Source organism: Dendrobates tinctorius, unplaced genomic scaffold (assembly GCF_039654945.1).
Source record: "Dendrobates tinctorius isolate UK_male_01 unplaced genomic scaffold, ASM3965494v1 ptg000078l, whole genome shotgun sequence".
Classification (NCBI taxonomy): domain Eukaryota; kingdom Metazoa; phylum Chordata; class Amphibia; order Anura; family Dendrobatidae; genus Dendrobates; species Dendrobates tinctorius.
The window spans coordinates 9,021,010-9,309,367 of record NW_027361746.1 but is presented as its reverse complement, the minus strand read 5'-3'; the positions used below and the strand labels follow the sequence as shown (position 1 = coordinate 9,309,367).

The 288,358-nt window shown below is 44.4% G+C and overlaps 1 protein-coding gene across 1 annotated transcript; it reads right to left on the bottom strand.

The window, feature by feature from the left end:
* Positions 1-46,681: 46,681 nt before the first annotated feature.
* FGF10 (fibroblast growth factor 10) lies at positions 46,682-195,845 on the bottom strand. The gene is made up of 3 exons (XM_073583409.1): positions 194,912-195,845; positions 53,849-53,955; positions 46,682-51,884 (listed from the first exon to the last, which is right to left on the bottom strand). Exons 1-3 carry the CDS (start codon positions 195,213-195,215, stop codon positions 51,693-51,695), a joined length of 603 nt encoding a protein of 200 aa, XP_073439510.1. The 5' UTR covers positions 195,216-195,845; the 3' UTR covers positions 46,682-51,692.
* Between the last annotated feature and the right edge of the window lie 92,513 nt (positions 195,846-288,358).

Genomic DNA, 288,358 nt, shown 5'->3' with positions numbered 1-288,358 from the left:
GGGAAATATAGACAAGTATAATAAACATGTGTAAGACAAGGGACCCACAAGTACATAAGGAGAGGGGACCCTGTCCACGAGGGCTCACAGTCTACATACAATCTGAAATGGGCCTAGAGAGGGAGAGACAGTTGCAGGAACAGGAAGAGTGACATAATCCAGTCAGTACACAGGGACTAGGCCGGTGCTGGCCGTTGGTAAATACAGTTGTGGCAAAAAGTATTGACACCCCTGCAATTCTGTCAGATAATACTCAGTTTCTTCCTGAAAATGATTGCAAACACAAATTCTTTGGTATTATTATCTTCATTTAATTTGTCTTAAATGAAAAAACACAAAAAGAATTGTCCTAAAGCCAAATTGGATATAATTCCACACCAAACATAAAAAAGAGGGTGGACAAAAGTATTGGCACTGTTCGAAAAATCTTGTGATGCTTCTCTAATTTGTGTAATTAACAGCACCAGTAACTTACCTGTGGCACCTAACAGGTGTTGGCAATAACTAAATCACACTTGCAGCCAGTTGACATGGATTAAAGTTGACTCAACCTCTGTCCTGTGTCCTTGTGTGTACCACATTGAGCATGGAGAAAAGAAAGAAGACCAAAGAACTGTCTGAGGACTTGAAAAACCAAATTGTGAGGAAGCATGAGCAATCTAAAGGCTACAAGTAAATCTCTAAAGACCTGAATGTTCCTGTGTCTACCGTGTGCAGTGTCATCAAGAAGTTTAAAGCCCATGGCACTGTGGCTAACCTCCCTAGATGTGGACGGAAAAGAAAAATTGACACGAGATTTCAACACAAGATTGTGCGGATGTTGGATAAAGAACCTCGACTAACATCCAAACAAGTTCAAGCTGCCCTGCAGTCCGAAGGTGCAACAGTGTCAACCCATACTATCTGTCGGCGTCTGAATGAAAAGGGACTGTATGGTAGGAGACCCAGGAAGACCCCACTTCTTACCCCGAGACATAAAAAAGCCAGGCTGGAGTTTGCCAAAACTTACCTGAAAAAGCCTAAAACATTTTGGAAGAATGTTCTCTGGTCAGATGAGACAAAAGTAGAGCTTTTTGGGCAAGGGCATCAACATAGAGTTTACAGGAGAAAAAAAGAGGCATTCAAAGAAAAGAACATGGTCCCTACAGTCAAACATGGCGGAGGTTCCCTGATGTTTTGGGGTTGGTTTGCTGCCTCTGGCACTGGACTGCTTGACTGTGTGCATGGCATTATGAAGTCTGAAGACTACCAACAAATTTTGCAGCATAATGTAGGGCCCAGTGTGAGAAAGCTGGGTCTCCCTTATAGGTCATGGGTCTTCCAGCAGGACAATGACCCAAAACACACTTCAAAAAGCACTAGAAAATGGTTTGAGAGAAAGCACTGGAGACTTCTAAGGTGGCCAGCAATGAGTCCAGACCTGAATCCCATAGAACACCTGTGGAGAGATCTAAAAATGGCAGTTTGGAGAAGGCACCATTCTAATATCAGGGACCTGGAGCAGTTTACCAAAGAAGAATGGTCTGAAATTCCAGCAGAGCATTGTAAGAAACTCATTGATGGTTACCGGAAGCGGTTGGTCGCAGTTATTTTGGCTAAAGGTTGTGCAACCAAGTATTAGTCTGAGGGTGCCAATACTTTTGTCTGGCCCATTTTTGGAGTTTTGTGTGAAATGATCAATGTTTTGCTTTTTGCTTCATTCTCTTTTGTGTTTTTTCATTTAAGACAAATTAAAGCAAGATAATAATACCAAAGAATTTGTGTTTGCAATCATTTTCAGGAAGAAACTGAGTATTATCTGACAGAATTGCAGGGGTGTCAATACTTTTGGCCACAACTGTATATATCTGCATTTTTTTCTGGATGCTGGAAAAATTGAATATATTTTGATCCATCAAGTACTGTATGCTTTGAGGTCCTTTTCGACAAAACATTTTCCTGGGCTACATTTCTCAGCCATACACTATTCCGTACTAGGAAGTAAATTTCAGTGATCTCTATACTATTCTGTAGCTGGGAGTACACTTTTGTGATCTCAGTGAACAAAAAATGTTGAAAATTTTCCAGGCCTCCATTTCTCAAACAGTATTACATGGCCTGTGAACATTTTTGTGATCTGCAAAACTGCAAAAAAGCTTTGAAAATTTTGTAGACCTCCATTTCTCAGACACACAGTATTACTTTATCTGTGAAAATTTCTGTGATTTCAGTGAACAAAAGCTATAAAAATGTTGTAGGCCTCCGATTCTCAGACATACATTGTTACGTGGTTTGTGAACAGTTTTGTGATCTGTTAAACTGCAACAAAGCTTCAGTGAACAAAAGCTATAAAAATTTTGTAGACCTCCATTTCTCAGAAATAGGCCGGGGCCACACTTGTGAGAATCTCGCACGAGTCTCACGTCTCAATACCTGGCACTAGAGATGAGCGACTTTGCCTTTTTTAGGGTCGAGTCAGGTTTCATGAAACCCAACTTTCTCAAAAGTCGAGTCGAATGAAATCGGCTGACTATAGGGAAAAGTCGGAGGTCCAACTGAAACACAAAACCCAATGCAAGTCAATGGGGAAGCAAAGTCGACAGGGAGTGGAGGACAGTAAACACACCTACAGTGCCCATGTCAATGCCAACAACATCAATTCTTATTACTTAAGCTTGTCCACCTTAATTTACTTTATAATAATAGTTAGGCATTGAAAACTGGGGGTTATTTGGCTAAAGTTGTGGGGGGGTAGGGCTGGCTCCAGGTTTTCATGTGCCCCGGGCCAAAGGGTGTCAGTGCGCCCCTTTAACACATACCACAATTCATGATGCTCCGATACGGCACAGAAATATACAGTGGGGCAAAAAAGTATTTAGTCAGTCAGCAATAGTGCAAGTTCCACCACTTAAAAAGATGAGAGGCGTCTGTAATTTACATCATAGGTAGACCTCAACTATGGGAGACAAACTGAGAAAAAAAAATCCAGAAAATCACATTGTCTGTTTTTTTTTTCATTTTATATGCATATTATGGTGGAAAATAAGTATTTGGTCAGAAACAAGCAATCAAGATTTCTGGCTCTCACAGACCTGTAACTTCTTCTTTAAGAGTCTCCTCTTTCCTCCACTCATTACCTGTAGTAATGGCACCTGTTTAAACTTGTTATCAGTATAAAAAGACACCTGTGCACACCCTCAAACAGTCTGACTCCAAACTCCACTATGGTGAAGACCAAAGAGCTGTCAAAGGACACCAGAAACAAAATTGTAACCCTGCACCAGGCTGGGAAGACGGAATCAGCAATAGCGAACCATCTTGGAGTGAAGAAATCAACTGTGGGAGCAATAATTAGAAAATGGAAGACATACAAGACCACTGATAATCTCCCTCGATCTGGTGCTCCACGCAAAATCCCACCCCGTGGGGTCAGAATGATCACAAGAACGGTGAGCAAAAATCCCAGAACCACGCGGGGGGACCTAGTGAATGAACTGCAGAGAGCTGGGACCAATGTAACAAGGCCTACCATAAGTAACACACTACGCCACCATGGACTCAGATCCTGCAGTGCCAGACGTGTCCCACTGCTTAAGCCTGTACATGTCCGGGCCCGTCTGAAGTTTGCTAGAGAGCATTTGGATGATCCAGAGGAGTTTTGGGAGAATGTCCTATGGTCTGATGAAACCAAACTGGAACTGTTTGGTAGAAACACAACTTGTCGTGTTTGGAGGAAAAAGAATACTGAGTTGCATCCATCAAACACCATACCTACTGTAAAGCATGGTGGTGGAAACATCATGCTTTGGGGCTGTTTCTCTGCAAAGGGGCCAGGACGACTGATCCGGGTACATGAAAGAATGAATGGGGCCATGTATCGTAAGATTTTGAGTGCAAACCTCCTTCCATCAGCAAGGGCATTGAAGAAGAAACGTGGCTGGGTCTTTCAACATGACAATGATCCAAAGAACACCGCCAGGGCAACGAAGGAGTGGCTTCGTAAGAAGCATTTCAAGGTCCTGGAGTGGCCTAGCCAGTCTCCAGATCTCAACCCTATAGAAAACCTTTGGAGGGAGTTGAAAGTCCGTGTTGCCAAGCGAAAAGCCAAAAACATCACTGCTCTAGAGGAGATCTGCATGGAGGAATGGGCCAACATACCAACAACAGTGTGTGGCAACCTTGTGAAGACTTACAGAAAACGTTTGACCTCTGTCATTGCCAACAAAGGATATATCACAAAGTATTGAGATGAAATTTTGTTTCTGACCAAATACTTATTTTCCACCATAATATGCAAATAAAATGAAAAAAAAACAGACAATGTGATATTCTGGATTTTTTTTTCTCAGTTTGTCTCCCATAGTTGAGGTCTACCTATGATGTAAATTACAGACGCCTCTCATCTTTTTAAGTGGTGGAACTTGCACTATTGCTGACTGACTAAATACTTTTTTGCCCCACTGTAGGTATAGTACAATGAAAAATACTTCACTTCTTACATGACATGACTGATATTTATTTTAAATTCTACAATAGCTCAAAAAATGGACAGTATATTACTCCATACAGTATTATGGCCATCACATGGTGCGCCATACAGAATAATGAGCCCCATGTATTTCTCCATACAGAATAATTGGTCCCATATAATGTTCCATACAGTATATGATGAGCTCCACATAATGCTACAGTATATGATGGTCTCCATGGATGATGCTCCAGTGTGTAATGGGCCCAAATAATGCTCCATATATAATGGGTCCCATTTCTAATGCTCCATTGTATAATGGGCCCCATAAATGCTGCTCCAGTGTCTGATGTCCCCCATTTGGAATGCTCCAGTATATGATGGCCTCATGGATGATGCTCCAGTGTCTTATGGGCCCAAATAATGCTCCATATATAATCTGCCCCATTTAGAATGCTTCAGTATATGATGGGCCTCATGGATGATGCTCCAGTGTCTTATGGGCCCAAATAATGCTCCATATATAATCTGCCCCATTTAGAATGCTCCAGTTTTTGATGGGCCCCATGGATGATGCTCCAGTGTCTTATGGGCCCAAATAATGCTCCATATATAATCTGCCTCATTTAGAATGCTCCAGTATATAATGGGCCCCATAGATGCTGCTCCAGTGTCTTATGGGCCCAAATAATGCTCCATATATAATGGGCCCCATTTCTAATGCTCCAGTGTATAATGGGCCCCATAGATACTGCTCCAGTGTCTTATGGGCCCAAATAATGCCCCATTTCGAATGCTCCAGTGTATAATGGGCCCCATGGATGATGCTCCAGTGTCTTATGGGCCCAAATAATGCTCTGTATATAATGTGTCCCATTTAGAATGAACTCAGGCATGGTATGTGAAAAGAGCTCCATGGAGTAATCTGAAGTTTGGGCTGCCACATCCTTCACTTGTGGTGTGGGTGAAGGACCCAAGGAAAGGGGTTGCTCCTGACTAGAAGCTGTTAGGCGTCGGATTCCTGGCACTGCACAGCGGGAATCCAGAGCCAGACATCCTGCGGTCTCCCATTCTCCTCCGACCGCTCAGACTCCTGCTCAGCATTCTCGGCGAACCAGGCATTTCCCTCAGACTTGTTCTGTGAGCCTGGATGTTGCTGCCACCTCTGGTGCAGCAATGGTGGCGCAACCTGCTTTGCAGGGAACTGCTCCGGAGGCTAAGTCCTCATGCCGTGCTACTGGGCATGCCCGCAACTTGTCTTCTCAGTGGAGAGCAGGGGTCACATGTGCAGGTCCTATGTCGGATCTGATTGGTCCTTCCTATAGTACTGGAAGGTCCCGGAAGCGCACGGCTATAAAAAGCCCGCATGGCGGCTCGGCCATGCGCTAGTGTAGCATACTATGCTGTGTGTGTATGGTGATGGATGCATGGACTGGTGGCTGACTTATTTGAAACCCCTTCCCTTGGTTATTACGAATGGTGACAGATTGTTGGGTAGTCAGCTCCAGATTGTGGCAAGCTACACGCCACTGTGCCTCCTGCACTGCACTCTAGCGTCCGACGGTGCTCGGTCATTCCGGCGCCGTCGTTCAGCGGCCATAGTAATTGCCGCGCTGCAGTAGCAGCGTTCTTGGCGTCTGCGTTTGCAACGTCACTCACTGGTTAGCCTGTGAAGTGAACAGGGCCAGCGTCCTCATAAGTCTTTTGTGTTAGCGACTCTGTGTGTGAACAGAGCCGCTCTTAGCGTTCGGGTGACGTTAACCCGAGCGCAGTACTTGACCTTTTGGTGCATTCGCCATTACTCAGCAGCGGTCTTGTCACCTACCGCACGGTGGACCCCGGGCGGCGAACGCACCCCCTATTATTTATATCTGGTGCGTTCCGCTGACCCTAACAGAAGCCTGCACTGATGACTCAGTGTTTGCCTTTTTTGAAACTTCAGAAGAGGAGGCGATAGAGCTGGTGGCTGTTTTGGCATTGTAAGCCAAAACCTGCACCTGATGCTCCAGCTTTAAAAGCGGTTTTCCTACTCCCAGAAAACGGAACCTTACAGGCCTTCTTGTGCCAGACGATGTTGCAGGCACAAGATCCTGCCTTAGCAGCTATTGTGCTTTTGGCATAACCAGCAGATGCACCACCACCATCAGTAACAGCTGCCCCCCCGCCCACGTCCGCGGCCTCTTCCATCATACTTCCTCATGTTTGTGAAAATGTAACAAAAATACCAGCAGATATATGTTACTGTATGAGGAGCGTACAGCTGTATAAGTCGAAGGTAAAAATTTAAATCTCCGTATATATTTCCTTAGTCACAGACACTCTCCCAGTATGTATTTGACCGTAATCCAACCAGCAGATATACGGTACTGTATCAGAAGCAGACAGCTCTATATGGTGTATGTATGGAAAAATGAAAATCTCCATCTATTTTTTTACGGAGTCACACCCAGATAGCATGTATTTGTCCGTGATACCAGCCGGTACACGGTAGTGTGTGAGGAGAGTACAGCTCTATATGGTGTATGTATGGAAAATTTTAAATCTACGTCTATTTTTTATGGAGTCACACACACACACACTGTCTCTGTATAGATTTGACCGTAACACAAACGGCAGATATACGATACTGTCTGAGAAGCGGACAGCTCTATACAATGTATGTATGGAAAATTTTAAATCTCCGTCTATTTTTTGACGGAGTCAACAGCAGATATGCGATACTGTTAGAGAAGCGGACAGCTCTATACAGTGTATGGAAAAATGGAAATGTCCGTCTATAAATTTACGGACTCACACACACACGCGCTGTCTCTGTATAGATTGGACTGTAATCCAAACAGCAGATATACGATGCTGTTTGAGAAGCGGACAGCTGTATATGGTGTTTGTATGGAAAATTTTAAATCTCTGTCTATTTTTTTATGGAGTCAAACACAGATAGCATGTATTTGTCCATGATGCCAGCCGGTACACGGTAGCGTGTGAGGAGCGTACAGCTCTATACGGTGTATCTATGGAAAAATGAAAATCTACGTCTATTTTTTTCCGTAGTCACACACAGACGCTGTCACAGTATGGATTTTACCGTAATCTAAACAGCAGATATATGGTACTGTATCAAAAGCGGACAGCTTTATATGGTGTATGTATGGAAAAGTGAAAATTTCTATCTTTTTACGGAGTCACACACAGATGGCATGTATTTGTCCATGACACCAGCCGGTACACGGTAGTGTGTGAGGAGCGTACAGTTCTATATGGTGTATGTATGGAAATTTTTAAATCTCCGTCTAATTTTTTCCAGAGTCACACACACACGCCGTCTCTGTTTAGATTGGACCATAATCAAACAGCAGATATACGATACTGTTTGATAAGCGGACAGCTCTATACGGTGTATGGAAAAATGGAAATGTCTGTATATGTATTTACGGAATCTCACACACACACTCTGTTTCTGTATAGATTTGACCGTGATCAAACAGCAGATATACGATATTGTTTGAGAAGCGGACAGCTCTATACGGTGTATGTATGGAAAATTTTAAATCTCTGTCTATTATTTTCCAGAGTCACACACACACGCTGTCTCTGCATAGATTTGACCGTTATCAAACAGCAGATATATATTACTGTTTGAGAAGTGGACAGCTCTATATGGTGTATGGAAAAATTAAAATGTCCGTATATGTATTTACTGAGTCTCACACACACACGCTGTCTCTGTATAGATTTGACCGCAATACAAACATTAGATATACGATACTGTTTGAGAAGCGGACAGCTCTATACGGTGTATGTATGGAAAATTTAAAATCTCCGTCTATTTTTTTACGGAGTCACACACACACGCTATCTCTGTATAGATTTGACCGTTATCAAACAGCAGATATACATTACTGTTTGAGAAGTGGACAGCTCTATACGGTGTATGGAAAAATTGAAATGTCCGTATATGTATTTACGGAGTCTCACACACACACGCTGTCTCTGTATAGATTTGACCGCAATACAAACAGCAGATATACGATACTGTTTGAGAAGCGGACAGCTCTATATGGTGTATGTATGGAAAATTTAAAATCTCTGTCTATTTTTTTATGGAGTCACACAGATAGCATGTATATGTCCGTGATACCAGCCGGTACACGGTAGTGTGTGAGGAGCATACACCTCTATACGGTGTGTGAAATAATGAACGCTCGGTAACTGTGTAGAAAAACAGAATAAAAGTTTATTGCTTTGAAAAAAGCAGTCTGCGCAGCAGTGTGCACACAGCAATGCAGCTATCAGGTAGCCTTATAAGGCAGCCTAATAACCACCAGCGCTGCTGCACACACAAAAATCCTCCCCTGTCACTAGAGTTGAGCGATACCAGCCGATACTTGAAAATATCGGATCGGAATGGATCGGCCGATCTTAAAAAAAAGTATCGGTATCGCCGATTCCGATACCGGGAACCAATGCAAGTCAATGGGGCCAAAATATCGGAATTAAAAAAAACCCTTTCTTTCCTTGTAGGTTAATTCTACATGAAGAAAAACAACTAAGAATAATGTAGAATGTATTGTGGGAGGTGAAGGAGACATTAAAGCCATAGAGGTTTAGCCCAATCAAATGGAATAGCAGGAATTAAACTTTTTTTTTAAAGACGTTAGGAGTTACAAAGATATTGACTACGTTAGTCTCATTTATATTTTGCCAGACATGTATGTCTTCTTCTTCTTTCTTCTTTCTTCTTCTTTCTTATTCTTCTTCCTTTTTTTTCCTTCTTCTTCTTCTTATTCCTGTTTTTACATTCTTCTTCTTCTTCTTCCTTTTTTTACATTCTTCTACTTCCTTTTTTTACATTCTTCTTCTTATTCCTTTTTTTACATTCTTCTTCTTCCTTTTTTTAAATTCTTCTACTTCCTTTTTTTACATTCTTCTTCTTCTTCCTTTTCTTACATTCTTCATATTCTTCTTATTCAACAATTATTATTCTACATATTCAACTTCTTCATCTTCTTCCTATTCTTCTTCATCATATTCTTGTTTGTGTCAGGCATTCCTGTAGTTGTTATCTAGAAAAGTTAGAAGTTTACACCTTCCGTTCTGCCTGTCACAAAAGATTTACAACAGGATTTGTCTGCGTTCAGTTTGGCCTGCAGCAGCAGGCCTTTTCCAGGGGCACCACGAGGAGGAACGGACTCACCCCCATACACTGCTTAGTCTTCTTCTGCTTATAAAAAAGATAATATCATTTGCTCAGAGTATTAGTCTTATGCTTAATGTTCTTCTGCTTTGTTTTTTTTATGCTTCTTTGTCTTCTCTCTCTTGTTGTTCTGCATCTTGGTGGTTGTCTTCCTGTTCTTTGTCCTCTTGAACCAGCTGACTGTACTGGCACCCGGAGGGGCAGCAGAAGGAACAAGAGCCAATGGCACTACCGAGGACCAGCTGACGGTGCTGGAACCCGGTTACTAAGCAGGAGGTACCTGTGCTACAAAGCACTACCAAGGACCAGCAGACGTTGCCGGAACTCGGATACCGAGATGGAGGCACCTAGGCCAAAGGCTCTGACGAGAACCAGCTGACGGTGCTGGAACCCGGAGGGGTAGCATAAGCTGCAAGAGCAAATGGAAATAGCGCGGACCAGCTGACAGTGCTGGCACCTGGAGGGGCAGCAGAAGGAATAAGAGCCAATGGCACAACCGAGGACCAGCTGACGGTGCTGGAACCCGGTTACTAAGCAGGAGGTACCTGTGCTACAAAGCACTACCAAGGACCAGCAGACGTTGCCGGAACTCGGATACCGAGATGGAGGCACCTAGGCCAAAGGCTCTGACGAGAACCAGCTGACGGTGCTGGAACCCGGAGGGGTAGCATAAGCTGCAAGAGCAAATGGAAATAGCGAGGACCAGCTGACAGTGCTGGCACCCGGAGGGGCAGCAGAAGGAATAAGAGCCAATGGCATAACCGAGGACCAGCTGACGGTGCTGGAACCCGGTTACTAAGCAGGAGGTACCTGTGCTACAAAGCACTACCAAGGACCAGCAGACGTTGCCGGAACTCGGATACCGAGATGGAGGCACCTAGGCCAAAGGCTCTGACGAGAACCAGCTGACGGTGCTGGAACCCGGAGGGGTAGCATAAGCTGCAAGAGCAAATGGAAATAGCGAGGACCAGCTGACAGTGCTGGCACCCGGAGGGGCAGCAGAAGGAATAAGAGCCAATGGCACAACCGAGGACCAGCTGACGGTGCTGGAACCCGGTTACTAAGCAGGAGGTAACTGTGCTACAAAGCACTACCAAGGACCAGCAGACGTTGCCGGAACTCGGATACCGAGATGGAGGCACCTAGGCCAAAGGCTCTGACGAGAACCAGCTGACGGTGCTGGAACCCAGAGGGGTAGCATAAGCTGCAAGAGCAAATGGAAATAGCGAGGACCAGCTGACAGTGCTGGCACCCGGAGGGGCAGCAGAAGGAATATGAGCCAATGGCACAACCGAGGACCAGCTGACGGTGCTGGAACCCGGTTACTAAGCAGGAGGTACCTGTGCTACAAAGCACTACCAAGGACCAGCAGACGTTGCCGGAACTCGGATACCGAGATTGAGGCACCTAGGCCAAAGGCTCTGACGAGAACCAGCTGACGGTGCTGGAACCCGGAGGGGTAGCAGAAGTTACCCCTGAAAAGCAAAGTTGGCATGCCGCAAGCTGGCCGCAGTTACCGAATCACACAGTCCTACAGGGGGTGCTTGTCCTACTGGCACTACGGAACAAGCCTTTCTTACCAGAACCCGCAGTCCACATAGGAAGCACCTAAACTGCTGGCACCCTAGCCTCGGCTCACCCAACCGCAACACGACATGGCAACTTGGGGTGGCAAACTGACATTGACACTTCCCGGAAACAGCAGGCAGGGCTGGAACCAAGCTGGGCAGGAGGGAGTACCCGTGCCAAAGTCAGTTATGAGCAGCAACTGGCGATGTTGGAGCCCAGGACAAGCACTTAGCAGGCTGAGGCCTGATGTGCTGTCAATTGGGAGGCAGCAGGACAGATTGCCATCAAAACAGCAGGGGAACAGCTGACGTTACTGAACCCCACAAACACAGGAGCTAGTGTTTTACTCTGTGAAGACGGCACTTCCGAGCAACAACTGGCTGTGTTGAAGCCCAGGGACAAGCACGGAGCAGGCTGAGGCTGCATTGAAGAAATTTTAAGATCGGTTGTAGACTTCTACTAATTTTAACCAAGCTCCACTTAGGCCTGTGGCTTCACTGATTTTCGTATTTCCCCTGTCCTCCAACCCCGCCAGTTACAGCTCCGAAGTGGCGTCTGCAAAATCCACACTTGTTCCTGTGTAACAGGTGTTCAGTCCGGTCAGTTAATCCCCTGATGTGTGTCCGGCGATGTCGCCTGCTCTGTCCACATTCCCATAACTAGTTATGGGAATGTGGACAGAGCAGGCGACATTGCCGGACACACATCAGGGGATTAACTGACCGGACTGAACACCTGTAACACAGGAACAAGTGTGGATTGTGCAGATGCCACTTCGGAGCTGTAACTGGCGGGGTTGGAGGACAGGGGAAATACGAGAGACAGTGGAGCCACAGGCCTAATTGGAGCACGGTTAAAAATCAGTAGTGGTACGACTGTGTAGGCAGCAGGAGACTTTGCCATCCACACAGCAGGGGATCAGCTGACGTTACTGAACCCCACTGAGACACGGGAGCAAGTCTCTTTCCGTGTGGACGGCACTTCCGAGCTACAACTGGCTGTGTTGAAGCCCAGGAAATAGGAGGGTGTAGGCAGAGGCCTACTGTATTTGGAATGTGGTGACAGCAGGAGAGACTGCCATCCACACAGCAGGGGATCAGCTGACGTTACTGAACCCCACTGAGACACGGGAGCAAGTGTCTCTTTCCGTGTGGACGGCACTTCCGAGCTACAACTGGCTGTGTTGAAGCCCAGGAAATAGGAGGGTGTAGGCACAGGCCTACTGTATTTGGAATGAGGTGACAGCAGGAGAGACTGCCATCTCCACAGCAGGGGAACAGCTGGCAGTGCTGAACCCCACTAACACTTGAACGAATGTGTTTGGCTCTGTGGAGATGACACTTCTGAACACCAACTGACGCTGTTGGAGCCCAGGATTAGGCGAGGAGCAGGCTGGGGCCTGTTGCTTTTGGCAGGTGAAGGCAGCAGGAGACTTGCCATCTCCACAGCAGGGGAACAGCTGGCAGTGCTGAAACCCACTAACACTCGAACGAATGTGTTTGGCTCTGTGGAGATGTCACTTCTGAACACCAACTGACGCTGTTGGAGCCCAGGATTAGGCGTGGAGCAGGCTGGGGCCTACTGGATTTTGGCAGGTGTAGGCAGCAGGAGACTTGCCATCTCCACAGCAGGGGAACAGCTGGCAGTGCTGAAACCCACTAACACTCCAACGAATGTGTTTGGCTCTGTGGAGACGACACTTCTGAACACCAACTGACGCTGTTGGAGCCCAGGATTAGGCGAGGAGCAGGCTGGGGCCTGTTGCTTTTGGCAGGTGAAGGCAGCAGGAGACTTGCCATCTCCACAGCAGGGGAACAGCTGGCAGTTCTGAAACCCACTAACACTCGAACGAATGTGTTTGGCTCTGTGGAGACGACACTTCTGAACACCAACTGACGCTGTTGGAGCCCAGGATTAGGCGAGGAGCAGGCTGGGGCCTGTTGCTTTTGGCAGCTGAAGGCAGCAGGAGACTTGCCATCTCCACAGCAGGGGAACAGCTGGCAGTGCTGAAACCCACTAACACTCGAACGAATGTGTTTGGCTCTGTGGAGATGTCACTTCTGAACACCAACTGACGCTGTTGGAGCCCAGGATTAGGCGTGGAGCAGGCTGGGGCCTGTTGCTTTTGGTAGCTGAAGGCAGCAGGAGACTTGCCATCTCCACAGCAGGGGAACAGCTGGCAGTGCTGAACCCCACTAACACTTGAACGAATGTGTTTGGCTCTGTGGAGACGACACTTCTGAACACCAACTGACGCTGTTGGAGCCCAGGATTAGGCGAGGAGCAGGCTGGGGCCTGTTGCTTTTGGTAGCTGAAGGCAGCAGGAGACTTGCCATCTCCACAGCAGGGGAACAGCTGGCAGTGCTGAACCCCACTAACACTTGAACGAATGTGTTTGGCTCTGTGGAGACGACACTTCTGAACACCAACTGACACTGTTGGAGCCCAGGATTACGCATGCCGCATGCAGAGGCCAATGGGCAGCGGTTTTTATGGAGGTTGTTGACTACTACTGATTCTAACCATGCTCCACTTAGGCCTCTGGCTCCACTGTCTCTACTATTTACCCTGGCCTCCAACCCCGCCAGCTACATCTCTGAAGTGGCGTCAGCACAATCTACACTTGTTCCTGTGTTACTGGTGCTCAGTCCCGTCAGTTGATCCCCTGATGTTTGTCCGGCAAGTTCGCCAGCTCTGTCCTCATTCCCACTACTGGTTATGGGAATGTGGACAGAGCAGGAGACCTTGCCGGACACACATCAGGGGATAAACTGATGGGACTGAGCCACAGGAACACAGGAACAAGTGTAGATTGTGCTGACGCCACTTCAGAGATGTAGATGGCGGGGTTGGAGGTCAGGGGAAATAGTAGAGACAGTGGAGCCAGAGACCTAAGTTGGGCACGGTTAAAAATCAGTAGTGGTTTGAATGTTGATGGAGCTGGTGACTTTGCCGTCCACACAGCAGGGGATCAGCTGGCGTTACTGAACCCCACTAACACAGGAGCTAGTGTGTTTCTCTGTGCAGACGACACATCTGAGCGACAACTGGCTGTGTTGAAGCACAGGGATTATAGTTCAGGTGGTAGAAAAATGAACACACCAGCAGACCTGGATACAGTTGCCAACCACTAATTTAGTCTGTAAGAGGAATGGCAAAGTCTTTGGAGATCCAGGCCTTGTTCATTTTCAGAAAAGTCAGCCGGTCAACATTATCGGAAGATAGTCGCGTGCGACGGTCTGTTAGTACACCACCTGCGGCACTAAAGACACGTTCCGATAATACACTGGCAGCAGGGCAAGCCAGCACCTCCAATGCATACTGGCTAAGCTCTGGCCATGTATCCAGCTTAGAGACCCAAAACTTGAAGGGGGAAGAGCCATCTGGGAGTACAGCGACAGGGCAAGACATGTAGTCTGACACCATCTGACGGAAGCGTTGCCTCCTGCTGACTCGAGGCGTCGCTGATGGTGTAGACAATTGTGGTGGACACACAAAACTTTGCCACATTTGGGGCATAGTGGTCTTGCCTTGTGCTGCGGCGCTGCCTCTGCTCCCTCTTTGTGCAGAGTTTCCTCCACTGCCTCGACGCACAGAGCTGCTTTGTAAAGCACTAGCAACAATGCTGTCGGGTGGAATGGAAAACATTATGGACTGCACCAGTGACTCTTCGTACTCCCGCAGTTTACGCTCCCGGTTCAACGTTGGTATGAGCCTTTGTACGCTGTCCCGGTAGCGAGGATCTAGGAGGGTGTACACCCAATAATCAGCCGAGACGAGAATGTGGGCGATGCGGCGGTCGTTTCTCAGGCACTGCAGCATGAAATCAACCATGTGCTGCAGACTCCCAACTGCCAAAGAACCGCTGTCCCCTGTTTGAGGCGTGACCTCGGCCTGCTCTGCATCACCCCACCCTCGCTGTACATACTGAGTAGAGGTTTGTGTACCTCCCTCCTCTGGAGAGATGTCTTCCTCCTCCATCGACTCCTCCTCATCCTCCTCACAAAGTGTCCCCTGCCTAGGCCTTTGTGAGGAAACACGTAGCGCAGACTGTCCAGAAGCAGATGGCATTTGGGACTCCTCATCCTCCACCTCTTCCGAAACCTCATCCCTTAGTGCTTGCAGTGTTTGTTGAAGCAGGCAGATAAGGGGGACAGTCATGCTGACTAGTGCATCATCTGCACTCGCCATCCGCATGGATTCATCGAAGGCACGCAAAACGAGGCAGATGTCCTTCATAGAGGCCCACTCAATGGTGCTGAAGTGTGAACGGCGCACAGTGCGACTTGTTTGCGCCTGATGCAGCTGGTACTCCATGACTGCTGCCTGCTGCTCACACAACCGCTCCAACATATGTAACGTTGAATTCCACCGGGTGGGTAGGTCACATATGATGCGATGTTCCGGAAGGCCAAATCGTCGCTGCAGAGCAGCGAGGCGCGATCTTGCCGTGCTGGAACGTCGCAAGTGAGCGCACTCTATGCGGACCTTGTGCAACAGTGCATCAAGATCCGGATAGTCCCTCAGAAAGCTCTGCACGACCAAGTTAAGCACATGTGCCAGACATGGGATGTGTGTGAGGTTGCCTAGGCCAAGAGCTGCCACCAGATTTCGGCCATTGTCACACACTACCAAGCCCGGCTGGAGATTCGCTGGCCCAAACCACACATCGCTCTCCAGCTTGATAGCATTCCAGAGCTCCTGTGCTGTGTGGCTTCGATTCCCCAAAGAAATTAATTTGAGTACAGCCTGTTGACGTTTGGCCACGGCTGTGCTCATATCGGTCGTAACAGGCTCCTGCTCTGCTGTTTCTGAGGAACTTGAGTAGGAGGAGGAGTCTATGTGTACAGACTGGAGTCCTGCAATCCGTGGCGTTGGAAGAACACGTACAGCGCCACTCTCCAGATCTGTACCCGGCTCCACAACATTGACCCAGTGGGCAGTGAGGGAAAGGTATCGTCCCTGTCCATGGTTACTGGTCCACGCATCGGTGGTCAGGTGGACCTTGCTACTAACGGCGTTTAGTAGCGCATGTTTTATTTTGCCCTCAACATGTTTCTGCAGGGCAGGGACGGCTCGCCTGCTGAAATAAAAGCGGCTGGGCACGTTGTATTGGGGGACTGCCAATGCCATTAAGTCCCGGAAGGTGTCAGTGTCCACCAGCCTGAATGACAGCATTTCAACTGCCAGAAGTTTGGCAATGCCAGCATTCAGAGACTGTGCTCGGGGATGGTTTGCCGAGTAAGGGCGCCTTTTATCCCATGCCTGTGCTACCGATGACTGTGATGGATGGGAACGTGCTGCTATGGGTGGAATCTGACAGGGTCTCCGGACAACAGTGGCAGAGGTTCTTCCTTGGCGATCCTGTGAGGAAGCCGAACCAGCAGTGTGTGAGCTGGAGGAAGAGGCCCCAACACGAACTGAAGAGGTGGTAGGTGGTGCTGTACGTTGGCCTACGTCTTCAGGGTGTCTCTGCAACTCTAACTCGTGCTTGGTGCGCACATGTTTCCACATATTTGTGGTATTGAGGTTGCTGACATTTCTCCCTCTTTTGACTATCTGATGACACAGCTTGCATTTGACAAAGCAAATGTCATCTGCAACTGTGTCAAAAAAGGACCACGCACTGCAACTCTTGTGAGCGCCCGGTTTGCCTTTGGAATGAGGAATGCTCCTAACGGGTGCCGAAGTGGAGGGTACAGGCAACCAAGTCTTCCCCCTCCCTCTGCCTCCTGTTTTGGCCGGTAGGGGAATCTCTTCCTCTGAGCTGCTCCCACCACCTTCCTGTTCCTCACGCCATGATGGGTCAAGGACCTCATCATCTTCCCTCCCCTCTTCAAACAGCTGCTTCTCCGGGGTTGTCTCGCCAGCACCGTACGCACCAGAAAGTGGCAACTGAGTCTCGTCATCATCTGATGCGTACTGAGGTGTGCTGACCATAGGCACTGGCCCACTCGCCTCTTCAGATTCAGAGGGACAAAGAAGTTGAGCATCACTGCATACTCCCTCTTCTTCACATTCAGGAATGCTGCTTGGCTGGCCCCCTCTTTCCAAGCCAACAGATTCCGAGAACAGAAGTAGAGACTGTGATGGCTCCTGTCCATGTCTCTCTGACTGCCTGGGCACTTTGGCAGGTGGTGAAGAGACAGATGGTTGCTCTTCGGTGCTCTGATCCTGAGAGGATGCGGAAGTAATTGAAGTCGATGCGTTAGCTGCCATCCATCCGACAACGGCTTCAATTTGTTCCTCCCGCAGCAGTGGGGTACGTTGAGGTCCTACAAAGCTGCGCATAAAGGACTGTTGCCTGCTAAAACTGGGGGATGCTGATCCACTGGTGCCCGCAGCAGGCCCAGAATCCCCACGTCCTCTACCTGCAGAATCCCCACGTCCTCTCCCTGCAGAATCCCCACGTCCTCTCCCTGCTGAAACTCCACGCCCACGCCCACACCCACGCGCCTTACTCCCTGCCTTCTTCATCTTGCCAGACTGCTTAAGATAGGCAGAAAAGTACAAAGGGGGCCTTAGTGGGCTTATTCCTGAACAGCTGGTTACAGGTACAAGAAACACTAATTTTATGAAGTGTGTGTGTGTGGACTACACTTTAATAGGAGCTGATGTGGCCTACACAAGTTCCAAATGTAGTGTTTGGTGAACTTTTTTTGTGGTTTCTTTGTTGCAAACAAACTCAAAGTATGTGAACAAAGAATTGAAACTGATAGTATCACCAACTTTTTGGAGCTATTACAATGCAGGCAGGTAACCTACAATGCAAAAGATGAGGCTCCAAAAAAATTGGGTAAGCCAGAAAAAAAGGCTCCTCTATCTACTCCTATATAGTGTTTGCAACCAACCAATGTTGATGGATACGGATGGATGCACACTAATAGGAGAAGAAAAAATGAGCTGCACTCAAAGACAAATATGTGTGAGGCATTGACGCACGTTGACCGTCCTTCAACCAGACGTAGCTGCAGGACACTCTACTCAGCGTGAGCTGCACTCACACACAGTCAGAGACCTCTCAGACAGCCGTTAACAGTGCAGCTAAGTGAGCACTGGCACTGACAGGCTGCAGAAAGGCTCCGCTGTGTACTCCTATATAGTGTTTGCAACCACCGTAGATGGAGACGGATGGATGCACACTAATAGAAGAAAAAATGAGCTGCACTCAAATAAAAATATGTGTGAGGCACTGACGTACGCTGAGCGTCCTACAGCCAGACGTAGCTGCAGGACACACTACTCAGCGTGAGCTGCACTCACACACAGTCAGAGACCTCTCTGACAGCCGTGAACAGTGCAGCAAAGTGGACACTAGCACTGAAAGGCTGCAGAAAGGCTCCGCTGTCTACTACTAGTGTTTGCAACCAACGTATATGGATACGGATGGAAGCACACTAGATTGAAATTATGTAAAAAATGCAGCTCAAAAAATAAAAGATGTATGAGGCAGCAGTGATCACACTGGGTGGCCTACAGCCTGACGTGGCTGCAGGACCCACTCCACAGCGTGAGCTGCACTCACACAGCCCTTGCAGACAGCTGTGAACACTGCTGCTAGGGCAAAGAAGGCTACAGTGGTGGTTTATGTAGCCTGGGTAAAGCACTAGATGTTTGGTGGAATCGCTATTTCTAACTGTCCCTCACAGTCTTCTACAGCAGCCTGTCCCTAACTGAATTCACAGCAGAGTGACCAGAAATGGCGGCTGCGGTGGCTTTTATAGTGCATCATGACATCATTTCGGCAGCCAATCACAGCCATGCCAATAGTTAACATGCCTACATGCCTAACAGGATGTGCCCACACTTCGGAGGATTCCCATTGGCTTAATCAAAGCAAGCAGGCTCATAGCATGATGGGAACTTCCGATTCCGATTCCGGAATCCGATATGACAAAAGTATCGGAAGTCAGTATCGGAATTCCGATACCGCTAATATCGGCCGATACCCGATACTTGCGGTATCGGAATGCTCAACACTACCTGTCACTGCAAACTTACTGTACAGTTGAAATCGCTATCAGCAGAAGCACAGATTTTTTTTTCTTTGTTGCCTAACGTTCTCCCTATTGAGAATCAGTGGCAGCAACCTCTCCCTGTGCTAAGATCGGCAGAAGTAAAATGGCGGTCGGCGGTCAGGGTTTTTATAGCCACTGTGATGCCACACAAAACAAGCCAATCACACGAATGCCCTTCTCTAAGATGGTGGTGGCCACTGCCTATGTCTTCGCGTTGCCCACAGTGTGCATCCTTGATGTTTGGCTCAGAAAAGGCGCTGGAAGCATTATGGGAAATGCGACTTTGGCACGCGGGTCGGCGACCTCATGGCCGACCTCACGCTTTGGTCGGGTTTCGATTGGCGAAACCCGACTTTAGCGGAAGTCGGCGACTTATGAATTTGACCGACCCATTTCCTTCAACTCTACCTGGCACTATCGCCGGCGGCTGCAGTGCTGGGTATTGAGATGCGAGACTCGTGCAAGTTTCTCGCATGTGTGACCCCAGCGATATAGTGTTACTTTGTCTGTGAATATTTCTGTGAACTCAGTGAACAAAAGCTTTTAAAAATTTTGCAGGCCTCCATTTCTCCGACATACACTGTTACGTGGTCTGTGAACTTTTTGTGATCTGTAAAACTGCAAAAAAAGCTTTGAAAACTTTTTAGACCTCCATTTCCCAGACATACAGCGTTACTTTGTCTGTGAATATTTCTGTGATCTATAAAACTGAGAAAAAGCATTGAAACATTTTTCTAGATTAAATTTGATTGTCATACATCCACTTTTGTGTTCTTTCTATTACATTACGGAGGAGTAAACTCAGAAAAACCACTTTGATTGCTGCAGGTGACCATTTTTATTTTTCATTAAAAATAAACTTACTTTCAAGAGACCTGGCAATTACAAAATTCCTAATGCGTGCAATAAAGGACAGGGAAGTGGGAGTGCTGATGATGGTGCTTCTCCTCTCCTCCACACTTATTTGATCCTCACCTAATCGCCTCCAAGACTTCTCCTGAATATCCCCCATCCTCTGGAATTCTGTGCTCCAACACGTCCGACTGTCAACCACATTCGGATCCATCAGACGGAACCAGAAAACCCACCTCTTCAAGAAAGCCTACAGCCTGAAATGACCCCGCTGCCTCCTCACCACTACCGGAGCTACCGCCTCACCGTCACCAGAGCTGCTGCACCCCCTCGACCTACTGTCTCTTTCCCCACCATCCTGTAGAATGTAAGCCCACAAAGGCAGGGTCATCTCCCCTCTGTATAATTCTGTGATTGTTAGTTTGTTTACTGTAAGTGATATCTGTACTTTGTATGTAACCCCTTCTCATGTACAGCACCATGGAATCAATGGTGCTATATAAATAAATAATAAAAATAATAATAATAATGGTGCTCATGTGCTCAGCTGTGTAGTTTATCGGTTTCTTAAATCATACCTAGATTTACCAGAACTTCTTGTCAATACTTTGTCGGCGCACAATTCCACAAATTGGCTACAGCTGCACATGTAAGAACTAGCTCACCTACTCGTGTGAGACATCACCACATGCTGGAACTCCACACTGCACTTGCTGGCAAGACTTTTTGAGCAAAAGAAGCCAGTGGTTGAGTACTAGCTCTAACACAACTGTTGGTATTCTGGTCAGACTCCGCACTTAACAACTGAAGAGTGGACATGGACGTCTGATATTTGTTTGAATCTCCAAGACTTTGAGGACTTCACAAAGATGGTGAGCAGTGATGACGCCATAGTCAGCGCGATTGTCCCACTTCTGTGCCTACTTAAACAATCGCTGCTCACAATTAAACATGAAGCTTTGCATGCAGATCAGGAGGGAATGGGGGAAGGCATAAAACAGCCAGCCCAGTCTCATCTCATCTGCTCAGCGCAGATTGGGTAACAATGAGGAAGTAGATGATAAGGGTGAGGAAGAGGAGGAACAGGAGCTGGTAGCTAATGCAAGAGCGGCTAGTAGCCACACAACCGTCATCCTGTCTCTCTTATATAGATGGACCAAGGATGGGAATGAGGAGGAAGAGAGGGAGGAGGAGAAGGAGGAGATGGAAAGTCGTCACTATTTCGGAGACATGTAAGTGTTGACTCTATGGTGCTTGGTTCATATGGCCTTCATGTGGCCCTTGTGTTACATTCATCTTGGCAAAAAAGAGTAATGGTTGTCCTCCCTGCTAGACCCACGCTACAAGGCAAACTTTGCATTTCTTCTTCCTGAGGTTGAGAGGTCTTCTAAACTTGTGGCATACCAGAAGGCCATTGTGAAAAATATGTTGAAAAAATTCCCAACAGACAAAGCTAGCAGCAGGGAGCAAGCTTCCTTGCCCAACCAAGGAGGAGAGGCCAGGGAGACACAGAGCTGAAGTCGAGGCTCAATTTCATGACACTAATCCAGCAGCCAGGGCCTGATAACTGGGTATTTTTGACAAGGAGGAAAAAGTTTTTAAAGATCGTCAAACAATACCTGGCTTAGTCAACCAGTCTACTCCCTAATTCCGCTGTGACTTTCAACTGTTGGTTATCAAAGCAGTACACCTGGCATGACCTGTCCCTCTATTTCTTGGGGGTGTTCTGCTGCTCTGCCACTAGCGTCTTGTCTGATCGGATTTTTAGTGCCGCCGGTGGGTCATAACAGACATGCACTTTCCCCTGTCAACAGATAATGCAGACAGGCGCACTCTCATAAAAATGAACAAAGCCTGGATTAGCCCACACTTTTCCACACCACCAGATAAAGTGTTTGTATTATTAAATATTTTATTGAGGCCCGCCAGTTGTTGCCTTTCAAGGGTCTATGGAAGACCCTTCTGACAATTTCTGTCTGTCTTTGTACTTTCTGCAACGTCTTTATAACTGTATATCAACTACACTTTCCAAATATTTTCCTTTAAAATGTTGTTATGGATTCAATGATTCATCCATATAGTTTAACACGGTTATGGTTACATTATGGTGGTATGTAAAACATTCAAAAAGCATAGAAAAATAGCTCAGTATCCTATTCTGCTATATAAGTGATGGCACCCTGGGGTGTCATCAACTGAATTAATATAGGTAGTTACCATAAAATCAATAAATGACAGGCAGATTAGAAATAATATTTTAGCAATACCCTGTATGCATTTTAAATACAATTAATTACAAAAGCTACATTTTATGGCTTGTTAAACAGGGATTTCAATATGGGGCTGCCTCCTTTTTGCGAATTAATAATATGTTTCTCCCAAGCCATTTCTTTCCCCTTGTTTTGCTCTGTTATATTGTTTGTTTTAGAGAATAAGGACTTCAGACCCCTTGGCTTTGAAATAAGTGGAGACCCCAGTGCTTATACCCTGATTATCTAATGCTTACAAATTGGCAGGTGATGAATGTTCCAGCTTAGGAAAATAAATCTGCAACCTAATATATAATAATAATAATATATTTTATTTCTATAGCGCCAACATATTCCGCAGCACTTTACATTTCAGAGGGGACTTGTACAGACGATAGACATTACAAAATAACAATAATCACATAGATAATAACAGATACCAAGAGGAATGAGGGCCCTGCTCGCAAGCTTACAATCTATGAGGAAAAAGGTAGACACGAAAGGTGGGTGGTAACAATAGCCCTGATTGTATGGACCAGCCATAATGTTAAGTGTGTAACAGTACAGACACAGAGGGCTAATGGATGCATAAAGCATGTGGGAACATGATGCGGGCAACCTGGTCATGGTAAAACTTTTGACTGTGCCACACAGGGATAGATTAGGTTAATGTGTTGAGGTGGTAGGCCAGTCTGAATAAATGCGTTTTCAGGGCACTCTTAAAGTTGTAGGGTTTGGAGACTAATTGTATTGACCTGGGAAGTGCATTCCAAAGAATTGGCGCAGCACGTGTATAGTCTTGGAGACAGGAGTGGGAGGTTCTGATTATTGAGGATTAGTGTTGAGCATTCCGATACCGCAAGTATCGGGTATCGGCCGATATTAGCGGTATCGGAATTCCGATACTTAATTCCGATACTTTTTTCATATCGGATTCCGGGATCGGAATCGGAATAGGAAGTTCCCATCATGCTATGAGCCTGCTTGCTTTGATTAAGCCAATGGGAATCCTCCGAAGTGTGGGCACATCCTGTTAGGCATGTAGGCATGTTAACTATTGGCATGGCTGTGATTGGCTGCCGAAATGATGTCATGATGCACTATAAAAGCCACCGCAGCCGCCATTTCTGGTCACTCTGCTGTGAATTCAGTTAGGGACAGGCTGCTGTAGAAGACTGTGAGGGACAGTTAGAAATAGCGATTCCACCAAACATCTAGTGCTTTACCCAGGCTACATAAACCACCACTGTAGCCTTCTTTGCCCTAGCAGCAGTGTTCACAGCTGTCTGCAAGGGCTGTGTGAGTGCAGCTCACGCTGTGGAGTGGGTCCTGCAGCCACGTCAGGCTGTAGGCCACCCAGTGTGATCACTGCTGCCTCATACATCTTTTATTTTTTGAGCTGCATTTTTTAAATAATTTCAATCTAGTGTGCTTCCATCCGTATCCATATACGTTGGTTGCAAACACTAGTAGTAGACAGCGGAGCCTTTCTGCAGCCTTTCAGTGCTAGTGTCCACTTTGCTGCACTGTTCACGGCTGTCTGAGAGGTCTCTGACTGTGTGTGAGTGCAGCTCACGCTGAGTAGTGTGTCCTGCAGCTACGTCTGGCTGTAGGACGCTCAGCGTGCGTCACTGCCTCACACATATTTTTATTTGAGTGCAGCTCATTTTTTCTTCTATTAGTGTGCATCCATCCGTCTCCATCTACGGTGGTTGCAAACACTATATAGGAGTACACAGCGGAGCCTTTCTGCAGCCTGTCAGTGCCAGTGCCCACTTAGCTGCACTGTTGACGGCTGTCTGAGAGGTCTCTGACTGTGTGTGAGTGCAGCTCACGCTGAGTAGAGTGTCCTGCAGCTACGTCTGGTTGTAGGACGCTCAACGTGCGTCACTGCCTCACACATATTTGTCTCTGAGTGCAGCTCATTTTTTCTTCTCCTATTAGTGTGCATCCATCCGTATCCATCAACATTGGTTGGTTGCAAACACTATATAGGAGTAGATAGAGGAGCCTTTTTTTCTGGCTTGTGCCCTGCCGGCGCAGCCAGATTAGTATTACCCAATTTTTTTGGAGCCTCATCTTTTGCATTGTAGGTTACCTGCCTGCATTGTAATAGCTCCAAAAAGTTGGTGATACTATCAGTTTCAATTCTTTGTTCTCATACTTTGAGTTTGTTTCAAACAAAGAAACCACATAAAAAGTTCACCAAACACTACATTTTGAACTTGTGTAGGCCACATCAGCTCCTATTAAAGTCTAGTCCACACACACACACTTCATAAAATTAGTGTTTCTTGTACCTGTAACCAGCTGTTCAGGAATAAGCACACTAAGGCCCCCCATTGTACTTTTTTGCCTATCTTAAGCAGTCTTGCAAGATGAAGAAGGCAGGGAGTAAGGCGCGGGGGCGTGGGCGTGGGCGTGGAGTTTCAGCAGGGAGAGGACGTGGGGATTCTGCAGGGAGAGGACGTGGGGATTCTACAGGTAGAGGACGTGGGGATTCTGGGCCTGCTGCGGGCACCAGTGGATCAGCATCCCCCAGTTTTAGCAGGCAACAGTCCTTTATGCGCAGCTTTGTAGGACCTCAACGTACCCCACTGCTGCGGGAGGAACAAATTGAAGCCGTTGTCGGATGGATGGCAGCTAACGCATCGACTTCAATTACTTCCGCATCCTCTCAGGGTCAGAGCACCGAAGAGCAACCATCTGTCTCTTCACCACCTGCCAAAGTGCCCAGGCAGTCAGAGAGACATGGACAGGAGCCATCACAGTCTCTACTTCTGTTCTCGGAATCTGTTGGCTTGGAAAGAGGGGGCCAGCCAAGCAGCATTCCTGAATGTGAAGAAGAGGGAGTATGCAGTGATGCGCAACTTCTTTGTCCCTCTGAATCTGAAGAGGCGAGTGGGCCAGTGCCTATGGTCAGCACACCTCAGTACGCATCAGATGATGACGAGACTCAGTTGCCACTTTCTGGTGCGTACGGTGCTGGCGAGACAACCCCGGAGAAGCAGCTGTTTGAAGAGGGGAGGGAAGATGATGAGGTCCTTGACCCATCATGGCGTGAGCAACAGGAAGGTGGTGGGAGCAGCTCGGAGGAAGAGATTCCCCTACCGGCCAAAACAGGAGGCAGAGGGAGGGGGAAGACTTGGTTGCCTGTACCCTCCACTTCGGCACCCGTTAGGAGCATTCCTCCTTCCAAAGGCAAACCGGGCGCTCACAAGAGTTGCAGTGCGTGGTCCTTTTTTGACACAGTTGCAGATGACATTTGCTTTGTCAAATGCAAGCTGTGTCATCAGAGAGTCAAAAGAGGGAGAAATGTCAGCAACCTCAATACCACAAATATGTGGAAACATGTGCGCACCAAGCACGAGTTGGAGTTGCAGAGACACCCTGAAGACGTAGGCCAACGTACAGCACCACCTACCACCTCTTCAGTTCGTGTTGGGCCCTCTTCCTCCAGCTCACACACTGCTGGTTCGGCTTCCTCACAGGATCGCCAAGGAAGAACCTCTGCCACTGTTGTCCGGAGACCCTGTCAGATTCCACCCATAACAGCACGTTCCCATCCATCACAGCCATCGGTAGCACAGGCATGGGATAAAAGGCGCCCTTACTCGGCAAACCATCCCCGAGCACAGTCTCTGAATGCTGGCATTGCCAAACTTCTGGCAGTTGAAATGCTGTCATTCAGGCTGGTGGACACTGACACCTTCCGGGACTTAATGGCATTGGCAGTCCCCCAATACAACGTGCCCAGCCGCTTTTATTTCAGCAGGCGAGCCGTCCCTGCCCTGCAGAAACATGTTGAGGGCAAAATAAAACATGCGCTACTAAACGCCGTTAGTAGCAAGGTCCACCTGACCACCGATGCGTGGACCAGTAACCATGGACAGGGACGATACCTTTCCCTCACTGCCCACTGGGTCAATGTTGTGGAGCCGGGTACGGATCTGGAGAGTGGCGCTGTACGTGTTCTTCCAACGCCACGGATTGCAGGACTCCAGTCTGTACACATAGACTCCTCCTCCTACTCAAGTTCCTCAGAAACAGCAGAGCAGGAGCCTGTTACGACCGATATGAGCACAGCCGTGGCCAAACGTCAACAGGCTGTACTCAAATTAATTTCTTTGGGGAATCGAAGCCACACAGCGCAGGAGCTCTGGAATGCTATCAAGCTGGAGAGCGATGTGTGGTTTGGGCCAGCGAATCTCCAGCCGGGCTTGGTAGTGTGTGACAATGGCCGAAATCTGGTGGCAGCTCTTGGCCTAGGCAACCTCACACACATCCCATGTCTGGCACATGTTCTTAACTTGGTCGTGCAGAGCTTTCTGAGGGACTATCCGGATCTTGATGCACTGTTGCACAAGGTCCGCATAGAGTGCGCTCACTTGCGACGTTCCAGCACGGCAAGATCGCGCCTCGCTGCTCTGCAGCGACGATTTGGCCTTCCGGAACATCGCATCATATGTGACCTACCCACCCGGTGGAATTCAACGTTACATATGTTGGAGCGGTTGTGTGAGCAGCAGGCAGCAGTCATGGAGTACCAGCTGCATCAGGCGCAAACAAGTCGCACTGTGCGCCGTTCACACTTCAGCACCATTGAGTGGGCCTCTATGAAGGACATCTGCCTCGTTTTGCGTGCCTTCGATGAATCCACGCGGATGGCGAGTGCAGATGATGCACTAGTCAGCATGACTGTCCCCCTTATCTGCCTGCTTCAACAAACACTGCAAGCACTAAGGGATGAGGTTTCAGAAGAGGTGGAGGATGAGGAGTCCCAAATGCCATCTGCTTCTGGACAGTCTGCGCTACGTGTTTCCTCACAAAGGCCTAGGCAGGGGACACTTTGTGAGGAGGATGAGGAGGAGTCGATGGAGGAGGAAGACATCTCTCCAGAGGAGGGAGGTACACAAACCTCTACTCAGTATGTACAGCGAGGGTGGGGTGATGCAGAGCAGGTCGAGGTCACGCCTCAAACAGGGGACAGCGGTTCTTTGGCAGTTGGGAGTCTGCAGCACATGGTTGATTTCATGCTGCAGTGCCTGAGAAACGACCGCCGCATCGCCCACATTCTCATCTCGGCTGATTATTGGGTGTACACCCTCCTAGATCCTCGCTACCGGGACAGCGTACAAAGGCTCATACCAACGTTGAACCGGGAGCGTAAAATGCGGGAGTACGAAGAGTCACTGGTGCAGTCCATAATGTTTTCCATTCCACCCGACAGCATTGTTGCTAGTGCTTTACAAAGCAGCTCTGTGCGTCGAGGCAGTGGAGGAAACTCTGCACAAAGAGGGAGCAGAGGCAGTGCCGCAGCACAAGGCAAGACCACTATGGCCCAAATGTGGCAAAGTTTTGTGTGTCCACCACAATTGTCTACACCATCAGCGACGCCTCGAGTCAGCAGGAGGCAACGCTTCCGTCAGATGGTGTCAGACTACATGTCTTGCCCTGTCGCTGTACTCTCAGATGGCTCTTCCCCCTTCAAGTTTTGGGTCTCTAAGCTGGATACATGGCCAGAGCTTAGCCAGTATGCATTGGAGGTGCTGGCTTGCCCTGCTGCCAGTGTATTATCGGAACGTGTCTTTAGTGCCGCAGGTGGTGTACTAACAGACCGTCGCACGCGACTATCTTCCGATAATGTTGACCGGCTGACTTTTCTGAAAATGAACAAGGCCTGGATCTCCAAAGACTTTGCCATTCCTCTTACAGACTAAATTAGTGGTTGGCAACTGTATCCAGGTCTGCTGGTGTGTTCATTTTTCTACCACCTGAACTATAATCCCTGTGCTTCAACACAGCCAGTTGTCGCTCAGATGTGTCGTCTGCACAGAGAAACACACTAGCTCCTGTGTTACTGGGGTTCAGTAATGCCAGCTGATCCCCTGCTGTGTGGACGGCAGAGTCACCAGCTCCATCAACATTCAAACCACTACTGATTTTTAACCGTGCCCAACTTAGGTCTCTGGCTCCACTGTCTCTACTATTTCCCCTGACCTCCAACCCCGCCATCTACATCTCTGAAGTGGCGTCAGCACAATCTACACTTGTTCCTGTGTTCCTGTGGCTCAGTCCCATCAGTTTATCCCCTGATGTGTGTCCGGCAAGGTCTCCTGCTCTGTCCACATTCCCATAACCAGTAGTGGGAATGAGGACAGAGCTGGCGAACTTGCCGGACAAACATCAGGGGATCAACTGATGGGACTGAGCACCAGTAACACAGGAACAAGTGTAGATTGTGCTGACGCCACTTCAGAGATGTAGCTGGCGGGGTTGGAGGCCAGGGTAAATAGTAGAGACAGTGGAGCCAGAGGCCTAAGTGGAGCATGGTTAGAATCAGTAGTAGTCCACAACCTCCATAAAAACCGATGCCCATTGGCCTCTGCATGCGGCATGCGTAATCCTGGGCTCCAACAGCGTCAGTTGGTGTTCAGAAGTGTCGTCTCCACAGAGCCAAACACATTCGTTCAAGTGTTAGTGGGGTTCAGCACTGTCAGCTGTTCCCCTGCTGTGGAGATGGCAAGTCTCCTGCTGCATTCACCTGCCAAAATCAAGTAGGCCCCAGCCTGCTCCTCGCCTAATCCTGGGCTCCAACAACGTCAGTTGGTGTTCAGAAGTGTCGTCTCCACAGAGCCAAACACATTCGTTCAAGTGTTAGTGGGGTTCAGCACTGCCAGCTGTTCCCCTGCTGTGGAGATGGCAAGTCTCCTGCTGCATTCACCTGCCAAAATCCAGTAGGCCCCAGCCTGCTCCTCGCCTAATCCTGAGCTCCAACAACGTCAGTTGGTGTTCAGAAGTGTCGTCTCCACAGAGCCAAACACATTCGTTCAAGTGTTAGTGGGGTTCAGCACTGCCAGCTGTTCCCCTGCTGTGGAGATGGCAAGTCTCCTGCTGCATTCACCTGCCAAAATCCAGTAGGCCCCAGCCTGCTCCTCGCCTAATCCTGAGCTCCAACAACGTCAGTTGGTGTTCAGAAGTGTCGTCTCCACAGAGCCAAACACATTCGTTCAAGTGTTAGTGGGGTTCAGCACTGCCAGCTGTTCCCCTGCTGTGGAGATGGCAAGTCTCCTGCTGCATTCACCTGCCAAAATCCAGTAGGCCCCAGCCTGCTCCTCGCCTAATCCTGAGCTCCAACAACGTCAGTTGGTGTTCAGAAGTGTCGTCTCCACAGAGCCAAACACATTCGTTCAAGTGTTAGTGGGGTTCAGCACTGCCAGCTGTTCCCCTGCTGTGGAGATGGCAAGTCTCCTGCTGCATTCACCTGCCAAAATCCAGTAGGCCCCAGCCTGCTCCTCGCCTAATCCTGAGCTCCAACAACGTCAGTTGGTGTTCAGAAGTGTCGTCTCCACAGAGCCAAACACATTCGTTCAAGTGTTAGTGGGGTTCAGCACTGCCAGCTGTTCCCCTGCTGTGGAGATGGCAAGTCTCCTGCTGCATTCACCTGCCAAAATCAAGTAGGCCCCAGCCTGCTCCTCGCCTAATCCTGAGCTCCAACAACGTCAGTTGGTGTTCAGAAGTGTCGTCTCCACAGAGCCAAACACATTCGTTCAAGTGTTAGTGGGGTTCAGCACTGCCAGCTGTTCCCCTGCTGTGGAGATGGCAAGTCTCCTGCTGCATTCACCTGCCAAAATCCAGTAGGCCCCAGCCTGCTCCTCGCCTAATCCTGGGCTCCAACAACGTCAGTTGGTGTTCAGAAGTGTCGTCTCCACAGAGCCAAACACATTCGTTCAAGTGTTAGTGGGGTTCAGCACTGCCAGCTGTTCCCCTGCTGTGGAGATGGCAAGTCTCCTGCTGCATTCACCTGCCAAAATCCAGTAGGCCCCAGCCTGCTCCTCGCCTAATCCTGAGCTCCAACAACGTCAGTTGGTGTTCAGAAGTGTCGTCTCCACAGAGCCAAACACATTCGTTCAAGTGTTAGTGGGGTTCAGCACTGCCAGCTGTTCCCCTGCTGTGGAGATGGCAAGTCTCCTGCTGCATTCACCTGCCAAAATCAAGTAGGCCCCAGCCTGCTCCTCGCCTAATCCTGGGCTCCAACAACGTCAGTTGGTGTTCAGAAGTGTCGTCTCCACAGAGCCAAACACATTCGTTCAAGTGTTAGTGGGGTTCAGCACTGCCAGCTGTTCCCCTGCTGTGGAGATGGCAGTCTCTCCTGCTGTCTCCGCATTACAAAGACAGTAGGCCTCTGCCTACACCCTCCTATTTCCTGGGCTTCAACACAGCCAGTTGTAGTTCGGAAGTGCCGTCCACACGGAAAGAGATACTTGCTCCCGTGTCTCAGTGGGGTTCAGTAACGTCAGCTGATCCCCTGCTGTGTGCATGGCAGTCTCTCCTGCTGTCACCTCATTCAAAATACAGTAGGCCTCTGCCTACACCCTCCTATTTCCTGGGCTTCAACACAGCCAGTTGTAGTTCGGAAGTGCCGTCCACACGGAAAGAGACACTTGCTCCCGTGTCTCAGTGGGGTTCAGTAACGTCAGCTGATCCCCTGCTTTGTGGATGGCAGTCTCTCCTGCTGTCACCTCTTTCAAAATACAGTAGGCCTCTGCCTACACCCTCCTATTTCCTGGGCTTCAACACAGCCAGTTGTAGTTCGGAAGTGCCGTCCACACGGAAAGAGACACTTGCTCCCGTGTCTCAGTGGGGTTCAGTAACGCCAGCTGATCCCCTGCTGTGTGGATGGCAGTCTCTCCTGCTGTAAACTCATTCAAAATACAGTAGGCCTCTGCCTACACCCTCCTATTTCCTGGGCTTCAACACAGCCAGTTGTAGTTCGGAAGTGCCGTCCACACGGAAAGAGATACTTGCTCCCGTGTCTCAGTGGGGTTCAGTAATGTCAGCTGATCCCCTGCTGTGTGGATGGCAGTCTCTCCTGCTGTCACCTCATTCAAAATACAGTAGGCCTCTGCCTACACCCTCCTATTTCCTGGGCTTCAACACAGCCAGTTGTAGTTCGGAAGTGCCGTCCACACGGAAAGAGATACTTGCTCCCGTGTCTCAGTGGGGTTCAGTAACGTCAGCTGATCCCCTGCTGTGTGGATGGCAGTCTCTCCTGCTGTCACCTCATTCAAAATACAGTAGGCCTCTGCCTACACCCTCCTATTTCCTGGGCTTCAACACAGCCAGTTGTAGTTCGGAAGTGCCGTCCACACGGAAAGAGATACTTGCTCCCGTGTCTCAGTGGGGTTCAGTAACGTCAGCTGATCCCCTGCTTTGTGGATGGCAGTCTCTCCTGCTGTCACCTCTTTCAAAATACAGTAGGCCTCTGCCTACACCCTCCTATTTCCTGGGCTTCAACACAGCCAGTTGTAGTTCGGAAGTGCCGTCCACACGGAAAGAGACACTTGCTCCCGTGTCTCAGTGGGGTTCAGTAACGTCAGCTGATCCCCTGCTTTGTGGATGGCAGTCTCTCCTGCTGTCACCTCTTTCAAAATACAGTAGGCCTCTGCCTACACCCTCCTATTTCCTGCTCTTCAACACAGCCAGTTGTAGTTCGGAAGTGCCGTCCACACGGAAAGAGACACTTGCTCCCGTGTCTCAGTGGGGTTCAGTAACGTCAGCTGATCCCCTGCTGTGTGGATGGCAGTCTCTCCTGCTGTAAACTCATTCAAAATACAGTAGGCCTCTGCCTACACCCTCCTATTTCCTGGGCTTCAACACAGCCAGTTGTAGTTCGGAAGTGCCGTCCACACGGAAAGAGATACTTGCTCCCGTGTCTCAGTGGGGTTCAGTAATGTCAGCTGATCCCCTGCTGTGTGGATGGCAGTCTCTCCTGCTGTCACCTCATTCAAAATACAGTAGGCCTCTGCCTACACCCTCCTATTTCCTGGGCTTCAACACAGCCAGTTGTAGTTCGGAAGTGCCGTCCACACGGAAAGAGATACTTGCTCCCGTGTCTCAGTGGGGTTCAGTAACGTCAGCTGATCCCCTGCTGTGTGGATGGCAGTCTCTCCTGCTGTCACCTCATTCAAAATACAGTAGGCCTCTGCCTACACCCTCCTATTTCCTGGGCTTCAACACAGCCAGTTGTAGTTCGGAAGTGCCGTCCACACGGAAAGAGATACTTGCTCCCGTGTCTCAGTGGGGTTCAGTAATGTCAGCTGATCCCCTGCTGTGTGGATGGCAAAGTCTCCTGCTGCCTACACAGTCGTACCACTACTGATTTTTAACCGTGCTCCAATTAGGCCTGTGGCTCCACTGTCTCTCGTATTTCCCCTGTCCTCCAACCCTGCCAGTTACAGCTCCGAAGTGGCGTCTGCACAATCCACACTTGTTCCTGTGTTACAGGTGTTCAGTCCGGTCAGTTAATCCCCTGATGTGTGTCCGGCAATGTCGCCTGCTCTGTCCACATTCCCATTATCGGAATGTGGACAGAGCAGGCGACATTGCCGGACACACATCAGGGGATTAACTGACCGGACTGAACACCTGTAACACAGGAACAAGTGTGGATTGTGCAGATGCCACTTCGGAGCTGTAACTGGCGGGGTTGGAGGACAGGGGAAATACGAAAATCAGTGAAGCCACAGGCCTAAGTGGAGCTTGGTTCAAATTAGTAGTCTACAACCGATCTTAAAATTTCTTCAATGCAGCCTAAGCCTGCTCCGTGCTTGTCCCTGGGCTTCAACACAGCCAGTTGTTGCTCGGAAGTGCCGTCTTCACAGAGTAAAACACTAGCTCCTGTGTTTGTGGGGTTCAGTAACGTCAGCTGTTCCCCTGCTGTTTTGATGGCAATCTGTCCTGCTGCCTCCCAATTGACAGCACATCATGCCTCAGCCTGCTAAGTGCTTGTCCTGGGCTCCAACATCGCCAGTTGCTGCTCATAACTGACTTTGGCACGGGTACTCCCTCCTGCCCAGCTTGGTTCCAGCCCTGCCTGCTGTTTCCGGGAAGTGTCAATGTCAGTTTGCCACCCCAAGTTGCCATGTCGTGTTGCGGTTGGGTTAGCCGAGGCTAGGGTGCCAGCAGTTTAGGTGCTTCCTATGTGGACTGCGGGTTCTGGTAAGAAAGGTTTGTTCCATAGTGCCAGTAGGACAAGCACCCCCTGTAGGACTGTGTGATTCGGTAACTGCGGCCAGCTTGCGGCATGCCAACTTTGCTTTTCAGGGGTAACTTCTGATACCCCTCCGGGTTCCAGCACCGTCAGCTGGTTCTCATCAGAGCCTTTGGCCTAGGTGCCTCCATCTCGGTATCCGAGTTCCGGCAACGTCTGCTGGTCCTTGGTAGTGCTTTGTAGCACAGGTACCTCCTGCTTAGTAACCGGGTTCCAGCACCGTCAGCTGGTCCTCGGTTGTGCCATTGGCTCTTATTCCTTCTGCTGCCCCTCCGGGTGCCAGCACTGTCAGCTGGTCCTCGCTATTTCCATTTGCTCTTGCAGCTTATGCTACCCCTCCGGGTTCCAGCACCGTCAGCTGGTTCTCGTCAGAGCCTTTGGCCTAGGTGCCTCCATCTCGGTATCCGAGTTCCGGCAACGTCTGCTGGTCCTTGGTAGTGCTTTGTAGCACAGGTACCTCCTGCTTAGTAACCGGGTTCCAGCACCGTCAGCTGGTCCTCGGTTGTGCCATTGGCTCTTATTCCTTCTGCTGCCCCTCCGGGTGCCAGCACTGTCAGCTGGTCCTCGCTATTTCCATTTGCTCTTGCAGCTTATGCTACCCCTCCGGGTTCCAGCACCGTCAGCTGGTTCTCGTCAGAGCCTTTGGCCTAGGTGCCTCCATCTCGGTATCCGAGTTCCGGCAACGTCTGCTGGTCCTTGGAAGTGCTTTGTAGCACAGGTACCTCCTGCTTAGTAACCGGGTTCCAGCACCGTCAGCTGGTCCTCGGTAGTGCCATTGGCTCTTGTTCCTTCTGCTGCCCCTCCGGGTGCCAGTACCGTCAGCTGGTTCAAGAGGACAAAGAACAGGAAGACAACCACCAAGATGCAGAACAACAAGAGAGAGAAGACAAAGAAGCATAAAAAAAACAAAGCAGAAGAACATTAAGCATAAGACTAATACTCTGAGCAAATTATATTATCTTATTTATAAGCAGAAGAAGACTAAGCAGTGTATGGGGGTGAGTCCGTTCCTCCTCGTGGTGCCCCTGGAAAAGGCCTGCTTCTGCAGGCCAAACTGAACGCGGACAAATCCTGTTGTAAATCTTTTGTGACAGGCAGAACGGAAGGTGTAAACTTCTAACTTTTCTAGATAACAACTACAGGAATGCCTGACACAAACAAGAATATGATGAAGAAGAATAGGAAGAAGATGAAGAAGCTGAATATGTAGAATAATAATTGTTGAATAAGAAGAATATGAAGAATGTAAGAAAAGGAAGAAGAAGAAGAAGAAGAAGAAGAAGAAGAAGAAGAAGAAGAAGAAGAATGTAAAAAAAGGAAGTAGAAGAAGAAGAAGAAGAATGTAAAAAAAGGAATAAGAAGAAGAATGTAAAAAAAGGAAGTAGAAGAAGAAGAAGAAGAATGTAAAAAAAGGAAGTAGAAGAAGAAGAAGAAGAATGTAAAAAAAGGAAGTAGAAGAAGAAGAAGAAGAATGTAAAAAAAGGAAGTAGAAGAAGAAGACATACATGTCTGGCAAAATATAAATGAGGCTAACATAGTCAATATCTTTGTAACTCCTAACATCTTTAAAAAAAAAAGTTTAATTCCTGCTATTCCATTTGATTGGGCTTAACCTCTATGGCTTTAATGTCTCCTCCACCTCCCACAATACATTCTACATTATTCTTAGTTGTTTTTCTTCATGTAGAATTAACCTACAAGGAAAGAAAGGGTTTTTTTTAATTCCGATATTTTGGCCCCATTGACTTGCATTGGTTCCCGGTATCGGAATCGGCGATACCGATACTTTTTTTAAAGATCGGCCGATCCATTCCGATCCGATATTTTCAAGTATCGGCTGGTATCGCTCAACTCTATTGAGGATGCTAACCTCAGGTCATCAGCAAAACGGAGAGCGCGGGTAGGGTGGTATACTGAAACAAGGGAGATGATGTAGGGTGGTGCTGAGCCATGGAGAGCTTTGTATATAGAGTATATATATGTCAATTATCAGGGGCATATCTACCACGGTCGCAGCAGTCAGGGGCCTGGCAGGTCAGACCATATCTCCCAACTGTCCCGATTCTTGTGGGACAGTCCCGTTTTTGACCCCCTCACCCGCGTCCCACCCAGGAGTCTATTTTTCCCGCACTGCACTGAGCCTCCACGTCCCCCCATGCACCGACCCCATCGGCGCCCTCCCGCAGAGACCCACCGCAGCCCCCCACAGCCTGCAATGACGTCGCTAGGCTGTTCTCTAATGTGCGCACCGGACCTTGACCTGATGAGGTCACAGAAGGAGAGGAGTCAGGGGTCACATGATCAGGGGCCTCAGTGTACGCAGGACTCTGCTGTGCTGGTTTTCATGGTGCAGGATGAGTGTACGTTTATGTGTGGGGTCAGGAGGGGTTTACAGTGTGGATGTAGCAGAGCTGTGTGTACAATTTTGGCTGGAGCAGAGCTGTGTGTGTACAATTTTGGATGGAGCGGAGCCGTGTGTGTGCGAAGTGGACGGAGCGGAGCCGTGTGTGTACGAGGTGTACGGAGGAGAGCCGTGTGTGTACGTGGTGTACGGAGCGAAACCGTGTGTGTATGATGTGTAGGGAGCAGAGCCGCATGTGTACGAGGTGTACGGAGCGGAGCCGCATGTGTACGAGGTGTGCGGAGAGAAGCCGCGTGTGTGTACGAGGCGTACGGAGTGGAGCCATTTTTGTACAAGGTGTGCGGAGCCGTGTGTATGAGGTGTGCGGAGTGGAGCCGTGTGTGTACGAGGTATGTGGAGAGGAGCCGCGTATGTACGAGGTGTACGGAGAGGAGCCGTGCGTGTACGAGGTGTATGCAGTGGAGCCGCATGTGTGCGAAGTGTATGGAGCGGAGATGTGCGTGTATTTTGGCATGGGGGGGCCTATTTGAAAGTTCGCACCAGGGCCCATAACTTTGTAGTTACGCAACTGTCAATTATATACCCCTTTTTACAGTCTACAAAAGGCTGGTTTCACATTTGCGGATGGAGGGCTGCGGACTTCCTCCGTGAGCCTCACCCCCTGCCATGTCTCCTCCGGTTTGCTCCGCTTGTTTCTGTATGTGGCTTCATGCGTATCTTTAACATTGGGTACGCAGGCCGTGCCGCACTATGCGGATGCCGCAGCATGTGTCGGTTTGACGGTGCAGTCCGCAGCCCTCCGTTCGCAAATGTGAAACTAGCCTAAATTGTACTTAATCAGGGACAATTCAAGTAATATATCTTATCCCCTTAGAAACAAGGATTTGGGCAATCCAACATGCGACACTGTACAAATCCAGCTTCAGTGGCGCACATGACCGAAGGTTCACAATACGGCTCATCTGAACTTCCGGTCATGGCCAGTGCGCCTCTGAAGCTGGGAAGTGTACATCTAGCTACAGAGGTGCAGTGACATTGTCAAAATGAGTGGCGCTCATGTGCGAGATTTGTATGAGCTGGTAATGACACCGGCTCGTGCAAATTATGTTATCACACGCAGAAGGGGGTGATAACATGGAAAGAGGGCAGACTAGTCTGGCGAAAAAAATGCTCCATTGACAACTTAAGAGCCTAATTAGCACAGGAAAAGAGGACCTTATAAATGCTTTTTTTAAAACATTAATTAAACTGAATAACATTATACAGGGGTGGTTAGGCAGGGAATTTAGTCATTTGTATGTGAATGCTGCTTGGTTGGAGGGCATGGGGGATCTGACAGTGTTCCTTTTAACACAGTTTCTCTCCTATAGAAGTAAAAAAAACACAGTGAAAACGGAAAATGTACAAAAGATTAAAATGTCCCAATACTTCCTTAGGCTTTTTCTATTATCTTATTTTGTTTCATATTTTAATAAAAACTGAGAAATATATTAGTAAATCTTCTGTGTTACTGTAGCTCAGCTTTTTCTCTCCTCCTCCTCCTCAATGTCATATGTCTAGTTATAAGACAAGTAGCTGCAGCAGGAGCCTCCCCCTCTCTATCCTGCCTGTAATAGGACATAATATTTCTCAGCCCTGCCCCGTTGACTTTATCCATCTGATCTGTAGGAGATTAACCCCTATACTCTCTGCAGGATTTCTGCAAAACTGTTTTAGGATTGCACAGAACATGTTGACCAAAGCCCCCGCCTCACAAAGCGAGATCGCTAGCGATATCGCTGAAGCGTCACCGATTTTGTGACGCAACAGCGACCCCGCCAGCGATCTCGCTACATGTGACACATAGCGGCGACCGGCCCCCCCCGCTGGATATCGCTGATCGTGCTCGAATGTCGTGGGCCATTTTTTCATCGTTGGTGTCCCGCTGGCCAGCATGCAGCGCTGTCTTTGACGCTGAAGAGCGATCTCTTCAGCGACACAGAGCTCAGGGACGCAGGCGGGAATCGTCAGAAAAGCTGCTGTGTGACAAGGTACCAACGACCGCCGATGATCGCTGGATCACTGCTGCGTCACTGAAGAGATCTGCCTGTTGGCAGCTTACTAGTGACCATTTAGCGACGCACCAGCGATTCTTACAGGACGTATCGTTGTCGGGATCGCTGGTGTGTCACTAAGTGAAACGGGACCCTAATGCGTGCCAAGCATACAGTTAAGCCCTGCAGTAGAGCAGGAAGACCCAGTGTCCCTGCAATACAGCTATCTGTTCTGCAGACCACAAGTCACTTTAAACCTGCGGTCTCCAGAATGGCACAGAATGTCAAAGTCCTGGCGATGTTATCACGCATCGGTTCACACCCTAAATGCACTTACTAACCCTCTGTATCCGTACACATAGTGGCTGGTGACTGGTTCATGCAGCGTTATGTGAACACCCTATTTATTATGTTGATGGCTGGACTTTTTACCATTCACCTTTCGTGTCCCCCTATTTCCACATGGATTGTAATCTTGTTAGCAGGGTCCTCACTCCTCTTGGTAATAACAATAATAATCATTACTTATATAGCGCCAACATATTCCACAGCGCTTTACAGTTTAACAGTTTCAAAACACAAGTCATAAGTAACAACAATACAACAACTAAAGCAAAATAAGACGACCCTGCTCGTGAGAGCTTACAATCTACAATGAGGTGGGGGAGATACAAAGTACAGGTGTGTATTTACAATGGTGTATTTACAATGATGGTCCAGCCATCTTGAGGGAGTGAGGGATGTGTGGGAGAGAGGGTCCCCGTCGAGTGTCCGGGTAGGAACCAAGGGGACAAGGGGACCATCACCTGGGTTCCGAGGGAAGCTGTTTCCGGGGGACAGAGTTCAGGGACGGACCGTGGAGACTGACAGGTGGACTGGGGGAGGAGCCAATATAAAAGGGGCGGGGAACAAGAGTCACAGTGAGTCAGCAGAACGAGACAGAAGGAGCAGGAGATCGTGGGAGCGACTGAGAGCCAGAACGACTCACCAGAGCCAGGAAGGAGGCCAGAGACAGGAGAGATACTTCCCCTGGACATCAGTGGGACGCATGCAGAAAGAGGGGGAAACAGTGACCCAGTATATGAATGTTTTGCAGGAACTGTTTTTAGCCATTGAAAGGAAGGATGGAGTCGGCGTGGGGACCGTGGATGTAACATTACGTGACCTGTTAGTGACCGGGTTACGAGACACCCTGACAAGACAGGCTTTGCAGGAGCGGGTGCGAGTGGACCCACATCTGACCTTTTCAGAGATAGGGAAGGAGGCACGGGTTCGGGAGCAGGAGCAAGAGGTGACGGTCCCAGTGGGGATGGCTCGGAGTATCGAAGCATCCGTAAGTGCCCTGAGCGAACCCCACTGGGTACAAGAGGTGAAGCAAGAGATACAGAATATTAAGGGTGAACTGGCCGAAGCCAAGAAAACGGCCACAAGGAGTCGGCCAGGGCCGGGTAAAGGAGGCATGACCCATTGCGGCCTCCACCCAAGTCGGTCCTCACGACCATTTGCCTGTTACGATTGTGGAGAATTGGGACGCTCCGCCCGAGAGTGCCCACGTTCCATGGTGAACCTGCCCCGCTGGCCAAGAGGAGCAGAGGACCCTGAGCTGTGGGGACGCTGCCCGGAGCTGGATCCCATCACACGGGGTGGAGGAAGTCACGAAGACCTGGTCACGCGGTGCCCAGTGGTATGGGCAGAGATCGATGGCCGCGCCGTGCGATGCCTAGTAGATACGGGATCGCAAGTTACGACCATGCCAGAGACTTATTTTCGGCAGCATTTTCACGAAGCAGTGAGACCTAAGTGGGGGACAGTGATAAAGTTGGTAGCCGCCAACCAGCTACCAGTTCCTGTCGTCGGAGAAGCCTGGATGCAGATTTCGATAAGCGGCAAATCACTCGGTCGCCGGGGAGTGGTCCTGACCCAGGGAGACACAAACAACAAACAACCGGTTATTCTGGGTATGAACATACTATGAGAGTTCGGCAACCTCCTCCTCAATGAACCCACACAAGAGACTCTGAGCCACTGGGGTTCTCGCACGGCCCAAGGGCAGGTCTTCCAGAGGTTGGTGCGGGAGGCAAGAGTGCTCCAGGATTGCCAGGAGGGTGAGGCACTGGGCAAGGTCATCGCACCGGCGGCCCCCCCGCTCGTGCTTCCTCCAGGGCAGACGGTGGTAGCTCTGCCGATCCATGCCCCGATACCACTGGAGGGCGTGGAGGTGCAGGTGGAACCATGTTACTCGGAGCACCTGCACCCTGACATACTGGTAGCCCGCTCCCTGGCCACAGTGCGGGAGGGGACCATCCTGGTGCGTTGTGTCAACCTGTAAGACCAAGATATCGCCCTGAAGCCCCGGGATGAAATGGTCAAATTAGTGAGGCCTTTGGAGGAGATGCTGCCGGACCCCGCGGTTCAGTTGATGGTGCAACCCGAAGATCCCTTGGCAGTAACGGTACGAACCCAACAGACTGCCGCATCCTTGACTCAAGAAAAAGGTTGAGTCATCCTGGAGAAAATGCGGGCTGAACTTTCCGGCCTAGCGCCAACCCAGCTTCTCCAGGTAGAGACACTTCTTGGACAATTTTACAGTGTCTTCACCAGCCGCGAGGACGACTTCGGATGTACCATGGCCATCATGCATGGGATCCCCACAGCAGGAGAGGCCCCCATCCGGCAGCGATATCGGCAAATACCACTGCAGCTATACCAGGAAGTGAAAACTCTATTAGCCCAAATGCTTTGGAAGGGGGTCATACGAGAAAGCCAGAGATCTTGGGCGGCCCCCATTGTCCTGGTTCGTAAAAAAGACAGCACTGCGGGTCTGTGTGGATTATTGAAAGTTGAACACCTGCACCATCAAGGATTCGTATCCACTGCCCCACATAGAAGAATCTCTGTCCACCTTGGGGAATGCAACGTACTTTTCAACTTTAGACCTGGCCAGTGGGTACTGGCAGGTGCCAATGTGGGAGGAAGACAGAGCCAAGACGGCATTCATCCTTCCCATGGGACTGTTCGAGTTCAATCGGATGCCGTTTGGGCAGGCCAACGCCCCAGGAACTTTTCAGCAGTTGATGGAGCGGTGTCTAGGAGACCTCAACTTTGAAGCCATGCTGATATACCTGGACGATATTATCATCTATTCCGCCATGTTCGAGGACCACCTGAGGCAGTTGGGGCAGGTGCTTGGCCGGCTGCAGAAGTACGGGTTAAAGGTAAATCCCCAGAAATGCCACCTGTTCCACACCCAGATCGAATACCTGGGGAATACCGTCTTGGCAGAGGACGTCCGACCATCCCTGGAAAAGGTCGCTGCCATCCAGGGGTGGCCTACCCCCGAGATGGTGAAGAACGTGCAGACTTTCTTGGGGTTGGCCAGCTACTACCGTCGGTTCGTGATGAATTTTGCACGCCAAGCTCGAGCCCTGCAAGACCTGCTGAAGGGGGCTCCCGCTGGGGCGAATGGTCAGAAGGTCCAGTGGCAGCAACCGCAAGAGGATGCATTTCAAGATCTCAAAGCTGCTCTCTCGGATGCCCCAGTATTGCGTATGCGGATTTCTCGCAACTGTTCATCCTGCATACCGATGGGAGCCTCCAGGGACTGGGAGCTGCATTGTCACAGGTGCAGGATGGCCGGGAGAAAGTGATCGCCTACGGTAGCCGGTCGCTGCATGACTCAGAACACAACCCGGACAATTACAGCTCATTTAAGCTCAAGCTCCTCGCGGTAGTGTGGGCAATGACGGAAAACTAGTCATCAAAAAGGGACTTTTATGTCGAAAAGCCATGTCACGAACCACATCAGCTACGATATGGCAGGTGATCGTGCCCGGAGCCCATCTCAACCAACTGGCCCGGGAAGCCCATGAAAAGGGGGCTCATTTTGGTGCTCAAAAGACTTTACAATGGTTGCAGCAGATAGTGTACCACCCACGCTTGCACGCTGCTGTAGAAGAAGTTTGTCGAACCTCCCGCCCATGTGAGCTCGCTAAACCTCCCGCGCAACGAGCCCCGGTGCAAACTATTGCAACATCAGCCCCTCTGGAGCTTCTTACGGTGGACTATCTGACCATAGGTCCGGCCTATCAGGGGTATGAACATTGTCTCGTTATGGTGGACCATTTCACCAAGTTCGCCGTGGTCACCTCCACCCGAGACCAAACAGCGGAGTCGGCCGCCTATGCGATTTGTAAGAACTTTATTAAAGTGTACGGCTGTCCACAACTAATACATGTGGACCAAGGAGCGTGCTTCCTAGGAAGATTCATGGAAGAACTACATCATCTCTACGGTATCAATAAGTCTTGGGCTACACCATACCACCCGCAGGGAAACTAATCCAAATGCTGCGTACCCTAGAGAGCGACCGAATGGCCCGCTGGCTTGAATACGTCCCTGAGCTGGTGTGGGTATATAATAACAGGGTGCATCGGGTGACTGGTTACACCCCCTACTCATTGCTGTTTGGACGGGAGGGCAAAGGAATCACGGAAGTTGAGTTAAACCCGGAGGAACCTCTACCCTGGACCGGAGTATCCTCATGGGTCAGAAACCACCGGCACCGGCTGCAGACCCTCCACCGAATTGTCCATACAAAGCATCAGGATCTAGAACACCTGGGGGGAGCGCTGCCCCACCAATTGACTTCCAGGCTGGGGATCGGGTACTTGTACTAGATCAGCGCCCCCAAGACAAGTTAGAACCACGGTGGGAGGAGAACCCATGCCGAGTGTTGCGCCGGATAAGCCCCGACGGGTCTGTGTATGAAATACAATCGGAAAGAGACGGTGCACCTCTCACTCGTAATGTGCACCGAAATATGTTGCGCCCCTGTACGTCCACTGATCCCATGCGACCCGAGCCGATCACTCAGGTCCCCGACCCCCCGTCAACGGTCTGGGATCTGGATGACGAAGAGGACTTCCCAGCCATATCTGCAGGCCCTCCAAGTAAGGACATTACAGTAGACCCAGTCAGCCTGCCAGAATCAACCAATCCACCACCATCCACCACCCCAGAAAGCTCCACCCCGATCGAACTTAGACGCTCTGAGTGGTCAACAGCTGGCAAACACCCTGAACGTTACGAACAGGACCAGTTCATATGGTGACAAGAACTGTCGTCTCCAAAGACTAACTCAAGCCTTCTAAAGCCCTCGCTCGAGGACTGGCGAGCATACAGGGTGGGGGAGTGTGGGAGAGAGGGTCCCCGTCGAGTGTCTGGGTCGGAACCAAGGGGACCGTCACCTGGGTTCCGGGCTAAGCTGTTTCCGGGGGACAGAGTTTAGGGACGGACCGTAGAGATTGACAGGTAGACTGGGGGAGGAGCCAATATAAAAGGGGCTGGGAACAAGAGTCACAGTGAGTCAGCAGAACGAGACAGAAGGCGCAGGAGATCGTGGGAGCGACTGAGAGCCAGAATGACTCACCAGAGCAAGGAAGGAGGCCAGAGACAGGAGAGATACTTCCCCTGGACATCAGTGGGACGGCGCCGAGATGACCGTCCGAGAACCGCTGCCCCGCGTCGACCAGCGGCCGCCACCGCCTTCTTCCAGCCCGCGGCCGCGGCCTGCCTGCGGTCACCAGCGGCCGCCGCCTTCTTCCAGCCCGCGGCTGTGGCCTGCCCGCGGTCACCAGCGGTCGTTGCCGCCTCGCTCCTGCCTGTGGCTGCGGCCTGCCCACGGACACCAGCGGCCGCTGCTGCCTCACTCCAACCCGCGGCTGAGGCCTGTCTCCCACTGCCCGCAGCCGCTCTGCCCTCACCCGTGGTCGCGGCAAGCCCAGTGCCGTCGGCGGCCACCACTGTCCCGCTGCGATCCGCGGCAGGGGCCGAGCCTCTGCTTGCCGCGGATTCCCCATCGCAGCTGCTAGCTGCACAGGTGGCCTGTCACCCGCCACCCCGCATCGCTGCCGCTTGCCCCCATCAAGGGGCTGCAGCCTACTCATCCAAGGACTCCTCCGGGGCCGGAGGTGCCCCAGCGCCACAGGAGCGGCGGAACGCTCGAAGACTACGCCAACTCTTCAGCTGCTGGGTCCAGCGGCTGCTCCTCCAAAGAACCACCGTCCAGAGCGCCGAGGGACGTCAATACGGCTAAGTTGACTATATAGTTAAGGACCCGTAGTCGGCCATACCGTGGCCCTATAGTGACCGGCTCTCGCCGGATGTAGTCATGTTCTACTCAGTGTTTACAGGTATTGAGCCCCTGCGAGGGAAACCTTGTTACCCCTTTTGTTCGGTCAGGCCAAGCCTGAGGAAATTCACCTCTAGGCCTATAAACATTATTACTAAAAGCACCAAACCGTCTCAAGACTCGTCACTGCATCCTGCGTACCTGCTAGTACCACAGATGGATGGAGATAGTGAATGGGCTACACACGCACACTTAGGCTAGTTTCAGACTTGCGTTGAGGAGGGCTGCGGATGGCAGCCTACTTCCTCCTTTCTTCCTCTGTGAAGCTCCGCCTACCGCCACATGCATCCAGTGTTTCCCTGGGTACCTATCTTTAACATTGGGTACGCCGGGATATGCGTTGCATGTGCATGCGTCGATTTGACGTGTGGAGCGACCGCATGGAAACGCAAGTGTGAACGCTAGTGTGAAACTAGCCTTACACATAAAATGACATCTGGCGTCTTGGTATCTGAGCTATGCTTATTCTGTAATATCTTTATTGTCTGTACAAGTCCCCGCTAAAATTATAAAGTGCTGCCGAATATGTTGGTGCTATAAAAATAAAAATTACTATTATTATGTGTCGGTACGTTGGTCCACTGGCCAAGCCTCGCTGGTGGAGTCCTCCGGATCCTGGATTAGGTGAGTATATGATGTTTCTTTAATTTTAATTAAACTTGTGGGAGCATAATAAACAATAGGGAACCCTAGGGTTTTTATAAAATCATCATTAGAAGTTTTGGTCCTCGTGCATTTGGGCGTGACCATGGGTAAGGTCTTCGGCTCTGCCAAGGTCCTTCTTTATTTAAATTTTACACAGGCGGCACTTGTGCAGATTGATCTCTCTATGGGCTTCAATAAAATGGTGCTGGTTTGATCTTCTGACAGTCTTTGAGAAAATGGCGCTGAGGGCAGCGCATGCGCAGATTGAGATATTAATATTTTCCAGGGGGAAATTTTACCATTTAGAAGGCAGAAAGGAGACATTATCATTATGTAAGGAGCACAGTGGTGATATTACTATGTGGGGCAGTAAGAGGAGTGCAGTTATTGTACCACACAGCAGGTGCAGTAATAGGGACACAAACGGCAGCAGCGGCTCAGCATTGGGGTATCAGCAGGATGAGGGGTTTGTGCAGGTTGGGGATAGATGGTGATAGGGCTGGAATATGAGAAGTGAAATGTGTCTTATTGTAATCTCTGCAGCCGAGTCCTGGCTGGAGAAGTCGTCATGTCGGTCTGGGCCAGATGGAAAAGACGAGAAAAGTGAACGACTCCATCATAAAGAACGCCAGCTGTAAGTCACTATATATAACTGTACAGTAATCTCCTATATGTTCTGCGGGATTGGTATCTATCACTATGTGGTCACCATGTGGCGGTAATATCAGTGTGCCACCATAGTTGTGAATAGGGTTACCAGTTAGGGGCCCACTTAGCTGTTTCACCCTCTACCTCTGCCCCAAGCTGAAACAGTAGCAACGTCTGTGGTAACAGCGCTTTGTAGAAGTTAGATATTACTAACACGAGCAGGATGTGATCATGGAGGGTATTCGAGATGCAGTTACGGCATTGAGCATAGACAAAGAAAATTTAGGAAAGAAGTGGATACAGAACTGGAAGAGCAAGTAAAACAATGAATTTACCGAGCAATGTGGAATCACTTTACGCTATGATCAATAGAGGCTGTTACAAAATACAGTTTGCCAACGAAAACAACACAAGAGATGATTTAAAGGGGTAATGCTATTTCAATCTGATGACATATCTGAGGATAGAGACACGGAGGGGCTCTCTGCCACAGCAACATACTGTATAGGAATCCTGCTCTTGCTGATTTGATGGGAGTGGGATATCCGCCACTCTCTTATATGAGCAGTACTGGGAACAGTATACATGAATCACTATGTGCAGACAGAGGCGGCATCTTATTCATTTATCAATCTACCCAGTTCATTGTTATAGAAATTTGTGATTGAGAATAATGTCACATTGGCATGTATCTCAGAAGTAAGGCCCTGGAGTTGATTACTGGTGGGCCCCTGTCACCCTGTCCGACACTGAGTCTATGTCCCAAATACCAGACAATTACTGTGACTTCTTGCTGGGAGATTGAGACAGAAAACTGCCAGATCAAAGAATCTGACAGCTACAAGATGCAGGGGAAGAGAGTCTGATTCAAACTATATATCATTTACTGGACAGTTTGGAGCAGTTTTAATAGAATCCCTGTTTTCTCTGCTGTAGATGTAATAATTCTCTGAATATTGAGTTCTACAATCCTGCCCACACCACTAATTGGTAGCTTTCTGTTTATGCTGTGAAATAGGGGCGGGGTTACATAGATTAGCTGGACTGCTTAGCACGCGACACCTAGTCCTGTAGTGATAATCTCCTGCTGATAAAACACTGATTGTATTGAAACTACAGCAAGCTGCTGAGAAAGTGACACATCCCTGGAATCGGGGTCTTACATTATGCTGCTTTCAGATTCCATATCAAAACCCTACTGACTGATTCCTTTTAAAAGTTTGTTGTCAAAATATAGGTTATTGGTAAAAGTTTTTCTGTTATCATTTTTGTATTACAGAAGTTTTATTCAAAATGTCTTGAAAAAGAAATCTGAAAAATCTCCAAGATGACTTCACATGGTAAATATGGCAAAATGAAAAGAAAACACAAGATAAAATAAAAGCTTTATGCATGAATGAATGAGTAAGGTGACACAGATCTCATCAACGTGTTATGTTATCAGCTTTATTGAAGGAAGACCGCACAATCTAACCATTTTTGCAATTTATGGTAAAGCTCCTTTTAAACAGCTAGCATTTAAATAAAAGATTTTACATTGGAAGTGCTGGTAAAAAGCATTGACTCAAATAACTTATCAAACCACAAATGATCAAAATTTCTAGTGGTTACATTTTTTAGTAAAAAGACACATTATTATGTATCTCATTTGTACCAAAATACAGTTTCCGAAGAATAAAAATAAAACATTTTTTTTTGTACAAGAAATTTGAAAATAAAACTGCAGCATCAATATAATCTCATATTACCAGGTAAAGTGATTTATCAAATTATATTATTAGACTACATTAATCTTAGAAGGACACTGGGAAAAGAAAGACCTCATGAGGTATGGTAGTGAGGTGTATTGATTTATTGCCTGTGGTATGTATAGGACATGGGCTGTTCTCATCTGTTCTGAAAAGACGAGGCTCAAATAAATACTTAGGCTAGGCTTATACAACGTTTGGGGGGGGTCAACACACAAGGGGCAATTCTCCCAACATTCCCAAATACTTTTATGGGCTAGTCCAGTGTTCCCCAACTTCAGCCCTCAAGAGCCACCAACAGCTCATGTTTTCTGGATTTCCTTAGTAATGCCCATGTGATATTTATCATCTGGACAGGCAATAATTCCATCACCTGGGCAATACTAAGGAAATCCTGAAAACATGACCTGTTGGTGGCTCTTGAGGACCGGAGTTGGAGAATACTGGGCTTTTAACGTAAAAGTTCATGGTTCGTACTGGACTGATAATGTCCGGGGCTAAATGCCGAACATGGACTTCTCCCGTTGCAATGTTTGGTGTTTTGGGGGGAAGTCTGGGAGGATAGAGAGAATTTTTCAGCTCAAAAGTTCAGGTCCCCATTGATTTTAATGGGGTTCGGGTTCTGGTTCAAGTTTGGGCACAGTTCTGGTACCTGAACCGAACTTTGGAATAAAGTTCGGGTCGGATACCAGAACCTGAACTTCCGCGGGTCCGCTCAACCCTAGTCCTTTAGAGATATATTTGGCCGGTATATATTGGCATACTTTTGCCGCGTGAAATTGGTATAGCAATAAGCCGATTACTATACATCTGGTTTCTCTGATCCCTAGTGATCAACCATTATCGTCTGGGAAGTAAAAGTCAGTCTGGCTCTACGTTATGAAGTTCTGAACTGGGAGCCCTTCATTGATGAGCATTTGTGGATAGGGTTAGGCAGGCTAAGTTTCGCCTTTATCTGGGGGCCACGTTCACCAAAGCGTCTTGACAAACAGATTCACCAAATATGGTGTGAACCTAGCCTTATTTTACTTATTTGTGAAAGGGAAGGCAATTTAAAAGGTGGGGTTTTTTTAAGAAATGGCAAAACTCTTGTTCATAGAAAAATATATATTTTTTGTATTATTAATTTAGGCTTGATACTAAAGATAGGCTGACTACATCTGATACATCTTCCTCAGTATCGAATATTTTGTTTCCCAGGTTGTGATAGTGCAGAAAAGTTGATTTTCTTCTTAAAAGTGAAAAATTGTGGATGTTTCACTATAGCTAGGGAAATTAAAATTGTTTTAGTATTTTTTGTAATGCTCTACGTAAAAGACTTCTAGGGGGTTGTTGGCCATTTTCAGTGTCTCTTAAAAATATGTTGGATAAAAATGAGTAAATCACAACTGGAAATTTGTGAAATTGTAAGAGCATTTTTTCAAATGTATTTAATCTTAGTCATTTTATTATATGTACTTTAAAAAATAGATATGTATTTATTCAATTTATGCCTGCTTTGAAAGAGAGTCTGTCAGCCCAAACTAATAGTACAAACTACTCGCATTGACTTGTAGAGGATGTAGCCTCTATAAAAATGGCTCCTTTAGTGCTCTAAACACTGGCTATATTGTGCAGAAACTGAAGGCTAATCAAAAATGCTAATTAGGGTGCTGCTTGGTGCACCCTGGGTGTGGCCGAAAGGCTCAGTTTTTCATACCGCCCACTGGTTTTCAACGCCCTTGCCTCCCTCACTAGTAACTGACAGCATTGCACTTGTCTGAGGTCTCTGCAGACAATGCTCATTCCAAGCAAGACAGCCCTGTCAATCACTACAGAGGGAGGCGAGGACAGAACGGTGCACTCAGCCTCTTGGACTCTCCCAGGGTGCACCAAGAACCTTAATTAGCACATTTGATTAAAGTTCACTTTCTGCAGAGTGGAAGCATCGATAAGAATTCTAAAGGTGAGATTTATGTAGGGGCTAAATCTCCCACAAGGCTTTACGCTTAGTTTATATTGTAGGTTTGGGGTGATTTTTATAGGAGCTATATCTCCTACAAGGCTGTACACTTAGTTTATACTGTGATATTTTGGGCTATATCCACTACGAGGCTGTACGCTTAGTTTATACTGTGATTTTTTTAGGGTTGATATCTGCTACAAGGCTTTACGCTTAGCTTATACTGTCAGTTTGTGGTGTTGTTTTAGGGGCTATATCCCCCACAAGGCTTTACGTTTAGTTTATACTGATTTTTTGGGGGAGATCTCCTACAAGGCTGTACGCTTAGTTTATACTATCAGTTTGTGGTGATTTTTTAGGGGCTATATCCTCTACAAAGCTATGCGCTTTGTTTATAATGTGATTTTTTGGAGCTATATCTCCTACAAAGCTGTACCCTTAGTTTATACTGTAAGTTTGTGGTGATTTTTTTGGAGTTATATCCCCTACAAGACTTTACACTTAGTTTATACTCTCAGTTTGGACTGATTTTTGGGGGGCTATGTCCCCTACAAGCTTTTACGCTTAGTTTATGCTGTCAGTTTTGGGTGATTTTTAGAGGTTATATGCCCTACAAGGTTAAAAGCTTAGTTTATGCTATTAGGTTGGGCTGACAGGCTCACTGCAACAAAATCATATGCATTTTTTGGTGGACAAAATTGCACTAAAAGTAAATAACTGTCTATGTAAAGTTCTTCAACTGTATCCTGATACAGAGAATCTCTTTGTATATTCCACGATGATTTTGATGTCAAATTTAGATTGTAGGTGCTCATAAAACAACAGGCATTATATACTATATCATAACTCTACAACAGAGACCATTGGCTTATATTATCTAAAAGAGGCACATACTGTACTATAATAAAAGCGGTAAATATAAAATTGATATAATTTCTGCCACAAGATAAAAGATAATACTATATGACCCAGAGTTGTAGCTAGGCTTTCGTCCTCCTCCCAGGCAAAGTTTTAGCTCTGTATCCTACTCTTGTAACTAATAAGGCAAAGTGGCTTATTGACACCCCCCCCCAACTGGCACCCAACACCCATCACCTTCCAGCCCCCCTAGCTATACTGCTGATATGGCCCAATCACAATATAGTCAGTTGTAATAGGTTTATTATCAGACACAGCAATGAAATGGCGATGACCAGATGAGAATGTTACGTTGATGACGTCCGCACTTCCCAAGCCAATCTCAATGCAATTAAAGGTCCGTTCTCCTCTTATCTTGTTGACGTCAGCTGTAATGCCGCTTAATTAATATGGCCCAGCGAGTCCCTTCTTTTAGGTCCTTACTAGTGAGGAGCGAGTATACTCGTTGCTCGGGTTTTCCCAAGCATGCTAGGGTGTCCTCCGAGTATTAGGGCGTGCTCGGAGATTTAGTTTCTGTCGACGCCGCTGCATGATTTGCGGCTGCTAGACAGCCTGAATGCATGTGAGGAATGCCTGTTTGTTAGGGAATCCCCACATGTATTCAGGCTGTCTATTAGCCGTAAATCATGCAGCTACTTCGACAAAAACTAAATCTCCGAGTATGCCCAAATACTCAGAGGTCACCCAAGCATGCTCGGGAAAACCCGAGCAAAGAGTATACTCGCTCATCACTAGTCCTACTATAAAATGACCGTGGTTGAAAAAAAATATAATAATTCATTGTAAATGACAGTAGTTAATGTGTTACTAATATGAGTATGCTCTGGCATTCGATATCAAGAGACTTAATAAACTTTCACATATTCCAAAAACAACTGCGCCTCGATATTCCGGCCAAGCAGACAAAGTAACCTGCCTTTTTTATACCTTTACTCCTATATGACCAACTGATAAATAGTGTTGTTTTTTTGTATTTTTTTTCCTATACCGTATATATATGTGTCTCCACTTTTAATGTATTTATCACATAATATGATGGTTAAGCGGGAAACAAAAACTGAGCTTTCATAATTGCCATCATTCCCCAATTAAACCAATCAGAGCTTAGCCTTAACTTCTTGACTTTAAAAAAATAAATGCCGTTCTGTGATTGGTTGATTTGGGAAACAAGACTATTTTTTCCTCTTGGTTTTGATAAATGGGCCAGATTTAATTGTTTTTTTTTGATCATGGGATTAAAACAGATGCAAAATTGTAGACACACGACTCAAACACTGAAGAAACACAGTAAACACGCTATTAAATAAATAACTTACAAAGGGACAGATAACGGAGACGGGATGGTAGAGTACACAGGCATAACACGATTTTTTTTAGAAGTTTGATCATGTTTACACATCTTGATCCTATACATTCTTTTTGGGGTGTCTCGGCAGAAAAATTCATCATTACACTGTAGTGTTGACCCAAGTGCTTCCGGTAATTGCTTATGTGGCTGCCTTCTCATTGAATCATTGGGCCTGCATAAGCGTTCATAATCTTGAATATCAGTCAGTATTCCATAAATAACTTTCTCAGACGATCATCTGTCTGATTATTTCATATCCATGTATTGTACAAAACAGATTCTTCAAGCTGAAAATTTAGTGTTTCCAACCGTAGTCACGTCTATGACACTGTACCAATGAAAAGAAAGGCCTCAAAAGTCCTAATCCTCTCATGGTCCACCAATAAGCGTCTTTCTTTCACAAGTATTGAAAGTTCTTCAGAGCGTACTTCACAAGACTGTAGTCCAAAAAATACATCAAATCCTTCATGTTAATGTTATAAAGGCATGGGGAGAAAATGGGCGTTCATGTTTTTCCTCCTCGTTCTTGGTCCTCTCTTTGGGGTTCCTTTGCCAGTTAGTGCCACAAACATTTGTCTTTCGTTATTCTTCCAAGTGAGAGATGCATACGTGTTGTAGCCATTCTCCTCTATTCTCTCTTTTAGTTTACAGTCTATATTAAATTCTTTCTGTTAATATAAAGGTAAAAAAAATTATGAAATTGCATTAAAAATACACAATAATAAGGAAGAATCACAAAAAAAAATCATTTTATGCACGTGTAAACACTGTTCTTTATAGTGTTTAAAGTTGGTTTCCACGTTCTTATATTGAGGCTATGTGCACACATCCGGAATTCCCGCGGAAATTTCCGCCGGAATTCTGCAACTCCCTGCCGTGGGAAATACGCTAGAATTCCACATGCGTAATTCCTGCGTATTTCCCACGATAAACTAGTGTTTTGCAAGCATAACGGGACTTGGCAGGAGCATCGGTGAGGCCTGGTGACGCTGTGAGGGATGCCGGAAGGTGAGAATAACACCATTTTTTATTTAAATTCTTTTTTTACAGGGATATGGTACCCAGAGCCTGGAGGACCAGCCACACATTTTCCACTTAATTTGAGCATGGTGGGCATAGCCACATGCGGAAAGTAAGCAGAACAATGGATTCCTATGGGTGCGAAATTCCCACGATTCCGCACAAAGAATGAGCATGCTGCATATTTTTCCACAATGCGATTTTGCCGCAGAAAAATACGCAGCATTAGCACAACATATGCGAAATGCCATTGAATACAATGGGTTGCTTATTTTATGAGTTTTCGCAGAATTTACGAGGCAAAAAAACGCAGCAAAAACGCATAAAATCCGCGGGAATTTCGGACGTGTGCACATAGCCTGACATGGCTATAGATTTAGAAGACACAGGTTGGAAATAATTCACATGTCCATCAATTTACATCCTCTTTGAGACCTAGTTATTTGATCCAAAGTTACCCTTGGCCATTAATCAAGAAAATGGCCTTTTCATTTCTTACACCGGGCACATTGATGTGTCCCATTCTAAAGACAGGTCATCTTTGTAGAAAGGCTATCTACTGCACATATTTAAAGAATGACCAGACCCCCTGAGGAAGCGAGATCTTAATATGCGAAACACATGCTGGGGATTATGTATCAGTTGTAACTTTACAGTTTGCACTACACTATGGGTATGACAATCCTTGCCATATCCGTATTAATTGGTACATGTACTGTATGTTTTATACTGTATGTCTAATATTCGTTTTGACTGCTGTGTTCATTATCTGAACGTTCTATGCATACATACTTATTGTGGTTATTTTTATAACAGTACATATACTGCTCTGCTGCCAGTGTCCTGGATATTGCCATTCTTTATGTATACTTCCTTTTTTTGGTTTACTTAAAAAATGTTTTAGTGTATTCAATAAATAATATTTCTTAGCTAAAAATCGCCTTCTGTTCTTGTTGCATAAATTTCTCTTAACACTTTCTAAAATGTTTTACTTTTTACATTTGGTCCACCGGGCTGGGACAAATACCAGGCACTAATTAGATACAGCTCCTGAAATTTTTTGTTGCCACCTCGCATTGTAGGTTTCTTTCACTTGATCGTAAAGTAAGACATTACTGATGTGACCAGTAAAATTAGTATTACGGTACTTTCACTGTCTGGTGGCCCCGTCAGGGCTTACGCTTGAACCCCCAGCAAAACAAGGTTTAGATGTATGCGCCAACAGGACCATTGACTATAATGGAAGTAGATTGTGCCTCAGTGCTCGACTCTAGTAGGCATATACATCCAAAAATTATGAACACGTTTGCTCAGCCGGCACCATTACATCTATGACATCACCGGCGCACACATCCGAATCTCATTTGCGAAGGGTACAAACGTAAACCCTGAAGGGGCCAACGAACGGTTGCCGGAACTCAACGTGAAATCACCCTTACACATAGTTCCTCAATTGAATATATGTGGAAAACACCTGGTTGCTCAAGAAAGGATACCTAGTTCATAAATATACCAAGGAACTGTAAATTGTACCCTACATGAATGCAAGAACCAATGTCGTGTTACTGAAATATAAGTAAGAGAAAAACAAAAATGCACGATAGTTACTTACAGAGCCATAGACTTTGCCTTTTTTGCTCATGGCTAAATAATAATTGCTGTTGATGGCTTTGATGGCCACAATGCCCCCAACATCCACTGATGTTATCTCCAAAATACCTAGAGTGGAGAAAAAAAACAAGAATATTTTGAAATACAAAGATAAAAAAAAAAATCTGTGTGCTTTTACAGCATGGCAAGTACAACTATCCAATATGTTACTGGGAAACAGTTTCGAAATCTAAAGGTGGCCATACGATTCAATTCATTTTAGCTCAACTCTCATTCAGCCAAAAATTTTCACTAATGAATTCCCCATACAAGTTGTAAATGGGAAGCGGGGAATAAGCTACTGCCAGACACCTCTACTGTGACTTTTCTCATTTCAGAGCAAAAGGAAATTCTCGATCGGTAGACCGAACATTAGCCAAACATCTCATACACAATAAATTGTTGGCCCATCTCATTGAAATTGGTTGTTTAGGCAAATCTAAATGTGGCCATAAATATTAGACTGGTTAAAAAAGCCATTTTTTTCTCTTGACGCCCAAATACACATGGTCTAAGGGGTAAGGTTTCTCCTTGTGGAGAGTGACATACCAGCTCTGGCTTGTCAAGGTAAGGAGGCTTATTCGCCGTGCAATGCTCATTCATCTCATCAACTCAACATTTAGCTTATCTTCAGGAAGAACATAAGGATTGGGCATTGAAGTGAAACAAAAAAAAACCCCAGTCCTTATTTCTCCTAAATTTCCATTCTCATATAGTTCCATGCTCCAACCAAAATCAATAACTTTATCATAAAGGTGGCTATACACATTAGATGAAAATTGCTTGATGCTTGAACAAAAATTGAACGAATGACAGTCTGGTGAACGGTAGATATGTCAATGCAACCATACACATCTTAGTCCATTTTGTCTGTTAAAGTCATTCAACCTGGCTATCCATGTTCAATGATCCTGAGCGACCATCTTTCTGGGAATATTTTTCCAGTGAAATATCTTTGGCAGATGAAAAGCTTTGGCTAAAAAGATCAAACATGGTCGACTTAATTTCAGGTGATGATGGTCTACCATCGTTTGGCTAAATTGATCTTTCAAATCCTAAGTTTTACTCAACGGACGCTTATATATTTGGTATGGCCATCTTAAGTCTAGTAATAAAGCAATTTAACACATGATCTGCAACAGGAAAAGTAAAATTTTTACAGGTACAGATTATCCAAAGCTGACAATTTGTTTTGATGTTTTTTTTTTTATTCAGCAAATAAACTGGGGCAAAACGAGTTCTGTCCACGAAGTCATCACCGTTGGTGAACTGCAACATGACAGTAATGGACGAGAAAAAGAAACAGTGTGAGTGCATACAGGGGCAAACCTAAATTCCAAGTCAAGACTCTCTGACATATGCATCCAATAGCTGCAGGCACATGGAACATGTTTTACTGGTGTCAATAACCAAGAGATTACAGGAAACAAAACAGAGTTAACTAGTCACTTCTGCCAAGTCAACGCGCTGAATTCTTTACATACTTCGGCAGTGCAGCCTTTCACACTATGGTGTTCAGCCAAATCCACCAAACAAGTAACACGATAAACAGATGAAGTGTCGGCATATGTAAAACAGCTGTAATTCATATCTCTACGTACGTTACGGACAGTGCGTATATAATAGCCGTCATGGCAAACTATGGCCTCAGATCACAGGTAACAGGGCAGATCATTCAGTCACGTAGCGCAGGTGCTGCGCTAATCCTCTTTGGGGAGAAATATTTTAATAGCTTATTTCTTTTTTATATATATATATAAAATGTAATAAAATGTAATGGCTGATGGGTAAAGCAGAACTAAACAATGTCATATGGAATTTGGACATCATTAGAGGATATATGTTCAGCTCGAGAGGGTTTCATTTCCACTTTATTATCCTTCCATATTGTAGTAAAACATATCAACACCTGCAACTTGTTTTTGCACATTTTTCAAGTTATTAAGAAAGTAATTCAGCTCATTCATGTAAAATTATATGTTTTTTAGGTGATCACAGTATCGTGGGTGTGAAAGGACGGTACTCAAAGACAGAGACGTCTCCAGGTCTATGCACGTCCTTGGATCACGGGGTCTAAGTGGACCCCAAATTTTCTTTTGATTTTCTTTTGTCTCTGTCATTTAAGAGCTATAACATTTTTATTTTACTGTTGACTTAACAGAAAAAATAATGTTAACTTTTTAGCACTTATTAGTATGGTTATGGTTTTATGAAACGTATGGGTTTTTTTTTTAAGTTTTACTACTTAAAAAATTTTGAGATCTATAACTTTTTAATTCTTTGGTCAATACCATTCTAGAAACGTTTGCTTTTTGGAATATGAGCTGCACTTTTATGGGTCTCATACAACTTTATTATCTCTTTTATTAAAATTTTTGGGGAGGTAAAGTCAGCAAAAAACAATGATTCTACTTTTCTTTTTGCACTCTTTGAATTGCATAAATATTGTTATATTTCATTAGTTGAGAATGTTATGTACATGACAATACCAAATATATAAATTTTTTTTAAATATATTTTCCCATTTTATTTACCTTATATTAAATAATATATACAGTGGGGCAAAAAAGTATTTAGTCAGTCAGCAATAGTGCAAGTTCCACCACTTAAAAAGATGAGAGGCGTCTGTAATTTACATCATAGGTAGACCTCAACTATGGGAGACAAACTGAGAAAAAAAAATCCAGAAAATCACATTGTCTGTTTTTTTTTCATTTTATTTGCATATTATGGTGGAAAATAAGTATTTGGTCAGAAACAAAATTTCATCTCAATACTTTGTGATATATCCTTTGTTGGCAATGACAGAGGTCAAACGTTTTCTGTAAGTCTTCACAAGGTTGCCACACACTGTTGTTGGTATGTTGGCCCATTCCTCCATGCAGATCTCCTCTAGAGCAGTGATGTTTTTGGCTTTTCGCTTGGCAACACGGACTTTCAACTCCCTCCAAAGGTTTTCTATAGGGTTAAGATCTGGAGACTGGCTAGGCCAATCCAGGACCTTGAAATGCTTCTTACAAAGCCACTCCTTCGTTGCCCTGGCGGTGTGCTTTGGATCATTGTCATGTTGAAAGACCCAGCCACGTTTCATCTTCAATGCCCTTGCTGATGGAAGGAGGTTTGCACTCAAAATCTCACGATACATGGCCCCATTCATTCTTTCATGTACCCGGATCAGTCGTCCTGGCCCCTTTGCAGAGAAACAGCCCCAAAGCATGATGTTTCCACCACCATGCTTTACAGTAGGTATGGTGTTTGATGGATGCAACTCAGTATTCTTTTTCCTCCAAACATGACAAGTTGTGTTTCTACCAAACAGTTCCAGTTTGGTTTCATCAGACCATAGGACATTCTCCCAAAACTCCTCTGGATCATCCAAATGCTCTCTAGCAAACTTCAGACGGGCCCGGACATGTACAGGCTTAAGCAGTGGGACACGTCTGGCACTGCAGGATCTGAGTCCATGGTGGCGTAGTGTGTTACTTATGGTAGGCCTTGTTACATTGGTCCCAGCTCTCTGCAGTTCATTCACTAGGTCCCCCCACGTGGTTCTGGGATTTTTGCTCACCGTTCTTGTGATCATTCTGACCCCACGGGGTGGGATTTTGCGTGGAGCACCAGATCGAGGGAGATTATCAGTGGTCTTGTATGTCTTCCATTTTCTAATTATTGCTCCCACAGTTGATTTCTTCACTCCAAGCTGGTTGGCTATTGCAGATTCAGTCTTCCCAGCCTGGTGCAGGGCTACAATTTTGTTTCTGGTGTCCTTTGACAGCTCTTTGGTCTTCACCATAGTGGAGTTTGGAGTCAGACTGTTTGAGGTTGTGCACAGGTGTCTTTTTATACTGATAACAAGTTTAAACAGGTGCCATTACTACAGGTAATGAGTGGAGGAAAGAGGAGACTCTTAAAGAAGAAGTTACAGGTCTGTGAGAGCCAGAAATCTTGATTGCTTGTTTCTGACCAAATACTTATTTTCCACCATAATATGCAAATGAAATGAAAAAAAAACAGACAATGTGATTTTCTGGATTTTTTTTTCTCAGTTTGTCTCCCATAGTTGAGGTGTACCTATGATGTAAATTACAGACGCCTCTCATCTTTTTAAGTGGTGGAACTTGCACTATTGCTGACTGACTAAATACTTTTTTGCCCCACTGTATATATATATATATATATATATATATATATACATACATATATTTTTTTTCTTTCCATTGTAGTTTTATATCTTTCATTAGTCAAACGAGGAGACACAGAACTCTCCTGGACCTCATCAGTTCTGGAAGTCCAAGAGGCATTGATTTGAAGATGTGACGACGAATGCATGGGTGACACTGACGAGCGGAGGGATGGAGAGGTGAGCGGTAAAGTTTTCTTTTCTACTTTTTGCATATTACACATTTCTCTGCAAATCAAAACTCCCTGCAAAAACTGCACGAACAGGTGAAGTCAAATTTTACCTGATCTGCTCATCTCTACTGTTTGATACATCAGTCAAACATATGACAGCAAAAAGCATAGATTTTCACGTATTTGAAGTGGACGGCTTTTTTCTTCAGTTGGAAATGTATGCCAATGTGTACTGTACCCTTATGTTTTTGTTAAATTTGCCATTGACATCTTATATTTATATATTCCTTATAAAAAAGAATATAACGTATTTTTCGCTTTATAAGACGCACTTTTACGATCCCCAAAATTAGGGGGAAAATTGGGGTGCATCTTACAAACCAAACACTGTTCTTACTGATGCTGCTGGCCCAGAGCTGGGGGTGTTGCGGCGGTCCTGCAGTGTGCTGTGGTGGTACGGCGGCTAGCGGTGGTCTTGTGTAGGCATATGGCCGCTGCCATTCTTCTTCCGTTGTCCGGCTGGAGGAAAGCTGAGATCTCCTGTAAAATGGCCGCAGATACGGCGCAGGCGCAGATGGAGCTCTAGGCCCAGCCTTGATGATGTCACCACTGGTCACTGATACTGCGCTTGCAGCAGTTCATTCACCAGTGGTTTTCAGCCAGGATGGTCGCATCTTGGCAACATCCAGGTTGAAAACTGTTTATCCCCCAGACATGGATTACGGTGTGGGACAGAACAACAGACTGGTATGGTATATTGTTTTTTTTTTTTACTTTTATTACAGGAGAACGAGGACTTTGTTAGAATTAGGCATTTAAATAAAAATGGAAAACTGTATTTAGTCTTCAAATAAAGGACTTTATTCTGGCTGTATTTTTATTTACCCTACACCTGTAGGATTGGTAATGGACAAATGTTTTATAGATGCCTCTCCATTACTAAGCCATGGGCTTTTTGTCACCTGACAATACAAAGGTGACATTAACCCTACAAATATGAACCCTACTTGCCACCACTACAGGGCAAATGGGAAGAGCTGGGCAAAGCACCAGAATTGGTGCATGTAATAAACATGCCTTTTCTGGGCAGTTGCGGGCTGGTATTTTTAGGCTGGTGGGGCAATATCCATGGCCCCTTACCAGCCTGATAATACCAGCCCCCAGCTGTCTGCTTTAGCAAGGCTGGTTGTCAAAAATGGGGGAAATCGCATGCCTTTTTTTAAATTATTTATTTAAATAATTAAAAAAACAGCATGGGGACCACTTTATTCTTGTTAACTAGACTTGCTGAAGCTGACAGCTGTGAGTTTTGTTTGGCTGGTTAGCAAAAATACAGGGGAACCCACACCAGGTTTTTCTTTTAAATTATTTATTTACAGTGCAAGAGCGGCAGATGAATTCTCCCATCCGCCGCTCCTGCTCTCACTGTTATTAGTGGCAGCAGGTGTCGGATGATGGGATCAGTAGTCCCATCAGCTGACACCAGTGACCGGGGGTGAGCTTTATACCTCTGATCACAGCTGGGTGCTCACATTGTCTTTCCACAGCATGGGAACTGTGACTATTTGACCGGCAGGGATGATTTCATCGCCGATCAGATGTGGTGTTTGCTGCACTGCCATGCACATGACAGTGCAACAAACACCCGGTGTTCGGGCAGCCGAACTCAAACAGTAACATGGACTTGCTGCTGAAGCCTGGGTTCGGTGTCCGTGCCCGAACAGTAGGTGTTTGATACGGGCGCTGAACTTTACTGTTTGGGTTCGCCCATCTCTAATGTTAAAGCAAGAGAAGGTTTGGACTCTGCAGTTATGGAGTCAGCAAAACGTTGACGACTTTTCTGCCCTCTGCTCCTCAGCACTGTCACATTACGTGATCTCCACTCCGTGGCTGAGTGGCTACAGTTCCTTCCACTTCTAAATAAAATCACTCACAGATGAAAGTGGAATATTAAGGAGGGAAGAAATGTCATGAACTGACTTGTTACACTAGTGGAGTCTTATTACAGGATTTTAGAACGAGACATTAATTCACAAATGTTAGTAAGGGCAGGCTGCATGGATGCATTTTATGCACATGTAGCAATGGGGCTGAATAAAAAAAATCTGAATTCAATGATTAAAGTGTCCTAATGCTTTTATACTGTAAGGCTATGAGCCCACGTATGCAGAATATTTCTGCTCCAAAACCGGACTCATTTCCAGAAAATGCGCGTTTTATTTCCAAGCATTTTTTGTGCGTTTTCTGCGCTTTTTGTGCAAAAACCGCGCGTTTTTGATGCTTTTTTTCCACGCGTTTTCTGCCTCATAGAAAATAGCAAAAACATGGACTTTTCTGTAAAATTAATGAGCAAGCTGTGGTTTTTACCGCTAAGCGTTTTTTGCGCGAAAAAAACGCATCAAAGTGCACAAAAAGTGCGGAATTCATTTAAAATGAATGGGAGGCTTCTTCTATGCGCTTTTGAAGCATTTTGACCAGGACAAACGCTTCAAAAACGCTTACGTGGGCACACAGCCTAAGTGTGTGTACACCAGCATATCCACTGGGATCTGTGATTAGCTGTAGCGGTCATGGCTTATATTGACAAGATGTCATTTCTGCAGCCAAACCACAAAGATGTCTGAGAGACAATGGCGGAGAAAGGAGAGTGAGAACCATCTGGCATCTGGCTTTGTTAGTTTACATGCCTGCGATAATTTGGGGTCTACTTGGCTGAAATTGAAAACCCCTTTAGACCAGACGCAGACAATGTACAAAAAATAAAAATTATCACAGCCATTCTTTCTTTAAACTTGTTTTTTTCTTTGACACAAAATTGATTGATATTACAATTAAAATTGAAAAATATATAAGAAATCTTCTAACATCTTGAGCTCAGCCATATCCCATCCCTTCCTCCTCCTCCTCACTATTATGTGTGGTTGTAAAGCAACTATCTGCAGCAGGAGCCTCCCCCCTCTGCTCTGTCTGCGGTTGGATATAACAGCCTTGCCCCATTTATGCTGCCAGCTGAAGATGATACTGACCAGCAAGTTCTCTCCATGTGTTCCTGGCAGGATTTCTACAAGACTGACTGCTTCAGGGCTGTGCACAAAGGCTCCAGACTAACAGTGCAGACAACATTTTTGTTAAATTTATACATAACTTTTAGGTTTAGCATTCCTTTAGTGCATTCAATTTACTGTGTACGTGGTCTCTTCGGAATACAATGGTTGAAGAAACCTGCATCTGATATTATCTAAGCATATTACGAATGAGAATCACTAATGGAAAGTTGGTCACAGACTGCGGAATATCTTAAAGCTCCGAGAAGTTTCTGCTCTTGTGGAATGTTCTTTGGCTCTAGACGTTCCTGATGGTTTTGAGTAGTACATGATGATGTTTGGCGTTCAGTGTTTGGATTTGCACATGTGCCTTCTCTTCTGCATCTGTTTTTGTTGGTGTAAATCTCCAAAGTTAACAATCTGTATCAGATTTATTGGGATTTTTTTTTATTTGACACGCAGATAAAACTGTCCAGTCGTGCAAAGCATTCTACTTCTATATCCAGAAAAGGGATGTTTGTAGAATGATTTTAGCCACAATGCATGAGGTGGGGGGGTGGAGGCTGGAAAACATAAAAATGGCTCTAAATCTTTCTGCGAAAAAAGATTAAACCAATATGCCCCCTATATGTCAAAAGTCTAATGTATGCTCATATTTTTACTTCCCGTTCTACTGTATATAGAAGCTTGAATTATGGAAGGTTTGCAGAAGGGATAGATAGATAGATAGATAGATAGATAGATAGATAGATGATAGATGGATGGATGGATATTAGATAGATAAATAATAGAGAGATAATAGATAAATAATAGACAGAGAGATGATAAATGAATAGATAATAGATAGATAGAAAATAGAGAGATAATAGATAGATAGATAATAGATATATGATAGATAGATAGATAGATAGATAATAGATATGTGATACATAGATAGATGATTGATAGATGATATATAGATAGATAGATAATAGATAGACAAATAGATAATAGATAGATACATAGATAGATAGAGATATAATAGATAGAGAAATAATAGATAGACAGATAATAGATAGATAATAGATATATGATACATAGATAGATGATTGATAGATAGAAAGATAGATAGATAATAGATAGACAGATAATAGATAGATAATAGATATAAGATAGATAGATCTATAGATAGATAATAGATATATGATGCACAGATAGATAGATGATTGATAGATAGAAAGATAGATAAAAGATAGATAGATAATAGATAGAGAGATAATAGATAGATAGATAGATAGATAAAAGATAGATAGATCTATAGATAGTTAGATAGATAAAAGATAGATAATAGATATATATGATAGATAGATAGATAGATAGATAATAGATATATGATACAGAGATAGATTGATAGATGATTGATAGATAGATAGATAGATAATATTGGAAGTTTTATGAATAATAACAGCTGACACTGGCACTTTGTGATACACCTGTAATCTATGTTGGGAGAATTGTCCTTGAAAAATTTTTCATTTTTTTTACTCTGGACTCCTTCTACAAGTCATAGGAAATCCACTGCAGCACATCATCCCCTTCCCAGACATCTGGTTCCCGTTGCCTCCCTTGACGACACCTGCCCTTTGGATTGACTCTTTTAAATCTCGCTTCTTTGAGACGTGCTTCAGGTGTCTCACTTGCAAAGTACAGATAAGACACTCAAAGCATTAGACAGAAAATGAAGAGACTCTCATGGGGGTCAACCTTTGCCTTTGAACATGAAAGTCTCTGAAGCTGTGAGATCACCGACAACCACCTGCGAGGACATAGCACATTATGAGGTGTGAACATGATTATGAGGTGTAGTTATTTTTTTTAAAGACAAGATTAAGAGGAGACTGAAAAAAAATCCCACCGCCCAAAAAAAATACAAAACAAAACAAAAACATTAAAGAGGTCATGTAATGTCAGCTTACAAAATAATAGCACCAGCACTTAGGTCTATCGACTCAAGTATACCCCTGAGCAATGGATTATCGAGAGCAAAGACATCCAACTACTGGACCCATGGGCCAAAGTGCAGCGCACGTTTTTGGTCTTTTTTTTAGTATTCTGCATTCTTTATATATCATTTATTATAGATGGCAGTAGCAATATGATGGAGACGTACACACGTAGCCGTTGCCCCAGGACCTGAGCAAATTTAACCACTTTCTGTCCATAGGAAAAGCTGTAGCAGGGCTTACATTGTCACATGGCTTACGGATAAGGAAGATCAACTTGTCGGGAGCCATTTTGGCAGCACACGGAGCCTTTACTGTGCATACACACAATTGGGACCTTTCATGGAACGGTCATATGGATGTACATGAGTTGATATATTTTTCTTCTGTGATAATAACTAACTTATTTTATAGTTAAAGGGGTCGTCCACTCCCAAAATACATAAACTTTGACTAGCAAATTAAATAACTTTCTTATATAGTTTTGTTTGCCAAGGTGCCGCATTATTTATATAGCTACTCTCGTCCCAAGCCCCAGCATCTCCATGTCTAGTTCAGTGATCGCCACGTCGCCACATGACATTGTTTTAGCATGAGATCGTGAAGGGGGCTGTCCAACATATTAAGTTGGCCCCTTTCTCCGACGTAAAGACAGAAGAGGGGCCTGGCTTAGCTAACGAAATGTAAAGTCAGCAAGAGACCTTCACACACAGCCCTGACCATTTGCCAACCAAGGAAATGCTGAACAGGAGTGAAAGTCTGAGGATGAGTCATTCATCATATTTATTTCCTGGTGTGAATGCCGCTGTTCTCACGAATCCAATGTTATTTTTCTTTTTTTCCTGAGCCTACCCATTCCTGAGATATGGCCCTCTTTTCTTTGCACGTAAATGTGGTCCTTTTAGTCAAGTAGGCGTGGTCCTCAACTCTTCTCTGAGACGTCCTCTTGAGGACCCCACCCTCTTGTCAAAAAAGACTTGATTTAGATACAGGTAATAGGAGGCCACATCTCAGGAGTGGAGTGGCGTAGGAATGTAAGAAAAACATCACCGGATTCAGGAGAACAGCGGCATTTACACTACGTCAAAAAAATACATGTTTCTGGCTAAGCGACCAGTCTTCTCTAAAACTTTCTTTTTAATATTGGATCACATGACAAACTCCTACGAACAAAGTGAAGCAACTACCGGTCTATTTCTATCATGTAAGTAATTAGCGGAAGTAGCTGGACCTGGCTCGGCTGTAAAGGGTTCCACGCATTTCCTTCAGACCCATGCCAAAGAAGCTTGTCTGTATGCCTCATCCCAAATGATTTCTTCACCCAGAATTAAAAGCAGCTGCACCCCGCAGTATACCAAGGAGAGAAATTAATTATCTGGTAAATCTGGAGCAGATTAGACTTAAATAATTGTATTCTGGCCTCTAACATAAACAGTGTTTTCTCCTCCGATACATCTACGATACACAGCAAATCCATAAACAGTCATTCAACACCTCATCAGACAATGATAAAGACTTTCATCTCACCAACGTACTTAAAAGGCCATCACGCTGCAGCCGTCATCTTACACCTTGGCAACTTCATGACTATCACAGGCCTTTCGCAGGACAGGGCGGTTAGATCACATAGCTGGATGTCAAAAGGATGTCTAGACTGTCACAGTGATCTAGCTTCGCGTGTGAATACGAGGGAACTTCAACTGAGAGTGATGATAATGCTGCAAACTATGCAAAACACGGACTGTGTCACCAGGAGTGTACATAGAAATCATAGAGCCCCATAATAGAAGCTCCTATTTGGTCTCATCACCCCCCGAAAAAAAAAATAACAATTAATATTCGGCAGGGTCACAGAAGAGCATACCTCACAATTTGCAGCCTTTACAAAGTTATATTCCTCCTACTGAAGCCCTAGATGCCCCTTTCATTGCACCTATAAAGAATGATGCCAATAAAAGTGTCCCACTAACACTGTATGATGCCCACACAGTGAATTCCTCCACAGTACCCTTCAAACGCACAGTATGCTACTGTACCCCATCACAACTCCCCCGGCACAGTATGGTGCACCAACACTTTTTGACTCCCTAATTGCTAATTGTGACCCCCAGACAGCCCTTCATACAGTATAATGGGTCTACATAACATCATGTCCGCTCTCTATCTAAAACTCAACCTTTCCAAAACTGAACTTCTTCTGCTGCCGCCGTCTACTGACCTCCCTAAAGCTGATAACTCCCTCTCCGTGTGTGGCACCACAATAACGCCTAGGCAGCAGGTGCGCCATCTGGGTGTTATGTTTGACACCAATCTTTCCTTCACCTCCCATATACAGTGGGTACAAAAGCATTCTGACCCCTTTAAATTTTTCACTCTTTGTTTCATTGCAGCCATTTGGTAAATTCAAAAAAGTTCTTCTTTTCTCAATAGTTTAGAGGGTGGGCCATTTATATGGATACACCTGGTTGGGCCATTTATAAAGTTGGATCCAAAATGGCTGACTTCAAAATGACCGACATGGTCACCACCCATCTTGAAAAGTTTTCCCCCTCCCATACACTAGTGTGCCACAAACAGGAAGTTGATATCATCAACCATTCCCATTTTATTTCGGACTATCCATATAAATGGCCCACCTTGTACACTCTGCACCCCATCTTGACTGAAAATAAACAGCAGTGGAGAAATTTTGCAAATTTATTAAAAAAGAAAAACTGAAATATCACATGGTCGTAAGTATTCAGACCCTTTGCTCAGACGCTTACATTTAAGTCACATGCTGTCCATTTCTTTGTGATCCTCTTGAGATGGTTCTACATCTTCATCGGAGTCAAGCTGTGTTTAAATAAACTGATAGGACTTGATTTGTAAAGGCACAAACCTGTCTATATAAGACCTCACAGCTCACAATGCATGTCAGACCAAATGAGAATCATGAGGTCAAAGGAACTGGCCAAGGAGCTCAGAGACAGAATTGTGGCAAGGCACAAATCTGGCCAAGGTTACAAAAGAATTTCTGCAGTACTCAAGGTTCCTAAGAGCACAGTGGCCGCCATAATCCTTAAATGGAAGAACTTTGGGACCACCAGAAGTCGTCTTAGACCTGGCCGTCCAGCCAAACTGAGCAATCATGGGAGAAGAGCCTTGGTGAGAGATGTAAAGAATAATCCCAAGATCACTGTGGCTGAGCTCCACAGATGCAGTAGGGAGATGGGAGAAAGTTCCACAAAGTCAGCTATCACTGCTGCCCTCTACCAGTCTGGCCTTTATGGCAGAGTGGCCGGATGGAAGCCTCTCCCCAGTGCCAGACATATGAAAGCCCGCAGAGAGTTTGCTAAAAAACACGCGAAGGACTCCCAGACTATGAGAAATAAGATTATCTGGCCTGATGAGATGAAGATAGAACATTTGGGTGATAATTCTAAGCGGTATGTGTGGAGAATACTAGGCACTGCTCATCACCTGCCCAATGCAATCCCAACAGTAAAACATGGTGGTGGCAGCATCATGGTATGGGGATGTTTTTCAGCTGCAGGGACAGGACGACTGGTTGCAATTGAAGGAAACATGAATGCGGCCAAGTACAGAGATATCCTGAATGAAAACCTCTTCCAGAATGCTCTGCACCTCAGGCTTGGCCGAAGGTTCGCCTTCCAACAAGACAATGACCCTAAGCACACAGCTAAAATAACAAAGGAGCGGCTTCAGAACAACTCTGTGACCATTCTTGACTGGCTCAGCCAGAGCCCTGACCTAAACCCAATTGAGCATCTCTGGAGAGACCTGAAAATGGCTGTCCACTAACGTTCACCATCCAACCTGACAGAACTGGAGAGGATCTGCAAGGAAGAATGGCCGAGGATCCCCAAATCCAGGTGTGAAAAACTTCTTGCATCATTCCCAAGAAGACTCATGGCTGTACTAGCTCAAAAGGGTGCTTATACTCAATACTGAGCAAAGGGTCTGAATACTTATGACCATGTGATATTTCAGTTTTTCTTTTTTAATAAAGTTGCAAAAATTTCTACATTTGTTTTTTTTTTTCAGTCAAGATGGGGTGCAGATTGTACATTAATGAGAAAAAAATTAACATTTTTGAATTTACCAAATGGCTGCAATGAAACAAAGAGTGAAAAATTTAAAGCCTCCCACTCCCGGCTCCAAGACTTCTCCCAAGTTGCAACAATCCTCTGGAATGCTCTACCCCAAGAAATTAGGACTAACCACAATTTACACAGTTTTAGGTACTCTCTAAAAACACATCTGTTTAGGGCGGCCTATCACGTTCTCTAATCAAAATCCTTTTATATATAGTCCATTCTCTACTTCTCTGATCATAATCCTCCATCAAACTCCATGGCTCCCAAAGAGCTACAAATATTGGCTGGTGACCATCTCATGCTGCCTTTATCTACCCCCACTTCCTCAAGATGGCTGGACCATCATTTTAAATAAGCCCCTGTACTTTGTGTCTCACCCATATCATTATAGACTGTAAGCTCTTACGAGCAGGGTCGTCAATATCTTTGCATTAATTATTATAGTGCTTTGCAACCTTGTCATGAAAGAAGCAGAGGTGCACATGTGCATCCTCCGCTCTGATCTTTTTTTCCTTTCGAATTGCTGGAAATCTCTGAATAAAGACAATAAACGGAGTGAAGGCCATGCATAGGCACCTACACACTATTCAGTACAGGACAACAAAGCCTGTTCTCAGGGGTTAGGGTACCGTTACACCTAGCGATGCACCAGCGATCCCGACCAGCGATACGACGCGGTCAGGATCGCTGGTGCATCGCTAGGTGGTCACTAGTGAGCTGCCACACAGGCAGATCTCACCAGCGACATCGCCGGGGACGGGGGTCGCTACTTATCTGTCAGACGCAGCGATCCTGTGTCCTCCCGCCTGGCTCCACTCGTCGCTCGTCGGCGCCACAGGAAGCCCAGCAGGAAGTGGCCGACGAGGAATGGCCCAGGACGTTCTCGCGCGATCAGCGATGAGCAGCGGGGGAGCCGGTCGGAGGTAAGTATCACATGTAGCGATATCGCTAGCAATATCGCTGCTACGTCACAAAATCGGTGACTTTAAAGCGATATTATTATCTAACGGGGGCTTTAGATAAGAAAGTCTGTAGATACAGCTCACTCCATCAAATATATGCATGTTGTTCAATCTGATTCCTGGGCAATCCACTCCATTATGCACGGATAAAGGGCCTGTCACACTAAGCGATATCTGTAGCAATATCGCTATAACTTGTGACGTTAAAGCGATATTGCTAGCGATATCGCTGTGTGTTACATACCTACGATGGGCTCCCCCGCTGGTTATCGCTGATCGCGCGAGAACGTCCTGGACTGTTTCTCGTCGTCAGCTTCCTGCGGCGCTCCCTGTGGAGAGACGAGCGACGAGCGTGGAGCCGGGTGGGAGGACGCAGGATCGCCTAGTGTGACAGGTAAGTAGGGACCCCCGTCCCCAGCGATGTCGCTGGTGAGATCTGCCTGTGTGGCAGCTCACTAGCGACCACTTAGCGATGCACCAGCGATCCTGACCGGGTCATATCGCTGGTCGGGATCGCTGGTGCATCGCTAAGTGTGACAGTACCTTATGGCTTGTGAGGTATCAGGCATCTTTTGATAAAAACATTTTTTCAACCCACCAAAATGAATTAAAAGCAAGAAAATTCTTTATTGCGACTTCAATAAAATAGTAACCTCAGTAAAAGAGTAACATAGGCGCAGAAAATTACTGACGCGTTTCGAGTCTGGTTGAATCTTGATCGTAGATAAAGTGACTGATTTAGAGTCAGACAGCTATGAAAAACCTTTTTCTCCCGTTCTCAGGGTTCCAGGGATTGTAAGGGGTCCAAGTTGTCAGTCCCCAGAAACCAGCAAGTTATCCCCTCTCACATAAATAGTAGATAACTTGATTTTTTGAGACTAGTGGGAATAATAATCTTTATTTTTAAATAGCGCTAACAAATTCTGCAGCGCTTTACAGTTTGCACACATTGTCATCACTGTCCCCATTAGGGCTCACAATCTAAATTCCCTATCAGTATGTCTTTGGAATGTGGGAGGAAACCGGAGTACCCGGAGGAAACCCACGCAAACACGGGGAGAACATACAAACTCCTTTCAGATGTTGTCCTTGGTGGGATTTGAACCCAGGACTCCAGCGCTGCAAGGCTGCACCTTTTAACCAAACTCAAGAAAGTGTAAAAGTGGAGACGTCTGTAGAATGATCACTATTGGTATCTATTACCTGTACAGGTGAATGTAGCCTGATATTTACTATTTTTTGGAACTCGGAGGGGACTTTCTTACATTTTCCCTAGTTACTCTTTTCTTGAGTAGATAAAAAAAATAGTACATTCCTAATAGAGACTTTCGTATTTCCTGTCCAAATGATTTCATGTTGAGCCTCCTCAAACATCCATACTCTCCACTAATCGTTACACTCTCTGCATTCTTAAAATAATTTGGATATTTTTTTGTACAGTTCGAGGTGAGATATCCAGCATCTCGGAGAGACTCGTTATCTGCAAGCTGACAGATGTTTAGAGATGGATCAGAGAAGAATGCATGGCCCAGGTTTTGCATTTGCATAGCGATTTGCAGAAACAAAGTGTAGGAGAGCAACGTAGTCTCAGCCGGCTCAGTATGCAACATACTTTCCAGCTATATCAAACTTCCTATTATTGAAGCCCAGAAAACAATACTATGCGTTAGGGCCTCTCCAGTAATGAATATGTTTAAATGCAGGAAAATTGAGAACACATTTATGCCTAGCTGTGCTGACCCTATGCCCGATGCGCTGCACATGCTCTACATCTGCTTCCTTATTCTTTGCAATAACATTTTGCAGCACTAATATTTTCAATAAAGTTCAAGCAATGACCCAACAGCTTAGGGGACCCTCCTTTCAGTTAGCCTAAACCATTATATTAATTCATTTTTCATATGGAGGCCTTTCAAAACCAAAATCGTTCCCCTAGACTTTCATCAAAGGCCTCTCAATCGGCCAACCATTATCCTACTTTCCATTTAAGAGGGGCAAGAACCCAAAAAAGTGAAGTGTTTTGCCTTGGTAGAAGACTCTACTTTTCATGAACATCCAAACGTTTTCCTACATATCCAAAATATGCAATGGGTGGCACCAGAGAACCAGATTTCTTCCTCTAGGGGAACATTACAAACCGGGGAACATTACAAACCGGGGAACATTACAAACCAGGGAACATTGTCTGAACTGAGTTTCCTTGTGCCAATTTGGCAATCAGTACCGCCTGGCTTTCCATTCTAACGATCAGATATCTTGTTAGTTGAGGGATTTATTATGCTTTTATATTTTTTGCAGTAATTTCTGCTTCTGAAAATCAGTTCTTTTCTGCTCAGTTGTCTTGGCAGGCACCGCACTGTTTAAGGAGGGTGCCTCTGACTGTGGCACCCTCCTTTCCACTTGTTTTGTTCCCCTTTTCCTCTCCTTTACTCCCACAAGTTTCCTGAGGCATGCTTTGGTTAGCTGCCTCGGGTGGGGTATATGGGGGCGGAGCGAGAGTTTTTTGTGGGCCCAATCAGGGTCAGGAGTGGTTGATGACCCCCCCACCTTTTTGGGCCATATATATAAAGTGTTTTCCCCCTCCTTTCTCCCTCTTTCTCCCGGTTTTTTGAGCGGGTCCTGGAGGCGCTTGTACCACCCTCCCTCCCTTATTGTCAAAAAGTTTGTAATGTTTTTTCTGTTTGTTTTTCTAGATTTCCAGTCACAGTGATAAAAGAAAAGAAAGGACACAAGTTTACGGCTCGTTGGCTGACTTGCCTGTGGATTTGGTACAGGGCATTGGGCGACGAGCGCATCTTAATAAAATGTAAGTGCCTTTCTAATGGTTGTTATTAAAAAATAATAAAGCTGTGACCAACCTTAAGGCTATGTGCACACGCTGCGGTTTTTGCTGCGGATCCGCTGCGGTTTTGGCCACAGCGGATCTGCAGCAGTTCTGCAGACAGTGTACAGTAGCATGTAAGTCTATGTGATTTACATTCTGCAGTGCACATGCTGCGGATTTTTAACTGCGGAAAAGCTGCGGTTTTGAATCCGCAGAAAGAAATGACATGTGACTTCTTTTCTGCGGATTCTGCTGCGGTTTACCATCCCCTCCATTGTAGAGGTGATAAACCGCAGGGGAAAACCGCAGGCCAATCCGCAGATCCATCCGCAGCGTGTGCACATAGCCTTACCCATCATTCCTCGTTGTGTTCGTTATTTGGTTGGTTTTTATTGTTTTGGGAGTGTGCCGAAGGAGGGGGTTGGGGTCCTGGCTCTGGGGTTTGCCACAGTCTAGATTATTTCTGAAGCATTGACATGGATTTCTAAAAGGTCCATTCAAATAATAGGACCATCGCAGAAATGTAGACTTAATGGTCCTGATAAAACAGAGCAACTGGCTATCAGTAGCTGGGAGACCTTGAGTATCATCAGGACAATATTACAGTGTCTACAGTTAACAATATTAAATCACCTCATGTCCATAATATGATGCATCAAAAAATTGTACGGGCAAAAAATTAGTAATTTTTTAGAAGCAGGAACATAGAAATGTACAAAGGGGTGGTGCAAATCTACAATTGCTTCCAGGCGTATATGAATGAGAGCTCTCAATGTCCACTGTGCAGCTTAAGCAGGCACCAGATAGTTTGTGATGGTTGTGTAAAAGATTCTGTGTTCAGGCCAAGGATCAATATGTTTGTGACTGGGCCCTCCACCATTTACGGACCAATGCCTGTTCTACACCCTGTGCTCTAAGCCTTTTTGGTGGTAGATCATTTCAAATTACTTCAACCCAACTTTATAACTGGTGCAATCTTAGTTCATTCATGAGACTGTTGTGATTTCACTACACTGCGTATCATGTAAGCACTGTGTACAGCACTGTACTATCAATTGTGTGAAGTCTTTGGTGGTATTATTTAAAGTGTAGTTTCATTTTTTTAACTGAATTATCATTCAAACATTGCAAAGATTTTAGTTTCTTTAATATACTTCATTACTTTAATTTGCTTCCTTCTCTCCCGAACACTATGCTGCAGTGCTGTTCAGTGTCCAGTCCATGCTCTTTTATTAGCTGCTTCCAACTGCTGCCAGAATATTCAAACAATGTGTGCACAGCACTTTCCCTGTCTGAGCCCCTCTGTGCTCCACTTCCATATGGAGAGAGGGAAAGTCCCTTACTCTGGTTGTTTGAATATAGTGTGGATCTTACTGAGGAGTTGACAGAAGCTTAATATATTGATGGCTGGACTGTACAGTGCAAGCACTTTTTACTATCTACCTTCCGTGTCTCCCCTATTTCCTCAGACTGTAACATTTCGGCTTTCAAAATCATTTTTTCAAGCTGGTGTTATAAAGTATTCTAATTTACTGAGATAATGACTTTTGGGTTTTCATTGGCTGTAAGCCATAATCATCAACATTAACAGAAATAAATACGTGAAATAGATCACTCTGTGTGTAATGACTCTATAGAATATGAGTTTCACTTTTTGTACTGAAGAACTGAAATAAATTAACTTTTTGATGATATTCTAATGCACGTACCGATAGACTTGTATGGTGCACGCCGTTTGATATACGCTGTCAGTCGCAGCATGCAGCAATTTTTTTTCTCAAATCCTGCAACCTTTCCTCATAAGACAGGTCGCTCTTTTCTGAACTTGCTCCAGTTTGTTGATGTATTTTTTAAAATGTGGTGCCCAAAACTGGACACAATATTCCAGATGAGGTCTGACCAAAGAGGAGTAGAGGGAAATAATGACTTCACGTGATCTAGACTGTATGCTTCTGTTAATACATCCTAGAATTGCATTTGCCTTTTTTGCTGCTGCATCACACTGTTGACTCATATTCAGTCTGTGATCTATTAGTATACCCAAGTCTTTTTCACATGTGCTGTTGCTTAGCCCTATTCCTCCCATTCTGTATATGCTTTTTTCATTTTTATTGCCCAGATGTAGTACTTTGCATTTTTCCCTGTTAAAAACCATTCTGTTAGTTGCTGCCCACTTCTCCAGTTTATTTATATCTTTTTGAATCCTCTCTCTCTCTTCTCTAGTATTAGCTATCCCTCCTAGCTTTGTGTCATCAGCAAATTTAATCAGTTTACCCTCAATTCCTTCATCTAAATCGTTGATAAAGATGTTGAACAATACAGGGCCCAGGACAGAGCCCTGTGGTACCCCACTTGAGACATTCTTCCAGCTGGATGTGCAGCCATTTATGACCACTCTTTGGGTCCGATCACTAAGCCAGTTATGAATCCACCTAACAGTTGCCTTGTCCATTCCATACTTACTCATTTTTTCAATAAGGATTGTATGAGATACTTTGTCAAATGCTTTGCTGAAGTCAAGATATACTATATCTACAGCATTTCCTTGATCCACCCAATCAGTGATTCCGTCATAGAAGGAAATTAAGTTAGTCTGACATGACTTATTAGTTACAAACCCATGCTGACTCTGTTTAATCACTTCATTCTTATCCAGGTGCTGACATACATGTTGTTTGATAATTTGCTCAAAGATCTTTCCTGGTATAGAAGTCAGACTCACCAGCCTATAGTTGCCTGGGTCCACCTTCTTCCCCTTTTTGAAGATAGGAACAACATTTGCTGTTCTCCAGTCTTCTGGGACTTCACCTGTTCTCCAAGAATTTTCAAAGATTATGGAGAGGGGTTCAAAAATTTCTTCTGCTATCTCCTTCAGTACTCTGGGGTGTAATTCATCTGGACCTGGAGACTTGAATTCATTTAGGTTAGCTAAGTGTTTCCTCACTATATTTCTGTTTATAGATATCCTGGAATCTTCTATCCCCTTAATGGGACAGTGAAGAACAGTTGATGTTACATTTCCTTTCTGAGAGAAAGCAGATGCAAAATAGGAATTTAAAAGTTCGGCCTTCTCAACATCCTGTCTTACCATTTCATCATTTTCATCCTGTAAAAATCCTATAGCATCTTTGACTTTTCTTTTACTTTTGACATATCCCCAAAATCCTTTATTATTGCTTTTGACATCTCTTGCAAGCCTCAATTCATTGTCAGCTTTAGTAATCTGATTTGTGCCCTGCAGGTTCTGCAGACAGCATTATATTCTTCTTTAGATATGCCTCCCTCTTTCCATTTTATAAACATTTTTTTCTTCCTTTTTAGCATGTGCTTAAGTTCTGTGTTCATCCATCCTGGCTTCCTTAAATGCTTCCTATTCTTCCCTCTTTTCGGAATTGTTAACAATTGTGCTTTGAGAATTTCATTTTTCAAGATTTCCCATCCTTCCTGGACATTTTTGTCTTTAAGGATATCCAGCCATTGGATCCCTCCAATTCTCTTTCTGAATCCCTTAAAATCTGCCTTTCTGAAATCTAACCTTGACGTCTGAGTCTTCACAGGTCTTCCTCCTCTAGTTATCCAAATTTCTAAAATAGCATGGTCGCTGCCTCCTAGGGTCCCAGCCACTTTTACCTCCTCAACCATTTCCTCCCTGTTTATAAGGATTAGATCCAAGGTAGCAGTTCCCCTTGTTTTCTCCCCTACATTTTGGAAAATAAAGTTGTCAGCAAGAGAGGATAAGAATTTCCTTGACCTGTTAGTTTTGCCTGAGAGAGATTCCCAACAAATGTCTGGATAGTTGAAATCTCCCATGACAACTATGTCATATTTTTTGGAGAACTTGGCCATTTGATGCATAAAGAGTTCATCCATATCTTCAGCTTGCACAGGCGGTCTGTAGTAAATGCCTACAATGGTGTCCTTTCCATTGTTCTGTCCTTGTATTCTTACCCAAACAGTTTCCACAGAACTCCCAGTCTCTGAAGCTTCAATCTCTGTGCAGATATACGCGTTTCTAACATACAATGCGACATCTCCTCCTCGTTTATCAAGTCTGTTTCTTGCAAATAAGTTGTATCCTTCTAGTCTTGTATTCCAATCATGTGTAGCGTCCCACCAAGTCTCAGTGATTCCAATGACATCATATTTCTTTTCCTGTGTTAGTAGTTCCAATTCTCCTTGTTTGTTGCCCATGCTTTGTGCATTAGTATAGAAACATTTTAGTTTGTGATTGTTGATGTCCCAACGGCACCTCTGAGTGATATTCTTGACAACATCAGTTATACGCAAATGGACTTCAGAGATGGAAATTACTGAAAGTAGTTCTGGGCAAGCAGCGTGTCCTGGTAGCCACAAAAATTAGGAAGGTATTTGTACTCCAGACGGATGCCTCAGAAGTCGGATTAAGAGCTATCCTTTTTTAGGAGATACGAGAAGAGGAACACCCTGTCCTCAACCAGAGTAGGAATCTTTTGGCATGTGAGAAAAATTATTTCATCGTGGAAAAGGAATGCTTGGCTATTAAGTGGGCGTTGGACACATTGTAATACTATCAGGTGGATGAGGGCGAAAAAGGGGAAAAATGATTGTGTTACCCACTGGTTTCTAGCCCTGCGGGATTTCTGCTTCCATGTGGAACATAGAGCCGGGAAGAGACATGGTAATGTCAATGCTCTCTCAAGAATCCCTTGTCTAGTGGTAGAAGTCCCACAGCTATAGGCAGAGGGGGAAGATATGTAAAGTGGCTTACGGACACATAGTGGATAGGATATATGTATCACAAAGGTGGTTGTCCTCTGTGATGTAAACCTGGAGTAATACTCTAGTCCACAAAGTACTAAGAGGGGTTAATCGGCCATGACAGGGCCGAATTCAGCTGTGAGCAGTGGAAGAGTTGGAGGAAAGGAACAGTTGTTCACCGCTTCTCCACTCCTGGGGGTTGTTCATATTGTAAAATGGGGACTGTTTGTCTCAGACATGGTCTGTGTGAGGACTGAGGAGACATGAAGATCTTCAGGTGCATGTCTTTGTTCAAGGTCTAAAAAGCTGGGCTCTAACTCAAGCAGACTAACCTGCACTACTTTTAAATGGACTTTTTACTTTGTATTTCACTTTGTGTTGGGAACAGACTTTGTTACAGTTGGCTACTCGCCTTTTAAGGGAGCCCTAAGGATAAAGGAGAGAAGATGGTGCTTTCTGATAACTCTAAGCTTAAAAAAAGAGATTCAAATGAAAAACAGGGAATGTGCTCACCTGATGGAGTTGCACATAGTTTGGCACAACTCCTAAAAATGCAGGAAATAAATCCAATAGGTACAGCCAACTTGGTGTGCTGGAGGAATTTCCTCCAAGGGAATTCCTGCAGTGCCTAATGAGGGCAGAGATACCTGGTGTAGTCAAATAGAAACTTAAAGAATGGTTACACCTGTAGAAGGTTGGATACATCCAAAATGCATTTTGTTTTAAATACATTTTTCTTTCATTCTTCTGCCATATTTTTTAGTATTTTTCCATTTAGTTACATCTACAGGGTGGACCATTTATATGGATACGCTTAAATAAAATGGGAATTGTTGGTGATATCAACTTCCTGTTTGTGGCACATTAGTATATGGGAGGGGAAAAACTTTGCAAGATGAGTGGTGACCATGGGGGGTCATTTTGAAGTCGGCCATTTTGGATCCAACTTTATTTTTTCCAATGGGAAGAGGGTCATGTGACACATCAAATTTATTGAGAATTTCGCAAGAAAAACAATGGTGTGACAATTTTGACGTAAATTTATTCTTTCATGAGTTATTTACAAGTTTATGACCACTTATAAAATGTGTTCAAAGTGCTGCCCATTGTGTTGGATTGTCAACGCAACCCTCTGCTCCCACTCTTGACACACTGATAGCAAAACCGCAGAAGAAATGCTAGTCTAAGGGGGTCAGATTCCTTGTAGGAATGCTCAGACCTGACACCCATAATGTGGTGGTGCACGATCTTGCTGGAAAAACTCAGGGAACGTGCCAACTTCAGTGCATAAAGAGGGCAACACATCATCATGTAGCAATTTCAGATATCCAGTGGCATTGAGGTTTCCATTGATGAGGAATGGCCCCACTATCTTTGTACCCCATATACCACACCATACCATCAATTATGGGTGTCAGGTCCGAGCATTCCTAAAAAAAATGCAACAAAAACAACACAGAAAAATCTAATAAAACACAGATGAAGTCTCCATCTAAAGAGCTCACTGCAATACTGAAAAAAGAGGCACAAACACAAGCACAAACACAAAAAAAACTTACGGTAACTAAAATGAAAGAAAAAAAAACAAAAAATCAACCCTCCCCAAAAAAGTTAGGAAGAAGCAGTGTATTTTCTGCGTTTAATATCACAGTATTGATTCCCAGCAAACACGTGGTTGCAGTGTTTTGTTGTTGTTGTTTTTTAAATGAGAAAAAAAAGCAAAAGAAAAATGCACTTTTAGAAAGGCCTTCTTTAAGAGGTTTTTGTTTTAAAGTGACTATAGAATGAGGCTGAGCTGCAGTACTGTAGTTTTCCTATGTGTGGCGCTGTTCCTGCAAACAAAAAAATGGAAGACCTAAAGGACCAGGTTTTAAAACGACTTTTTTTATTCTAACATGTATGCTGACTGTTAAACTTTCCGCACATCATGATAATATCACCTCCTCCACTTACTGGTCCACATCCTACAGAGCCGCCTCGGTGACCTTCTCAATAAATATCTGAAAATCCTACCGCTTGTCAGAAAAATAATAATGATGGCAGGAGCTTATACATTATTTAAAGTGGATTGTAATTTCCCTTTAATTGCTTCTGGAGTGTGGTGGGAAAATAAAGTAGCTGAATGAGCCTCATAAAACATGTGCTGGAGACAGTTGGGACATTATTCTTCCCTCCCTTCAAACATGGATTATGTTACATTAATAAGAATACTATGCTTTCATCTTAAAGATTTGTAAAGGTCAGCGGGGTCACTCATTAAGAAACCTTAGTGCTGATTGTGCAACTGCCACTTGGAAGCTGCCAGTCAATCTGCCACTAAGTTTAGGACCATAGATAATGACAAGAAACACAAACTACTGTAAGTATGATGGAGGTTACTACTAAAATAAATGTGGCATCTATACATATCACCCAAAGGGCCGTGGATGGACATACTTTCTGGCTCTGCCACGTTGTTACATGACCTAATTGTCATAAGCACATGGGGCAGCTGGCAGGCAGCTGGCAGGCAGCCAAGGTGCAGCGATTACATAGAAAACTGCAATGGCTGGCGAGGTTTTTGCCACGGCTCACTTACTACAGTCTGAATAACTCTATCAAGAAGGGCACGTAAAGGGGTTATGGGAGACTATTTTTTTTAATACTATCGGCCTAAGAACTAACAGGTAAGTAATTGCGATCATTGACCGCTCCTCCTGGAGATTCAGCGCCTTCTGTGGACATCATGTCAATAGGTCGGCAGCTTCTCTTCTGCTCTGTTCTGTTGAAGGAGCTTGACTTCCGACGTCACGTTGATTCACGGCTGGCTCTCGGCTCCCTATTTGGGGGAGCCGGCTGTCAATCAGCATGAGTTTAGCAGTTATGCCCTGTCGACAGTGCATCGCGGAAGAGAACGAACTGCTCTGTTGATGTGAAGCAGCTGAATTGCTTGCAGAAGTGGTCGATGACCACTGTGAGCCGATGCCAGTTAGAACAGGTAGCAACTACCACCAGGTACAACAGGCAGCAACTACCACCAGGAACACCAGGAAGAACAGGCAGCAACTACCTTCGGGTACAACAGGCAGCAACTACCACCATGTAGAACTACCACCGGGTAGAATAGGCAGCAACTACCACAGGGTAGAACAGGTAGCAGCTACCACTGGTAGAACAGGCAGCAACTACCACCAGGAAGAACAGGCAGCAATTACTACCGGGTAGAACAGGTAGCGACTACAACAGGGAAGAACAGGCAGCAATTACTACCGGGTAGAACAGGTAGGACTACCACCGGGTAGAACAGGCAGCAACTACCACTGGGCAGAACAAGCAGCAACTACCATCGGGTACAATAGGCAGCAACTACCACGGGGTAGAACAGGCAGCAATTACCACCGGGTAGAACAGGTAGGACTACCACCGGGTAGAACAGGCAGCAACTACCACTGGGCAGAACAGGCAGCAACTACCATCGGGTACAATAGGCAGCAACTACCACGGGGTAGAACAGGCAGCAATTACCACCGGGTAGAACAGGTAGGACTACCATCGGGTAGAACAGGCAGCAACTACCACTGGGTACAATAGGCAGCAACTACCACTGGGTACAACAGGCAGCAACTACCACCGGGTAGAACAGGTAGCAGCTACCACCAGGTAGAACAGGTAGCAACTACCACCGGGTAGAACAGGCAGCAATTACCACCAGGTAGAACAGGTAGTGTAGTGACCCGGTCTAGACTGGGTATGCCCCTTTAAGTAACCCTGGACCATGAGTAGTTTCTGTACACTGCAACTCGCTCCTAAGTTATCCTCTTACTATTATATGGTATAAATGAATCAAAAACTCGCTAATCTCATATATTTCTCAGGTAGGTGTTTCAGTGTTCTATTAAGTGCACTTTTCATTTGGTGTGTTCCAGCACTATATGCTGGTGAAATGCATGATTTATAAATTAATCTCACAATGTGAAGTCTGACACAAGAATTGAGAGTTATCCTATTGGTCAGTGACCCTGTCACCAAGATTCAATGGGAGGAGCTACCTACAGTGTCTGTTCTGGAAAGTTGCCTGAGGAGTCTGATAAAGATGTGACCCAGAGCAGACCTCATGTGAGGGGTCTCCTTACCTCCTCCAGGCTCCAAGCCTGGAGGTTCATCTTTCTCTTCCTTTCAAGACTTACTGCCAGGCCTAATGCCTTGGATCTTCCCCTGACATCTATTTCCTCTTCTGCCTTTATGCCACCAAGAGACTTTGAGTCTCTTATAAATTACCTGCAAGTACTACTCCTAACTAATACAGATTCTTAAAAGCTCCCGAACCTTAATTCTGTGTCAGAATCCAGTCCTGAACTGTATTGGCCGGGGATTCCCCACGTGAACTGTAAACTACTATTTCCATGTTATAGCTCCCCCCCTTCTGCTGAAGTAAAGCAGCTGTTATCCCCAAGCAGCTGTTATCCCCATACCAGGTCTGTTGCAGTAGGACTACCAGCGGGTAGAACAGACAGCAACTACCACGGGGTAGAACAGGTAGCAACTACCACTGGGAAGAACAGGCAGCAACTACCACAGCATAGAACAGGTAGCAACTACCACCGGGAAGAACAGGTAGCAACTACCACCAGGTAGAACAGGCAGCAACTACCACTGGGTAGAACAGGCAGCAACTACCACAGCATAGAACAGGTAGAAACTACCACCGGGAAGAACAGGCAGCAACTACCACCAGGTAGAACAGGCAGCAACTACCACAGCATAGAACAGGTAGCAACTACCACCAGGAAGAACAGGCAGCACCTACCACCGGGTAGAACAGGCAGCAACTACCACAGCATAGAACAGGTAGCAACTACCACCGGGAAGAACAGACAGCAACTACCACCAGGTAGAACAGGCAGCAACTACCACGGGGTAGAACAGGTAGCAACTATCACCGGGTAGAACAGACAGCAACTACCATGGGGTAGAACAGGTAGCAACTACCACCGGGTAGAACAGGCAGCAACTACCACTGGGTAGAACAGGCAGCAACTACCACCGTGTAGAACAGGTAGCAACTACCACCGGGAAGAACAGGCAGCAACTACCACCAGGTAGAACAGGCAGCAACTACCACAGCATAGAACAGGTAGCAACTACCACCAGGAAGAACAGGCAGCACCTACCACCGGGTAGAACAGGCAGCAACTACCACAGCATAGAACAGGTAGCAACTACCACCGGGAAGAACAGACAGCAACTACCACCAGGTAGAACAGGCAGCAACTACCACGGGGTAGAACAGGTAGCAACTACCACCGGGAAGAACAGACAGCAACTACCACCAGGTAGAACAGGCAGCAACTACCACGGGGTAGAACAGGCAGCAACTACCACCGGGTAGAACAGACAGCAACTACCACGGGGTAGAACAGGTAGCAACTACCACCGGGTAGAACAGGCAGCAACTACCACTGGGTAGAACAGGCAGCAACTACCACCGTGTAGAACAGGTAGCAACTACCACCGGGAAGAACAGGCAGCAACTACCACCAGGTAGAACAGGCAGCAACTACGACAGCATAGAACAGGTAGCAACTACCACCAGGAAGAACAGGCAGCACCTACCACCGGGTAGAACAGGCAGCAACTACCACAGCATAGAACAGGTAGCAACTACCACCGGGAAGAACAGACAGCAACTACCACCAGGTAGAACAGGCAGCAACTACTACGGGGTAGAACAGGTAGCAACTACCACTGGGTAGAACAGGCAGCAACTACCACAGCATAGAACAGGTAGCAACTACCACCGGGAAGAACAGGCAGCAACTACCACGGGGTAGAACAGGTAGGAACTACCACTGGGTAGAACAGGCAGCAACTACCACAGCATAGAAAAGGTAGCAACTACCACTGGGTAGAACAGGCAGCAACTACCACCGGGTAGAACAGGCAGCAACTACCACACCATAGAACAGGTAGCAACTACCACTGGGTAGAACAGGCAGCAACTACCACAGCATAGAACAGGTAGCAACTACCACCGGCAAGAACAGGTAGAACAGGCAGCAACTACCACAGCATAGAACAGGTAGCAACTACCACCGGGTAGAACAGGCAGCAACTACCACTGGGTAGAACAGGCAGCAACTACCACCGTGTAGAACAGGTAGCAACTACCACCGGGAAGAACAGGCAGCAACTACCACCAGGTAGAACAGGCAGCAACTACCACAGCATAGAACAGGTAGCAACTACCACCAGGAAGAACAGGCAGCACCTACCACCGGGTAGAACAGGCAGCAACTACCACAGCATAGAACAGGTAGCAACTACCACCGGGAAGAACAGACAGCAACTACCACCAGGTAGAACAGGCAGCAACTACTATGGGGTAGAACAGGTAGCAACTACCACTGGGTAGAACAGGCAGCAACTACCACAGCATAGAACAGGTAGCAACTACCACCGGGAAGAACAGGCAGCAACTACCACGGGGTAGAACAGGTAGGAACTACCACTGGGTAGAACAGGCAGCAACTACCACAGCATAGAAAAGGTAGCAACTACCACTGGGTAGAACAGGCAGCAACTACCACCGGATAGAACAGGCAGCAACTACCACACCATAGAACAGGTAGCAACTACCACTGGGTAGAACAGGCAGCAACTACCACAGCATAGAACAGGTAGCAACTACCACCAGCAAGAACAGGCAGCAACTACCACCAGGTAGAACAGGCAGCAACTACCACAGCATAGAACAGGTAGCAACTACCACTGGGTAGAACAGGCAGCAACTACCACAGCATAGAACAGGTAGCAACTACCACCGGCAAGAACAGGTAGCAACTACCACCGGGTAGAACAGACAGCAACTACCACGGGGTAGAACAGGTAGGACTACCACCGGGTAGAACAGGCAGCAACTACCACTAGGAAGAACAGGCAGCAACTACCACAGCATAGAACAGGTAGAAACTACCACCGGGAAGAACAGGCAGCAACTACCACCAGGTAGAACAGGCAGCAACTACCACAGCATAGAACAGGTAGCAACTACCACCAGGAAGAACAGGCAGCACCTACCACCGGGTAGAACAGGCAGCAACTACCACAGCATAGAACAGGTAGCAACTACCACCGGGAAGAACAGACAGCAACTACCACCAGGTAGAACAGGCAGCAACTACCACGGGGTAGAACAGGTAGCAACTACCACCGGGAAGAACAGACAGCAACTACCACCAGGTAGAACAGGCAGCAACTACCACGGGGTAGAACAGGCAGCAACTACCACCGGGTAGAACAGACAGCAACTACCACGGGGTAGAACAGGTAGCAACTACCACCGGGTAGAACAGGCAGCAACTACCACTGGGTAGAACAGGCAGCAACTACCACCGTGTAGAACAGGTAGCAACTACCACCGGGAAGAACAGGCAGCAACTACCACCAGGTAGAACAGGCAGCAACTACCACAGCATAGAACAGGTAGCAACTACCACCAGGAAGAACAGGCAGCACCTACCACCGGGTAGAACAGGCAGCAACTACCACAGCATAGAACAGGTAGCAACTACCACCGGGAAGAACAGACAGCAACTACCACCAGGTAGAACAGGCAGCAACTACTACGGGGTAGAACAGGTAGCAACTACCACTGGGTAGAACAGGCAGCAACTACCACAGCATAGAACAGGTAGCAACTACCACCGGGAAGAACAGGCAGCAACTACCACAGGGTAGAACAGGTAGGAACTACCACTGGGTAGAACAGGCAGCAACTACCACAGCATAGAACAGGTAGCAACTACCACTGGGTAGAACAGGCAGCAACTACCACCGGGTAGAACAGGCAGCAACTACCACACCATAGAACAGGTAGCAACTACCACTGGGTAGAACAGGCAGCAACTACCACAGCATAGAACAGGTAGCAACTACCACCGGCAAGAACAGGCAGCAACTACCACCAGGTAGAACAGGCAGCAACTACCACAGCATAGAACAGGTAGCAACTACCACTGGGTAGAACAGGCAGCAACTACCACAGCATAGAACAGGTAGCAACTACCACCGGCAAGAACAGGTAGCAATTACCACCGGGTAGAACAGACAGCAACTACCACGGGGTAGAACAGGTAGGACTACCACCGGGTAGAACAGGCAGCAACTACCACCAGGTAGAACAGGCAGCAACTACCACAGCATAGAACAGGTAGCAACTACCACTGGGTAGAACAGGCAGCAACTACCACAGCATAGAACAGGTAGCAACTACCACCGGCAAGAACAGGTAGCAACTACCACCGGGTAGAACAGACAGCAACTACCACGGGGTAGAACAGGTAGGACTACCACCGGGAAGAACAGGCAGCAACTACCACCGGGTAGAACAGACAGCAACTACCACGGGGTAGAACAGGTAGCAACTACCACCGGGTAGAACAGGCAGCAACTACCACCAGGGTACATGTCTCTATTATACTTTTCCTCTGATTGCTCCACTCGTGATTTCGGTTCACAAATACTGATGTAAAATACTGATCAAACATGTTAATGTGGTCTTATGCTTACAGAATTCTAGGGCAGTAATGTGAGCAGTGATAACAAAGATTATAATAAATATGGTAATATTTTTTCAACAATCATTTCTAGAACAGCACTCTACTGCTGACTGGGCACAAAATCAAGGCTTACACATCGGCCTGGAACTGTACGACACATCCAGTAATTCCCGGTCACTAACCCAAACATGTCATTTATTATATGCTATTCACATCTATCAACATGTGCAACCAACCTCTACAAAATGTTCTACTCTTACACAACGAAACAGCTACAAATAAACCTTCGTGGAGCCCATCGTAGGTTACAAGGTTATATATTGAGTTGGATAACTTAATATGTTTTTAATACATCATTTTTTGTTGCTTATATTATTCACATAGCAGTCATTGGAAGCATCTCCATTAAATAATGTCATTAAATTGACTGTCAGTTAAAATTGCGTACATGTCCATCACGACAGCATTTGGGACATGATCAGAGTATTAAGAAAACAGGGATTGTTCAGTTTCACTTACCATATTTTTATCAGCGGCTTAAACTGAGACCCATCAGTAACTGCTTTACTCATATAGGTAATAATTAAATGGTAGTGTAGCTTTCACTTTAAGTGAAGACCTGATTTTAATCGAAGCGTATCAGTCAAATCGTCAACAGCTAAGGTTAGCATAAGATAGGGGAGGAGATGCTGAGCTCGGGGATATATAGTTTTCTACTATTTGATTTAGTATTTTTAAGTAAAAAGTAGCTTGACTTGCTAGAAAAAGCCTGTGAGTCCTGCTTGCTCCGCCCATAATACCAACACGCAGGACACACAGGCTTTCTCTATTCTGGAAACACTTATACAACTTTTAACATGAAAACACTGTATCAACCCATACAAAACTATATATCCCTGAGTTCAGCATCTTACCCTCTATCTATTGCTACTCTCAGATAGGAGATTTAACAAACTGATCTAAATGTTTCACTGGGGAATTGAATAGTGAGTACATGTTCAGCAACTCAGAGTTTATTAGCGTAAACTGTATCAGCTGGACAAAGGCGAGCAATTTGATTTCCCGATCACTGCTAGGCTCTGGCATTCTGGTTGGTATTGGAACTAATTAATTTATAACATCAAAATATAGAACATTTCTTGAAACTACAATTCCCAATAAGTAAAGTAACTCAGAGCTTCTCCAACGCGCCAAAAATAGCTGCTGTACACAGTCAGATTTCACTTACAATATGAAAAAACAAATATAATATGTTACTATATTTGCATAATTGAAAGAACTTTAATAAGCAGAACAATATGTTCTCAATCTATTAGGAATTCACTCAGAACAATAACTTACAGGCGAATAATAAAAGGGGCCCCAATATGAAAAGGATATGAAAATACTTCGGCATTAAAGATGCCAAGCACTTAATGAGGGTTGTAAGGAATAAAATAAGCTCACGGCGGGCGTCACATGTCAGTGAGCAGCGGTAACATAGCATCGCCTGTAATTACTGCTCTGCCACCTGGAATCATCTGCTGTAAGGACACGATAGATGCTGAAGAATCGGAAAAGCTGCGGAGGCCCCGATCAGCGCAAGAAGGGAGCAGGAAATACATTAAGATTACAATCCGAGTTCTGGGATGATTGAGGATTTTGGATTGAGGCCGTCCTGAGATGTGACGATAATTTGTCTAATTAGAAACAATAAAGACGGATATAATGGAAAAAATTACAAAGTTACAGAAACTGATAATAATGTGGGTACTTATAGACAATCTATTTATCTAGCTATCATATCTCTATCTATTATCTATGTATCTATTATCTATCCATCTAATATCTATCTTTCGATCATCTATCTAGTATCTACTTATCTATCTATTGTCTATCTAATATCTATGTATTATCTATCTACCCATTATCTATCCATCATCTATCTCTGTTATCTATGTATCAATTATCTATCTGTCTGTCTCTCTATCTATCTAGCTATATATCTGTCTGTCTATCTATCTATTTATATCTACCGTATGTATCCATCTATTTATTATCTATCTATCTATCTATCTATCTATCTATATATTATCTATCTATCTATCTATCTATCTATCTATCTATATATTATCTACCTATCTATTATCTATCTATCTATCTATCTATCTTTTATCTATCTATATATCTATCCATATATCTATCTATCTATCTATCTATCTATCTATTATGTACATTTATCTATTATCTATCTCTCTATCATCTATTATCTATCTATCTCTCTATTTCTCTATTTCTATCTATCTATCTAGTATCCATTTATTCATTGATTGATCTGTGTATTTTATTCTATATTAGGTGCTATATTAGGGTCTGTGCACACGTTGCAGTTAGTGTCCTGTTTTCATCTCTTTTTTTTCTGTGCAGTTGTGTCACAAACCTGAAGAATTCCCTAGTGACAGCAAAGTGAATGAGAATCTTACTGTCTCATTCACACTTTGTTAAATTTGTCCTTGCAGTTCGGCAGCAGAATTAAATCTGTCAGTAATTTCAGCAGATTTGCTGTGGCTGTTACCGATACTAACGAGTGGGGAAAATTCTGCACCAAAAACGCACGTAAAAAACATGGCAAAAACAAACCTATTTTACAAAACATTTTTCCTGCCAAAAGAGGCAGAAACGGGGCAAAAACTTTTGCTGTGAATATGTGCACACACCCTTAAAAGTTTCAATCTGTAACAAGTAAACTATTGAAACCTTGTGAGATATAACCACTAGAGTTGAGCGAAACGGGTCGAAAAAATTCAAAAGTCGCCGACTTTTGGCAAAGTCGGGTTTCATGAAACGAAACCCGACCCTAGGATGAGGTCGGCCACGAGGTCGGCGACTTACGCGCCAAAGTCGCGTTTCAAAAGTTTGTTTTGCGCTCTTTTTCAGCCAATCAGGATCCACGGACACTGTGGGCAACGTGATGACATAGGCACGGGTCACCACCATCTTTCAGAAGGGCATGCAAGTGATTGGCTTGCTTTGGTGGGCGTCACAGGGGGTATAAAAGGGCGTGCACGCCGACCGCCATCTTACTTCTGCCGATCTTAGTATAGGGAGAGGTTGCTGCTGATTCTGTAGGGAGAGCGTTAGGCAGGGAAGAAGACAAAAAAACTGCTTCTGCTGCTAGCGATTTGGCCTGCACAACACACAAGTCACTGTGTGTGCAGTGCAAGGGGAGGCTATATTGTGGTGTATCAGTGGTGTTGGTTGTTGGGCTGCCTTTTAAGGCTTCCTGACACGCTGGCATTGCTGTTTACCCACTGCTCCGCAAACTGCTTTTTTAAAAGCAATCCAATCTCCCTTATCCTCTCGTCACTTTGGTCACAGGCAGCTGTGCCATCGAGCGTGTCACATAGCGCTCAGATATCAGTGGGCCGCACACAATCCACAAGTGTCCACTGTCCAGAAGTGTACGCAGAGATTCAAAATCTCCATTATCCTCTCGTCACTTTGGTCACAGGCAGCTGTGCCATCGAGCGTGTCACATAGCGCTCAGATATCAGTGGGCCGCACACAATCCACAAGTGTCCAGTGTCCAAAAGTGTACGCAGAGATTCAAAATCTCCATTATCCTCTCGTCACTTTGGTCACAGGCAGCTGTGCCATCGAGCGTGTCACATAGCGCTCAGATATCAGTGGGCCGCACACAATCCACAAGTGTCCACTGTCCACAAGTGTACGCAGAGATTCAAAATCTCCATTATCCTCTCGTCACTTTGGTCACAGGCAGCTGTGCCATCGAGCGTGTCACATAGCGCTCAGATATCAGTGGGCCGCACACAATCCACAAGTGTCCAGTGTCCAAAAGTGTACGCAGAGATTCAAAATCTCCATTATCCTCTCGTCACTTTGGTCACAGGCAGCTGTGCCATCGAGCGTGTCACATAGCGCTCAGATATCAGTGGGCCGCACACAATCCACAAGTGTCCAGTGTCCACAAGTCTACGCAGAGATTCAAAATCTCCATTATCCTCTCGTCACTTTGGTCACAGGCAGCTGTGCCATCGAGCGTGTCACATAGCGCTCAGATATCAGTGGGCCGCACACAATCCACAAGTGTCCACTGTCCAAAAGTGTACGCAGAGATTCAAAATCTCCATTATCCTCTCGTCACTTTGGTCACAGGCAGCTGTGCCATCGAGCGTGTCACATAGCGCTCAGATATCAGTGGGCCGCACACAATCCACAAGTGTCCACTGTCCACAAGTGTACGCAGAGATTCAAAATCTCCATTATCCTCTCGTCACTTTGGTCACAGGCAGCTGTGCCATCGAGCGTGTCACATAGCGCTCAGATATCAGTGGGCCGCACACAATCCACAAGTGTCCAGTGTCCAAAAGTGTACGCAGAGATTCAAAATCTCCATTATCCTCTCATCACTTTGGTCACAGGCAGCTGTGCCATCGAGCGTGTCACATAGCGCTCAGATATCAGTGGGCCGCACACAATCCACAAGTGTCCACTGTCCACAAGTGTACGCAGAGATTCAAAATCTCCATTATCCTCTCGTCACTTTTGTCACAGCAGTGCCATCGAGCGTGTCACATAGCGCTCAGATATCAGTGGGCCGCACACAATCCACAAGTGTCCACTGTCCACAAGTGTACGCAGAGATTCAAAATCTCCATTATCCTCTCGTCACTTTGGTCACAGGCAGCTGTGCCATCGAGCGTGTCACATAGCGCTCAGATATCAGTGGGCCGCACACAATCCACAAGTGTCCACTGTCCACAAGTGTACACAGAGATTCAAAATCTCCATTATCCTCTCGTCACTTTGGTCACAGGCAGCTGTGCCATCGAGCGTGTCACATAGCGCTCAGATATCAGTGGGCCGCACACAATCCACAAGTGTCCACTGTCCAAAAGTGTACGCAGAGATTCAAAATCTCCATTATCCTCTCGTCACTTTGGTCACAGGCAGCTGTGCCATCGAGCGTGTCACATAGCGCTCAGATATCAGTGGGCCGCACACAATCCACAAGTGTCCACTGTCCACAAGTGTACGCAGAGATTCAAAATCTCCATTATCCTCTCGTCACTTTGGTCACAGGCAGCTGTGCCATCGAGCGTGTCACATAGCGCTCAGATATCAGTGGGCCGCACACAATCCACAAGTGTCCACTGTCCAAAAGTGTACGCAGAGATTCAAAATCTCCATTATCCTCTCGTCACTTTGGTCACAGGCAGCTGTGCCATCGAGCGTGTCACATAGCGCTCAGATATCAGTGGGCAGCACACAATCCACAAGTGTCCACTGTCCACAAGTGTACGCAGAGATTCAAAATCTCCATTATCCTCTCGTCACTTTGGTCACAGGCAGCTGTGCCATCGAGCGTGTCACATAGCGCTCAGATATCAGTGGGCCGCACACAATCCACAAGTGTCCAGTGTCCAAAAGTGTACGCAGAGATTCAAAATCTCCATTATCCTCTCGTCACTTTGGTCACAGGCAGCTGTGCCATCGAGCGTGTCACATAGCGCTCAGATATCAGTGGGCCGCACACAATCCACAAGTGTCCACTGTCCACAAGTGTACGCAGAGATTCAAAATCTCCATTATCCTCTCGTCACTTTGGTCACAGGCAGCTGTGCCATCGAGCGTGTCACATAGCGCTCAGATATCAGTGGGCCGCACACAATCCACAAGTGTCCACTGTCCACAAGTGTGTGCAGAAATTCTAAAACTCCCCTGTCCTATAGACACCTTGTACCTTGTTTTACATTACTTTATAGTTTGTTGGATTTTGTCTACATTTCTACCAAAAATAAGGAAGGCTGGTGGAAGAGGCCGTGGAATTGGGCGGGGGTTGGCAGCTGGTAATGATGGTGTTGGTGGTGGATCTGATGGTAGTGGCAAGAGCAAAATAGGACCGAATGCAGGAGGTGCTGACCCTGTGTCATCGTCTGGCTACATAAGGACTCGAACGCTTAGTTTTCTAGGAGTTGGCAAACCGCTTTTAAAGGCAGAGCATCAGGAAAAAGTTTTGTCTTACATTGCTGACTCAGCCTCCAGCTCTATCGCCTCCTCTTCTGAAGTTGTAAAAAGTAAAAGCACTGAGTCGTCATTGGAGGCTCATGTTCATGAACCACACCTTTCCTTGTGTCCTTCACCCCAACCAAGATTGAAGGATGACGCAGGCCATACTACTGATTAATCCATGGAGCTGTTTTCACATACCATGCCTGGATTATCAAGTCAAATGGTGAATTACCCAGGTCAAGATGAATCTGACATGGAGTGCACTGATGCACAGCCGCTGATGGATGATTCTGCTGGTACATTCACTCAGAGCACTACATTGTCCTCGCAGTGTACAGAGCCAGATTTTGACCCTGATGAGACTCAGGTGCCCCTTCCCGCACACTATACCACCATACACGGTGACACAGAGAAAGGTGCACATGACATAGAAGAGGAGGTGATGGATGACCCAGTTGTTGACCCAGATTGGCATCCATTGGGGGAAGAGGGTGCTGCTTCCAATAGCTCAGATGAGGAGCATCCACAGCAGACATCGACATCGCAACAGCTGTTATCTGGCAGGCCCGGAGCACTCCAAAGACAGGTTCCAAACATCAAAAGAGTTGCTGGACAGCTTGTCCAGAGGGTCAAAAGATCACAGCGTGCTAGGCCGCAAAATGTCTGCCAAAGTAGGAAGAGTGCAGTGTGGCACTTTTTTGAACAAAATCCTCATGATCAGGCCAAGGTTATCTGTAAGAAGTGCGCAAAGACCTTTAGCCGAGGGAAAAATCTGAAAAATTTGAAAACCAGTTGCATGCTTAGACATTTAACCAGCATGCACTTGCAAGCGTGGACACAACACCAAACCTCAAGTGCCACATGTGCAACTGATCACAACGAAGGTAGTCAGCAACGCTACATTGTTTCCCCCACTGTAAGCCCACCGGTTAGCACAGCAGCAAATGTTGAGGTGTCATTGCAAGGCCACAGCAGTCAGGGAATCCCACTGTTATATCAACGAAAGACTGATTCTAGGCCATCAGAAAGAACACCAACTCCATCACCATCATCAACCATCTCTCAGTCCGCCCTGTCCACTGCTACTTCCACCATATGCAGCTCTCAAGTCCAGCTCACCCTCCCAGACACTATGAGTAGGTCAAGAAAGTACTCAGTCTCTCATCCGCGTACACTGGGTTTGAACGCCCACATTGCCAAACTAATCTCGTTTGAGATGATGCCCTTTCGGTTGGTGGAAAGCACAGCTTTCCGCGAACTCATGGCCTATGCAGTACCACGCTATGACCTACCCAGTCGCCACTTCTTCTCTCGCAAAGCCATCCCACCCCTCCACCATCATGTGAAAGACCGCATTGTCCATGCACTCAAGCAGTCAGTGAGCGGAAAGGTGCACCTCACAACTGATGCATGGTCCAGTCGGCATGGCCAGGGCCGTTACGTGTCCATCACTGCGCACTGGGTTAATGTGGTGGATGCAGGGTCCACAGGGGACAGCGGTGGTGGGACAGTGCTGCCTAGCCCACGGTATAGGAAACAGTTGGCTGTAGGCGTTCGACCCTCCTCCTCCTCCTCCTCCTCCAGAAGCGACAGCTCGTCCACAGAGCGCAGTCGTACGAGCACTCCATCTGCAGCTGCCACTGTTGCACACGATGTGTCCCCCTATCGAGCAGCTAGTGGAAAGCGTCAGCAGGCTGTGTTGCAGATGATGTGTTTGGGCGACAGACACACCGCCGAGGTGCTGGCCGAGTACTTGAAGCGACAAACTGAGTCATGGCTGGGCAGTGTACATCTTGAGGCAGGCAAGGTAGTTAGTGATAACGGCCGTAATTTTGTGGCAGTCATAGCCCTTTCAAAACTCAGCCACATACCTTGCTTGGCTCACACCTTGAACCTGGTGGTGCAGTGCTTCCTCAAAAATTATCCGGAGTTAACAGCCCTGCTCCAGAAGGTGCGAAGACTGTGCGCGCACATCCGCCGGTCGCCTGTACACTCCGTTCGTATGCAGAAGCTGCAGCGATTGCTCCACCTTCCCAACCACCGCCTCATTATCGACATTGCAACAAGGTGGAACTCCACCCTGCACATGGTGGAGCGGCTGTGCGAGCAGAGGCAGGCCATAATGCATTTGTGGGAGGATACACGGCCAGGCACTTTGAGAGCAGACATGGAGTTGACAGGCGTGCAGTGGTCGAAGCTGAAAGACCTTTGTAAAGTCCTTCAGTGTTTTGAGGAATGCACACGGCTGGTAAGCGCAGACGACGCCATCCTAAGCATGAGCATCCCACTTATGCGTCTGCTCATGCAAACTTTGACGCACCTTAAGGAGCAGGCGTCTGCAGCCAATGTTGATGAGGAGGAAGAGGAGGAGGGAATCCTTGATGACATTCAGCCATTGTCTGCTCAGGGACCTCTCCTGGACGAGGTGGAGGAAGAAGAGGAGGAGGAGGAGGAGGATGATGGGGATGATTACTTAGGGGAGGAGGATGCATCTCGTGGGGCAAGTGAAAATGTTGGCGTGGCAAGGTCTGGTACAGGGTTTGTGCGTGACTGGAGGGATGTGGATTTGCCAGAAAGTGCTCCTCCACCCAGCACTCGCAGTGCATCATTGACACCGGGAACATTGGCCCACATGTCAGATTATGCCTTGCGGATGCTAAAAAGGGACCCCCGCATTGCCAAAATGATGAACGATGACGACTACTGGTTGGCCAGCATCCTGGATCCACGCTATAAAGGCAAATTACAAAACATCATGCCACAGGAGAACCTTGACCTAATATTGGCTAATAAACAAGCAACTCTGGTAAATCGGTTGCTTGAGGCATTCCCAGCACACAGCAGCGTTGATGGTTCTCACACGAGCCGTACGGGCCGGGGGCAGCTTGGCAGAGGTGTTCGTGGTGCACACAGCAGAAGTGGCGTTGGAGACAGGGGTTTCATGACAATGTTGTGGACTGATTTTTCAAATACCGCTCACACAACTGGTAATACTGCATCGATGGAAAGTGACAGGAGACAGCAGTTGTCAACTATGGTTACAAACTACTTTTCCTCCCATATCGATGTTCTCCCACACAGGTCATTCCCCTTTGACTATTGGGCCGCTAAACTGGACACCTGGGCTGAATTGGCCCAATATGCCTTACAGGAGCTCGCTTGCCCAGCTGCAAGTGTGCTATCGGAAAGAGTCTTCAGTGCAGCTGGATCAATCCTGACAGAAAAAAGGACCCGTCTGTCAACCCAAAATGTGGATGATCTAACCTTCATTAAAATGAACCACGCATGGGTTTCCAAGGATTTTGTCCCACCTTCCCCTGATGACACATAGGGTGACAGAAAAATGGCTTGCTTTGGTCCACCTCTTCCTGGTACTTCACCTATTTCGCCTTTTGCATCAGTTGAATGTCCAACATCAACATATGCCACTTTCTAAAACTCCCTAACTGTGCTGCCTCCCCCCCCATGGCCGGGGTCACCACCTAGCGCATGACACCGTGCGAGTGCCGTTGCCCTGGACAGGTGGGTAGGCCGACTCTTGGGCGCGGGCACTGGCACAGGGTCCCTCATAGTGCAATCAAGTGTCTCTGACGGTGGTGGTGCACATCCGCCGTCAGACACACCGCTGTACTATGAGGGGCCCAGTGCCAGTACCGACGCCCACGAGTGGGCCCCCCTTGCTTGGCCAGGGCCCCAGCATTTGCAATCTTTACCTCTCCCTGCTCCTCCGCTGTGTAATCTGGGCCGTCAAATCCATATTGTGCCTGACACCGTCTGAGCCTGCCTCCTGAGACATATATTTTGAATGTGTATGCTATCCATACATGTTATCCGGGGATACGGTACCCTTTCTAACCTTTGTGCAATGACGTGCAATCCATACTGGGCGTAACACCGTCTGAGCCTGCCTCATGCTGTATAGACATATATTTTGAATGTGTACGCTATCCATACATGTTATCCGGGGATACGGTACCCCTTCTAACCTTTGTGCAATGACGTGCAATCCATACTGGGCCTAACACCGTCTGAGCCTGCCTCATGCTGTATAGACATATATTTTGAATGTGTACGCTATCCATACATGTTATCCGGGGATACGGTACCCCTTCTAACCTTTGTGCAATGACGTGCAATCCATACTGGGCCTAACACCGTCTGAGCCTGCCTCATGCTGTATAGACATATATTTTGAATGTGTACGCTATCCATACATGTTATCCGGGGATACGGTACCCCTTCTAACCTTTGTGCAATGACGTGCAATCCATACTGGGCCTAACACCATCTGAGCCTGCCTCATGCTGTATAGACATATATTTTGAATGTGTACGCTATCCATACATGTTATCCGGGGATACGGTACCCCTTCTAACCTTTGTGCAATGACGTGCAATCCATACTGGGCCTAACACCGTCTGAGCCTGCCTCATGCTGTATAGACATATATTTTGAATGTGTACGCTATCCATACATGTTATCCGGGGATACGGTACCCCTTCTAACCTTTGTGCAATGACGTGCAATCCATACTGGGCCTAACACCGTCTGAGCCTGCCTCATGCTGTATAGACATATATTTTGAATGTGTACGCTATCCATACATGTTATCCGGGGATACGGTACCCCTTCTAACCTTTGTGCAATGACGTGCAATCCATACTGGGCCTAACACCGTCTGAGCCTGCCTCATGCTGTATAGACATATATTTTGAATGTGTACGCTATCCATACATGTTATCCAGGGATACGGTACCCTTTCTAACCTTTGTGCAATCACGTGCAATCCATACTGGGCCTAACACCATCTGAGCCTGCCTCATGCTGTATAGACATATATTTTGAATGTGTACGCTATCCATACATGTTATCCGGGGATACGGTACCCCTTCTAACCTTTGTGCAATGACGTGCAATCCATACTGGGCCTAACACCGTCTGAGCCTGCCTCATGCTGTATAGACATATATTTTGAATGTGTACGCTATCCATACATGTTATCCAGGGATACAGTACCCTTTCTAACCTTTGTGCAATCACGTGCAATCCATACTGGGCGTGAGAACGGCTGGCGAGCTGTTAAGCAAGCTACAGCACCTGTCCAGACAAGTACAGGGATTCCCTAGCGAGGAGACTTATTTGATTGTTTTCTATGTTGGGACAGCAATTTTTGGGGAGCACTATACTCTGGAGAATGATAGATGGGGCCCACCATACACTGGAACATTCCAAAGGTGGACATCAGACACTGGAGCAGCATTTACAGGGCCCATTATACACTAGAGCAGTAGAAATGGGGCCCATTATGTTTGGAGCATTATTTGGGCCCATAAGACAGTGGAGCTTCATCCATGGGGACCAACATATACTGTAGCATTATGTGGAGCTCATCATATACTGTTTCAAACATTATATGGGACCAATGATTTTGTATGGAGAAATAGATGGGCCTCGTCATGAGATGTAAAAAGTGAGGTATTTTTCATTGTACTATACCGCTATTTCTCTGCCGTATCGGAGCATGATGAGTTGTGGTATGTGTTAAAGGGGCGCTCTTTCGCCCAGGGCACATGAAAACCTGCAGCCAGCCCTCCCCCCCCACAAATTTAGCCAAATAACCCCCATTTTTCAGTGCGTAACTTGTATTATGAAGTTAATTAAGGTTGACAAGCTTAAGTAAGAAGAATTGATGCTTTTGGCATTCAAATGGGCACTGTAGGTGTGTTTCCTGTCCTCCTCTCAATGCCGACTTTTATTCCCCATTGACTTACATTGGGTTTCGGGTTTCGGGACGACCCCGACTTTTCCCTATAATCGGACGATCTTGCTCGACCCGACTTTTGGAAAAGTCGGGTTTCACGAAACGAAACGCGACCCTAAAAAAGCAAAAGTCGCTCAACTCTAATAACCACTATTAGGGTGGGTGCACACGGTCATCAGGACGAGCCCTTAATGTGATTCCAAAACAAGGCAGTGACAATGCTGTGGATATTATGGGGAAATTTTCTATGGGCACATAGAAGTCAATGAATGGAGCACCTCTGTGCTATGTTCACTCAAAGTTTTTAGAGGCTTTCAAAATAAAATACTTTTTTGCTAAATCTTTTGAAAATTATTTTTTTTTTAATGTTTTGGAACTAATATTTTCTTGAAGTGTTTTTTTTTTTGCAGCTTTTTTTACTGGGCATTGCCTAGTTTGGAGCAGGTGCCATCAGAATATGCTTCAAAAATAGTGACACGCACTTTATTTCCTTTATCTGCCGTTTCTCAAACCACTCAAGGAGCAAAAAAAAATACAAAAAGTATTCCTCATACGAATAGAAAAATGGATTTCCTATAATAATGAATAGCAAGAGTTTTTCAACTTTTTTGGAGGGGATTTCGAAGCAGCTGAAGTTACTGCAGCTGCTGATAGACACTCACATATCTACTGCCTGATTATGGTGTTCTATCTGTAGTTTAATGATGGTTCAGGGGCTGCCAGTGATGGCCCAACACAAATTGATATCTCCTTGCCTATACAGTGCAGCTGCCACCCCTGACACTGCTGCTGCCTATAGACAGCCACACATCCCCTGCTTGTTCATGTTGTTCTATAGCCAGGGCCGGACTGGCCATCTGGCAATTCTGGCAAATGCCAGAAGGGCCTGTCTGGTCATGGGCTGCCTTGTCTGCTACGTTGCTTACAGAATCGGTGTTCTCAAGACACCCATACTGTTAAGAGTTGTGACGGAGAACCAAGTTGCTGAGCCCAGCAGGCCATGGGTGTCATTAGAAATATGGGTCTTGTAGTAAATCTTCCTTTCCTCCATCCAGGGTAATATTAGTAATATACTTATCTGGTTCTGGGGACGCGGACAACATGGGCCTGTGTGATTTCAAATGTCAGGGCTGAATTTTAGCCCCAGTCCATACCTGTCTATAGCTATATTCTAATGCGGCTGAAAACTGCTTCTAAAAAGGGACAATTTTTGGCCAACTTTTCAAGAAGCCACTTCTTCCCTTTTAAAATGTCAAAGCTGTTGCTGCTCCCAAAAAATGGATAATTTTTGTACAGCTTGTTAAAAAAAAGTTGTTCCTTTACTTTCCAAACAACAAATAAGTTGCAGCTCACACGTACCCATTTTAACCTAGGGTGCTACTCACATGTCCATGCTTTCACATGGAGTCCATGCTTTCACATGGACCATGTGTCAATGTGAACTATATGGACACATGCTGTGGCGTAGTGACCACTGTGTCCGCTAGGGGGCGCTGTGTGAGTGTTCCAGGACAGGTGTACAGTCACATCCAGTGTGGTAACAGGAGTAGGGTCCTAAATGACCGTTATGTATCCCAAGGTGGGTGGCCTTGGAATGAAGGCTTGATTATGTGCTAATCAGCAGAGCTACTGCTGATGTTCTGTTCCAATGTGTTAGGGAGAAGCCTTCAGATGATTAGTGAGACTGGTGGGATCAATCACCTACAAACCCACCCAGAGGTGTGTGTCTAGAAAACCATAGTAAAGTGTATGTGTGTGAATGGTTGTAGGATCTACGATGAGGTCATAGCCATGAGATCTGGTAGGTGTGGCTATGGACCATATAAGGTAGCCAGGGTAGATCACATGAGGGAATGCTTGGACCCGTTTGGTCCGTATGGAAGGTCTCGTCAGACCGACTGCTGGAAGATGTGTATGCCTTCCTGAGTGCATGTGGGGACGCTGTGTATCATGGCTGCATGTGTCTGAGAGTTCCCAGGAGAGGGAATGAACGTCAGGACTGAGAAGCAGCTATGAGGTAACCCGGACAGGGGAAATAACTGTGAGGCTAGAGAGCCTGTGCACTGGACATAACAAAGCCTGTGTGACCACAGGATTAACAGAGAGGAGCTGTGTCATGGACGCTATGCTGTTTTGATATGAACTTTGTTGCTGTTCATGGTTTATGCTGAATAATAAACTGCATGGAATGTTAATATTATATGAGAAACCCGTGCCGGACCTGGTTAATCAGCTGCCTAGCGAGTATCCCCTACCTGAATAACAAGTGCTACCTTACAATGTCCATTTTTTCCCGGAGGCACGGATGACAAGGGCCAATACAAGTCTATGAGTTCATGTAAACATACCGTCCGTGTGCTGTAAGTGTATCGGAGAAGCATTGCAATTTCCAGTATCCATACCGGAAAAAGAAGGGTGGCCCACGGACAGCACGCGGATGACACACAGGTAAAACACTGATAGCACACTGATGATTGAAAAAGCTGATGACACCGGTACCGGAGTAACAAGTACATGTTTTATACAGACTTGTGAAGGGGGCCTAACGGTGTTGACGGTTGAGTATTTCAGTATTAGGGACCCCACTTTGGATTTTGATCAGGACCCCAACTTGTCTAACACCGGCCCTGCAACCAAACAAGGAAAATTCAAGTGGCCTCACAAACGGACTGCCCTTCCAACAGCCACAACACATAAAGGACATCAATCACCCTACAGAAGATCCTTGTCCTGTTCCCAGCATCCTTGACCAGCTACAGCTGACTCTGTCATTATCACATTATCATTTTATGGATGGATTGGATAATTTGACACCAACACTGTTTAAACCGAATGGTTTGCTGCCTCCATGGGAGCAGAGTTCGGCATGTAGTGGCACGGGTTAATAGATGACTGCTGATGGATGGTGATGATCCCGCTGTCGTGGTTCCTGTAGAAACTAACCACAGGGCAGTATGTGAAGGATCCTTAATAATAATATTAAATTGATTAGGCTTCAAAGTGAAGGGAAGGATCACCAAGATTATGATGGGCAGTCTGATTCTTTTTGGTGAGCTAGATTACTTGACTCTGCTCACGAAAAAAGTTGTCTCTTTTGGATTCCAAACAACTCTCTATTAAATCTGCGGTCCAAAACCATAGTGAGGACTCTGTCCATCTGGCTGTCGAATACCATAATTTTACGCACAGTGAAAGACATTCAGAGACTTCAAGTGGCTGTCACTCAGGTGCCAACATCCATCATTTGCAGAAGGGAGTTGGTTCTAAGTACTAGATCAGTCGCAAGTGACCTACAGTATCACTGTTCCAAGGTAATATTTTATAAAATACCACTTGTGTCATGTGCAACACAGGAGACACGATGGGAGCTTAGAGGATTAAATGCATGGATTAAGTCTTGGTGTGGAGCAGAAGGATTTGGGGTCCTATAGTATTGGACTGACTTTTTTTGGCTTTCCATCTGTATTCTGAAGATACTAATGGAATTGAGTTCGCTGTGCTGGGGGAAATAATTCTAGTGGGGATGGCAAATCATTTGAACTAGGTGGGAGGACAAAACAAAAAATAAAAGGGGTACTTAGGTAGAGAGTGGTCAGACTATTTCTGAGGATTGAAAAGGGTCAGTGGGGAAAGGATTATGTCAGAAGATGGGAAGATCCATGTGCTATAAGCAAACAGTAAAGGCAAATTGTGCTCACAAAATTTCAGGAATTAGCATTCCTGAAACTAAGTGTGGGTAATGTAATGGAATTGTGACGTCTACGCTCTTAAATTACAGGAGTCTAGCAAGCAAAATGGGAGCGCTTGAGGCCTTTGTACTGGAGGAACACATTGATGTAGTTGGTGTTGCTGAGACTTGGTTGGACTCTTCACATGATTGGGCTGTATATCTTCAGGAAGGTTGTGACGAAGTTGAAACCTAGTGGACTCAATTACTTAGGGAGGTAAATGCTTGAAAACATTTTTGGGTGTAATCTATAGATCATATGGCGCTGGCTTCACAGGCTAGTGCAGTAGCTATCATGGGAGATTTTAACTACCAAGGTATTGACTGGAGTCTTCGGTCTGCATCATCTGTGAAAGGGAAAAAAAGTCCTCAGCTTCTTGCAGGACAATTTTATGGGCCAGTTCACAGAAAACACAATGATCTATTGGATCTGGTCATTTCTATCAATGCAGAGATTGTTAGAATTGTCATTGTTCCCAAAAACCTTGGCGCTAGTGACCACAATAGTATTTCATTTTGGTTACAGTGTAAAAAAAAAAAATACTCATGCAGGGAAGGCAAAAACACTTTGAAAAAACTATCTCCCCAGGTTGAAGGCTGCACTTCAGGGCATTGACTGGTAGCGGATACTATCAGATAGTGACAGTAATGCATTGATAGTTTTGATCATTTATAGTCTATTTTGGTCAGACAGACTGCAAAATGTGTTCCTATAGGTAACAAATATAAATGACACAAAATGACACCCCGCATGGCTTAAACTTTTGGTTAGGAATGCTATTAATGATAAAAAAAAGGCATTTTGAATATATAACACTGAGGGGTTGGCTGTAGCATTTAAAGGGAATCTGTCACCACTTTTTTGGCATATCATCTAAAAATATCATTCAATTTAGTGTCAGCTCTGCATTATACAAGTAGTTTTTATACCCCTTGACTCCCCACCATTGATACATAAGCAAGCCAGGAAGGGGGGGGGAGACGAATGTGGCGCCCCCAGGAGTATGGTCGCCACAGTGGCTTTGCCTTCCTCCAGGGGAGGGTAATGCCAGGCTTGGAGGCAATGATGGGTCTCTCTCGCAGTCAATCCATACATGCAACACAGTTCCACTCCAGGCCAGCAGGGGGAACTCTGAACCAGGATTGAGGGGAGGGGTGCCCTCTGAGGGCCAAGAGGAAGGAGTGGTCAGTTAGTCTGCGAAGGGGAAGTGTGCAGACGTGTAGAGAGAAGCTGGAGGTTGAGCTGCGGAAGGCGAGCTCCCTCAGCTGAGAGCGCACGAACTGGAGCCTGGTCTCCACGGCTGTACGGATACTAAAGGTCCTACAGCAGATACCAGAGGAGTAGGAGGCTGTAAATGCCCTACTCTCATCTAAGACTTGAGGCACAACAGCAGCTTGGATAGAGAGCCAGGACTAGAGAAAGGAGTCCCCGAGAGAGGAGACAGCCGTCTGCCGTGCAAGTGAGGTTCTTGGGAACATCTGACAGGAGGAACTCTAGAGTAACTAAGTACTGGAGAGCTTCACACCACAAGGTGCTAGGAAGGAGACTGCACAGCCCGTCTGTGAGAGAGAATCCATGAGTTGCTTCCAGGCTAGCCTGCTCCGTTACCATCTGTAATCAGGACCCTGGATTGCAGTTATCAAGTAAAGGTACAGAAATTGCACCCCGCTGTGTCTTGTCTGCTTCCTACCCTTACGGCACTGCTACATCACCATGCCAACCACATCTACACTGCCCTGGAACTATAGCTTCACCTGTGGAGAGCTATTACATCTTTGCTGCACCATACTATCAGTCCCAGCGGATCTGTCTGCAGCGTCAGCTTAACATCTCCCTTGCCGAGCACCACAGGTGGCGTCACGAACTATTCCATTCCATTAACTACATTTCCCCTTTACCTGGGCGCCCAGGGCCACGGACTGGGTCACTGCTGCTGTGACACACACCCCTGACACTGGCCCGGTACCGAGTACCTCACAGCCCTGGTAGGGCGACCCACGGACAATAAGCTCCACCCATTGGACCGAACCGAGCATATTTACATACACCGCGGGAGGAATAAAAATGGTATTTATGTATCATTGGTGGAGAGTCAAAGGGTATAAAAAGTACTTGTATAATGCATAGGTGACACTAAATTGAATGATATTTTTACATGATATGCCAAAAAAGTGGTGGCAGATTCCCTTTAAACACTACAAAGAACTGAATAGAAACTGTAAAATAGTAATCAAATCAGTTAAGGTAGAAAACTACCTGCAGATAGCCAAGGAAAGCAAGACAAATCACCAAATCACAATAAACTCTTTAAATATATAAATAAATAAAAAAACAATGGTATCGGGAAGTTGGTCACTGAGGATCAGGAGAAGGCAGACTGACTAAATGGGTTCTTTAGCTGTTAGAGCACGGCAGGTGGGGTCAATGCCAGTGTCCTTAATACGTCATCTAATATTCTTATCTGGTTAAACTTTGATATGATTCAAGTGAAGCAAAATAAAAGCAATGTGAATAAGGCCAGATGAGCTGCATCCAAGGGTTCTTAAAGGAATTTTCCCACAAAGATCATTTTAATCAACATTTTAATCAATTGATCATTAAATAATGATAATTTCCATCATTGGATGTGTTTAAAAGAAATGTTCCTGTGCTGAGATAATCCTATAAATGTGCCCCTGCTGTATACTGTGTAATGGCTGTGTCTGACCGCACACGGACATGGTCTAATCACAGCACAGCTCCTCGGCAGGAGAGAAAACAAAAGAGAGTATACAGACAGGATAGTATGGGATCACAGCTGATTCTTTATTTGAGGTAAAACATTGCTTAAAAACAGGCAGGAAAATGTTTTGCCTCACAAAAAGAATCAGCTATGATCCCATCTGTCCTGCTTCTATACTCTGTTTTGCTTCCTCCCCTGCCCAGGAGCTGTGCTGTGATCAGACCATGTCACTGTACGGTCAGACACGGCCATTACACCGTACACAGCAGGGGCACATTTATAAGATTATCTCAGCACAGGAACATTTTTTCAGCACATTCGATTGTGAAACTTATTTTTATTCCAAAATCTATTACGGTAGTTAAAATGTACTTCGTGGGGAAATCCTTTGAGAAGATCGGCTCTGTTGTTGTGTCCATAATCTCCATATACATAATTTTTAGAGTTTGACTAGAGACTGGTACTGTAGAAAGTGACTGCAGTAAACAGTGTCGGACTGGGGTGTCAAGGGCCCACCAGTAACATTGACTTTGGGGGACTCGCTTTTCACCTGCATACAAATATTACACTACCCTTGTTCACAAATTTACGTATATATCTATAGAATAATAAACTGGGCAGTTTCGTTAACGAATGTTGAGATGCTGCTTTTTTTCTCTACAGAGAGAATCAAGTGAATTATGCCAAGTACTCCCTATACATTGGGATTGGGAGCCCAGATCTGCACAGGGGCCCACCGGGGGATTCCTGTTGTGAACTCATTTTCTGGTTTACCTCTGGCTTCTGGTGAGGGTGGTGGAGATTGCTGTATTGATAGAGGAGTCGTGAGTTCTCCATCCAGGCTCCCTCTAGTGGTGACAGTAGGAAATGAAGCTGATCTAAATGGCAGAGACCTGCCACCTGAGGAGGAGGACTGTGAGTGGACATCATGAGTCTCTGACTGGATTTAAGACAGCCGACTCCCTAATTTTGTGCTGGTGATTTTTTCCTGCCCTGAGGTTCTGGATTCCAGATCTGTTCCTGCCTTCTCAAGCTAAATGTGCTCTGCTATTTTTTCACGTGAGATTTGGTCTGGTTTACTCAGTTTTTGTGGTCAGCCAGCCCCTGCTGAGACTGTGCTGAATTTCCATTCTTATGTCTCTGTTTATGTCAGTTTGCTTTTTGTCCCTGATCAGATTGGTCTCTTTTTGCTCTGTCTTCAGAATATACCAGAGTGCTGATATAGGGAATTGAAGTCTAGCGACTTCAGGGTTTTTGTTATCAGAAAGGGTTGGACATTTTTTGGCAGGGTTTTGTGCGTGATTGCAGACAGTATCTTTCCTTTCCTTTCTAGTTAGTGTGGGCCCCATCGTTTGCTCAGCCTTTTTTTCTGTCTGTGTTTGTGTTTTCATCTTGTCTCACCGACAATACATGCTTGGGGGCTGTCTATTGCTTTGGGGTCTGCTCTGGGGCAGTTTAGATTTCCCCTATTCTTGCTTTAGGCTTATTTAGTTCTCCGGCTGTGACGAGGCGTCTAGGATCATCGTAGGTACGCTCCACGGCTACTGCTAGTTGTGTGGATAGGATCAGGGGTTTGCAATCCGCTTAGTTACCAACCTCTCTGGTTTTCTGTGGCTTAGCTTGTTTTTGTTTTTCCTCCTCGGTGACTCATTCATAACAGATTCCCCTGTTACCCTATGGGCCAGTCCGAGCCTGGCAGTAAAGTTAATGTGGTGCCATTTAAAAAAAAAGCTGTAGGTCTTTCCTGGGTAATTATAGACTTAACATTACAGACTTAACATCCATTCTGGGAAAAATGTCCAAGAGAATTATACACAGGAGTATGTGATAGAAAATAATGTTATAATTGATGGCCAACATGGTTTCATTAAAGGGACTATTTATTTGTTTTTAATTATGGGCCTAAGAACTAACAGGCAGTTGCTACCTACCTGCCCAGCCCTGTCGGTGGTTCAGTGGCTTCTGTTGACATCACATCGACAGAGCAGCGATTTTTCTTCTGCTCTGCTCTGATGATGGAGCGTGACTGCCGATGTCATGCTGATTGACAGCGACTCCCCACTGCCTGTCTATACAGTCTTTGGAATTTTTTCATAAGTTACAGGCTGACTTTGCCACCATATGTTATAGGTGAGTAAAACTAGCAGAGTCACATGAAGAGAAGTATCTGAGGATATTTGACGATCACAGACTAAAAATATATCACAGACACAAATGTCAATCAGAGGCTTCTAAAGCCAGAAGAATATTATCATAAATTAAAAGACGGAGAAATAATAATACCACTGAATAAAGCATTAGCGCGGCCTCATTTGGAATAAGCTCAGTTCTGGGCACCAATTAATAGAAAAGATACCCTGGGGTTAGAAAAAAGGTATATAGAAGAGCTACACAATTGATAAGAGGCATGGAGGATCTCAGTTATGAGGAAAGATTAAGAGAATTAAATTTATTTTATGTTGAGAAGCGACGTCTAAAGGGGGACATGATAAACCTTGTAAAAGTACATACATGACCCATACAAATAATATGGTCAAAATCTCGTGTATACCCCCTCTCAAAAGAAAAGCGAGCACTCCCTCCGTCTCGAAGAGGAAAGATTCAATCTCCAGACAAAAGAATTATAAGACCATAAGAACTATTAATCTGTGGAATAGTCTACCTCAAGAGCTGGTTATAGTGGGAAGCATTGACGGCTTCAAAAAAATGTTTGGGTGCATTTTTAGAAGAAAAAAAAAATAATTATGTAAAGGTGTGAAGCTCTTTTCTGAATGTTTGGATCAGTGGATTGGCAATGAGGATCAGAAGGAAAACATTCGCTCTTTCGTGGCAGACTGTATCATACAATCTTCTCTCAACTGTAAGAACTATGGGATTACCGATGTAGCCAAAGTTACCTGAGCACAGGTAGATCAGCACTAGAATATCACAGCACAAAATGATGTCGTTCGACGGCGAACCTGAAATCAGTCAGTAGCTTCTGCAATGTTACATGATATTAATAATTTTAAGCAAGATAATTTGTAAAGTTAAACATGGCTACATCTGCATATAACACACTGGTAATGCGTCCTTTCATTTATAGTAAGCTCTGGAGGCAGATTAGCAGGGAAATCTATCTCCGGCCCATAGATCTTTACACCTCATTTACATATTAAGAAAAACATGGATTTCTCAGAAATAACACAACAGATTGCAGATATCGAGGTATCATTGAATTCAAACTTTCTATGACCTACCTGCCGATATAAACAACTTACGGTGATTTCACATTGTGTTTAGCTGCACCTTTATGGATCCTGTTGCAAAATCGATTCAGACGTATGCGGTGACGAGGCCATAGACTATAAAGGTGGTGGCAGAGAAAACGCGTGCTATGCCGTGCATCATTTTGGAGCGTGTACGCCTACTGGAGATGGACACCCAGACGTAGTAGACTGCGCCTGAGTGTCTGCTTCCAGTAGATGTATATGCCCGAAAATTATGCACGTCAGAACGCACGTGCGCTGTGTCGGCACTACCACAGTCTACAGCCCTGTCGGCACATACGTATGTCCGACTCTCGTTTTGCGGGACCCACGAATGTGTAACTAAATTAAATATGAAAGCATCAGTAGGAGGGTTGCTCCTACTGACAGATTACTTTTAAAGATCATTTAGATGAGCTGATAGTAATCATAGCATTAACATGAACCTTTGGCACAGTAGGACGTACATGCTGGACCATATCGTGTTCTATGTTTGACAAATATGCCAGAAGATTTTCCAAATCTATCTCGCTCCAGTTACCCAATTGAGAACAAATAAGAGTCTTTCAGTGTGCATTGGGTAGCTTATCTTTTTTAACTATAAAGGAAAGTAAGTCTGATAGCTGTCACCTGTACAGAGCGCTACTGTGAAAAACATGCCGTACATTGCTTTTTTATAAGGGGACGCTGTAGACGATATAAAGGAATGCACTCTATAACTCTGAAGGAAAGGTCTGATGCCGTACGCACAAGGACTTATTAGTAGAGCAATGTCCAAGAGCAGCTTCAGATTAACTAACAAACTAAATATAATAAGGATCAGGATGACACAATTTTCCATTTGCTCTTTAGTCATTTGACGTCTGGTAAGTGCGAGATGTTTTTCCAAACATGTCATATCAGAATCTAGATCTGCACAAATCCAATTCTGGATCCAACCTTTCAGATGGAAATACTGTCCAAGACACCATAATGCATCCTATTACACACTATCCCTCTCTCATTAATCCTTCACAGTCACAACATGAAGTCACTTTCAAACTTTAGTCTGGGAAAACATCATTTGAGTTTTAAAGGGTGTATGTCCATCTCACAGCATATGGTATAAATGTATAGAAGATGCAGCTACCGCCAATGAGGACCACATCAACTGTAACTCAAGAACAGGGCCTTGACATGCGCTGGTGTCAGTGAAATGGCTTGAAATGGCGTTCAGATCACCTCTCCACTGAAAGGAAAGCATGATGGAGGCCTGCGTCTAGATATTTGTGGTTCCCATTTTTCTTTACATTTACGGCAAATCTTGTGAATTTGCTATGAATGTATGAGATGGGAAAACCCCTTAAATTCAGATATATTCAGATATGAACAAAAACGTCTAGAAAAGTTTGGGATACAACATAAAAACAAAGCATGGAAAACTCCTTTAATTACTCAAATTGATTTTAGCTGAATGTTCAGTGAGTACGGAAAGTATTTAGACCCCTTTAAATTTTTCACTCTTTGTTTCAATGCAGCCATTTGGTAAATTAAAAAAAAGTTATTTTTTTTTCTCATTAATGTACACTCTGCACCCCATCTTGACTGAAAAAAAACAGAAATGTACAAATTTTTGCAAACTTATTAACAAAAACTGAAATATCACATGGTCATAAGTATTCAGCTGAAACCTCGACCCAGGAGAAAGGTCGAACCATCCTGGCAAGAATGCGGGCCGAACTCTCCGGCCTGATGTCAGCCCAACTTCTCCAGGTAGAAACACTTCTTGGACAGTATTGCAAAGTATTCGCTAGCCACAAGGATGATTTTGGGTGTACCACGGCCATCACACATGGAATCCCCACAGCAGGAACGGCCCCAATCCGGGAACGATATCGGCAAATTCCTCCACAGCTATATCAGGAGGTGAAAACTCTACTAGCGCAAATGCTCCGGTAAAGGGGTCATATGAGAAAGCCAGAGCCCCTGGGCGGCTCCCATCGTGCTAGTCCACAAAAAGGATGGTACCCTCCGGTTCTGTGTGGACTATCGGAAGCTGAACGCCTGCACCATTAAGGACTCGTATCCGCTGCCCCGCATAGAAGAGTCTCTGTCCGCATTGGGAAAAGCAACGTACTTCTCTACTCTAGACCTGGCCAGTGGGTACTGGCAGGTGCCAATGTCGGAGGAAGACAGAGCCAAGACGGCATTTATTCTCCATATGGGACTGTTTGAATTCAACCGAATGCCGTTTGGGATGGCCAATGCCCCGGGAGCTTTCCAGCGGTTGATGGAGCGGTGTCTGGGAGATCTCAACTTCGAAGCCACTCTGATATACATGGATGATATCATCATCTATTCCGCCACGTTTGATGACCACCTGCAGTGGTTGGGGCAGGTGCTCAGCCGGCTGCAGAAGTACGGGTTGAAGGTAAAGCCCCAGAAATACCACCTGTTTCGCACCCAGATTGAATATCTGGGGCAAGTAGTCTCGGCTGAGGGCATTCGGCCGTCCCTGGAAAAGGTTGCCGCCATCCAGGGGTGGCCTACCCCTGAGACAGTGAAAGATGTGCGGGCCTTCTTGGGTTGGCCGGCTATTACCGTCGGTTCGTGAAGAATTTTGCACGCCGAGCCCAAGCCCTGCAGGACCTGCTAAAGGGGGCTCCTGCCGGGGCGAATGGACGGAAAATTCAATGGCAGCAACCTCAAGAAGATGCGTTTCAAGACCTTAAGGCTGCACTCTCAGGAGCCCCGGTGTTAGTGTATGCGGATTTCTCGCAACCGTTCATACTGCACACTGACGGGAGCCTCCAGGGACTAGGGGCTGTGTTGTCACAGGTTCAGGATGGTCGGGAGAAAGTGATCGCCTATGGTAGCCGATCGCTGCATGACTCCGAGAGTAACCCTGACAATTACAGCTCCTTTAAGCTCGAGCTCCTCGCGGTAGTGTGGGCCATGACGGAGCGTTTCGCAGAGTACCTGGCGGGCTCCGAGGTAGTAGTGCAGACGGATAACAACCCGCTGGCCCATCTGGAAAATGCCAAATTGGGAGCCCTGGAGCAACGGTGGGTGGCTCGAATGGACAAGTTCAATTATAAGATCATCTATAAAAGAGGGGCCGAAAATGTACATGCTGACGCCCTCTCCAGAATTCGGCATACAACTCCAGGGAAAAGTCGGGACGACGAATTGGAAGGGGAAGAGACATCGTTCACCCTCACCCACGCCGTGATTACAGCGAGCGCACAGGAGGCATCCTATTCAGGACCCTCACGGGGATGCTGGAGCAACCACGGGACAAATGGATCCAACAGCAGCAGGAAGATGGAGAAATTGGGCTCCTGCGCCGATGGGTGACAACCAGCAAACTGCCCAGTGATTCACAGAGACAGACTCAGGACATGTTGTTGCTGTTGCGCCAATGGAAAAAATTTGCCATCAAGAAAGGGCTATTGTACGGTAAAGCAGTGTCACGGACGACGTCTGCTACAACTTGGCAGGTGGTTGTGCCCGGAGCCCTACTAGCCAAACTGGCTAGGGAAGCCCATGAAAAGGGGGCTCACTTTGGTGCTCAAAAGACTTTGCATTGGTTGCAACAGATCGTTTACCATCCACGCTTGCACACTGCCGTGGAAGACATTTGCCGGACCTGCCACCTATGTGAGCTCGCCAAACCATCCGCACAACGAGCCCCGGTGCAAACAATAGTGACTTCAGCTCCCCTTAGCTCCTAATGGTGGACTATTTAACCATAGGTCCCGCATACCAGGGGTATGAACATTGTCTCGTGATGGTGGATCATTTCACTAAGCTCGCCGTGGTCACCCCCACCTGAGACCAAACTGTGGCCGCCTATGCAATTTGTAAAAACTTCATCCAAGTATACAGCTGCCCGCAACAAATACACTCAGACCAGGGAGCGTGCTTCTTAGGAAAAGTCATGGAAGAATTGCATCGACTCTATGGTATCGACAAGTCCAGAACTACGCCTTATCATCCGCAGGAAAACGGAGCCTGCGAGCGATTTAATCGGACACTGATCCAAATGTTGCGCACCCTGGATAGTGACCGAAAGGCCCGCTGGCCAGAGTATGTGGGTTTATAACAGCCGGGTGCATCGGGTGACCGGGTACACCTCCTACTCGCTGCTATTTGGACGAGAAGGCAAAGGAATCACGGAAGTGGAATTAAACCCGGAAGAGGCCCAACCTTGGACCGGAGTATCATCATGGGTCCGAAACCACCGGCACCGGCTACAAACCCTCCACCGAATCATCCATACAAAACTTCAGGACCTAGAGCACCCGGGGGGAGCGCTGCCTCCACCCATTGACTTCCGAACTCGAGATCGAGTACTCGTCCTAGATCAGCAGCCCCAAAACAAGTTAGACCCACGGTGGGAGGAAAACCCCTATCGAGTGTTGCGCCGAGTAATCCCTGATGGACCTGTGTATGAAATACAATCTGAGAAGGACGGCGTATCCCTCACTCATACCGTGCACCATAATATGTTACTTCCATGTGCATCCACCGACCCCACGCGACCCGAGCCTATTCCTCAGGTCCCTGACCCTCCGCCAATGGTCTGTGACCTAGATGACGAAGAGTACTGCCCAGCCATATCAGCGGGCACTCCAAGTAGGGACATGGCAGTAGACTCAGTCAGTCCACCAGAGTCGACCAGCCCACCACCCTCCACCACCCCAGAAGGCTCCGCCACAGTTGACCTCGACGCTCCGAGCGGTCAACAGCTGGCAAACCCCCCCGAACGTTACGAACAGGACCAGCTCGTATGGCGACAAGAACTGTCATCTCCAAAGACCACTTCAAGCCGATTAAGGCCCTTGCCAGAGGACTGGCGAGCATACAGGATGGAGGAGTGTGGGAGAAGGGGCCCCCGTCGAGTGTCCGGGCCGGAACCAAGGGGACCGTCATTTAGGTTCCGGGGCAGGTTGTTTCCATGGGACAGAGTTCAGGGCCGGATTATTGAGACTGACAGATGGGCTGGGGGAGGAGCCGATATAAAAAGGGAGGAGAATGCCAGTCACAGTGAGTCAGCAGAACGGGGAAGGAGCAGGAGACCGTGGGAGTGTGTGAGAGCCAGAGCGATGTACAGAGGCCTGAGAGGAGGACAGAAGCAAGAGGGACACTTAACACTGAACAGCAGAGGGACGGCGCCGAGTCGGCCGTCAGAGAACCGCTGCTCCGCTTCAGCCCGTGGCCTGCCCGCGGACACCTGCAGCTGTTGCCGCCACACTCCAGCCCGTGGCCTGCCCACGGATGCCTGCGGATGTTGCCGCCACACTCCAGCCCGTGGCTGTGGCCTGCCCATGGTCATCTGTGGCTGTTGCCGCCACACTCCAGCCCTTGGCTGCAGCCTGCCCGTGGTCACCCGCGGCCATTGCCGCCTCACTCCAGCCCGCGGCTGTGGCCTGCCGCCCACAGCCGCCCCGCTGCCAACCGCGGCTGTGGCCAGTTCACTGCAGATGGCAGCCACTAGTTCCCCACTCCAGTCCGTGGCAAGAGTCGGGCCATTGCCCGCCGCGGACTCCCTGTTACAGCCGCTGGCTGTGCCGGTGGCTTGTCAATTGCAACCCCGCTTCGCGACCGCTTACCCCCGTCCAGGGATTGCAGCCCATCTGTCCAAGAACTCTTCCGGGGCCTGTTGTGCCCCTGCTTCACCTGAGCGTCGAAACGCTCGAAGACTTCGCCAGTTCTTCAGCTGCTGGGCCCAGCGGCTGCTTCGCCGAAGAACCATCACCCAGGACGCCGAAGACGTCAGGACGGAAAAGTAACATTATATAACTAAGGACCCGTCGTCGGCCATACCGCGGCCCTATAGTGACCGGCCGTTGCCGGGGTAGTCGTGTTCATATACATCCGTGTTTGCTTGTGTTGAGTCCCTGCAAGGACAATCCCTGTTACCTGTTTGGTTGCTTAGACTAGTCACCTGATCTATACTTATAGAAAGTTATTACCAAAAGCATAAAGTCTTGCGTCTCGTCACCGCATCCCGCGTACCTGCCGGTACCACAACAGCACTGCTTGCGTTTGTAAATCAAAAGCTTGAATGTAGGACTGCTGCTCAATACAGGGAAGACAAAGTTATGGATTACTGCCAGAAACAAATGGGAAACATTTGAGATGGACGGCGATGAACTGGAAGTTGTAAAGGACTTCAACTTACTCAGATCGATGATCACTCAAGGTATAGTGTTGACACGGGAAGTTAATAGGAGAATAATAATGAGCAAATCAACAATGAAGTCACTGGACAAAGTCTTTAAACCAAGGAACATTTCACTGGTGACAATGACAAGGCTTATACATAGTCTGGTCTTTTCTGTAGTAACATATGGATGCGAAACCTGGACGATAAAGAAACAAGACAGAAGAAGAATCTACGCCTTCAAAATGTGGGGCTGAAAAAGAATGTTTTCAATACCATGGATGACAAGAGGAACACCTAAATCCATTTTGGAACAAATCAAGCCAAACATGACACTCGAAGCAAAGATCACCAAACTATGACTTGCCTACTTTGAACACATCATACAGCAAACACTGGAGAAGGACATGATGGTCAGAAGAATAGAAAGAGCATGGTGAAGAGGAAGATCAGCAACCCAGTGGCTTGATTTTATCACGATAACAGCGCAGAAGACCCTGGTGGACCTATCTAGGCTTGCACAAGATCGATCTTCGCACAGAGCGCTCATCCATCAAGTCATCATGGCTTGAGATTGAAATGAAGGCCATTAAAAAAATAGAATCTTTTCTTAGAATTCTGCATTGTATCATTCATTTGTTATTCCTCAAAAAAGTGTACCAATAAACTGAAAACTTTTACCATTCTGAATGTCAAAAGAGACCATCTTTATGCACTCTTACACTGCCAGGTTATTACTGAGAATGTAATACAATGTAGAGTCGCACCCTAGTGACAACGGGAGTGGTAATATCTAGCTGTCAATTTATTTATACATTTCCAAGAAGAATTATAGAGGAATGGTAGTGTAGAAATCTTAGAAAAGAAACCACAGCGTTAGCATTTCATAAGGAATGCAAGTATGTACCAAAACAAGTCAGAAGGGGATAGTTTTCAATTGAAATGTATACACTACCTATTTCAGCAAGACTGGACCATCATTTGATGTGTATGGGGCCTCCCAACCCCCATTACCTGTAGGGGTATATAAGGTTTGAGAAATTGAAATTTCAAGCCTTTTGTTTCCCGGGAAGAGACGCCTCTGCCAAAGGAATATAGCAGCTGCTTTTTCCCCGACTGAAATCACTTGAATGCTCAGGCCATGAAAATCTATGGACCCATGCCTATAGAAATCTATGGATCAATTGGATCAAAACTGCAACTCTGTGGAAGGCATACAGCTTTTTTTAAAGATTTATATGGAAACTATGAGAAAACAAAATTGTTGCATCAAATGACCGGACTTCTCTCTCGATCGTACATAATCTGTGTATATGTTCATATGGACGTATATACAAGAACAGAGGGTGAATAAGTCCCAATGAAGACGCATCCCACACGTGTCAGTTTGGTTTTCCCGAAGGCACCAGGGCCAAATTGCTAGTTACCTTTGGTTCCTTACAATTAAACTATTAGTTAGGGATGATAAACTGGTCTTGAAGAAGCATTTATCTATCCCTACACAAAATATGGGTCCAGCCAAGTTTGAACCAGTGTGTTTGGGCACCTTAACTACTGGGATTTGTCCAGCCCTGCTGTAGGGTTCAAGGGAGCCCAAAGATCTTCCTTTTTTTGTAAGGGTCCTATTGAGGAGAACCAAGCGTCATCCACTAAAATAGGGTTGACAACCTGACTGCTTCATACATTCTGGGCAACTTATTCAAATATCATGGACAGCAAACAATTGTAAGGGCACATTGGACGACCATGATGAATGATACAGATGATAAGAAATATATGTATATAACAGATACACAGACCAACACTATAGCTGCATTTACTATGAATAAATAGCAAAAGAACAAAAAAATAATAATAACCATTACCATCAATTTGCTTTATAGACAATACAATAAAATGTCCTTTTTTCCTGGCTGGCCAGGAATTGGCCAACAGACAATAACCCCCCAAGTGATTACCTGTTTTTAACCCTTGGATATGGAAGGAGTTTTGATACTGCAATACAAGTCAGTTTGATCTTGGTAAATTATCTGCAGCTTTACTTGTCTTGCATACAGCCATATTATGGTTCTCTGCATTTAATGTCTAGGACAGAACTGGATCCCGGTGATCATGAAGATTTATCCCAAAACTTTTCTTTGGAAAAAACTTTCCTGATCAGTCAGGACTGTAATGTTCACAAATAAAGCCCTCGTCACACTAAGGCCTCTTTCACACTTCAGTTTTTTGCATCAGTTCAAATCCGCCAAAAAGTCAGACAAGCGGATCCGTTCTCAACTGATGTGAACGGATGTTACAGGATCCGTTTTCAGACGGATCCTGAAAATGAGGAAATTTAAAGGAAACGCTGGCCGGGAAGGAGAGAGAGGAGAGAGAGAGGAGAGAGAAAGAGAGAGAGAGAGAGAGAGAGACTTTTTTTTTTGTCCAGCACCCAGAAAGAATTTCGGGTTAAATCAGTGTCTGGAGGATCCGCCAGAGAAAAAAACGTTGCAAGATCCGTTTTGAAATCTTTGAGGATTGTGACGGACAGAAACTTTTGGCGGATCCTCAAAAAAACCGGATGCAACGGACAGCAATCCGTCACAATCCGCCATTAATGGAAGTCAATGGGAAAAAAACGGATCCTCAAAAGAAAATTGAGGATCCGTTTTTTTCAAAAACCTGGCGGATTGTGACTGATTGTAAAAAACTGAAGTGTGAAAGAGGCCTAAGCGAGATTGCTGCTGAGTCACAAGTTTTGCGACGCAACAGCGCCCTCAGCAGCAAACTCGCTGTGTGTGACACCTATCAGCGACCGGCTCCCCTGCCGGGTATCACTGATCGTGCAGGAATGTCCTGGGCCTTTTTTTGATCATTGGTCTCCCGCTGGCCAGCACGCATCGCTGCGTGTGGCAGCGGGAGACCATCGATCAGCAAGCTCCCAGCGCTGTAAGCTGACACTGGGAGCTGGTATCCAAGGTAAACAGCGGGTAACTAAGTGCGTGCGTCGCTTAGTTACCCGCTGTGTACCCTGGATACCAGCGTGCTAGTGCTGGGAGCTGGTATCCAAGGTAAACTGTGGGTAACTAAACGACGCGCGCGCTTAGTTACCCGCATCCTCGCTGGTCCTGATCTCTGGTGAGTCTGCCTTTTTGACAGCTCACCAGCAATCATGTAGCGACACACCAGCGATCCTGACCAGGTCATATCATTGTCGGGATCGCTGGTGCGTCGCTATGTGTAACGGGACCCTAATGCATGAAAGGACACGACACACCTTTCATTTTAAGTGAAGAATATTTTATAGATCTTTCAGCATCTCTTATTCAAGGGTACCACACTTTACAAGATGGCCAACGTTTCGGCACTCTCAGACCTTCATCGCAGTCTGTAAGGAGCAGTGTGGTGGACACACAGTGCAGACGCTGACAGCACATGAGTATACAGATCTATTAAAGAGGATCTTTCACCAAATTTTTCATGTTGAATTGGACAAAATTGAAAAAAAAAAATTTATTCTGCTCTGCAGCGTCTACTACATTTTGACGCCGCGGAGTGGAATAAAACTTTTTTTTTAATTTTGCCTCTGTTTTGGAAATCAGCAATCAAAGTGTTTTGCATCTGAGTTACCTTTAGTTCCATTAAAGGGAAATTTTACAGAGGTTGTCCACTACCCTGACTCAAGTACTGGTTTTGTCATAAATGCCTCTAAATAACCCTGTATACCTTTTCTGACAAGTTTCATGTTGTTTTATACCTTTTGTGCTTCGCTTCCTGTGCCCTGACAGCAGCTCTGTTGTCATATCGATCCATTCCTCTTCAGAATCCTCTATTCCCTTCTTATTACATTTCTCACAAGTCTGTGTGCTAGGCTGCAAGCCAGCAGTGAGCACAGACCTGTAAGTCCACCTACACCCATCCAACTCCTCCCACAGTTTCACACACAGGTCCGGCCCCATATGCTGTGCAGGATATTCACATTATAAACGGAATATAGCGGGGTGCATACATGTGGCGCCCCTGAGGGTTCAGTCGCCACAGAGGTACTGCATCTCCTCCTGAGGTGTGGTACCCCACCATCCAGGTAAGGTGGAGACACCTGAACACACTCCAATACCTGCATCCCACACAACATTGTAGTGTAGCAAAGCACCTTTGGTGGCTCCCTGCTTGGAACATGAAGAGTGCTGGGAGGTGGGTGGAGCTTAGTCTGCACAAGAGAGCGGGAGATTATTAGGACTAGGTCAGTCGGTGAGAGAAGATCCCCTCTTGGATGGATGGAAGGAGGTGCTGCAGCAGTCTCCTGTGACGTGGAGCTGCTGGCACTGGAAAGAGATATAGAAAGCCTGATTCTCCATGAGGAAGAAAGATTTGTACGGAACGTGAGGAGAAGAGAACTAAGGACTAGGGTCAGAGCAGGGCCCTTCCTCAGGTTCTAAGCGCATGGCCGGGGTCCGGTCCCCGAGGTTGTATGGATACTGATAGTCCTGCAGCAGACACCGGAGAAATAGAAGTTGTCACCACTTTATTCCCACACAAGACTTGGGGGCACAACAGCAACGTGAGTGAGCCGGGACTTGGTAGCAAGGAGTCCCCGAAGCAGGCTACAGCTGTCTGCCGTACAAGTAGAGTTCAAAGGAACATCTTAAAGGAGGAACTTGGGTTTAACACACAACCACAAGTACTTCATTACAATCACTAGAAAGGAGACGTTCAGAGACGTTCATATGTTGGCGGAGTGTGGGAACGGAGTACTTCATCTTGCCTGGAGGTTGGCTGAGCCCCTGACCTGGAGGACACAGCACCGAGGCGGGCACCTGTATGCACAACAGACTGTGAGTAAAGCTTTGGAACTACATGCCCTGGTGTCCTCCACTTATTCCTGCGCCAACACACTAGGCACTGCTACATCTCTGTGCTTAACACTGCACCATTACGCTCTCCTCACTAGCTCTTCATCTATACTGCCCTGGGACTACAGCCCTACCTGTGTAGGGCCACAACATCATTGCTGCACCACACCATCTGTCCCAGAGGATCTGTCTGCAGCGTCGGCTTAACATCTTCATTGCCGAACACCACAGGTGGCGTCATGAATCATCCACTTATAAACTTTAATCAGCTACGCTTAACACCATTCCTTTTACATGGGCACCCAGGGCCATGGACCGGGTCACCGCTACTGTGACACTTCCCTCTGAGATACCGGCCCGGTACCGAGTACCCCACTGCCCTGGCAGGCGACCCATATACATTACACAGGGGATACAGCAGTGTGTGTACATGTTTATAAACATATATAAAGTGCTCTCAGTGAGAGAAACAAAATAGGAATCTTGTGGGTATGATACCTTTTAATGGCTAACAAATAATAGTGAATGTTGTTATAAAGCAAGCTTTCGGGACTGCTTACGTCCCTTCATCAGGCTGATATGACAAAATATTTGAAGAAACCTTATTTATATACAGTTTAAAGCACAATATTTCAATAAACAAACAATGAGCTTGGAGAGAGAATCCTTAATTAGGTAAGATTAGATAGGTAGTATGAAAAGTTCTGAAGATCAAAGGGTTACTTGGAGGAGATAGCTCAGATATGGTAATGGGTCATAAAACCTTCTGACTAATTGAGTCCTGTGTGAATAGAATCAAAGATTGTAATGAATTTATGCTCCCACACTCTCCGATGTGTCTGTGATTTAAAATTGCCTTTTAAAATGACAACTTTCATATTGTCTATGTTGTGTCCTGGACCATAGAAATGTTTAGCCACAGGTAAATGGGATTTTTTAGTCTGTAATTGTCTCTGTCCTGTTTCTCCAACATAGAGGCCACCCACAGGACATATATTGCATAGATTTAAATACACCACATTGGAAGAGGAACATGTGAATGTCCCTGGGATCTTATAGTCCTGCTGTGTGTTGGGAATTTGGATTTTGTCTTTGTCCCTATATGAATGCAGGTTTTGCATCTTCTCCCATTGCAAGGATATGTTCCTCTTGGTGAATCAGAGGGCATTGAACTTCGAATAATGATGTTTCTTAGATTGGGAGGTTGTCTGTAACATAGCAAGGGGGGGGGGGGTATTTGAATAGTATTTTTAACCAGTCATCCTTGTGTAGGATATGGTGAAGTTTCTTAGCCATTTTTCTGAGTATTTCAAGCTGTGGGTTGTAGGTCACTACCAGAGGTACACAATGATTTTCCTCTTTTTTGCTGTATTGAAGTACTTGACTTCTAGGGATCCTTGTGGCCCTAATGATCTGATCATCAATGGAGGTGGGATGGTAAACTTGATTTAAAAATGACATTTTAAGCTGGGTTAGGTGTTCATCCCTGTCCTTGCACTTTATATATTTTTTTCTACTGGCTATCACGGTACCAAACCACTTTTTTTGTTTATAAACAATGCTATATACAGTTTGGAGGGAGAGATGGCAACATTCAGGGATACAGAGTGAGCTTGCTGAATGCAGCCCCGACCACTGACATAGCAAGCCCTGCCCACCCACATGGCAAGCTCCGCCCATCCACACAGCAAGCCCTGTCCACCAGTCAGTTCTCAGAGCCCGGATGTGAGGCAGAATTTGATGTGACATCAGAGGAAGTCAGAGGATTCTCAGCCAGAGATCATTGGAGCAGAACAGAAGCGACAGGATTTGACAAAAGAAAGAAATTTAGTGAAATGCTTACCTATTGCAGTTACTTGACATGAAAGGGATATGTAAAGTAGTGGCCAACCCCTTTAACGCTTCAGGATAAAAAACACTGTGTACAATTTTAGCTTTCATCCTTATGTGGTAACAGTTTGGAGAAGGGCATTTTCTGTTCCCCATAATTGTGCCCCAGTACACGAAGCGAGGACAACAAAGACATGGTTGGGGGAGTTTGGTGAGGAACAACATGACTAGCTGCACCAAGCCCGGACCTCAGCCTAATCCATCACCTTTGGGATGAACTAGTGCTGAAACTGTGAGCCAGGACCTCAACAACATCAGTGCCTGACCTCACAAATGTTCTTCTGAATGAAATTCCTACAGATGCCTCCAAAACCTTCTAGGAAACTTTCCCAGAAGAGTGGAAACCGTTATGGCGGGAAAGAGGGAACCAATTCTATAGTAATTCCTATGGATTTAGAATGAGATATCATAAAAATTCCTGAAGGAATAATATGAAGATGTCCTGACATTTTGGTCCATATAGTGCACATTTTCAAGGTACTATAGGTGATAATAATCCTGGTGGGATAAGTTACTTAAAAATATTCCGGGTGAATTATAATTTAACAACCCCACACTTGAGCAGATCCTACAGATTGTTCTGTAAAGTTCACAACATCCTTTTAAAGGCAGCAGTGTCCCTTTAAAGAAGACTCCCTGAACTGGGACACCATTATGGAGTATTATTTATTTAGCACCTGGTGGTTTATTTATACTGACAATTAGACTCAGATAAGAGAGCTGCTTCTGTGACATGAGCCTGATCTTTCCAGATCTCCACTGTTTCCTATAGGATCAGGTTCCCATTTCCACAGGACAGGTAAGATAATAGCATTCCCTCCCCAGCCTGGGGTTTAAATTAAAACACACACAAGGGAAGGAAGGGCGACTCAAGATAAAGACAAAGATGCTGAGAGATTCATTTTAAATCCTTGGCGATCAAAGATCGCAGGAGCCCAATACAAAAGAATTTCATGAGAAACTAGGGGGAGTAGAAGAAGTCGCTGCCTCCTCATCCTCTTATTATATGTTTCCTTCATAGAAACAGAATACTGTGCTGTTATAGAGAGGAAAATGAGCCACAATTCACTTTAACAAAAGCATCTGTCCTACTTGTTTAGATTTTCGCAAGCTTTGATGTGACGTTAGAAATATCCACAAGCTTTTACCCTTGACTACCCTGATTTAGGGTTAAGTTCAAAGGAGAGCCGGCTACAGTCAGGTTGTGTCATTATCGAAGGCAAAATCTTCTGTGAATTGACAAAAACGTAGTAGGAAATTGCATAGACAGCAATTCCCCAATGTAATGTCATTATTAAAATTGCTCCCTTTAGCAGCAGGAAGGTCCTAATAGCCAAATCCAGGGTTGAAGGTAATGTCAGTCAGCATGTCAGAAGTACAAGAGGCCTGGAGTCTGACTCACACTAGTGGAGCATAATTTGTAGAGATGAGCGGATCTTTTCAAATTCAAATTTGTCGGCTTGGCTCAATTTTCGCCAAGAGTCAATCCACAGCGAATAAATATGTGCGAATCTCAATACTGTAAAGCTTGCAATTGCTGGAAAAATACAGACATTACCCCACCGACCATAAAAGCTTACACTCTACAGGAGAGAGATGACCCTGCTGATCATAAGAGCTTACACTCTACTGGAGAGAGAGGACCCTCCTGACCATAAGAGTTTACACTACAGGAGTAAGAGAGAGGACCCCACTGACCATAAGAGCTTACACTACAGGAGAAAGAGAGAGGACCCCGCTGACCATAAATGCTTACACTCTACAGGAGAGAGATTACCCTGCTGACCATAAGAGTTTACACTACAGGAGAGAGAGGACCCCACTGATCATAAGACCTTACACTCTACAGGAGAGAGAGGACCCCATTGACCATAAGAGCTTACACTCTACAGGAGAGAAAGGACCTCGCTGACCATAAAAGCTTATACTCTACAGGAGAAAGAGAGGACCCCACTGACCATAACAATTTACTCTCTACAGGAGAGAGAGGACCTTGCTGAACATAAGAGCTTACACTGTACAGGAGAGAGAGGACCTTGCTGACCATAGCACCTTACACTCTACAGGAGAGAGGACCCCACTGACCATAAGAGCTTACACTCTACAGGAGAGAGAGAGGACTTCGCTGACCATGAGAGCTTACACTCTACAGGAAAGAGAGGACCTCGCTGACCATGAGAACTAACACTCTACAGGAGAGAGAGAGGACCTCGTTGACCATAAGAGTTTACACTCTACAGGAGAGAGAGGACCTCGCTGACTATAAGAACTTACATTCTACAGGAGAGAGAGGACCTCGCTGACCAGAAGAGCTTACATTCTAGAGGAGAGAGAGAGGACCCCACTGACCATAAGAGCTTACTCTCTACAGGAGAGAGTACCCCACTGACCATGAGAGCTTACATTCTACAGGAGAGAGAGAGGACCCCACTGACAATAACAGTTTACTCTCTACAGGAGAGAGAGAGAGGACCTCGCTGAACATAAGAGCTTACACTCTACAGGAGAGAAAGGACCTTGCTGACCATAACACCTTACACTCTACAGGAGAGAGAGGACCCCGCTGACCATAAGAGCTTACACTCTACAGGAGAGAGAGAGGACCTAGTTGAACATAAGAGCTTACACTCTACAGGAGAGAGAGGACCTTGCTGACCATAGCACATTACACTCTACAGAAGAGAGACGACCCCGCTGACCATAAGAGCTTACACTCTACAGGAGAGAGAGAGGACTTCGCTGACCATGAGAGCTTACACTCTACAGGAGAGAGTGGACCTCGCTGACCATAAGAGCTTACACTCTACAGGAGAGAGAGGACCTTGCTGACCATAACACCTTACACTCTACAGGAGAGAGGACCCTGCTGACTATAAGAGCTTACACTCTACAGGAGAGAGAGGACTTCGCTGACCATGAGAGCTTACACTCTACAGGAAAGAGAGGACCTCGCTGACCATGAGAGCTAACACTCTACAGGAGAGAGTACCCCACTGACCATGAGAGCTTACACTCTACAGGAGAGAGAGAGGACCTCGTTGACCATAAGAGTTTACACTCTACAGGAGAAAGAGGACCTCGCTGACCATAAGAGCTTACATTCTACAGGAGAGAGAGGACCTCGCTGACCATAAGAGCTTACATTCTACAGGAGAGAGAGAGGACCTCACTGACCATAAGAATTTACACTCTACAGGACAGAGAGGACCTCGCTGACCATAAGAGCTTACATTCCACAGGAGACAGAGAGGACCCCACTGACCATAACAGTTTACTCTCTACAGGAGAGAGAGAAGACCTCGCTGAACATAAGAGCTTACACTCTACAGGAGAGAGAGGACCTTGCTGACCATAACACCTTACACTCTACAGGAGAGAGAGGACCCCGCTGACCATAAGAGCTTACACTCTACAGGAGAGAGAGAGGACTTCGCTGACCATGAGAGCTTACACTCAACATGAAAGAGAGGACCTCGCTGACCATAAGAGCTTACATTCTACAGGAGAGAGAGTACACCGCTGACCATGAGATCTTACACTCTACAGGAGAGAGAGAAGACCTCGCTGACCATAAGAGTTTACACTCTACAACACTCTACAGGAAAGAGAGGACCTCGCTGACCATAAGAGCTTACATTCTACAGGAGAGAGAGAGGACCCCACTGACCATAAGAGCTTACTCTCTACAGGAGAGAGACCTTGCTGACCATAAGAGCTTGCACTCTACAGGAGAGACTTACCCAGTGACCCTGAAGATAAAAAATTACTCTGTCATTCAAACTGTGCTTCACTGGGAACTGTTGATCTGTGATGGACGAGCTACTGACCACCACTGTATAAGGTATGATAATTACTGTAAATATTTTTGTAATGCGATTTGTGTGTGATGCATCAGCACTAAATAATCTAAGTTGGTGAAGTGAAGTGAGAAGATATAGGAATAACTTACATTTATGGGATCAAATAACAAAAAATTGGCATCCTCTTTGCTATGAACCCCTTAAAAAATTCTGGTGCAAACAATTACCTTCATAAGTCACATGTTTACTGAAAGGAAGTCCACCTGTGTGCAATCTAAAGCCCCCGTCACACACAGCGATCTCGCTAGCGAGATTGCTGCTGAGTCACAAGTTTTGTGACGCAACAGCGATCTCACCAGCGAGATCACTGTGTGTGACACTTATCAGCGACCGGCCCCCCTGCCGGGTATCGCTGATCGTCCTGGAATGGCCAGGACATTTTTTGATCGCTGGGCTCCCGCTGGCCAGCACGCATGTGGCAGGCGGGAGACCAGCGAGCTGGAGCTGGTAACGAAGGTAAACATAGGGTTTCCAAGCGCCGCACTACCTTGGTTACCTGCTCCCTGCACCAGCGTGCTGGTAACTAAGGTACACAGTGGGTAACTAAGCGACGTGCATCGCTTGTTACCCGCTAGTCACTGTCCTGATCGCTGGTGAAGCTGTCTGTTTGGCAGCTCACCAGCGATCATGTAGCGACACACCAGCGATCCTGACAAGTTTACATCGTTGTCGGGATCGATGGTGAGTTGCTATGTGTGACGGGGCCCTAAGTGTCAGTATATACACTTTACCTTTTCTGAAAGGCCACAGAGGCTGCAACCCCATTAAGCAAGAGGCACCACTAACCACCAAGCAACACCATGAAGACCAAGGAGATCTCCAAAGAAGTCAGGGGCAAAGTTGTTGAGAAGTAAAAGTCAGAAAGAACATTTTACCCCAATAACTCTGCCAAAAGAGGGCTGCCCACCAAAACTCTGAGCCTGGGCAAGGAGGGTATTAAGCAGAGAGGCAATAAAGAGACCAAAGAAAACCCTAAAGGAGCTACGGATTTCCTAAGCAGAGACTTAAGTATTTGTCCATATGACCACAATAACCATACACTCCATAGCAGTGGCCTTTAAGGAAGAGTGGGCAGAAAAAAGCCTTTACTTACACACAAAAATTGTAAGGCTTGTTTTGAGAGTGCCAAAATATATGTGGGAGATTCCCCAAATGTATGGAGGAAGGTGCTGTGGTCAAATGAGACCAAAATGTTACATTTTGGCCACCAAGGTAACTGCAATGTCTGGCGCAATCGACACAGCTCATCACCTCAAGAACACCATCCCCACAGTGAAGCATGATGGTGTCGGAATCATGCAGTGAAAATGTTTTTCAGCAGCAAGGACAGGGAAATACAAGTGCGAAATACAAGTGCGAAATACAAGTATATTCTTGAGCAAAACCTGTTTCGGTCTGTCAGTGATTTGAAACTGAGATGGAGGTTCACCTTCCAAAATGGCAATGACCCAAAGCATACTGCTAAAGCAACACTCAAGTGATTTAAGGAGATACGTATATGTTTTGGATTTGCCTAGTCAAAGCCCAGACCTTTATCCAATTGAGAATCTGTGGTCAGACTTGAAAATTGCTGATCACCACAGGGAACAATCTAACTTGAAGGAGCTGGAGCAATTTTGCTTGAGAAATGGGCAAAAATCCCAGTGGCAACATGTGGAAAGCTCATAGAGACTTATCCAAAGTGACTTGCAGCTTTAAATGATGCAAAAGGAGGTTTAACAAAGTACTGACTTTAGGGAGATGAATAGTTATGCACACTGAAGTTTCAGTTTATTGTGTCCTATTTGTTGTTTTCTTCACAATAAAAATAAAACCAAATGTTCAAAGTTGTAGTCATGTTCTTTGCATGAACTGATTCAAACCCTCAAAAAAATTGTAAAATTCCAGGTTGTGAGGTAGCAAAACACGAAATAATGCCAAGATGATGCAAGCCACTGTATGCGATCACTGAAATCAGCTGTTTTCACTTCCTGAGCTGATCATTCATTGTCACAATTTTCAATTTATTGTTAAAATCTATTTTCGGTTAAGCCACATTTTCCCATTACTGAGATAGAAGATAACAGTTGCTTCGCATAAAGTTCTATGGAGAACTCTAACTGCCATTTCAGGAGAACTTGCAGCAGAATATCTCTGTTTGCCTCTAGCTCCTCACCTCATTAACACTTTAAAAGCACCATCCGTCATTTTCTATCTCAGTAATGGGAAAACCTGTCTTCACTAATCCATGAATTGAGACTCAAAGATCAGTCAGGAGGGAGGAGAAAGAAACACATTTCTCTAATAAGATAAAAAACCTTGTAATATATCCTATTTTGTAGTGTTGATTTCTGAAATAAAAATGAAAACGACAGTTACACTTTAAGCCCTTTACCCCTGAGGATGGTTTGCATGTTAATGCCCGGGCCAATTTTTACAATTCTGACCACTGTCCCTTTATGAGGTCATAACTCTGGAATGCTTCCTTGGATCCTGGTGATTCTGACACTGTTTTCTCGTGACATATTGTACTTCATGACAGTGGTAAAATTTATTTGCTATGATTTGCGTTTATATGTGAAAAAATGGAAATTTGGTGAAAATTTTGAAAATTTTGCAATTTTCCAACTTTGAATTTTCATGCCTTTAAATCACAGTGAGCTGTCACACAACATACGGTACTTAATGAGTAACATTTCCCACACATCTACTTAACATCAGCACAATTTTGGAACCAATTATTTTTTTGTTAGGACGTTATAAGGGTTAAAAGTTAAACAGCGATTTCTCATTTTTACACCATTTTTTTTAGGGACCACATCACATTTGAAGTCACTTTGAGGGGTCTATATGACAGAAAATACCCAAAAGTGACACTATTCTAAAAACTGCACCCCTCAAGGAGCTCAAAACCACATTCAAGAAGTTTATTAACCCTTCAGGTGCTTTACAGGAATTTTTGGAATGTTTAAGAAAAATGAACATTTAACTTTTTTTCACAAAACATTTACTTCAGATCCATTTTTTTTATTTTCCCAAGGGTAACAGGAGAAACTGGACCCCAGAAGATGCTGTGCAACTTGTCCTGAGTACGTTGATACCCCAAATGTGGGAGTAAACCACTGTTTGGGTGCATGGCAGAGCTAGGAAGGGAAGGAGCGCCATTTTACTTTTACCAAAATTTGTCCCACAATTTCTACTGAACGTGGCTAAACCCCATATGTGACTGTACAGAACTACTTAGCCATACAGAGAGACTCAGGAGGAACGGAGCACTATTTGCATAGTCAAGTGTATGGGTCTGTGAACATGTCAGTGTGTTTCCACAAATCGTGTGTCCATGAGCAAAACATGCTGACATGTCCATATTTTAATGTCAGCACGGGACACAAAGCATCCTGCACAAGTGCATACACATAGCACACATGGATGTCATCCATGTGACAGGCATCGGTGCCGGGGAAGCAGCGTTACAGTAAGTGCTCAATATACATCTAGATAAGTTCCTTGAGGAGTCTAGTTTCCTAAATGTGGTCACTTTTGTTTGTTTTTTTTGCTGTTTCGGCATATGAGGAGCTCTGCAAACGCGACATGGAATCCACTATCTATTCCAACCAATTTTGCACTCCAAAAGTAAAATTTTACTCTTTCCCTTCCAAGCTCAGACATACGCCAAAACAGTAGTTTTCGGCGTAGTATCGGCGTAGTCATGAGGAAATGCAAAACAAATTGTATGGTCCATTTTCACCTGTTACCTTTGTCAAAATGAAATATTTGGGGCAAAATCAACATTTTTCCAGGAAAAATGTATTATTTCATTTTCACAGATTAATGTGGTAAAATTCCGTGAAGCACCTGTGAGTTCAAGTTGCTCACCACACCTTGAGCAGTGTAGTTTTAAAAATGGCAGGTTATCACTGTTTAGGCACCTCAGGGGCTCTGCAAACATGACATAGCGTCTGTTATCGATTCCAGTCAATTTTGCATTCCAAAAGTCAAAATTTGCTCCTTCCCTTCTGAGCCCTACCATGTGCCAAAACAATAGTTTTTCACCACATGTGGGGTGTCGGAGTACTCAGGAGAAATTGCACAACAAATTTTACAGTCCATTTTCTCCTGTTACCCTAATAAAAATGCAAAATTTGGGGCTAAATCAATATTTTTCTGGGAAAAAGTAAAATTTTCTTTTTTTCCATCCATATTGCTTTAATTCCCGTGAAGCACCTGAAGGGTTAATAAACATTGCCCGACATTGCCATTCCTGTGTGTGGTTCCACTATTACTCCCCAGCAACAGGCCCGCTGTCTTGGGGTCATACTTGATTACGAGCTTTCCTTTGCCCCCCACATTCGATCACTGGCTCGCTCTTGTCATCTGCACCTCAAAAACATTTCTAGAATTCGACCTTTTCTTACCTTTGACTCTGCAAAAACTCTTACTGTTTCTCTTATTCATTCTCGTCTCGACTATTGTAACTCTCTTCTAATCGGTCTCCCTCTTACCAAACTCTTCCCCCTCCAATCTGTCTTGAATGCTGCAGCCAGGATCATATTCCTCACCAATCGTTACACCGATGCCTCTACCTTGTGCCAGTCATTACACTGGCTACCCATCCACTCCAGAATTCAGTATAAACCTATTACCCTCACTCACAAAGCCCTCCATGCCTCAGCACCACCCTACATCTCCTCCCTTGTTTCAGTATACCACCCTACCCGCGCCCTCCGTTCTGCTGATGACCTGAGATTAGCATCCTCAATAGTCAGAACCTCCCACTCCCGTCTCCAAGACTTTACACGTGCCGCGCCAATTCTTTGGAATGCACTTCCCAGGTCAATACGATTAGTCCCCAATCCCCACAATTTTAAGCGTGTCCTGAAATCGCATTTATTCAGACTGGCCTACCACCCCAACACATTAACCTAATCTATCCCTGTGTGGCAGAGCCAAAAGTTTTACCATAACCAGGTTCCCCGCATCATGTTCCCACATGCTTTATGCCTCCATTAGCCCTCTGTGTCTGTACTGTTACACACTTAACATTATGACTGGTCCATACAATCAGGGTAACTGTTACCACCCACCTTTCGTGTCTCCCTCTTTCCTCATAGACTGTAAGCTTGCGAGCAGGGCCCTCTTTCCTCTTGGTATTTGTTATAATCTACTGTATGTGATTATTGTTATGCTGTAATGTCTATTGTCTGTACAAATCCCCTCTGAAATGTAAAGTGCTGCGGAATATGTCGGCGCTATAAAAATAAAATTTATTATTATTATTATTATTAATAAACTTCTTGAATGTGGTTTTAGGCACTTTGAGGGGTGCAGTTTTTAAAATTGCATCACCTTTGGTTATTTTCTGTCATATAGTCAAAGTCACTTCAAATGTGATGTGGTCCCTACAAAAATTGGTTTCGTACATTTTGTTGGAAATTTGAGAAATTGCTGATAAACTTTTAATCCTTCTAAGTTCCTTAAAAAAAATATGTTTCAAAACTGATGCTTATGTAAAGTAGACATGTGGTAAATGTTATTAACTATTTTATGTGATGTACTGTAACTATCTGGTTAAAGGGCATAAAAACTAAACGTTTGAAAATTGCAACATTTTCAACATTTTCTCCAAAATTCAGACATTTTACAAATAAATGCAAAAAATATCAACTTAAAATTACCACTAACATGAAGCACAACATATCATAAAAAATCATTTTCAGAATTACTGGTGTAAATTGAAGCGTTCCAGAGTTATTACCACATAAAGTGACACTGGTCAGAATTGTAAAATTTGACCTGGTCATGAAGGTGAAAACGGGCTCAAGAGTGTAGGGGGTTAAGATATTTTAAGGGTATATTGCTGATAAGCATTGGATAATAAAACTAATATTACAGTGAAAACTACACAGATTTACTAAGAAAAAAGGGTAATAGACATATTATATGTGGAGGCCAAATATCAAAGATATATAGTGGCCATAAAAGAGGATCAATAATATAAATCATATATCATGATCCACATAATTGAGGCAGGACAAATGCAGGACAACTGCACATTTACTAGAAAGTACCAAACGAAGAAGCAGTCAAAAATCCATAAAACTATGATATTTATTAAAGATAATATTAAAACATTAATGAATATGAACACACAGTGTTTGGACAAGGGAAAGGAACAGTATATAGATGAACACAATGGTCATGAAGGGCCAACGAGGCTGAAAACACCCCGTCAGGATACTAGAATGCAGAGCTAGATGGTATAGCTAATAGAAGTCAAGGGGTTATATAAAGTATAACAAATCATAAAGCAAGTGCTACTATCCTTCATAGGAAATATTCCCTGACAGAGTGCAAATACGCACAAATGGAATTGATGTATAGTACACGTCATAGTGATAATATAATAAACTGCATTGCTATACTTGAAATACGGGGGAGACAGCAAGGTCGGTCCTGTCCCCGACGCGCGTTTCGGAGCTGGAAAGCTCCTTCCTCAGGGAGCGAGGAGAGTAGTGTAATCATCGGGCCAGCTCAAGTCCTCAGTTTTTCCAGGAATTACAATTGGATAAGACTCCAGCAAGGTTCTCAGAATAGGAACTGCTCTGATATTGGTGGTGAAACATGGTTGTCTTAAGTTATGCTTCACATAGGCATCCCAAAGCCACCATACTGGGTCAGATCCATAGTATACATGGATCCAGTCGATGGTCCATACACCTCGCGGAAACATGGATTACAATTACTGTTGTATCTCTATAGCAATGATAAATTAGAATGTGCTCCTAAGGTCTTCCCAATACTTTTTACTAGTTTTACAGAATCTGTACGAGAAATGTCCATCTATCTCTATTTGCTTTTTGTTCGTTTCAGTCATTTAGGCCACTATCCCTATAAGCACTTTCATCTGTGGTTCATGTTACCTGCCCAGGATAATGTGTAATTAGTCTGGGTTCACACGTACAAGAAACTGATCATGACCAAAACGATGAAGGACTTTTCAATGAGTTCAAGAACCATTGAAATGAAATTGATCCTCTGGTTTAGATGAGCACATAGCCACCATTCATGATACGAAAGACCGTTTGTTTGCCTCTAATAATAATAATAATCTTTATTTTTATATAGCGCTAACATATTCCGCAGCGCTTTACAGTTTGCACACATTTTCATCACTGTCCCCGATGGGGGCTCACAATCTAAATTCCCTATCAGTATGTCTTTGGAGTGTGGGAGGAAACCGGAGTACCCGGAGGAAACCCACGCAAACACGGGGAGAACATACAATCTCCTTGCAGATGTTGTCCTTGGTGGGATAACCACTGAGCCACCGTGCTGCCCTGCCTCTAGTACTTACAGATGCGTTCAGCCTTATCATTCTGTCAGTTTGGCTAGTACAGACTCTAATTTCTCATTACAAATTTCAAGAAATACCAAAACCCTTGCAAAACGCTTAAAAAGGCTGCAATTCAAATGACAACCACTGTGTGGCCACATTTAGAAAAATTCAGTATCGTAAAATATATATATTTTTTTGTAAAGATCAAAATCTTGCGTCTCTCATCTGGGGATATGTCGAACCAAGAATTAAGACTAGGAAAGACATACATGTCCCAGTTTTTATAGTCGAGGAGTACAGTGCAGCCCTGTAAACTTTACTTTCTTCTTGTCTGTTAATGTACGAAATTGCAGGTGGAATGGTAATGTGGTTCCAACTTATGCTGGTGACTACCTTTTCCAAAGTTTTCACAGCTAGTATCATGGGCTTTCTCATTGATAGATACACCATTGAATGGACAAACCATGAATTTGCTCGTAGGCCTCCACTACAATATCTGCTATTCTCACTTTCAGTAAAGTGATTCAGCCTTGACCCACACTTACAATCTTTTCAATCTGCTTAAAAGTGTAATCTCACTGTACATGAGATATTAACTAATTTAACGACCACATACACATTAGATCAAAGTCCCACTTTTGACAGGACCATCTGATCATCTGATGTGTTTGACGGCCTTAAGACTCCCCTCTCAGATATCGCAGAGAGAAAGATTAGGTCATTGGAAAGTCTAAAGGATCCCATACACATTAGATTTTCCTGCGTCCTCTCGCCCAGCTCCACGCGTCGCTCGTCGTCACAGCAGGAAGCGCCGCAGGAAGCTGACGACGAGAAGCGGTCCTGGACGTTCTCGCGCGATCAGCGATAACCAGCGGGGGAGCGGGTTGTAGGTAAGTATCACACACAGCGATATCGCTAGCAATATCACTATAACGTCACAAGTTATAGCGATATTGCTAGCAATATAGCTTAGTGTGACAGTACCTTAACTCCAGTTGTACATGCTGATATCGATGGGTTCAACAGACAGTTTAATGTGCATTATTGTTGGAGGAAGATAAGGGGCTCTCACATAAAGAACACAGGAGCACTTGGCCAAATGAGGTTGACGATCCATCGTTTGATCTAAAGTACATTGGGAGCTTTATCCTTCTGTTTTCAGTGGAGATTAACCTGTTGGTAGAGGAATAAACACATTGACGCTAGGTCAAGCTGAATGCTCTTGTGTATTATGGAATTGGGATGGATATCTGTTAAATCAACGATTGTTCGGCCGACGGTTATCTCGTGTGTAGTCAGCCTTACCAGGAGATAAGTGGCTATGTGATAGTATCCTTTTCTAGTACATCCAATTGGACTCTCTCACTTTTGAAGGTACCTGACAATGGGGTCAGTTTGGAGCCAGACAAGCTCAGAAGCCAATTATAGGGGTCAAAAAGCTAAAATAGCAAAACAAAGCATGACAGTCACTTCCATACAAAGATATAGTGGTTTTTCTTACTGGGTTTATGAGAGAACCATGCTACAATGTTGTTTCGAGGGGGTTGGGAGTCTTGTTCTCATTTTACCCAATGACACCAGTTTGGGATTAGGGTGTTTCTTTATCGGAATGTCAGCTTGAGTTACAGACTCGGAGTGAAAACTTATGACAATTTACAACCGTGCTTGGCCCATCTTTTACAGCACATCTGCTATAAAGTTAAATTAACATTTCCTTTCTGGCCGACTCTGTATACATGTTTGCATCAAATGATTGTGGTTGACACCTTTGATCTGGCCAGTAAGTGATGTGCTTTGCAAGAGCTTTTGTAGTTAAGCAAAAGGAAAAGATAGCTTGAAGGGTGCTAAAATCTTCTGTCATTACTCTAGGACAACCCATCCTGCACATTTCATCAGCGCTACGTGTCAACAACATGTGAGGTTCCTACTTTTTTATTTTGCACTTATAATTTCCACATTCTGCTCCCACATTAAAGGGAATGTTCTGATAACAAACCAAAAATGTCAAATATGTAAATACTTTATTTCCAGAAAAATGCACAAGGTGATCATTCAGCATTACATAAAAGACATCGAGTTAGAGGACGTCTTTGTAGTTGGAACTGGATTTATTGTAATCAGAGTTATACTGGTATGTTGAAAACTGTATGAGCTGTGTGCAAACCGATAGAAAATCTGAGTCTCTAAATGGCTAACCCTGGCCTCTGCTTCATTTCAGTGGTGGGGCTTAGCAGGTGCTTGCCCCCTTCTTTTCAGCGATTGGTGGTGGAGGAGCTCCGGATTCGGATCTCCACTGATCAAATCTTCTTGGCATGTCAAAAGTTTTTTAAACAATAATTACTAGAGATAAGCAATTTGAATTGTGCTTCCCTGGTCCGGCATCCAGTCTGGTCCTCCATGGCAGTCAAACTTCTCTTCTGCACCTGGCATCCCTGTCCCAGCCTCTGGTGGCTAGGCGTCACATAACATTGATATCTTGAGGCCAAGTAAATGTCAAAGGCGCCCATGATGATGGATCAAAGATGCAGGAATGCACATGTGATGACCAGCTGCAATGGAGGAGAAGACTGGATGTTGGACCAGGGCAGCGCAAGTCAGACTGCTCATTTCTAGCAGTTGGTTAGCCTTTAAAGGTGCTAACTCATCGCCGCCTGGCTCCTGTCACTAACTGCCATTGGAAATCACAACCAGCCAGATATTTTCCTTTAGAAGCTGCCAAAGTTATTACATGTAACACATGGATGATTCCAGTCTGCCACAGCCCACAAATGGGGCTCCTGAGCAAGGGATTCCCCACAATATGCCTTAGAGAGGACAGACTTCCGAAGAATTGTACAGAATATTGCTTCCTAATTCAATTTAATTAATGCATTCAATTACCCTCCACCAAATTCAATGCAATTACAGCATATTTTGCATAAAATAAACCTTTTTTTAGGTTCTCAAAATCCGGTTATATTTTTCACTTTTGAACTTCTAGTAATTCTTTCTCTAACCTCCATTATGGTTCCCATCATTTAAAGTGGTCCACTATCTAAGTTTACATTTACACAATAGTATTATGATAGTTCATTTGAATACACTCAATAGACCTAACCTTAAAATTATTCTAGTTTCTGTAAATGTCACTATAGGGTCCCCTTCTATCAGTTTACATTTTTGCCGCCATGTCAACCGGCCAAGGTTGGTCATCTCCGGAGATGTAATGTGTCCTCTCAATGGACGACATTTTATCACAGAAGTGCCAAAAAACTGTTAAATGTTTATTACTTTAACAACTTGTTTTTTTTTTTTATCCTCAATTTTTTTTTCTCAGTTCTTTTAACCCAAGTAAATATTTTTTAAGGGTGTACTTTCATTATTTATTATTTTCATTCTTTTGCAGTGATTTTAATCATTATTTATAAGACTAATGAAAATTAATTACCCGGGGGCAGTTTTACAGTGGAATTATATATAAGGTCTTTGAACAGGCAGAGACAGAAAAGCAGACCAATTAACAAGACAAGAAAAATCCTACATCTGCAGGAGTAAAAACGAAGAATAAAAGACATATAAAAACGTGGCTACTTTATTAAATAAAATAAGGTGTCTGCTTCTTTTGAGTTGATGTACTAATAAGAACGAGTCGATTTTAATGGAGCCTTCTGAAGGAGTCAATTTGGCCAAACATGACAAATTATCGTCTATAAATTAGACACTGTTGAGATGTTGAGTGAAAATTCACAGGAAAGGTTTTTTTTTTCCATAAAAGTTTGGGATATTAAAGAATAATAAAGCAGCTGGGGATTTCATTCTGAATCTGTGATGGACACACTCCAGAGCAGCGAGCTCAGCTACCGCATGTCCTGAGTCACACCAATCAATTCTAACAACACATGTAACATATTAACGGGCCAGTAATTAGCAGACATTCCTACAAGCTTCCCTCCCGCACACTGCCGTTCCTCCTTCTTCGCGTTTTTATTACCTTTGATGATTCCCATTAGCCCCTAGCATCCACAGTTTAGCTCTACACTATATTCTGGCTGCACACAGACTTGTGCAAAATTCTCAGCCCCTTTTATAGACTGGAGTTAGATAAGCAAGTGCAGCTTAGATGTTTATTCTGGTCTTCTAGGAAGTAACATTAAGGACACTCCTCAATCAAAAACAGAGGTTCCAAGATTTGTACAATCCAATTTTTGTTAAAAAGGTCCCTCAATAGTAATCACATCAGGCTTGGACTGGCCCATCGGGGAACAGGTGAATTCCCCGGTGGGCCCCTATACAGTAATAACCCCCGCACATGAGCAGAGCTTGGCTCGATACACTTGATGCACTATATGAAGACAAAGGCAGCATACAGCATCTCATTTATTTGAAAAACTACCCATTTTATTATTTTATGGAAACACAGGCTGAAATTACATAAGAGAGCAACAACAATCCCGAAGTTTCCTCCATCCCCGGCTAGTAATATTTTGGCACAAGGCTAAACCTGGTAGCATGTGTTTAATTTACCAACAGTGCCTCTGAAAGTATTACACAACACCGACTGAAAACAGTAAGATCCGTGTATGGTATAGATATCCAGGGTCCTCCAAAGGAACAATTTGCAACCCAGTAGATTTCTTTGGACAAAATATGAGCATCCTGAGTACAGGAACTAACTTTATTAAATAATTTGTTCACTACTGGGTAACACCTTATAAAGTAAATAAAATATATACTTACTTCCTGATCCAGCCCTGCTCCTCCTTTTTAAGCTCTGTGTCCCCCACTGGTCTTGTAATACAAACAATGGCACGAGACCACTGCAGCCAATCAGCTTTTCTTCAAATGGGATGTAATTGTGAAGGCTGCAGTCAACCAGTGGCCACTGATTGATTACAACGGCCATGTGAATAAGAGACTTATGTAGGATCAGCATTGGTCCAGGAGTTAAGAATACATTTTTCTGTATTTGTGTGCATTGGGACAATTTAAATAGGTTGTCAAATCTGCCTTCGCCAATATGCTAATTTTTTAGGTAATTCGCATCCGGATGTACGGTTGCAGCAAAATGAACTGTTGTGAACCAGAAAAGCCCATCAAAATGTAATCCTTGCACTCACCGTACTGCTCATCTTGCCTCCTTACTATCAACTGTCTGATTCTCACCGCATCTTCAGATCGTCTCCGCTTAAGCTAAAATCCCCAGGTTTCTCATGCTGGGACGAAACTTCCGACTTTGTGGAAACATTCTGGGAATTTCAGTGTGAGCGGCAGCGATTTGAAGATGAGGAGTGGAGAGGCTTGAAAGGTAAGCAGTAAGGTGAGTATATGCTTTTTTTAAATTTTTTATATTGCGTTTTTCACCACGTTCAGTATCCCTTCGGGTCTCAGGTCCGAACCCCCCACAAAACGGGATTTGATACACCGGTGGGGATTATAGACTTTAATGATGCCTAAAGAATGAACGTGAGCTCTGCCGAGCATAGTTTTTGAGTGTATATGAATACTGGTGGTGGACACTCAGACGTAGTAGACTGCATCTAAGGTCAGACTTGTGAGAGCAATGTGAGAAACTCACGCGAATCTCTCGCATCAATACCCGGCACTGCCATCGGCACTCAGGACTGGATAGGAATACATGCAGCTGCACACTCCAGTCCCGAGTGCCAGTGGCAGTGCCGGGGATTGATGCGAGAGACTTGCGTGAGTTTCTCTCTTTGCTCTCGCAAGTCTGACCCCGGCCTAAGTGTCTGCCTTCAGTAGATGAATGTGCTTGAAAATGATGCATAACAGAGAGCACGTTGACTCGGTCGACATCATTATAGTGAATGGCCCCATCAGTCCATAGACTCGAATCCCGTTTTCCGGGTGATTCTGACATAACCCACGATGGGACCAACAAACGTAGGACACAGCACAGTGTGAAACCACCTTTATGCTTATTATGCTCTGGGTTTTGGAAGGATCCCAGAGCATAATAAGGGACATTAAATTTGTAGTGGACAACCTCTCCACAAATTGAATTTCCCTGGAAAAACTGTGAACATGTAAATTCGAATTTTGGCTGATCTGCTCATCTCTTTTCAGTACTCCATAATTAGCACCTATATTTTGCTGACATCAGTTAGAGCACAGTCGGACACAGACGGAAGAGGGCTCCTGTGCAAGAACAGTATATGTGCCCCTCGTTGGGTCTGTGACAAGACCTGCTTGCCGATTCATAAGTGAAAGTGGAGCCCCCTTACCTGTTAGGCTCCTGTGCGACTGGTATATCTGCCCCTGAGTTATAGGTTTGTAGCAGGTAACATAAGTACCCAACAACCTGTGAAACTATTATCAAATCACTTATGTAATTCAATAAAAAAAAATCATGAAATCAGCTCCAAATGTCAAAAGGTAAATAAAAGAACAGACCAATCCCAAATTCAGTCCTACCCCCAAATACTGTTGCCCTGTTGTTGTTTTTTGGCTTAGTATGTATACTTTTACACAGCTCAGTTCTGGTTACATATAATTTAATACCGATTTCAACATCTTTTGAACATCTTTCAACATTCATCATTGGATTTGTCCAAGTTTTTCTTTCTTTTTTTCTTTGCGCCCAATTCATTATTCTATTTGTGCCTATTTTTAAGTCAATTTTACATGTGCTCGCCTCTTTTTTTTTTTTTTTTTTTTACTTCCATTTTGTGGGCAGAGGTTAACGATTCCAGTGTTTTTTCAGGTATAACAAAAAATTTTGGTGCAATTTTTGTGAATGTTGGCATTAAAGGTTGCAAAAACAGATCAAGATAGAAAAAAAAAAGTTTATTTTTGATCGTGCGCCACATTTATGAATCGAATGCTCCAAAAAGGGCAAGTAATAGCACAAGACAAAAATGGAAAATGACTTAAAAAATATGCAATTGATGAATCGGAGACTTAGCGATTAAAAATGCATTAGAGTGTTTTTTTTGCAAATTCTTCAAAAAACAGCAAGATCTGTTCTAAACTTGTTTGTATATGTGTCCTTGAAGTTTTAGCTTAGCATAAAACTTAAGAGGAAGATAACATTTTGTAAAAAATAAATTACCGACTCTGATATCTTCTTGGGAACCCAAAGCAAGATTGCAAGTAACCTAAAGAGTAGGACAAGAAGCCATTATTCTTCCTCTCAGCCTTCCTGTGGTTGTTATAGATGGTATCCATATGCAACTCTTGAACACCTTAGCAATTGGCAGCTATTAACCTCTTTCCCAATCTTGCTTTGGGAAAGGTCATTCTACTTCACTGAAGTAACAAATGACATCCTCTCAACCATGGTCCAAGGTCAATACTGCTTTTATTGACTTGCCAAGGGCTCTCGGTCTGATAAACCCTAAACTGTGTCTTGGAGTAACAATTAAAGAGAAAAAAATCCAGGATGATCAATCAGAGGAGATGACAAAATTGCTTCTGAAATTGAGACAGAAATTAGAATGGTCATTAAAGAAGTTCCTCTGCTCCATCAAACGGAATGGCAGAACAGGAACCACCCGCACACACATATGAGGCTCCTAAGCTTCCTTGGCATCCTGGTCAAGGAGCGGTGACTTTCTAATTACATCTGGAGAAAAGATAATATTTACAACATTTGTTTCCCAGGGATGTTTCTGATGCAGATCAGAAAGTTAATTTGTTTAAAAATGTTTTCTTCATGAGTAAAGAACGTTGTCTCTGCCAATAAGTGATACAATGGAAGCCTGCAGAGCACATCTGCGAGGTAGGGAAGCTGGCAGAGCGCTGGTGGTTTGTACTGTCATTATGACACATCACGGACAGGATATACACACACCCATTGTGCTGATGGGACGTCCAGCCGTCACTTTGTCAATTACAAAATATACAATTACGCTAAAATGATTGAGCAGGAATGGAAGAGAGCTCACCACCAAATAAAGGATAATGTGAACAGAGTCCTAGGTTTCGAAGTAAACAGTCCAGTAAAAAATCTGTGGTAAAACAGCAGGTATCCCTGTAAACGTCACTATTCAGATGAAGTAAAGTGATCCAAGTGACAAGGTACCTAAACCAATAAACAGGAACATAGTGTAGACACAGAAGGCTGGATAGACAGTGAAAAGGCATTTATTACACTCAGAAAATTAATTAAAACAAATGCATGGAGCAGTCCATCTCGAGACAGATGCCAAATCTGTAACCCGTCCCAGGGTTTCGCCCTACAAATAACAGCTTCTTCAGGGGCTTCATTGACTTTTTCTATGCTGGTCATAGATAGATGACCATCTCATGCATGACCAGTGTTGGACTTGGATGCCGAGGGCCCCCCGATAACCAAGTCCAGGGCCCCACTTCTCACCTACATACAAATGTGACATTATATTCAATCACAAATTTCTATAACAATGAACTGGGTAGATTGTTAGAGGAATAAGATGTCGCCTGTGGGGCAGTCCTACCCTGTGCATAACAGTGAAGACCAACCTTCTTGAACAAGTCAAATTGTTACTGTTAGAGATGAGAAAATAATTAGAGTGGAATAAAATTCTACTCGAATTTTGCAAAAAAAAAGGGATTTGCCAAAATGCTGATTTTTTTTGTAATCCAATTCTGCGAGTATTCAGTATAGTGGAGGCAGTGAACCAGCAGTTTTCTGAACAGTAAAAAAAATTTTATAAAAAGAAATCCTTATACTCACCTCACAGCTCACCTCTCCTGACCCTCTGTTCCTCACTGTCATCCGGTCCTCGACGCATCTTCAAATTGCCTCCATTCATGTTGAATTCCCTGTGTCTTCCAAGCCGGGCCTTCTGAGTTTGAATAGGCCTGAGAGGGTTTGGATCATGCATCCATGACACAGTAACCTTTGGCGCACGATTGCACAGAACCCTCCCAGGCCTCATTAGATCTGGAAATATGGGCAAACGGGAATTCAATATGAGTGGCGGAAATCTGAAGATGCAACAAGCACCAGACGGGTGACAGTGAGGAGCGGAAGGTCTAGAGTTGTGGGCGGTGACGTAAGTCGTCTCCAGTTTCCAGCATCGCTTCGGTCCAATTTATACCTACACGACTTAAAATCTGACTAGCCGGCTTGCTTAGGGGATTATGTGTGGACAAGAAGTTGCTTTCTCAGCACAAGTCTAAGGCTGTGTGCACACACTGCGGATTCTGCTGCGGTGTACAGTACCATTAAAATCAATGCAAAATGAAAACCGCTGTGCAGACAGTGCAGATTTTTCCGCGCTGATTTGCTGCAGTTTCAAAACCGCAGCATGTCAATTCTTTGTGCGGATTCCGCTGCAGTTTGGCACCTGCTGCATGGCAGGTGTCAAACCGCTAGAGAAAACCGCAGGCTAAACCGCAGAAAAACTGCAGATAAGCTGCAGGCACTTTCATAGGACCACCCACTGGACTCCCAACCCCGGAATGAGCAAGTTCACTAACTGCATTTTATACTGAATCTTTTCTTACAAGTATGTGTATCAGTCTTCTCAGCTTAATTTGCTCTGCAGATTGGTCTCCATATGTAAAATGAGAAGTATCTCTTCTTTGTCTTGTAATCTTTTGTCCTATTAGCTTCTTGTTGTTTAAAACTGTACTGCTTTGCACGGATTCCCGATTTCCTTGCAAGGATGTTCTTGTGCTTATCCTGTACATACACAGAAGCACACCTGCAGTGTAACGTATGAGGAAAAGAAAGAGTGTGAGTCTCTGGCAAGACATGGGGAAAAATGAAGCAAAACTGAGTTTTAACCAGTATCCAACTGCCCCCCAAATATTACTCTTCGAACACAAAGCTGTTTCCATAATCCGACCATTGAGCTTGTCCTACAGCTCCAAACTCTGACAGCAGATTAGGACAGATTTCCATTTTCCAGAAGAAAATAACAAAGGACTCAATTCAATGAGAGCAAGCTCTAATCTTAAAAACCCGAGGAACTGATCCAGAAGGTTTATTATTGGCAAATTGTCGTTTATAATATTGGAAATGTGAATTTTAGAATGTATGAGCTTTGTAATTAGTTAGTAGAAACTATATAAACTAATGAAATTTGGAAACTGAAAAAAAGGTTTAGCTCGCAATATGAGGATTAGTATGCGTTATCACAGCTATTTGGTGCAGTTCACATCCAGCACCGTTTTAACTTGAACAGTTTTGCAAAATGTTTTCCATTTATAATCCGGTGTGACCGATTCTTCTGAAAGCTTATAGAGCATATGATGACTATAAAACATGTCATATACTTAATTTTATCACATGGACGCAGTCCGATAGCTCAGTGTAACATTTTACAGACTGAAATATGTCACTGGCCACCACTGACGCATAATATAAATCAATCAAGTTCGCAAAGCATCATACTTTACTAAAGGGCTTGGCCAGGTTTGGCAAGAAAGTCTGTAGTCACTCTGTGACTGCAAGCTTGTGATGAATCCTCACACTGAGCACGCTGCAAGCTGTCAGGATTCTCCGGTGCTGACGTTAAGACCAGGAGGTCAAGTGATTGCATGTATGCAATATTCATACTTTCGGCCACATTCCGACTAGACTTGCACGGCCTCACCCAGTTCGCTTGCATTGAGGGAGGCTGCACACGTCTAGTCGTAACGTGCACACATAGCCTACTTGTCAAATGACCTCGCTGCCAGCTCAGAAGAATCCTGACAGCGCGCACTGTGAGCGATGCGAAGATTCACAAGTCTGCAGTCACATAGAGTGACTGTAGACTATTGCGCCAAACATGAATAACCCATTTAAGAGCATTTCCATCTTAATGGGGTGCTGTGCTCTTCGGCCTCACGAGCTGCACTTTTCAGCCATCTTTGGAATAAAATCATAGTTATTTTTTTTGCTCAAATCTGGCACGGTTCTCACATCACCTCAGTGAAGCCAAGAGAAAAGTTAAATAAAGATCACTCCAGTAAATGCCATAAATATCTGAGATTGAAAAAACGATATTTTTATTGCAAAGGATAAGAATACATTTTATTGTAAGAATAAAAGCCCTAATGTGGTTAAAGAATCCGAGAAGTCACGTGACCGTTGTTCCAAATTTTTTTTTTTTTGCATTTATTTTATTTTTGTCAAGGGGTAAAAATAAAATTCTAGCAAACACTTTTCATCATGAAAAACAAATGTCTTCCCTGGAGGCGTTTTTATTGTTGCGCAGCCGATCCCATGTATACACAGCACAGCTTGGGCTGGAGGCCAGGACCGTGTACGGCTTGGATAGCGCAGTGCTCCGACATGTGGATGATGGCAGTTGCATCTTGTCATTTGCAGGGAACATTAGGACATAGCTTAGTGAGAGCGTGCCAGAAGACACAGTTGCGTTCTAGGCTTCGTGTAATCACATTTTCACACCACGATTTATTACACGGTCCTGACAGCCTCCAAATATCCCACCTCATAGCTCGGCTTAGCGACTATTAGGCAGTAGGCTGCCTTATCCAATTCATTCTGCTCAGCAAATTCATTACTGTGCGGTTCCCCCAAACCACATGTTACCGATTGCCCACGTTGCTAGGTTCTTCATACCTACGCTTTGGCAGGTATCAGAACCACAAACCTGCCTTTTATATCATTTTCTTGGTTTCTTCTCCGGTGGCAGCTTTTGGTCTCCATTTTTCGCTCGCGATGCTGCTCAGCTTTTGTTCCAGTGTATTACTGGAAAATTGTTTATTTCGGAGCCAGGGAAGCTTTCAAGCTGTTTTGTGATCAACATGAGGTTCTTGGTGTGACTTCCAATTATGAACAAACACTTCCATAAAGTCATCCGCACATGGTTGGGCACTGCAGCTTGTGTGGTCCACAGTCAAGTGCAGTGCCGTATAATACAATAATCAGATTTGACTGATTTATTCTCAGGCATGTTGAAAAAAAATGAGTGATGATATCTGGTATCCTCTGTTTGTGTTGATTTTCAAGCAGACCAAAAAGCCACAATGAAATCAGATCTCTTAGCTACTTATGAGCCCAGCAGCCAAATCTCATTCCCTCTGACCACCCTCGAGGTGTCCAAATTGGTCAAACGTTCTTCAACCCTCTAGAATGGGTTTTCTTCTTAAAATAATGAGTATAGAGTCTTACAAGTAATGAACCGAGGGGGGAAAAATGCGAAAAATAGCTCTCTTACAAACTAAGAGAAACTATCTCGCAAGTACCACCTAGGAAAGGTGACTAACTTTTAAGTCAACTGTTTAACGAGCCTTGCAATGCAACATGACTAGGGACAAATGCCAAGCCAGAAATTCATCTATAGACAATCTGTTTGGGGATGTTTGCCTCTCATCAGTGAGGAGCAAAGTCTGTCTGGATGGGTATGATGTACTTAAGGCAACATGGAAAAAATACTAGTTTGCTTGCAAGACTCCATACTCAGTTGGTCTCTTACAGAAGAATCAGTACTTCCCCAGTTAGACTCTGCTCTACACTGATGAGGGGCAAACAACCTGAAACAAGCTTTCTGTATATGAATTTCTGGCTTGGCATTTATTGCCGATTATGTTGAATGACTTCATTAAAGGGTCAGACATTGACTTAATATAGGGTAGTTACCTTTCCTAGGTGACACTTGCAGGACAGTTTATTTTGTTCTGCGAGAGAACACATTTGTATTGGTGTGCAGAGCATCCAGTATAGTATATAGTATTCCAGACTATTCCATAAAGTAAACTATTCCTAATCTTTGACACTAGACTTATGCCATCCAAATTTGATGATTTTAGTGGGAAGTAGCTGATTATCTACTTTGTATGCGAGTTTCCTGCCTCTAACCCACCAGATCATGCCAGGAGAAAGAATGAGAAAGAAGGACTGGGCTTGCTAAATGTAATCATCCATCTCTTATTTCGCTCTCGCTGCTGAAAGCATAAGCATGCTCAGTAAACCTGCAATCCATGTGTATGACCTGTGGCAAGGCTCGTTAAAAGGCTTCATATTGACGTTTAGGTGGCTACATTCAATAGGTGGCGCTACAGTTTTAGTCCACTATCTCTCTGAAGAGGATATTTGCAGATTTAAATGGCATGGACTGAAAGCGGGTCTCCTGATCAGAACTTACAGCTTCTGGTCAAGAGACCCACCGTCAGTCCAGGCATTGTAGGTTTGTTTACGGACCATGAAGTACACCCGTGTGAACCTAGCCTTACCTAAAGTATAGCAGCTCCAATTAAATAATTCCACTTGGAGACTTTATGGAAATATAGCCTTAAAGGGAACCTGTCACCCCCCCAGGGCGTTTTTCAGTTAAAGAGCCACCTTCAGCAGCACTAAGGCTGCATTCTGTGAAGGTGGCTCTTCTTTTTCTGACCCCCAGTAATGCCAAAATATTGACTTTTATAATTATCTCCTGCAGTGTGAATACATCATAACACGCTGCGGGGCGGGATCTGGGGCCTTCACAATGCGCAGGCGCAATAGCCTGATGTCGGTTCTCGGGCAGTGCGCACTGCGCATGCCCGCTAACACTTGTTACAGCGCAGGCGCTGGGATTCAAATCAAGAGGAGGCAGCTACGCACGGGGCATCAGGATGGACAGATCGTGGGTGGTGCCGAGGCCTCGGACAGGCATGATTGACGGATGTAAAACAAAACCAATTGGAACAAAAACATAAAGACCTCAGATAAGTCATGTACTATGTAGTACTGACAAAATAGGGATCTAGAGTGGACACTCCTGCATAGCATATTACACAAAAAAAATGGAGTACACGTCCAATGCAAATAAAGGTACAATTTAGTCATCACATAATTTTAAATACTGACATAACAACATATAGAATGCAAAAGGATCAGGTACAATAAGCTGCCTTTGTCCAAGACAAAATATAAAGTGCTTAGTGCATTTAATGATGATGGGCCAATTATTAAGACTCTAAAAGTTAGAGGAGGTCACAAACAGGTGCGCACTCTGAATGAAAAAGCCCCATTATCCAATGCAATTATGCTTACCCATCATCAAAACCAGGACAAGTGCAGCGCCGCCAGCGACGCGCGTTTCGCCTCTTTCTCAAGGTGCGGTCACAATGGACAGAGGCAGCTTATTGTACCTGATCCTTTTGTATTCTATATGTTGTTATGTCAGTATTTAAAATGTGATGAATAAATTGTACCTTTATTTACATTGGACGTGTACTCCATTTTTTTTGTGTAATATAATTGACGGATGGTAGGCGGCTGATACTGGGGGACACAACATACCTGTGGGACACATTACAGGTATGAGGAGCTAATTATAAAAGTCAATATTTTGGCATTACTGGGGGTCAGAAAAAGAAGAGCCACCTTCACAGAATGCAGCCTTAGTGCTGCTGAAGGTGGCTCTTTAACTGAAAAACGCCCTGGGAGGGTGACAGGTTCCCTTTAAAGGGTATTCCCATCTCTAAGATCCTATCCCAATATGTAGTAGATGTAATAATAATAATACTAGCAAATACCTCCATTTACTAATGTAGTATATTTCTTCTGATTAGCTATGTTGCTTTCCCCATATGCAGGCATTTAAGTTGCTTAGATATCAATGGCTATGGCCACTAATAACTGTCACTGTGTGAGCAGTTGGAACCATGTATACCTAAGCTTTTGCAATGCCCTACGCACGGGGTAAGCAACTTAGCTTATCAGAAGAACTATGCTATATTTATATTTGGAGGTATTTGCTAATATTATTATTACTACACCTACTACATATTGGTATAAGATCATGTAGATTGAATACTCCTTTAACAAATGAGGACTGACAAACTTTTGCCACCACCTATTATTTTAAGAAAGATGTGTTACCATGCTCTTGAACTCCATCTCTGGAATAATTATGGCTACTGTAGCAATATTAATATATATCTTCATCTTCACAGAATAGCTGGTAATTGAATAACTTATGAACTCATATAGTTTCTGCTGAGGATTCAAATCTAAATCAATGTCATTTATTTTGCCCTTTAATCCACGCCCGCTAGTAGTTGTTCCCAACAAAGAAGCATATATTTACATTCATATGTGAATAATGAAGCCACATTCAGCCACATCCACATACAGTACATGGTGCTGAGGCATAGTACAGATGTGGTCCACCCCTATCTCTCTGCAAATGCAATCAAAGGATTATTTCCAAAATAATAAGTTACCCAGACCCCTATCAATAGTTATCCATAGGATTGGGGACAAATTGCTGATCGCTGGTGGTTCAACTAGAGTGACCCCAACCGATTCTGAGATAGGCTCTGTCCTGAATGGAACAGACGTCATGCTCAATTCATTGTCTATTGGACTGCCGGAGAAAGCTGAGTACTGTGCTCTGTTATTTTTCAGCAGCTCCATAGACATTGAATGGAGCAGAGATCAGGCATGTACCTCCCTCTATTGAAGAAAGGACTCTGCAGTGCACACCTTCTGGGGGTTCCAGAGCTTCAATCTCTGGATCATTGGAGGTCCCAGCAGTCAGACCACCTAAAATCAGCAATGTTACTCTTATTATTTGTATAAAGCTTAATTTGTTATTTTGGGAATAACCGTTTAAGGACTTCAATTTATCATTATAAAAATTCAGTGAGTTATTGAGACATACTAGAAAAATCCTCAACAGCCTGCTACACACATCACAACTGGGTAGCAATATAGACACATATAGCACAAACAATTAGAGACAGAGTATCCAAAAATCATTCTACATACAGACACATATTGTACAATTACCGACAGAGTATCCAAAATTCATTCTACATATAGACACATGCAGTACAAACAATTACCGACAGAGTATCCAAAAATCATTCCACATATAGACACATGTAGTACGAACAATTACCGACAGAGTATCCAAAAATCATTCTACATATAGACACAAATAGTACAAACAATTTCCGACAGAGTATCCAAAAACCATTCTACATATAGACACATATAGCATAAACAACTCCTTGCAAAGTATCACAAAATCAATATAGCATAAACAACTCCTGACAGAATATGGGAAAATAATGTTTTGGTTTTTTTTGTAAAAGGAGTGTATCATGTCACTCATCTTAGGATATGTTGAGCCAAAGGAAGGACACAATTGTTTCCTGCACAGACACATTAAAAAAGAAAAGCAAATGACTGTTCGGGGAGATCCTAGGTGTCTAACTCCCACCAATCCCACCAACTGATCAATTCCAGGCAAGATTGTTTGAAGGGAATTATAAACCATGCGGCCAAGGTCTGCCATCATCAAATAATGTTAATAAATCTATCCCCTTTACGCACAGGCCACTGATCACTGTGTATAATGCCGTACTTATACTGATTATTGCCACAAGTGCCAGTAATGTAAACCGTAGTGTACGAACCATCAGATTATCACCATTCCCATGTCGTATTATTTTTTGTAACGAAACATCTTTCCCCTTTTTTCACAAGTCTTTGTAAAGTTACCTAAACCTTTGTCTGTCTGCGAGGTTTCTTCCACCAGTCATAACGCAAAGCTACAGATGATAGATTACACATGCAAATGTCATGGCTACATGTTTATTTAACAAGGGTATTATTTTTTTTTTTTTTCGTTTCTGGAAGGTCATGCTTCACACACTTTGTAAAATAAATCCAAGCCTTTGACTCATTTTTAGCTTACTCCCAAATGTTAACACAGGAAAGCTTGTGGAAACATAATATTTTGTATGATGCCTTCATTCTCACATGTGAAGTCATTAATAAATCAAATAAACATGGCCAACCAGCAAGAGGGGTCCAAGAGTAGTGTTTGTGCTGACATGAAAGTGCAGTGTACACAGGAAGGGCTCGAAATATCCAAGTCAAGCGGAACCTTCCCCCATAACTTTCTCGTAACTACTTCAGAGAACATGGTCCATGCTACATGTGGAGCAACCGGCCCCTTCCACCATTACTGCTCCGGATTTGTTGTTGGTTTTACTACATAATCATAGAAATAGAACAGATACAATTGCTGTAGAGAGTATATGGTCAGCAAGCCAGATGGCTACGAAAGACAACGTGAAGATTGCCTTCTACATAGAAGATGCCATTTACTGACACTGATAGATTGTGCACCATGAATCCAGACGCCTGGATTGCAGCCTGCTACATTTTTATCTGAAACTCTTTTATAGAAACTACATTATGAATATCCAATTTGTTATCCATAATCAGAAATTAGACTAGTACTGCACTTCCCCTGGCCGGCTCTTCCCAGCGCTGTTACAGGTGATTGACAGATTTCTCGCCATGGGAAGTGCAGTAGTAGTCTCTGGTTATGGTTCCTGGTGGGATCTTCAAACTATATTTTCTCTGGTATATCAGGGCAATCATTTGCATATTTACAAATTACTGAAACACAAATTTAAATTATTTGAATAGACAAATATTAAAGGGTTTATCCACGTCTATAGGGTAGGTCATTAATATGAGACTGGTAGGGGGTGGTGAGACATCCGTCATCCCAAGCAGTCAGCTAATTCCAGATCTGGCACTGACTGGATTTAAATAGTGTATGAAGCAGAACACCACACCAACGCATTATTTTTAGTGACTGTTCCCATTATTGCAGATCAGCTCCCTCCTATTTACCCACGGTCATAAAAGGGGTTTTCCGGTCTTAAGCTACAAGAATTATGAATCCTCACATCGCTTGCACTGCATGCTGTGAGGTTCCTTCGCTTCCAGTGGCGGGTGGACACTTGACCACAAGTACTGTATGCGACTAGACTGTTTCCAGCCTCTCTCAATACACTTACATCAAGCGAGTCTGCGCCTATCTAGAAGGCGTGTGACCACATGTATGAATACTGCTGCTCTCAGCGCCGGCCCCTCAAATAGACTGACTGCAGACTTGTAGCCTAAGGCCGGACAACCCCTTTAGACAGTTTGGAGGAGCAGTGGAGATTCCTTCCAGTCACTCCCAGAGCTGATAGGTGATCATTGGGGGTGCTCTGTGTCCGACACCCACTGATCTGATATTGGAGATCCATCATTGGTATTATAATAGTGGAGAACCATTTTAAGTGATAAAATCTTGGTCTTCTGCAGCCAATACTAAAGAAAAAAAATCTTGATCAGCACCGATGAAATCCCAAACGATCGCTAAAAAAAGAGGAAGAAACTCTCTGCTGAGCGCAGCGCCCTTTACTCTCTAACCGGCTCTCCTTGGGAAGCTTGTGTACTTTCTATAAGCCTGCACATCACTTGCATTGCTCTTCGAAGACAGATGAGCATAAAAATTTGGATTTCTGCCATTTGGTGTGCCATGGATCCGAAAGAGGATTAGCTACATTCAGTGGGATTTATCCGCTGGCTAAACCTTTTGGAATCCGCATGAATTAGTATACTACTCCTGCTCGTAGACTTTTGTTCCCCCGCAGAATAGAAAAAACCTCATACCGAAAAAACCCTTTTACATGCAATGAATGTGGATTATTAACAGATATAGTGTGGATTCTATAGAGAAAGCCACCATCTACGATGATCGGGGACCCATTTATTGAGTGCAAGTGCATTCATTGAATCTCATAATAACGTGAAATGCTACAATTAGGCAAAAATTCACTTGTGATTTATGAGACTACCAGTTATTAGGGTAACAGTTTCTATTTTCTGGTGCAATCACACTCAAAGTTTTGCATAGTTCTGCTTTGAAGGGATCAAGATAAAGTGGTCTGCACAAGTACTATCTACATAAGATGAGGGACTACAGGATGGAGCTGGCATTTTAACAGTTAAGAAAAAAAGACAATTTACAAGGGTAAGTATTTCCTCCTGCAGTCTTTTCCAGCACTAATGTCCGGATGTGGCTTCCTAAGGCGTTTAATAGGCCCCAGAACTAGTTATAGAGACATGGGATCTACATAGGCCTCAGAGATGGGGGATCCGAAAGGGTTCAGGAACAAGTGGAAGGAAGAAGAAGAGTCAGAACTTCTATAATATATCACTGTCATGTTTTCATATTGTCGACGGCCAAGAACTAACATCCAAACATTCTCCGTATAACAGATAGAGGATAAAGGATTCACTATACTAGTTAAAAGGCATCACAAATATTGTCTAATATTTACTTTTAGTGAGAGGAGTCGGTTTATTCCACATGGAGAGTCATGACAGTAATTCACGTTGCATAAATAATATAAACTATATTATAGACCTAAAATCTAGAAATATATGATGATAATATTTGTGATATAGTGTAATAATGAATGAACTCGCAGGGTATCCTTGATAAAAATGAGGATGTTGGCAAAGGTGTTAAGTTAATTTATTCTGTTATTTCTAAACACTGTTTTTCGGTGATCACTTTGTATCTCCGTTCATACTGCACCCATACACACAAATGATATACCATTTGAAAGGTAAACTTGCCCCCTTCAGCAAGAAAATAGCAAAACAAACCACGCATCCATGATTTGATCACAAAATACAGTTTAAACATTAATTTTTATAAACCTGCAGTAAGGAAAAAAGACCTGCAGGTGGCACCACAGTACCCTACAGCACACTACCACGAAGCTGCTTACAGATATCACAAACAAATCCCAACGTTTGCCTTGGGGGCTTTCCAGCTTGCTAAAGTGCTTGCCCAGCCTATTTCAGGCACGTTGGAGGATTGCACACTTCACTGCAGGTGCGTCACATATGCAAACACATGTGTATACATGCACTGCTTTTTCGGTGATTACTTCGCCCCACCCACACAAAAAGTAAACTTGCTCAGTTCAGCAAGAAAATAGCCAAACAAACAACACATTCACAATTTTATCACTAAATACAGTTTAAACATTCATTTTCATAAACCTACAGAAAGACACAATCACCTGCAGGTGGCACCTCAACCGGAAGACATTTTTTGGCCTCTATTTATCAAACCAATTTATTGTATTACCAATTTACCAATCTACATATATAAATACCGGTCTGTGTTCATCAGCTCATGAAATACATTTACATTTGACCAGCTTGCTTTTTCTGAAATTGCCTGTGCCCCCGACGACAAATGTGCAAAAATTTTGCATGGGCCAAGCTAGTTAAATATATTTTTCATAAGGCTCAAACTTATCTGATCCCATGCAGTTATCATTCAGACACTTTCCTGTTTCCTTCTGGTTTCTATTTCCTGATTTTTTTTTGACACATGGACTGGAGATACCAGATCAGCCAATCACTGACTGAGAAAGGTAACTGCTGCGGTCAGTGATTGGCTTAATGTTTCTGGTCTATTGAGATAGGATCAGAGAGTAGAGACCAACAGGGGCTGGGGTAATTAGGTCACAGGAGCTGCGAAGGCCCAGTAAAAATGAGTAGTAGATTTAAAAAAAAAAAAAAAAATTAAATAAGCCATATTAAGATTAGTTCTCTCCTGCAGGGTTGCGAACTTGACTTTTAATTTTTTTCTGGACAGCTTATCAATATTTCTTACAGACGCATTGAAAAACCATAACAAATCATTATAAGTGATCCATGTCTACAGCCAATAATTCTGATATGAAGACATCAGCCGAAGTCACTGTAATCTGTAAAATGATGAGAATTACAGTCATAAATATCTGTATCAGGTTTTTCAACTTAACAAAAAAAATCAGTAACGCCTTATATTATTTTTACAGACAGGACAAAAAAGTATCCTGTATTTAGGGACTATCCTGGAATTTCTGAATGGATGGCCACTCTGGTCTGATTGATAACTGTTTGCAAATCCTCCACTCTTCTTTTGCACTTACTAGAGCTAATCTTTTCAAAAAGACCATCTCATTTAAAGGATTGTCCACTTTAGCATTACTTTAACATGTGTTGTGAACCTGATTTGTGGCGCTTATTAATGTATAAGTATTACAGGTTCTCCTCCTTACCTCCCAGACTCCACAGCTCTCCTCTTCTCTATTTGGCTACGAATGGAGGAGCATGTGACCAGACTCACTCATCAGCATCCTCCAATTGAAAAACTTTGCACATGGGAAAGCGAATTTTCAACTGGTGGCTGATGGACCGGTCTGGTAGTCACATGATCCTCTATCAGTGGCCATTTTGAGAAAAGGAAAGCTGTGCTGTCTGCAAAGAAAGCAGTAACAACAAGTGAAGGAGGAAAACCTGTAATAGTTCTGTAATAATAAGTGCCCCAAAATCATGTCCATTATACATTTTAACAAGACTATATTGCTTCAAGATCAGCTTTCCAGTCCTGTATATAAACTACCATGTGTCCCTGAAAATAAGACCTACTCAAAATATAAGTCTAGCATGATTTTACATATTTTCCCCAAAAATAAGCCCTAGTTACAGTCAGGATTGGCGTTATGGGGTTACTGGACAATTGCCCAGGGCCCCCACTATCGTAGGACCCCCAAGCATTTCTATTCAGAGCGAAAAATAGTATTTATTTAGTTTACTCACTCATACAGTGCCATTAATTCCTCAGCATTGTTCCCATTGGAGCTTCCAATCTAGATTCCCTATCAGTATGTCTTTGGAGTGTGGAAGGAAACCAGAGAACCCAGAAGAAACCCACAAAAACACGGGGAGAACATACAAACTCCTTGCAGATGTTGTCCTTGGCGGGATTTGAACCCAGGACCCCAGCACTGCAAGTATAAGACCTTGTTTTATTTTTGGAGCAACACCTTAGGCATAATCGTGGGATGGACTAAAATGGAGACTGTGAGCCAGGCCCTCTCGTCCAACAACAGTGCTTGACTTCTTCTGTAGGAAAATTCCCACAGACACCTTCAAAATCTTGTAGGAAGCCTTGCCAGAAGGGTGGGAACTCTTACTGCTAAAAAAGGTAAAACAACTCCATATATTAGAATTGGAGGTCATAAAGTCTCCAGTAGGTGTAATGTTAGAGGGGGAACATACTTATATCCATATACTGTAACGGTGGCCACATTAGGAAAGGAAATAAACCTCTTCAGCTGTTAATCATAATGAGAAGAGTTCTAGCTACTAATGTGACTCAAATAGACCTTCGTAATCCAAAAAAGTGGTTGAAAACCCTATAAAAGTAATTTGTTTTTATGCGAGAAAAGTATATAATTGTAACACAAACACGAGGTGATTGAAAAGCAGATTTCCTTCGTATGTGAACTGTTCACAGATCCGAGTGACACATAACGATGACTTTCCTCTTCCAGGTCTTAGCAAATAGGAGACCTACAAAATTAGTTTGAGAAGGAAGAAAGAAGTTGACAAGCTAGAAAGAATTTAGTAAGTTATTTAGTATGTGAGGAATGGTTTTCATTATGCGTAAGTGAATGAGGCTGTTTCCTTTAAACAGGAGAGATTAACAAGCTCCCCTCAACCTCCTTTGGAATTCTGACACTTTTAGTGGCTTGTGACATATGACTTGCGAACGACAATCTTCCTCTTAAGGCTTAGGATGGCTTCCATTGCCATGGGATAATCAACTAATTCACAGGCTACATGCTTTAAAGGTGCTGGGAAAATTACAGTTTATTTCACTTTTTTAAAATATTTTTGGTCAAAAATAAAAATGGGCAGATATTAGTAAGTTTTATAAAAAAAAAATCTTAATTGCTATATATGCTCCCTCTAAGGCTCCAGACCTCAGGTTATGACTGTAACTTCACTTTTTTCATCTAGCGCCACTGTATCCGTCCCCCTCCACATCCAAAATACATGCGTGCTCACTTTAGCCGAGTGTGCATGTATTCTGAATAGTAAGAAAGGAGGAAACTATGAAAAATAAAACAAGAACAGGCATTAAAATTCAACACACCTTGACCTTTCTTCCAAAAATGTCAGGATGTCTCCTCACACATAAGGTAATCAGTCTGCTTCACCGAAATTGATAGCTTTGGCTGACTTCACTTTAATGTGTAAGGGGTAAGGGGGGACTCAAGAGAAAAAGTTTGCTAACTCTTAAGGCCCCGTCTCACATAGCGAGATCGTTAGCGAGATCGCTGAAGCGTCACCGATTTTGTGACACAACAGCGACCTCACCGGCGATTTCGTTACGTGTGACACTTAGCGGCGACCAGGCCACCGCTGCGATGTCGCTGATTGTGCTCGAATGTCCTTGGCCATTTTTTGATTACTGGCGTCCCGCTGGCCAGCGCGCATCGCTGTGTTTGACACCAGCGAGCGACCTCGTTAGCAACGCAGAAATCATGGACGCAGACGGGAGTCGTCAGAATCGCTGCTGTGTGACAAGGTAACAACGACCGCTGAGGTCGTTATACGGATCGCTGGATCCTTGCTGCGTTGTTGGCTGAGTCTGCCTGTTTGACGGCCATGTAGCGATCATGTAGCGACGCACCAGCGATCCTTACCAGGTCGTATCGTTGTCGGGATCGCTGGTGCGTCGTTTAGTGTAACGGGACCCCTAGATTGCTTAAATGAGCTGACACGTTGACTTATTTGTCTCAGTTGCATCATTTTCCTTTATATAAAATGCAGACTTTTGTTTGCGTCATGTCACACACAAGCATGCAATCTATAAGGTCCTACTGTAAATTTTGCTTTTTTTTTTTTGAATCAGTCCATAAAAGACAACCTGGTTGGAGGTGATTGGTTTCAAAGTCATCCAAGTCACTGTGTTCTTCTGGACTATTGGTCCATGGAAAGCTCGTCTAGTTCTTTGAGAGGCTTGTCCAACCTTGGGTGAAAGGAAAGTTTTCAGTGGGGTAAGTAAAAAGTAATGGAAAATTGCATAACTAATTTTTTTCTTCTGAAATTTTTTTTTACTGTAATGGTCTTATTAACTGGAGGGCAATTCAGGCCAGACCATAGTCAAATTCATGCTGTTTTTTAATGAAGTCTGATGGCGTCACTTTGACATTGGGAATGTAGGGCGAGCACCTCAATTCTCAAATTTAATGTGGGTTCCAAAAGCGGACTCACTTTCATAGAATTTCTGGTCAATATACCATAAGAGTCTTAATTGGGAATCTTTATTATGACCACTAGCATAAGTGCTCTCTTTCCCAAAAACATTGTGGTATCTTCTAGTTTCCTCAGTGGGAAAACACATGTCCGGAATTATGCATGTGACACAAATCACAGATCTTAAATTACAGATGATCTCATTTTCATTAAGCAAATGCTCAAGAACTGGGCAGATCTTCAAGGCACAATTCTGACCTTTTTCATATATTTAGGGCATGCAACAAATGGCTGAAAATGCACACGAGAAAATGTCACCCATTAAGCATCTAGTCAATGAAGTCAAGAATGAATTCAATTAGGTTTAAAAGAGTTTTATGTGCCTTCCTTAGAGTCTCTCGCTAATGTTCATCTTCATTGTCCATTTTTCCCTTCTCTCATCTATTTTTCTCTCTGCCCCTTTTTGGAAAAAACAAATTATTCTACGGAAACAATATAATCCACAAGAACACCACGGCGAAGATCAAGATGTGATTCTCAAATTCTCACTTCCATATATGTCTTCCAATTACTAGTGGGTTGGCACATATGTGAGGGATTTTCACGAGAGCCTTGAATGACTGAACTGAATAGGATAAGACAAAAATCACAATAGGATCTTATCTGGGTGAATGTTTGGGAAAGAGTATGAAGTATCCAGCTCACCTGATCAGGTTGTGTGCTGCAGACCCAAGAGGAAGGAATCAAGAAAACTGGAAACAAATGGGTTAACCTGTGTGCCGTCAAAGGATGATAAAGAGACAGGAATCCAATTCTGCGGTTTATTGGTCAACGCGTTTCGAAGTTTCAAACTTCTTCATCATGTCAAAACCACTGTATTCTCTTTTGTCCTGAAGAAGAAGTTTGAAACTTCGAAACGTGTTGATTCATGTATTTTTATCATCCTTTGACAGCAGCGCAGGTTAATCCATTTGTTTCCAGTTTTCTTGACTGAATGAATGAGTAGCAGCCATTTATATTTTTCCAGAAAATACTTATTCAATCAACGACTACCTCTCCCTTTCCATCCTCTCATCATACACATGCTTGCTCGGCTTTATGGGGAGTGCATGTGTTCCTTATGGGGAGGGGACAGTAAACTACTGACAGACATCTCTGGCAACAGCTTATCTCCAAGGAGGATGGGTCACTTAGGGTACCGTTACACTTAAAGATGCACCAGCGATCCCGACAACGATGCGACCTTGTCAGGATCGCTGGTGCATCGCCACATGATCGCTAGTGAGCTGCCAAACAGGCAGCTTCACCAGCAATCAGCACCAGCGAGGACTCTGGTATCTAAGGTAAATATCAGGTTACTAAGCGGCGCGCGTCACTTAGTTACCCGATGTGTACCTTAGAAACCTGCGTGCTCGTGTCAGGAGCTGCGATCACGCAAGTTTCTAAGGTACACATCGGGTAACTAAGTGACGCGCGCTGCTTAGTAACCCGATATTTACCTTATATAAAAAGAGCAAGCGGGCACTATCACAACAGTAATAATTAGAGTATATAGTCACTGGGGGATCTCTTGCATGACGAGTATGGAAACAAAAAAAAGAGAAAAAGAATCATGCAAAGAAATAGGATCCAATAGTATTTTCCAAGTAGAAAAAGGTCGCACTCTGCGGGATGATTGTGACTGTCCAATGGACCCGTGGAAGCGCTCGAGTAGTGCGAAACGGCCATTGTCAGCCATTTGACACTCTCACCTTCACATCCCCGACGTGACATGTAATTATGTGTCAATAAACAGTCACAATCATCCCGCAGAGTGCGACCTTTTTCTACTTGGAAAATACTATTGAATCGCTACGAGGTCAAGCACCCGGGAACCCTGGTTGTGAGCTCACCGCCTGCTGCGACCCACAGATCCAAGCACGGTAACAGCGGTGCCGCCTGCTTCTTTTGTATTGTAAAGAAATAGGATCACCACTAGTGTTGAGCATTCCGATACCGCAAGTATCGGGTATCGGCCGATACTTGCTGTATCGGAATTCCGATACCGACTTCCGATATTTTTTCAATATCGGAATTCGGCATCGGAATCGGAAGTTCAGTTGATTGACGGCCTGACGTCATCATGATGCGCGGTGTGTGCGCATCATGATGCGCCGTCATTTCGGGCCTTCCGGGGGTCTCTGCCGGCCTGCCGGGGGGCTGTGCCGGCCTGCCGGGGGGCTGTGTGGACTGCCCGGGGTCTGTACCGGCCTGCCGGGGGGCTGTGCCGGCCTGCCGGTGGTCTGTGCACCCTGTGGGGGTCTGTACCGGCCTGCCGGGGGGCTGTGCCGGCCTGCCGGGGGGCTGTGCTGATGTCCGGGGGTCTGTGCAAGCATCGTCCGATGGGACTACAAGTCCCATCGGGCAATGCCTGCTACCATGACAGTGATTGACACATTAGCCAATGATGGGACAGTAGTAGTCCCATCATCCGGCTAATGTGTTAAATGTTAAAAAAAAAAAAAAAAAAATACTACATACATACTACATGCATGCTACATACATACTACATGCTACATACATACTACATATATACTACATACATACTACATACATGCTACATACATACTACATGCATGCTACATACATACTACATGCTACATACATACTACATGCATGCTACATACATACTACATATATACTACATACATGCTACATACATACTGCATGCTACATACATACTACATACATACTACATACTACATGCATGCTACATACATACTACATATATACTACATACATGCTACATACATACTGCATGCTACATACATACTACATACATACTACATACATACTACATGCATGCTACATACATACTACATGCATGCTACATACATACTACATGCTACATACATACTACATATATACTACATACATACTACATACATGCTACATACATACTGCATGCTACATACATACTACATACATACTACATACATACTACATGCATGCTACATACATACTACATGCTACATACATACTACATATATACTACATACATACTACATACATGCTACATACATACTGCATGCTACATACATACTACATACATACTACATACATACTACATGCATGCTACATACATACTACATGCATGCTACATACATACTACATGCATGCTACATGCATGCTACATACATACTACATGCTACATACATACCACATACATACTACATACATACTACATACTACATATATACTACATGCATGCTACATACATACTACATGCTACATACATACCACATACATACTACATACATACTACATACATACTACATGCTACATACATACTACATATATACTACATGCATGCTACATACATACTACATGCTACATACATACCACATACATACTACATACATACTACATACATACTACATGCTACATACATACTACATATATACTACATGCATGCTACATACATACTACATGCTACATACATACCACATACATACTACATACATGCTACATATATACTACATGCATGCTACATACATACTACATATATACTACATGCATGCTACATACATACTACATATATACTACATGCATGCTACATACATACTACATGCTACATGCATGCTACATACATACTACATACATACTACATGCTACATACATACCACATATATACTACATACATACAATACATTCATACAATACATACATAGACATACAGTACATATAACATAGAGTAACATACTTACCAATACTTGTCACATTGTTCCCCGAAGCCATTGTCTTTTCCGGAATAAATATTAACATAACAAACCACAAAAATACTCACCCACGATCCGAAGCAGTCCACGAGTGTGTCCCACGACGATCTTGGGTAGAGAACTGCAGCATCAGATGATGCTGCCGTTCTCTACGGGCTGCAGGAATCCAATGACGGAAGGTAGGTATCCTTCCGCACTGTATTCCTCCGCCACTTAAAAAAAAAAAAGTCCCTAGTCTCACTTTATGCCATTGCTGCGTGGGAATTTCCCACACAGCAATGGCATAAAGTGAGACTAGGGACTTTTTTTTTTTTTAAGTGGCGGAGGAATACAGTGCGGAAGGATACCTACCTTCCGTCATTGGATTCCTGCAGCCCGTAGAGAACGGCAGCAACAGCTGATGCTGCAGTTCTCTACCCAAGATCGTCGTGGGACACACTCGTGGACTGCTTCGGATCGTGGGTGAGTATTTTTGTGGTTTGTTATGTTAATATTTATTCCGGAAAAGACAATGGCTTCGGGGAACAATGTGACAAGTATTGGTAAGTATGTTACTCTATGTTATATGTACTGTATGTCTATGTATGTATTGTATGAATGTATTGTATGTATGTAGTATATATGTGGTATGTATGTAGCATGTAGTATGTATGTAGTATGTATGTAGCATGCATGTAGCATGTAGTATGTATGTAGTATGTATGTAGCATGTAGTATGTATGTAGTATGTATGTAGTATGTATGTGGTATGTATGTAGCATGTAGTATGTATGTAGCATGCATGTAGTATATATGTAGTATGTATGTAGCATGTAGTATGTATGTAGTATGTATGTAGTATGTATGTGGTATGTATGTAGCATGTAGTATGTATGTAGCATGCATGTAGTATATATGTAGTATGTAGTATGTATGTAGTATGTATGTGGTATGTATGTAGCATGTAGTATGTATGTAGCATGCATGTAGCATGCATGTAGTATGTATGTAGCATGCATGTAGTATGTATGTAGCATGCATGTAGTATGTATGTAGCATGCATGTAGTATGTATGTAGTATGTATGTAGTATGTATGTAGTATATATGTAGTATGTATGTAGCATGTAGTATGTATGTAGCATGCATGTAGTATGTATGTAGCATGCATGTAGTATGTATGTAGTATGTATGTAGTATGTATGTAGCATGCAGTATGTATGTAGCATGTATGTAGTATATATGTAGTATGTATGTAGCATGCATGTAGTATGTAGTATGTATGTAGTATGTATGTAGCATGCAGTATGTATGTAGCATGTATGTAGTATATATGTAGTATGTATGTAGCATGCATGTAGTATGTATGTAGCATGTAGTATGTATGTAGCATGCATGTAGTATGTATGTAGCATGTATGTAGTATGTATGTAGTATATATGTAGTATGTATGTAGCATGTAGTATGTATGTAGCATGCATGTAGTATGTATGTAGTATTTTTTTTTTTTTTTTTTTAACATTTAACACATTAGCCGGATGATGGGACTACTACTGTCCCATCATTGGCTAATGTGTCAATCACTGTCATGGTAGCAGGCATCGCCCGATGGGACTTGTAGTCCCATCGGACGATGCCTGCACAGACCCCCGGAGCCTGCACAGACCACCGGCAGGCCGGCACAGCCCCCCGGCAGGCCGGCACAGCCCCCCGGCAGGCCGGCACAGCCCCCCGGCAGGCCGGCACAGCCCCCCGGAGCCGGCACAGCCCCCCGGCAGGCCGGCACAGCCCCCCGGCAGGCCGGCACAGCCCCCCGGAGCCTGCACAGACCACCGGCAGGCCGGCACAGACCACCGGAGCCTGCACAGACCCCCTGGCAGGCCGGCACAGCCCCCCGAAAGGCCCGTACAGACCCCAGAGAGGCTGGACAAGGGCAGGAAAGGGTTTTTCTTATTCCGATACCGGAAGTCCCATAGACTTGAATGGGACTTCCGGTATCGGAATCGGCGATACCGATACTTTTTTTAAAGATCGGCCGATACCATCCGATACGATACTTTGAAGTATCGGACGGTATCGCTCAACTCTAATCACCACACAGTATCAATAGGTACAAACTATGAGCAAATTTTATTAATGACAAGCCAAAAAAACAGCACACATTTAAAAACATTTAAAAATCCAAAAGATCATAAATGGATTCTCCAAAAGATGACAGAATATAACACAAATGCTGAAAGTGCACAGAGAAAAATAACTCTGAATAAATGCTGCTAGCATATAACCAACAATCTTAGCCCCCAAGGTGCTCACCTTGAAAAAGACACTTAGAGGTCTCGATACGCGTGGGTTTCTCTCATGGACTCTTAACATCACCACTGACCGCACCGCTGCTATTCAGATGACGGGACGACTGACTGGTTCCCCCAATCACTATCATATAGGGTGACGTATTCAGCTTCTGTAGCCCAGCATGCAGGATACATTTGGCATCATTGTGCATTCACTATTAACCCCTTTCTTGTGGCAGTCAGCCGTTTGGCTTTTGGTAATAATCAGGGTTTAACTTTTGCACTGCATGCTCCATATATGGGGGCTACACTGGTTTATAATCTAAGACTGTTGGTTATATGCTAGCAGCATTTATTCAGAGTTATTTTTCTCTGTGCACTTTCAGCATTTGCGGTTTATTGATATATTAAAATCTATTATGTTATATTCTGTCATCTTTTGGAGAGTCCATTTATGATCTTTTGGATTTTTAAATGTTTTTAAATGTGTGCTGTTTTTTTGGCTTGTCATTAATAAAATTTGCTCATAGTTTGTACCTATTGATACTGTGTGGTGATCCTACTTCTTTGCATGATTCTTTTTCTCTTTTTTTGGTTCCGATATTTACCTTTGATACCAGCTCCCAGCGCCTGCTTAGAGTGCTGGGAGCCTTGCTGATCGTTGGCACCGGTGCCACACGCAACTATGCGCGCTGGCCAACGGGAGAGCAACGATCAAAAAACGGCCCAGGACGATCCTGCACAATCAGCGATACCCGGCAGGGGGCCCGGTCGCTGATGTGTGTCACACACAGCAAGATCACTGGCGAGATCGCTGTGGCGTCACAAAATCAGCGATCTCGCTAGCGATCTCGCTGTGTGTGACGGGGTCTGTAAATTCTACATGATTGATCCTTTCCTTCCTGAACATCATCTTTGTGAGAGATTCTGGAGGCCTGCATATACATTAAGCTGCGTTCACACCAGGAAAGTGCTCTCTGCTAGTTCAACCCTGTTGCATTGCAAGAAAAAGGGCGTCAATCACACAGTCAAAATCAGCGATTAGCAGCTATTAAAGACAGAATGCAAGCATGGCCATGGCTATGATAGTCATTAGCACAGTTGGTGTAATTTGAAGACAAAGGGAAATAAAGGTAAGGAGGGGCAAAAAGGAAGGAAAGGCGGGAAGTTCCTGATAAATGTGGCTAGGGAAATAAACAACAAAAGGTACATTTAGGTGGGCGATTTTCAGCCTGTTAACAAAAGGTGCTCATACGGGCCGACAAGAACTGTATGGGGAAGAGCGATTGTTAACATAATTGTTGTGTCCCCATATAGCATCATGTACATCCTCATACTGCGTCAAGAGCACATTTACTATTTTTACAGGGCAATTTGTTGCCATTAGGAATGATTTCTGTGCCGCCATAAACAATCCAATCATCCAATGAAGAAGAGTTTTGCTTTCTCAACTTGTGACCGGTGTCATGTTTATGCAGACCGAAAGTGGGGAATGAATATCTTTACGAATGCTCATTCACCAGTCAAAAGTTGGTCATACACTGGTAATTCTTGGAATCCATGACCATCTGTAGTGGTCTGTAGGCCTCCATCCACAGTTTAAAAGACTATAACAGGTGCTTTGAGTTGTCCATCCCCTCCAAAAAAATCATTTTTCAATGGTTTATGAATTTGGCAAAAATATCTCTCAAGAAAAGTTGGTGCCAATAGATATAGTCTTATGAATACTCACTTACTTTGTTACAGATTTTGCATTGGGGTTCAAAAACTTCAAGTAACCAGCAAATTATGAGAGACATAACAATAAAATCAAGTGCACTTCGGACTCCACTTGGGATGCTTTCACATTGCAATACAGACAATATAAGAACTTTGAAAACCAAAGATAAGATATCAGGGATAGACTGAGAACTTTGAAGATCATGACTAAGATATCACCTTGAACGCTTGAATACCTTTTGAACCCTTCACTAGTAAAAATTATAAATTTTCTGGACAATTTGCACGGCAAGATCATTAAAATAAAATATGTCCACCATCATAAAATCATAAAATCCATTAGGAATGGCCAAAGCTTGAGTAGAAGGATATAAACTCGCCGCCTTCACAAAGAAGTAAAAACAAGGTGTACACCATCTTTTACAGAAGTTCGAAGCCAGGCAATGACAATGAGACAGAACAGACACATGAGATGCACTGAGTGTCTTCGGTCACAAGTGCATCTTCAAAGTGTTTTGTTTGACCAGCTGAGTGCTAAGTGACCTAATAACAGTGATGGCTATGCTCTATGATAAGGTGAACTTTAGTCCCAATGGTATTTTGGAAGTGTTCAGATAAGATCATTAGTGATAAAAAGTTATAGGTCTTGTGTTTGCAAGCACTTGTGGGCCTTCTGCAGAATATTTGAAAGAACAATTTTTATCTAACTGTGCACATTGAAAACTAAAGTTGCCAAAAGGAAGACATCTCTTCACCAAGAATTTAATGCAATGTGCCAAGAAGCTCCCATATACCTCAAAGAAAAGTTGTCTTTTGGATAAAGATGGTGTGAATCGATTTGCGATACCCGATCCAAGCAACATGATCTATGGCAGCCCCAACATCCATGTCTCTTCTTACAATTAGCCAGCTTGATGTGACATTACAAGTGCATCTAGTCAAAAAAGGAGCAGGGGATGCTGTCAGTTAAGAGGAGGCTCACAGGACTCTGCTAGAATCCACAGATTACAGATGACAGCTGAACCACGTCCTAAGAATGGATTTACACCATCTCTACTGGTGGACCATCTTTTGTCTACTGGGACACCAAGAATCTCCTCCAACAGAAAGTATCACGGAATGAAGTATTGGACTTATTATTCTATAATATCACACAATCATTTTGGCCTCCAAGAAGATAAACTGCTGCCATTGTTGTCTGACAGTAGCTTTCTCCTATCTCCTCAACGCTAGTCCAAAGATCAGGTTTAGGGGAGGAGAGAGAGGGAATGATTTAGACAATGCAATAAGATTTTATTATACCCAGACTCAAATTATGACTGGTGGTGGCCCCTATTCAACCTCTGGCATCGAGACCTCTCCCAACCTCCCACTGTAACATTATATATAACAGTTAACCACGTGTAGACCTCTCCATTGAAGTCCATGAAAGTAATGAACACAGTTGAGCCACAGTCTTGTTTGCGTGCATAGAATCACAAAATAGAATAATGTTTGAGGCTCCATAGATGTCCAAAGTTGTGTAAAAACAAGGAATGTGTTTCAATTACATTCATTTATGATATATCCGACACCATAAATTTCTGATACTTGAGCATCTATTTTTGGGAATCCTGATTAGAAAAACATGCTCTAATGTATCCTTTAACTCCTTTAGACCATGTGCACACGGTGCGGATTCTGCTGCGGATCCGCAGCGTTTCAGGCTCTGCGGGTCCACAGCAGAATTAGGTGCGTTGTACAGTACCATTGTTTTCAATGGTAAACGGAAAAACGCTGTGCACATGCTGCGGATTTTTCCGCACGGATTTGCTGCGGGTTCAGATACGCAGCATGTCAATTCTTTGTGCGGATTCCGCTGCGGTTTCACACCTTCTCCATTGTAGAGGTGTGAAACCGCAAGGCTAATCCGCAGGTAAACCACAGGTCTTTTGACCTGAGAATTTACTTGCAGAATTTTCCAAATCCGCGCGGAAAAAAACGCAGGACCAAAAACCACGTGTGCACATAGCCTTAGACTCCAATGTCCCATCGCTTGGGCAGCTGCCTCCTGCCACCGTGGATTGCCTTATTCTCCTTATACGTGGGAGTCTTGGAGACAGGATTCCCACATATGAAACAATATTTTAGGTATCAGTTGTACTGTAGATAAATCCTTTTACTGGTCTATTTTTGCATCCTCTAATTGGAGGCCATCAGCATTGTTCTACCTCTTTATGCAATGACACCAAAATGTTGCTTATTTTATAACGTTGGTTCTCTGGACAGATTAATCTTAAAATAAAACCAATGTGTGTTTCCAATGAAAAAGTAAAGTCAGGTACAAAACAAAATCGCCTAGCTGCCATATTGTAGCACAGTGTTTCCCAACTCTAGTCCTCAAGAGCCACCAACAAATCATGTTTTCTGGAATTCCTTAGTGATGCACAGGGGTTGGAATTATCACCTGAGCAATAATACTGAAGAAATCCTGAAAACATGACCTGTTGGTGGCTCTTGAGGACTGGAGTTAAGGAAAACTGTTGTCAAATATTCAGGTTGTGACCAGCACTGAAATGAGTGAAAACCCAAAAAGCTAGCATTGTTAGTTTAAAGATGGCCCATACTGAACTCAGTCCTGGGCAGCAGGGTGGCTCACTGGTTAGCACTGCTGTCTTGCAGCACTTGGGTCCTGGGTTCAAATCCCACCTTGGGCATCATTTGCAAGGGGTCTGCATGGGTTTCCTCCAGGTACACCAGTTTCCTTCCTCTCTCTAAAAACATACTGATAGGGAATTTAGATGGTACGCCCAAAAGGGGACAGTGATGATGATGTTTGGAATATGTTAGTACTATACAAGCATAATAATGAAAACCCCTACCATCAGCTGTGTAGATGTAGTGTACGCTTGGGTATGTAACGCACAAAACCGATACCGGTTGAAACATTGCATCCCAAAGAGAACAGTTCTGAAGAACAAACTGCTGCTCAAGCAAAGAACATATCGTCAGACAAAGGCAGCAGAAACTTTTATGAAACTTTCATAACAACGCAACATTTTTTGAGCAGATTACAATTGTTTTTATTATATACATTATCTGTATATTTATATAAAATCTATAAATATTCTAAATAGCATTAAATATTATAAATACTAAATTCCCTATAAAAATTGATTGCATTAGTTCCTACATGCGGTTGAAAACTCAGCAAACAAAACTAGCCTAGCAGATGGTAAGTCTTACGATTTTGTAACAAAAAAAAAAAAAAATACATAAAATGGAAATTCAGTTTGAGCTTTAAGATCCTTATTTAAATAACTTCCCAGAAAGTCAATATGTATGTAGAAATAAATCTGGAATAGAACGTTCTTGAGCACCAGGGATGTTTGTTAGCGTTAACATGAATGCCTTGTGTAACTGTCTATTTAAATCATTTTAGCCTTAAAATAGTAAAGTGTAATGTGCAAGAGTCCCTGAACCACAGGACTGTAAACTACAGGCAGCTTTTTGATTTGGTGCCAGTTATGCCAGACTAAACAATAGAATGGTTTTCCATTTGGTGTAAAAAGTTGCCAGATGACAATTAGGGTCCTGCTTTTTTTAAAAAAATAAAAATTTCTGACCCTTTAAAGAGTTTTCCCACAATTATTATATATTTCTAAATGTAACATTCTTTTTACATGGAATTACCACACCCTCGGGGGCCCCACATTAAGAGTGTGACAGTAAAAATCATGCAGTAATACTGTATATCCTCCCTTTTGTGTTTTTTTTTTATATTTGTACTTACTGGGTTAGTAATGGAGGTGTCTGGTAAACACCACTCCATTACTAACACCAGGGCTTGATGGCTGCTGACACTACACAGTTGGCATGAATCCTATAAACCATTAGCCCGATTGCCACTGCACCAAGAGCAGGCCCTTCCCAACCTGATAATATCAGCTTGCCTGCAGCTGTCTGCTTTACCTTGGCTGGTTATGAAAAAATATGTTTTTATTTATTTATTTATGTATTTATTTATTTGGTTAAACAAGGCTAAAAACACCCTTTAGTGTCACATGATAGGCACTTAAGGGTGCAAGTTTATTGTCAGGGGGAGTGTCATGATCTCTATTCTATTTACTTTACTGAACTCTTTGATTTGGGCAACTTCCTGTTTGCACTGCTGCCTGTGTTTTAACCAACTTTATTAAAGACAAGAATGCATGCGGCAAAACCGCATGGAATATCACATACAAAAAGGCATAAAAAATGCAAGTTAGCTGAGGTGCAGGAATCACGCGGAAATTCAGCTTTGTGAAAGCGTGAAGAAACACTGATCATGAGAATGCACCCTTACATTTTTATATTGGAAATATATAAAAGTGTTTTAAGAGGGTATAAAAGACAACATACCCCTTTGTACAGTTTTTCTTTCTGCTTGTTCACTTGCTTCCTAAATTAAAACTTAAGCAAGCAACTTTCTAAATAGTCTTCAGTAAATATTTTGCCGCTACACAGTGTTTGTTAGTCCTTTATCTAGCTGTGTGATCTGCAAAAGATACAAATCCATCAGAGCTCCAGCTTCTCGCAGCTCTATCTGCTCTCCCCTCCGTTCTCTGTTAGCGATAACAGGAGGAAAGAGAAGTGGATTGAACATAGATCCGCAGTGGAGAGGGGAGAAAGTTTATAAAGAATGTGGAGAGCAGATAAGTCTATAGATAAGAAGGAAAGCATATGAAGGAAAAAGAAATGCAGTATTGGAGGTTGCTGATACATGAATATAAATGAAGACAGCAGCACCCTGGAAACACACAGAACTCACATCCAGCCTAAATTACCGGGAGGGACACTCCCACAGCAGAAAATATCTGAAGCTTGGATCTGGCTGAAATCTTCATATCAGGGGTCTGAAAATGAATTAAGGAATAACAGTTGCAGACTGATCTCATTGCTATTACAGCAGTATATGCCCTACTTCATTCTGACAAAGTATTTTATATACATTACTAATATTGTTGCTTTTTAAATATGTGTTTTAATTCTGCAACTTGGCATATAACAATAAGGCAGGACTAGTCCTGCAGGGCATCTATTCAGGTAGACTAGTCCTTTTGTAGCTTACCCTCCTTGTGGAGTGTGTCAGTGACTGCCTTCTGGACATCTGTCAAGTCAGCAGTCTTCCCCATGATTGTGGAGCTACTGAAACAGACTAAGGGACCTTTATAAACACTTAGGAAGCCTTTGCAGGTGTTTTTTGTTAATTATTCTAATTTACTGAGATAATGACTTTAGGGTTTTCATTGGCTGTAAGCCATAATCATCAACATTAACAGAGATAAACACTTGAATAGATCACTCTGTTTCTAATGGCTATAAAATATATGAGTTTCACTTTTTGTACTGAAAAACTTAAATAAATTAACTTTTTCATGATATTCAAATTTTATGAGAAGCACCTGTATATATACAGCTCTGGCAAAAATTAAGAGACCATCACATCAGAACCCTGTCATGGGCAGCCCATTCTCCAGACCTGAACCCCATTGAAAACCTCTGGAATGTAATCAAGAGGATGATGGATAGTCACAAGTCATCAAACAAAGAAGAACTGCTTACATTTTTGCGCCAGAAGCAGTGAGAGAGACTGGTGGCAAGCATGCCAAGACGCATGAAAGCTGTGATTGAAAATCATGGTTATTCCACAAAATATTGATTTTTGAACTCTTCCTGAGTTAAAACATTAGTATTGTTGTTTCTAAATTATTATGAGCTTGTTTTCTTTGCATTATTTGAGGTGTGAAAGCACTAGTTTGTTTTTTTTTTAATTTTGACCATTTCTCCTTTTCAGAAAAACAAGAAACAAAAAATTTAGTGCTTGGAAATTCGGAGACATGTTGTCAGAAGTTTATAGACTAAAAGAGCAATTTACATTTTACTCAAAAATATACCTATAAAGAGAAAACTCAGACAAACTGAATAATTGAAAGTGGTCTCTTAACTGTATGTATATACACTCACTGGCCACTTTATTAGGTACACCTGTCCAACTGTGTGTTAAGACTTAATTTCTAATCAGCCAATCACATGGCGGCAACTCAGTGCATTTAGGCATGTAGACATGGTCAAGACAATCTCCTGCAGTTCAAACCGAGCATCAGTATGGGGAAGAAAGGTGATTTGAGTGCCTTTGAACGTGGCATGATTGTTGGTGCCAGAAGGGCTGGTCTGAGAATTTCAGAAACTGCTGATCTACTGGGATTTTCACGCACAACCATCTCTAGGGTTTACAGAGAATGGTCCGAAAAAGAAAAAAAATCCAGTGAGCGGCAGTTCTGTGGCCGGAAATGCCATGTTGATGCCAGAGGTCAGAGGAGAATGGGCAGACTGGTTCGAGCTGATAGAAAGGCAACAGTGACTCAAATTGCCACCCGTTACAACCAAGGTAGGCAGAAGAGCATCTCTGAACGCACAGTGCGTCGAACTTTGAGGCAGATGGGCTACAGCAGCAGAAGACCACACTGGGTACCACTCCTCTCAGCTAAGAACAGGAAACTGAGGCTAAAATTTGCACAAGCTCATCGAAATTGGACAGTAGAAGATTGGAAAAACGTTGCCTGGTCTGATGAGTCTCGATTTCTGCTGCGACATTCGGATGGTAGGGTCAGAATTTGGCGTAAACAACATGAAAGCATGGATCCATCCTGCCTTGTATCAACGGTTCAGGCTGGTGGTGGTGGTGTCATGGTGTGGGGAATTTTTTCTGGGCACTCTTTGGGCCCCTTGGTACCAATTGAGCATCGTTGCAACGCCACAGCCTACCTGAGTATTGTTGCTGACCATGTCCATCCCTTTATGACCACAATGTACCCAACATCTGATGGCTACTTTCAGCAGGATAATGCGCCATGTCATAAAGCTCGAATCATCTCAGATTGGTTTCTTGAACATGACAATGAGTTTACTGTACTCAAATGGCCTCCTCAGTCACCAGATCTCAATCCAATAGAGCATCTTTGGGATGTGGTGGAACGGGAGATTCGCATCAGGGATGTGCAGCCGACAAATCTGCGCCAACTGTGTGATGCCATCATGTCAATATGGTCCAAAATCTCTGAGGAATGCTTCCAGCACCTTGTTGAATCTCTGCCACGAAGAATTGAGGCAGTTCTGAAGGCAAAAGGGGGTCCAACCCCTTACTAGCATGGTGTACCTAATAAAGTGGCCAGTGAGTGTATATATATATATATATATATTTATTTAAGTATATATATACGGGGTTTTCATCAAAACTGCCTAGGAATCACTGTAAAACCGGTTATGATCAGCTGCACATTTTGTTCTATAAATTCCATGAAAATAGGAAAAATATGTTTTAGTAAAATAAAGAGTCAAACATGTTAAACTACAGTATATATTATAGCATTGGACTATAAATAATAACTGTGGGGTAATACTTCACCTTTTATGTCTACCAAAAATGCAGATGACTAACCTCAGAATTGAATATTTTAGTAATAAATTACATTACATGGGGTTATAAGGATTACTTGTCATATGAACATTACACAGCCTTAATATAAGCATTCACAGATTTTAATGTCGAAATTTATCAAACCATTTCTATTACCCCAGAAAATTCCTGCCATATTAGTACAAACCCTGTCCATTTCACCTATTACAAAACAATGTTTTTTAGAGGGGCGGTGAACCCCTATTTGATTAGCTGATCGCCAGCTGGTCCTCATTTAGAGGTTCTTCACTTGGGATAATGGCTTCAATGTAAAATATGTTGCTATTAATATTATTATTATTTCATTTATTACTATTATTTCATTTTTTATTATTATATTATCGTTATTTATGTTATTTTTAACATTACATTATTATTATTTCATTTATTATTATTATTATTATTATTATTATTATATTATCGTTATTTATGTTGTTATTTTTAACAGTACATTATTATTATTATTATTATTATTATTATTATTATTATTATTATTATATAACCATGATTATTTAATGTTGAAGCAAAATGTATATGTTTGAAATGTTCTGGTGAATTTTCCAATACAAACTGCATACATTATGAAACAGCTCTCTGAGACCTGAGGAGGCTGGTGTACTTACTTTAAAGAAGATCCACATCAGAACAAAATGTTCATTTTACTATCAGAGAAACTTTCAAAAACGATTTTACAATCATTCTGACTTGGATTTTAAAAGTAAGTACATCAGCTTTATCAGGTCTAAAAGATCTTTTTAATAGTGCATGCATGTAAAATATGATGACAGATCTTTAATTTTATGAGTCTAGTTCTCTCAGTCCGTAGTTGGACTCAAAAAATGCTCTTCTCCATAGCATGTGACAAAGCTTAAAAAAAAATAGTTATACAGCCATTCTCATATGGCGTTTCAAAGTAAGCACACCAGCTTCATCAGGTCAAAATTCTATTTTATTATCTCTACAGATGGTTTTATGATATCTGGTGACAGATCCCTTTCAAAGCCTGGCAAGCACTTCAAATAGATATCTGCCAAAGTCCTACATACTCAACCATAAATTTTGGTACATAATGGCTTATTGCACACAAGAATGCTCTATAGCATGTCCAATTTCTAATCCACCAAAAACTGACTATATTGGACAATAGAGAGACCCCTACACATACTCAATGGCAACCCTATGAAATCTAGACCAAAAGAGTGACAAAATCCTCTGACTACCACCTTTGGTTTTGATTTCTGGCAGTTGTGAGTATAAGCCCTGTTCAAATGCAGCATCGACAGGGAGATTTTAGGATCATTCAAAAGACTTTTGATCTTCACATATGTCTCTAATGTAATACTTGTAAATGAGGGATGTTTCCTATCATCCCCCTATATATCACTTGAACCCGAGTACAGCCCCTCCCTATATACACAGCATGAGCCCCCCACAGCTTCCCTATACACACTGCATGAGCCCCACACAGCCTCCCTATATATACTTCATGAGGCCCCCACAGCCTCCCTATATACACTGCATGAGGCCCACACAGCCTCCCTATATACCGCATGAGGCCCCACACAGCCTCCCTATATACCGCATGAGGCCCCACACAGCCTCCCTATATACCGTATGAGGCCCCACACAGCCTCTCCGTATACTGCATGTCGCCCCTACTCCCCATGTGCAACAAATCACTCCCATAGCCTCCTCATGTTCTGCATGACACCACCATAACCTCCCCATAAGCTGCATGTCACTCCCATAGCCCCCCATGTGCAGCATGTCACTCCCATAGCCTCCCCATGTGCAGCATGTCACTCCCATAGCCCCCCTATGTGCAGCATGTCACTCCCATAGCCTCCCCATGTTCTGCATGACACCGCCATAGCCTCCCCATGTGCAGCATGTCACTCCCATAGCCTCCCCATGTTCTGCATGACACCGCCATAACCTCCCCATGTTCTGCACGACACCCCCATAGCCTCCCCATGTGCTGCACAACTGTAGGGTCGGTGGGCCGAGCTAGGGGGGTGGTCCCTCTTCTTACCACGCAGAGACGAAACAGAGACAAGATGGAGGCAAGTTCAGGGTGCAACACGTCCAAGCTTTATTCTCTGGCCGTCCACTTGACAGCCTCCACAGTGCACCGCACTTCAAAGCAATACACTTTACTTCGCTTCCCTTGTCGGCCCTCCGTTTCCAGAGCCGATTCTCACACCGTACTTTACACTAGGGATGTGTCTGCACACACCGTCCCCTCCTCACTCGTCGACGCTCCTGACAGGTCCGTCACTGTGGCCGCCTTAGGCCCGTAAACCAACAGCGCTTCACCGATCAGTCGTCGAGTCAGATACAGTGTCTCACACCCAGTGCCTCGTCCCTTCTGCGGTTCTTCCTGTCAGGACCACCCCCCTGACGTTCTCTCTCCTCAGTCCCCCTGGTTTAGATTATCCTCACAGCTCACAGACTGTCGCAGTCCTCCTGTCACTGGAGCTCCCCCTGGGGACTGGAACCTTCTGGAACCCTCCCTCAGTATTTATAGCAATCCCGGTCCCCTGTCACTGTAACCCCGCCCCCCATGACCAACGGTTTCTAAAGCCCTAAGCTGTTGTCAAGTCCTTTGCTCACACTCCTCCCTGCCATCTAATGGTCAACCCAAGGTATTGCACGTCCACTACACTTTCCTAGCTGTTTCTCCACTGTAATAACTGACACCTACCTACACTGTGCAAACCTTTCCTTCTTCACTCTGACTAGTCCGTCCATCCATCAGGTCACCTTCCCTACACTCTTCCTTCCTTTGTCCATTGTCGTCCTCGACAATCGTCATCCCTGCCTTTGTCGTTCTGAAGCTACACCTACACTCTGTTGTCGTACCAGATGTTGGGCCACACCCACTACCTGCAGGGGCCGAACCATACTGGGAGCACTATGCTCTGAGCAGCCTACTGCTACTCACCAGCGCGCACGCCACATGACAACGTCTTTCAAATTGGGCTAGGTACACCCATATTCTCTCTATGGCGTGTACCTTCCCCTACTCTCCCCTACTGTCACCTTCCACTATTCGGTACGCCATGATCGAGGTCTCTTACCTTCCAGATCATTACCAGCGCCCGCCTTCCTCCTTCAGGGGTGTCCGTGGTGTTGGGGACCTGACCTAGGACGGCTGTCTCTCCCACGTCTTCCAACTCATTTTCCCTTCTTTCAATTACATGTCATGGCCGGCGTCCCGGTCTTCCAGACCTCCTCAACTCTTAGATCCCTACCGAATCTCACAACACCCCCATAGCATCCCCATGTTCTGCATGTCACCCTCATAGCCTTCCTATGTGCTGCACAACACCCCCCATAGCATCCCCATCTTTGCATGTCACCCTCATAGCCTCCCCATGTTCTGCACAACCCCATAGCCTCCCCATGTTCTGCACGACACCACCATGGCCTCCCCATGTTCTGCACGATGCCCCATAGCCTCCCCATGTGCTGCATGACACCGCCATAGCATCCCCATGTTCTGCATGTCACCCCCATATCCTCCCCATGGAGTGCCAACACCCCCCATAGCATCCCCATGTTCTGCACGACACCACCATAGCCTCCCTATGTGCTGCACGACACCCCCCATAGCATCCCCATGTTCTGCACGACACCGCCATAGCCTCCCTATGTGCTGCACGACACCCCCCATAGCATCCCCATGTTCTGCACAACACCCCCATAGCCTCCCCATGTGCTGCACAACACCACCATAGCATCCCATGTTCTGCACGACACCCCCATAGCCTCCCCATGTTCTGCACTTCACCCCCATAGCTTCCCCATGTTCTGCACGACACCGCCATAGCCTTCCCATGTGCTGCACGACACCCCCATAGCATCCCCATGTTCTGCATGTCACCCCCATATCCTCCCCATGGGCTGCCAACACCCCCCATAGCATCCCCATGTTCTGCACGACACCGCCATAGCCTCCCCATGTGCTGCACGACACCCCCCATAGCATCCCCATGTTCTGCACAACACCCCCATAGCCTCCCCATGTGCTGCACAACACCACCATAGCATCCCATGTTCGGCACGACACCCCCATAGCCTCCCCATGTTCTGCACTTCACCCCCATAGCTTTCCCATGTTCTGCACGACACCGCCATAGCCTCCCCATGTTCTGCACTTCACCCCCATAGCTTCCCCATGTTCTGCACGACACCGCCATAGCCTCCCCATGTGCTGCACGACACCCCCATAGCATCCCCATGTTCTGCACAACACCCCCATAGCTTCTCCATGTGCAGCATGCCCACACAAACATCCCATACACATGGAAAAAAAAGAACACTACATACTCATCTCGGTCCAGTTTCCTGGCACTCTTCTTTTTTCCCTGCCTCCGGTGCACTGACTCTCTGCAGTACACAGCTGACACGCAGATTGGTGGAGGAAGTGGTCGGAGGCTCAGCGTAGATGGAGACAGAAAGCGGTACGGCCCGTGGACCTCTGGTTTCCAGCGCCACGACTTTCTCGATCGCACTTTGCCCAAGTCTTTTGTGAGCAAAGGCTTAGAATTCAGCATTTTATTTATCCTGATTTTGGCGTCTAGTGGGTGGTTCTAATTACTGCGTGACCAGTGTCAATCATTGAGTAACACCGCCCACTGGACTCCTAAACATAAAAACAGATGGGTTTTAATTGAAATAAATATGAGTTACCCTAAATATTTTCCCATAAACATATATATCAATCTGTTCAGCTGATCCTGATCTATAACATACTCCCTACACATATGAAAAAGGAGACCGTCAGCTCACTGCTACACTGGCATAAATACTTGCAAGATGATAGATGCTTGGATTTTTCGAGACCAGTATACTCTAGTTGTAATAGGAAAATAGGAAGACTGTAATCCAGCACCAAGAAAAATGTTAAATATTCCAGATTTATTTAAAAAAAAATCCATTGAAGAAATACATTCCATAAAAAAGGAAAAACCAGAATGTTGAAACCTAATATGTTTCAGAATGTTCTGGATTTCCTGTTTTCATTTTTTTAGAATAAATTTGGAATTTTTTTTACATTTTTCTTGGCGCTGGATGACAGTCTTCCCATTTTCCCCACAGATAGGACTGCATGCAATTAAATCTAAGTATATTTAAGGTGGACTGCTCCTTAAAGGTACAGTATGATCTACAAGCACCATAGAGTCTAGAGCAGGAGGAACTGTATTAATTGACATATGGTCACATGGGCAAAGACTTAGTATTTATTATTTTATATATTCTACTTTTGGAGTCTAGTGGGCGGTTCTAATCAGTGACTGACTACTTGTCCATCAATTGAGTAGTACCGCCCACTGGACTCCTAAATATAGAAACAGCAGGGATTTAATTGAATAAAACATGAGTTGCCCTAAATATTTCCCACAAATCTATTAGTCCTTGAGGAAGCTCACACTCTGGAGCCGAAACGTCGCCACATGGGCTATTAAACTAGTTTTTTTCAAGGATTATGGTGCGCTTCTTCCATACTTTTTTTGCTACATTGTGTACTGGTATGTACCTAAGAGGGTTGCATCCAATTTTGTATTTTTTTTTTATTTATTAGCCCTATTAGCTAGAACCACATGAAATCAGTTGTACGTATATTTAGTGGACCGCTCACATCAATCATTTACTATGGTCTACAGGCATCATAGAGCATAGATGAGATGAGTTAATTTATCTATATAGTTTTGTGGGCAAAGATTTATTATTCAGTATTTTATTTATTCATTCTGGTTCAGAAATCCAGTGGGCGGTCCCAACTGCTGTCACTCATTCAGTAGGACCACCCACCAGACTCCTAAATATGGAAATTGCCGGCAATTTAATTGAGTAAAATAGGAATTATCTTAAAAATTGTGCTTTATATCAATCTGTTCAGCTCCTACTGCTCTATAACATACAGATCCCACATGTAAAATGGTGACAGGTTCACTTTTCTGAAAAAAAAAATCAACCAGTCACTGAATTATTAATGTCAGCTCATCGTTAACCATCCGATTTATACTCTGCTGCTCTATGACTCAAACATTTTATTACAAACACGGGTCGCCATTCTCAGAACACGCGGCAGTCAAGGCGGCTTTTCAGGTCCAGATTTATAAACTAATTAAACATGTAATGAATCATGAAAGTCGCTGTCCATGGGTGAGTGCATTAACTATATTGCAACTTCAGTATATCTTCCTAAATATGACAGCAGCTGGTGTAGTTTGACATTGTTGGGCACGTTTCCAAGAACAGCAAATCCTGTTATGGTATAGCTGTCCAGCATTAAGAACATGCATAATCACTACTTAATCCCCGTGCCCTAAACATTTATGCCAATCTGGCACCTCACCATTTACAGTACGTAACGCTAATCCCATTGACAGGCTTTGACGGCTCAGAGTGTAAACCAATCCGTGGAATGTTCCCGTGTTATTACTCTTTGCCAATTAAATAAAGATACAATATGGACTTATTTTCCTTCCTCTGATCCATTATTGGCATCTGCCATTTTTCATAATATATTTCATAGTCTACTTGATATATAGGTTGCATTTCTCCTCTGATAAAACCTCTTTGAAAATAGTCTTCATTACAAATTTCCTATATATCATTTTATGTGTAAAGATCCTATGAAGAGCTCTACGTTTCCATGGTAACAGACCACAAACAAACTCCAAGTAGTCCTGTTACGTCACGTTTTTTTTTCTCATAAAGTACTTAAAAAAAAAATACCATGATTGTGTTGGATCAGATTTTCTTCAGGGTTTTTGACCGGTATCAGTTTTTTCACTTTGCAGTTAGGAATGAGTGGACCTGTCGATGTTCAGGTTAATCAGGTTTGACTGAACTATATCCAAACTTGAACCTCAACATTAAAGAAATCAATGGTGACTCGAACTTTGGCATTGGAAATCTTTCTCTCTCCCTCTCTCCTCCCGAACATCAAAAAAATCAATGGTGACCTGAACTTTGGTGCTGGAAATATTTCTCTTTCTCCTCCTGAACATCAAAGAAAGCAATGGTGATGGTGACCCAAACTTTAGTGCTGAAAATCTTTCTCTCTCTCCTCTCGAACATCAAAGAAATCAATGGTGACCCAATCTTTGGTGCTGGAAATCTTTCTCTCTCCCTCTCTCTCTCTTTCCTACCAAACATCGAAGAAGTCAATGGTGACCCGACCTTTAGTGCTGGAAATCTTTCTCTCTCTCCTCCCGAAAATCAAAGAAATCAATGGTAACCCAATGTTTGGTGCTGGATATCTTTCTCACTCACTCTCCTCCCTAACATCAAAGAAATCAATGGTGACCCAATCTTGGTTGCTGGATATCTTTCTCTCTCCCTCTCCCTCTCTCCTCCCGAACATCAAAGAAGTCAATGGTGACCCAATCTTCGGTGCTGGAAATCTTTCTCTCTCCCTCTCCCTCTCTCCCCGGAACATCAAAGAAGTCAATGGTGACCCAATCTTTGGTGCTGGAAATCTTTCTCTCTCCCGCTCCCTCTCTCCCCGGAACATCAAAGAAGTCAATGGTGACCCAATCTTTGGTGCTGGAAATCTTTCTCTCTCCCTCTCCCTCTCTCCTCCCGAACATCAAAGAAGTCAATGGTGACCCAATCTTTGGTGCTGGAAATCTTTCTCCCTCTCTCCCCGGAACATCAAAGAAGTCAATGGTGACCCAATGTTTGGTGCTGGAAATCTTTCTCTCCCTCCTCCCGAACATCATAGAAATCAATGGTGACCTAAACTTTGGTGCTGGATATCTTTCTCTCTCTTTCTCCTCCCGAACATAAAAGAAATCAATGGTGAGTGGTGACCCAATCTTTGGTGCTGGAAATCTTTCTTTCTCCTTCTCTCTCTTTCCTTCTGAACATCAAAGAAATTAATGGTGAGCCGAACTTTAGTGCTGGAAAGCTTTCTCTCGCTCCTCCAGTACATCAAAGAAATCAATGGTGACCCAATCTTTGGTGCTGGAAATCCTTCTCTCTCTCTCCCTTTTTCTCTTTTACCCAAACCCGAGAAATGTAAAACAGACTTCCAGGAGAAGTCAGTGTTCGGAGTTCAGCACCAGACAATAGGTGTCCGGTACAAACCCCGAACTTTACAGTTCGAGTTCGTTCATCTCTAACTGGAGTTTCATGATTTTTTTTTTCTCATACTTAAAAAATAGACAGATGGAGGTTTTTCAAGCTTCTCCTATCAAATATAAAGAGGGACAACACTATGATGCAGCTATAATGCTGTCTAAGATTCCCATAGATCCGTAGACTTGAATGACCAATTTTAATGTATGGTTTAAATCAAAATCAGGTAAGCCTCACACAGTCTGCAAAAATGCATCGGCAAATGAACATCCGCAAAGACTATAATGGATACGTGTTAGAGATGGTGCAAATTGATTCATAAGACTAGGTTCAACGGCCACGTCAGTGATCTATAGCTAACGGGTTGTAGACCTGCAAACCGCTTCCTACCAACCACAACAATGACATCATATCAGGCCGGCTAATCAAAAGAGGAGCCGGGGATGTCATCAGGAAGAGACTGTTCTCAAGGCTCCCGTCCGGCGACCACAGATCACTGAATTGATTTGCACCATCTTTACTACGTTTCTATCTGTAAAAAACATGGATAGAACACGTACGTCAAACAAGGACGTCTGCAGAAGAAGAGATTGCAAACCCAAGTGGGGTCCCACATGTACTGAATAGAAACAGAGACCAAAAAGAAGAGATATCAAAATGATATATAAATGGTAGAAATGTTTATTGATGAGGTTAAATATTAAAGAAGGGGGAAGGGACATTAAATATCCAACATGACAGACACATGACACGAAAAAGGGATGAGATATAAAGGGAGAAGATTACCCTAAAAAATGTTGATGACGAATAATAGTAAACAAGCAAAAAGTGTATGCACCATGATGCCTATCAAAGTATATGTAAAATTATGGTAAATTCCAAAGTATGAATGGCATGCATAGAGCAAGGCGCATTCACAAGATGAACAGGAGTATAAATGATCCCACAGGAAATATAAGCATGGTGTAAAAATGGAAGATAAGGTGTCAAAAGCATTAAAGTTCCAAGTAATAAATATACTTAAGGCGCAGCAATGCAAGTAATAATCAGGACGTATAATCAACATTATTGAGGCTCAACCACCAAGGACCTGAAATGCGTTTCACTGATGCTTCATCAGGGGTGCCAAGATAGATAGACAAATAACACCACAGTTGACCCTACAGAGAGCCAGACAGATAGATATATAGATAAATAGATGATAGATAGATCAGATAGATAGATTGATAGATAGCTTGATGATAGACAATCAAATACACAGACAAGACAGACAGACGAGAGAACAAAGGCAGCAACAACCGTTTGTACGACGTGCAAATTTTGCTTGATTTTTAAAGACACAGTACACTGTAATGTTTTTGAACTGTTGCCCTCTGTGAGTCCCACTCTCCATCAGGGGGAATGCACACAGCAGCTGCAGGCAGCCGTCTCTCTAACAAAGATTTAGGAGAAAGCTCTAAATGTGAGCAACAATAAAACCTGCCCTCGACTACCTAACACACATCATCAACTTCTAAGGCGGGCGCACATAATCCTTCAGCCGGAGTGGATCACATCTAACAGGTATGTGTTTATTTTTCAAAACAGCGAGCTGCAAGAAGATAACCACTAATCTAAACATTTATTTAGAACTGGCAAAAGGGCACGCCATTAAAATACTGCAGCTATTTATATTATGGACAGCTTGTATGTTTCACCCCTTATAATATTTATAGAGTGACCATGTGATCGAGTGCCGGAGATGCCGGTGGCACGTCGCCATCTGTGGGCTACCCTGAAGTTACTCAGCAGATTACGTTCTTTATTACTAAATATCTTATGGCTTCTACGGGAACCGGACAGATGTTCTTTTCGGCTTCCAGCATGTAATTTTTCTTTTTTTCTTCTTTTAGGGATAAAAGGAACATATCAGGTGTGGGTTTAGGATCAAAACTATCTAGCATTTACTATAGTTTAAACATCCTAATTGGCTACAATTTACCATTTGGTGGGTTGACTAACTTGCCTGTAGGCATAAGTCAGATCCCGTTCCCATGTAATTAGGCAACTTTTAGACAATATCTTAATGACACCATGAACTTGTGCTGAGGGACTCCAGCTGCAAACCGCGGCAGATTTTCTGATTGCACAACCAAATGTGGAATTAAGACTTACAAAACCTATACTTTTACCTCCTAAGATTTTGTCGCAGATGTTCATTAAAGACAAATTAGAGCACAGGGACGTACGGGAACCTACATACATGTAGTATTAGGGCTGGGCCTATACAACGCCGTCTGCTGGCATTTTTAAGATCTGTAAGCTCTTTGATCTTCTCAACATCACTAAAGCTGAATCACTAATTACTTGTATACAGACAATTACTGTACTGACTATCACTCACGTCTTAAAGTGTCATCCATTCAACATAAGGTATTACTGTTCTTTTAGAATGTATCACTAAATTTGCAGGTGGCCCATTTTGGGGGCCCTTGTCTACCCCATTTTTAGTTTGGCAAACATATTTATAAAGATAAAGACTGGTACCCACCAAGCCAAGAGAGCCTTGACTGCACCCAGGATTAACAGCTACCCTGGAAAAGCGAAGGCATCCACTACCTATGCCGATGAGACTGGTGGAAGAACGCTTGTTTGGTCAACAGCTATCTTGCCCCTGCACAAATAAAAGGGTTTTTTCCACAAACAACAGTTCATTTTATTCACTAGATCTTGGAATGAAAATAAGGTCCACAATAGAAAACGATTAAATAAAATGTTCCTGTGCTGAGATAATCTTATAAATGTGTCCCTGCTGTGTACTGTGTAATGACTGGGTCTGATCAGACCAAATCTCCTGGGCAGGGGAGGAAGCAAAATAATATACAGATTTTACAAAGAGGGATCACAGCTGATTCTTTTTGTGAGGTAAAACATTTTACTGCCTGTTCTTAAACAATGTTTTACCTCACAGAAAGTTTTGATCCCTGCTGAATACTCTCTCCTGGGCAGGGAGGGGAGGAAGCAAAATAATATACAGATTTTACAGCATGGGATCTCAGATGATTCTTCTTGTGAGGTAAAACATTTTACTGCCTGTTTTTAAACAATGTTTTACCTCACAGAAAGTTGTGACCCCTGCTGAACACTCTCTGAATGCTCTCTTTTGCTTCCTGCCCTGCCCTGGAGCTTTGGTATGATCAGATCATGTTCCTGTACGGTCAGTCACGGCCATTACACAGTACACAGCAGGGGCACATTTATAAGATTATCTTCGCCCAGGAACATTTTTTTAATCACATCGAATTGTGGAAGTTATTATTGTTCCAAGATCTACTGAATAAAATGAACTTTTTTTCGTGGGGAAACCACTTTAGCTTTCTGTTTATTCATGTGTTTTTAGCAGAGAGAGAGGGAAGTAAGACACTACCAGAAACCTCCCGTGGTGACTTATCCCCTGGGTTGAACTGCCCCATCCCTTTCTCCTCCAACATAATTTCTTGGGGTAGAGACACACAAAAATATCATGAGAGAAGATCTCCAGTATTGGAGGTTCTCCATGATTAACGTGGTGCACGGAGACTACAGTCCGGATTCTGGGTGATAAGAAGGGTTGAAAAAAAGCAAATAAGAGGATCCAGCAACCGCAAATATGAGGTAAGTTAAAACATCACTTTTATTAGACCATTACAACCAAGGGAATAATAATATGGTGAACGAAAAACAAAGAAAAACACCTTAAGAGCTTGTCGCTCGAAACGTATGAGCTTGTCATTCGGAATGCGTAGACCTTGTGTTTTTCTTTGTTTTCCATTCCTCATTTTTTTATTATTCCCCTTTTTTTACTAGCCTAATAAAGGTGATATTTTAGCTTACCTCATATTTGCGGTTGCTGGATCCCCTTCCTCGCTTTTCAACACAAAAATATCAGGTAGTTATCCCCTATAGCCAAAATCACTGGATATGGCCAATTTTACTATCCAGTAATGTGTATGGAGGCCGAAATACTGTTACATATTACAGAATTCTGTGACCACTTATACTACAAGGTATCATTTCAAACATGCTCCATGTAGTACGCTAGTCAGGTTCCCCTAGGCTTCCATTCTCTATCTAGTAAACTATTTTCCATTTTTGAGGGTAATTCAGGTGTGACGTATAAGGAAGGTCATAAATATAATATTGATTCTGTGATAAGTGGGCCTGATTGGGTGGAATAATGGAACGTTTACACAGACCTCAGTTCAGACCCAAACCAAATATCTTATGGGAAGGGGCGAAAGACTAATTAGGGCCTGTTATTACATAGTATGTCTCTACAGATGTAACAGAGAACCTGTTTTTCAATTTGGGGCCAATGAACTGTTGGACAATAGTAGGAGAAATGCATACTGCAAAGGGATGGAAAGATAGCACCAGTGCTTATAGTGCTGGCAGATTCCAGATGAAGCGGAACCACCCACTAAAATAGAGTAGGTGGCAAGTTACAGAGAATGAGAATTAGGACGCTTCCTGGGCATATTAGTCTGGTTTGTACACCATAAGAAGTTTTACCTTGTTCTTGATGAGTGTAGCCAGAACATGCTTTTCTATAAGTTTTTGGACAGGTACTATTAAAGTAATCATAGGAGCAGGACATCATGGTCGGAAGAATAGAAGTAACAAGGCGAAGAGGAAGATCAGCAATCCGAAGGCTTAATACAATCAAGATAGCGGTGCAGAAGACCCTGGTGGACCTATCTAGGCTTGCACAAGATGGATCTTCCTACAGATCGTTCATCCATGAAGATGTCATGACTCAAGATCGAGCTGAAGGCCATTAAAAGAAAAAGCTATTAAAGTATCCGACCACTGACAGGTGACCATTCTTGTAACTCAGTAAACTTGACCCATCTACAGTGCCAGCCCTAAGGTTCTGATGGAGGTCCTGTTCCCCATCCAAAAAATACACACACATTTTTTTAAACACAGCATGGACAATGTATATAATGTGCCAGAGATAGGAAACGCTAGTAGTACACAAAACCTTTGGACGGGTGTAGTGCTGTTTTAGTAAGAGGTCGCCTCTTAATATGCAAAAATATTTATCAACGTCCACAAAACTTTTTGTTCCGCGTTCTTCATTGTGGGAGATTTACATCAAGATATTCTATTTTATGACATTTTTCACATAGCTGAGACATTTCCGATACACGACCCCCTGCGTGTTTCTGTGATATGTTCGTTCGGTCCATGAAATACAAACAGAGTTACTATGTCTACCAACTTTGTAAAGTGCTTTGCTCGGCACTACTTACATTTAACTATTATTTTCAGGCATGGATGAAAACCGATACCTATGCAAATAAAACATGTTTGTTTTGGCAGCGTAAAAATACAACAAGACATTGAGGATTAAAGTCAGGATGATCCCGGTAGATGGGATACACCCATTGACTCCACAAGACATAAAAGTTAGAAACTTGCAGTGAGCTGTTAACCTATCAAAGGGCAATCCTGTGATGCTGAGACTCCGCAAACAAGAGGTGTAATAGCTACACTGGATGTCTGGCTGCCTAACAATCTGCCTGGATTAACAAATGGGAACGGTAGCACGACAGTGACAACATCAAAGCGACCGGGCTTTATTGACTTGATTAAAGAGCAAGGAAATACTGCAAGTGTAGCACCACAACACAATTACTAAAATGATGTATCATAATAACTCGCTGTCAGGTTGGAACAGCAACAACCAAACACGTAGAAAGATGCAAGCACACCACATCGAGGCTAAAGCAACCGCATACAGCCAGGGAGTAGACAACACAAAAAATATAATAATAATAATAATAACTGAACTGGGAGCTGAACACTAGAAAAGGAGAAAAAGTAGCATCTAGACAAGTAGCAGCTGCAGCGAGACGTCTCCTGATGTATGTCACACACGGGACTACTTACACTTGCTATTTGCTGGATTACATTTACAACACTTTTGCGAATTTGAAAATGTTGCAAGATGTTTTATACACATGTCACAAAATCATCAACATCTCTAAAGGAAAAAAAAATCTTGCCTTCCCTGGATCAGAATAGTATAAAAAATATCTCACATGGATATTCTATTAATGGAGAAAGAATAAGCATCCCTTAAAGAGATCGAATTAGTTACTACAATATTACAACTACTGTTACTGTAGTCTAATAAACAGTGCTGTGTAAATGATTTAGAATGGTGTGTAAAAAAATGCTGCAAATTTAAGAATGCTTTCAGAAATAGAATTGTTAAATAGTTTATTTTTCTCAATTAGCAAAACTCAAAGTAAATGAACAAAAGAAGAATCTGAATCAAATCAATTTTTAGTGTGATCGCCATTTGCCTTCAAAACAGCATCAATTCTTTTAGGTACATTTGCACAAAGTCAGAGATTTTGTAAGATTATACTCAGATGTATGATTATCCAATTCTACCAAACAGGTGATAATAATCCTAATGTTCATATGTAGGTTTTAAAACTGGGTGAGGAACAGCCAAACTCTGCTATAACGGCGAGGTTATGAAAGATAGTATCATGTCAAAGATCAAACACCATGAAAAGACTGAGCACAGCAACAAGACACAAGGTAGTTATACTGCATCAGCAAAGTCTATCCCAAGCAAAGATTTCAAAGCAGACTCGGGTTTTATGATGTGCTATTCAAACTCTATTGAAGAGGCACCAATAGATGCAGTGGTCGACCAGAGAGGTACAGCAGATAAGACACATCAGGCTTACTTGCCTTCAAAATCGGAAAATGTTCACCAGTACCAACAGCTCCAAACTGTCAGCAACCATGGAGACCCCACTACACCCATCTACTGTTCGGAAAGTCTGTGTAGAAGTGGTCTTTATGGAATAATTGCTGCCAAAAAGCCCATATCTTCGACATAGAAACAAGGCCAAGCGGCATTGCTGGGGTGCAGAAAAATGGCAGCAAGGTTATCTGGACTTATGAGTAAAAATGTAAAATACAGTGTTTGGCTGTAACAGAAGGCAGTTTTTTTTCCCATGGCTGGAGAGCGGTACAAAAACGAGTGTCTGTAGAGAACAGTGAAGCATGGTAGAGGGTCATTGTCAGTTTTTGCTGCTTCTCAGAAAATGGACTTGTGGATTGGGTGAGGCTTAATGGTGTCTTCAATATTGAGTGATACAGGCAGATACTTATTCATCAGGTAATACCATCAGGGAGGTATTTGATTGGCTTCAAATTTATTTTGTAGCAGGACAATGATCTCAAACATACAGCTAATGTCATTAGGAAGATGAACAAGAAGTCGTAGAAGTGAACTGAAAATTCACTGCAATTTGACAAAGTTAGCGGCTCAGGAGTAGAAGTTTTCAGAACATCAAGACAAAGCAAGTCGTAAAGTTAAAGAACAGCAGAAAATTATTTGCGCTGGATAAGCTTTCATAGATAGATAGATAATAGATAGATAGATAATAGATACAGTTGTGCTCAAAAGTTTACACACCACAGCAGAATTTTGGCTTTTTTGGCCTTTTTTCAGAGAATATGAAGTTTGTATGTTCTCCCCGTGTTTCCGTTGGTTTCCTCTGGGTTCTCCGGTTTCCTCCCACACTCCAAAGACATACTGATAGGGAATTTAGATTGTGAGTCCTAATGGGGACAGTGCCAATAATGTCTGTAAAGCGCTGTGGAATTAATGGCGCTATATAAGTGAGTAAAATAAATAAATGATGACACCAAAACTTCTGTGTTTTCTCTTTTTAAACCATAATGACAACCCAAAACATCCAAATGACCCTGATCAAAAGTTCACATACCCCATTTCTGAATACCGTGTATTGCCCCCTCTAACATCAATGACAGTTTGAAGTCTTTTGTGGTAGTAGTGGATAAGGTTCTTTGTTTTCACAGATTGAAAGCTGCCCACTCTTCTGTAAATTTCTCGGTTGTCTAGCATGAACTACGCGCTTGAAATCTCCCCAGAGTGGCTCAACGATATTGAGGTCAGGAGACTGAGGTGGCCCCTCCAGAACCTTCACTTTGTTCTGCTGTAGCCAATGACAGGTTGACTTGGCCTTGTGTTTTGGATCGTTGTCATGTTGGAATGTCCAAGTACTTCCCATGAGCAGCCTCCGGGCTGATGATTGCAAATTTGTCTCCAGTATTTGCTGATAACGTGGTCTCATCACTCCAAATTACCTTGTTCCAGAAGTTTTGAGGCTTGTCTCTGTGCAGTTTTGTGTACTGTAGGCAAGATACTTTGTGGAATTTGCGCAGTAATGGCTTTCTTCTGGCAACTTGACAAAATATAGCCCATTTTTCTTCAAGTGCCTCCTTAATGTGCATCTTGAAACAGCCACACTGCTAGTTTTAAAAGAGTCCAGTATTTCAGCTGATGTTATTTGTGGGTTTTTCTTTGCATCCCAAACAATTTTCCTGGTAGTTGTGGATGAAAATTTTTGTTGGTCTACCTGACCGTGGTTTTGTTTTTACAGAGCCTCTGATTTTCCATTTGTTAATCACAGTTTGAATGCTGCTGACTGGCATTATCAATTCTTTGGATATCTTTTTGTATCCCTTTCCTGTTTTATACAGTTCAACTACCTTTTCTCGTAGATCTATTGACAATTCTTTTGCTTTCCTCATGACTCACAATCCAGAAAAGTCAGTGGCCGGATGAAAGATGCAAGAGTCTGTCTGGATCCCAGAAACTCACTCAGCTTTTATGCACATGCTCTGATTACAAGCAAACAGGTCACAGGTGAGGATGTTACCTTTATTAGCCAGTCAAACCCACTTGTGTCAACCTCTGTGCATGTTACCAGGCCAAAATCACCAGGGTATGTGAACTTTTGATCAGGGTCATTTGGATCTTTTGGGTTGTCATTATGATTTAAAAAGAGAAAACACAGCAGTTTGACAATAAATGGCTTCTCCCAATCGCTAACCATGAGTGGAGAAAAAGTTTTGGTGTTATCATTCATATTCTCTGAAAAAAGGCCAAGAAAGCAAAATTTTTGCCGGGGTATGTAAACTTTTGAGCACAACTGTAGATATGAGATAGATAATAGATAGACAGATAGATAATAGATAATCTACAACACTTGTCACTGCCCTTATACAGTCTACACTCGGGCTACTGTACAACAAGCTGTGTCTGGTGACTCCTTTCCTTTTTCTATATAGGAAGGTTTCTACAGGAAACAATTACATAGATCTATCTATTACTTCAGGGTCTCAGCACAGCGCTGTTTGTACGTATAGCCAGACAGGACTCTACCGCAAGGACCAGGACTGAGTACTTTCACCACAACCATTGGTTCGGCACAGATGGCTAATTTAATCTTGTCTCAGGCTTTCTTTATACATTTTGTAGTTTTTTAGATTGTCTTTTTTCGTCGCGCCATTTGTTGGATCAGACATGTTTTTATACGTTTTACTCCAATCATATTGAGCATCCTATAAGATCACATCTAAAAATAAAATGGCAGGCTCCAAGTATGTATTTTAAAAACCGACATGAACCTAAAATACCAACCAAAAACTGAAATACCTAAATACCCCACATACATATAACTTCTAATCACTCACAGACAACATCTAACTATAAAGATTTTTGCTGCCCAAAAACGATGCAAAAATCTGCGTTTTTTACAACATATAAAACAACTCAGTGTGTAAATCACCTGGATCTGTTATACTCAGAATAGATCGTGGATCCAATTAGAACAATCTCAGAACCAGCTGGATGTAAGTAATCTGACAAACCAAAAAGTTAGGCTTCAGCTGCGGAGAACCCCTGAAATGGATGAATATTCGTCAAGAGAAAGAACTTCTTAGCCATTACTAATAAACCATCACCGACATTTGTCACTTCAGCCCAGTTCTGAATGTCACATGACAGCATAAAATATCAGTCCAGAAAAGTCCGTATTTTACAGCAGCCATTAATCATTTACATTTTCCTATCTTACAGAATTGTAACATATCTGTAAAAATCTGATGCTGCACTGTGGCTCCATAGGGAATCTGATAATTTTTTTTCCCGCACCCATAGACTAGAATGGGCGAGTCTCATCCGACTTTCGGAGCAAAATCGTGCATGCTGATATATACAGATTCAGTGTAAAAAATCATTCACCTGCACTGCCCCATTGGATAACATTGGTCCGAGTGTTGCCCGCTATTTACCGGACCGCAAATGTGGTTGTGCGCACGAGTCCATAGTCTGAGTCATGTCGATATAGGTAGGTGGCAATAGAAGGTAGTTGTTTGTCACCAACTAATTATCTGCAGGTTCTATCTCCAATCTATTGTCTATGGTCACCTGATAAAGCGCCTATAGAGCGACCACATACTAAGCAGAAGTAGCTACAAGAATAATGATTACAGGTAAAGGCGAGAAGAAATCTCATTAAGAAGCCTTGGGGCCAAATAAGGTCCACATTTGGCTCAATTTTTGCATCTAAATAAAATAAAAGGTCAAGCAAGGAGCTCAGTGGGTAGCACTGTCGCTTTGCAGCACTGGGGTCCTGACTCCGGGGTTCAAATCCCACCAAGGACAACATCTGCAGGGAGTTTGTATGTTCTCCCCGTGTTTGCGTGGGTTTCCTCCAAGTTCTCCGGTTTCTTTCCGCATTCCAAAGACATACTGATAGGGAATCGAGATTGTGAGCCCCATCAGGGACAGTGACTGTAATGTCTAAGGAATTAATGGCGCTATATAAATGAGTAAAATAAAGAAATGAACCCATTGGTTAAGCATTAGTAGTGCTCTTTGTGTGACCTGTAGTCTGACTTTCCTAGACATTAATACAACATAACCCCCATCCTTTTCCTCTAGTAATAAATGCAACCTGGCTCCCGGATTACACTGGCCCTGTTTTACCAAACGTTCCAGAAAAAAGATGATAATTTCACATCTCGTCCATAAACCCCATTTTCTAGCATACAATGGGATGGACATACTGTTGATACAACCTGGGCAGCCACACAGGGTCCCAAGAGGTAGTGGGGCCAACTACTGCCTCCAAAGCAGGTGGAATTGTGCATTATGATCAGGTATTGGGCTGCTTAGTGCCCATATAGGGCGCCTGCCCAGGGGCCCTCGTCTGTCTGTGTCTATTCCTGAAAACATTGATAATTTATTCGATTGTTAACTTCCAGATAGAATTTTAGAGCTCAAACCTCAAAACCTACTGCGTCTCCTTCCACAGTGTTAACGGTACGAGTATAAGACCCTGCGCCACTATAATACACGAATAGACGAGCGGCGTCTCGTGTGACAGATCTGAATATGTAACACACCACACGGTGAAATTATCAGGACACACCATGAAGTCGAACACCGGCGTCAGCTCTGCTACATCCACGTAAAAATGATAAAACAAACTAATAGCGACTTCTACAGACAAAGCAGAAAAAGCCTTACTAAACAGAATTTGATTTTTTTTTCGTATACGAATGTATTTCCAAAGGTTAAAAACTCCCAAACCAGACCCCCAGTCAGTATTCGTTCACAATATATTGGACATATGCTGAGCGAAGGAGGTCAAACCCATTAGGTAACTCACACCATACCAGACAACCATAGGGGTTTTGTATGAGTCTAGATTTATGGGTCTCTTATGAATGTAGACCTGTGCTGGGAGAAAACATACGTAGTAAAAAAAAAAAAAAAAAAGAAAAAAAAAGGAAGTCTTTAGACCAGAGACTATAATGCAAATGACAGGTCCAGGTTCCAAATCTGCTGACACAAATTGTACACGAGAAATCTATAATCACGGCTGGAGAGCGAGGCATTCCGGCAATCATCGGCCATATGTCAGCGAGTTGTGATTGCGTTTCGTCACAGAATTCAAATGCATCCAAACAAGGCAAGAAAACGGTGATGCGGCCATTATTATTGTTTGTTACTTGTAACATTTGTACATAGTACAGTATATGATCCCTTACCCGAGCCCTGCGCCCTAATCAAAACCAGAGCCGAAATCAACTCGTTTTCATTTAAGATCATATACACTCCTTAAATAATAAAGGATAATTACTCTCAGACTCGGAAGATTTACTCCTTCAGATCTCTATCATCCTGGAGGGTTTTTTTTTCTTTCTTTCTTTTTTTTTTTTTTTTTTTCTTCTTCTTGTTTATTTAGAAACAAATGGAACATTTACAAATAAATGTTCCACTGTGAAATGGATACATAGTTGCAAATGCATAAGAGGACTGGGAAAGGGGGTAAAAGAGCCAATAGGTCTAAATGACTGCGACCTAAAATGTATCGGGAGAAGGGAAAATTCTGCAAGGAAATGGATATTAGCAGGACGATAGATAGAGAAATGTTGCATTTATAAAATGAAGAACTAAAGGTCCCTGCATGTGAGAGCTGAGTAATAATAACGCTAGGCTGTAACGATATGGAACAATTCACTTTTTAGGGAAGGAAGAAAAGTGGAATTTGTGACACATTTGGATCCTTTATAACTTATCCTGCCACTTTACATGGGGATACACAAGGGACATATGGCCGAGAGGCGATCATTTCCTCCTGTCGTAGACCTGGGGTAATACTGACACAGAAGACACCTGTATCATAAGTGTTATAACCTAGTTAGAAAATTGGCTCATTGGAGCTGTGTTTTATAATTTTCTGCAGTCCCATGTAAAAAAAAAAAAATCAATCATGAACTGTGCTAAGCAACCACTCAGATCTGCTCTGCTTTGTAGGCAATGCATACTATAGAGGCAGAAGCATGAGTTTGCTACAACTACTATTACAGAAATCAGTCTTTAAATGAAATATTAGCACCAAAAGGACAATTGCTCCGACCCAGAATTACATACTTGTCCACAGACCCGATATAGTGACAGCACAAATACCAGATCTCTGCCTGACGGGCAAATAGTGCAGAGCTTGGCATTCTGCAGATCTTCAGCTGTTGCGCAATACACAACACACAGCATATCCTGCTGGGACTTATAGTTCAACAACAGCTGATGAGCTGCATGATGCCCCTGCCGAAGCTAATGGCTGCAATGGCCAGTAAAGTTCACAGGTCTGCGTGCCATGGTTTATGACACAAGTGGTGCCTTTCTGTCCCAACAGCATGCAGACAGGGTGTCAGGACTACAATCACAGCTCATTAACCCCCCTAGGATTAACCGACTGTAAAATGACCATCTCCACCCCCACACTCCTAGCAGACTCTGCACCCTCTTAGTCAGGGGCACACTCCATGTTATAGGCATCCACACTCCCTGTAATAGCCACCCACCATGCCTGAAGAAGAAGGCTGGATGGACTCCATGACAATGCACTATTCATCCAGGCCATTTACTGGTTACCTGTAGTAGTCACCTACACTCCCTGTACTAGTCATGGCTAGTCACTGTGCTGGTCATTAAACGTCTCTGCAATAATAACCCACAGTATAAAGTTTTCATCCTCTGCACTACTTAGCCATGTTCTTATCCATCCATAGTCCCAGTACTGGGAGTTTATGTAGTATGTCCCTACACTCCATGGACTATTAGTTGCCTACACTCTGTAACAGGTCACCACACGCCCTTCTCTGCGTGCAAAAGGCACCACACTCCCTGCTCTGTGTGCAGAAGTCACCACACTCCCTGCTCTGTGTGCAGAAGGCACCACACTCCCTGCTCTGCGCACAAAAGGCACCACACTCCCTGCTCTGCGCACAAAAGGCACCACACTCCCTGCTCTGTATGCAGAAGGCACCACACTCCCTGCTCTGTGTGCAGAAGGCACCGCACTCCCTGCTCTGTGTGCAGAAGGCACCACACTCCCTGCTCTGCGCACAAAAGGCACCACACTCCCTACTCTGTGTGAAGAAGGCACCACACTCCCTACTCTGTATGCAGAAGGCACCACACTCCCTACTCTGTGTGCAGAAGGCACCACACTCCCTACTCTGTATGCAGAAGGCAACACACTCCCTGCTCTGTGTGCAGAAGTCACCACACTCCCTACTCTGTGTGAAGAAGGCACCACACTCCCTACTCTGTATGCAGAAGGCACCACACTCCCTACTCTGTGTGCAGAAGGCACCACACTCCCTACTCTGTATGCAGAAGGCACCACACTCCCTGCTCTGTGTGCAGAAGTCACCACACTCCCTGCTCTGTGTGCAGAAGGCACCGCACTCCCTGCTCTGTGTGCAGAAGGCACCACACTCCCTACTCTGCGCACAAAAGGCACCACACTCCCTACTCTGTGTGAAGAAGGCACCACACTCCCTACTCTGTATGCAGAAGGCACCACACTCCCTACTCTGTGTGCAGAAGGCACCACACTCCCTACTCTGTATGCAGAAGGCAACACACTCCCTACTCTGTGTGCAGAAGTCACCACACTCCCTGCTCTGTGTACAGAAGGCACCACACTCCCTACGCTGTGTGCAAAAGGCACCACACTCCCTACTCTGTGTGCAGAAGGCACCACACTCCCTGCTCTGTGTACAGAAGGCACCACACTCCCTGCTCTGTGTGCAGAAGGCACCACACTCCCTGCTCTGCGCGCAAAAGGCACCACACTCCCTACTCTGCATGCAGAAGACACCACACTCCCTACTCTGTGTGCAGAAGGCACCACACTCCCTACTCTGTGTGCAAAAGGCACCACACTCCCTGCTCTGCGTGCAAAAGGCACCACACTCCCTACTCTGGGTACAGAAGGCACCACACTACCTGCTCTGTGTGCAGAAGACACCACAGTCCCTACTCTGCATGCAGAAGACACCACACTCCCTACTCTGTGTGCAGAAGGCACCATACTCCCTAATCTGTGTGCAAAAGGCACCACACTCCCTGCTCTGCGCAAAAGGCACCACACTCCCTACTCTGTGTGCAAAAGGCACCACACTCCCTGCTCTGCGTGCAAAAGGCACCACACTCCCTACTCTGGGTACAGAAGGCACCACACTACCTGCTTTGCGTGCAGAAGGCACCACAGTCCCTACTCTGCGTGCAGAAGGCACCACACTCCCTACTCTGCGTGCAAAAGGCACCACACTCCCACCTCTGCGCAAAAGGCACCACACTCCCTGCTCTGTGTACAGAAGGCACCACACTCCCTGCTCTGGGTACAGAAAGCACCACACTCCCTGCTCTGGGTGCAGAAGGCACCACACTCCCTACTCTGCGTGCAGAAGGGACCACACTCCCTACTCTGCTTGCAGAAGACACCACACTCCCTACTCTGTGTGCAGAATGCACCACACTCCCTACTCTGCACACAAAAGGCACCACACTCCCTACTCTGTGTGCGGAAGGCACCACACTCCCTGCTCTGTGAGCAGAAGGCACCACATTCCCTCCCAACTCTGTGTGCAGAAGGCACCACACTCCCTACTCTGTGTACAGAAGGCACCACACTCCCTGCTCTGTGTGCAGAAGGCACCACACTCCCTATTCTGTGTACAGAAGGCACCACACTCCCTGATCTGTGTGCAGAAGGCACCACACTTCCTACTCCTGTGCAGAAGGCACCGCACTCCCTACTCTGTGTACAGATGGCACCACACTCCCTACTCTGTGTACAGATGGCACCACACTCCCTACTCTGTGTACAGATGGCACCACACTCCCTGCTTTGTGTACAGATGGCACCACACTCCCTGCTCTGTGTGCAGAAGGCACATTGCTCCCTACTCTGTATGCAAAAGGCACCACACTCCCTGCTCTGTGTGCAGAAGGCACCACACTCCCTACTCTTTTTACAGAAGGCACCACACTCCCTGCTCTGTGTGCAGAAGGCCCCACACTCCCTACTATGTGTGCAGAAGGCACCACACTCCTTGCTCTGTGTGCAGAAGGCACCACACTTCCTAAACCTGTGCAGAAGGCACCACGCTTCCTACTCTGTGTACAGATGGCACCACACTCCCTACTCTGTGTACAGATGGCAGCACACTCCCTACTCTGTGTGCAAAAGGCACCACACTCCCTACTCTGTGTACAGATGGCACCACACTCCCTACTCTGTGTACAGATGGCACCACACTCCCTGCTCTGTGTACAGAAGGCACCACACTGGCTGCACTAGCCAACCACTATTCCTGGACTAGTTATCCACCAACTGTGGAATAGTAATCTTTCTTCTCTGTACTAGTCTACACTCTGCACTTGTCATCCACAATCTATGTACTTATAGTTCCCCATACAATCTACACTAGTCAGTTGTCCACTCCATCCATAGTTCATATACTAGTCATCCACAATTAATGTTCTAGTTAATCACACTCTCTGTACTAGTCATCCACATGTCATGTATTAGTTGCCCACCCAATATATACTAATTCACATATAATATACTAGTTGTCTACACTCTCTGAACTAGTCATGCACAATCCATGTACTAGTAAATTACCTACACAATCTGTGTTGCCCACATAATGTGCACTAATCACTCACAATCCATGCGTTAGTTAAGCACATTCTCTGTGCCAGTTATCAACATTTTATGTACTAGTTAGTTGCCTTTACAATCTGTAATAGTCATCCATAATCAATGTACCGGTTAACCAAGCTCTCTGTACTAGTCATCCACATTTCATCTACTAGTTAGTTGTTCCACCACATTGTCTGTACTAGTCATTCACAATCCATATACTAGTTATTTTCCTACTATATTTGTACTAGTCATCCTTAATCCATGTACTGGTTAACCCAACTCTGTACTAGTGATCCACATCTCATGCCCTAGTTGTCCCATAGCAATCTCTGTACTAGTCATCAACATTTCATGTACTAGTTAGTTGTTCCATAGCATTCTCTATACTAGTCATCCACATATCATGTACTAGTTGGTTGTCCCACTGCATTCCTTGTACTAAACATCCACATTTCATATACTAATAAGTTGTCTCACTGCATTCTCTGTACTAGTCATCCACATGTTATGTAGTAGTTGTCCCACTTCATTCTCTGTACTAATCATCCACATTTAATATACTAGTTAGTTGTCTCACTGTATTCTCTGTACTAGTCATCCACATTTCATGTACTAGTTAGTTGTCCCACTTCATTCTCTGTACTAGTCATCCACATGTCATGTACTAGTTAGTTGTCCCACTTCATTCTCTGTACTAGTCATCCACATTTAATATACTAGTTAGTTGTCTCACTGTATTCTCTGTACTAGTCATCCACATTTCATGTACTAGTTAGTTGTCCCACTTCATTCTCTGTAGTAGTCATCCATATTACATGTACTAGATAGTTGTCTCACTGTATTCTCTGTACTTGTCATCCACATTTCATGTACTAGTTAGTTGTCCCACTTCATTCTCTGTACTAGTCATCCACATGTCATGTACTAGTTAGTTGTCCCACTTCATTCTCTGTACTAGTCATCCACATTTCATGTACTAGTTAGTTGTCTCACTGTATTCTCTGTACTTGTCATCCACATTTCATGTACTAGTTAGTTGTCCCACTTCATTCTCTGTACTAGTCATCCACATGTCATGTACTAGTTAGTTGTCCCACTTCATTCTCTGTACTAGTCATCCACATTTAATATACTAGTTAGTTGTCTCACTGTATTCTCTGTACTAGTCATCCACATTTCATGTACTAGTTAGTTGTCTCACTGCATTCTCTGTACTAGTCATCCACATTACATGTACTAGTTAGTTGTCTCACTGCATTCTCTGTACTAGTCATCCACATTTCATGTACTAGTTAGTTGTCTCACTGCATTCTCTGTACTAGCCATCCACAATCCATGTACTAGTTAGTTGTCTCACTGCATTCTCTGTACTAGTCATCCACAATCCATGTACTAGTTAGTTGTCCCACTGCATTGTCTGTACTAGTCATCCACCATCCATGTACTAGTTGCCCAGGCACCTTGCACTAGTGATTTGCCCCTCTTGCCAGGGCAGGCAGGTTACTCACTGTAGGGGCAGTCATTCTTCTTGGTCCCGCTGACCCTGCCGGTGTCATCGATCTTGAGGAAATACTTGTGGAAGGAGAAGAGCTTCCTGAAGCGAATATCTCCTTGAAGGTAGTTGTAACTTCGCACGTGTCTCCCAGAGGAATAGTTGGAATAGTTAGAGGAGTTCTCCGGGGGGCGCACAGACCCTCTACCCCAGACCTCATTACAGGTGACAGACAAGGAGTAAACCAAGAACAAGAGGAGCAAAGAGCGGGGCAGGTGACATAAGCCTGGGGCACCATGTGTCAGTATCCATTTCCACATTGTACTGAGGCTGAGGGCTTCAGAAGATGCCTCATGGAAAGACACATAATGAAAGGATAAACTCCAATGTGGGGTGATCTGGGATCTGATGACCACTGACTCCCAGGACTCTGCTCTGTTGTGCTGGAGACTTTAGTGCATCACCATCCATAACTCCTTAGGAGGCCATCCACAGCTGAGGAGCTCTCATGCCTCTGCTCACTTGTAGATCCTCATCCAGAAGATGCTGCTGCTGACTCGCTCTGCCCTGTCTGCCTCTACTTCATACACCCACTTTCCCGGCAGACTCCCAGCATGTAAAAGTCTGCAGTGCCTGGAAAAAAAGAGATGACATGTTCACTTCCCCCCCCCAAAAAAAAAGTCTTAATCCATGTACAACCCCACTCCTCCTCCTTCTTCTGGAGATGAGCAGTCAGCTCCGCTGTAGACAGGTTGGAAGCTGAAGTGTAAATGACAGTGATTACAATGCAGAGGTGGGATGTCTCTTGGTGGGGTCAGGCAGAGGTGGTCATCTGAAACCCAGGAGTTCGGGGGGAGTCCCAGAGCAGGGGAGGGGGATGCTCTTGAAGGCTGGAGAGAGACAGAGATCACTGATCCCTTGCACTGATCTGGATGCTACTAATTGCTCCTAAACTCCCAACTCCTCGGAGCTGCTGCCCACCAGCACTGCACAGCCCTGCTCTGCTCCTTACACTGCTGTCCTGCTGCAGAGCCAATCCCCACCATGGAGCCCCTGCCTCTGCTTTTGGCAGTGAAGTGCTCCACCTGGAGATTGTTTTACTCCCCTCTACTAGAGAAATGGTGCAGACAAGCACAGGACAGGGTGGATGGGAAAAGAAAAAAAAGGGCTTCCTATTGTTAACCCTTAAGTGCCCCCAGACTGCAAGCATTAGTGTTACAACATCCTTCAGTGCTGGAGTCAGGAAATAATCAAGCTGCAAAATAATCAAGATTAAAAGCCTGGAGACCCAGACCACCAAGAACTAATCTGCAGAGGGGCACACACAGAAGCCAAGAGGGAGCAGGGGAAGCCCAGCTCGTGAGAATTACTCATTACTAGTAGTATCATTGCTAACACTGTGTATACAAACCACAATTATCTATCACCTATCTGTTACCTATCATCTATCAATTATCTATCTATCTATCTATCTAGCGCAGATAGAAGGCAAGCATAGTATACCCACCGAGTGATATAATTTAACCAGTAAGGAAGTTGTTATAATACAGATCATTGATGGCACACATATGGACCAATACGGACCAACTGCAAAATTGTACTAAACAACAAAGACGCCACAAAGCAGTCATAAAGTCCAAAAACATTTGAAAAAATTATCCAAATATTTATTAAATATAACCAAAGCAAGGTAAAAGGAGGGAATAAATGTGGAAACGACATCAGCACCCATGCAAAAAGCTAGGGGACCCACAACAGTAAAGCTAGTAATGTGCAATTAGCATAGCATAACCTGCGCACTCTATAGTCAGGCAGTGCAAGACCCCATATATGATGATAATAAAGGTGCTGCACACACACTGAAAATGCTGTTAAAGTAGAAACCATAGATTATCAATGGGGAAATACAGAGTATATACATATACCTTGCAGAGTGCATCAGTGGGGTCACACATGGTCCACCAGCCACCCCGACGTGCGTTTCGGAGAATGCTCCTATCTATCTATCTATCTAATATCTATCTATATCTAGCATGGTGGCTCAGTGGATAGCAACTGCAGCCTTGCAGCGCTGGAGTCCTGGGTTCGAATCCCACCAAGGACAACATCTGCAAGGGGTTTGTGTGTTTGCGTGGGTTTCCTCCCACATTCAAAAGACATACCGATAGGGAATTTAGATTGTGAGCCTCAATGGGGACAGTGATGATAATGTGTGCAAACTGTAAAGCGCTGCGGAATATGTTAGCACTATATAAAAATAAAGATTATTATTTAGCTATCTAATTACCTGCCTACTTATCTACCCCTATCAGATGACTTGCCACCAAGACCACACTTCTGCTATGGACCAGTGAGTTGAGGTCACTGTTGCCAAACGGACCCTCCCCTTATCCAGCATCCATGGACTGTCAGCAGATTCCACTAACAATAAGTAATGTGACCTTCTACTTATTGGGCTGCCAAATCTGCTGAGATTTCTGCACAATGTCTCCTGTGGCTGCTCCGGTGTATCGCTGCGTGCTGCTGCTCCAGTGTAGTTTTGCGTGCTGTTGCTCCGGTGTGTCAGTGCGTGCTGCTGTTCTGGTTTGTCGGTGCATGCTGCTGTTTCGGTGTATCGCTGCATGCTGCTGCCCCGGTGTTTCTCTGCGTGCTGCTACTCTGGTGTGTTGCTGCGTGCTGCTGCTCTGGTGTGTCGCTGCGTGCTGCTGCTCCGGTGTATCGCTGCATGCTGCTGTTCCGGTGTGTTGCTGCGTGCTGCTGCTCCGGTGTATTGCTGCGTGCTGCTGCTCCGGTGTGTCACTGCGTGCTGCTGCTCCGGTGTGTCGGTGCGTGCTGCTGCTCTGGTGTGTCGGTGCGTGCTGCTGTTTCGGTGTATCGCTGCGTGCTGCTGCCCCAGTGTTTCGCTGCGTGCTGCTACTCTGGGGTGTTGCTGCGTGGTGCTGCTCTGGTGTGTCGCTGCGTGCTGCTGCTCCGGTGTATCGCTGCATGCTGCTGTTCCTGTGTGTTGCTGCGTGCTGCTGCTCCGGTGTATTGCTGCGTGCTGCTGCTCCGGTGTGTCACTGCGTGCTGCTGCTCCGGTGTGTCGCTGCGTGCTGCTGCTCCAGTGTAGTTTTGCGTGCTGCTGCTCCGGTGTGTCGGTGCGTGCTGCTGCTCTGGTGTGTCAGTGCGTGCTGCTGTTTCGGTGTATCGCTGCGTGCTGCTGCCCCGGTGTTTCGCTGCGTGCTGCTACTCTGGTGTGTTGCTGCGTGCTGCTGCTCTGGTGTGTCGCTGCGTGCTGCTGCTCCGGTGTATCGCTGCGTGCTGCTGTTCCGATGTATCGCTGCGTGCTGCTGCTCCGGTGTGTCGCTGCATGCTGCTGCTCCAGTGTAGTTTTGCGTGCTGTTGCTCCGGTGTGTCAGTGCGTGCTGCTGTTCTGGTGTGTCGGTGCATGCTGCTGTTTCGGTGTATCGCTGCATGCTGCTGCCCCGGTGTTTCGCTGCGTGCTGCTACTCTGGTGTGTTGCTGCGTGCTGCTGCTCTGGTGTGTCGCTGCGTGCTGCTGCTCCGGTGTATCGCTGCATGCTGCTGTTCCGGTGTGTTGCTGCGTGCTGCTGCTCCGGTGTATTGCTGCGTGCTGCTGCTCCGGTGTGTCACTGCGTGCTGCTGCTCCGGTGTGTCGCTGCGTGCTGCTGCTCCAGTGTAGTTCTGCGTGCTGCTGCTCCGGTGTGTCGGTGCGTGCTGCTGCTCTGGTGTGTCGGTGCGTGCTGCTGTTTCGGTGTATCGCTGCGTGCTGCTGCTCCGGTGTATCGCTGCGTGCTGCTACTCTGGTGTGTTGCTGCGTGCTGCTGCTCTGGTGTGTCGCTGCATGCTGCTGCTCCGGTGTATCGCTGCATGCTGCTGTTCCGGTGTGTTGCTGCGTGCTGCTGCTCCGGTGTATTGCTGCGTGCTGCTGCTCCGGTGTGTCACTGCGTGCTGCTGCTCCAGTGTAGTTTTGCGTGCTGCTGCTCCGGTGTGTCGGTGCGTGCTGCTGCTCTGGTGTGTCGGTGCGTGCTGCTGTTTCGGTGTATTGCTGCGTGCTGCTGCCCCGGTGTTTCGCTGCGTGCTGCTACTCTGGTGTGTTGCTGCGTGCTGCTGCTCCGGTGTGTCGCTGCGTGCTGCTGCTCCGGTGTATTGCTGCGTGCTGCTGCTCCGGTGTGTCACTGCGTGCTGCTGCTCCGGTGTGTCGCTGCGTGCTGCTGCTCCAGTGTAGTTCTGCGTGCTGCTGCTCCGGTGTGTCGGTGCGTGCTGCTGCTCTGGTGTGTCGGTGCGTGCTGCTGTTTCGGTGTATCGCTGCGTGCTGCTGCTCCGGTGTATCGCTGCGTGCTGCTACTCTGGTGTGTTGCTGCGTGCTGCTGCTCTGGTGTGTCGCTGCATGCTGCTGCTCCGGTGTATCGCTGCATGCTGCTGTTCCGGTGTGTTGCTGCGTGCTGCTGCTCCGGTGTATTGCTGCGTGCTGCTGCTCCGGTGTGTCACTGCGTGCTGCTGCTCCAGTGTAGTTTTGCGTGCTGCTGCTCCGGTGTGTCGGTGCGTGCTGCTGCTCTGGTGTGTCGGTGCGTGCTGCTGTTTCGGTGTATTGCTGCGTGCTGCTGCCCCGGTGTTTCGCTGCGTGCTGCTACTCTGGTGTGTTGCTGCGTGCTGCTGCTCCGGTGTGTCGCTGCGTGCTGCTGCTCCGGTGTATCGCTGCGTGCTGCTGCTCCGATGTATCGCTGCGTGCTGCTGCTCCGGTGTGTCGCTGCGTGCTGCTGCTCCGGTGTGTCGCTGCGTGCTGCTGCTCCGGTGTTTTGCTGCGTGCTGCTGCTCCGGTGTGTCGCTGCGTGCTGCTGCTCCGGTGTGTCGCTGCGTGCTGCTGCTCCGGTGTGTCGCTGCGTGCTGCTGCTCCAGTGTATCTCTGTGTGCGGCTGCAGCTGACACAGCCTCAGGTTTTTTTTAACACCAATGAATACATATTTTGCACACTAATATTTTGATTTGTTCTATTTTCCTAAACAAACTCTTTCATGGTCAATATCACTTTTTATTTGTATATATTTATATATTTATTCTAAATGACAAATGATTGATTCACATTTATCCAGACAATGAATAAAGGGCTTGTGTACTACGTGATATTGATAACCTTAGCATACAGTGCTTGCAAAGGTGACCTTGACTCGGATAACACTGCTCTGAGATATCACAGTGCAAAAGTGAAATTCCACATCTACCTTGACTTTGGCAAATGGCTGGTATGTTGTTATAGTTTGCTATCGGTCATGAAAACCTTTTCTACATCTTTCGGACATTTATGTAAGACCGGTGGGGTTCCAACACTACGATAGAGCGCCGTGCTCTGCTTTGTGGCCATTTCTAGGTACTACGCTCAGCTTCTTTTCACTTATATATCAGATAAGCTGCAGTGAGGGCCAGGAGTTAGGACAACCCAGGCGCTACCTCACTCCACCAGGGGGAGAGTCACAATTGAAAAAAATCTTTATTAATGTCACAGTGCTGACACCGTTTACTACCCCTCCAGACTGTTCACTCAGCATGGTGGCACAGGCAGACCTGTGAGCAGTGTCAGTGACTCCCAGCCATCAACGGCAAGTGGGGTGGAGTACATAGAACATCCCTCATTACTAGGTACTAGCCATGCAGGGTGGCCAAACCTTTGCATCTGCCCGCTTTCTTTATTGTAATTTTTAAAATGCAAAAATGTGTGTATATATATATCTATATCTATATATTTATATATATATACAGTGCCTTGCGAAAGTATTTGGCCCCCTGTTATTGTGAACAGTTAAGCTTGAAGTGATCTCTAAAAGGCCTAAAGTTAAAGATGACACATTTCCTTTATAGATTAGGCAAATACGGTATATATTCACACCCCCGGAAGAAGCGTTAAGTGAAAGTGTTGGGGTCATGCGGTTGTCTTGGTCTCAATCTGGGATCTTTTCTCAAACTTGAAAGTTCCAGGTGATGTAATCTTTTCCTGTTACCATCATTAACACGATATTTCTGATTATGCCCAGATAATATTACTGAATGTGGGTCACTGTGAGTTGCTGTCATCTACCTCACTTGGATTTCCTTATTGCACTAAGCACTTTATTGTCATTTTCTTTGGAAACCTCAGATATTAACACAGCGTTGTAACACAGTGTACACTCCGAAACGTTTAAATCGGCAACAAAGTAACGTACGCTGGATATTTAATAACCTACCCAAGTGCTGACCTAGCCTTTATGCGCACCTCGCCTTTGCAGATTTATTCCCACCCTGTTTTTTAGGATTTCTATTTGTATGTCCCAATTTTAATACACCTTAATAAAGACTATTGTTTTTATAAAATTTTGCTAGAAAAGCTTTGTGTCCCTGTACCAAAGCTTGACAGTCGTCAGGGATAATGTGTTTAATCATGTTTTGAGTGTTTGGCATTTTTCAACCCACATTCAGTAATATTATCTGGGCATAATCAGAAACATCGTGTTAATGATGGTAACAGGAAAAGATTACATCACCTGGAACTTTCAAGAAGAGATCCCAAATTGAGACTAAGACAACCACATGACCCCAACCCCTACGCCGTTTCGCTTAATGCTTCTTCCGGGGGTGTGAATATATATTTACCTAATGTACAAAGGAAATGTGTCATCTTTAAGGTTAGGCCTTTTAGAGATCACTTCATGCTTAACTCTTCACAATAACAGTAATTTTGACCAGGAGTGCCCAAACTTTTACATGCCACTGTATATATTTTAGGAGGCTCAGTGGCTGATTACGGTATATATCTTTAGGGGACACAGAACCTATGTTTGCATTCGTGCTTTTACTGTTGTACGGGTCATTGTTGGAGGTGTCGTTTCACATGGTCAAATCTTACATGAAAGGTATAAACAGTTTGTGCACAATTATTGAGTAATTTATATATTTTTTTGAATAATTGTACAGTATTATTGAACAACTACAGAGTTGTCGGACAATCCAAAAGGTTAATAATCCTGAAGCCTGAATATTTAAGAAAGTAAAAGTGAGGTTTTGTCTTTGTTAGGAGAATATCTTTGTGTGCATAATTATTGGGCAGCTATTAGTGTGCAGAATTGTTATGACACTTAAAGAAAAATGAAAACTTTCCCATCTATTTTACAGTAAGAACAGTAACCAAACAGCTCAACATGTTCAAAAATACATTTCTGAAATTTCAAAAAAATATCAGCAACCAATATGACTGCCCTTCTTTTCAATAACAGACATAAGCTCCATCCATGGAGTCTGTCTCTTAATCTGCTGACGATAAACGTTTTGGGCAGCACCAGCCAGAACCCCCAAAACACTATCCAGAGAGGTGTACTGTTTTCCTTCACCATAAATCTCCCACTTAAGAAGGGCCCAAAAATTATACTTTCCCTTTTAACCCTTTTCCCACCCGAGACGTATCATCCATGTGACCTGGGTCTTATTGACCTTTGCCGTATGGATACGTCTCGGGGTTCGCACGCGCACACATTTTGATTCTGACAGCTGACACTCGGTACTAAGTGCCAGGAGCAGTCCTGCATGGCTTCCGACACTTTAGCCCCCTAAATGAAGAACTCCCTCGACTTGGTCTTCTCCCAGCTTTGCTCAGTGGATGATTTCACAAACTCCCCTCTCCCGCTCTCTGACCACAACCTTCTTTTATTCTCTATCAAGAACTGCCATCCTGCCCAGATCACCCCCACTTTCCACACTTATGCAGGCCATTATTGCCAAGAAACTTATGGGGAACTTGCAGTCATCATTGGCCCCTATCTCCTCCCTCTCATGTCCTGATTCTGCATTGAAGCATTACAATGAATCACTTCAAAGTGCCCTGGATGAAACTGCACCTCCTATACACAGAACAACTAGGCACAGACAGCGAGAACCCTGGCACACACTGCAAACACGCTTCCTACAGCAGTGCTCCAGGTGCGCCGAACGTCTGTGGAGAAAATCCAATCTACCCAAAGATTTCATCCATTATAAGTTTATGCTTAGAACATACAACACTGCCCTTCACCTCTCAAAACAAACCTATTTCAACACCCTCATCACCTCACTATCCAATAACCCGAAACGTTTCTTTGACACTTTTCATTCCTACTTAACCCAAGAGTGCAGGCCCCAACCATGGATCTCCATGCTGACGATCTGGCTAATTATTTCAAAGAAAAAATTGACCATATCCGACAGGAAATTATCTCCCAATCACCTCATACCATGCACTGTCCTCCCTCCCCCACTGTATCTAGCTCACTCTCTGATTTTGAACCAGTAACAGAAGATGAAGTAATCAGTCTCCTTGCATCTTCTCACCCTACCACTTTCACCATTGACCCCATTCCATCACCTCTCCTCCAGTCCCTTTCCCCTGCTGTCACCACTCACCTAACAAAAATATTCACCTTCTCACTCTCTTCCGGTATCTTTCCTTCCTCATTTAAGCATGCCATCATGCAGCCATAACTTAAAAAACCATCCCTTGACCAAAACTGTGCCGCTAACTATAGACCTGTCTCTAATCTTCCCTTCATCTCGAAACTCCTGGAACGCCTGGTTCACACCCGTCTTATCCGCTATCTCTCAGATAACTCTCTCCTTCACCCTCTCCAATCTGGTTTCTGCTCTCTAAATTCTACTGAAACTGCCCTCACTAAAGTCTGTAATGATCTTCTAACAGCTAAATCTAATGGTTACTACTCCATGCTAATTCTCTTGGATCTCTCCACAGCATTCGACACTGTGGATCATCAGCTCCTCCTCGCTATGCTCCGTTCCATTGGCCTCAAGGACACCGTTCTCTCCTGGTTCTCCTCCTATCTCTCAGACCGCTCCTTTAGTGCATCTTTTGCTGGCTCCTCCTCCTCTCATCTTCCCCTTACTGTTGGGGTTCCTCAAGGATTGGTTCTAGGCCCCCTCCTCTTCTCTTTTGTATACTGCCCCTATTGGTCAAGCAATCAGTAGATTTGGGTTCCAGTACCAGCTCTATGCTGATGACACCCAATTATACACTTCTCCTGATATTCTGCCTGCCTTTTTAGAAAACACCAGTGATTGTCTTACTGCTGTTTCTAACATCATGTCCTCCCTCTATCTGAAACTGAGCCTGTCAAAAACTGAACTCCTCGTGTTTCCTCCCTCTACTAACCTACCTATTTCCTATGTGTGGTTCCACCATTATTCCCCAGCAACATGCCCGCTGTCTTGGGGTCATACTTGATTCAGAGCTTTCATTCACCCCCCCCACTTCCAATCATTGGCTCGCTCTTGTTATCTGCACCTCAAAAACATTTCTAGAATTCAACCCTTTCTTACTTTCGACTCTGCAAAAACACTTACTGTTTCTCTTATTCATTCTCCTCTGGACTATTGTAATTCCCTACTAATCGGTCTCCCTCTTAACAAACTCTCCCCTCTCCAATCCGACCTGAATGCTGCAGCTAGGATCATATTCCTCACCAATCGTTATACTGATGCCTCTATCTTGTGCCAGTCCTTACACTGTCTACCCATCCACTCCAGAATTCAGTATAAACTTATTACCCTCACCCACAAAGTCCTCCATGGCTCAGCACCACCCTGCATCTCATCCCTCGTTTCAGCCTACCACCCTACCCGTGCCCTCCATTCTGCCAACAACCTGAGGTTAACATTCTCATTAATCAGAACCTCCCACTCCCGTCTCCAAGACTATTCACGTGCCGCGCCAATTCTTTGGAATGCACTACCCAGGCTAGTATGATTAATCCCCAATCCCCACAGTTTTAAGCGTGCCTTAAAAACGCATTTGTTCAGACTGGCCTATCGCCTCAATGCATTAACCTAAATATCACTGTGTGGCTCATTTAAATTTTTTTTACCATAACCAGGTTCTTCGCATCATGTTCTCACATGCTTTTTGCATTTAATAACCCTCTGTGTCTGTACTGTTACATATTTAGACTGTTAACTGGTTCATGCAGCAACAGGAACACCCGATTCTTACACTAGGGATGGTCCAAACATTAAAAACAATAAAAACAATTGTTACCATCCACCTTTCGTGTCTCCCCTTTTTCCTTATAGATTGTACGCTTGCGAGCAGGGCCCTCATTCCTCTTGGTATCTGTTTTGATCTATGTGTTTATTGCTATGCTATGCTGTGCTGTAATGGCTTTAGACTGTAGAAGTCCCATCTATAATGTAACGTGCTGCGGAATATGTTGGCGCTATAGAAAAAAAATCATTATTATTATTTATTATTAACTGCTGTGATCAAACTCGATCGCAGCATTTCAGGAGCAGGCAGACGGATGGCAACCCCTCTGCCCTAGGATCGGAGACCCCAAGGTGTCATGGTGACCCAGGTCACCAGAGCTTGGAAAGTTGCTGATCATGCATAGTTCATGATCAGCAACTTACTCTGTCAGTGCAGAGGTGACAGTTTGCATAGCATAGGGATGCTGCTGCATCCCCATGCTATACCAGCGATCAGCCTGCAAAAAATGATAGTCCCAAAGCGGGGCAAAGTTAACAAAAGTTAATTTTTTTAAAAAAAATATAAAAAAATAAATAATAATAGTAATAATAAAAATATCAAAAGATATTGTACCCATAAATAAATATTTGTATGAAAATTAAAATATAAACAATAAAATAATAATAATAATAATAAATTTTATTTTTATAGCGCCGACATATTCCGCAGCACTTTACATTTCAGAGGGGATTTGTACAGACAATAGACATTACAGCATAACAATAATCACATACAGTAGATTATAACAAATACCAAGAGGAGTGAGGGCCCTGCTCGCAAGCTTACAGTCTATGAGGAAAGAGGTAGACACGAAAGGTGGGTGGTAACAGTTGCCCTGATTGTATGGACCAGCCATAATGTTAAGTGTGTAACAGTACAGACACAGAGGGCTAATGGATGCATAAAGCATGTGGGAACATGATGCTGGGAACCTGGTTATGGTAAAACTTTTGGCTCTGCCACACAGGGATAGGTTAGGTTAATGTGTTGAGGCGATAGGCCAGTCTGAATAAATGCGTTTTCAGGACACGCTTAAAATTGTGGGGATTGGGGACTAATCGTATTGACCTGGGAAGTGCATTCCAAAGAATTGGTGCGGCACGTGTAAAGTCTTGGAGACGGGAGTGGGAGGTTCTGACTATTGAGGATACTAACCTCAGGTCATCAGCAGAACGGAGGGCGCGGGTAGGGTGGTATACTGAAACAAGGGAGGAGATGTAGGGTGGTGCTGAGCCATGGAGGGCTTTGTGGGTGAGGGTAATAAGTTTATACTGAATTCTGGAGTGGATGGGTAGCCAGTGTAATGACTGGCACAAGGTAGAGGCATCGGTGTAACGATTGGTGAGGAATATGATCCTGGCTGCAGCATTCAAGACAGATTGGAGTGGGCAGAGTTTTGTAAGAGGGAGACCGATTAGAAGAGAGATACAATAGTCGAGACGAGAATGAATAAGAGAAACAGTAAGAGTTTTTGCAGAGTCAAAAGTAAGAAAAGGTCGAATTCTAGAAATGTTTTTGAGGTGCAGATGACAAGAGCGAGCCAGTGATCGAATGTGGGGGGCAAAGGAAAGCTCGGAATCAAGTATGACCCCAAGACAGCGGGCATGTTGCTGGGGAGTAATAGTGGAACCACAGACGGAAATGGCAATGTCGGGTGTAGGTACATTAGTAGCGGGAGGAAACACAAGGAGTTCAGTCTTTGACAGGTTCAGTTTCAGATATAGTGAGGACATGATATTAGACACAGCGTTTAGACAATCGCCAGTGTTTTCTAGAAAGGCTGGCGTGATGTCAGGAGAAGAAGCGTATAATTGGGTGTCATCAGCATAGAGATGGTAGTGGAAACCAAATCTACTGATTGTTTGACCAATAGGGGCAGTGTACAAGGAGAAGAGGAGGGGGCCTAGAACCGATCCTTGAGGAACCCCAACAGTAAGGGGAAGGTGAGAGGAGGAGGAACCGGCAAAAGAAACAGTAAAGGAGCGGTCGGAGAGATAGGAGGAGAACCAGGAGAGAACGGTGTCCTTGAGGCCAATGGAATGGAGCATAGTGAGGAGGAGCTGATGATCCACAGTGTCGAATGCTGCAGAGAGATCCAAGAGAATTAGCATGGAGTAATGACCATTTGATTTAGCTGTTAGCAGATCATTAGAGACTTTAGTGAGGGCAGTTTCAGTGGAGTGTAAAGAGCGGAAACCGGATTGGAGAGGGTCGAGAACAGAGTTGTCTGAGAGATAGCGGATAAGACGGGAGTGGACCAGGCGTTCCAGGAGTTTAGAGATGAAGGGAAGATTAGAGACAGGTCTATAGTTAGCGGCACAGTTTTGGTCGAGGGATGGTTTTTTAAGTAGTGGATGTATGATGGCATGCTTAAATGAGGAGGGAAAAATACCAGAAGAGAGAGAGAGGTTAAATATTTTAGTTAGGTGAGGGGTGACAGCAGGGGAAAGGGACTGGAGGAGATGTGACAGAAATGGGTCACTGGTGCAAGTAGTTGGGCGAGAAGATGCAAGGAGCCTGCTTACTTCTTCTTCTGTGACTGGCTCAAAATCAGAGAGTGAGTTAGATGCAGTGGGGGAGGGAGGACAGTGCATGGTATGAGGGGATTTGGAGATAATTTCCTGTCGGATCTGGTCAATTTTTTCTTTGAAGTAATTGGCCAGATCGTCAGCTCGGAGCTCCGTGGTTGGGGCCTGTACTCTTGGATTGAGTAGAGAATGAAAAGTGTCAAAGAGACGTTTCGGGTTATTGGACAGTGAGATGATGAGGGTGTTGAAATAGGTTTGTTTGGAGAGGTGAAGGGCAGTGTTGTATGTTCTAAGCATAAACTTAAAATGGATGAAATCTTCGTGTAGATTGGATTTTCTCCACAGACGTTCGGCGCACCTGGAGCACCGCTGCAGGAAACGTGTTTGCACCGTGTGCCAGGGTTGTCGCCGTCTGCGTTGTGGTGTTCTATTTATAGGGGGTGCAAATTCATCCAGGGCAGTTTGAAGTGTTTCATTGTAATGCTTCAATGCAGAATCAGGACATGAGAGGGAGGAGATAGGGGCCAATGAAGACTGCAAGTTCTTCAGAAGTTTCTGGGTGTTAATGGCCTGTATGTTTCTATAAGTCTGGACAGTGGGGGTGACCTGAGCAGCCTGGCAGTTCTTTATAGAGTACCCATATTCGGTATCGCGGCATCTGCAATGACCCGACTGATAAAACTGTCCCACTAGTTTACCCCTTTAGTGAACACCATATAAAAAATAAGTAAAAAACAAGACAAAAAACAATGCTTTATCATCATTCCGCCGAACAAAAAAGTGGAATAAAACACAATCAAACAGATGGATATAAATAAACGCTCATGGGTCACTCTCGAAAGAGCATCAGCTTGCGTATTCTCGGCTCCGGCCCAATAAGTGATCTTGCATTTTCCAGGTGGACTAGGGGGTTGTTATCAGTGCATACTAAGACTTCGGATCCTGACAGGAATTCTGTGAACTTTTCGGTCATCGCCCACACCAACGCCAGCAATTCCAACTTGAAGGAGATTTAATTGTCCAGGTTCCATTCCGAGTCGTGAAGAGACCAGCTCGTGTAGTCAATCACTCATTCCTTCCCTTCCTGCATTTGTGATAGAACGGCCCCCAGGCCATGTAAGCTTCCATCGGTGTGAAGGATGAAGGTCTGTGAGAAATCCGCATAGGTGAGTGTTGGGGCCTCTGTCAAGGCCATCTTCAAGGCTCGGAAGGCTTCTTCCTAGCTACTTCCCCATTGGATAGTCTGATTCTTTGAGCCAGACGGCACTCCCGTTAGTAGTTCCAGCAGCGGATTAGCAATATGGGTGAAATTCTTCACAAACCTTCGGTAGTAATCGGTAAGCCCCAAACATCTCTGACATATTGGGGTGATTTTTTAGGAAGCTCAACACAACCAAATTCAGCACATGCACCAGGCAGGGCATGGACCTCAGACTGGCTGGGCTCAAAACTGCTATGAGATTTCGCTCATTATCGCAAACCACAAGGCTAGGCTTGAGGTTCGGCAGCACCAAACACCCATTGGTCTGTTGTTTGATCCCCGTTAACAGCTCCTACACTGTGTAGTATCTTTCCGCCAAACAGATGCGTTTCAGATCAGCCTGCTGAGAAGGCAACATGGATAGAGAAACATCCAGCAATCCTCGGTGGTGGTAAGACATGCAGAATAACGCCTTCTGCCTCAGGCCCAACCTCCACTATATTTACCTAGTGGGCAGTTAGGGAGTTATAACATCCCTGGCCGTGCTTTCTGGTCTTAGTATCAGGGTTATGTGGACCTTGCCACTGATGTAGTTATGCAGTACACACCTGATTTTGTGCGCAACATATGTGTGCAGGGCAGGGAAGGCTTGCCTGGAAAAGCAATAGTGGCTAGGAACCATGTACTGTGGGACAGCCACCGCCATCAGTCTTATAAAACTATCCATCCCCACCAACTGGAATGGCAGCATTTCAAAGGCCAGGAATTTTGAAATGCTGTCATTCGGGACCATGGTTCATTAGGGTCTAAGGAGGTACTTTCACTTTCTTTCCAGTGTTTGGAGGATGGACAGCTGAACGCTTACATGGGACGGTGTGGAAATGCTTGGTGACAATGATGGTGGTGGTGGTGCTGTCACATCCTCTTTTTGCGTTGAGCTAGGTGGCCCTGGTGATTGGGAGAGGGAGGAAGAGGCTTAGACTGCAGCAGAATATGGAGCAAGAGGAGTCTCAAGCCTTTCCTATGTTTTCAGGTGTGTTATACACTGCAGCTTGTGATTTGAATTCAGATGTCTCCTCATACAGGTGATGCTCAAGTTCAGAACATTTATGCCTCACCTCAGGCTCTGATGGCACAATGTGCAAATCACCTGTCTCTTGTCACGAGCACATTGCCTGAACAAATGCCACACCAAGTAGCTCCTTTGAGCTTGCTTTGGTGTGCTCAGTTTGTCAGCGTGGTGGGCAGTAGCAGCCGATGTAATGGCTAGGGGCCAGCTTTTGTGCTTTAGCACCCTGCTCCCTCTTTTGCTGTGCAGCTGGGGCGGTGCAGCCACCTTCTCTTTCTCTGAACTGTGCACGTCACACGGATTGGATGGCCTTCATTCCTAGTGGAGTCTAGGACCTTATCATCCTCCACATCATTTTCCAACCACTCTTCACCTTTGCCCTCCTCTCTAGTCAGCACACTGCAGAAAGTTGCAGCAGTTGGCACCTGTGCTTCATCATCATCAGAGATGTGCTGCGGTGGTCCACTGACCGTGTGCACTAGCTCTCCCATGTACTCATCATCCAACTGAACAAGTGGTTGGGCATTAGTGCACTTGTGGGGCAGGGACAGATGGATGGCCCACGGAACAACAGCCAGTTGAGTCATCAAAAAGCAGAAGTGACTGCTGCATGACTTGGGGTTCAGACTGCTTGGCTGGTTTGCAAGGTGGAAGCCAGATGACCATAGTCGCAGGTGCTTACTCTGCACTTTCAGCAAGGGACTGGGTGGAAGATATTGCAAAGAAATTGTAGGCACACTCAGCCATCCAATCTAAAACTGCCTCAAGATTTTCTGGCCTCATCATTCATGCAGCAGTAAAATGACACAAAACATCATATCACCGGCATGCTCCAGAGGAAGTTGTTTCATTTGGGCACAAGGCAAATACAGAATGACCACGTCCTCACCCTGCAGTAGCTACACCACCACAAGCAGCAGTTACACCACAACCACCGGCAGCACCAAGGCCAAATCCACATCCCCAATTTGATGCTCACTTCATTTTCTCCAACCTTAATAAGTAGACAGTACAGAAGAGAAAAAGGTTTTTGGGCAGAGTACTCACACCGAGACGCATGCACAGTACACACACAGAGAATCATAGAATCATAGAATCGTAGAGTTGGAAGGGACCTCCTGGGCCATCTGGTCCAACCCCCTGCTCAAAGCAGGATTCGCTAAATCATCCCAGTCAGATGTCTGTCCAGCCTCTGTTTGAAGACTTCCATTGAAGGAGAACTCACCACTTCTCGTGGCAGCCTGTTCCACTCATTGATCACTCTAACTGTCAAAAAGTTTTTTCTAATATCTAATCTGTGTCTCCTCCCATTCAGTTTCATCCCATTGCTTCTAGTCTTTCCTTGTGCAAATGAGAATAAAGTTGATCCTTCTACAATGTGACAGCCCTTTAGATATTTGTAGACAGCTATTAAGTCTCCTCTCAGTCTTCTCTTTTGCAAACTAAACATTCCCAAATCCTGCAACCTTTCCTCATAAGACAGGGTTTGCAGACCGGTCACCATTCTGGTCGCTCTTTTCTGATCTTGCTCCAGTTTGTTGATGTCTTTTATAAAATGTGGTGCCCAAAACTGGACACAATATTCCAGATGAGGTCTGACCAAAGAGGAGTAGAGGGAAATAATGACTTCACGTGATCTAGACTGTATGCTTCTGTTAATACATCCTAGAATTGCATTTGCCTTTTTTGCTGCTGCATCACACTGTTGACTCATATTCAGTCTGTGATCTATTAGTATAACCAAGTCTTTTTCACATGTGCTGTCACTTAGCCCTATTCCTCCCATTCTATATATGCTTTTTTCATTTTTATTGCCCAGATGTAGTACTTTGCATTTCTCCCTGTTAAAAACCATTCCGTTAGTTGCTGCCCACTTCTCCAGATTATTTAAATCTTTTTGAATCCTCTCGCTCTCTTCTCTAGTATTAGCTATCCCTCCTAGCTTTGTGTCATCAGCAAATTTAATCAGTTTACCCTCAATTCCTTCATCTAAATCGTTGATAAAGATGTTGAACAATACAGGGCCCAGGACAGAGCCCTGTGGTACCCCACTTGAGACATTCTTCCAACTGGATGTGCAGCCATTTACGACCACTCTTTGGGTCCGATCACTAAGCCAGTTATGAATCCACCTAACAATTGCCTTGTCCATTCCATACTTAGTCATTTTTTCAATAAGGATTGTATGAGAGACTTTGTCAAATGCTTTGCTGAAGTCAAGATATACTATATCTACAGCATTTCCTTGATCCACCCAATCAGTGATACCGTCATAGAAGGAAATTAAGTTAGTCTGACATGACTTATTAGTTACAAACCCATGCTGACTCTGTTTAATCACTTCATTCTTATCCAGGTATTGACATACATGTTGTTTGATAATTTGTTCAAAGATCTTTCCTGGTATAGAAGTCAGACTCACTGGCCTATAGTTGCCTGGGTCCACCTTCTTCCCCTTTTTGAAGATAGGAACAACAACAGAGGCTTTTTGGTACAGTATTGCCACAAGGATGGGTTCAGAGTACACACAAAGACATTTTGGTATATTACTCCCACAGAGATGCATGTAGAGTACACATGGGTCGCCCTCCCAGGGCTGTGGGGTACTCGGTACCGGGCCCGGTGAGCTTCAATGGGAGATGTCACGGCTGCTTGGACCCGGCCCGTGGCCCTGGGCGCCCATTGTAAAAGGAGTTGTTGCAGTGTGCTTATGGTGATGAAAGTTTATAAGTGATTTGTGACGCCACCTGTGGTGTTCGGCAATGGAGATGTAAGCCGACGCTGCAGACAGATCCTCTGTGACAGATGGTATGGTGCAGCAATGATGCTATAGCCCTCCACAGGCAGGGCTGTAGTCCCAGGGCAGAGAAGGTGAAGTGACACGTAGATGGTGTAGTGTCGGGCGCAAAGGATGTAGCAGTGCTGGGCAGGTTGGCACAGGAATAAGTGGAGGACACCAGGGCTTGTAGTTCCAAAGCTTTACTCACAGTCTGTTGCAGGTACAAGTGCCCGCATCCTTGCCGTGTCCTCCGGTTCAGGAGCTCAGCCAACTTCCAGGCAAGATGAAGTACTCCTTTCCAACACTCAGCCAACATATGTGCCTTTTCTGAACGTCTCCTCTTATAGCGCCTTTGAATGAAGTACTCCTAGTACTGAGTTACACTGGAGTTCCTCCTGTCAGATGTTCCTATGAACTCTACTTGTACGGCAGACAGCTGTAGCCTGCTTCGGGGACTCCTTGCTACTAAGTCCCGACTCACTATTATGTTGCTGTTGTGCCTCCGAGTCTTAGGTGGGAATAGAGCATTTACAGCTTCCTACTCCTCTGGTGTCTGCTGCAGAACCATTAGTATCCGTACAACCTCGGGGACCGGACCCCTGCCTTGCGCTGTGAACTCGGAAAGGGTTCTCTCTTCCAACCCTGTTCCTTAGTTCTCCTATTCTCCTTACGTTCCATGCTAATCCTTCTTCCCAATGGAGAATCAAGCTTCCTTTCTCTGTCTCTTTCCTGTGCCAGCAGACCAAGATCACTGTGGCCTGCTGCAGCACTTCCTTCTTCCATCCCTCTCCCGGGGATCTTCTCTGTCTCACTCTTTGTCCTTCTACTGTACATCCTCACTCACTGACTGAATGAATGACTGACTAACTTGAACTCAACTCTTCCCGCTCTATTATGTAAACTAAACTCCACCCACCTCCCAGCACGTTTTGTGTTCCAAGCAAGGAGCCACCAAGGGGTGCTATGCTACACTCCAAGCAGGGAGCCGCCGAAGGTGCTTTGCTACACTACTTTGTGGTGTGGGGTGCAGGTATTGGAGTGTGGTTAGGCGTCTCCACCTTACCTGGATAGTGGGGTACCACACCTCAGGAGCAGGTGCAGTACCTCTGTGGCGACTGAACCCTCAGGGGCGCCACATACACACAAGTGTTTTGGCAGAGTACTCCCACAGAGACTCATGCAGAGTACACACAGAGGCTTTTTGGTGCAGTACTACCACAGAAACGGTTGCAGAGTACACCCACAGGCTTTTGGCACAGTACTCCCACAGAAATGAATGAAATATTGGCTGCACTCCCAAGCAACAGAAAATGTTACTTGGTGCAGCTGATATTTCTTTTCTGCTTTTTTTGTGCTGTTGTGTTCAATCATTTTTTGTGCCTTTTATACTACTGGATCAATAAAACAATTCTTTTAGAAGATGTCTATGCCGGCTATCGTTTGGACTGTTGCTACTACTGGAGTACTTTGCTTCACACCTTTTTCTGTACTTCTAGGTAGAATATAGATAGAGAGATACAACATAGATAGATAGCTAAAAACATGTGAGATGGATATCCATCTCTCTGATAAATCTTATCTTTCAATCTTTATCTATCTATGTATTTATCTTTTGAACAACAGTGAAATAACAAGTCAAAAGTGTACAAGAAAAATTAAGCAAATATAAAAAAATCTATCTATTATCTATTTATTTATCTATCTGTCTGTTTATCATTTGATCAATAGTCAAAAAGTAAAATGAAAAAAAATCTACATAAAATTATATAAAGGTAAAAAGACCAAGCACAGAGAAGTTGTGTCCAGAAGCACGAGACCACTGTCATGTGCTTAGGTATGTCTTGAAAATTTTACATACTGTAATTAATAGACGTCTTTGATGTGTTTTCTTTTTCGCAGTCATTGAGGTTTAACAGGCGTGATTCCTGGTCTCATCTGAAATACATTTGTTTATGTTGTATTAATGTGTATGGTCATTTACTGATCATTACCCAGAAGAGGTCTGACAATTAGCTACATGGTGAAGCGTGAAGGAGCTACCTCCTATTTTCCATGGCTCATGTCTAGCCAGGTCATCCAGATCTGAGCCCTGTAAGCCGTGCGGTCACCAGTGAGGGATTACATGACTTGCGGACATGTTTTCTAGTGATGGAGCTGTTAATAGAGGCAGATATCACTGCCGTGTGATTCATTAGACCTTAGCGCTCATCTCGGCATGGAGCTATAACATGAAGCTCCTGGGCCCAAAGGTAAAATCTGTAACAAGCCCTCCACCTACCTTGATGGTCTTGACCTATTTATAACACTGCTGCTTTCTTATATGGCATTGAAGATTTGGGCTTAGGTGCCATCATATTTTCTCTATAACTGAGCCTTTTACCATGCATTTGTATCTTTATAATGTTGTTCTGTCTAGAAAAGTTGGATTACCTAAAAAAAATTGCTTATTTTATGGAAAAATGACTCACTATGTATACAACACCTACATATTCTGTAGATTTGTAACCAGACTATAATGTCTGGCATCAGTTCCTATCTTCAATGGGGCACAGAATGTCACACATGTTAGGACTAACTAATCTAAAAAACTTGGGCTCTTTGAAGATCAGGATTGGATAGCAGGATCTCAGGTCTGCATAGCAGGGATGGACACTCCACAAGGGCCCACCGCTACCCTTAATGCAGACATCAGCTTCCAACTACAGTATCTACAGTGGGTACGGAAAGCATTCAGACCCCTTTAAATTTTTCACTCTTTGTTTCATTGCAGCCATTTGGTAAATTCAAAAAAGTTTATTTAGTCTCATTAATGTACACTCTGCACCTCATCTTGATTGAAAGAAACAGAAATGTAGAAATTTTTGCAAATTTATTAAAAAAGAAAAACTGAAATATCACATGGTCAGCAGTATTCAGACCCTTTGCTCAGACACTCATATTTAAGTCACATGTTGTCCATTTCCTTGTGATCCTCCTTGAGATGGTTCTACTCCTTCATTGTAGTCCAGCTGTGTTTAATTAAAGTGATAGGACTGGATTTGTAAAGGCACACACCTGTCTATATAAGACCTCACAGCTCACAGTGCATGTCAGACCAAATGAGAATCATGAGGCCAAAGGAACTGGCCAAGGAGCTCAGAGACAGACTTGCGGCAAGGCACAGATCTGGCCAAGGTTACAAAAGAATTTCTGCAATACTCAAGGTTCCTAAGAGCACAGTGGCCTCCATAATCCTTAAATGGAAGAAGTTTGGGGCCACCACAAGTCTTCCTAGACCTGGCCATCCAGCCAAACTGAGCAATCAAGGGAGAAGAGCCTTGGTGAGAGAAGTAAAGAAGAACTCCAAAATCACTGTGGCTGAGCTCCACAGATGCAGTAGGGAGATGGGAGAAAGTTCCACAAAGTCATCTATCACTGCAGCCCTCCACCAGTCGAGCCTTTATGGCAGAGTGACCGATGGAAGCCTCTCTTCAGTGCAAGACTTATGAAAGCCCGCATAGAGTTTGCTAAAAAAAACACAGGAAGGACTCCCAGACTATGAGAAATAAGATTCCCTGGTCTGATGAGACAAAGATAGAACTTTTTGGTGATAATTCTAAGTGGTATGTATGGAGAAAACCAAGCACTGCTCATCACCTGCCCAATACAAGCCCAATAGTGAAACATGGTGGTGGCAGCATCATGTTAAGGGATTGTTTTTCAGCTGCAGGGACTGGATGACTGGTTGAAATTGAAGGAAACATGAATGCAGCCAAATACAGAGATATCCTGGATGAAAACCTCTTCCAGAGTACTCTGGACTTCAGACTTGGCCGAAGGTTCACCTTCCAACAAGACAATGACCCTAAGCACACAGCTAAATTAACAAAGGAGTGGCTTCAGAATAACTCTGTGACCATTCTTGAAAATGGCTGTCCCCTAACGTTCACTATCCAATCTGATGGAACCGGAGAGGATCTGCAAGGGAGAATGGCAGAAGATCCCCAAATCCAGGTGTGAAAAAACTTGTTGCATCATTCCGAAGAAGACTCATGGCTGTGCAAAGGGTCTGAATACTTATGACCATGTGATATTTCAGTTTTTCTTTTTTAATAAATTTGAAAAAATTTCTACATATCTGTTTTTTTAGTCAAGATGGGGTGCAGAGTGTACATTAATGAGAAAAAATGAACTTTTTTAAATTTACCAAATGGCTGCAATGAAACAAAGAGTGAAACATTTAAAGGAGTCTGAATACTTTCCATACGCTCTGTAGTACTGAGCTATTAAATGTAATAATACCATCACAATATTTTTGTGTTAGAGACATTAGGGAGCATTTTATGATGAACTATATACTGTTCTGCCGTTTCCAAACCAATCCCCTTATCATTGCTTTTATATTGGGTAAACCAGAAGATGCCCTAAGAGAAAGAGAAATGTCCCTCTGAGGGTCGATAGAAGCCTTTACGGCCACCCCAGCAAGTTAGGAAATATAGGACACGCTGCCTATTCTTAAAAATATTGTTTACTTGCAAATAAAATTTCTAAAAATATTATTTAATTATGAGTAGTTTTTCTTGCTTAGGGTGAGGGTATCATGTTCCACAAGAAGCTTACCAAAAGAACGCCAATGTCCTACAAGCCCTTACGTTATTGTGTAACCCAGTGTAGTGTAAGCTATGTCTTGGAGAAAGCTGAGGTGGTTGAGTGTTTTTGGATAGGCAGAGGGATTATTAGTTAAAAGGGTCATCTAGGTCTGGGAACAATATTTTTACTTTAATGCATGTATTTTAAGCTACAAATCATTTTTGCAAGCAATTGGGTTTTCTTTTCAGCGCTGGGATCCTGGGTTCAAAGGACACAATGGGCAAGGAGTTTTCACTCTCCCCTTCTTCTTGTGAGTTTCTTTTGGGGAACTCCGGTTTCCTCCCACATTTCAAAGACATACTAACAGGGAATATAGATTGTGAGCCCAAATGGGGACAGCGATGATGTCTCTAAAGTTTTGTGAAATACGTTGGCACTTTATAATCGAATAAGATAATAAATTCTGTAAACTCATATTGCAATAGGCAGCGGTACACAAAGGTTGTATAAATCAAACCTGTGCAAAAAAATACATACATTTTAGTCAAAAGAAATGTCCTCCAAGATGGGCAACCCCTTTAATTAAGAGAGATCTCTCGTTCTGGATTCTCACCTATTTGCCTGTGCAAAAAGGATTAAAAAAAATGTCTCTGACTCTGGAGAACCCAACATATCTGTCTAAATTAAGCATTGTATTGAATTCAATATAAAATGTGTAATTCTTCATTTCCCCTGCGGAGGTGCTGCAGGAAAATGTACCACTTAATACCTGATTCTTTCACAGATGATCGTTGGATTCCAGCAGCGGGACAACCTGTCCTCAGCTTTACGGGAACTTTCCAATAAAAAGGTGTCGTCCAAAGTGATTGGAGGGAGCATTTTAGCTTTGCGAGATTTAAGTTTTTAGCTCCTTATTGCAAATACATAGTGAAAATTTTTGTAGACCCCTTAGAAATTATATTTCTGTTTCAGCGATGCTCCAAATATTTTTTGGAGGACAGATGATATGGTTGACCTTGCTTCATGAGCGAACAGACTCTGTTCCAGACCTTTGTATAAAGTAGACTCAATACCCGAATTCTCCAATTCTGCAACTCTTATCATACCAGGCTGCAACAGACATGTTAGGTTATGTCGGAAATAGTAGTTTTTCAACAGCAGTCAAGTAACTGATTGGGCAACACTATTTATAGAGCACAGGTATGGGTGGCTTACGGGCTTAATTGTCAAAGGGGAGACTTATAAGTTTTGAAAATCATGTTGGAAGGTATTTTAGAAAATTCTTAGAATTTTAATTATTCTAGTTGTCGACGGCAAAAATGAGATTTGATATTTTAAGGGTTAAAAAGATTACGGAATGACAGGTGCGGGACTTAAATTCATAGACAGATTTTTCCTTTTTTTTCCATATTGTGTGATGACAGGGAGGGCATTTTAGAAACAGAGACCAAACGAAAAGCTGACATAGCTCTTTAGATTATATCTCAGGCTTTTTTTTTCCCTTTTCTGTATAGCCTTTTCTTTTACAGCACAGTCAAATCTCTAAATACCCCACCACTCGGCATTGTTTGTCCACCATTTGGTTTAGCCTGAGAAAGCCTGAGAAAGGTTCCTTAGGAAAGATGCACTATTTAACGGAATTCAATCTGTCCCAATAGATTTGAATCACTAACATAAATGTATGAATGTAGATTATATCTCTGTAATGAGGCCTGAATCATTCTCAGTTACTTCAAAGGAATGAAATCTAACCTCCCTTTTTAGCAGCGATAATCAGAGCTTAATGGGTTTCTTTATTAATTGTTTCACTGCTAGGTTTGGAAAAGACACGCAGCCTTGTAGGTCTCACAGAAAGGTAGCTCCGTCATTGCTTTCTCCACTTTTCAAACTTTCGTTAAGTTTAAACAGACGGTAGAAAACCCCACCCCGCCCAAAATAAAAATTCATGTATATTAAAACTGGTAAAAATTATATTCTAGCAGCTACTGTAGTAATCCTGATCTTTAATACATGAGATTGAGAAAACTCTAAAGAAAACATCACGCTCCCCATTGTAAGAATCAGGTATCATGACTAGAGATGAGCGTCTTTTCAAATTCAAATTCCCTGACTTCTGCAAAGTTTCCCCAACAATTCAGTATACAGCAAACAAATTTGCATGAATCTAAATACTGGAAAGTCTGTAATTACTCGGAAAATACACGTGGGGGGGAGGAGAGAGTGAGAGAAAGAGGACCCTGCTGACCATATGATCTTACACTCTACAGGAGATGGAGAGGACCCTGCTGACTGAAAGCGCTTACGTTCTGTAGGAGAGAGAGAAGATCCTGTTAACCATAGAGCTTACACTCTACTAGAGAGAAAGAGACCCCTTCTGACCATAATAACTTACACTCTACAGGAGAGAGAGAGAGGACCCTGCTAATCATAAGAACTTACACTCTACAGGAGAGAGAGAACCCTGGGGATCAAAAGCACTTACACTCTGCAGGAGAGAGAGGACTCCGCTGACCATAAGAGCTTACACTCTACAGGAGAGAGAGAGAGGACTCCACTGACCATAAGAGCTTACACTCAACAGGAGAAAGAGAGGACCCTGAGGGTCATAAGAGCTTACATTTTACAGAAGATAGAGAGAGGACCCCGCTGACCATAAGAGCTTACACTCTACAGGAGAGAGAGGACCCCGCTGACCATAAGAGCTTACACTATACAGGTGAGAGAGAACCCCATTAATCATAAGAACTTGTACTCTACCGGAGAGAGAGAGGACACAGATGGTCATAAGATACTATACAGGAGAGAGATTACCCCGGGAGTCATAAGAGCTTACACTGTACAGGAGAATGAGCTGCCAAGAACGATGATCTTTAAAGCAAAGCAAAAGATCATTTCACCAATTGAAACCATGTTTTGCTCACTCGGCAGCAAGTTTACACTGCAAGATTATGGAGAAAAGAGCATGCGTAGGAATTCTTGCTCCCCATAATCCTGCTGTGTAGAAGCACCTTTAAAATTTTGCTATTTTCACTGATGGATGATTTGAAGAACAAAATTCACATGTAGTCCAATCTACTTTTTTCTTTCCAACGCATTAAAAGATAGAGTGACACGCCAGTGTCACAATTAGGTGACATCAGAATGACACCAGATTTCCTTGTCTTTTGTCTTTGGTGTCAAAGACTTTGTTGTTCTTAACTGGGACACATCCCCACCAGACTGAATGTACCTAGATGTAAGAAGATAACCCAACCCTGCAATGCTGCTCTGATAGACAACACAGCTGTACAACTGATCCACAATAATAGCAGCAGAGACCATAAAGGAGGTCTAACACTTATTTTTTTCTCACTGTCCCAACTGTATGATGAATACATATATTATATGCAGTAAATGCTGCAACAAAGTAAAAAGCCACCCTAGAGAAACAAGTGTCCCTGTAGCCTGTCTTCCTATGACTGTAAGGATAGATTCTCACGAAAGATTCCTCCACATACATGAACAACGGCCTGTTTTTTTTTTTATCAGACTTTGATCAGAATTTGATCAGAGTGGCATCAGTTTTTCTCAGACGTGGAGAGAAAAAAAAAGATTCACCACCTTCCCCATTCTGTAAGTCCATGAAAAAAATTGTCATGGACCTATAGACTTACATTGCCGATTTTGACCTGTCCCCTCGGATTAAACTCGGCCCGAGGAAAAAAATGGACCTGTGTCTAGCCCCATATTATATCAAAGGTACGAGTGATCTCCGTGAAAATCATGGATAGCAATCATACAAGAAAATCAAGAGCCCTTATACTAATGGTTGATCATCAGGATTAATCAATAGTTCATCAGTGGATCTGAATGGGATTGAGCTGCAGCACCAAGCACAGCCACAAGAAAATGTTTGGCGCTGTATGTCTGTAAACAATGAAGCAAACACTCAGTCACTCAGCCCCCAACTGATGAAATATCAATGGCCTATCCAAGTGATCCATAGGGAAAAACTTCACTCATTCGGCTGTTACTCAAAAAAGCAGAGTGCCACTACTTGTCTACTTTGGACACAATAACTGGAGAAGGACATCATGGTCAGAAGAATGGTAAGAACAAGGCGAAAAGGAACACCAGCGATTCGATGGCTTGATACCATCAAAATAATGGCAGAGATGACTCTGGTGGACCTATCTAGTCTTGCACAAGATTGATCTTAGTACAGATCGTTCATCCATCAAGTTGCCATTCCTCGGGACTGAGCCGAAGGATGTTGAATGATAATAAGTAGAATTAAGCACAATAGATTTGCAGTACCATGATCCAGTGGACATGTCGATAGTCCTAGACCTTCAACTGCCTGCTGGTTCCCCCTGCACTTCTATTGTTTATTAGTCCCGTTGTGACGTGCATAGTTTTTGCCATGATTCATGCATGACATCTCACCAAACCTACTAATTGGAAGAGGCATCAGGGATTCAGATAGCTGGAGGCTCGCAAGGCACTGGTATAGCAGCCAAAGACATCCAGCAGCCATGGTCTTAAGTGTCAAGTGTTAAAGCCTCCAATCAAATTACATTAAAGTTGGCCAAACTAATTTGGGGATTTTTTTTTTACTTATTTCTAGTCGCACAACCTGCAATTTGTGGGGCAACTGTAGATCCCTATAGATGACAAGAAAAAAAATAATGAAAAATAGGTAGAAAATGATTATTCAACAGTGACATGCGAATGACTACTATACAGGATGCCCCTTAAATCATTATGCAACCACAGTCCTATAGCAGCATTCTAACACTCTTCTGACAAAGGGGGTACCTGAAATGCATAGATTTGTTCATATCTTGTATGTTTTATTGGATATTTTATTGGAAATTTCATAGTGTTACTTGCCGGGGGCTTGAATCGTTCCCTCCATGCTCTGTCATTTGCTCCATTGAGGAGGAGAGGTTTACAAGGAAAAGGGGAGCTAGAAAAGGTGCTCCCCCTTAAAAATTAAGTATTGCGGTTTTTCCTTGTTTCCAGCAGTCCAAGCCCCATTGTCGCTTTGTCTACTGCCACTCCTTTTTGGGGTTTTAGTTGTTTTATATCCTTTTAGTACTCAGTGAAGCTTCCAAATCCTATTCTATTCCTTCTAGATATCACAAATCAAATATTGATGGATCAGCAGTCACACCATCAGCAAGACCAGGGTAAGCATTTTGTATTGCAGTCATGATGCAACTTGCAGTGAAGATTCTTCTGTGTTGGAGGATATATTGGGGGTCTTTGTAGCAGATTAGCAGATTTTGTAATATCTGCCGAAAAAATTGTGCTGTATGCATCACATTATTAAAGTGGAATGTGACCAGATTTTCTATTACAAACTGCATACATTGTTAAAGGGAATCTGTCACCTATTTTTTGGTATATAAGATGCGGCCAACACCATCAGGGGCTTATCTACAGCATTCTGTAATGCTGTAGATAAGACCCCGATGTAACATGAAAGAAAAACGAGTTAGATTATACTCACCCATGAGCGGTCCGGTTTCGGTCCGGAGGGTGTTGCAGTCCCGTCCGGCGCCTCCCATCTTCTAGCGATGACATCCTCTTCTTTGCTTCCCATTGCGGCTCCGGCGCAGGCGCACTGCTCTGCCCTGTTGAGGGCAGAGCAGAGTACTGCAGTGCACAGGCGCCAGAAGAGGTCCAGCGCCTGCGCACTGCAGTACTCTGCTCTGGCCTCAACAGGGCAGAGCAGTGCGCCTGCACCAGAGCCGCGACGGGAAGCAAAGAAGAGGATGTCATCGCTAGAAGATGGGAGGCGCCGGACCAGACTGTGACACCTTCCGGACCCGGACCTGGACCTCACCTGGGTGAGTATAATATAACATGCTTTTCTTCTCTTTCAGGTTACATCGGGGGGCTTATCTACAGCATACTGTAATGCTGTAGATAAGAACCTGATGGCGGTGGCCACATCTTATATACCAAAAAATAGGTGACAGATTCCCTTTAAACAGATCTCTTAGACCTAATAAGGCAGGTGGACTTACTTTGATAAAACATACAGGAATGATTGTATAATCATTTTTGAAAATGCAAACTCAATCACAGCCCATCCAGCCTTGTTGACAGCACCTCAGTATCCCTCTTTCTTGTTGCTGCTGAGATCTCACACTGCTCAGTATAAGCTGCAGTTGGCAATTAGGTGGGGTGGTTGGAGACTGAATACACTTGGACTTATAAGCTCTCTCACTCTTTAACTGGATTTATAAAATGTTCATTCTAAAATCAAGCTTCTACAATCATTTTCACATGTATTTTCAAAGTGGCTTCAATTATAGACAGAAAGCACAATGCAAATGTGAACAGAACCTTATAACGGTATATTAGGCCACAGATGGAAGTAAAAATAGTGAAAGCATTTGCACCATATGCATTAGGCATTGTGTGAGTTCTTTCTTAAAGAGTTTGTCCAGGCATATAATGTTAATGACCTATTGTATCCAGAGGATTTGGAATCTTGCTGATTTGATAAGTAGCATGCACCGGCATGCACCTCCATGAACCTCACCGCAAATCTTAGGATTGTGTCAAAGTCAGCAGCTCCTGATTAATTAATGTTTACACTCCTCCTAATGTAGCTTCCTGATTTGATAAGTGGCATGCACCTCCATGCACCTCACCACAAATCTAACATTTCATAGTTTTCTGACTTAAAGGGAATCTGTCACCCCTTTTTTCGACTATGAGCTGCCGGCACTGACATCAGGGGCTTATTTACAGCATTCTGTACTGCTGTAGATAAGCCCCAGATGTAACCTGAAAGATAAGAAAAACAAGTTAGATTATACTCACCCGGGCGGGCGGTCCGGTCCGATGGGTGTCGTGGTCCGGTCCGGCGCCTTCCATCTTCATACGATGCCGTCCTCTTCTTTGCTGCCTGTCGTGGCTCCGGCGCAGGCGCACTGCTCTGCCCTGCCCTGTCAAACAATTTTGGGGCAAATTTGTATTGGCAAAATTGTCACTTTTCAAAGGGATTCACGCCAGAATTTTGTCGTAATTGCTTTCATGAATTTTGGCGTAATCGCTTTCATGAATTGAGGCCATAGTGTGCTAAATAATGACCATACACCTTTACACCTTTGGTAGCTGTTAGCTCAAGTCTTTCCAGGTGTCTGCTATTCCTCTCAACCTCACACCTCCATACATATGCACACTTGTTTGAGCGTGCATGTGATTTTGATGGAGAGATGAGTGTGAGCTGCTGCTAGAAACCACTGGGGAAGGCTTAACTTCTGCAAGAGCCAAGGAATTGGCATGTTGAAATCCAAGATTCTTCTTTCCCATAACATCTGCTAGCAGGGCAAAATCAGGACACTCCTATCCACATTAGACAGTTGTAGTGTCTAGACACCAAATGAGTATGACCACTTAAAATAGAATTGTAAATTTTGGAAAAAAACATTTTTTATAAAAAAGTGAAATGTTAAATAAGATAATTATGAGATTATCCTCTGCTACCACCCAAAGTGATCAGCTGTACTCTGTGCTTGATTTCCCAAAAGAAAATCCACAGGAGAAATGGAAAAATGAAATATTGGACATTGCCCATTGAAATTTGTAGACAGTCCATGTACTGTATAGACATGTTTGGGCCTAAAGACCTTCCTAGATGCCAATCCTCTTTAGCAAAAAGTGGAAGAAACTGACTGCAGATTTCTCTTTGAAACTTTGGAAAAATAGAGTTTAGAAATGGGTTCTCTAAGCCCTATCACACCTTTAAAGGGTATCCTTCAGCAGTAACAACACTAGTAAACTGCCTATATGGGCATGTAGGTCATCGTCACAGCGGCAGTGGTGACCACCGCCGTTCCAGCAGCGGCGGGGCCCGCCGCCTGTTCTCACCTGTCCTCGGCTCCCCACGCTGTGCCCACCTCTTCCTCGCTCCTGTCCTCCCGGCGTGTCACGTGTGCTCACCCTAGGCCGTGGGCGTGCGCTCTGCAGGGTCCTTAAACCAGAATGGCCAAGTTATAGGGGTTCTATCCACAACTCTCTCTCTGAATTCCTGCCTTGACTCTGTCCTTGTACTCCAAGTTCAGTCCTGTACTCCGTTTTTGTACTCTGTCCTTGTACTCCGTCCTTGTACTGCAAGTTCAGTCCTGTACTCTGTCTTGTACTCCGTCCTTGTACTCCTAGTTCAGTCCTGTACTCCGTCCTCCGTCCTGTACTTCCTACTCAGCCCCGCACTTCGCACTCTGTCCCGTACTCCTGTACTCCGTACTTAGTCCTGCACTCCTCACTCAGTACGGTACCCTGCCCCGTGTGCCTGACCCGTCCTGTACCTTTGGTTAGTCTTGTGCTCTGGTTCCGCCAGTCTCTCACTGGTCCCCTGAGCTGTCCCTCTTTGTTCTACATGTTGCAGTATCTGTCTTCCAAGGGCCTTCCCCTAACGGTCCCTCTATAGGGGTCGGTTCCACCTGGCGCGCTCGCCCCCGGGAGCTCCAGTTCCGCGATCCAGAGGGTCCACTCTTGGACGTTACCTTCCTGGTCGTCACAGTCATAAAAAGGTGAAACAAATGATACTTTGAAATTTGAAATCTGATGAAGGGTCACAAAGAAATCCATGTTTTTCTAATATGCATATAAGCTGAAAAGATCTCTGTGCCGGTTTAATGAGGCACAGAGATCTTTTCAGTTCACTTACATATAAGAAAACTGTGGATTTCTTGGGATCAATTCTTCAGATTGTAAATATCAAGGTATCGTTTGGTTCAACATTCTATGACCTGCATGCCCATATAGACGGCTTTGGAGGGTTGATCCTACTGACAGATGCCCTTTAAGGGCTGGCTTCCATTGGCAATCTCTGAATTTATAAGGCAATACTTAAGGCCCTTTTACATTTAGCGATGCACCAGCGATCCGACCAGCGATCCGACCCGGTCAGGATCGCTGGTGCATCGCTAAATGATCGCTAGTGAGCTTTCATACAGAAAGACCTCACAGCGATGCAGCAGCGACGCAGCGCACGATACTTACCATTCACACACAGCGATCCTGGCGTCCTCCCGCCCGCCTCCACGCGTCGCTGGACGTCACAGCAGGAAGTCTCAGCAGGAAGCGCCCGACGAGAAATGGAGCCGGACATTCTCGCGCGATCAGCGATGGACAGCGGGGGAGGCGGTCGCTGGTAAGTATCACACATAGCGATATCGCTAGCAATATCGCTATAACGTCACAAAACCAGTGACGTTTTAGCGATATTGCTAGCGATATCGCTTAGTGTAAAACCCCCTTAAGGCTGTACTATTTAAAATCTAGATATAATTAATTTCTGATAGGATACAGTTTTATTTACAGATGAGATCTTTATCTCCATTTCCTTTTCTTGTTCGTTCCAACATCTGAAGTGTAACCTTGCTGATTTCAGACACTGGATGTGGCAGAACATTGTAATTAGTGTCATCTCTGAGATACCAGGTTCACACCCTCACATTTAGGTCTAGGGAAACGACTTCACATCAGGTCTAGACTTTTTCTTCCAGCAGCTTCCTCAGTAGTCTTTGATCTCCAAATGTCAATACATTTAAAATGATAAAAAATGACCTCTTGGCCTCTTAATGTGTTTTTCTTTTTAAGAGCAGGACCATGCACCCAGAATAGTATCTCTGTTTACATAACCCACCTTCTAGTTGGCAGTAATTTATTGATGGTCACCACAGCTAATATAACAGCTGTTTTACCTGTTCTATGCAGTGCATTCACTTCATTACAATACTGTTAGTGGATATTGTGTTTATATTGTGCTATATAAAGGCAGTTGTCTGGGATTAGGAAAATGGAATCTGCTTTGGTCTCAGAATATATTGTAGAGAGTTTTACGGAGCAGCAGATGAAAGCAGCTTCAAAAGGAACATGAACTGGGTAGGGAAACAGCACTGCAGTATAATATTTGAGAAAGACGTAAGCAAAATAAGGTAATGAAGTATATTACAAAAAAATCATAAGTTTGCAATATATGAAGGATAATTATTAACAAAAAAAAGTTTTGTTACTCTTTAAATAAGTAAATAAAGGAAAAAGAAGCATGGGCGCTCCATGTATGAAATTGGTGGAGTGAAGGTGAGGAATAGGGGCTCAAAGTAGCCCCTCACCTGGCAAAGTTGTACAAAGTCAAGCACAACACTGCATAAGGATTGAGAACTGGTAAGGACATGCAAGAGGCAGAACCTGGCCAAGTCAGGTACGAACCTTGATAGAAAAGACAGCTGGAAAATTGGGTGTTTTTTGTACCGTACTAAGGAGTTAGAATAACTCCAAAACGCGTTGTCAATAGAGACCCCCTTCTTCCCATTCCTTTGGTTACCCTGTTTCTTCTCGACTTGGCAGCATCCTAAAAACACTCCGTCTTTCAGATGTCTCTTTCTCTAAATAAGCAGAGTTGGCGTAAGGAGACATTTGAGACAAGAAGGAAATGTGAGCAGACTTTAGGAAAAATTTCAAAATAAGTAATAAACATTGCAGATCTTTAAAAAAAAGCGCTTACACAAGTCATTACTGAGAAATGTCATGCAACTGTTAGTGTAAGGAGAAAGTAATGTCCACACATCATATCATGTTTCTCAACATATATATATAATAAAAAAAAATAGGCAGCACTCCAAATTAAATGTGAAAAAGTGGATACTTTACTGATCCTCAGGTGGCGACGTTTCAACGGTGACCCGTCTTTATCAAGCCATATATATTAAAGATCTGAAATGGTTAAATGTAATATACATAAATACTTTTTTATCAGTAGATACTTTTTTTTCTCTAGATTATCTTTCCATATTGATTTGTGGAGCCTTTTCCATGTCTGTTATTTATCATTAATGTACTCTGGCAATTGTTCCCTGAAGTCTATTTTACCTCTCACTTTACAATGTTCTTTAACTTTTCACATAGTAAATTCTAATCCTCAGGGGGTAGACAGCTGATTGCTCCTGTCTTTCCCGGTCTGGACAAAGATAAAGTAATGAACAAGTTCACCCTGCATGATTTATAGCCCGTACACTGACACAGTGACACTCTGGGTCCTGACATCTTCTTAAGAGCCAATAAAATTGAAGTGGAGCCACAATTTCCAGCAAAGACAGACGGAAACGTTGCTGGGGATGGAAGCAGAGCATCACATAAATAGCTGCACATTGGGATTTATAAGCCTGATGCAATGTACAGTGCATGTATGCAAAGTCATAATACTAGGCAAAATACAGTGGTTAGTATTGGCTCAGTGGTTTACATTGTTGCCCCGCAACACCGGAGTCCAACCAAGGACATCATATGCATGGAGTTTGTATGTTCTCTCGATGTAATCTGGTTTCTTCCCATCTCCAAAATAATAATAAAAAAATCTATTGGTTCCTTTTAAATTGTCACTAGTGGCAATGACTAATTTAGGGAAAAAGGGCTTTTTAGCCCCATGGGTATCTGATGCAAATTGTGACAAAAGCATATTCTACAGCAAGGGAGAGAAAATGTTGCCTTTTACTTACGGTGACTCAGTGGTTAGCACTGTTTATTTATTTTACTCACTTATATAGCACCATTAATTCCACAGCGCTTTACATACATTACAGTCACTGTCCCCGATGGGGCTCACAATCTAAATTCCCTATAGTATGTCTTTGGAATGTGGGAGGAAACCGGAGAACCCGGAGGAAACCCACACAAATACGGGGAGAACATACAAACTCCTTGCAGATGTTGTCCTTGGCGGGATTTGAACCCAGAACCCCAACGCTGCAATGCTAGCCACTGAGCCACCGTGCTGCTCTGTTGCTTTGGATTGCTGGGGTACTGGGTTCAATTCACAACCAGGACATCGTCTGTACCTAGTTTGTATGTTTTCCCCACAACACTCCAAAGACATTCATTCAGATAGGGAGTATAGATTTTAGGCACAATGGGGACAGGGATGATGATGTCTATAAAGCGCTGCAAAAAAACTGTGTCGGGGGCTCCGGTCAGAGCATGCAGCGATCTGTTGCACACGCACTGCTAATTTTCCTATCAAAATGACGGATGCTTTTGGCAGAACCCGGCGGATCTCAGAATAAGGCAAGAGTGTCTGTAAGGGCTTCCACAAACGATCGAATTTCTCGGACGTGTGTCAGATAAAAAATCGGCAGTTTAAATCTATGGGACCGTCAAAAAATCGTGACATCTGAGTGTGATCCGATATCTGCAGACTGACAGAATAGAGAATATGGAGAATTTTTTTTTTCTCACCACATCCAAGAAAAATGGATGTCACTCTGAACAAATTCTGATCAGAATAATTGGAGCTATTTTCTCGGATGTGGAGAATACGTCTGCGCGGCCCTAGCCTTACGCAACAGATTTGTCAGGGTGCTGCGGCTTTGGTATGAACAGAAACCACAATGGAAAGTGAACTCGTCCCAAACTATTGCATAGATATCAGTTCTGCACAGAGACAGCTAAAGCAGTTGCCCCAACTAGACAACTCTTTCTCAAAAGTAACTCTCTAAGCCCACCATCTGTTCTAGAGGTCACTGCTCCCTTCACTAGGGCTAATTGAGGGGTGTCTCAAGTGATGGACACTCTCCAATGATATCCATATGCCCATTGTCTCGCTGAAACAACCACATTCAACAGTTTTCCACTGTGAGAAATTTTCCAAACAGCACCACAAATTTCACCTTCCCAAATGTTGGTTTAATATTGTTTTGAAGAACATTATATTAGGGATAACTACCAATGAAACTATCGGTTCTTGAGTGGATTCAGGCAGTGATAAGCTCTTCTTGGCACGTTATTGCATTATTATTTGGCATGGGCTTTTTTTTCATTTTTTTTTCGTCGTGGATTCTTTTTTGTGGGGACGCTAAAACAAGGCTCATACTGTTGCTGCATCAAAATGGCATAAGAGTCGGGATCTGTCACACCAGAAGATGAAGAAAGTCTCCTGTGTAGTAGACCTCTTTCAGATAAGGGACATCTTGTGACATCAGGGAAGCAGATGTGACATTTGTCAAACATTGTGAGATACGCGAAGGCGATTAGGCTGTGAAAGCTGGAGAGGAAAACTGACTTCACAGGAAGGGGTTATCACTATCTCAAGTACAAAAACACTATTCAGTAGTGGTCATAACAAAGTGAAGGGTCTTACACATGGGAACAAGGGCTGGGAAAAGCCTGAAGATGCAGATCAAGTTTTTTTTAATCTTTTTTTTAATCAAATTTTAGATATTTTTTTCTTTTCTTTCATTTTTTTTATTTTAGCTTTATCGATTTATGTATTTTAAGTCCAAATTTAAAGAATTGGATAAATGTTTTAACAAACTATGTTCTCAAAGTTGCCATCATTAGAGTTTGCTTTTTTTTAAAAAAGAAACTTTTTTTTGACATTTCTCTGCCTTCAGCTAATCAATTCTGTCGATCTATTTTAGAAGAAGGAAATGAGATCCCTCTGTAACACTTCCCTTCTGTTAAGGTCAATTTACATGTATGATTATCATGAATGAATGTTCCTAGGAACACTCATTTTATGATAATTGTGCAAGAATAGCAGGCTGCCAATCGACTGTAAGGAGGTGACGGGGAACCTCATGTGCCTCCTCTCTTCGGGATGCTGTTCACACACTCACATGCGGCACCTCCTTGTTTAAGAATGTTTATACACTGTAATGTCACGTGCTGTAATGTGTAATGTAATGTTTAGATATTGTATCTGACATGTACTGTTTATAGGCTTAAGGATAGAATAGGATCTTAGGTAGTATAGGACCATAGTTGGATAGAATAGAGGGGGGCAGTAGAGAGTTAAGGACTAGAGATAGAGAGTATTATAGAATAGGTTAGGAGCTAGGCAGCACAGGGGTTAACTAGATGGGAGGGGCAGCACAGAGCAGGGGAGTTTCTTATTGTGCCTGCCATACGCCCGGGCAGCCTGCCCAAGGGCAGGATGTGTGAGCAGTGATAGAAGAGCAGAGGATTATAGGCCATGGAGATAAAGCTGTGGACAGCAGTTAGGGGCCCCAGGCAGGAGATCAGTGTTGATGGGCACCAGCTGGATAAGATTATCCCTAAGTAGGATTCGGGGTCTATGACCAGGGCAGGAGCCGCAGTGGAAGCATTCCTGGCACCTCTTCCCACTGGAGCCGGTGACGGGAGAGAACAGGAGGGACACGGACTGTCCAAAAGATACAGCCGGGATTGCCGGGCAGTGGGAGATGCTAGAAGGAAAAGGGCCTATCCAGATGACAGGGAAAGCGCAGGATGCGAGACTGTGTGAAATGTGCTGTCTATGGAGCGTAAACCAGCCTTTAGAGAAGCCAATATGGTAATTTTGCATAAAAACCAGTTTAACAAAACATGACTTGAAACTAGACTCGATTCTTTTCAGGTATAATATGCTGAAGAAGAAGCTAATGCGGCATTAATCTTATTAAATATTTTTGCAAATGATTTATTTATTGCAAGAACAGCATAAAGGATCAGTAGACATTAATTACTTGTAGAATGCAATTCAGACATCAGTATGGAAAGGATTCTTTATAGTAAAAGAAGGCAAAGTATACGGCATCCTACAATAAAAGGTGCTAATGGAAGATACTCTACCAACATTGACAAAAGAGCTTGATAGATACCCTATGCTATCCTATGCTAAATGGCATTGAATGGAGTTGTAATTAATAAAGCAATTAATGATGTATAAGTAAAGGGGTTGCCTGGGTCTGAGATATTGATGACCTGTCCATAGGATAGTTCATCAGTGTCAAATAGGTGGGGGTCCGACCAAATTCACCAGCTTTGCCAAGTTTCTTTTATTAAAATGTGAGGAATTGATTCACTACAAATGATCATAAAAGGACTGCAAAACCACCAGTTTCCCTAAAAACTGTCTATGACTCTATTTTCTTTAACTCATTCTCTAATTTTTGCAGCTTTGCTGTCACACACTATCTGTGCAATTTTTTCAGTGTTTTATGGCTATCTCCTTCTATTCCTGTGGCTGAGCTGTGAGGTCTTGCATCCTCTCACTATCAAGATTCATCACAAATTGGCTGCTGCATTTCCTGCTTTTTCTTTTATGCAGGGGTTGTAGCTGTTTGCGTTCTGACTCAAAGTCAGGCATGCCAGATCACCAGTGAGGCCAAATTAGGAGGTTACGCCCTTAATTGACAAGCACGCTTGGAGACAAAGGAGACTGCACACACAGGTCGTGGGCAAATCACTTTATCTGACATAATGAAATACAAGGCAATTTTTATACCATTTACAACTAATGTAACTCAATGTAATTCATGTAGTCCCCCCCCTGGTTACCCAGGGTCACATTTTATTTACCATTTAACCAGAACATGTTGTTGCTGACTATTGAGAACATATAAGATAAGAAGTGTGGTTTCCTTGAATACAAGCCTACCAGATTGCTGACGTGACAAAACACCTTCTAAACACATTCTAGCAAACTCTAGCAATCAAAGGCAATTAAAGGCAAAACATTAACCCTTCTATATCACAGGTAACGATGGTCTCTCCTGATTAGCTCTGTTATATTATGAGAAGTGATAATTGCAAAGCATTATAGGAAACCCACCTGGCAGCACAAGGTCATCGATATTTCGGTCTTAGACAACCTTGCTAATTTAGGGATATTGTCCAACTGCTGTGAGGAAAAGATGGAAAAAGTTGGCCAAGGCTGTTCTGCCCTCTGAATACAGAGCAAATATGTTTGTATTATGTGCTGGTTTAGTTATAGCACCATCTAGTGGTGGCTGAATTTATAGCTGTGCTTTAATAGCTTTTATAGCCTGTGCCTTTAATAGCAGACAGAGTGTTGCATTGTGGGATTGAAGCAATGTATTCTGTGATGAGGAAGATGCCATTTTCTTCTGTGTATTTCATAGGACACATGTTGTTTATTTGTCCTCCTGTAACTCCCCTACTTGAGTCGCTATCCTGGTAAAGCATATCTGGTAAGATTAATATCTTTTCTTGCAATGCAGTGTTGTATAGAGATGTTATTAAATGTATAGCAGCAGTGCACAGCAGATGTAATTAGACCCCTGTGTATTCCATGTAAAGTTTGCATCACACTGTATATTTCCTGTAATTGTGTTAGCTGTGTGATATCTCCCCAATACTTACCCATGTCGTTTGCATTCTTATAGTTTTACCGCATGTTCTATACTCTTCACCAATAAACAAGTTAGACTACAGAGAACAGTCTGGTTATTTTGGAAGACAGAGCAGTGGTTTGTGCTGTATGCTAGAGTGCACACTGCATCAACGTGTATGAAGGCAGAACAAAGGCATTTACAATTCTCCAGGTCAAACAGCTAAGTATGAGTGAAGTTGAATTTAAGAGACATCTGTGTTGAGGGGGGATTTGTGTTTTTTTTCAATTAAAATACAAATACAGTGGGGCAAAAAAGTATTTAGTCAGTCAGCAATAGTGCAAGTTCCACCACTTAAAAAGATGAGAGGCGTCTGTAATTTACATCATAGGTAGACCTCAACTATGGGAGACAAACTGAGAAAAAAAAATCCAGAAAATCACATTGTCTGTTTTTGTTTCATTTTATTTGCATATTATGGTGGAAAATAAGTATTTGGTCAGAAACAAAATTTCATCTCAATACTTTGTGATATATCCTTTGTTGGCAATGACAGAGGTCAAACGTTTTCTGTAAGTCTTCACAAGGTTGCCACACACTGTGGTTGGTATGTTGGCCCATTCCTCCATGCAGATCTCCTCTAGAGCAGTGATGTTTTTGGCTTTTCGCTTGGCAACACGGACTTTCAACTCCCTCCAAAGGTTTTCTATAGGGTTGAGATCTGGAGACTGGCTAGGCCACTCCAGGACCTTGAAATGCTTCTTACGAAGCCACTCCTTCGTTGCCCTGGCGGTGTGCTTTGGATCATTGTCATGTTGAAAGACCCAGCCACGTTTCATCTTCAATGCCCTTGCTGATGGAAGGAGGTTTGCACTCAAAATCTCACGATACATGGCCCCATTCATTCTTTCATGTACCCGGATCAGTCGTCCTGGCCCCTTTGCAGAGAAACAGCCCCAAAGCATGATGTTTCCACCACCATGCTTTACAGTAGGTATGGTGTTTGATGCATGCAACTCAGTATTCTTTTTCCTCCAAACACGACAAGTTGTGTTTCTACCAAACAGTTCCAGTTTGGTTTCATCAGACCATATTACATTCTCCCAAAACTCCTCTGGATCATCCAAATGCTCTCTAGCAAACTTCAGACGGGCCCGGACATGTACAGGCTTAAGCAGTGGGACACGTCTGGCACTGCAGGATCTGAGTCCATGGTGACGTAGTATGTTACTTATGGTAGGCCTTTTTACATTGGTCCCAGCTCTCTGCAGTTCATTCACTAGGTCCCCCCGCGTGGTTCTGGGATTTTTGCTCACCGTTCTTGTTATCATTCTGACCCCACGGGGTGGGATTTTGCGTGGAGCACCAGATCGAGGGAGATTATCAGTGGTCTTGTATGTCTTCCATTTTCTAATTATTGCTCCCACAGTTGATTTCTTCACTCCAAGCTGGTTGGCTATTGCAGATTCAGTCTTCCCAGCCTGGTGCAGGGCTACAATTTTGTTTCTGGTGTCCTTTGACAGCTCTTTGGTCTTCACCATAGTGGAGTTTGGAGTCAGACTGTTTGAGGGTGTGCACAGGTGTCTTTTTATACTGATAACAAGTTTAAACAGGTGCCATTACTACAGGTAATGAGTGGAGGAAAGAGGAGACTCTTAAAGAAGAAGTTACAGGGAGAGCCAGAAATCTTGATTGCTTGTTTCTGACCAAATACTTATTTTCCACCATAATATGCAAATAAAATGAAAAAAAAACAGACAATGTGATTTTCTGGATTTTTTTTTCTCAGTTTGTCTCCCATAGTTGAGGTCTACCTATGATGTAAATTACAGACGCCTCTCATCTTTTTAAGTGGTGGAACTTGCACTATTGCTGACTGACTAAATACTTTTTTGCCCCACTGTATGTCCCTTTTTTAATTCTTATCTTTCCTCTTGACTTGAGATATCCCAATATGAATGGCTTAATTAGCTTTAGATGGCCATCTTTGAAAGACAAAAATATTAAGTTTGTGGTTATTCAGTTAGGTGTTGTTTATGCTATGTGTTGGTGTAAGGAGGTGGCGGGAACCCTTGTTTGCCCCCTCTCTCCTGTGTGCCGGGCCTGTGTACTTTATGTGGCACCCGAATGGTGTATCTAAATATATATTAATGTTTGCTTGTGTTCAGTAATGTGTATTGATACATGCTAATGCAATGTGTGATGTCCCTTTTACTCTGTACTGTCTAAACTTGTATTGTTCTCTATGCTTTTCAGTGCCAAATTTGTTTGCACATGTTAGAGGCAGGGACAGAAGGGGTTAACCCAGGGTGCTGGGCTAATAGCCCCAAAAGGAACAGGAAGTTCCTATTCCAGTCAGTGCCCAGGCAGGCTTACCCAGGGCAAGGTGCTCTGCAGTGAACAGGAGCTGACTATACCCCAGGAGGGGGAAGTAAAGACTGCTGCCCCAGTCCCACGGCCAGTGAAGTGGGCACCGGGATTGAGTAGTGCCCCACCGAGGACTGGGGTGCTCCCTGACTGTTTGCTCAGTAGACTCTGTTCGCGAACTGTAGCTTTAAGTGGCATGGCCATAACTACCACCTCGTGCCACCTTGTTATGTCTGTTTGAGTATTTATAAATTTGTACTCCTAAAATTGTTGTCCAGTGCTTTATATTGAAAGCTTATCCTTAAGATAGGTAATATCAGATCGGTGGATGTATGACACCTGGTACTCCCGCCAAACAACTGTTCTCAGTGCCGGTGACAACAGAAAGTGATCAGTTGCAGAGTTCCATCAACTGCGTAGTGTCGCTTTGTAGTTACGCTCCGCAACTGAGGATATCGAGTCATTGCCAGCTCCATGAACAGATGACAGAGGGGGTGAAGAGTGTTGCACCGACATCAATCTGACATTGACGTCTTCTCGTGAGAGTAGATGCAGACGACCGTTTTGTCCACATGTAAGAAAATCAGTCTTATTATGCTAATCGCACTCTGATCAGAGTGTGATCCGATTTTTTTTGTAGGTAGATAGAAAAAAAAGTCTCTCCACCTTCTCTACAATGTCAGTCTATGAAATTCGGACCACACTCGGATGTCATCTGAACGATTTTTTTTTCCCATAGAGTTCATTGTATGAGTGACATCCAATTTTCAGAGGCAAATCGTGCATGGTACGATTTTTTTTTACCTTGAACCAACTCGGTCCGAGAAAAAAAAATCAGACAAGTGCAAACCCTTGTTCGAATTCTAGGAATCATCTGTACGCGCCCTAAGGATAAGCCATCAATATAAAGTACCAGACAATCCCTTTAAAGAATTTCATGGAAAGGTAATGAGACATATCTGTAGGTATGTAATCACTTAAAAACATTTTTCATTTAAAAAATTTTATCATGTGATGCTGTCAATGGCCAAATATTTTTTTATTCTTCACTTTGACTAATAGAATTAAACTGTAAAGATGATTGGAGAATTGTGCGGTGGTTAATCTAATTGGGCTATTTCTCTGACTCTGCAGAGATCATGTTTAATTTGTTGTGACTGTTCAACTATTAGAGAGTGTTCAGGTTTCTTTTAGTTTTTACTATCGGAAAATCACAAAATATTTCAGGACCCTATGGGGGTTATTAAATATGCTCCAAAAATACAATTGCACCTAGATAAACTGAAAACTCTCATTGACTTTAATTGTGGTTTGATGGTTTGTTTAAAAGCACATCAAATTACTCTGTTAGTCTACCCATTAAAATAAAAGAGGACATTTCACAGTAAAGCAATACTCCAGAAGAAGGAATGTTTGTCACTCCAGGAACTTTTGCCAACTAGAAATATTCACAGGTCCAATATCTTCCAGGACGGATAATGAAACTTACAATAGACTCTGTTTCATGTTCAACAGTTCAAATTCCATTTTTTTTTAATGAATTTACTGATTTTTGCTTAAAATAAAAAAATATAGTGCATTTGGTGCTAAAATAAAATCCACTTGGCAATTTAAATTTTTACCTTTTATTACTTGTTATTTTGCTTCACAGCCTGAGGATTAGACTTGAGAAATGGTATTAATAGAGTTTGATGGGGTTTACATTTAGGAGTCTATTAAATGGAGGAAACTGCATAAAATGTAGCAAAGTTTAGTATATGATATAATAATAATAATAACAATAATAGTAATAATTTATTGAAATTCAAATTTGACCGCCAATAGCTACCAAAATTTTTATTTACCATTAATCCAAAGTACTGCAAAACCTCCAAGTGCCTCAGAAAAATGACTGCAATACTCCAATGTCTCCCAGGACTGTACCAACCCTTTTTTTAGATCTTTAACACAAAAACAACCTGAGTTGCTACAGATGGTAATTGTTCTTCAATGCTGTAATAGCACACACTATCTGTACAGTTTATTCAGTGCTTTAATCACTTTCTTTCTCTATTACTATGACTAAACTGGAAGCTGTGATGATGTCCTTTTCATGGGTTTACTGTGACAGAAAGGAGACAGAAAACTGCAGCATCTGATTTCTCCTACTCCTGCACTGATTAGAAGCACTTCACCTTCATATTAAACGGTGTAAGTTTCTTTCAGCAGTGCAGGGGTTAATCTGTTCAGTTGAGAGCTCCTGGAGCTAAGGCTTTCAGCTGTGCACCATTAGCCACTTAGTAAATAAAGAAAAGGTTGCGCTCAATTGAACGAAAGCAAATCAGTGTGTGATACATGAAGTGTGAATAGCATGATGGCATTTGGAAATGAAAAAACACATGAGATGCTTAGCACAAAATTTGGCCAAAAATTGTGAGCCCATCCACCAATGTTAAGGTAATCTCATGGATCGGATGGGTCCCTAATCCGACACTGGGGGGTGCTATTCACTTAAATCGCAGCGCCGTGAATTAACGGTGCTGTGGTTTTAGTACCCTTAACTACCGCTGTGTTAACTGTTTTTGTTATGCACTGTTAAGCACTCCCATCTCCTACATAAACTGGGTGCTGGCTTGCAATCATTGTCAAAGCTAGTTGGTGGTGTAATGATTATATACACTCAGGTGCTTAGGAGGAAACAGGAGGTACATTCTCTTCAACGTCCAAGTGGGTTATTTTTGATTCATAGCCCATCAAGTCAGCAACAAAAAGGTAAACAGTCTTTACATCAGGCAGACACAACATCAATGTCCATAGCAGAGCTCTGCTCTCCCAGGCCTGTGGGTACACAGGCTGTGCCAAGTCCAGCACTCAGGCACTATCTGGAGCCACAGACACAGTAAGGCTGTGTGCACACGCTGCGGAAAAGGTGCGGATTCATCCGCGCGGATTTTGTAAAATCCGCAGGTGAAACCGCAGGTCAAAATACCTGCGGTTTTACCTGCGGATTGCTCTGCAGTTTTGCCCTGCGGTTTTTCATCTCCTCAATGGAGGAGATGGCAAACCGCAGGGGAATCCGCAGAAAGAATTGACATGTCAATTCTTTCTGCGGATTGAAAACCGCAGATAATCCGCGCGGAAAATTCCGCACCGTCTGCACTGCGGTTTTTGATTCCCATAGGGAATCATGCTACTGTACCTCGCAGCAAAAACTGCTGCGGGTCCGCAGCGGCCAAAACCGCTGCGGAACCGCAGCAAAATCCGCAGCGTGTGCACACAGCCAAAGGCTTTTCCCTCTCAAGACACAGACCACTCTGTAATGTCCAGCCTGGACACAGGGAAGTCTGTCCACACTGGCAGACTCCCAAACACTCACTCCCATGTGCTAAACACACCTCGATTACATAGCTTGTAACCACACCCACAGGTGAGGTATGGATCACATGGGATGGTCACATGGTCATGACCTCACTGCAGATCTTGAAACTTACAACCACACACAGGGTATAAAGGGGTACAGTTAGCACCCTCACCCAGAGGTGAGGTAATATGGGTAGCCAGACCCTTCCGTCTCTCATAGCTACCCACAACCTGGACCCAGGTGCACTCAACGACATCTAATGGTCATGTGCACTAGAGACAAAATACTCCGGTTTGCATCGCAGAGAGCATCCATCCCTGTGACATATACCTCCCATTAACCACGCGACCACCAGACACCACAGTGGTTACTGGAGAAAGCATTTGGTGGATTTATCTGTGACTGTTGCTAGGCTTTGAATGTGTGATAATTCCCTTTCTTCTCCTACTTTGGTTTAACCCCCATCCTCCACTCCCTGGTGAATACCTGTGTTGTCTGAGTGAGTATATTTGTATTATTGGTATTTTCCTTCATCCCTGTTCATATTATCTTGTTAGTCTGGTTGGTGTATTACAGCACACTACTACTCCCTTCTTACCTGGGTGGGGAAAGATACAAACTGAGGGCGGACTCAGGAGCTAAGGCAAAGTACGTGGCCCGACATCTTCACCATCAGAAGTAATCTGGGGAACAGGTCGAGCTAGGGCACCTCTAGTGTTAAGGACAGGGAAGAAGCCCCTGGTCCTGGGACACCCGACAACAGAGTTGTGAAATTTCTCTCACTTAAGTAGCTGATTTCCAGCCTACCTTTAAATTTATATCTAGATTATTGAAGTATAATTAATGGTCATTACAAATTGTTCAAGGACATTCATAACACTACTTAATAACGACGATGCCTAACCCAACCTCTCCATATGGCTGTGAATCACATAAAAAAACTAAATCATTTTAAGGCCCCTTTACATTTAGCGATGCACCAGCGATCCCGACCACGATATGACCCGGTCAGGATCGTTGGTGCATCGCTAAATGGTCGCTACTGAGCAGCCGAACAGGCAGATCTCACCAGCGACGTAGCAACGCAGCAGCGGTCGTTACTTACCTTTCAGATGCGTCGATCCTGACATCCTCCCGCCCGCGTCCATGCGTCGCTCGTCGGCGCCAGCAGGAAGCAGCCGACGAGAAATGGACATGGACGATCTCGCGCGATCAGCGATAACCAGCAGGGGAGCCGGTCGGAGGTAAGTATCACACATAGCGATATCGCTAGCAATATCGCTGCTGCGTCACAAAATCGGTGACGCTTTAGCGATATTGCTAGCGATATCGCTATGTGTAAAACCCCCTTAAGTCTACTGATGGCAGGAAAGCTAATTACACTATTTGCACTGTTCATGTCATGCATCAATACATGCATTCTGCTAACTTAAAAATAAAGTATTTTTTTCATTTGAAAAGGCAGCAGAAGAAAAACAGTTTTTTTTTGTAAACTGCAAACTTACAGAATGTCCCTGATTAGAGTAAATGGAGATACTAGTAATAGCAGATACTGACAATTACTCACAACATATAGGATAGGAGAAGTGTTAATGTGCGATGTCCATATACACAGAATAAGAGCAGATGCCGAGAATTACACCATAGATACAATAGCCAAGAGGTGGTACTATGCAGTGTCCATATGTCTATTTAGTGGTTTGCAAAAGTAATCACCCTCTTGGCTTTTTACCTGTTGTGTTACATTACAACTTTTGTTTAAATATTTTTTTTAATCTGATTTGTGTGTGATGCATCAGCACTAGTGATGAGTGATTGTGCTTGGATAAGGTGTTATCTGACCATGCTTGGGTGCTAACCAAGTGACTTCAGCGTGCTAGAAAAATATATTAGAGTCCCTGTGCCTGCATGTCTCACAGCTTTTCAACAGCCGCAACACATGCGGGGATTGCCTAACAAACACGAAATCACCGCATGTGTTGCGGCTGTCGAACAGCCGCAAGACATGCCCCACGGGGACTCGAACATATTTTTCGAGCACGCCGAAGTCACTCGGTTAGCACCCGAGCATGGTCAGATAACACCTTATCCAAGCACGTTCGCTCATCACTAATCAGCATTAAATAGTCAAGTTGGTGAAGTGAAGTGAGAATAATATAGTCATAAATTACTTAATTATGGGATCAAATAACTAAAAATTGGCATGTACATATCTATTCACCCTTTTTGTTAAGAAGCCATTAAAATTTGTGGTGCAAGTAATTTACCTATAAGTCACATGCTTAGGCTACTTTCACACTTCAGGCTTTTAGAATCCGGCGGCCTGCGGCGAAAAATCTTAAAACCGGATCCGGCGATGTTTTTCCCCATTGACTGACATTGGCGCCGCATTACGCCACATGGACACGCGGCATGTCCGTCTTTTGCCGGATCCGGCAAAAAGTGTCGGTGTGGCATCTGGAAAAAGCGTTACATGTAAAGTTTTTGGTCTGCATTGCAAAACCGGATGATGCCGGATCCGGCATCATCTGTTTTTTTGTATAGTGGAAGCCTATGGGCGCCGGATCCCGCGTCATCCGTTTTTTTCCAGATCCGGCAGCCGGATCTGGTTTTTCTGTCTGAGCATGCTCAACGAAGTATCAACTCATCCTAAAAAGTTGTCAAACAAACCCCACAGAAAAGGTATAAAAACCTAATAGGTAGGGCTTCATTCATCCATTGTCCTTCAAGACACCAGAGGAGCCATCCAGCAAGACTTCAATCCTGCCATCCATCCACCCATCCATCAGGAGTTGCCAGCCATCCTGCCAGCTATCCAGTGGGAGTTGCCAGCCATTCTGTCATCCATCCATCAGGAGTTGCCAGCCATTCAGAAGCAGTTGCCAGCCATCCAGCAGGAGTTGCCAGCCACCCATCCTGCCAGCCATTCAGCTGCAGTTGCCAGCCATTTATCAAGGAGTTGCCAGCCATCCGGCCAACCATTCAGCGGGAGTTGCCAGCTATCCAGTTTCAGAGTGAGTTTCTCTACGCAATGACCATTTTTGTTTTTCATGAGTTATAGTATTTAAAATAAAGAACTGTGTAGCTCCTTTTTTATTTTAAAAACAACTGAGCCAAAAAATATTACTTAAAAAAACCATTATATTAAAAATGTTCAAAAACCTTGGCACCTGTAGTATTTTTTCACCGTATGTTATAAGCAAGGTTAATAATTTGGGTTGTGTGTCACTGGAACCCACCCATGGTGATTAGTGTTGTTACCAAATGGGGAATTCACACATTGGTGTTCGCACATTTTCGAAGTGTTTTTAAATATTAACATCAGTGACCAATATATATTCAGGTGTGGGTAGGGATTTAAAGTGGGTATTAGGGTATTTTTGGTACAATTTGGTTGGTTGAGGGTATTGTTTAGGTAAATACTGTAGGGAGAAGGAATTATTAAAGGGGGTGGAGTATCGAAATGGTGTTATAAAAATGTTGTAGGGTGGCATAAGTGTATTTTCTTTGGGGGGGGGAGCAAGGGTTGAAATCCAAGTACCCACAACAAAAAAATATACTCAGTCCTGTTTATTTCTTGCACGAAGTTGCCCAGGCCACCAGTTACACCGCTGCCACCGCAACACAGACTGTTTACACCCAGACAGTGCAACTCATCATATAAGTATGATGGTCTGAAAGCTTTAATTCTGCTTTGGGTAGGAGCTAACAAGTGTTTTTACTTGCAGATTGGTATGCCAGGCTACGTGGGCCACCGCTGACACCAGGAGAACAGGACACAAAGTGCTGACCTAGACCCTGCCACTAGAGATGAGCGACTTTGCCTTTTTTCGGGTCGAGTCGGGTTTCATGAAACCCAACTTTCTCAAAAGTCGGGTCGAACGAAATCGGCCAATTATCGTGAAAAGTCGAAGGCCGACTGAAACACGAAACCCAATGCAAGTCAATGGGGAACCAAGGTCGGCAGGGAGTGGAGGACAGGAAACACACCTACAGTGCCCATCTTAATGCCAAAAACATCAATTCTTATTACTTAAGCTTGTCAACCTTAATTTACTTTATAATAATAGCTAGGCATTGAAAACTGGGGGCTATTTGGCTAAAGTTGTGGGGGGGTAGGGCTGGCTCCAGATTTTCATGGGCCCTGGGCCAAAGAGTGTCAATGGGCTCCTTTAACACATGCCACAATTCATGATCCTCTGATACGGCAGAGAAATAGCGGTATAGTACAATGAAAAATACTTCACTTCTTACATCTCATGACTGATATCCATTTTAAATTCTCCAATAGCTCCAAAAACGGACAGTATATTACTCCATACAGTATTATGGCCACCGCATAGTGCGCTATACAGAGTAATGAGGCCCATATATTTCTCCATACAAAATCATTGGTCCCATATAATGTTTGAAACAGTATATGATGAGCTCCACATAATGCTACAGTATATGTTGGTCCCCACGGATGAAGCTCCACTGTGTTATGGGCCCAAATAATGCTCCATATACACTCACTGGCCACTTTATTAGGTACACCTGTCCAACTGTGTGTTAAGACTTAATTTCTAATCAGCCAATCACATGGCGGCAACTCAGTGCATTTAGGCATGTAGACATGGTCAAGACAATCTCCTGCAGTTCAAACCGAGCATCAGTATGGGGAAGAAAGGTGATTTGAGTGCCTTTGAACGTGGCATGATTGTTGGTGCCAGAAGGGCTGGTCTGAGAATTTCAGAAACTGCTGATCTACTGGGATTTTCACGCACAACCATCTCTAGGGTTTACAGAGAATGGTCCGAAAAAGAAAAAAAATCCAGTGAGCGGCAGTTCTGTGGCCGGAAATGCCATGTTGATGCCAGAGGTCAGAGGAGAATGGGCAGACTGGTTCGAGCTGATAGAAAGGCAACAGTGACTCAAATTGCCACCCGTTACAACCAAGGTAGGCAGAAGAGCATCTCTGAACGCACAGTGCGTCGAACTTTGAGGCAGATGGGCTACAGCAGCAGAAGACCACACTGGGTACCACTCCTCTCAGCTAAGAACAGGAAACTGAGGCTAAAATTTGCACAAGTTCATCGAAATTGGACAGTAGAAGATTGGAAAAACGTTGCCTGGTCTGATGAGTCTCGATTTCTGCTGCGACATTCGGATGGTAGGGTCAGAATTTGGCGTAAACAACATGAAAGCATGGATCCATCCTGCCTTGTATCAACGGTTCAGGCTGGTGGTGGTGGTGTCATGGTGTGGGGAATTTTTTCTGGGCACTCTTTGGGCCCCTTGGTACCAATTGAGCATCGTTGCAACGCCACAGCCTACCTGAGTATTGTTGCTGACCATGTCCATCCCTTTATGACCACAATGTACCCAACATCTGATGGCTACTTTCAGCAGGATAATGCGCCATGTCATAAAGCTCGAATCATCTCAGATTGGTTTCTTGAACATGACAATGAGTTTACTGTACTCAAATGGCCTCCTCAGTCACCAGATCTCAATCCAATAGAGCATCTTTGGGATGTGGTGGAACGGGAGATTCGCATCAGGGATGTGCAGCCGACAAATCTGCGCCAACTGTGTGATGCCATCATGTCAATATGGTCCAAAATCTCTGAGGAATGCTTCCAGCACCTTGTTGAATCTCTGCCACGAAGAATTGAGGCAGTTCTGAAGGCAAAAGGGGGTCCAACCCCTTACTAGCATGGTGTACCTAATAAAGTGGCCAGTGAGTGTATAACGGGCCCCATTTCTAATGCTCCAGTGCATAATGGGCCCTGTAAATGCTGCTCCAGTGTCTGATGTCCACCTTTGGAATGCTCCAGTGTATGGTGGGCCTCATATATCATTCTCCAGAGTATAGTGCTCCCCAAAAATAGCTGTCCCAACATTGAAAACAATTAAATAAGTCTCCTCGCTAGGGAATCCCTGTACTAGTCTGGACTCCTCATCGTCCCCATCTTCCATCTCACTGCACTTGGACTGTTTAGGCAGAGGGCGTACAGACGTGATGTCATCGCGCTCTCTGACCAGAATGTCACTGTCAGGAAACATGGAAGATGTCACGGCGGTGGAGCAGGGAGAGGTAAGTATTTCAACTTTGCAAGTGCTGTGATCCTGAGCAAGCAGGGGGGGCCCACTCGATGGCGAAGGCACTGGCACAGGGCCCCTCATAGTACGGAGGTGTGTCTGATGGTGGGTGGGCCCCCACCGGCAGAGACACTTTTGCACACTATGAGGGGCCCTGTGCCAGTGCCGTCGCCCTTGAGTATGCCCCCCCACCTGCTCAAGGAACCTGCACTTTCATCTGCACCTTCCTCTTTGTCACCGTGTAAGGTGGTATAGTATGCGGGAAGGGGAACCTGAGTTTCATCAGGGTCAGATTCTGGCTGTGTAGAGTGCGAGGAAAATGTAGTGGTCTTGGTCAGTGTACCAGCAGAATCATCTAGCAGTGGCTGGGCATCAGTGCACTTGTGGCGCCCCCAGGAGTATGGTCGCCACAGTGGCATTACCTTCCTCCTAGGGAGTGTGATGTCATGCTTGGGAGCAACAAAGGATCTCTCTAGCAGTTAAACCAACACACAACACAGTTCCCACTCCAGGCCAGCAGGGAGACCTCTGAACCTGACTGCTGAGGAGCTGCTCTCTGTGGTCGGGAGGAGGTAAGTTAGGGCAGTCTGTGAAGGGAAGGGTGAAGAATGTGGACGTGAGAAGGGGAGCTGGAGGATGAGCAGAGTTAAGGCTCACTCCTAGCTGGAGCACATGGTCGGGATTCCGGTCTCCCAGTTTGTAGGGACACTAATGGTCCTGCAGCAGAAACCGGAGGAAGTTGCAGCTGTAAATGCTCTGTTCCCTACTAAGGCTCGGAGGCCCCAGCAGCGACGTGTGGGAGCCAGAAGGAAAAGGCTATGGCTGCCTGCCATACAAGAAAGTTCCAAAAGAGAGTCAACAGGGGGAACTTCAGTGAACTCAGTACTGCGAGTACCTCAGATAAGCGCTAGAACGGAGGCCACACTACCTATCTGCATAGAAAGAATTCCAAATTTGCTTCCAGGCTGACCAACTACTTCTCCATCTGTACTCTGGGTCCTGGACGGCACTTACCAAGTACAGGTAAAGGAGCTGCACGACTGTGTCTGTCATCTTTCTCCTGCACCTGGCACACGGCTCTGCTACATCCTGCACTGCACACCATCTACCAACTCTTTCATCTGCCCTGCGACTACAGCCCTACCTGTGCAGGGCTTCTACATCTTAGCTGTACCACAACATCTGTCCCAGAGAAGCAACATTGCTGCGTGGGTCAATCTGATCAGAAACCAGAGGTGGCGTCACGTATCATTCACTTATAAACATTATTCACCCCTTTGCATGGACGCCCAGGGCCACGGAACGGGTCATCACCACCAACGTGACACATCCCTCTGAGGCACCGGCCCGGTACCGATTAACCCCACTGCCCTGGCTGGCCACCCACACTCCATGTCAGATTCATCTTGGACTGGGGAATTCACGATTTGACTTGATAACCCAGGCATGGTATGTGGGAAAGAGCTACATGGACTAATGTGAAGTGTGGCCTGCTGCATCATTCACTTTTGGTGAGGGTGAAGGACACAAGGAAAGGGGTTCTTCCTGACCAGGAGCCAGCACTTGACGACCCAATGCTTGCATTTTTTGAAACTTCAGAAGAGGAGGGCGTATTTGCTGGAGTCTGTTTCGGCAATGTAAGCCACAACCAGTTCCTGATGCTCCGGCTTTAAAAGTGGTTAACCTACTCCCAGAAAAGGTAGCCTTCCAGGCCTTCCGGAGCCAGACCATGGTGCAGGCTCAACACCTCCTGCCTTAGCTGCTATTGTGCTTTTTCCACTACCAGCAGATGCACCACCACCATCAGCACCAGCTGGCCCCCCCACGCCCGCGTCCACGGCCTCTTCCACCAAACTTCAAAATGTTGCAGAACATTAACCCAAAATAACATCAGATATATGGTACTATATCAGAAGCGTACAGCTCTATACAGTCAAAGGATGATTGTCAATCTCCCTATATATACCATCAGTCACACAGAGACGCTCACAGGCTCAGTATGGATTAGACAAGAATATAAAAAGTAGAAAAAGTGTACAGTATCATCATATAGCAGATATATATAGTATAGTTTAAACATTCTAAATCTCTGTAGATATTTCAGGAGGCCGACACAGACACTCTCTGGCTCAGTATGGATTACAACACAAAATAAAAAGCCGTAAAACGGTAATGGATCTGAAGAGTACAGCTGTACACAGTGTAGGGGTCATTGTTGTCAATCTCAGTATTTATTTCCACAGGCAGAAAATAACTCTCACTTCGTCAGTTTGGATTAGACCAGAATATAAAAAGCAGTTAATGGGTAATGTATCACAAGCGTAGAGCTGTATACAATAGTGTTGGGGTAATTTTTAAATGTACATCTAAATTGCAGGAGTAACCCACAGACTGTCACACGCTCAGAATGGATCACACCACAATATAACAAGAAGATCCGCAAGAAATAATCACACATGTGGGACAATGTTCCTGGTGTCAATGATACACTTAGAGTGGTGGGTGGAGGAGGACTTCCTGGCAGAAAGGGTACAGTATCACCAGATACCAGGTATATATAGCATAGATTAAACATTAAAAATGTATGTCTATATATTCAGGAGTAGTGTTGAGCCACCCCGCTAGTGTTCCAGTTCGTTTTGGTTCGTCGAACACGAGGCAAGTTCGTTGAATGTTTGTTGAACATTCGACGAACAACGTCGAACACCATTGAAAACAATGGCAGGCAAACACAAACACATACAAACACATAGAAAACAATTACAAAACACCTTAAAAGGTGTCCCAAAGCAGACAAAATGCTCAGAATACAAAAATAGCATAAGGAAAACGGCAACTACATATAGAAAAGAGGTGGAGGAGTAAAAGGAGGAGGAGGAGACACAGACATAGGCATGTCATGCCCTTATGAAGTGAAGAAAGGCTGGAATAAAAATGTAAAATACCAAAAAACAGTAAAAATCTGAAATTGAAGACGATCATATACCGTCGGACTTCCCACCATAAATTAGGCCAACTGCTGATCGGGCGGCGTTATTCCCACGAACCTCCGAATAGCATCCATGAAGGCAAAGTGTTTGGTTTCCGGGGGCAAAGATGAACCTTAAAGGAATGTTCAGAAGAACACCACCAGGAGTGGAGCCTGCGGCTTAATTCGACTCCACCCGGGAAACCTCAACCATGCCAGCTACAGAAAAGATTGACAGATTGCAAGCTTTGTTGATTCTGTGGGTGGTGGTGGATGTCCGTTTTTAGTTGTGCTAGCGATTTGTCAGCTTAATTCCGTTAACGAACGAGACTCCGGCATGTCCCCGCGGTACGCGTCAAGCTTACTAGAGGGACACGCGAGGCTCTGGCACGCGAGATCGATCAATAACAGGTCTGTCATGCCCTTACATGTCCGGGGCTGCATGCACGCTACACTAAAAGGTCCAGCATGTGTCGCTTACAGGTGCAGATAACCCGCTGAACCACGTTAGTGATGGGGATCAGGGATTACAATTCTTCCCCGCGAACGAGGATTTCCCAGTAAGTGCAGGTCAACCAAAGCACAGGTGCTGTAGTTTGCTTAACAGCTGGGCTCCTATGCTGAGTAGCACACAGTTCTTACATAAACAGGCGGCATAGCTTGGTTCACTGGTGGGCTCCTCTGTTGTGTAGCAGACAGTACTACAAGGCCCAAAAGGATTTTCTGGACAAGATGCGGTAAAAAATAATTAGAAACACTCAGTGAAGCTCCTTGACAGGTGTACTACACCACTTGCTACCACTCACCGCTACTATGCCATGAAACAGTCTATTAACATTGAAAACTATTATTAATGTGAAAATGAAGTTAAGCTTTTGGTGAACGAACCGTTCTTGTGCGGAACCTCGAACAGACGAATTTTAAGCAAAGTGTTCGAGTTCGACGAACGGCTCGAACACCGCCCAAAACAGCTGGAATTTTATCTTGGCGAACAGGTCGACTCGAACACCGCTCATCTCTAATCAGGAGGCAGACTCAGACATTCTCAGGCCCAGTATGGATTCGACAAGATTGTAGAAAGTTGAGAAAGGGTACAGTATCACTGGATAGCAGGTATCTATAGCATAGTTTAAACATTAAAAACCTATGTCTATATATCAGGAGGCAGACTCAGATGGTCTCAGGCCCAGTATGGATTCAACGTGATTGTAGAAAGTTGAGAAAGGGTACAGTATCACTGGATAGCAGGTATATATAGCATAGTTTAAACATTAAAAACCTATGTCTATATATCAGGAGGCAGACTCAGATGGTCTCAGGCCCAGTATGGATTCGACGTGATTGTAGAAAGTTGAGAAAGGGTACAGTATCAATGGATAGCAGGTATATATAGCATAGTTTAAACATTAAAAATCTGCGGGTATATTTCTGGAGTCTGACAAAGACACTCACAGCCTCAGTATGGATTAGACAAGAATCTAAAAAGTAGAAAAAGGGTTATGGTATTCGAAGCGTACACCAGTATACACTGTTGGGGTATTTGTCAATCTTCATATATATTTCAGTCTCAGTAAGACAGTCCAGACTCTCCGCAAGAGGAAACGAGATGGTTACAAGTACAGACGGAAAGTCGACTGATTGCAGAAATTTTGGAATTACTAATCACGGAAAAACTCCCGGGAGAATTCTCAGAGGCGATGCTGACCCTCAATTACTTTGTCTGTGGAGACAGCAAAATCAGTTCTTGTGAAGAAAGGTTTGCTGTGTCGCAGTACCGTGGAACCCATCACCGTTACTCATCTCCATCAAATTGTGATCACAGGGACAGATGTAGACATTGTCCTCACTGCCTATCATGATCTGTCAGGTAACTTTGGAGTGAAAAAGACACAAGCCACACCCCGTAGGAGATTCTATTGGATTGGCATGAGAGGACACATTTAAAAATGTGGGCAGGAATGTCACACGTCTGTGAGTCGGAAAACAGTGAAAGCTGATGATAAACCACCACTGCATCTCATTGTGAGTCGACGTCCTTAACAAATGGAAGCCATTGATCATCTGAAGATAGAGCCCAGCAGGACAGGGCATAGCTACGTCTTAACCATCATCTATCATTTCAATTTGTATTGGCAGTCCCAGTGAAGTATTTAACAGGCCAGACTGCACAGTGGTGGAGCAGGGAGAGGTAAGTATTGCAAGCGCTGGTGCCCTGAGCAAGCAGGGGGGGACCACTCGTGGGTGGCGGTACTGGCACAGGGCCCCTCATAGTACGCCGATGTGTCTGACGGCGGGTGTGCACCCCCACCGCCAGAGACACTTGATTCTACTATGAGGGACCTTGTGCCATTGCCGTTGCCAAAGAGTGTGCCCACCCACCTGTCCAGAGCAACGGCACTCGCACGGGTGCGTGCGCCAGGTGGTGACCCTGGCCCTGTGGGGAGAGGCAGCCCAGTTAGGGAGGTGGAAAAAATGGCATATGTTGATGTTGGACATTCAGTAGCTGCAAATGGAGTAATTGGAGAAGTTCGCGGAAGTGGAGGACAAAAACAAGGCATTTTTCTGGCAACCTACGTGTCAGCAGGGGAGGGTGGGATAAAATCCTTTGAAACCCATGCATGGTTCATTTTAATGAAGGTTAGATCATCAACATTTTGGGTCGACAGACGGGTCCTTTTTTCTGTCAGGATTGATCCAGCAGCACTGAAGACTCGTTCAGATAACACACTAGCAGCAGGGCAAGCGAGCTCCTGTAAGGCATATTGTGCCAATTCAGGCCAGGTGTCAAGTTTACTGGCCCAATAGTCAAAGGGGAATGACCTGTGAGGGAGAACATCGATATGGGAGGAGAAGTAGTTTGTTACCATAGTTGACAACTGCTGTCTCCTGTCACTTTCGATCGATGCAGTATTACCAGTCGTGTGAGCGGTACTTGAAAAATCAGTCCACAACAAGGTCATGAAACCCCTGTGTCCAACGCCACTTCGGCTGTGTGCACCACGAACACCTCTTCCATGTTGCCCCCTACGGCTCGTTGGAAAAACATTACCGTCGCTGTGTGCTGGGAATGCCTCAAACAAATGGTTTACCAGAGTTGCTTGTTTGTTAGCCAATATTAGCTCTAGGTTCTCCTGTGGCACGATGTTTTGGAATTTGCCTTTACAGCGTGGATCCAGGATACTGGCCAACCAGTAGTCGTCATCGTTCATCATTTTGGCAATGCGGGGGTCCCTTTTTAGGATTTGCAAGGCATAATCAGACATATGGGCCAATGTTCCAGGTGTCAATGATGCACTGCGAGTGCTGGGTGGAGGAGCACTTTCTGGCAAATCAACATCCCTCCAGTCACGCACAAACCCTGTATCTGACCTTGCCAAGCCAACATTTTTTCTTGCCCCCTGAGAAGCATCCTCCTCCCCAAAATAATCATCCCCATCATCCTCCTCCTCTTCATCCTCCACCTCGTCCACGAGACTTCCCTGAGCAGACAATGGCTGACTGTCATCAAGGCTTCCCTCCTCCTCGGCTGCAGACGCCTGCTCCTTAATGTGTGTCAAAGTTTGCATGAGCAGACACATAAGTGGGATGCTCATGCTTATGATGGTGTCGTCTGTCATTCCTCAAAACACTGAAGGACTTTACAGAGGTCTTTCAGCTTCGACCACTGCACACCAGACAACTCCATGTCTGCCTGCAAACTGCCTGCCCGTGTATCCTCCCACAAATGAATTACAGCCTGCCTCTGTTCGTACAGTCTCTGAACCGTGTGCAGGGTGGAGTTCCACCTTGTAGCAACATCGATAATTAGGCGGTGCTTGGGAAGGTGGAACAATCGCTGCAGCTTCTGCATACGACTGGAGTGTACGGGCGACCGGCAGATGTGTGAGCACAGTCTTTGCACCTTATGGAGCAGGGGTGTTAACTCCGGATAATTATTGAGGAAGCACTGCACCACCAGGTTCAAGGTGTGAACTAGGCAAGGTATGTGTCTTAGTTTTGAAAGGGCTATGGCTGCCACAAAATTCCATCTGTTATCGCTAACTACCTTGCCTGCCTCAAGATGTAGACTGCCCAGCCATGACTCAGTTTGTTGCTGCAAGTAGTTGGCTAGTACCTCCGCGGTGTGTCTGTTGTCACCCAAACACATAATCTTCAACACAGCCTGCTGACGCTTACCACTAGCTGTTTGATAGTGGGACACCTCGTGTGCAACACTGGCAGCTGCGGATGGAGTGCTCGTTCGACTGCGCTCTGTGGACGAGCTTTCGCTTCTGGAGGAGGAGAAGGGTCGAACGCCTACAGCCAACTGTTTCCTATACCATGGGCTAGGCAGCACTGTCCCACCGCCGCTGTCCCCTGTGGACCCTGCATCCACCACATTAACCCAGTGCGCAGTGAAGGACACGTAACGACCCTGGCCATGCCTACTGGACCATGGATCTGTTGTGAGGTGCGGTCTTTCACGTGCACGTGGAGGGCTGGGATGGTTTTTTGCGAAAAGAAGTGCCGACTTGGTAGGTCATAGCGTGGTACTGCGTAGGCCATGAGCTCGTGGAAAGCTTTGCTTTCAACCAACCGGTAGGGCATCATCTCTAACGAGATTAGTTTGGCAATGTGGGCGTTCAAAGCCAGTGTACGTGGATGAGAGGATGAGTACTTTCTTGTCCTACTCAGAGTCTCTGGTAGGGTGAGCTGGACTTGAGAGCTGCATATGGTGGAACTAGCGGTGGACATGGCGAACTGAGAGAGGGTTGGTGATGGTGATGGTGTTGGTGGTGTTGCTGATGGCCTAGATTCAGTCTTTCTTTGCAATAACATTGTGATTCCATGACTGCTTTGCCCTTGCGATGACACCTCGACATTTGCTGCTGGTGGTCTGCTAACCGGAGGGCTTACAGTGGGGGAAGCGATGTAGCGTTGCTGACTACCTTCATTCGGAGCAGGTGCACAAATGGTACGTGATGTTTGGTAGTCCGTCCATGCTTGCAAGTGCATGGTGGTTAAATATCTAAGCATGCAACTGGTATTCAAATTTCTCAGATTTTTCCCTCGGCAAAAGGTATTTGCGCACTTCTTTCAGATAACTTTTGCCTGATCATTATGATTTTGTTCAAAAAAGTGCCACACTGCACTCTTCCTACTATGGAAGACATTTTGAGACCTTGCACGCTGTGCTAATTTGACCGTCTGGCCAAGCTGTCCTGCAACTCTTTTGGTTTTTGTAACATGTTTTTGGACTGCTAGATAACAGCTGTTGCGATGTCGTTGCCTGCTGCGGATCCTCCTCCTCCTCTTCTGAGCTATTGGCAGCGGCACCCTCTTCCCCAATGGATGCCTATCTGGGCCAACAACTAGGTCATCCATCACCTCCTCTTCAATTTCATGTGCACCTTACTCTGTGTCACCATGTAATGTGGTATAGTATGCGGGAAGGGGCACCTGAGTTTCATCAGGGTCTGATTCTGCCTCAGGACACTGCGAGGACAATGTAGTGCTCTGAGTGAATGTACCAGCAGAAAAATCTAGCAGTGGCTGTGCATCAGTGCACTCCATGTCAGATTCATCTTGGACTGGGGAATTCACGATTTGACTTGCTAACCCAGACATGGCATGTGAAAAAAGCTCCATGGAGTAATCGGTAGTGTGGCCTGCCACATCCTTCACTTTAGGTAGGGGTGACGGACACAAGGAAAGGTGTTGTTCCTTACCAGGAGCCTCCACTGACGACTCAGTGCTTTTATTTTTTGAAACTTCAGAAGAGGAGGCGAGAGAGCTGGAGGCTGTGTCAGCAATGTAAGCCAAAACTTGCTCCTGAAGCTCCGGCTTTAAAAGTGGTTTACCTACTCCCAGAAAAGAGAGCCTTCGAGGCCTTGTGGAGCCAGACGATGACGCAGGCTCAACACCTCCTGCCTTAGGTGCTATTGTGCTTTTGCCACTACCAACAGATGCAACACCACCACCATCGGGACCAGCTGGCAACCCCCACCCACTTCCATGGCGTCTTCCACCATACTTCCTCATTTTTGTGAAAATGTACCCAAAATACCACCAGCTATATGGTACTGTAAAACAAGGTAGAAGGTGTATCTACTATTGGTGGTGAGAATTTGAATCTCACTATAGATTTGAGGATGCAGAACTATTGTCTCAGGCCCAGTAGAGATTACACCTCAATGTAACAGGCTGAAATTGGATGGTGTATGACAAGGTGGAGGGTGTCTATAGGATTGGTGAGAATTTGAATCTCACTATAGATTTGAGGACACAGAACTATTGTCTCAGGCCCAGGAGAGATTACACCTCAATGTAACAGGCTGAAATTGGATGGTGTATGACAAGGTGGAGGGTGTCTATAGGATTGGTGAGAATTTGAATCTCACTATAGATTTGTGGACGCAGAACTATTGTCTCAGGCCTAGGAGAGATTACACCTCAATGTAACAGGCTGAAATTGGATGGTGTATGACAAGGTGGAGGGTGTCTATAGGATTGGTGAGAATTTGGATCTCACTAGAGATTTGAGGACGCTGACAATGATGCTCTCAGTCCAAGTATGGAAGCAGGCAGCCTAATAAGCAGGACTGCTGCACACACAAAAGGGTGGAATAATGAACGCTTGGTAACTGTGCAGAAAAGAGGAAGAAAAGTATTTTTGCTTTTAAAAAAGCAGTTTGCACAGCAGTGTGCAAACAGCAATGCAGCTATCAGGGAGCCTTATAAGGCAGCCTAATAACCAACAGAGCTGATGCACAAAAATAGAGCCTCCCCTGTCACTGCCCACAAAGTGTTGTGTTGTAAGTGGAAATCGCTAACAGCACAAGCAGTTTTTTGGTTCTTCTTCCCTGCCTAACGCTCTCCCTTATTCTGAATCAGCAGCAGCAACCTCTCCCTAATGCTAATATCGGCAGAAGTAAGATGGCGGTCGGCATTCACGCCCTTTTATAGCCCCTGTGACGCCATACAAAGCCAGCCAATCACTTGCATGCCCTTCTCAAAGATGGTGGTGACCGATGCCTATGTCATCGCGTTGCCCACAGTGTGCGTCCTCCATCATTGGCTGAAAAAGGGCGCTGGAAGCATCTTTTGAAATGCGACTTTGGCGCTCTGGTCACCGACCTCGTGGCCGACCTCACGCTATGGTCGGGTTTCGTTTCATGAAACCCGACTTCAGCGAAGGTCGCCGACTTTTGAATATGGCCATCCCGTTTTGCTCAACTCTACCTGCCACCCATCATGTAAGTATGAAGGCCTGAAAGCTTTAACTCTGCTTTGGGTAGGAGCTAACAAGTGTTTTTACTTGCATATTGGTTTGCCAGGCTATATGGGCCACCGCTGGCACCATGAGAACAGGACACAGAGTGCTGACCCAGACCCTGCCACCCATCATGTAAGTATGAAGGCCTGAAAGCTTTAATTCTGCTTTGGGTAGGAGTTAACAAGTCTTTCTACTTGCAGATACTTTGCCAGAGATGTCATCTTCTGGGAGCCCACCCTCACATCATCAGCGAAATGAGGTACATTTTTTTATTTTATTTCTTTGTTTTTAAATTTTTGGAACACATAACCCTATATGCATTTTGTTTAAACAGGAAGCTGCAGAAGAGGCTCTTCCAGAAGGAGACGGATGGGGTGGAGAAATACCTGAAGCGGGCTCTCAGAGTGTAAGTATCTTTACATGCATCGCACAAACAAATCATCATACACATCACAGTATACACAAATCATATGCCAACAACCAATAACATATTGTTACCTTTTGCTGTTACATTATAGGTTTCCATTTCCGGTGCCTGACCCAGAGGTTCTCAAAGCGCCTCCCAGAGTCGTCGGCGAAATCGTGGCCGCGGTCACCAGAGAGTAAGTTTTTATATATTTTTTTGTGTGTGTTTTAAATTTCATGTTGATGATTTGATTTTAATGTTTTTTTCTTTTTTTTGTTTTTTTTTTAACAGGGGGAACAGCGTGCTCCTGACTCTGAGGGTGAGGAGGCAGAAATAGATATAGACCTCCTTATCGAACAAGTCAGAGAGCGTGAACCACTATGGAACATGAGTGACCGCCACCATGCAGATTTAATCGTAACCCAACAACTCTGGGAGGAAGTTTGCCACTCTGTTGTGGTGAATTGGGAGGACCTCAATCCTGGGGCCCAGATTCAAGCACGTGAGTATTCACAGTTCAGTAAGTTATGTTTCAGGATGTAATGTGTTGTATCCTAACCAATTTGTGCTTTCACTTTGCAGGGGAAAAAGTTCAGAAGCAGTGGCGGTCCATCCGGGATCGCTTCAAGAAGGAGTTCAATAAGGAGATGTAGGCCCCGAGTGGATCAGGAGGACACATGAGCAAGTACAAATACGCACAAGCCCTGTTGTTCCTCAGGTAGACAATGGTGTCCAGAAGGTAAATATTCCTACCACCATTTAGAGGACCATAGTAAAACTGTGTACATGTCTAACCTTTTTTTTTCAGCAAGGGCTAACTTCTAGCATGATATTAATTCCAAAATATTTTCCTTTTTTCAACAGCACCTTCACCAGCACTCGGGGTCCTGAAGAATTGAACCCTTCTGGAGCGATTCCGCAGGAGACCGCCACCATGGACCACTTCGCCACAACCGACCCGTCTGCACCTTCCCAGCCTTCCCTCGTGTGTGATCCCTCAGCCCCATCCATGAGCGCTGGAGCATCTTTGCAGACTTACATGAAACTGCTGGTTACGAGGTAGCTTTCCCTTTACCCCACCCTCTGACACTGCCTTCTCTGGAACATCAGTGTGTTCTATGCGGCAGCGTCAGAGGGGTCAGGAAAGGATGTAAGCGCCAGAGTTCTTCCATCTAAATGCATCACTCCAGAACGCGTTAAAAATTATGTCAGAACAAATTAGTTCTGACTTCACTGTTGTTAGTAAAGATATGCTCCATTTGAGCAGGCGTCTGGATAGGATGCATTTAGATTCAAGACAATCTAATCATCATATTTTTTTTAGAGCGGTAGTAGAGCGCATGGACACGCTATCTCCTGACCAGCAGATGCATGTCATTCCTCCTGCACCTGCCCCCCATCCTTCCTCTGTCCTTCCTTCTCCTACTGTACCATACCAGTTTCATCCCCAGTACCAACCTCCTGCCCCTTACCAGCCTCTTTCCCAGTACCATTTCCCTACTCCAGCCCAACCTGTACTCCTTGCCCACTAACAACAGTCTCCTTCCACCTCCATGTCCCAAGTCCAACCTTCAATCCCCAACACCTCTTTTGTCTCCCAATCCACTTCCCAGGGTTTTGTTTCCGCCATGTTTGTTGCTTTCTCTACCCCTGCACATACTTTCTCCCCTTCACTTTCTTTTCCCAGCGTACCTTCTCCTCTTGTGTCTGACCCCTCCCCAATCCCAACCACCTTCCATAATCCCAGTGTCGAAGTGGTCCCTGAGAGCCCCTCCAGTAGTATTTCCACACAAAGTTTCATTAGTTTATGATGGGTTGCAATAAAAAAATGTTTGGACATGGGTTGCAATAAAGATTGGGTTTATGGGTTTACATTGGTTTCCTGAACAACAGTTTTTTGGTTATTTAAACTGTGTTAAATAAATTATTTTTTTTTGGATTGAACCAGCTTCGGTGTATTTGATTTATTTCATAATGTAGAAGGTGAAATTATGTGTAAAATGTGGATTACTGGGTCTAAAAAGGTACATACCATCAAAACATGGTCAAATAAAGGTTTAAGAGTTGGTAAAAAAACGGGACAATACAGGGAGCAAAATACTTGGTTAATATAGGTTTAATACTTTGAAAAAACAAGGTAAATACTGTTTTTTTACAAAAAAGGTTGGGTTTACTTGCATTAAAAAAAGGTATGTACTTGGTTTAAGACAGGGGAAAACAAGGTACAATACCTAAATCCAACAAGGCACAGCGTAAAAAAAAGGTACAATACTTACATACAAGGTACAGCTTTGATAGTACAATTTCAAACCATGTCATCCTGCCATTCAACTCTACCTTCAGGTGACATAAAATACTCAGCAAATTTGTCCCTCATTCTGGACACTGCGACAGTACTTCGAACAATAACAGTGCGATAATCAGTCAAGGTGGTTTCTACATCATTGTCTTCAATGGCAATCTGTTCCTTGGTAATGACAAAATTGTGTAGGACCACACATGCTTTGACCACCTCGTCCACAGTTTCAGTTTTCAACTTAATTGCGGTCAACAGCACTCTCCATTTTGTGGTCAGAATTCCAAATGTACATTCCACCATCCTCCGCGCTCGTGTCAACCGATAATTGAACACTCTTTTGATTGATGTCAAGTCTCTGCTTGCGTACGGCTTGAGCAGGTGTTCTGACAGTTGGAAAGCTTCATCCCCAACGCATACAAATGGCAGTGGTGGCTCAAAAGTTTGAGGTAGCGGTCTTGGAGGTGGAAATTGGAATGTGTTTCCATACAAATTACGTCCCATTGCTGACAGTTTAAAAACTTGGGAGTCATTGGAATGGCCATAGGCCCCAATATCCACCGCAATGAATTTGTACTTGGCGTCTGCAATGGCCATCAGGACTATCGAGAAATATTTTTTATAGTTAAAAAATTTGGATCCCGATAAAGCTGGTTTTGTGATCCTGATGTGCTTTCCGTCAACTGCACCAAGGCAATTAGGAAACTGACAGATGTTGTAAAATTGGTCAGCTATTTCCAGCCACCTCTCCATTGTGGGCTGTGGGATGAATTCTTCCTGTAGACAGTCCTACAATGGGCGGCAGGTGTGCTTGAGGATACCCGATAAGGTTGAAATCCCAATCCTATACTGGTAATGTAGCGAGGAAAGGGATTCACCAGTTGCAAGGAATCTGTTAAAAAAGGCAAGAACAATAATTAATACAAAATACCAGCAACAACATTACAGTTACAGGAGGAGAAACATTAGCTTTAACAGGAGGAGAAACATTACAGTTATAAGTCTGCTTTTGAGGAGAAAAAATAGAAAATGGCTTACTGTAGAGTCACCCTGAAATGCTCTGCAGGTGAGATGGAGAAGCGGCAGAAGGTGTCATGTCTCTGGATCAGTTCTCCAACACGGTCCACCAGAAAGTCAAAGCTTTCCGCTTTCATCCTAACATAATTAGAAAACTTCTCCGGATTTCCTCGCAACTCCAAATATAAAGTGGACTACACCCCACGTGTCATCCTCAGTGCCGTTATAGAGTGAATCCAAATCCGACGTTGGCGAAGACGCATGACACGCTGTCTTTCTCGCTCCTTCTCCATGACAATCATTGCCAAAAGATTGGCCTCAAAAATAAAATCCACATATATCTGCAAGATGTTTGCAATAACAGCTTCCATTTTTCCTCTTGCTCTCCAACAATCTCCAACAACCTATCAAGCAAGCGGTGTCAGTCCTATGTATATATAGGTTTCCTGTAGTTTTCCAGTGGCCAATAAAATTTTGGGGGTGTTTCTAGAAACCAGATTCGGCAAAAAATGGACTAAACGAGTGGAAAACCGGATGAAACTGCAGTGCCCCGGATTCAAATAACCCTAAGTGTGAAAGTAGGCTTAGTGAAAGAAAGTCAACCTGTGTGTAATCTAAGTGTCACATGATCTGTCAGTATATTCACAATTTCTCTGAAAGTCCACAGAGGCTGCAACACCATTAAACCAGAGGCAACACTAACCAAACACCACCATGAAGAACAATGAGATCTCCAAGCAAGTCAGGAACAAAGTTGTTGAGAAGTTCAAGTCAGGGTTGGTTTATAAATCAATATCGCAATTTCTGACGATCCCTGGGAGCACTATCAAATCCATTATCATCAAATGAAAAGAACATGGTACCATAACAAACCTGCCACCAAAACTCTCAGTCCAGGCAAGAAGGGTAGTCATCAGAGGGGCAGCATCAAAGTAGCCCTGAAGGAGCTGCAGAGTTTCGAGCAGACTGGAGTTTCTGTCCGTACGACCACAATAAGTTGTACACGCCATAGATGCAGCCTGTACAGAAGAGTGGGCAAAAAAAGCCTTTACTTACACATAAAAATTGTAAGGCTCATTTTGAGTTTGGCAAAAGACATGTGGAAGACTCCCTAAATGTAAGGAAAAAGGTGCTGTCGTCAGATGAGACCAAAAATGAACTTTTTGGCCACCAAAATAAATGATATGTATGGAGCCAAACCAACTCAGCTCATCACCCCAAGAACACCATCCACACAGTAAAACATGGTGGTGGCAACATCATGCTATGGGATGATTTTCAGCAGCAGGGACAAGGAAAATGGATGGTGTGAAATACAGGGATATTCTTGAGCAAAACCTGTTTCAGTCTGTCAGTGATTTGAGACTGGAACAGAGGTTCACCTTCCAACAAGATGATGCATGATGATCGAAAGCATACTGCTAAAGCAACACTCGTGTGATATAAAGGGAAACGTGTAAATGTTTTGGATTGGTCTAGCTAAAGCGCAGACCTTAATCCAATTGAGAATCTGTGGTCAGACTTGAAGATTGCTGTTCACCAAAGGAAACTTTCTAACTTGAAGGAGTTGGTTCAGTTTTGCCTTGAGGAATGGGTGAAATTCCCAATGTCAAGATGTGGAAAGCTTATAGAGGACCTTTGGCGCAGGTTACGGGCTCACGTATATTTTGGCTAAAATATCAACTAATGCCTCACTAATTTTGTATTTTTTGCACTATATTTCTTGGGGTGCAGCCAAGCCCAGACACGTCTGGTCTCTCATGAGGGGTGTTCCCATAGCTATGCACTGAGCATGTGCTGGCCAGCACGGCTAATCAAAAAGTAGGGGACTGACTAATAGGCTGTGAACCAGACACTGTGCGGTACCTTTGTGTGAACAACACCCTATGTGGGCCTTTATTGTGCAATTATATATTGGGCAGTCACCCCCTCCAGGAATGGGTAGGTGGAGAGTGGCTGCTTATCTAGTATTTTGCACCTGTGTTGCTGACATCTTGCTTTATGGGCTGGCTGCATCCTGTAGTGCATTTGTTCCAACATCTGGGTAGGTAAGTGTTGCAGCCTTTTTGTCTGCTGTTTATAAATACAAAATCATTAAGCTCCCATTTAAGGCTCAAGATAATAGGCCCAAAAGTATTGGTGGAAAGCGGAACTTACTGAGAATACTGATATATAAGCGTGCCTGGTGAAAGATGCTGTGTCCACCGCTCGTCTATACCCATATGGGGCGTTAGGAGGCATATAAGAGGCTAATGGGCGGGACTAGCAAACTAGCGTGCAGCCTATCATTGTGAGACAGGGTGGATGTGAAGTAAGTAAGCGCTAGGTGGTGCATGTCAAGCCTCTCTCTTCTGCATTCCAGTGACCGAAATAGGAGAAAGTGACGTCATCAGGAAGTGCACGTCTGTGCTTGTTTGCGTTCCTGCGGCCATGACTAAGCTTTCCACTGCGGAGATCCAATTACTTGAGCTTATTGAAGCTAAATAGAGTACCTTAATTACAAGTAAAGAGAGCGGTGATGGTGGAAAAGAGGTTCTGTGAGGAACTAGAGAAAGAGACGGAGTCAGAAGGGATCTGTATAGCTAGCTCTAAAAAGGAAGGATAAGAGTATAAGTGGCAATCGAAAAATACAGCACAACAGAGCAAAACCAAAAGCATATTATACATGATTGCTACCATAAAGCAGGAAATTGGATAACTGAAATAGGGTAATAATGACAGTAATAAGTCAATACATAGAGAAGGCATATTGGCTATCAGGGAAATGAACATAAAAGGATATCTAGTAGATGAAAGATCCCAAGTCATAATCCCTATTGAGTCCTCTTGGGTGGAGTGTACCTAGTCTGTGAATCCAGAAGGCCTTACGTTGTTCTAATTGTTTGATGCGATCTCCCCCCACATCTGGGGGGTAGTACCTGTTCTATTACTTGGAATCGCAACTGAGAGATTTTATGATTGTGGGTGATAAAGTGATATGGAATTGGTAGAAGTAAGTTCTTGCATCGGATTGTAGATTTGTGTTTAGAAATGCGATCTTTTATTGGCTGAGTGGTTTCTCCAACATAAGCTAAACTACAAAGGCATTTTATTAAATAGATCACGTAGGATGTATCACAAGCTAAATACTTTTGAATTTTACATTTTTTGCCTGAAAGAGGATGATGAATATCTTCTCTTTTAAGTACATTGCCTCATTGGTTACAATGCAAACATGGAAATGTGCCGCACCTAGGGCTATGAAGAGTGAGCTGACTAGGTCTTGTTATGGTTTTTCCCAAATCCGCATGGACCAGTTTGTCATTGATGTTGGTGCCCGTTTAAAGCATGGGAGAAAGGGTTGTCTGAATTCAGGGATCTCTGGATTATCCTCACGTAGCAGATGCCAATGGCGGCGTATGCTCCTATGTATACGATATGCAAAAGGATGGTATGAGTGGACGAAAGGAATCCTGTCATTGGCATTGGTCCGTGAATTGGAACGAATTTCATGTGCCTCAGTTAGAATGGATTGTGGATAGCCCCTATTGTGGAATTTGGTATGCAACTCACTTATCCACTGTTTATGTAGAGTGTTATCAGTTACTATCCAGTTGATTCTCTGTACCTGTGATTTGGGGATAGACTTTTTTACCGATTAGGGATGAAAACTTTGGTAATGCAATAAACTATTCCGATCGGTACTTTTTGTATAGAGATCCGTTGAAAGTTTGCCTTCCACGTTTTTTAGCACTAAAGTGTCCAGAAAGTTAATTTAATTTTTATCAAGGGACATCCAAGCACGTTCGCTCATCACTAATCAGCACTAAATAGTCTAAGTTGGTGAAGTGAAGTGAGAACAATATAGTCATAAATTAATTAATTATGGGATCAAATAACTAAAAATTGGCATGTACATATCTATTCACCCTTTTTGCTAAGAAGCCACTAAAATTTGTGGTGCAAGTAATTTACCTTCATAAGTCACATGCTTAGAGAAAGAAAGTCCACTTATGTAATCTAAGTGTCACATGATCTGTCGGTATATTCACAGCTTCTCTGAAAGGCCACAGAGGCTGCAACACCATTAAACTAGAGGCAACACTAACCAAACACCACCATGAAGAACAATGAGATCTCCAAGCAAGTCAGGGACAAAGTTGTTGAAAAGTTCAAGTCAGGGTTGGTTTATAAAATAATATCCCAATTTCTGATGATCCCCGGGAGCACCATCAAATCCATTATCATCAAATGAAAAGAACATGGTACCATAACAAACCTGCCAAGAGAGGGCCTCCCACCAAAACTCTCAGTCCAGGCAAGGAGGGTATTAATCAGAGGGGCAGCATCAAAGGTAGCCCTGAAGGAGCTGCAGAGTTCCGAAGCAGAGACTGGAGTTTCTGTCTGTATGACCACAATAAGTCGTACACTTCATAGAGGCAGCCTGTACAGAAGAGTGGGCAAAAAAAGCCTTTACTTACACATAAAAATTGTAAGGCTCATTTTGAGTTTGCCAAAAGACATGTGGAAGACTCCCTAAATGTATGGAAAAAGGTGCTGTCACCAGATGAGACCAAAATTGAACTTTTTGGCCACCAAAATAAATGATATGTATGGAGCCAAAACAACTCAGTTCATCACCCCAAGAACACCATCCACGCTGTAAAACATGGTGGTGGCAACATCATGTTCATAGAATCATAGAATCGTAGAGTTGGAAGGGACCTCCTGGGCCATCTGGTCCAACCCCCTGCTCAAAGCAGGATTAGCTAAATCATCCCAGACAGATGTCTGTCCAGTCTCTGTTTGAAGACTTCTATTGAAGGAGAACTCACCACTTCTCGTGGCAGCCTGTTCCACTCATTGATCACTCTAACTGTCAGAAAGTTTTTTCTAATATCTAATCTGTGTCTCCTCCCATTCAGTTTCATCCCATTGCTTCTAGTCTTTCCTTGTGCAAATGAGAATAAAGAAGAAGACAGGAGACAGGTAAGGTGCATAAGTTTTTCATGCACGCTTGCTTCTTGGTCAGTCATACTACGTATGCATTGATCATATTAACCTGCTGCTTATTTGTCTTCACTTCTGCTTTTTAACAACTCGCCTGCCCTTTTACACATTCTGTGCACTCTCTGCATATCCACCCCTCCCTTTTCCCCTCTCCCATGTTTAACTCTGAGGCTCTATTGACATTTCTTACCCACACCAAACCATCCAAAACCTCCATGCAGCACTCAAAACGTTCATACAAATCATCCCACCACCTGCTTTTTCTGTTTTTTCTCCTTTTAATACTTGCAGGTGACATCTCCCCCAACCCTGGGCCTCCCTCCACCAGCATACATTACTCTCCTCCAGCTGCATATAGAAACCCTGCTAATCTTATTAACATTCAGTGCATGCCTTCTCCTCTCACTTTCCAATGTGCTCTCTGGAATGCACGGTCTGTGTGTAACAAACTGACTTACATTCACGATCTTTTTCTCTCTAATTCCCTTAACCTTCTGGCTATTACAGAAACCTGGATCCAGCATTCAGACACCACCGCTGCTGCCGCTCTCTCGTTTGGTGGGCTGAAATTTTCACATACCCCCAGACCTGAGAACAGACAGGGTGGAGGTGTTGGTTTGCTCCTTTCATCACAATGTGCTTTCCAGGTCATCCCCCCGGTTCCATCACTTACATTTCCTTCCTTTGAAGTCCACGCCGTCAGACTCTTTAAGCCCTTCTCCTTACGAGTGGCGGTCGTTTATCGCCCTCCAGGCTCCTCCCGCCAGTTTCTAGACCACTTCACCACCTGGCTTACTCACTTTCTGTCCTGTGACATCCCCACCCTCATCATGGGAGACTTTAACATCCCCATCAATGATCCGCTCTACCAGTCTGCCTCTCATCTTCTTTCTCTAACTTCTTCATTCGGCCTCTCACAGTTTACTAATTCTCCTACACATGAGGACGGGAATACTCTGGACCTGGTTTTCTCCCGTCCCGGCTCGCTGCACGACTTTACTAATTCACCTCTCCCGCTCTCGGACCACAACCTTCTTTCCTTCTCTGTCAAGAATTGTCTCCTCACCTGGGACACCCCCACTTACCACACTTATCGGAATACACGTACCATTAATACCCAACAGCTTAGGGACAATCTCCACACATCTTTAGCCCCCATCTCCACCCTCTCCTGTCCAGACATAGCATTGTCACACTTCAATAATACACTGAAGAATGCCCTAGATGAAGCAGCACCTTCTATACGCAGAAAGACCCGACACAGACAAAGGCAGCCCTGGCACACAACGCAAACACGCTTTCTTCAGCGCTGCTCGAGGTGTGCAGAGCGGCAGTGGAGAAAATCTCTCTTAGCAGAAGACTTCATCCACTATAAGTTCATGCTCAAAACCTATAACTCTGCCCTTCATCTGGCCAAACAATCCTACTTCACCACCCTCATCACCTCACTATCCAACAACCCAAGACGACTTTTTGAAACCTTAAACTCCCTCCTGAAACCTAAAGTACAGGCCCCCATCACCAACCTCAGCGGTGAGGATCTGGCCACTTATTTCCTAGAAAAAATCAACCACATCCATCAGGATATCTCAGCCCTATCTCCTCAGTGCCTGGATCCCCTTCCCTGCCGCACCTCAAGCTCACTAGACATCTTTGAGCCTGTTTCAGAAGAAGAAGTTTCCAAGCTCCTCGCTTCTGCTCGGCCTACAACCTGCAACAGTGACCCTATTCCTTCACAGCTCCTGCAGTCTCTCTCACCAGTGGTCACCACTCACCTGACTAAAATATTTAACCTCTCTCTTTCTTCAGGTATATTTCCCTCCTCATTTAAACATGCCATCATAACCCCTTTACTTAAAAAGCCATCCCTGGACCAGAACTGCACTGCTAACTACAGACCTGTCTCTAACCTTCCCTTCATCTCTAAGCTCCTGGAACGCCTGGTCCACTCCCGTCTAATCCGCTATCTCTCGGATAACTCTCTTCTCGACCCCTTACAATCTGGTTTCCGCTCTTTACACTCTACTGAAACTGCCCTCACTAAAGTCTCTAATGATTTAATAACAGCTAAATCGAAAGGTCATTGCTCCCTGCTGATTCTCCTGGATCTCTCTGCCGCATTTGACACTGTGGATCACCAGCTCCTCCTCACTATGCTCCGCTCTATAGGCCTCAAGGACACAGCCCTCTCCTGGTTCTCCTCCTACCTCTCTGACCGCTCCTTCACTGTATCTTTTTCCGGCTCCTCTTCCTCTTCTCGTCCCCTTACTATTGGGGTCCCGCAGGGCTCAGTCCTAGGCCCCCTCCTCTTCTCTTTATACACTGCCCCTATTGGACAAACAATCAGCAGATTTGGGTTCCAGTATCATCTCTATGCTGATGACACCCAATTATACACTTCTTCTCCTGACATCACCCCTACCCTAATTCAAAATACCAAGGATTGTCTGTCTGCTGTCTCTAGCATCATGTCCTCCCTCTATCTGAAACTAAATCTCTCTAAAACTGAACTTCTTGTGTTTCTCCCCTCTACTAACCTCACTCTACCTAACATCGAAATAACCCTGGAGGGTTCAACCATAACTCCCAAGCAGCATGCCCGCTGTCTTGGGGTCATATTCGACACTGAACTTTCCTTTACTCCGTACATCCGATCACTCAGTCGCTCTTGTCACCTGCATCTTAAAAACATCTCCAGAATCCGACCTTTTCTCACCTTTGAAACTGCTAAGACTCTTACTGTCGCTCTTATTCATTCTCGTCTGGACTACTGCAACTCTCTTCTGATCGGTCTCCCTCTTACCAAACTTTCTCCTCTCCAATCCATCTTGAATGCGGCAGCCAGGGTCATATTTCTGTCCAGCCGCTTCACCGATGCCTCCATCTTGTGCCAGTCATTACACTGGCTACCTATTCACTACAGGGTCCAGTATAAACTCATCTCTCTCACCCACAAAGCTCTCCACTGTTCTGCACCGCCTTATATCTCCTCTCTCATCTCTGTCTATCGCCCTACACGTGCCCTCCGTTCTACAAATGACCTAAGACTAACATCCCCCGTAATCCGAACCTCGCACCTCCGTCTCCAAGACTTCTCTCGTGCTGCTCCAGCTCTCTGGAATGCACTTCCCCAGACGATCAGACTGATACCTAGCCCTGACCTATTCAAGCGTGCTTTGAAAACCCATCTCTTCAAAGAAGCCTATCACATCAACTACTCAGCAAGCTAACTTTGCCCTGTTCCCTCCTTCCAAATATTATTCTGAATCTGCACCCTACTATTCATCTGTCTCCACACCCTTCATGCACATGATAACTGCACTTGATACTTGTCTATTGCACTTAAACACACGGGCTGATGACCGGATCATGCAGCTTTATATGAAAATCCCTATTATAATTGCCAGACCTGAATTAACAAGCATTTCTCACCTACTGTGTCCCCCCATTTCCTTGTAGATTGTAAGCTTGCGAGCAGGGACCTCACTCCTAATGTCATTGTTTGAATTGTCTTAACTTGTATTGAATTTATTGTCTGTACATGTCCCCGCTTAATTGTAAAGTGCTGCGGAATATGTTGGCGCTATATAAATAAAAATTATTATTATTATTATTATTATTATTATCCTTCTACAATGTGACAGCCCCCTAAAGATATTGGTAGACAGATATTAAGTCTCCACTCAGTCTTCACTTCTGCAAGCTAAACATTCCCAAATCCTGCAACCTTTCCTCATAAGACAGGGTTTGCAGACCAGTCACCATTCTGGTCGCTCTTTTCTGAACTTGCTCCAGTTTGTTGATGTCTTTTTTAAAAATGTGGCTCCCAAAACTGGACACAGTATTCCAGATGAGGTCTGACCAAAGAGGAGTAGAGGGCAATAATGACTTCACATGATCTAGACTGTATGCTTCTGTTAATACATCCTAGAATTGTATTTGCCTTTTTTGCTGCTGCATCACACTGTTGACTCATATTCAGTCTGTGATCTATTAGTATACCCAAATCTTTTTCACATGTGCTGTTGCTTAGCCCTATTCCTCCCATTCTGTATATGCTTTTTTCATTTTTATTGCCCAGATGTAGTACTTTACATTTTTCCCTCTTAAAAACCATTCTGTTAGTTGCTGCCCACTGCTCCAGTTTATTTATATCTTTTTGAATCCTCTCTCTCTCTCTCTTCTCTAGTATTAGCTATAACTCCTAGCTTTGTGTCATCAGCAAATTTAAACAGTTTACCCTTAATTCCTTCATCTAAATCATTGATAAAGATGTTGAACAATACAGGGCCCAGGACAGAGCCCTGTGGTACCCCACTTGAGACATTCTTCCAACTGGATGTGCAGCCATTTACGACCAATCTTTGGGTCCGATCACTAAGCCAGTTATGAATCCACCTAACAGTTGCCTTGTCCATTCCACACTTAGCCATTTTTTCAATAAGGATTGTGTGAGATACTTTGTCAAATGCTTTGCTGAAGTCAAGATATACTATATCTACAGCATTTCCCTGATCCACTCAATCAGTGATTCTGTCATAGAAGGAAATTAAGTTAGTCTGACATGACTTATTAGTTACAAACCCATGCTGACTCTGTTTAATCACTTCATTCTTATCCAGGTACTTACATACATGTTGTTTGATAATTTGTTCAAAGATCTTTCCTGGTATAGAAGTCAGACTCACTGGCCTATAGTTGCCTGGGTCCACCTTCTTCCCCTTTTTGAAAATAGAAACAACATTTGCTCTTCTCCAGTCTTCTGGGACTTCTCCTGTTCTCCAAGAATTTTCAAAGATTTTATTATTATTATTATTTATTGTTATAGCGCCATTTATTCCATGGCGCTTTACATGTAAGGAGGAGTATACATAAAAACAAGTACAATAATCTTAAACAATACAAGTCATAACTGGTACAGGATGAGAGAGGACCAGAAGAGGGGTTTTGGAGAGGGGTTCAGAAATTTCTTCTGCTATCTCCTTCAGTACTCTGGGGTGTAATTCATCTGGACCTGGAGACTTGAATTCGATTAGGTTAGCTAAGTGTTTAATCACTATCTTTCTGTTTATAGATATCTTGGATTCTTCTATTCCCTTAACAGGACAGTGAAGAACAGTTGATGTTACATTTCCTTTATGAGAGAAAACAGATGCAAAATAGGAATTTAAAAGTTCAGCTGTTATGATTGGGTCACCGAGGAGGAAAGCAAGACCAAGCTAAGCCACAGAAAACCAGAGAGGTTGGTAACTAAGCGAATTGCAGACCCCTGATCCTATCCACACAACTAGCAGTAGCCGTGGAGCATACCTATGATGATTCTAGACGCCTTGACACAGCCGGAGAACTAAATAATCCTAAAGCAAGAAAGGGGAAATCTAAACTGCCCCAGAGCAGACCCCAAAGGAATAGATAGCCCCCAAACATATATTGTCGGTGAGACAAGATGAAAACACAAACACAGGTAGGAAAATAGACTGAGCAAACGATGGGGCCCACACTAACTAGACAGGGCAGGAAAGGAAAGACTCTGTCTGCAATCACGCAAAAAACCCTGCAAAAAATGCCCAACACGCCTGATAGAAAAATACTGAAGTCACTAGACTTCACCCACTATATCAGCACTCTCGTATATTCTGAAAGCAGAGCAAAAAGAGGCCAATCTAATAAGGGACAAAAACAAACTGGCACAAACAGTAACTTAAGGATGGAAATTCAGCACTGCCCCAGCCGGGGCTGGCTGACCACACAAAACTGAAATAGACAAAACCAAATCAAATGTGAACAATAGCAAAAGAACACTTAGCTTGAGCATGCAGAGACTGAGCTGGAAACTAAGACCTCAGGAAGCAGGAAAAAAATCACCAGCAGGGATAGAGGGAGTCGGCTGTCTTAAATCCAGTCAGAAACTCCAGATGTCCAGTCATCCTCCTCATTATGAGGTTGCAGGCCTCTGTTAATTAGATCAGCTCCATTACCTCCAGTAACCACCAGAGGGAGCCCAGGACGAGAACTCGCGACCCCTCTATCAATATAACCAGCTCCACTACCTTCACTAGTAACCAGAGGTAGGCCAGAAAGTGAATTCACAGCATTCGACCTTCTCCACATCCTGTCTTACCATTTCATCATTTTCATCCTGTAAAAATCCTATAGCATCTTTGACTTTTCTTTTACTTTTGACATATCCCCAAAATACTTTATTATTGCTTTTGACGTCTCTTGCAAGCCTCAATTCATTGTCAGCTTTAGATAATCTGATTTGTGTCGTGCAAGTTCTGCAGACAGCATTATATTCTTTTTTAGATATGCGTCCCTCTTTCCATTTTCTAAACATTTCTTTCTTCCTTTTTAGCATGTGCTTAAGTTCTGTGTTCATCCATCCTGGTTTCCTTAAATGCTTCCTATTCTTCCCTCTTTTCGGAATTGTTAACAATTGTGCTTTGAGAATTTCATTTTTCAAGATTTCCCATCCTTCCTGGACATTTTTGTCCGTAAGGATATCCAGCCATTGGATCCCTCCAATTCTCTTTCTGAATCCCTTAAAATCTGCCTTTCTGAACTCTGAACTCTAACCTTGACGTCTGAGTCTTCACATGTCTTCCTCCTCTAGTTATCCAAAATTCTAAAACAGCATGGTCGCTACCTCCTAGGGTCCCAGCCCCTTTTACCTCCTGAATCCGAGGTAGCAGATCCCCTTGTTTTCTCTCCTACCTTTTGGAAGATAAAGTTGTCATCAAGAGAGGATAAGAATTTCCTTGACCTGTTAGTTTAGCCTGAGATTCCCAACAAATGTCAGGATAGTTGAAATCTCCCATGACAATTATGTCATATTTTTTGGAGAACTTGGCCATTTGATGCATAAAGAGTTCATCCATATCTTCAGCTTGCACAGGCGGCCTGTAGTAAATGCCTATAATGGTGTTCTTTCCATTGTTCTGTTCTTGTATTCTTACCCAAACAGTTTCCACAGAACTCCCAGTCTCTGAAGCTTCAATCTCTGTGCAGATATACCCGTTTCTAACATACAATGCGACACCTCCTCCTCGTTTATGAAGTCTGTTTCTAGCAAATAAGTTGTATCGTTCTAGCCTTGTATTCCAATCATGTGTATTGTCCCACCAAGTTTCTGTGATTCCAATGACATCATATTTCTTTTCCTGCGTTAGTAGTTCCAATTCTTCTTGTTTGTTGCCCATGCTTTGTGCATTAGTATAGAAACATTTTAGTTTGTGATTGGTTTCTCTTTCTCCAATATTTTTATCATTTAGATTCTTTTGTCTTTGTTCTTCCTTTCCACTTCTAATAGCAGAGTTCTCAATAGCATTTGTCAGGTGTATGGCTTTTTCTCGTCTTTTGCTTCCCTTCCCTCATTGTTCTAGTTTAAAGCTCTCCTGATGAGTGTAGCAAGGCAATTTCCAAATACATATTTTCCAGTCTTCGTAAGGTGCACCCCACCCCTAGCAAGTTGTCCATCGTATTGTATATGTAATTCACTCCGTGTTCCAGAAATCCAAATCCTTGCTGACGGCACCATCGACGTAGCCAGTTGTTCACCTGCAGAATCTTATTCCACCTCCTTGTTCCATGGACATCCACTGGGAGGATGGAAGAGAAGACCACCTGCGCTCCCAGTTCTTTCACTTTCTTACCTAAGTTTTCAAAGTCACCGCAGATGGTTTCCAGGTCCTTTCTTGCGGTGTCATTTGTCCCCACATGTAGTAGCAGGAATGGGTAGTCATCTAGGTCTGAAGAGTCCTGATATCCTGTCAGACACATCTTTGATTTTTGCACCTGGAAGACAGCACATTTCTCTTGAGGTTATATCCGGTCTGCAGATAGCGGCCTCTGTTCCTCTCAACAGGGAATCCCCCATGACCCCACTCTCCGTTTCTTCTTCACAACAATTTTCTTTCTCCATCCAGGAGGATTATGAAGGCGTACAAGGTTGCTGTTTGTGGGCAAAGTCTTATCCTGATGTATTTCTTCATCGTTCTCCTGCTTAAGAGCCTGGTACTGGTTCTTTAGCAGTATGGGCTATGACTGCCTCTCAATCCTCCTGCTTCTCTGGGTCACATGTCTCCATTCCTCTGTTTCTTCAGATGCACTTTGAATTTCTTTTCTTTCTGTAACATGAAGAGATAATTCTGCTTTGTCTAAGAACTCTTCACCTTCCTTAATGATCTTCAATGTAGCTAACCTCTCTTCGAGATTTTGCAATTTTTCCTCCAACAGGGACACAAGCTTGCATTTGTGGCATGTGAAGTTGTTTGGCTTTTCCACTGGTAAGTCTGTGAACATGTAGCAAGAAATGCAGCTCACCAAATGGCTCCTGGCTGCTTCCATATTGTTATTGTTAAAGAAAATTCTAAAGCGATGAAAAATGAGCCATAATTCGGCGTGCGGTTTACTGATTTAATCTTTTCAGCTGCAATGGCCAAAATCCAGTGATCGTTGAGCTTGCGGAGACTTTTAACTTATCCCAGAAGGCACTGGGAATATGCAAATTCTCTCCTCAGGACTCTTCCCTGTTGTGGGATGATTCTCGGCAGCAGGGACAAGAAAAATGGATGGTGCGAAATACAGGGATATTCTTGAGCAAAACCTGTTTCAGTCTGTCAGTGATTTGAGACTGGGACAGAGGTTCACCATCCAACAAGACAATGACCGAAAGCATACTGCTAAAGCAACACTCATGTGATATAAAGGGAAACGTGTAAATGTTTTGGATTGGTCTAGCCAAAGACCAGACCTAAATCCAATTGAGAATCTGTGGTCAGACTTGAAGATTGCTGTTCACCAGAGGAAACTTTCTAACTTGAAGGAGTTGGTTCAGTTTTGCCTTGAAGAATGGGTGAAAATCCCAGTGTCAAGATGTGGAAAGCTTATAGTGACTTATCCAAAGCAACTTGCAGTGGTAATTGCCACAGAATGAGGCTCTACAAAGTACTGACTTTAGGAATGTGAATAGTTATGCAGATTGAAGTTTTCAGTTATTTTTTCCTATTTGTTCTTTACTTCACAATAAAAAGAAAACCAAATACTCACAGTTGTAGGTATGTCCTTTACATGAATTGATGCAAACCCTAAAAAAAACTGAAATTCCAGGTTGTGAGGTAGCAAAACATGAAAAATGCCAAGGTGGGGTTAAATACTTTTGCAAGCTACAGGACAGAAAAAGTGTTACTGTGCAGTGTCAAAATGTATAGAATAAGAGAAGATACTGAGAATTACACCAAGCATACAAAGAGGGTGAAGTGATACTATGCTTTGTCCATACCCTACATATATAGAAAAGGAACTGATACTGAGAATTAGGCTGGGATCACACATGCGAGAAACTCGGACGAGTCTTGCATCTTAATACCTGGCACTGCCGCCGTCACTCAGGAGCGAAGCGTCTGGCTGCATAGAAATACATGCAGCCGTACGCTCCGCTCCCGAGTGCCGGTGGTAGTGTCAGGTATTAAGATGCAAGACTCGTCTGAGTTTCTCGCATGTGTGATCCCGGTCTTACTGACAGAACGCAGGTAGGAGAAGTGATACTGTGTATACTGTGAATAGGGCAGGAGTCACACTTAACGTATAAAAAATCAGTCCGATTTTGACGGCCGAGAATCGCACAAATGTTCCCTGAACAGTGATCCGTATGTAATCCGATTGCAATGCGATTTCCTCACATCTAAGTATCCGTGTGACATCCGTATAGCATCCGTATGGCGAGATTTTCAAATATTTGTCCAAACATATATATACAGTATATATATACACTCACTGGCCACTTTATTAGGTACACCTGTCCAACTGTGTGTTAAGACTTAATTTCTAATCAGCCAATCACATGGCGGCAACTCAGTGCATTTAGGCATGTAGACATGGTCAAGACAATCTCCTGCAGTTCAAACCGAGCATCAGTATGGGGAAGAAAGGTGATTTGAGTGCCTTTGAACGTGGCATGATTGTTGGTGCCAGAAGGGCTGGTCTGAGAATTTCAGAAACTGCTGATCTACTGGGATTTTCACGCACAACCATCTCTAGGGTTTACAGAGAATGGTCCGAAAAAGAAAAAAAATCCAGTGAGCGGCAGTTCTGTGGCCGGAAATGCCATGTTGATGCCAGAGGTCAGAGGAGAATGGGCAGACTGGTTCGAGCTGATAGAAAGGCAACAGTGACTCAAATTGCCACCCGTTACAACCAAGGTAGGCAGAAGAGCTTCTCTGAATGCACAGTGCGTCGAACTTTGAGGCAGATGGGCTACAGCAGCAGAAGACCACACTGGGTACCACTCCTCTCAGCTAAGAACAGGAAACTGAGGCTACAATTTGCACAAGCTCATCGAAATTGGACAGTAGAAGATTGGAAAAACGTTGCCTGGTCTGATGAGTCTCGATTTCTGCTGCGACATTCGGATGGTAGGGTCAGAATTTGGCGTAAACAACATGAAAGCATGGATCCATCCTGCCTTGTATCAACGGTTCAGGCTGGTGGTGGTGGTGTCATGGTGTGGGGAATTTTTTCTGGGCACTCTTTGGGCCCCTTGGTACCAATTGAGCATCGTTGCAACGCCACAGCCTACCTGAGTATTGTTGCTGACCATGTCCATCCCTTTATGACCACAATGTACCCAACATCTGATGGCTACTTTCAGCAGGATAATGCGCCATGTCATAAAGCTCGAATCATCTCAGATTGGTTTCTTGAACATGACAATGAGTTTACTGTACTCAAATGGCCTCCTCAGTCACCAGATCTCAATCCAATAGAGCATCTTTGGGATGTGGTGGAACGGGAGATTCGCATCAGGGATGTGCAGCCGACAAATCTGCGCCAACTGTGTGATGCCATCATGTCAATATGGTCCAAAATCTCTGAGGAATGCTTCCAGCACCTTGTTGAATCTCTGCCACGAAGAATTGAGGCAGTTCTGAAGGCAAAAGGGGGTCCAACCCCTTACTAGCATGGTGTACCTAATAAAGTGGCCAGTGAGTGTATATATATATATATATGTCAGTGAGACACATATATACATGTCTTTATATTTCATACATTTGTAAAATCATTGCAGAACCCGACAGGCTAGGAGACATGGTTTACATACAGTAAACCCATGCAGAACATTAGATTTATATATGTCAGTGTCTAATACTGTTAGTAGTGTGTGTGTGTGTGTGTGTGTGTAAAATTTGGGACCTGTATGTACTTACTTAAAGAATGTTTTCAAGGAAAAAACTGGTATGGGCTCCCACGCAATTTTCTTCCCCAGAAAGGGAAAGCCAGTGACTGAGGGCAGATATCAATAGCCTGGAAAGGGGCCATGGTTACTGGCCCCCCCTTCCCCGCCTAAAAAAATCTGCCCCCAGCCACCCCAGAAAAGGTGCATCTGTAAGATACGCCAATTCCGGCACTTAGCCTCTCTCTTCCCACTGCCCTGTGGCTGTGGCATATGGAGTAATAAGGGGTTAGTGTCACCTTTGTATTGTAAGGTGACATTTTGCCTGGCTTAGTAATGGAGAAGTGTCAATAAGATACCTATCTATTGCTAATACTGAAGTTTGTAAAGTGTTAAATAAACACACACGCAGAATAAAGTATTTTTTTTAAGAAATAAAAGACCACACAGTTTTGCCATCTTTATTCTTCTGCTTATCCAACTGAAGCCCTCGATCTCCTGTAAAAAAAAAACAAAAAAACAAAACAACAATATACCGTACCTGTCCGGCGTACAGTCAGTCCCACGGCGCAAATCCATATATGGGGGTTAAATGCTACTTCCCCGGCTGGTGAACTCTGCAGTGTGGGAAAGTGACAGTTCATTTTCCCATGCTGCTGAGTTCATAGCAGGTCAGGCTAGGAGGCTTCGCAGCATCAGTGATGTCACAGCGGGAGCCCACGCAATTTTTTCCCGTGAATACATTCATTTATTAAATAAATACAGGTCCAAAATTTTACACACATACTACTAACAGTATTAGTCATTGACATATATAAATGTGTTTTGCAATGGTTTACTGTATGTAAACTATGTCTCCTATCCTGTCGGCTTCTGCAATGAATTTTTTCCGAAGTCGACAAGTGAATTAAGGGCCATTCTACTATGTATCTCTCTATGAAATATAAAGATATATACTGTATATATGTGTGTCACTGACATATATATATATATATATATATATATATACTGTATATATTCACCTATTCTATGTGTATACATATATTCTATCTTTTCTATTAGAACATGTCAGTGTGATTTTACTGTATAGCTGCATATTAATTGCCGGCTTTTCAAAGGACACCGGTGTGTATTTCTCGCAAGTCACACTGATGGTCCGTGTGTTGTCTGTTTTTTTTCTCGCACCCATAGACTTGCATTGATGAGTCTCGTCCAATATATGGTGCAAATCGCAGCATGCTGCAATTTCACTCGCACGTATAATACAGCCAAGAAATTAACAGATAATGGGAGCTGCTCCATAGACTAACATTGGTCCGAGTGCTATGCGATTTTTTGTCGCATAGCACTCATCCGTATTCCTCTCTAGTGTGTGACCCCGGCCTCAGTGACAAATACTGAAAATACATCAAGCATTCAAAACAGGAGAAGAGGTATTTTGGTCTGTTCATATTTATAAGAGCTGATAGTGAGAATTTCTCACAGCATACAGGTCAAAGTGGTAGTGTGAAAAGTCCATATATTTATTTATCTCACTTATATAGCACCATTAATCATAGCTCCATTAACCTCTTTCTGTCATGTGACGTACTATCCCGTCCATGTGCCCTGGGACTTAATCCCCAGGGACGGGATAGTACGTCACAGCGATCAGCGGCGCCCACATGGTGAGCGCTGCTGATCGCGGCCGGGTGTCAGCTGATTATCACAGCTGACACCCGGCACAATGTGTCAGGGGCAGTCACGGACCGCCCCAGACACGTTAACCCCTTGCACACCGCGATCAAACACTATTGCGGTGTACCAGGGGTTAAAGGGAAGCATCGGCAGGGAGGGGGCTCCCTCTGTGCTTCCCTGAGCCTCCCACAGCAGCGCAATGTGCAGCGCTGCTGTGGGGGGCTCCATCCCTGCAGGTCCCCGAATCCAAGATGGCGACGGGGACCTTCGGGGGCTACAGGGAGCTGGCTTCCTCAGTGCCTGCAAAGCGCAGGCATGAGGAAAGCCTGTGCAATGCCTGTGACAGATCGCTGATCTGTCACAGATATTTCCCCCCTGGGACAATGTAATAAAGTTAAAAAAAAAAAGTGTAAAAATAATTTTTTTAAAAATCGCTAAATAAATTTAAAAAAAAAATATTCCCTAATAAATTCATTTTGTGGAAATAAAAAAAAAAACAATAAAAGTACACATATTTTGTATCGCCGCGTCCATAACGACCCGCCCTCTAAAACTGTCCCACTAGTTAACCCCTTTAGCGAATCCCTTAAAAAATAAAAATAAAAAACTAAGCAAAAAATAATGATTTATTATCATACCGCCAAACAAAAAGTGAATTAACGCGCGATCAAAAAGGCGCATATAAATATCCATGGTACCGCTGAAACATCATCTTGTCCCGCCATACAGCATCATCAGCAAAAAAATAAAAAAGTTATAGCTTGCAGAATAAAGTGATGCAAAAATAACTATTTTTTTATATAAAATTGTTTTCATTGCATAAAAGCGCCAAAACATTAAAAAAACGACCTAAATGAGGTATCGCTGTAACCGTACTGACCCGAAGAATAAAACCGCCTTATCAATTTTACCACAGGAAGAATGGTGTAAACGCACCCCTCAAAAGAAATTCATGAAACGCTGATTTTTGTTCATTCTGCGTCCCAAAAATCGGAATAAAAAGCAATCAAAAGATGTCACATGCCCGAAAATGATACCAATAAAAACGTCAAGTCGTCCCGCAACAAATAAGACCTCATATGACTCGGTGGGTCAAAATATGGAAAAATTATAGCTCTCAATATGTGGTGATGCAAAAACTATTTTTACAATAAAAAGCGTCTTTTAGCGTGTGACAGCTGCCAAAAATAAAAACCCGCTATAAATAGTAAATCAAACCCCCCGTTATCACCCCCTTAGTTAGGGAAAAATAATAAAATTAAAAGAAAATGTATTTATTTCCATTTTCCCATTAGGGTTAGGGCTAGGGTTAGGGTTAGGGCTAGGGTTAGGGTTAGGGCTAGGGTTAGGGCTAGGGTTAGGGCTGAGATTAGGGTTAGGGGTGTGTTGGGGTAGGGTTGGAGTTATAATTGGGGGGGTTTCCACTGTTTGGGCACATCAGGTGCTCTCCAAATGCAACATGACATCTGATCTCAATTCCAGCAAATTCTGCATTGAAAAAGTCAAATGGTGCTCCGTCCCTTCCAAGCTCTGCCATGCGCCCAAACAGTGTTTTGCCCCCATATATGGGGTATCAGCCTACTCAGGACAAATTGCAAAACAACTTTTTGGGTCCAATTTCTCCTGTTACCCTTTGGAAAATAAAAAATTGGGGGCAAAAATATCATTTTTGTGGAAAAAAATGATTTTTTTATTTTCACGCCCGGGCGTTATAAACTTCTGTGAAGCACATGGTGGTTCAAAGTGCTCACCACGCATCTAGAAAATTTCCGTGGGGGGTCTAGTTTCCAAAATGGGGTCACTTGTGGGGAGTTTAGGTACATCAGGGGCTCTCCAAGCGCACATGACACCAGCAGACCATTCCATCAAAGCCTGCATTCCAAAACATCACTACTTCCCTTCCGAGCCCGGCGCATGCCCATACAGTAGTTTTCTCCCACATATGAGGTATCAGCGTACTCAGGACAAATTGGACAACAACTTTTGGGGTCCAATTTCTCCTGTTACCCTTGGGAAAATGAAAAAAATGGGGACTAAAAGATCATGTTTGTTGAAAAAATACGATTTTTTTATTTTCACGCCCGGGCGTTATAAACTTCTGTGAAGCCCTTGGGGGTTCAAAGTGCTCACCACACATCTAGCTAAGTTCCTTAGGGGGTCTAGTTTCCAAAATGGGGTCACTTGTGGGGGTTTCCACTGTTTAGGTACATCAGAGGCTCTCCAGATGCAACATGACACCCGCAAATCATAACATCAAAGTCTGCATTCCAAAACGTCACTACTTCCCTTCCGAGCCCTGACGTGTGCACATACAGTAGTTTTCTCCCATATATGGGGTATCAGCGTACTCAGGACAAATTGGACAACAACTTTTGGGGTCTAATTTCTCCTGGTACCCTTGGGAAAATAAAAAAATGGTGACTAAAAGATCATGTTTGTGGAAAAAATACAAATTTTTTATTTTCACGCCCGGGCGTTATAAACTTCTGTGAAGCACTGGGGGGTTCAAAGTGCTCACCACACATCTAGATAAGTTCCTTGGGGGGTCCAGTTTCCAAAATGGTGTCATTTGTTGGGGGTTTTCACTGTTTTGGTACATCAGGGGCTTTCCAAACGCGACATGTGTCCGATCTCAATTCCAGCCAAAAACGTCAAATGGCGCTGCTTCCCTTCCGAGCTCTGCCATGCGCCCAAATAGTGGTTTACCCCCACATGTGGGGTATCAGCGTACTCAGGACAAATTGCACAATAACTTTTAGGGTCCTGTTACCCTTGGAAAAATAAAAATTGAGGGTGAAAAAATATGATTTTTTAATTGTACCACTGTACGTTATAAACTTCTGTGAAGCCATTGTGGGTTCAAAGTTCTCACTACATATCTAGATAAGTTCCATGGGGGACTAATTTCCAAAATGGGGTCACTTGTGGGAGGTTTCCACTGTTTAGGTACATCAGGGGCTCTCCAAACCGTTCCGCGTGCGGTAAAATTGATAAAGCGGTTTTATTCTTCGGGTCAGTACGGTTACAGCGATACCTCATTTAGGTCGTTTTTTTATGTTTTGGCGCTTTTATGCAATGAAAACTACTTTATATAAAAAATTATTATTTTTGCATCGCTTTATTCTGCGAGCTATAACTTTTTTATTTTTTTGCTGATGATGCTGTATGGTGGCTCGTTTTTTGCAGGACAAGATGACATTTTCAGCGGTACCATGGATATTTATATGCGTCTTTTTGATCGCGCGTTATTACACTTTTTGTTTGGCGGTATGATAATAAATCATTATTTTTTGCTTCGTTTTTTATTTTTAATTTTTTAGGGGTTCGCTAAAGGGGTTAACTAATGGGACAGTTTTATAGGGCGGGTCGTTACGGACGCGGCGATACCTAATATGTGTACTTTTAATGTTTTGGGTTTTTTTTATTTTCAAAAAATGAATTTATTGGGGAATATTTTTTTTTTTTACTAATTTATTTGGCGATTTTTTTAAAATTATTTTTACACTTTTTTTTAATTTTTTTTTTACTTTATTACATAGTCCCAGGTGGGACATCACTGTCCTGTGACAGATCGCTGATCTGTCACATCACAGATCACTGTCTGCAGTGCACAAGGCTTCCTCATGCCTGCGCTTTGCAGGCACTGAGGAAGCCAGCTTCCTCCAGGCCCCCGAAGGCCCCCGTCGCCATCTTGGATCCGGGGGCCTGGAGGAAAGGAGTCCCCCGCAGCAGCGCTGCACATTGCGCTGCCGTGGGGGGCTCAGGGAAGCACGGAGGGAGCCCCCTCCCTGCCGATGCTTCCCTTTAACTCCCGGTACACCGCAATCATGTTTGATCGCGGTGTGCAAGGGGTTAACGTGTCGGGGGCGGTCCGTGACCGCCCCTGACACATAGTGCCGGGTGTCAGCTGTGATAATCAGCTGACACCCGGCCGCGATTAGCGGCGCTCACCACGTGGGCGCCGCTGATCGCGCTAGACGTACTATCCCGTCCATGGGCATAGGGGCCCGGGTCCCATGGACGGGATAGTACGTCTAATGTCAGGAAGGGGTAGTACACACACTCTTAGCCAAATTAGTGTTTCTTATACTGGTTAGCAGGTGTTCAGGAATAAGAACACTAAGCCACCCCTTTTTTACTTTTCTGCCTATCTTTATCAGTCTACCAAGATGAAGAAGGCAGGGAGTAAGGCACGTGGTCGTGGCCATGGAGTTTCAGCAGGGAGAGGACGGGGGATTCAGCAGGGAGAGGTCGTGGGGATTCGGTATCTGCTGCGGCCACCAGTGACCCGGCATCCCCCACTTTTACCAGGCAACAGTCCTTCATGCGCAGCTTTGTAGGACCTCGCCGTACCCCACTGCTGCGTGACGAACAAATTGAAGCCGTTGTCGGATGGATGGCAGCTAACGCATCCACTTCAATGACTTCCGCATCCTCCCAAGGCCAGAGCACTGAAGAGCAACCATCTGTCTCTTCACCACCTGCCAAATTGCCCAGGCAGTCTGAGAGCCCTGGACAGGAGCCATCTCAATCTTTACTTCTGTTCTCAGAATCTGTTGGCTTGGAAAGAGGTGGCCAGCCAAGCAGCATTCTAGAGCGTGAAGAAGAGGGAGTATGCAGTGATGCGCAACTGCTTTGTCCCTCTGAATCTGAAGAGGCTGGTGGGCCAGTGCCTATGGTCAGCACACCTCAGTATGCATCAGATGATGATGAGACTCAGTTGCCAATTTCTGGTGCGTACGGTGCTGGCGAGACAACCCAGGACCAGCCGGTGCTTGAAGAGGGGAGTGGAGATGATGAGGTCCTTGACCCATCATGATGTCAGCCACAGGAAGGTGGTGGGAGCAGCTCTGAGGAAGAGATTCCCCGAACGGCCAAAAGAGGAGGGAGAGGGCGGGGGCAGACTTGGTTGCCTGTAGCCTCCACTTTGGCACCCGTGAGGAGCAATCCTCTTCCAAAACACAAAACGGGCGCTCCCAGGACTTGCAGTGCGTGGTCTTTTTTTGACACAGTTGCAGATGACATTTGCTTTGTCAAATGCAAGCTATGTCATCAGAAAGTGAAACGAGGCAAAAATGTGAGCAACCTCAATACCACAAATATGTGGAAACATGTGCGTACCAAGCACGAGGTGGAGTTACACAGACACACTGAAGATGTAGGCCAACCTTCAGCAGCACCTACCACCTCTTCAGCTCGTGTTGGGGCCTCTTCCTCCAGCTCACACACAGCTGGTTCGGCTTCCTCACTGGAACGCCATGGAAGAACCCCTGCCACTGTTGTCCAGAGACCCAGTGAAATTCCACCTACTGAACCACGTTCGCAGTCATCAGCACCCTCCCAGGCCACTCACCAGCAATCGGTAGCACAGGCATGGGAGAAAAAGCGGCCATACTCGGCAAACCATCCCCGAGCACTGGCTCTGAATGCCGGCATTGCCAAACTACTGGCCCTTGAGATGCTGTCATTCAGGCTGGTGGAGACTGACACATTCCGGAACTTTATGTCATTGGCAGTTCCACAATACAATGTGCCCAGCCGCTTTTATTTCAGCAGGCAAGCTGTCCCTGCCCTGCAAAAGCATGTGGAGGGAAAAATTAAAAATGCGCTACTACATGCCGTCAGTAGCAAGGTCCACCTGACCACCGATGCGTGGACCAGTAGCCATGGACAGGGACGATACCTTTCCCTCACTGCCCATTGGGTCAATGTTGTGGAGCCAGGTGCAGATCTGGAGAGTGGCTCTGTACGTATTCTGCCAACTCCAAGGATTGAAGGAATGCAGTCTGTACATATTGAGTCCTCCTCCTACTCTAGTTCCTCGGAATCAGCACTGCGTGAGCCTGTTAGGCCAGATATGAGCACAGGTGTGGCCAAACGTCAACAGGCCGTCCTTAAATTAATTTCTTTGGGGAATCGGAGCCACACAGCACAGGAGCTCTGGAATGCCATCAAGCAGGAGAGCGATGTGTGGTTTGTGCCAGCGAATCTCCAGCCAGGTTTGGTAGTGAGTAGAGTTGAGCGATACCGTCCGATACTTCAAAGTATCGGATCGGAATGGATCGGCCGATCTTAAAAAAAAGTATCGGTATCGCCGATTCCGATACCGGAAGTCCCATTCAAGTCTATGGGACTTCCGGTATCGGAATAAGAAAAATCCTGTTTTTCCCTTGTACAGCCTCTCTGGGGTCTGTACGGGCCTTTCGGGGGTCTGTGCAGGCTCCAGTGGTCTGTGCCGGCCTGCCGAGGGGCTGTGCCGGCCTGCCGGGGGGCTGTGCAGGCTCCGGTGGGCTGTGCCGGCCTGCCGGGGGGCTGTGCAGGCTCCGGTGGGCTGTGCCGGCCTGCCGGGGGGCTGTGCAGGCTCCGGTGGGCTGTGCCGGCCTGCCGGGGGGCTGTGCAGGCTCCGGGGGGCTGTGCCGGCCTGCCGGGGGGCTGTGCAGGCTCCGGTGGGCTGTGCCGGCCTGCCGGGGGGCTGTGCAGGCTCCGGGGGGCTGTGCCGGCCTGCCGGGGGGCTGTGCAGGCTTCGGGGGTCTGTGCAGGCATCGTCCGATGGGACTACAAGTCCCATCGGGCGATGCCTGCTACCATGACAGTGATTGACACATTAGCCAAAGATGGGACAGTAGTAGTCCCATCATCCGGCTAATGTGTTGAATGTAAAAAAAAAAAAAATTACATGCTACATACATACTACATATATACAACATGCATACTACATACATGCTACATTCATACTACATACTACATACATGCTACATTCATACTACATATATACTACATGCAACATACATACTACATATATACTACATGCATGCAACATGCATACTACATATATACTACATGCAACATACATACTACATATATACTACATGCAACATACATACTACATATATACTACATGCATGCAACATGCATACTACATATATACTACATGCTACATACATACTACATATATACTACATACATACTGCATGCTACATACATACTACATGCTACATACATACCACATACATACTACATACATACTACATGCTACATATATACTACATATATACTACATGCTACATACATGCTACATACATACTACATACATACTACATATATACTACATACATACTACATACATACTACATATATACTACATGCATGCTACATACATACTACATGCTACATACATGCCACATACATACTACATACATACTACATGCTACATACATACTACATATATACTACATGCATGCTACATACATACTGCATGCTACATGCATGCTACATACATACTACATACATACTACATGCTACATACATACCACATATATACTACATACATACTACATACAATACATTCATACAATACATACATAGACATACAGTACATATAACATAGAGTAACATACCAATACTTGTCACATTGTTCCCCGAAGCCATTGTCTTTTACGGAATAAATATTAACATAACAAACCACAAAAATACTCACCCACGATCCGAAGCAGTCCACGAGTGTGTCCCACGACGATCTTGGGTAGAGAACTGCAGCATCAGCTGTTGCTGCCGTTCTCTACGGGCTGCAGGAATCCAATGACGGAAGGTAGGTATCCTTCCGCACTGTATTCCTCCGCCACTTAAAAAAAAAAAAGTCCCTAGTCTCACTTTATGCCATTGCTGTGTGGGAAATTCCCACGCAGCAATGGCATAAAGTGAGACTAGGGACTTTTTTTTTTTTAAGTGGCGGAGGAATACAGTGCGGAAGGATACCTACCTTCCGTCATTGGATTCCTGCAGCCCGTAGAGAACGGCAGCAACAGCTGATGCTGCAGTTCTCTACCCAAGATCGTCGTGGGACACACTCGTGGACTGCTTCGGATCGTGGGTGAGTATTTTTGTGGTTTGTTATGTTAATATTTATTCCGTAAAAGACAATGGCTTCGGGGAACAATGTGACAAGTATTGGTAAGTATGTTACTCTATGTTATATGTACTGTATGTCTATGTATGTATTGTATGAATGTATTGTATGTAGTATGTATGTAGTATATATGTGGTATGTATGTAGCATGTAGTATGTATGTAGTATGTATGTAGCATGCATGTAGCATGCAGTATGTATGTAGCATGCATGTAGCATGCAGTATGTATGTAGCATGCATGTAGTATATATGTAGTATGTATGTAGCATGTAGTATGTATGTAGTATGTGGTATGTATGTAGCATGTAGTATGTATGTAGCATGCATGTAGTATGTATGTAGTATGTATGTAGTATATATGTAGTATGTATGTAGCATGTAGTATGTATGTAGCATGCATGTAGTATATATGTAGTATGTATGTAGCATGTAGTATGTATGTAGCATGCATGTAGTATGTATGTAGTATGTATGTGGTATGTATGTGGTATGTATGTGGTATGTATGTAGCATGTAGTATGCATGTAGTATGTATGTAGTATGTATGTAGTATATATGTAGTATGTATGTAGCATGTAGTATGTATGTAGCATGCATGTAGTATATATGTAGTATGTATGTATGTAGTATGTATGTAGTATATATGTAGCATGTAGTATGTATGTAGCATGCATGTAGTATATATGTGTTATGTATGTAGTATGTATGTAGTATGTATGTAGTATGTATGTGGTATGTATGTGGTATGTATGTGGTATGTATGTGGTATGTATGTAGTATGTATGTAGCATGTAGTATGTATGTAGCATGCATGTAGTATGTATGTAGTATTTTTTTTTTTTTTTAACATTTAACACATTAGCCGGATGATGGGACTACTACTGTCCCATCATTGGCTAATGTGTCAATCACTGTCATGGTAGCAGGCATCGCCAGATGGGACTTGTAGTCCCATCGGACGATGCTTGCACAGACCCCCGGACATCAGCACAGCCCCCCGGCAGGCCGGCACAGACCACCGGCAGGCCGGCACAGCCCCCCGGCAGGCCGGTACAGACCCCCACAGGGTGCACAGACCACCGGCAGGCCGGCACAGCCCCCCAGCAGGCCGGCACAGCCCCCCGGCAGGCCGGTACAGACCCCGGGCAGTCCACACAGCCCCCCGGCAGGCCGGCAGAGACCCCCGGAAGGCCCGAAATGACGGCGCATCATGATGCGCACACACCGCGCATCATGATGACGTCAGGCTGTCAATCAACTTTGAACTTCCGATTCCGATGCCGACTTCCGATATTGAAAAAATATCGGAAGTCGGTATCGGAATTCCGATACAGCAAGTATCGGCCGATACCCGATACTTGCGGTATCGGAATGCTCAACACTAGTAGTGAGTGACAATGGCCAAAATCTAGTGGCAGCTCTGGGCCTAGGCAACCTCACTCACATACCATGTCTGGCACACGTGCTCAATTTGGTCGTGCAGAGCTTTCTGAGGGACTATCCGGATCTTGATGCACTGCTGCACAAGGTTCGCCCAGAGTGTGCTCACTTGCGGCGTTCCAGCATGGCAAGATCGTGCATTGCATCTCTGCAACGCCGATTCCGCCTGCCAGAACATCGCATCATATGTGACCTCCCCACCAGGTGGAATTCAACGTTACATATGTTGGAGCGGTTGTGTGAGCAGCAGGCAGCAGTAATGAAGTACCAGCTGCATCAGGCGCAAACAAGTCGCACTGTGCGCCGGACACACTTCACCACCACTGAGTGGGCCACTATGAGGGACATCTGCCAAGTTTTGCGCGCCTTCGACGACTCCACGCGGATGGCCAGTGCAGATGATGCACTAATCAGCATGACTGTCCCCCTCATCTGTCTGCTTCAAAAAACCTTACAAGCACTAAGTGAGGAGGTTTTTGAAGAGGTCGAGGATGAGCAGTCAGAAATGCCATCTGCTTCTGGCAAGTCTGCGCAACGTGCTTCCACACAAAGGCCCAGGCAGGGGACACTTAGTGAGGAGGATGACGAGGAGTCAATGGAGGAGGAGGAACACATCTCTCCAGAGGAGGGAGGTACACAAGGCTCTAGTAGTCAGTGTGTACAGCGAGGGTGGTGTGATGCTGAGCAGGCAGAGATGCGGCCTCAAGCTGGGGACAGCATTTCCGGTCCAGTTGGCAGTCTGCAGCACATGGTTGATTTCATGCTGCAGTGCTTGTTAAATGACCGCCGCATCGCCAACATTCTCCACACGGCTGATTATTGGGTGTACACCCTCCTAGATCCTCGCTACCGGGACAACTTACAAAGCCTCATACCACAGTTGAACCGGGAGCGAAAAATGCGGGAGTACCAAGAAACACTTGTGCAGGCCATCATGTTCTCCATTCCCCCCACAAGTGTTGCTGGTAGTGCTTTTCAAACCAGCCATGTGGGTAGAGGCAGTGGAGGAAGCTCTGCACAAAGAGGTAGCAGAGGCAGTGCCGCAGGACAAGGCAAGGCCAGTATGGCCCAAATGTGGAAAAGTTTTGTGGGACCGCCACAAATGGCTACACCATCACAGACGGCTCCAGTCAGCAGGAGGCAACGTTTCCGTCAGATGGTGACAGACTACTTGTCGTGCCCTGTTAGTGTTCTCCCAGACGGCTCTTCCCCGTTCAAGTATTGGGTCTCTAAGCTGGATACATGGCCAGAGCTTAGCCAGTATGCATTGGAGGTGCTGGCTTGCCCTGCTGCCAGTGTATTATCGGAACGTGTCTTTAGTGCTGCAGGTGGTGTGGTAACAGACCGTCGCACGCGACTATCCGCCGATAATGTTGACCGGCTTACTTTTGTGAAAATGAACAAGGCCTGGATCTCACCTGAATTTGCCAGTCCTCTTCCAGAATAAATAATTGGCTGGCAACAGGATCCAGGTCTCCTGTTGTGTTCATGTTTCTATGACCTGAACTTTATTTCCTGGGCTACAGCAACGCCCGTTGTTGCTCAGAAGTGCTGTCCGCACAGACAAAACACTCGCTCATGTGTAAGTGGGGTTCGGTAACGTCAGCTGATCCCCTGCTGTGTGTACGGCAAACTCTCCTGCTGCCTACAACTTCTGACTACCTCTGATTTAATATGTTCTCTGATTTGCCCTCTGTCTCCACTCTGTTTTGAGTATTTCCTCTGGCCTACAACACCGCCTGTTTCTGCTCTCAAGTGCTGTCTGCACAATCCACACTTGTTCCTGTGGTACCTGGGTCCTGTAACATCTGCTCATCTCCAGAGTTGAGCACGGCAGTGTCTCCTGCTTTGTCTACATTCCCACTACTTGTAGTGGAAATGTGGACAGAGCAGGAGACATTGCCTGACTCACCTCTAGGGAGAGGCTGCTGTTACAGAACCCCAGTAACACAGGAACAAGTATGGGTTGTGCAGACGGCATTTCAGAGCAGCAACTGGCGTGGTTGGAAGCCAGAGGAAATACTCGAAACAGAGTGAAGACAGAGGCCTAATTGGAGTACGTTGACAGTTAGTAGTAGTCTAGAAACAATCGCAAACTGCCACCCAGTAGGCCTCGGCCTACTACCTGATTTTCCCTGGGCTCCGACACCGCCAGTTGGTGCTCAGAAGTGCTGTCCGCACAGACAAAACACTCGCTCATGTGTAAGTGGGGTTCAGTAACGTCAGCTGATCCCCTGCTGTGTGTATGGCAAAGTGTCCTGCTCCCTCCACAGTC

Bases quoted from the DNA above. Each gene is read 5' to 3' on its own strand.
- FGF10 (XM_073583409.1), bottom strand. From the start codon at position 195,215: ATGTGGAAATGGATACTGACACATGGTGCCCCAGGCTTATGTCACCTG. The intron at 53,956-194,911 runs GTGAGTAACCTG...TCTCCACTCTAG, and splicing joins GAAGAATGACTGCCCCTACA to GTATTTTGGAGATAACATCA. The intron at 51,885-53,848 runs GTAAGTAACTAT...TTATATTAACAG, and splicing joins AAGGCAAAGTCTATGGCTCT to AAAGAATTTAATATAGACTG.